This window comes from Parasteatoda tepidariorum, chromosome 7 (genome assembly GCF_982258835.1).
Source record: "Parasteatoda tepidariorum strain Cologne lab strain chromosome 7, Ptep-v5.0, whole genome shotgun sequence".
Classification (NCBI taxonomy): Eukaryota; Metazoa; Arthropoda; class Arachnida; order Araneae; family Theridiidae; genus Parasteatoda; species Parasteatoda tepidariorum.
Window position 1 is genome coordinate 47,489,765 of NC_141761.1, and position 285,855 is coordinate 47,775,619.

At 30.3% G+C, this 285,855-nt stretch overlaps 1 protein-coding gene across 8 annotated transcripts; it reads right to left on the reverse strand.

Annotated features, from left to right (window-relative positions):
- Positions 1–13,815: 13,815 nt before the first annotated feature.
- Positions 13,816–241,011, reverse strand: LOC107445918 (uncharacterized). Of its 8 annotated transcripts, XM_016060416.4 has the most exons (14): positions 240,651–240,925; positions 146,977–147,010; positions 125,988–126,036; positions 92,479–92,567; positions 90,683–90,852; positions 55,218–55,309; positions 53,143–53,232; positions 47,230–47,329; positions 46,200–46,361; positions 44,315–44,468; positions 40,487–40,593; positions 23,191–23,341; positions 19,196–20,850; positions 13,816–13,983 (listed from the first exon to the last, which is right to left on the reverse strand). In XM_016060416.4, exons 4-13 carry the CDS (start codon positions 92,550–92,552, stop codon positions 19,200–19,202), a joined length of 2,751 nt encoding a protein of 916 aa, XP_015915902.1. In that variant the 5' UTR covers positions 92,553–92,567; positions 125,988–126,036; positions 146,977–147,010; positions 240,651–240,925; the 3' UTR covers positions 13,816–13,983; positions 19,196–19,199. The 8 variants fall into 8 exon arrangements, with proteins under 8 accessions (XP_015915902.1, XP_015915901.1, XP_071039594.1 ...); XM_016060415.5 differs by lacking the exon at positions 146,977–147,010 and having other exon boundaries at positions 240,651–241,011; XM_071183493.2 differs by lacking the exon at positions 146,977–147,010 and having other exon boundaries at positions 240,873–240,982.
- Between the last annotated feature and the right edge of the window lie 44,844 nt (positions 241,012–285,855).

The window sequence follows — 285,855 nt, forward strand, 5'->3', positions numbered from 1 at the left end:
CACTGCGATAATTGAAAGCATTGCCTCCCAAAAGTTGTGAATGGACTAGTGTATTTAATTTTGAAATTTTTCTGAACGTTCCATTTTCTTTTTTCACAAAACTTTTCTTTTTTCTTCTTTTTTTTAAAAAAACAAAGAAATTTTATAACTTCGGCAACTTTTCAAAAGTTTTCGATAAAAATGAATAACATCTCCTAAGTTGCGCATTGAATGAAATATTACTTTCGACTTTTTTAACATTTTTCGGCAATATTTTTCTTTTCTACAATAGCAGTAAAATTTAAAAGTATACGAACAATAAACATAATTTCAAATATTGCTAGAATACAAAAATTTTCACATGAAAATGAACCACCTTGCATTCGAAAGTTTCCAATAACTTAATGATGCCAGATTTGGTAGGCATTTACTAGAAGAAACTACCTGGTTTGTATTCAACAAACAGGTTTATATTCAATATACCGAAATCAAAAATGTCATATTTTCCTATTCTTGGAAAATTTTATTCAATTGGGTGAAACCTAACAACTGGAAGATGTTCATTGTTGAACAAATTCTTTACTGAAGGTTCAGAAACTCGACGGACCGACCAGATGAAAATCTCAGCAAGTCACTTCCAGGAACAACATTCATATTTTCTAGCTGCTGAGTTGAAACTAGAAATATTGAAAGAGGTATTTTTACTTGAGAACCGAACACTAGTTTTTAATGCAGTTTGGTTTGATAGTTATTACCATTTCTTCTTCGTCCTCTGAAATGCTTTACTTATAAATATACTTTATTGTTAAAAATTATATTTCTTCATGAAAATATAGACATTTAGGATATAATGATGAATAAGAAACGATCATTAAGGTTAATGAGTAGAACAAGGACATGGTAAAGCCTCTTCTTACATTAATTCCAAAAAATTTAGTTTTTCACAACAAAATTTCGAACATTATAATCAAATTTTGTATACCTGAAAAAAAATAAGTAAAAAAGAAGCTTGCTAAAACACACCAATTACAGTAATTTTATTCCTCTCTGAAGGATATCTGAATTAATGGTTTTATAAATATGGATTAAAAAATTCCCAAAATACATTCCTGCTATTTATGTTTATATTTCCTGAGAGTGTTTTGATTCTGTAGTCAATAAAAACGCTAAAACTACAGCATTGAAAATACTTTATAACATAACAGTTTTACAAGACACATAAAGATAACATGTAAGTACATATATATCTATATAAACATAAATTATTTCACTGGTATTTTGATACGAAACAAAAGCAGACAATTGTAAAAATAAAGTTTTGATTCAAGTACACAGCAACAACAAACTGTTAGACAACATAAGTTTATACAACTATTTAGAAAATTGGTCAGTTTCATGAAAGTTTCTAAAATTGAAAGCACATTCCTAAATCACCAAACTAATAGATCGATTCCAGAATGATGATTTGAATGATGCAGGTCCTTCAAACATAAATTTAAATTTTAACCACTTTTCTTTCTTTTATAATTGCGATTACATTTAAAGCTAGATATTATCAAAGTATATCAACCACGATCCCTAAACCGAAGGTTAATATAAGTAAATTTAATAATTCTGCCTGCTTTTCCGTTATTGACAAAATAAATTAGGTCTTCACTTTGTTTAAATGGTTTACTATAAAGCTAACACCACCACATCAAAGAAAACAGTTATATCGAGGTGCCTAGGAAAGGATAGTTTTATGTCAAAATCAAAAGAAGATTAAGAAATGAAACAAATGGAATGTTTATAGGCTGAAACTTGATAGTTTGCAAAATAAGTTGTCAGCAGATGGCGCTGCAAGCTGTAATGGCATTACAAAGTCTCTATAAATATTGCTCCGATGATCATTGCTATCAATTTAACATGAAACATTCTAAACAGATTTCATTGTGATTTCAAGAATCCTTCCTGTATTCTTTTCAAGAAGCATTTGCATTCTCTTTAAGAACGCTGTACAGAGTAAAACGACATCTTTTGTTACTAAATTCCAAATGTATCAAATTTTTACTGCTTTTACAATTAACATACTTAGCTTTGTTTTTTTTTTCATTCTGCTATTGTCTTTTGTTTGCAAGGTTTAAATTTTGGAAATCAGATTGTAGGGCACTTTGGCACGTAATACATTCTTCTATGCATCTAGATTTAGTTGGAGTAGCAATTTTAATATCGGTTTCAAAATTTATTTTGGCTGATGGAATTTAATGCATAATGACACGAGAGCCAGATGTGACTATACCGAGTTAGACTTATTGTAGAAATCAATCGTACTCGTAGTAACGAAATTAAATTATACTTTACGCTATATAGAGGCAAAAACGAGAAAGCAAACGGAAATCAGAGAAAATTACCATGGCACTTTATCCGAAGAATCCAATAAGTGCAATTGCTGTGCAATTTAGTGTTGATGACGTAAGTCATGTGCCCATCCGAGACATTTTGCCTGAGGTTTTACCAGCGGCGAGGCCTACAACTGATTCACATGTGCAACAAACCTATCTCACGGTCAAGAAATTAATTCCCAAAGAAGTCAACATCCTCATTTAAAAGGAGAAAACGCTTTTGAAAGTTATTTAAAATCACCAAAACGTTAATTACTGCTTGGATTCATATACTTCTGGAGAGAAATTCCATGCCCACGTTACATTAATTTATATACATTATTAATGTGAAAATATGATGAAGATTTCTCTAACCATTCCAACAGTGCTCCCAAATTTGTTTTTCATTAGTAAAATACATTAAAGTAAATATGCAATTATTTTATGAAAAAAAAATGAAATGAAAAAATCAAAATCGACATCATAAATGTAATAGTTATATAAACCTATATTTTGTACTCATCTCGGAAAAAATATTTGAACATAACGTAGATTCATACACAATTGACAATTTTTAGATGACGAGGAAAAAAAAATTAAAAATACACAGGTATCACAGATTAAATTAAAATATTCATATTTTTTTATCATATTTCTAAAAAAGCAAAAAAAAGTACACACGTGATAGCTAAAATTAATTTGATATTAGAAAAAATAATAAAATATATTCAACTTAAATGTATTCAGATTTGATTACATATTTAAAGTATTGCAAAATATAAATTTTCGAAAATTCAATTTTTTAAACATATGAAATTACAACAATTAATAATTCTATTCATAATAACAGTTGTTTAATTTTAAAATCTAACAATTTGTACAACAAATTCCACATGTTTAAGATACGTTTTTCCAGAAATATATAGAATAATGCAAGAACAATTGGTGCCAAATTTTGATAATCTAAAAAAAGTTTGCAAGTTTGTATAGTATTGTAAGTTATTAAACAAACATTGTAATAGCACATGGCAAGTTTGTATTTACTATTGTACACATACATTGCAGAACATGTTGTTTGTATATATTGTAGAAGTTTTCTGTTCTCATTCTCACTTCTAGGTTTAAGCTGCGTTTGTTTACAAAATTTAAACTTATTTTTAAAATTAAAAATGTAATATTTTGCTCAACGTGAACAGTTTTTGTTATTGCATTAAGAATTGATATATTTGTGCAGAAAAACAAGTAATTCGCATATTAATGAAATTAGGGCGGAATTCCAATTAATTTGGTTAAAGAGATGAAATCTTCTATATTAAGTGAACTCTGTTGAGAAATAATCAGACATAAAAATTTTCCCTTTCTATAAAATGAACTCAATTCTGAGAATGGTGTAAATAGTTGAATATGATTTTGGTCATGATTTAATTACCACAAACAAGCTGTATTTATTCTACTGTGAAGTATCTTTAAAAACTTTATAAAACAGCAAAATATTGTTGTCCAATTAGATACAGTGGATATAGAAGGCATTATTTTAGAATTTATACGGGTTTTTTTCTAACCGGACTATATTAATACAACTCTGTAGTTAGAGTTAAGTTAGTATTTCTGAGAGAAATTAAATAGTTTCCTCAATTACTACAGTATGAAAGAAATACGACTCATTTGTTTAAAGCACGGAGAAAATGGCAACACTTTTTGTTCTAAATTAAACAGCAGCCTGTGCGATAGTAAATCTTCAAGTTGTACGACGAGTTAGTTAATCGTTTTCTTTCATTTTTTTACTTGAATTTATGTAATTGTTTGGTTATTTAATTTTAATTCCATAAAATTCTTAGTTCCTTTCGTTAAGGATACACTTCTTTTCGTGTCTTAAGTAAATTACTATTTTATTTAAATATTATGACATTAACTTTGGTTGTAGAATTTATTTGTGTATTGAATAAAATGGGTATTTATATGCTTGGAGAACACTATAATTCTTCTTAAATTAATAAAAGAATAAATACGGAGTTATTTCTTATAATTACTAGATAAATGCTTTTTGATAAATATAAATTTTCGCTCCATTTGTAACAGAATTTCTTATATAACAGAGATAAATCAATCGGAAAAAAATAATGAAAAATTTGAAATAAGACCAAGATACTAAAGTATTTACTCGTCGAATGTATAACATTCTCGAAATATATGATGATAGATATTGTAACGTGGCAACACATACGAAAAATATTTAGAAAATTTGCCGCTGTCATGCCACAGTGCATCCTATTTAGATTTATATATTTGTCCGTATTTAGACTTTTCTAAGAAAAAGATTGTTTTAGCGTAATTTTTGTTAGGAGAAATTTCAGCAGAATCCAAATCGGTTTTTATCATTTCAATCTAATAAAAGCGATGTTATTTTGCTTAAACAAAAATCTATTAATAGCTAAATAGGAAGAGTTTAATTACCTACCAAAATTTTTTATCCATGTAATTTAATTTCTTCAGTTTTTTTTTTTTTTTTTTTTTTTAAAAATAAACCAGTAAAAGTTCTAAATGTTACCAAGCACCATATCTTCGAATCCATAAAAGTGATGCCTTTATTTCCCATATATTTTTTACATTATTGTGCAATAGCCTATCATCAACAGTTTGTTAAAACATCAAAAAAATTAAATAAAAAAAATTAACACCAAGTTCGATTTGATAAAAGGAAAAAGGTATCTTCGCAAATGGAAGGGAATATACACTTTGTAATTTGTACTACACGCTGACAGACAAATGCATATTTCTCCAACAGACGAGGCAGAACTGCCCCGACAGGTATAATTGAACTCAACATTACACACACACAGATTATATACATATAGATAATTTTTAAATGAAAATGTACTAATTTTTCGATAAAAGAAGGACACTGATTTCCCTGATGGGGTTCTCCCACTGGCGCAATTCAGTATCACAGTCACTCACAGATTACTACTAACAAGACTCCATCATGTCTGGAATGAACTCATAGCCCAACCTAGTTACGTAAAATTAGACTAACAGATAGTATTTCAAACGCATAGTTCTCAAAAATAAACTTACTACCTAGCTATGCGAAATTAGATTAAAAGATAGTAGTTTGAACGCATAGTCCTCAAAAACAAACTTACTACCTAGTTATGCAAAATTAGACTCAAAAGATAGTAGTTTGAGCGTATAGTTCCAAAAAAATAAACTCACTACCTAGTTATGCAAAATTAGACTAAAAAGATAGTAGTTAGTAAAATTCAATAAATACATATTTAAAATTTAGATTTTAAAATGTTGTGGCAGATCAAAGATAATACATACGTACCATCAGTAATCAGTACAACTGCAAAAGAATAACTATTTTTAAACTCTAAAAACTCAGATACAAACGTTGTTGTTTTTTTTTTCTCAAGTGGATTTATCTGTTTAATCGTGAGTTAAAGTATTTATTTTCAAGATATTCTTTTTTTAATTAAGAACGAAAAGAAATTTTAATAAAAACACATTTTATTACGATGTAGCAGGTCAAGACAATTCATTTCTATAATCAATAAAGTTGATAGTAGGAGAAAGACAAAAAAAATAAAAATTCTTGAGCATACAAAAAAAATCAGAAATGGATGCCGTGTTTTGAAATTATATATATGCGTTCTTCTGTTTAGTCACGAGTTAAAATATTAACATTTAACAATTTTCACTTAGCAATTAAATATTAAAAGTTTTTGCTGTTAAAAGTTCAAAAAACTCACAGCTCAAGCATTAATAAGTTGAATATCTCAAGAAATTTTAGAGGTTACGTAAATGAGGGTTTCTTTATCTTGAAATAAAAAGCAGCAATACGACAAATTTTTTTATATGATATTTAATTGATAAACACTTAAATATAATACAGTAAAAAATTAAAAGCATAATTGATAGAAAATTTTCAGGTCAAAGAGGAAATTCATCCAATAATTCAAAAGATTTTTTTTGCTACTCTGATGTCCTTTTTACAATATGCTTAGTTCTTGCCACAAATTTGAGAAATATATAGAAACTAATTTAAGTTCAGGTAATCGTACAAGTAGAGAGCAGAAAAAATTTTTTTAATAAATTTTTCTCATTTAATTGCTGAATGATTTCTTTTAGTTATTAACTTATATAACAAATTTTATTAATATTTTTACTTTTTTACCTTGGGTATTTTGAATTCTTTTCTCTATTCCGGCATAATTAAATTTCGAACTAAAAACTACTACAGTAATATCATTATTCCGTTTAACAAATTCCACAATTTTTTTATTTTTAAAAAAAAATTACACATTTTTTGAAACACTTACTAAAACTGTTAACTTACATTAATTTTTTTTTTACCTATAACTGCAATACAAGTCAAATGTCTATTTCTAATTAAATTAAATTCTAATTAAATCAAATTTTTTAATTAATTTAAAACATACCGCGAACCTTTACTCGTGGAAGAAAAAATATAATTTTAAAAATTAAATATAAAAATTACTTTTAAAAACATATTTAAAAGTCTTTTTGAATCCTCAGCTCAATATAATACTAACAGTAGTATATCCATTATAAAAGTTCAAATATCGTATTTAAACTGACCTGTGCTATCGACTGATTACTGCTAATTTGATATGAGCTAGTTATGACATAGGTTATATAAATTTCCCTTTATAATTATTTTTGATCGATAAAAATAGTATACAAATATAAAGCGTCGTCTTTTAATAAAATTTTTTAATCATAATAACCTTACTCCAAAAATAATTTACATATTCAGCACCATTTTTAAATTTTTTTTTATTTCACTTAAATTTAAGTTTTACAATATTTTCATCTCTAACACTAATTTTCAGTCAAAAAAGCATCATGTGATACATCTTAAAACTCTGAAGCTCATTTATATGATATTTATAAAGTTCAGAGACAGATAATATTTTCTTCCGTTTCTGAAGTTCTTAGGTTTCGCAGATATGTAAGGGACTTCAAAAAAACCGGTAACAAATTTTAAATTCTGAAGCTCTTTGGTTTGATATTAAATATATTTCGCTAATTTCATAAATTTCAATAGAAGTTAAATTTTAAGAAATAGGTAACACTTCTTAATTTCTGAAGTCCTTCAATCTGATATTTCTAAGAGTTCAGAAACAGATATCACATTTTTCGTTTCTTAAAGCTCATTCATAACTCACATTTATCTAAGTACATAAAATATTTTATTATAATGTATCCGACAAAGCTCGTTAAAGATGCAAAATATGCTACGCATAATATATTTATACAATGTAAAATAAATTGTACATCTATATTTCAATACTATTTAAGCACCTTTTGTTTCTGAGTGTTTTTAAAACATTCCCGGAGAATGAACACTGCCAAGTGGGGTGAAAATCAATACAGGGTTATTCATAATTTCCTCCGCCTGTAAACGCCATTTTTCTTTACTACAACTAGCTTCAATGGTACATGTTACTGCCATCTACCGGCAACTGCTTAAATTAAAACTTGAATACTTTCGGAATAATTTCATATGTTCTTTTTTGCCATATTCGTCTTCGTTTTTTTTACTATAACGCTTCGAAACCCCGGTGGGAATTATGAATAACCCTGTATTTGTCTTATAAAAACCAAAGTTTACTACAATCACGACGAACATTTAGTAGTGCGAATAGTGGAGATATCTATTCGATTGTAATATGAAGTAAAATTAAGCATGTATCTATTGCACGGGAAAAAATGTGGATAAAAAAAAACACTGTTGAAGTTAGTTTATTTAAAAATATATTGCCTAATCAAAAAATTTGCGAATGAAATTTTTTTTAAATCGCTATTTCTGAAAACTACTTGCAAGCAATAAATTATTCCAACGACTACAACAGCAACCGATTTTAAATCCCGAGATTTGCATGGAAAACATAAAAATTTTTAAGTTGTTTATTTTCAAAGTTTAATGAAGCCTTTGCTTTCAAAATCAACTAGATTCATTTTCGGAAATTCGACAGGACAGCTGAGAAGATTATTCAAACATAGTTTCAACTTTCAAAAATACTTTTGACGAAATCTAAAAAGAGGTAATCAGTTTCCGTCTTAAGGTTGAAACTGCAAAAATATAACAAACATGCATAAGAAGCATTAAAATAATTCAATTTTTTTTCGAAAAAGAAAAGCTTATTAAAAATATTATTATTTAGGTGAGGAAGAAAGCAAAAATGTTATCAAAAATCAGACAAACCGTTACCGAGGAAGACGGATTAAATACCTAAAATTAAATTTGAATGCCAGAAGAAATTACTATAGATTTTTAATTATCGTTTTCATGTCTCTTTAGGTAACAAATTGGTTCATCAAAATTTCAAAATTCATAATCATTCCATCATTCATAATCTTCTAATAAAAGTTTTCGCTTGAGAAGCGAGTTTATGAAACTACTTGTTTCCAGAATTGAATTCTGATTTTAGAAAATTCCATTTAATATGGCTTTTGTAGTTTAAACTGCCTGATAGCAGAGGGTACCAAGCAATTAGAGATGAGCTTGAGCTCGATCTCGGAAGTTCGAGCCAGTCCGAGGTATTTGCATAGGATTACTTAGAGCCAGAGTCCGCCCGAACCCCAGATAAACGTTGGATATGGGCCAAATTTTGCGATCACATCATTCGGCCTTTGATGTCTAAACAAGAAAGTTAGTAAATTAAAATCTTTTCTACCAACAATCTGTGGAAGAAAACTTAAACAACTGAAACTCCAAGAGGACTAAAACAAAAATTGAAAAATAAAATTAAAATATTAAGATAAATAAACTGTCAGGCCAGGGGTCGGGCTGAGCCCGTCTCTAAAAGCAATGCGAATTCGTCGGCAGAAAGCCCAGAATAAAAAGGTGTTTTGACACCATAAAGAAACAATATACTCGAGTGCTATTTACCCGTGTATAGTACTATCACCAATGAGATTAGTTTTGAAAGCAAGCAAGTTTGTAAAATCAATTTTAAATATTTCAAGCTATTTCCAAAAAGACAATGAAAAATCAAAAAGTTTCTGGAAAGCTGAAATTTAATATCGCGGAACAACTTGTAACCTAATGAAGAATACTTTTAACTATCTATCTAGCTTGTAAATATTTTTTCAGAAATTCTAAGGATTTTAAGACTTAAGTCCACGGCAAAACGCTTTTTTTAAAAAAAATCTTTCGCGAACACCAAAGCAGATGTAAAGTTAAGCAGATATGAAGACTTAAAGTTAAGTCTTCATATGTTTTTTTTAATTTCCTGAAATACTACTTCGGCGTGCAAAATACATATTGATCTTTTAAAGGATACATAGTAGAATCTTAACCATTAAAAAAATATTCTTGGAAGTGGAATATTATTTTGTAGCCAGTTTTATAGATATTCCATCTTACAAAAAGATATATGATACTAAGTTATTGAAACCTGTGTTAAGTTTTAGTAATCAAATTTATATAATTTTCTATAATTTTTTCTAATTTTGAGAAATCTTTGTCTTCAACATTATACATATGGCATAGAATATAGTAAATATTTGCTAACTTTTCAGAATGAGGAATGTTTTTATATTTTCCGTTTGAAAAAATATTAATAACTTCTGATATTTTCCAAAATCGATTATTATCCTATAAGTTACATCCTAATTATGCTTTCTATTATAATTTACAGATAAAATTGTAAAAATAAATTTTAATAAACAAACAAATTTTACATCCTTTATCAATAATATAAACATTATATAAAAAAAACAATTGAATACTTGAATAAATTTTATAATAGGATGAATAAACATGACATACACAACAAGATTACTAACAATGCAATAACAAACTTAGTATTAGTTCTGAAATTTAAAAAAAAAAAAACGAAAATTGTTAAATGATTTAAATTGAAAGGAAACCCTAGATAAGCATTCTTCACAAAAAATTATTCTTTTGAAAAGAGTGCACACATATTAGAATAACATAAAAAGAATATAAAAAGTACTCTAAACTTTTTATTTAAAAATAAATTAAATCTACTGAAGAAATAGAATTTTAAAAACATGGCTGTTAAATGTATAATATTTGGTTGATTGGTTGGTTAAAGCCAAATAGTTATTTTTAAAAAAAACCCATCTTTTTCTAGAAAAAAATTGTTTTTTTTTTAATAATTTGATTTTCTATTATTTATGTAAATAATAGAAAAAAGTTTAAATGCAACTAAATGAAAAATTAGTAATTTTGAAAAATCTCATCAATTTTATGTTCAATAACAAATGAGAGTCTTTGTTACTTTAAATAAACATTAATATGCAGGTTTTAAAAGTTTATGCATCATTGCGTTTCTCCAAAAATATATCAATCAATTTAAAGAGAGCAAATTTAACAGATCACTACAATTTTTTTCCGATAGTTTTAAAAATTAAATAAAAAGTTTTTTCTTTTTTAAAAAAAAAATCTTCTTAATTAACGCATTATGTTTACAGGAATTAAAAACATAAAGGGGAATGAAATGGCATTCTCAATTTTAATTTCTCGCTTTATTTATAGAATTTATTTCCTTTGTGATTGTAAACAAATTTTTACACATTGTTTTTATTTAGAATTCTGATATTTGCAACATACAATGTTTACATAAAAAACAACATTCGAAAATCATTTATAATAGTATAGCTTAAAGCTTCATTGTGTTATTCCAAAAGACAAGAAAAGTAATTTATTCCTTATATATTATTAAAATATTAAAAACAAACCTTTATTTCATTATTTTTATGTACAGTGCCCACAATTTAAAAACGGACCACCCCGAATAACTTTTGATCTAATGACCGGATCTTACCCTTCTAGGATACAAACTTAATGGTTCGAAGGAGTAATCTCAAATATGCTAACTAATAAGTGTTAATAATAAAACTTTTTGCAAGGAATTATAAAATCAAAAATCAATAACCCAAAAATAATTTCACGCAAAAACTTTCAGTAAATATTTATTATCTTATTTAATAGTAGTCAAAAATATTTTGAATTGTAAGGTATACGAATTTTTACATATATTTTAAAGAATGGAATGGAATTTAAATAGCGAATCAGAAAATTTGAGCGGAATCGGCTGAATAGTTACTAAGAAATCGAATTTTAAAAATACAACCTCTTCAAAGTTTGTTTTCTCAAGAACATTTCGACCGATTTCTCTCATATTTTATATTTTGTTATTTAAAATTGCATTCTTTAAAATTAAGCAAGTATATATGAATTGCAATTCTAAATTGTTTCGACTATTATGAAATAAATTAATAAATATTTAATAAAACTTATATTTTGTAGAGATAAACGAATTATTTGGCTAAAAGAATTTTATAATTGTGTGCAATCTTTTTAAAATTCTTTCAATAGATTCTTGAGATACGGGGAAAAAACACAAGAAGTAAAATTAACAATAAGGGATCCAAGCTTTGGACCATAATGCCAAAACTGCGGCTACCCCATATAGCGCGCGACATAAATCAAAATCCGTCAAAAACACGATATGTTTATTCAGAGAAAGTGTGTTTTTGTTTCTGATTTTGTTACTTAAAATATTACTTAATTAGCATTTTCAAAGTCCCCCTTGAACTATTAGGATTGCATTAAGATAACTATTACAGATTGAGTTCTAAAACGTGAAGATCCGATCATTAGATCAAAAGTTATTCAGGATGATCCGTTTTTTTTTTTTTTAATTTTTTGCACTGTACACATATATGCCGACAATTTTATGTTTTAAATCCTTTTCATCACTCTACAACTTTTATATATTTCTTAATTGAAAATTATCTTGTGTGCCACGTTCTCCTTAAAATCTAAATTAATTCAATTTAAGGAAAATAAATGTCATATTTTTAAAGTAAATAGATACTAATGTTATATATTGCATACAGCTAAAACAATAACAGAAATAATGCTGAAGTAAGACATTTTCCTATATACTAACTTACACTTTTTCATGCATTACTAATAAAACAATTCAAATTAAATTTTGATTTGCATATTAAGTTGAGTTGTAAAGTAATACATAAGCATAATCAAAAGTTTTTCTCTTATTATTTTTTTAACAGATTAGCAAATTTTTTTAATAAAATTGATATTTTATTGTTTATTGAAATAATTAATGACTGAAAAAGTTCTCATGAAATATTTTTTATTCTTTGATTACACTAAATTTAGAACACATAATATTATGTTACGCTTTCTTTTAAATAAACAAAAAATTCGGTTTCAACCAAAAAAAAAAAAAAAAAAATGTTTCCTTGACAGAAAAAAAAACTTTTTTTCTAACCCTGTTAAAAAAGAATAGAAATACATATTATAAATTTTTAATTTGACCAAAAATTACACTTCAATTTATAGTGTTTTTTTTTTAAATTATAAAATTCCTTTGTTTCTCCAAATTTACTGAATGTGATTAAAAATCCTTTTACATTAAGTATATTAAAATATTTAAGCAAATTTTGCTTGGATAAATAAAAAAAATTTCAATTTTAGAGTCTGTTTATTTTTTACACTTATTTTTTAAGTTTTTTAATACAAAGTTTTATAAAGTTGTCAAGCAGTTATTTTTATCGAAAAGGTTGAAAAGAATGAACCTGAATAAAAAATTGGAGTTACCTGCTTTGTTGCACATGTCTTTATCTAATCAATTAACATAATTGGAACATAGCTCCTTACAAACGTTAAGATAGCTCTTGAAAGAATGAAAATAGGATAAAATCATTAAAAGTTAGTCAGGGAGATTCATATTTTATTTTGATGAGTGTGCATCGATAAAAAAATTATAACCAAACAAATGTTAAAAAGACAAAATATTTTATTTGCTTCGCAAAAACTGCAATAAATTTTGAACAAGTATTGCCAAACATATTAGTTTTAATAACAAATAAGTAATAGAAACAAGTTGGAAAGCTCAAACAATATTTACTTTTTTGTGACAATTTATTCAGAAAGAATTCCATTATTAACACAAAAATTATAAAATTGCTCGAAACTTGGATAAATAATTTCTATAAAAAAATTAATAACTTAGCTGTACAAACAAAAATAAATGGGTAACTAGTATATTTAACATAAACTAGTATATTTAACAAAAATAACTTTATTAATTATAGTACCAACAAGTTAAACAATGTCAAAATATAACAAATAAAAAATTAAAAAATATATTTCAAGTTTTATTACATATAATAAAAAAAAACTAGAGATTTGTACACGAATAAAAAAAAATTCTGTCAGATGTTTTCAACATTAAACACAATAACAATTATATATATATATATATATATATATATATATATATATATATATATATATATATATATATATATATATATATATATATATATATATATATATATATATATATATATATATATGAACACTAAACACACTTTAATTACATAAAAACACATTTGAGCGAAATGACTAAAATTCAGAGCCACAGAAATGTTTTCCATTTCTTTAAAAAAATCTACTAGTAATTCTTATAAACAGTTCCGACTTAGTCAAGTATTGCACTCACAATATTTGTATGAAGCCTTCTTGTCCATTTTCTCAGCGTTTCCAATAAAGTGAAATTTTTATTACCGTGGTTTCTTCGAGTTCATAATATCCAAGTTCATAATATCCAAGCTGAAAGTAAAAGGTTTATGATTTTAAATCAGGTATTTCATCTCCATTTTAATTTTGCATCTAATATTTTATGCTAGTTATGACAATCAGTTTTGCGCTATTCCCCCCTGTATGTCTCTTTATATTGAGGGGATTTAATTATGAGACTATGTCAACCTTCATCTATCAAAAAGTACCTCAGATTGTACATACTAGTGATACTTATATACTAGTGATTCGGTACTTTTAATATTTATAGTGGTAGTTAAGCCACATTATATCGTTGTTTCGTTATGACACTTGCATATTTTAACCAAAGTAATTGCTACAAGTTACACATTTATTGCCAAATTTTTTGGCATAGGGCGTTCAAGAACAGTATTTTCCGTTTGTAATTTATTGTCAGTCCTCCAAACCTCTGCACTTCATTGATAAGTATGAGAAATCACATGATCCAAACATTTCGGAAGTCATAAAATGATTTTAAGTGTTTCTTGAGCAATATGAAAAAATTTAATTGTATAGAAGTGTTTTCATTGTTTTGTCCACCCGATGCACGGTCCGTATACAATATAGTATGTATATAAAGTCAAGGCTAATTCGTGAGGGTTGCATATTATTTGTACTTCAGAGTGATAAGTCACTAATTTGTGAAAGTTGAAAAATATATAGCATCTATTTATTCGTGAATAATATTTATATGGGCCTTTTTCCATCATAAACGGTTATGTTCGAAAATAACATAAATTATTTTAACAGGTTGAAAGAGAGAGTAAAATTTACTTGCATTTTGTTTAAGGAAAAAAAAAGACAAAATGGTGACGCAGTTTTTTTTAAAAAATCTAGCTTTAAAATTTAAAAATGGAGGAAGTAGTAGTAAAACTAATAGAGGTATAACACATCAAACAAAAGGTCGCTCAATTCGAATACTGCTATTTCAAGACATGATCGCCAAATCTTAGTTAGTTCAGTATTTCTGACGGATGTCATTTTTATAATTAAGATAAATACCAATCAAGATGTTTAACTGTGCAGTTCCAGCAAAAAAGAGCTAGAAAAATAAACTGGTTTAAAAGTGGGAATTCAAGTAAAATATTCCATTTAGAGAATTTATCTACCCTAATATGCCACAGACAGTACTATATATTTTCTTGCATATATATTTGTACATCTGACCTACTTTGATACCATGTTTGAGGGTGAGTAATAATGGGAATAAAATCACATTTTTCAGCAAAAATATATAGGGTTTAAGGCGAGGTAGGGGACATTACAAGGATTCAGATTTGCACAGCAACCTATGATCGGAAACGACTTCGTTCGCCGCTAGATGGTGTTGCAGATTGGGCATGGTGGACCGGTTCACCAACCCCCAAGCTCACCTGATTTGAGCTGCGAGGATTTTCTTAAGGGTGAACTGAAAAGTACTGTGTACGCAAAGCCTGTGAATTCCAAAACGGATCAGGTTGCACGGATCATCTGTGATGCCGCGGATATCCAATAAAATCCAGGTGTATTTGAGCGAGTCCGCCAATCCACAGACCGTATTGTTGGCATCGTTGGCAATGGTGGAAACTTTAAAACATCTTTTGTGACATTTTAACATACCATCTACCACAGCAATCTTTGACCAATAAATATTCGGATGCATCTCAATCTTGTATCCCTTTGTTTCTTGTATATGTCATACTACTTTCCCACGTCGTTTTCGACCATGGATTGCTATGCAAGTCTGAATCCTTGTGGTGTCCCTTATCTTATCCTTAACGTTTGTCCTAATAATCCCGGGATACCTGTACCGGGACATTCCCCAATGGAAAGAAAAAAAAACTAGATGCATTAGTTATCTTTAAGCTTTGTTCGTTTTACCAATGTTTGTGTCAATGCACTTATTTTACCAAAGTACTTTGTACTAGGAATAAAACTTGGACAACCCCTTTCGTCTTCGTTTTAGCGTGGTTCCCCTTTTCTGTACGCATGCTCTTATCAGATTTAAACTAAATAAACTAATTTATTACAATAAGTAATTTTTTCTGTTTAACTAAATTAAATAATTTCTTTTAATAAACTTATTTTACAAAATTCAAACCGCTTTCCAGATAGTTACAGCTCTCAAATTTTAAGAGCTCTAAACTAGATGACTATCTCAGTTTCAATCCATCTCTGGTACCATAATTCATTGCATTTTCACAGCCAAATAGAATTAATCTTCAATTAAAATTCCGAATATTTTACGAATAACTAAAGAACTCAAATTTTAATTGGAGTTCTAGGATGAAATGCAATGCAAATTTTCAATATCTGACCGCTACAAGCACTCGCCTCGGGCGATACCGAAAACGGCACCCTTTATTCAATTTTAATTCCCCCCCCCCCTTTAAAAAAAAATTTGGCTTTGTAAATATTATTGTGCATTTACAAATTCATTCATTCATCTGATAATTCGTTAAAATACTCTTCATTGATTCATCCATAAAGAAACTCATTGCTACTTATTGCTGACTTGTATTCATTCACCTTTTTATTGATTCATTGATTGTTATCCTTTCATTTCTCATTTTTACTTTATTCACTCGCTGTATCTAAAACCTTTCATGATGACATGTTTCAAGATGAAGCGACAAGCGCACTGGTAATAAAATATGCATTAAATATACTATCTTCAAAATAACCGTTTAAAATAAATGAAAAAAGATGTCATATGAAACACATTAATGAAATAACGGACAGTCGTTATAGCTATATCAAAAGATTAAATGATTATTCCCATCAAATAACTTTTGGGAAAGATTAGATATTCTCTAATCAGACTAATATTGGTATATAAAACTATGTATAAAAATAAATAAAATCCTACTTGCAACGTAAAATACAATAGTAATAAACGTTTAGATAAATCACATGAATGAAGAAGTTATCGAGCCTGCTAATAGCAAATATTTTTAGAGAAAAAAAAGTCTTACTTTATTTTCCCAGAAAAATCTTTTATTAATCTTTTTATGTTAGTTCTTTGCTTTAAAACAACTTCTAATTAATTATTCTAAGATTTAATCTATTTTTGGCTCAAGTATGCATAATTATAAGTAAAGACATTTCCCCTTTTTCTCCTTGTGGGAATCGTACGACCTTTTTCAAGAAGCAATAGCAATTTCTAAGATTTCCCTCTTTTCCCTAAATAGAGACAATTTCGGATTTTTTGCAAGATTTTCCCTACCAGAAAGACTGATCGTCGTTAGAGTAAACACTTCAATTTTCGCTCGTCATTCATTTGAAGATGATCAAATAAATTATTGTGCTTTCATTAAAATCCTGTGTCTGTTTTCCTGCTCGGCCCGACTGCATCATTTTACATATATATATATATATGTTTCTTAAGTGGCTGGGTGGCGCAGTTGGTTTGTCGTCGGCCTTCAGAGCCCAAGTCTGCGGGTTTGATTCCCTGCCCAGACACCGGATTTTCGAGATGCAGAAAATCCTCAGCGGCCATGTCGTTAGTGCCTTATTGGCTCTTGGCATTTCCGTCAAAATTAAATTCCTAGTGCACTTTAGCATCCAAATAGAGTCTCGGTGCTGCCATCTAGTGTAGCAGAAACTAGACGTCCAAATTAACATGACCAACGGTATCGCAACCATTGTGGTGGTCCTGAAAGAGTAGATACTACCTCTGGAGAACGCACAAGGTCTGCTCATCGGCAAGACCGATTGTGCAGCTCATTGGAAATAAAAAAAAAATGTTTCTTGTTGTCAACTTAAAATTTACAAAGATCTTGGTAATTATCTTAGAAATTAACCTTGAGGTCTTGTTTCTGAAAAAACCCAATTTTTCAACAAAAAAAAACCCACCGAAATTCGGATGAAAAATTAAATTTTGAGACGAAATATAAGTTTTTTCTACATAAAATATCAAGATTTGTATCAGCAAATTCAAATTGTATTAAGAATACGTTTGACACAAGGCTCAATTGATACAAAATTTAATTCTCCAAGGTCACTCATCTCCCTGTTTTTCTATTGCATTCATCTTTTAAGAATATTGACTTGTTTGTTGGATGGTTTCTGAATCATAAATTTATACAGAAAAGATATCCTTGGAAAATACGAAACTCATTCTATTCAATGTCAAACAAATGGTTTTTCTGCACGCTACTCTTCTTTCCATATTTAGTAAAACTTTTACTTAGAGAACTTTATCCATAATAAAAAGTTAACCTAAGAATATATAATTAATAAAAGATAACAAAATAATATATTTTAAAGCAAACAATTCTTTAAAAAAGGAGGAAATAAATTTACTGAACATTAAATCTGGGTCCCGTTCGACGTCCCATTTGAGTGATGCTCCGGGCGACAGCCCGTCTTGCCCACCTCTTTCGCCGCCTACAAGTAGAATTAATTATCGCGAAAGGGAGCTCAACGGAATTTTAACAATAAAAATACAGAAAACTTTTCGACAATCTAGAATTATTAAATCTCAACTGAAGCTTTCTGTGGTTTAAAAAGGAATATAATATGCAGGAAAACTTCGACTGCCAAAAGTTTCAATCTCCTTCTGACATCTACAAGCAAAATTATTTCCCAAATAAAATTTATAGTGAATGTAAATTTCATCCACTCTTTTACGGAAAGTTTTAGCTGCAGCTTTGAGTCTGATGATAATACAATACAATTTTTAAAATGTTGTCAGCAAAAGTTCCGACGTAATTTTCCAAATAATTTCCGACGTTAACACATTTTAAAATACAAAATTAAAAAGAAGATAAAAAGTTAAATAAAAACTTTTAAAACAACGTTTTTTAAGTAAACTTAAATGGAGAAAGCAATTCTATTTTTGACACATATATAACAAAAAATGTAGAGTGGATCACTTTCATAGTAAACTTAAATCGTTAATAAAAATTCCCTTCTCCTCTTTTGAAAATGATGCAGCCAACGTTTCACGTTTTATGAGCAAAAAAAAAAAAAAAAAAATGGAATTTTCTCCTTCTAAGTCTACTTGAAGAACATATTTTATTTTTAAGTTTTTTATTATTATTTTTTCACTATCCTAATTTAACTTAACCACAATAATCAGACAATTGTATGCAGACAACTGTTTCGCCCTTCTATTAAAAAGATACTTCAACTTTTTCGAACAACTGTAGTGTTAAAAAGTAAATCAGATTTTACTGCAATTGGATAAAAATAAATTTTACGGTCATAACAGTAGCAGTGAATACAGTAAAAATAAACTTACGGTTTCACTTTATATTTTCAAACATGCTTTCCTGAAAAGTTGGACACAGAGAAGATCTTGACTGATTATCCAAATCAGCGACATATTCATTTTGTGCGTGATTCAATGTTGATTGTGAATTCATGCTGGGATGGAGATGATTCAATCCTTTTCTTGACACTTTGTAAACTCTACCATCATTACGGATAGCTACATTTGTTTGAAATTGGCTGTAAATGTGATCGTTAATCTTCTGTTTGGTGGAGGTGCTAGGGATTTTATCTTCCTTCATCTGCCAATCATGAGTTTGAAAATAGTCAGCATTAAATGTCCTCATTCCATTAGCTCCCACAGAATTATCATTATCAGATGTAAAATATGATTCACGTGAACAATTATTAAATTTCTCGGGTGAATGTGCGTTATTACTGATATGTATATCTGAGCTAGTTTGCGTGACTAACCCAAGTCCGCCAGTACAATTAGTATCATTTAAAACAATGTCACAATTCATTTCTGTACCAGAAACAGAGCTTGCAGTTTCCGTTTGAAACTGATTATTATGGTTTGCCTTCGTGAAAGGCATGGCATTTTCATAGAAATCACTCAAATCACTAAGCAGCGCCATGTTTTCAACAGTATTGTCAAGAAAACTTAAATCGATGTTTGCTTGGGAGTTATTATCAGGAATCGATTTGATGGCAGCATTTACCATTCTCATGTTCAACGCTGATTGGCTATCACCAGCAAAGGTAATTTTTGGATTGAAAGTGGAGAAGTGATTTTGACTAACGTAACTATTTACATTTCCGTGGCCGTTTTCAAAGCGTGCAAAAGTTCCATCAGGAATATTCAAAGACTCGGAGTTGATGGTCGCATAATTCTGAAGTACATCTTGGGGTATCAAAAAGTCGTCTGCAACCATTTCAATATTGTCGGACACATTGAACGAGCCAACGTTCTCCTGGAGTTGGTTCTGCGTGCAATTAACTTCGGAACTAGTACACTTTTGAGATTGGAAAAAAGGTTTTTCAGTATCATAACAAGTATAATCATCGGGAGTCAAAAGTAAGTCTGATGTAAGAAAGTTAGAATTTACAATGACAGGAAAATCATCATTCTCCTGGATTACAGGTTCAGCATAAGCATCAGTCGAGGATGACATAGATTGTACGGGACTCATGAGATCAAAGCTCGAAAGCGTGTTATTACGTTGTACATTACAGCTCAATGCTTCTGGTGACACAGCTTTATTGTAGTTCATTATTTGAAATGCCTGACTATCACAACTAAATGTATTAGCCATGAGAGAATTATCAGCAGAGCTAAGGGAGCAAATTTCAGAGCTTGAAGATAACGAGTGATTTCGTTCTTCATTGTAGTTAACTTTGCTCAAGTCTAAATAAACACTACTATTTTTTGTATTATCAGTTGTGTTTGGTTCCTCCATGTCCATAGGTACATCAGAGAAAGAACCATTGGTTACTTGGGGGCAGCTTTTTTGTTTGATGTTTTCATGCTCAACTGGAGTATTTCTGGTAGCGCCGCTGTCAACATTAGCTGTGATTATTGATTTAGTCGGTGATTTAATTTCTTGAAGTGTAATTTTTGATTCTTTGAGTTGCGGGGCATATCTATCTTGAAATTTCTTAAGTTCTCGATTACCATCTTCATCACTATAAACAGAAAAAAAAATTGTCATACGAATCAAAAGTTCAATAATAATCAAGAACTAATTACTTCACTTGAAGTCAGAAAGTTCTGTAAATACCGGACTTATACATATTTTTAGAAAATAAAAAACAAAGTTATTATAAACTAAATATACAAGCTATTATTAAACGCACTACTCGTTTAATAATAGCTGGAAAACTATTATTAAACGAGAAACGTTTTCAAAATATGATCAACTATTATCGAGGTCAATGACAGAAACAGTGAAATCAAAAATCTTTAAAAGCAATTTAACTGATAATTTGAACTTTGCCTTATGATAATCTCCATAATAATTCGTCAGATTTTGAAAAAAAAAAGATCTGACTAAAATTGTTAAATTCCAATAATTTCATAGTTAACACTGAAAATATATTATAACATAATAAAATATATCTCCCAGAATATAAAATAGTCTAACAAGTCGCATGACTTTGTGCACATCCTGAAAAGTTCTATAGTCTTAACAAGCAGTCCGAACCAGCACCAAACTTTAAGGAAAGAAACATAATACCGAAATCATGTGGGGAAAATATACATCAACTATTTGTTTTTGCAACGATTAAGTGACTTGCCCTTTAAAGTTAAGTTAAAGTAGGGTTTACAACTTGTTACGCTTCAGTGTCATGTTTCTCAACCTATGTGCCGAGAGTGAATGTGAAGACATTTTCATAAATGAGCATAGTAATGAATTTTTAAAATAAATATACAACATTTAACGATTCATCGATTGAAAAACGGTTATAATCTTAACTGAAATGCTAAAAATAATATGCCCAATCTTAAAAGAACAAAAAATAATTATTAATATCTGATTATAGTCATTATTTAATACATATTATATACAGATATAAACTCGACCCACGCCCTTCCTCTAAGGCTGAAGAGACTCTCAGGGAAAGGAGTTCGACTTTGATGTAATGAAGGTTAAGGTTCATACAATTTCGTGACCAATGTTATGGTGGTGACTATGGGGTCAACATTGCCCACTGACAGTACAGACAAGCTAGTATGAATCGATTTGAAGCAGGGTAGACTTCAAGTTTTCACCAGGACTCGAACCCCCGACGACAACTCAGTACCTTAACCACAAAGCCAGCGGTGTCATTAAATTGGTTTTCAAAATTGTAGATACGTCTAATTTCATTTTTTACATGTATTTTTCGAGTCACCACCATTTTGAATAATTTTTATTTCATTTTGTGATTACAGCGCATATACAAGACAGTATAGATAATATAGAAAATGCTATTACAGTATGTTATAAAATTATAAGACCACCCTAAATATATCACTTATTTTTATGGTACACTGCATAAAATGAATAATTTTAAAATAATTAAGCAATTGAAATCAGTTATAGTTTCTCAAATAAATCAAAAAGTGAAAAGAAAAATTTAGTTTCACACAGCAAACGAATTTTTAAAATTTCGGTGTTACATAATTATAAGACTGCTTTTTTTTTTTCAAAATCGTTTGAGTTTTCAATTTTTTTTTTTTTTTTTTTTGGAAATCCTATGTAAACTGTAACTTTTGCATCACAGAAAACGCAAACGATATTATATTATAAAGAAAAAGAGATTTTAATTCATTTGTTTTCCTAAGAAAATTCACAATGCCAAGCGGAAAAGAATTATCTGAGTTAGAAATTCGAAACATTTCGCTTTTTAAAGGTTCTGGAAAGTCGAAAAGTGAAATATATAAGTTAATAAAACGTTCTAAAACCACTGTTCAATTATGTTTATTAGGCAAAAAAGAATGTTATGAAAAAGATAAAAGATCCGGTAGGAGGCGCAAATTATCAGCTCGGGATAATAAGAAACATTTTCAAACTTTCAACGAAACTGAACATGTCTACTCGCTCGTAAAATTTCATAGTAGGAAAGTAGAACGATCTTCCATTCAGCCTAGAGCACTTTGAAATCAAATTCGAATGTTGTTCTTTGAAAATTTAAAAGAAAGCCAACACTATTAAAGCATTATAAAGAACAGAGGCTTAAATGAGCAAAGGAGGTCATGACGACCTGTGATGCTGTTTGAAAAAATATTTTTTCCGACAAAATATTTATATTTAAATGTTTATTGAAAATTAAAGCAGATATTTTGTTTTTCATTCAATTTCATTTAATTTAAATTAATTTCGGAAATTTATATCACTTTTAATACAAGTTACAAAAGCCGCAGTGGTCTTATAATTTTGCTACACAGTGTATAGATATTTGGTATTCGATTCCTTAAAAAATTTACAAATGAGCTGTTGCTTTATTGGAACATTATGAATCATAGTTACGAAAAAATATTACCTTAACAAAATGTTGCAACAGATAAATTGGCGAACTTCCTTTGTTGAGTCTTTATATCTAATCTGGCCCTTGGTTTGCAGATATATGTAACTTGAGTTACGAATCCGAAGTCTGTAAGTTATTATTCCAGTTCCATCACTGCTTGCAAACACTGCGGAATTAAATAAATTATAATAATTTTTTTTTAAATACACAAGATAAATTGAATTGTTTTGATTTTCACAGAACAATTAGTCATCAAAAATTGCATGGCTCTTTCAATTTTAAAATGGTCCATACGCTTTTTGAAGACTAATGAAAAATGGATTTGAATGGATTTTCTTGCAAAAAAGTATCTAATCAAAAATAACTAAAATAATTTTTCAAATTTTTTGAACAAAGCTACAATATGGAGGCCATTTTGAAATTTCACTTAATCTAACAAAATGACGTAACATCAAATGGTGACTCATATGTTAATATCTATACTTTTTTTTATTTCTGATCAAATTTTCTCAATTTTTGGTGTCATATTAGAAAGAAAAAAGAACTATGCAATTAAACTAATATATATATATATATATATATATATATATATATATATATATATATATATATATGAAAGGGTAGCAGTCATGGTGAGTGTTGTTAGGCCACGCAGATAGCAGTTGGAAGGCAAAAAATATTTTATTAGCTTCACATAGTGTATTCAAGACATTTTCTATCAAAGGCGGAGCTCAAATTCGCACTCCAAACTGTGTGCTTAAGTTTTTATCCCAGGGAAAGTAGCAAAAGAATTTCCTTCTATTTTGTTATATTTGAGGGGAAAAGGGAAGTCCCAAGGATTACTATTGGTTTAAGAAACAGTTCGAATGATTCTCACGAAGTTTAAAGGGAAAAATGTCTTTATTTAAATTTATGCATATTTGGGCCAAAAATATATTTAGAAAGAGGATGTAGATTTTAAAAGTGTGAGAAAGCAGTTTGATTTGAATAAATAATTAGTAATAAATTAGGAGTTGCTTTATAACGAAGAAACTAACATAAAAAGATTAAAAGAAGCTTTATATATATATATATATATATATATATATATATATATATATATATATATATATATATATATATATATATATATATATATATATATATATATATATACACATAAGAGAACATGGAAGTAACCTGAGGTGTGTAAGAAAATACAGCTGAAGCAAAAATTGAGTTTATATTTTACACCAAAAATAACCTCTTCAATAAATTTCAACCTGTTTAACGCCTCATAAAACTAACTTCATAAACAGCTGAGCAATACTAAATTGAGACAAGAACAAAACAACGTACAACGATGTAAAGATAGTCTTCAGAGACTATAACGCAAAAATTGGAAACAAAGCAATTTAAAATTATTGCTTTATGTCAAACTACCATATTTTCCCCACTACCCACACTACCATATTTTCCCTACTACCCAAACTACCATATTTTCCCTACTACCCTTTACTAAACTACCATATTTTCCTACTACAGCAACCTCTCAATCTATTTATTACACTGCATAAAATAAAAAATTTTAAAATAATGAAGCAACTGAAATCAGCTACATTTTCTCAAATTAATCAAAAAGTGAAAAGAAAAGTTTAGTTAGTTTCACACAGCAAACGAATTTAATAAAATTTAGGTGTTACATAATTATAAGACTGACTTTTTTTTTTCAAAATCGTTTGAGTTTTCAATTTTAATTTTTCTTTGGAAATCCTATGTAAACTGTAACTTTTGCATCACAGGAAATGCATTCGGTAGTATTATAAAGAAAAAAGAGATTTTAATTCATTTGTTTTCATAAGAAAATTCACAATGCCAAGAGGAAAAGAATTATCTGAGTTAGAAGTTCGAAAAATTTCGTTTTTTAAAGAATCTGGAAAGCCGAAAAGTGAAATATGTAAGTTAATAAAAAGCTCTAAAACTGCTGAGAACTGGGATTGAGAGGTTTCTGTAGTTCGAGAGGACACAATAGACTGAAACGTTTGAAGTCAGATGATTGTGCTCTCAGTCTCAATAAATGGATCCTCAGCATAGCAGAATTTGTCCCTAGGGCTGTATTTCACAAATGGGATTTCAGTGCTGAAAAGCAGCAATTTTCAAACAGAAAGTTTAAAAGTAAGGGAACATTTCACATTTTATAAATATCTGATGTTTTTCTTATTTTAATGACTTTTAAGGATATATCAATGATAATCGAACCATTGCAACTTTATTTTAAATTAAAATCAGTGAAATTTATTATAATTTTAAATTAATATTATATAGCAACTTTAGTTTAAATTAATATCTTTATTATGTTATCCAAAATGTTATTCATATTATATCCGTTAACTTGTTTTAAAATTGTTCACATTGTTCCTGAAAAGAGTTATGTGTTAAAATTTCTATCCGGTCTGGCCAGTATCTTTGGAATTGATTGAAATTTCATGCTAAATTTTAGTTCTATAGAGAACTTTGAACAGAAATTTTATATTATATATATATATACTTTCATGAATATACATACACATATATATATAACCTACTAAGTGTTGAGAGTTGACTCTGGCAGGCAATGTCTAATGTCTATCTCTAATTTTTTATTTTATTAATTCATTTTTCTTGTTCTGACATCAAGTCAAGCGTGAACTTATAAAATGCAGATTTCGTGAGAGATAAATTTTTCGTCAACAATAACAAGAAAATATTGGGAGGCACGTGCACCCCACACTACTCCTATACTAAGGTAGATTTCTATCAACCTCAAAATAACCTCATGTGTGAATAAATTTCTTTCACGCACTTTTATTTTAAACCATCATTGATTTTTTAAGGTTGTTTTTGAAGTCGACTTCAAATGAACCCGAAATCAACTTTAACACCTCAAATAAACTTCAAAAACACCTTAAAGTTTGTAAGAGATGCAAAGAAAACCAAACAGATCGCGTTTTTATCGGGGTCATGCATCGTATACACTTCAAATCACATCACGTTGAATGGAAAAATAGAATTTTAAGTGAGAAGTCGGGAGCACGAATTAAATTGGGGGAAATTTAGGAGGTAATTAGAAATACAGTAAAGAAGACAATGGATATTATAAAGAAATTTAAAAATGTAAGTCTCCATGGAAGGGTAATATTACATCAGAACTAATTAAATGTCTTTTCTACGGCAGGCACTGAACATTCGATCTTCACCTATGAAGATGCCGGGATTGTTGCTCATTTAACGTTAACCGACGGCCACCTGTGAACTTAAGTCACGGAGACGAGCAACATTACCTACGCCACACTGCCACAGATTCCCGATTATAGGGTGGGCCACATTCACACATCACACAACAGGAATCAACACACGAGATAAAAAAAATCGATGCCCTAAGCGGGATCTAATTAAATATGAAAGGGATAATATCAAGGAAGAAATCTATTTTCAGTTTAAAGAGGTTTGGAATAGCGAAGGAATGACGACGAGTTGGCAAAGTTTCAACAGCAATCGTTTGTTTAATTCACAAAGGAGACGCAGCGAAATGTAACAATGTTCTGGAATTCCTCTTCTAAATGTTGTGTACACCGTAACAAAGCAAATTCTTCTCATTTTTAATGACGAAAGAGAAAATTACTTTGAGAAAATGTAGCCTATTGCCAGTCTTCAAGTTGTATCCATCGGTATCCAGCATTTTCTGCCAACGCATCTACTGTGCAACCTCTTTGTAGTAAAACTTGAGGGTTTTGGACGCAAAGAAATCCGTGAGTGGTTGGTACAAGTCAGCTTCATTATAGGAGGATTTTTCGTGAATATGATAGTCTAGGGCAGAGGTCGCCAAAGTGGTCTATATAGACCCCAGGGGTCTATTTAACAAAAGCGGGGGTCGATCTGAGACAGGGGGCGAATGGGGGTCGAAAAAAAAACAGTTCTCAATACGCAAATCACACATACCTAATTAAGTATGTAAAATTTGTGAATTTTTTTTATAATTGACTCAATATCAGTTTCTTTATAAAACATAAATTAATAAACGTATATTTATTGGGGTGAAACAAGTATTTACGTACCACCGAGCAGTGGCACGAACTCAGCGCAGTTTATAAGTCCTATGTATATGTGCGCTTGTCCAAATGTCACGTGTGACGAGCATTGACGTTACAAATGCAAATATCACACGCAGTTTAAGTTATCTTTGCAAACTGTGTTGAATATTTGCAGTGTCATTATTAAAACTTTTATAGTTTTGGATAATTAGTTATTGTTTCGATAAAACCATTCGTTTAGTTTAGATATCAATTTTAATTATCAATGCACAAAAGAGAAGGTAAGCATTAATAATATGGATTAGTACAGCCCCGGACAAAACTATAGCACACTTTGTATTTTTTTACGAAAATTACAAAATTGACTAATTTTGACGAAAATTAAAATTGACCAATTTTGAACCCAATATAGCGAACCTTGCAAAAAACACCAGGCACACCCATCTCATTGATCAAGAAGCAGTAAATCTTTAATTACTTTACTTATTATATCTACTTATGCATAATTACTTATTATTTAATAATAAGGTATTTAAATTTCAATACTAATATATTTTTTATAAAACTATTGTTACACAATGTACTGTTACTTTATTAAATGTTTAAAATCATAAAATAAATGTACAAACACATAGAGGTTTATTTTAATTAATAGAAAATTACTTTTGTGGGGGTCGATGGAGATTTCGAAAAATTATATAGGGGTCGATGATCAAAAAAATTTGGCGACCTCTGGTCTAGGGAGAAGAAATGGTTATCTAACTGCATAAGATCAGGTTAGTAAGGAGAATGGTACAAAGTCTCTCAAGCCAGTCGCTGTATGGGATTCTTGGCCGTGCAGCAGGCTGCCGGAGGCGTCATGGCAAAAAGGGCCCATCTTTGCGACTCACCAATGTTGGCTTCATTTGGTTTCCACTCTATGTAAAACGATCATGAAGAATTATTAAGTTACACTGTCTAGGGGTTTGAGTATCGTTGTTGTCAGGCGGAGGAAGTTATTGTAGTTTAATTCTTTATAAAACACTCAAATATAATTTAGTTCTGTTTCAAAATTGCATAGTTTGTCACAAAATTTTATTTTTATCTGTTACCCCAATAAATGTATGCAGTGCACACATTTCATACAAATCTGTCCTTCGGGGGCGAACTTAACTAGTAAAATCAGTGTAAAAAAACAAAAGTTAATTTTCACAACAATCCCGATTTTCACGACAGTTCTTGTTAATATTTATGAAATTCTTAAATCTTTATGAAACTTTTATAGCTAAAAATAAAAACGAGAATTTCTTTAACACTCTAACGTTCCTTTAAATGTAAACAATCGTACTTTTTAAATATGATGACTTACTTCGGTTGCGAATTCAGAACAGACTTATCAGAGAATGTAATACGACACAACATGTTGTTCTCATAAATAATCGATAAAAAGATAAAACATTTAAATTGAATTTTTTTAAAATAGAAGTTGCTAATCGTGCCTAGATTTCCAACAACAAAATAATAAAACTGCTTTATCTTAAAAATATCTCCAGAGTACATAAAGATTCCCATTTATTTTGACACATCAATTAGTACTTTATTTATTCATCTAACGCTGTATTCAATTAGACAATTTATAAGATAAGTTAGGCAGTTGTTACGGCTCGTTACTTCAGTAGCTTTTAATCTTCATGTGCCCTACCAGGGGGACTGGTTCCATATGAAAATAGAATTTTCCATTAATGAAATAATAGTTTAACTGAAAAGAAGTTATATTTTTAAGGGTTGCATTAAATATTAATGTACGAGATAAGTAGAGAATTTTAAAAGCTTTTCTTAGGCAAAGTATGTCCTCGAAATATTGAATCATTCTCCTTTCAGGAAAGAACATAAATTGCTTTTGATCTAATGACGGGATTTTTACGAACTAAAATCCAATTATAATGATTTTAAGAGTTAATTTTAAATATGCTTGCTAATTAGTGTGGACGATTATTAGATTTTTTTTTAGATTTTTGACTCTGAAAATATAGGGGAGAAAGCAATCTGGTAAATAAGTTAAACAGCATACTTAACGTTAATTCTTGAGGCATCTTGGGTACGTAAAAATACAAATTTGTTAAAAAGTTATACTATGTTTCGTTTTTTATTTCGTGCACTGTAAAACAAAAATTATAAAACCGCATCGTGATATATACTCCTGAACTATATCGCATTTTCCGCAATTCTTATATAAATTAATTGAATCGATGAGTCCGTAAATCAGACATCTCCACATTTTTTTACAAAATTAAGATTTTTGCTTTAAGTTTGGTTGGCAAAGATCCATAAATTCATGGCCTCCTACTTGGTACAGAATGTTTTGTGGAGTAAAATCTCAATATAGTTCGAAAACATTCCATGTCCTGGAGATAGCCCGGACCTGGGGGGATATAATTGACCTGTTCTCGGAATAAACTACGAATTGACTGCTGCAGTTGCTTAAGAAATTGTACGCATAACTTAACAATTAATTATTTAGTTTAGGTTTGCTATTTTGCGAATGCTTTTTACCACCCAATGTGTGGTTTCAGAGGGCAGTTCCTTAGATTTTGTATGCAGGAGAAGAAAGATGGATCAAAGAAACTACGAGCCACATAAAACAAATATAACAGGAGTTAAGGGGCTTGTAATTCATAACAAGGAAGGGAAAAACGTAGAAGTAGAGGAGAAAACGGCAGGTAAGAATTGCATAATAGAAAGTAGAATATATATGATAGAAAATCTATTTCGAGTTTCGGGATATGCGTGTATCTCTACCATTTGATGCCCTGGTCAGTAAGAAAACAATTAATATGTGCTTTTATATTTATTAATAAACTTAACAATGAAACAAATAATAATTAGACTGAAACAAAACAAAAAATATAAGAAATAGGAGCTTTCAAGAAATGCTCCTTCAGGCATGAGTGCATCGAGAACAACTGAAATAAAATATAATTTGATTGGCGACGAATTGACGCCGCCAAAAAGAATTAATTCGTAACACACAGCCCCCCCATGAACCATGGGGGTTCATCAAAATTGTTAAAAATACAATATACCATAAAAAAAAAGAGAAGTTCGATTAAAGAATTTTCAATTACAATATTTCAAATTGCAAATATTCCAAAAGTTTTGTAACATCAACATTCAAATTTTAGAGCTAAATTCAAAAATACAACAAAACTATTATAAAAAAATTAAAAAAATTTTTTGGTAAAAATAAATTTTCATACAATAATTCTGGAGAACAATATTAAACATTCAAGATAATTAAACACTTATAAAACACTTTTTTCATATACAAATACGAGAATAAGAATATATATAAGAATAATAAAGTAACCAAAAATCTAAATTTCACTGCATATTCAGTTCAGAAATATAACCAGTAAAATTCAATGAAAGTTATCAAGAAAAATATTGTTTAACGAACAACATTTAATACAGTAAATCAAGAAATTATAAGTTAAAGCATTTGCATTAACTAAATATTATAAAATTAAAAATGCAATTCTAGATATCTATTTACATATTTTTTTTTTTTTTTATAAACATCAATAACATTATGATATGCCAATTAATTATTTCAAATAATAATATTAATAAATTTGAACTTCAGTTTACAATTTCTAAATTGTACAATAATTGTACAGGGCGTTTAAGAACTGAAGATTCAGTTTTTACCTTGCAAGCCCTCACCTTGCCATCTCTCCCAGGAAATAATTCAATTATTCTACCTAATTTCCAAAAATTTCTAGGCAAATTATCTTCTTTAATCAAAACAATATCGTTAATCTTAAATGGAGGGATATTACCCTTAACTAAATTTGAATTAATCAATCTTAAATTTAGAAGATATTCATTCTTCCAACGAGACCAAAAATTTCTCATTAATTTTTCTCTATAATTGTAAGCTCTAATTAGGTTTTTCCTAGAAGAGAGGTTTGTATCAAGGTGAAGTCTTACCGGGGGTAAAGATGTTATTCTTTTACCTAAAAGAAAGTGAGCCGGTGTTAAGGCATTTGGCTCTTCCGCATCACTTCCAACATAAGTTATTGGGCGAGAATTTATCATTGCCTCAATTTCGAAAAGAACAGTTATCAATTGTTCAATAGTTAGGGAGGATTTACCTAGGGTTTTCCGAAGAGCAACTTTTACAGATCTAACCATGCGTTCGTAAAAACCGCCCCACCAGGCAGCTCTCTCGACGATGTATTTCCAATTAATACAATTATAGGCACAAAATTCTTTAATCTTTGTATCATTCAAAATTGACCACATCAATTTTATTTCCAATTCAGCACGTTTAAAGGTACGCGCATTATCAGAAAACACTATCGATGGTAAACCACGTCGAGCAATGAAACGGCGAAAGGCTAGGAGAAAAGTATCTGTTGATAAATTTCCCACTAGCTCAAGATGAACACTTCTTGTCACCGCACATGTAATCAACAGGATGTATTGTTTACTTTCATTGTTTTTAACAAAGAGAGGACCAGCAAAGTCCACTCCAATGACGGAAAACGGAGAAGATTGCTCCACTCGTTCAGCTGGCAGCGGTGCTACAACTTGGTCTCCAGGAGAAGAATTGAATCTTCTACAAATTACACATTTCCTGAGTAGTGATTTTACTGTTTGTCTAGCTTTTAAAATCCAGTATTTTTCTCTCACTTGCACTAACGTGTGAGAGACACTAGAATGGAAGACTCTTTCATGGGAATCCCAAATTAACAGCTCTGTTAATTTGGATTTAGCTGGAAGTATCACAGGATGTTTTTCATTCATTGATAAATCAGACTTGCCTAAGCGTCCAGTGACACGTAAGACACCTTCTTGATCAAGAAATGGATTTAAGCAAAGCAGTTTTGAGTCTTTGGGAAGAGGTTTCTTTGCAATCAAGTTATTTTTCTCTTCGTGGAACGCTTCATTTTGAACATATTTTATCCAAAATAGTTCCGCTCTGTTAAGTTCATCGGAAGTAAGGGGACCCTTCGGTTGAAGTTTTGTTTTTAACAGATGGACGAAACGGAGTACCCAAGCAGTTACTCTTAATAGTTTTCTTAAACTGCTATATCTATCAGGATCTATTAACTTGGCAGAAACAATTGTTGAGGAAACCAAAACTTTCGTTCTGGATTCGGATTCCAACTCTACAATGTCAGCTTCAATTTCAGACTCTTGATTACATGACCATGTGTCTTCTGAGTTACTTAACCATGCGGGGCCATGAAACCATTTTCTTGAAGAAATCAGGTCCTTGCAAGAAATTCCCCTGGTTAAGAGATCTGCTGGGTTATCCTTGCCTGTGCAATGTCTCCAAACACTAGGATCTGTGATTGCTTGGATTTCTATGACCCTATTGGACACAAATTGCTTCCATTTGGACGCTGAGCCTTTAATCCAGTGCAGCACAATCGTCGAGTCACACCACAAAGATATTTTATCAAGATTTTTAAATAGTTCCTTGAGATGTTTCACCATTCTTGCGGCTATGATAGCTCCCATTAACTCCAATCTGGGTAGAGTTAATTTCTTAAGGGGTGCTACTCTGGACTTAGAAATTACAAAACTACTACTAAAAGTACTTCTAGATGTTTTGTACCTGAAGTATGCTACAGCTCCAAAAGACTTCAGTGAAGCATCGGAAAACACGTGCAGTTGCACGTCTTTGTCTACTAAATTTAAATCGGGAAAATAATATCGAGGAATATTCAAGTTCTGAAGTTCATTAATCTCATCGCACCATATTATCCATTTGTCCTTTAATTCACCACTAAACTCATCGTCCCAATCGATTCCAAGTTGCCATAATTCTTGTAAAATGCATTTAACACGAATCAAAATGGGGGAAATAAATCCAGATGGATCAAATATTTTGGCAGCAATATGAAGAACATTCCGTTTAGTGCATTTATTTGCATTTAAATTTGACAATAACGACCTTAAATCAAGTTCGAGAATATCACTTTCATTATTCCATTTAAGTCCTAAAACTTTTAAATGAGAATCAGGGTCTTCATTAATTCCTATTTCGGAATTAGAGTTTTTCCACAAATTTTTAAGTTCTTTCGAGTTAGTGTCAAATTTTCTCATAGTCATATTTGCATCCTTTAAAATAGAAACAGCATCTGTTGATAACTGAAAGGCTTCTTCTACAGAAGAACTTCCATAAAACAGGTCATCAACATAGAGGAAATTATTCAGCATTTCATATGCAAGAGGATGCGCATTTTTATAAGCTTTAATATGAGTTTTGATAGTTGCTGCCAAAACAAAAGGTGAACAGGTGACTCCAAAACAGTGTCTATTAAAATGAAACATTGTAGGCGGTTGAGTTTTATCGCAATTCTTATAATAGATAAAACATAAATAATTTCTATCAAATTCCGAAACTTGTATTTGTAAAAAAGCTCGAGCAATATCTCCGCAAAATCCGATTTTATGTTCCCTAAATTTTAAAATTATATCTACAAGATTAGCATATAAATTATCGCCGGATATAAGACATTCGTTAAGACTTAAATTATTTCCGCGTTTACTACTGGCATCATAAACTATTCTTGTTTTTGTACTGGAAGCATTTTCTTTAAAAACATCCCTATGCGGCATTGTATAGCCCACAAAACAATTAGATTTACAAGTTTCGATAATCCCTTCTTTTAATTTTTCTTTCATAACTTCATTATATCTTTCAAATAAAGATTCGTCAGCGTTAAATCTCCTTTCTAGTAAACAAAATCTTTTTTTCGCGATCTCAAAATTATCACATAAATTTTCACGAGCTGTCTCAGATTTCCACAGAAGCGGCGCCTCATATCTTCCATTTTCAAACCGCAACTTGTTTTCAAAATTAATTAGATGATCCGAGTTCATTTTATTTCCTAACTCTTTAGTAGTGAGAAATGATTCAATATTCCATAAACATGACAAATCAGTTGCAGTTGAATCAGCTAAAGTGCAACAAATGTTAAAACAAGAAGCCGCACCCTTAAACGGACCATCTGGCACCTGTCCTACTAAAGAATCTCCAAACAACGTCGGCTGAAGGAATAATTTATTGCCTATTTTCAATAACTCACCCTTTACAGTAGAATATAAGAAATCAGCACCTAACAATATTTGAATGGGTTTCTTATCATCCCATGAATCAGCGATTTTAAATCCTTGAGAAAGTAAAGTTTCTATTAATTGGGGATCAAATTCTGAATATAATTGAGCAGCGCATATTTCCTCGGTAATTAATGCTTCAATATTTATACTTGAGTAGGGGGGAAACCTACTGCGTAATGTGATATTAACACATTCGTATTCCTTTTCCGAAGGATTTCGATTTGAAAATGTGTAAACAAAAAGTTTTTCTTTTCTTAAACTTTTCGCGTTTAATGCTTTAGCCAAATCTTTTCGAATAAAAGATTTTTGAGAAGCAGAATCAAAAAGTATTCGAGCTATTAATTTTTTAGATCCATTTTCGACATGAACTTTAGCAGTTTGCAATAAAGTTGTATTATTTAATGATTGATTAGGTTTAAAAACAGAAGACATTACCGCTTGATTCTCTTGAATTTGAATAGTTTCGGTTTTATCTGGGGGAGAAGTTTGTAATAAATTGTTACTTTTTAACTTGGGGCAAAACAATAAATTATGTTGAAAACTTTGACATATTTCACAAGGTTTGATTTTAACTTTACACTGATTTAGCAAATGGTTTTTATAAAAACATTTGTAACAGCGTCCTTCCTTTTTTAATTTAAAACGTTTCTGCTCATCAGTAAACGTTTTGCATTTTAACCCTGTATGCGAGTATGAATTACAAAAAATGCAAGAATTATTGACAATTGTATTTAAAGCGGCTGATGTAGGAATATTTTTTTTTTTAGGATATCTAGTTTCGTTTTTTGATCTAGCTGGTTCGTGAGTTTTCATTGCATTAGCTGCTTCTCGAGATTCAATTTCAAATTTTATGAATTTCATTAATTCACTAATATCGCCCGATTTATTATGATCTCTTTTACGATGATATTCTACTATTAAGTTATGGGGCATTTGTTTTAATAAAATCGGAATTAATAAATGACCAAAATTATCTGATGCTACACCCATAGATTGTAAATTTCTTATACTGATTTCACTTTCATCATACAAATGCCTAAGTCCCTGAATATTTGAAGAAGATTTAACTGGTTCGATTTCCAAGAGTTTGTTTACAAAACAATTAATTAAATGTTCCGATTTTCCATATCTATCTTTTAGCAAGGTCAAACACGATTTATAATTTTCTTCTGTTAAAGCGAAACCTGCTACTGTTTTATAAGCATCCCCAGAAAGAAAAGATTTTAAATAAATAAATTTATTAACATTACTTAATGATTCATTAGAATCTATAGCACTACTGAAACTATTAAAAAATTCTAAAAATGTAGTTGAATCACCATTAAAAGTTGGAATGTTAAGTTTAGGCAAATTAATAGAAATCGGAATATTTTTACTATCATTAACATTCGAAACATTAACATTATTAGTGGCAACTGATTCTTTTATTTTAAACTTTGTTAACAACAGTTTAATTTTCATTTTGGAGTCACCTATGTTTTCATCATATTCCATAGAATTTTTAATTTCTGTTTCAAAAACATCATTATCCGTGATTAGTTCCTCAATTGATTCATTAAGGTTTTTTAGCTCAGTTCGTTTTTCTTCGAGATCTAGTAAATATTCTGATAATTGTTTCTGATGAATTTCATCTTCAAAATTGAGATTCTGTTCAAATGTGTCAATTTTCGTAATTAACTTAGTACAATTAGTTCTAGCAATCTTTCGTTTTGCTTTAAGTTTATCAATAGTTTCCATTTCGAGATTGTAAATAAATAAAAGTACAGTACCTGTAAGTTCAAGTTTTCTAAAATTTCAAGAAAATAATTAATCCAGAATGAAGCACAAATTAAAATCCAAAATTCCCGGGTTTCTAGGTCCAAAAAATGATAGAAAATCTATTTCGAGTTTCGGGATATGCGTGTATCTCTACCATTTGATGCCCTGGTCAGTAAGAAAACAATTAATATGTGCTTTTATATTTATTAATAAACTTAACAATGAAACAAATAATAATTAGACTGAAACAAAACAAAAAATATAAGAAATAGGAGCTTTCAAGAAATGCTCCTTCAGGCATGAGTGCATCGAGAACAACTGAAATAAAATATAATTTGATTGGCGACGAATTGACGCCGCCAAAAAGAATTAATTCGTAACAATATATAACTACACGGTAGCCGGAGCATTAAATGAAAAAAATATGTTACCAAAATTCTCCTAAAGAAAAGCAAGAAACAAGAAACAATTTCAGGGATCACAATATAGCAGTTTTACTGATTGTTTTGCTCTTCACTTTGTAAGTTGAAGTACATGTTTTCATCGGTGGTTTATGCAAATTAATATTTACTCTGTACAAAGAAAGCGCCATAAAAGTCGCCCCACTAACAGTTAAGAAAGCATATTTTGGAAAGGTTGCCATAAACCACAAGAAAATTGTTGACACCAAAAAAATTCTACAAAAGATAAATTTTTCTCTTCCTATGAAGAAATTTGCTTGTGGCCCAGAACAGATAGTCATAATCGAGAAAAAGATTTCTGAATCTACATAAATATCCATATATGGGCGATTCTCACGAAATGTGACAATTCACTGTCCCTTGCTCCAAGATCTAATACTATAACACTAAAAGAACTTTTTTTTTAAAAAAAATTAATAAATTGCACTGCTGTTAGCATTTTAAAATGACTTTGTACTAGCATTGACTGTTTTGTATAGTTAAAAAGTTTAATTGAACTTCAAAATGTCATTTTCCTGGAATGTCCAAAACAATGTTTCCAATAATAACTAGCTTCAAAACTTCCCATAAATTTTTCAATATCTAATTTTTTTTAATCTCAACCGATGTATAGAGGGTTTTAATTACAAAAACTTCGTTTAAAATAATTTTTTCTGTCAATAATTTGTTGGTCCCAAGAAAATCTGTCATTTTCCTGGCTACTTTTACAGGGTTGCCACTAAAATCTTGAAAAAAAAATTCCCTGTGTTTTCCCTGTAGATATTATACAAGGAGCCATATTAGACTAACTATATTTATTAGTTTTAATTTCTGGAAAAAAGCACGACATACATAAATAATGCTATAGCAAATGAAATAGTTTAGTATAGTTGAACTATCTTCCTTAAATATCCCATAAATTACGCTTTTGAGTGGTGCCCATTTTTTAAAAGACAAAAATACGAAACAAAATTCCCTGTATTTTCCCAGTTTGTAAAGAAAAAATCAAAATTCCCTGCATTTTCCCTGTTATTTTAGGTAATTTTTAAATTCCCTGTATTTTCCAGATTTACCCTGTTCTCCATGCGGAGTGGCAACCCTGTTTTATTTAGTGGTTTATAACCAAAATAGATAGAGCCAGCAATCAATATCTTATGTTAATAGATTGATCAGATACCCTCCTATATGTCTTGTTGCATGAATAAAGAACCAATTTTCTGGTTCAAAATCTATTTCAAAAAAGTCTTCAAGATGAGTAGGTTTTTGTGTTGTCATTTTCCTGGCTTCTTGAAATCATTAATAACAAAAACTACATAGATTTATCTGAGTTATTTTAAGAAATACTGTTGTTTTCTACAGAATGTAAACGTCTTAGGACAAAATATTAAATTAAAGTTATATGCTATAAAATGGCGAATTTGTCATTATCCTGGCTCTCATTTTCCTGACTTATGAATTCCAGGACATTGAAGTGTTACCAAAATTTTTTTTTAACTGCTAATACTGCAAGGAGGAAAAGCAAATATTTACCTAATACCAAGTTTATGTATGATTGTAATTTGGTTGGATGTAATCAAAGCTATTTATTTATTTAATGATTGATTATTATACACAATTTTATTCTGTACATATCAGCAACAAAATTGATTCTCTCTACAGTGGATAAAAAGAATTAATTTAAGCATTTTATGGTTCATCTAACATAAAGGCTTAAGTTGAGTTACTTACTATTAACTTAAAACGACTATTTTTTAAACTTGTAAGCTAATATGTCATTTTCCTGGCATTCAAGATTTGGTGGATTTCTATTTTATTTTTTTTTTCTCGAGTAAATGTCAATAAACTACACTGCTGTCTGTAACATATTAATAAATGTAACTAACGAAGTATACAAAAACAATTTTAGATTATTTTGGAGACTTTAAATTTGAAGAAGTCTTTTGGTCCGAATTGTCATGTTTAAAAAGAATCACCCATATATGTAGTCTAAGACTAAAATAAAGTCTTTATTTCATTTCTAAAATGGCGAATTATTAATATTTTCGCTTCATTGCTGTTGTAAATTTTCATTTTCTTTTATAACTGTCGTTGAATAGCCGACTAAATTTTGAATTTACGACTACCAAGAAATTGGATATGGAATTTATAAACACAGATAGTTCTTGAAGCAAAAACAACGAAACTTTCTAGAATATATTTTTGAGTCGTTTATTTTTTAATTTTTTTCCATAAACTTCGATTTGACGCATTATTTTTATAATAAATACATTTTTTTAGGATACTTGACATTTTCACGCTGAATTATTTCGAGATGAAAAAAGTTGTTTTAACTTTTTCTGAATTGTTAAAATCAAAAGTAATCTAAAAAAATACCATTTCTTTCAAGTTATCAAGCTAAACAATGCTTTAAACAAAGAGTATATTTTTTGTTAATCAATTCGATAGTTCAGTTCTTTTCAATAAAAATTATTGAGTTTTTCGTGGATTTATATTAGTTTTCAAATTTATTTTCATACTAAATATTTATGAAAAAAAAATCATGACAATAAACAGGATTCTTATCTTTTGTCCAAATTAATGGCCGTACAATTATATCTTTTTTTAAAGGAAAAACTAACAAAATCATGCTTGTAAGTAATATAAATAATACTTATTTCAACAGGTAGATCAACGTTAATAAAAAAAGCATATATGAATGATTAGGTGATTTTTAAAATAATAAAAGATTAAAGGTGAATGAGAAAGATATAAATTTGTTCAAAATAAAAGCAAATTTTAGGTACGTGGTAGTTAGATTATTGAATGGTCTTCACTTTCCTTATTTATGACCCCAAAATCTTGATAACAATATGAAAACTTAGTAGACGAACCGCCTAAGCGACACTTTAGTGAATTTGAGTAAATTGAGCGCTAATAAGTAGTAAAGCTAAAAGAACATTAAGTAACTAGTGGGCTGCGCCCCCTGCTCGCTAACGCTCGCCAACCCCCGAAAATTGCTACGCAATCTTGTATGGTTCGCTTCGCAAACCAAGCTCACTTCGCTAGCTACTAACTTAGGTACATTGCAAATGCATAAAATTCTAAGAATTTAAAACAATCATTCAAATCCATATAAAAACGTTTTTTTTAAGAAAAAATTACATCTTTTTAGTAAACACTAAGTCATTAAAATAAATTTGGATTCAATTAAATGACATGCAATTCGTTAAACCTATTAGAAATGTGCTATAGTATAATTCGTGATATAAACCAAAACTCGTCAAATAAATTCGTTATATATAAATTCGTGAAAAAAGCTCTTTCGACAAAATACTAAAATAGAGATCTATCGACAAAGACTACTCACTTCTGCCTAGCTTAATAGTATGAGATTGCCGCAGCTGATGCTCTCTGGTTATTTCAGTTTCCGTTTTTAAAAGCGCTCTATGTTAAGCCACCTCTTCTAGATTTGGCATGCGACATTTTTAGCGGCAATCATTGGTTGATTTTCTAGCGTTGCCATTCTGGGAGTTGTAATGAGGCTTTTTCTCGTCGCCGTGTAAGAGAAATAGTAACGTAAACAAAACAAAGCAAACGTTGCCACCGGTGGAAAAGAAATGCAGCCAAAATTCGGGAGCCACGTAAGAGAATTATAAATATTAGATAATAGCGGTAATATTTCATTGGTTCGAAAAAATTTAAGGAAAGAAAACAATTAAATATTTTTTTCCTGATTAATGTATTTCAGAATAATATCGGAATTGTGACGTCACTTCAGTGCAGGAAAATTATGTCAAACTTGTAGTTTTAACAAATGAAAAAGAAAATCTACATGAAATATTTATAGAAATACAGCGCGTATCCAGTGTTAGTTTAATGAAAAAAAAAAACATTTTATATCAAAACATGTTAGATCGAAGAACACATAAGAGATGCGTTGTTAATTAAAATAATTTGAAAAGTATGACTTACTAGCTTTTTGGGCAAAGAGAGCTATTGGCACATCTGAACAATGAATATACTGATAAGCTGAATTTCCCAAAACATCTCGGGGCATATAACCAGTCATGATAGATATTCTAGATAAATAAAAAAAAGACATTGATATATAATATTTTTTCAAGACTTCATATAAAAAGATCTTGAATTTAATATTAAATTTGAACATATTTTGAAACTAATTCGTTATACTGACAAGAAAGATACCCAAAGTATTTCTTCGTAAAATCCAGATTCAAGAATAAAAAATAAAAAACAGAATAAAGAATAAAGAATAAAAATTAACCTATGTCGGAATGGTTAGATTCAAAACTTATTCACAAGAAGCGAAACTAACATTTCCTGATAATTTTAAAATGAAGTTATCGACAAAATATTTTTTTAAATCAGGAAAAATCTCTAATTTATTACTATGCAATCATTTTTTCTTGCTTTTAAAATCTATCTTGATCATTGAAAATATCTTTTATGTGGAAAACTTATGGTAATTTTAAAATGAAGTTATCGACAAAATATTTTTTTAAATCAGGAAAAATCTCTAATTTATTATTATGCGATCATTTTTTCTTGCTTTTAAAATCTATCTTGATCATTGAAAATATCTTTTATGTGGAAAACTTATGGTAATTTTAAAATGAAGTTATCGACAAAATATTTTTTTAAATCAGGAAAAATCTCTAATTTATTACTATGCAATCATTTTTTCTTGCTTTTAAAATTTATCTTGATCATTGAAAATATCTTTTACGTGGAAAACTCATGTTAAATATCCAAATATTTTGAGAAATAATTAAACTTTGAAATTTATAATAAATAGAGTTATAAAGTTGTTTACGCTATTGTATGCTCTGTAAATGTTTTTGATAAAACGTTAGTTTTCTTGCCAAGTTGTTCCGACTAGAAATTTTCGCAAAGTAAAAATACAGTTACATTTCTATATTTAAAGAAGTTGATCAATAATTTGTGCAACTTTGGTTTTGTGCAGCTTTATCTGAGAGTGGGGGAGGAAGCATAGCTAAATACTGCTATCATACATAGCTATTAAGAGATTTCTTCGACAAATACTGCTAATAAAATTTTTATTGCCTATTCATTATCGTTTTTATAATTAAATACATCAAATAACAGTAAAATTAAAATAATAACAAATTTGTTAACGAAAAACTTTCAAAGCCAAAGATCGAGCGTAACGTCGCCATAACAGGTAACCGAATCCACTATAGGTTTCATGTTTCATATCTTGTTAATTGAGTTTTAATAACTTGCATTATTTTAATCTTTATTAATAAATGAAATCGACTAGTTTTTTTTTAAATCTGTGTCTGGCTTGTTCAAAAAAAAGTGTGACCAGGACTAACTGAGGCAGCTGATAAGATACATAAATCCCTCAAATTATTGTTACCATCAATTGAAAATATTGCTTTCAGTAAATGTAAATATTTTAGTTTGTTTGTCCAAAAAAGAATCTTTTACAAATATACTTCATATGCGCAATGCAATTAATTTTTTTCTTCTCATTTGTGAAAAATTGAAAATAGTTGCCAGACGATGACAAATTATTCCAAAAAAAGAATAAAGAAAAGAGGCTTAAAAAGAAGTTTTCGTATTTATAAACTTCTTATGATGGAAGGTAAACATCGCAGCAATATGAATAAACAACACTTTCATAAAACAGAAAAATCAAGCGTACAAATGAAAAATAGACAATTTTTACGAATTTTTAATGTTTGCCATTGAAAGGTCTTTGTATGGCGTTATTCGAAAGAACAAACAAGTTTATTGATTCCAATTAGATAAATTAAAGTTGTTAATTGAAAAAGGCATCGAGAAATAGCAAATTGGGAGGATCTTCTTACTTACTGCCTGGTTGGGAAGATATACTTCATCAACATGATTAACAAAGCCTCGTGCAGTCAGATTTTTAGTTACTTCAATAATTATAAATGCTTTTAGTAAAAAAAAACTAATTAAAAATTGCGTAGAAAATGTTCTCGCGAAAAAATAATAATTGAATTGGAGAAGTTTGCGTTTCAATTTTTTCACAAATAGGCACGCATTTTTCGGAAAACATATAAAAAGAACTATGAAGACGAGATCATGAACAGTTAACTGAAAAGATTTTAGTCTTTAGATCGAGATTCATATCCGCTAATTTTTTTTTATTACAGTAGTTGGAAATAAAACTGTTAAGTTTTGCAATAAAATTTGGAATACCACTGCTTTAATGGCTGCTTTAAATGCTGTGCACTGCTTATAAGTTTTCGCTTGGATTTCCGGAATTAAAACCAGCTGTGTTAGATAGCAAACAAATGTGTCATAACAAAATATATAAATACTACCATAATCCTTATTTTCAGCAAAATGTCTTCATTTAACAGATAAATTTTGCCTTTATGGTTTTCGTTTAAATTCATTGTCAGCAAGCATTAAACTTTAATCAAAGCTGCTCGAGGTTTTAATCCAGAACGAATGATCAACTTAAATACTAAGAACGACTATGTATTCAAACTTATTCAAGGTATGAAGGATTTATCCCTAAAGTACGAGTTAGCTGTATACAAAGAATCTGTAAATTAATGTTTAATTTTGATTTAATAGAATTCTAGAATTTAGAGGAAGTCTCAAAAAGATTTTCGAAACTCACTAGAAAAGGGAGGCAAGTGCTGCTTACTTCAGTAGACATTGAAAAAGCTGTGCTCTGTCACGGCCAAATTTTTACGAAACTAAGATAAACTAAGTTGACAAAGAAAACTTCTGCAATAACTTCATTTATTTTTTAATAGACTTACTGTGATTTTGAATAAACTTATTGGTGTGATGCTAATTCTGAGAACAAGGTACCAGTTAACAGCTCCGGTTTAAAAACCAAAAGTCTCAATTTATTGTTTTAAAACAAGGGCTTCCAACTTACATGAGGCCGGGGTTCACAATTAAAAACACAAATCAAATGGCGGGCCGCAACTTCATCAAAATTTTATATATGACTCTTTTATATGTTTGAAGGAACATTAAATATTACTGTCAGATTTTTACCAAGTTGTACAAAACAAAAGTATTGAATTACAAATTAAAATAAGAAGTAGATTTTTAAACATATTTAGTTGCATATTAAAAAATTCGGGCTACAATAACTTTAATGTGTACCCATGTATTACACAATTAATGTGCAACAGATATCTAATTGTTAAGATATAAAACTTTAAAATGGTTGGTATTAAAACTTACATAGTAGCTCACAAAATGTTTAATGACAAAATTGAGGTTTGTCTGCTGCAAACACCAGAGAATAGATATTCACATTTTAAATTTACAAATGTGTGTGTAAAATATTTTCGTCTAAAATGAGTGGTTTCAAAAAGTTAAATCGGAGAATTTCTTTGAGAAAATTTCTGATACACACATGCTAAATTATATTTACAAAATACAAAAAAATGAAATAAAAAAGAGCAACATACACGATTATTTTTGTATTTAAATAAATATTTTCTTGGATGCAAAACCTGACAAATAAATTTTTTGCACCGTTGGTATGATAAATTTCACAGAAAGGAAGAAATTAGGTTTTTTTTAACGAGAAAAGTATTTTAAACCCTTATAGATTTTTTACGAAAATTGTCCGCAAAAAAATAACAACTAATATATTTCAGTTCGCGGGCCACAAAAAAAGGCTTCGCGGGCCGGATGCGGCCCCCGGTCAGCCTGTTGGAAACCACTGTTTTAAAACAATTACGAAAATAAGTCTCACAGTAAAGAAAACGCATAAAGCTTTAAATAAAAATCTCATGAATGTAAAATAAATACCTGTGATCAGCAAAAATAATTTCGCCTTGAGTACCATGTATTGTGAAGTAACAGTCTCTTTGTTCTAAGTATTGCACATCAATGTCTGGCTCTAATTGCACAGGTTCAGCAAATATTAATATTATAGCACTTTCTCCAAAATCTTTGTGTCGTCCTATGAATAACAGAAGAAATGTGCTTGAATAATTCCAACAGAATTGTCATTTATTCATAACAGTTATTATTTATGCATAGATTGACAAGTGGAATTCAAAAACAATGAAAATACGTTTTCGAGCATTCAATTTGTTTCAACTTGTAAACGATGTTAGATTATTACATTCTCGTACATTAAAGGGATTAACTTAATTCAAGAATTGATACGCTTAACAATTTTTGAAATGCTCTCTAATATATTTCAAATAAAATGTAGACAAAATTAAGTTACAAAAACTGAAATAGTAAACAAGACTAAGGGAAAGTAAACTACCGAAGTGATTTTTATTGAACTGGACAAAAATTTCCAGGGTTTGGCAAGCGATAACTATATGTGATGGCTCAGGGGATAGAGCGTTCGCCTTCCAATGAGTTGAACCAGGTTCGAATCCCAGCGATGGCAGGTCGATACGAATTCCGCATCCGGCTTGCACAGACCACAGTGCTGACGTGAAATATCCTCTGCGGTAGACGGATCAGGAGTTAGAGTCCCACTGCCGCCAGGCTAACCGTGGGAGGTTCTCTTGGTCTTCCCCTCCACGTAACGCAAACGTTGGTTGGTTCCATCAAAAAGTCCACCACGAAGACAAATTTCTCCCACTACATCCAGGAATTTCCTTGTCTTCTGAATTAGGTTCAAAATTACAAGGCTATGGAGTTGAACCTAAGTAGTAAAATTACAAGGCTATGTAGTAGTGGTAAACCTAAATTTGGGTCGGCTGTTCAGTGACGGTTATAAAAAATAAAATAAAATATATGTAATATAATGAAAGCTCTATAAAACAAATAAATGCAACAAAACCTTCTTACAAAATATCTAATACTTATAATTCATCTTATATATTCATCTCATAACTCAGTGAAACAAAAACTGATACCGTAAACAATGAAGCAAAGTATAAAACAGTTTAAAAAAATAAATAGGTTTAGAGGGAAAAAATTAACCTAATTAGTTGACGCTGAGATGGAATATTTTACGCAAGAAAATGTACGCTTTTATAAACCATTATAATAAAGCAAAAAACAACAGCTTACGTATTCTCTTATTTTTCAAATTATATTAATAAATATTAGAATATAGGGGAATGCCTACACTGGTTCTCCAGTGGGTGGTAGAAGGGAAATAAAATACCTTCCGCGGACCAACAGGTAGAAGTCCAACCTTTCGAGGCTCTGGCAACCCTCTTTTTCCATGGACAGTGCAATTTTGATCTGCAAATGCAGTTGCAAAACACAGACTTCTGCCCCATTCCTTCAGGAAACACCTCATTACTGACTTTGACTGTTCCAGAATCTTAACATCAACAATTACAAGACTAAGAACATACCACTTTAAAAGGATGAAAATTCTTCCCGACAAAATAAGAACTTATATTCCCTGCAAGAACTGCACCGATATCCAACTTACACCGGATCACATTCTCGAGTGCCCAGCCCTTACCCCATATGTTTTACAACTGGGTATGGTGCCACTGACTTCAGAACTTCGTGAGATCCTCTACAGTAATGATGTATTGGAGCTTGCGGATGCAGTTACACGATGAAGGCACACGAGGCCATTTAATTGTTCATGGATACGATAAAAAAATAAATATTAGAACAATGTAATTGACAGAAGAAGGCAACAGATACTTTAATAAACATAACAATAATCTACGAAATGAAAAGAAGTAGAGGAAAAACAATTTACCGATCTTTAAGCTTTTTTTCAGTGGTGCAGAACTTTGAGGCATTTCGTCGCCAGAATGTATTGAGAGCGAGAAAGACATTTTTCTGTACCTCATCTCGTTGCTACGAGGTAATGGTCGTTGCTGCATACGTACTCTAACGACATTACGAGGATTTGAAGATCCTAAAAAGTCAAAGTAATTGGGACATTTAAATAACAAATAACAGAGCTATAATTAATACCATTTAATAATTTAGAATTTATAATGTGTTTCATTTTTTTATATATTCTTAAAAGCTTTTTCTAAAGAATGAATTAAAATAAGTCAATATTAAATCTTGATTTGTTTTTTAAAATATAGTTTTCAAAGAATGAATTACAGTGGCCTTCGAATGAAGTGGGAGGCAAAGCTGGGAACAAGGTCACCAGGCCAAAGGAGGACATCTTTATTCAACGACTACGGACATTAAATCTTTAAACTTATTACTATTATTTTTGTAATGAAATCAAAATTTGCAATATAAAAATTTTAATAATGAATTTAAGTCATTAAAATTTTAAATTATAATTATATTTATGAAAAATTATATTATGAATAAGCACATTCTGTTTATTGTACGAATAAGTACATTCTGTAGGAAATAATAAATTGTTACAATTAAATTATTTAACTTAACATTACATTAAAAACGAATTTAAAATTAGGAACTAACTTTTTTAAAATACAAATATTTCTGAATTTTTTTTACCCAGTGCGTGCACGCCACCAACGTATTAAAATCTTTTTTGAAAGATAAAATGAGATATTAAATGAAATTTTGAGCAACATTAAGTTCTCATAAGTCCATCAATCTAAAATGGGTATTAAATCTATACCAGTTTTTAGATATGCATAAATATATAGTATTACCATATATAAATATACTGAAAATTCAAAGTGAGAATTTCAAAGTGAAATTTATTCATTCTTAACAGAAATAATACAAAGTTTAAAATATCATAAAAAAATTCTATTTGACATCTATTTAATATTGGGGGAAAAAAAACTTACCATTTTTATACTTGGATATTAAATTTCTCATTTTTTTCATAAGTAGATCTTTTTCTTTTGGGAGCACGAAGTTCGAAATGTGATGACCAAGAAGATCTATCTGTAAAAAAAAAAAGAAGAAAAGAAAGAGATTATTCTCTTGATTTGTTGAGAAGAAATTGAAGAGGAAAGAGATTGATTGTTGAAGATATATGTCTCTGAAAGTTGGATCGTTTCATATAACTAATTTAAGGAGCAAATAAAGAGTTGGTATATGATTCTGATCTATTTATGTGTTTAAGGAGAAAATCAGATCTGCAAAGATCTACTAAAAATATTTTTTTCCTTTATTGATTTTTGAATGAAATTGAATTTAAAATACTTGTATTTTTCGATTTTTCCAGCAATTCCTTACCAAAAAAATGACAATGACAAGAATAACTTTTGATCTAATGATAGAATTTCTACACATGACATAATTTTTAAGGGTTATACAGAACAGAATATTCGGCCAAGTGTGTGAGAAATATTCATCGTATCAAATATCAAAAATTATTTTTAAAAGATGCATTCAATGATTTCAGAACTGGTGAGGGGCAACTTAAAATAGAAACCGTTTTTAACTGCATATTTAGGTTTTCAAGAAAAAAGCACCCTAATTTGATTACTGGTTTTTGCATTTAGGTTTAAAGATAGCACTGTAATCGAAGAACGGAAATAAAATATAAAATGTTCGGAATGGTACTGGAATAGGTCAAACATCAAAGTTAATATTAGACATGCTTGATACTTTGAAAAAGATGAAAATTTTATGTCATTACATCAAACTACAATAGATTTCCTTCTCACCTCCGGAGTAAAGTAAACATGAAAAAATGAGCTTTCCTGGATAAGATTTAAGATTTTAAAATTGATTCCTGCCCCAATTTCAGGGGGAGAGTTAGTTCCTGAGTTTGTTATTAATAAATGCACTTTTTGAAAATAATTCAGTCTGCAAAAAAGAAAGAAAAAACGGATTGCTTAGATTTGAACGGTTGGTCTGATTTTCATTTTGCAAAGTGTTGTTGTTTCTTATACGACTTGCCAATAGCAGCAAGCCTGCTATGGGAAAATGGGAAACCAAGCAAACTTAAGGCAGAGGGTTGCGTTTCTTATTTTTCAGTGGCGCCATCTATTGCCAAAAATATAGAAACACACACGTCACAGTACCTTTTTACAGGGAGGATCCTTTCATACTCCATTCATCCAGAAATCATAATTTTGATCTGAACCAGAGAAAAACCAATCTACAATTTGGTATCCTCAAAGGCATTGATTTGTTATGGGAACTGGTAAAGTGTTACGGCAATAACTCAAAAGAATTCTTAAATTATGTTTAACGATTAATTGGAACAGTGGCGGCATACTCTTAATTTAACGCAAAAACGCACTTTTTCTGGAGAAACATATTAATTTTTAATTGCATTCGACTCAACGTTCCAAAACAACCCCTGACATAGGATAACTCAATCATTCAAATAAAACAAAAATAAAAAGTAGAAAATAATTATGAAATGTTTTTTGTAAATAATTATACATAAACTAATTTTTCGAAGTAATTTTTTAACGTATTTTCACGCACAAAGCAGTAATAAAAAAATAATTTTTTAGAAATATATATATATATATATATATATATATATATATATATATATATATATATATATATATATATATATATATATATATATATATATATATATATATATATTTATATATATATATATATATTTTATCTTAATATATATATATATTAAGGTTATACACATGGTAAATTATTCTTGTAAAATATCCGTCAGTCAAAGATTCATTTATCTAAGAAAACGTCAAAGAGCTTTTATCCTTACAATATTTTTAACACTTAATGTGCCGTATCTTCTTCACGTAAACAATTTCGAGCACTTTTCCTTAAGGCGATAAGATTGTATCACGGCTAAAATGGATAGCTTAGATATTTCGAAAATAAACCACCACAACAATAAGTAAATACAAATCAGTTTAAATTTAGAAAAAATTAAAAATATTCTTGTTAACAAATATCTTTCTTTTTTTTTTAGATAAAAACAGAACAAAATTTCGTAAAAACGTAAATACATTCGAAATAAGAGAAAATCCCAGTAGAATTTCATCGCAATTCTTATAGGTTGTTTTTTAGTATTTTCCACAAAAATTTATATTTATCAATTACTAGGAAAAATTAAGTAAGTAAAAAACGCCAACGGCAACTGTTCTACATTGTTTACTTTTTGTAAATTAAGTAGACAATTCGACACGCACTTAGCACAAAATATACATTCCATTCTGTTGCGTAAAAAAATATTTATGCATATGCCATATTTCTTGAAAAAGAAACAAAAATCGGTGCAAAAACTAAAGCGTAATCGGTGTAGACAAAAACGAATTCTTGATAAGAATTAGTATCTGTAAACGCGCAAATTTACAATGCCTATTATTATTAAATACATATAACGATATGTCAAGTGACAGACTACAATTAATTTTGCACAAGCATTTTCACAAAAAAAAATTTTACGACGTGCCACCTCCTAGAAGCACTCATCAATCTGAAAATGTGGTAAATGTATGACACTTAACATTATTCGATCATTTTCTTCATATTTTCTCAGACGTTTTTGTTTACCAAACATTCATAAATTATTGATGAAAAAAAGGTCTTAAATTTGGTCCATGGATCTCTGGGACAAAGAATATGTAAGTCGAAAAAGAAGACCAGCTCCTATAAGTCTCTATCCATCTAAACCTGTTCTGAATGCAACGATCACCCCAGCGAGGTCTTATGTGTATTGCCTGGAAAACAACTTGCCTCTCACAGGTACTCCTTTCTCCTCTCAACACCCAAATACAACCCATTATCCCTTCACTCCAAAAAATACTCAATCTACATTTAAGAGACAATTGATGAAAAGTGAGTTGAGCTATTAAAACCTCGCTTGCTTTCGTAAGTTACAGAATGGTTTTGCAAAAGGTTTACTTACTATCCACGTGATAAATTTCCTTGAATCAAATTTTTTATATAATAAATTGTGATAGTTTATATTTTGACAGGCGGGAGCTATCTCAGCTCTTTTCCGATGTTTTAAAGAGGGCAAAAAAACTTGTTTACGAAGTTAAGAAAAGAGTCAATGCTACGTATACGATGTGCGCATGCGTCGGTTTAGAATCTTTCAGTGATTTCTATGTCATACAAGAGGATCTAGCTGGTCTCCGTTACGCATCAGCATCAGCTAATATCGGAATCGAAGAATGCGTCGGTTCAAAATCTTTTAGTGATTTCCTTGTCCTACAAGAGGATCTAGCTGGTCTCCGCAACGCATCAGCTAATATCGGAATCGAAGAATGCGTAGGTTCAAAATCTTTCAGTGATTTCCTTGTCCTACAAGAGGATCTAGCTGGTCTCCGCTACGCATCAGCTAATATTGGAATCGAAGAATGCGTCGGTTCAGAATCTTTCAGTGATTTTCTTGTCCTACAAGAGGATCTAGCTGGTCTCCGCAACGCATCAGCTAATATCGGAATCGAAGAATGCGTTGGTTCAGAATCTTTCAGTGATTTCCTTGTCCTACAAGAGGATCTAGCTGGTCTCCGCTACGCATCAGCTATATCGGAATCGAAGAATGCGTAGGTTCAGAATCTTTCAGTGATTTCCTTGTCCTACAAGAGGATCTAGCTGGTCTCCGCAACGCATCAGCTAATATCGGAATCGAAGAATGCGTAGGTTCAAAATCTTTCAGTGATTTCCTTGTCCTACAAGAGGATCTAGCTGGTCTCCGCAACGCATCAGCTAATATCGGAATCGAAGAATGCGTCGGTTCAGAATCTTTAAGTGATTTCCTTGTCCTACAAGAGGATCTAGCTGGTCTCCACAACGCATCAGCTAATATCGGAATCGAAGAATGCGTAGGTTCAAAATCTTTCAGTGATTTCCTTGTCCTACAAGAGGATCTAGCTGGTCTGCGCTACGCATCAGCTAATATCGGAATCCAAGAATGCGTCGGTTCAGAAATTTTCAGTGATTTCCTTGTCATACAAGAGGATCTAGCTGGTCTCCGCTACGCATCAACATCAGATAATATCGGAATCAACGAAACAATTTTATGTTAATAATAAATAAAGTACTCCGATGTTGGATTCTGTTCGACACAACATATTTATAAACACAAGTTTTTAGGTACTTTTATTTATAAAATCTAAGAAAAGGATCGTTAGAAACGAACCTCAGAAAATAACTTTCCCAGATGGAGACCAATTGCTTCCATAAAATAACTGCATCCATCTTATTATTTTGTTGTTTATAATGCCACTTGGCAAATACCAGCAGGCCTGCTTTGGGAAACCAAGCGAATTTAAGGCCTAAGGTCCGTTTCTTGTTTTTCAGTGGCGCATTCTATGGACAAGAATACTATTTTAGCCACACACACACTTAATAGCATTTTTTACAGGGCGGACTCATTCATTCATCCACAGATCAATCTTCAATACAGTACCCACAGAGGTACTCATTTGTTATGGGGACTTGAAGACTTAACATGCACCAGCCACCATTTAATACACGGGGGCAATGTTTATCTTTCTTCAGCCGGCAGGATTCGAACTTCCGTTCTTACAAACACGAGCAAGACGCCCTACCAACCAGGCTATCCCGGCTCCATCTCATTAGATAAAAACTATTTATAGAAAACATTACAGTAATTAGATCTATTTTAAAATTAAAGCTGTTTACTATTTTCTTCATTTTATGCATGTCATTCTATAAATCTTCAAGCTGTTGAGATGGGGGAGCAGAAAAAAAGGAAATTAAGTGATGATCAAGATTCAATTACCATAAAAACACCTGCATTTAGACTTTGCAATAATGCTAAAGAAATGCATCCTGGAGAGAATATATATATATATATATATATATATATATATATATATATATACGTAATACAAAAGTTATAAATACTTTTGTATTAATAAAAGCATTAAAACTTCATTCGTTTTCATATAATATCTTTGGTAAAGGACAAGGGTAGAAATTCTATTTTGGGACTTCAAGGCTAAAACCATGCCAATGAAAAATAATTAGATTTATATTTCAAAAGAGAAGTTATTTTAAGATCTTTCACTTCCATATAAGGAAAGATTAAACGATTTGCTATGAATAATAAATAATTTTGATGAGGCGTAGGAATACACAAGGAAGGCAAATGACTGGCCTCTTCACAACTTTTAATCATCTTATAAAATACAGGAGCAATGATTTTGTGTGTCTTTTTGGTGTATAATGTTTACCAACTAAACTCCGTCAGATCTGACTGAAACTCTCCCTCTCCGGCTGGAGAGGGGTGAAAATGCTATTTCACCATCGTTTATTAAAATAAAAGAATATACCGAAACTGGACTCCTTAATCATGCTGCTTTGATTTTTAATTTACTAAAAAATATCGGTGTGGATACACCGTTACTTCATATATATATATATATATTCTCCGGGATGCATTTCCTTACTATAAAGATCTAAGATAATAATCCTAAGATTAAAAATATGCTCTTATATATGCTTCAAAAAAATAATAATAATTCTGTAATTGTAAATGATTTTGAAATGAAAAAAGAAGATACAAACACGCAAATATAAAATACGAAAAAATAAATTGACTCATCTGTTAACAAAACTTGCTTAGAAGAAAAATTAATAAAGCATGTGGTACGTGCTTTCTGATAGCATTGTATAAAAAATTAATTGGTAAAAATTATAGCAATATATAATTTACTCATTTGAATGAACCACACATACATCAGGTAACAGATTTCCAGAGCACAAATTTAAATAGGAGATGAAATGTTAAGAGTTTAATTTTCAAATTGAAACTACAAATGTATAACACTTACATTTTGGTAACCAATGAATTCTTCTGAGTACCTTGAACACATTAAAACAACTCCAGTAAATGTTGTGGCAATGATAAAACCATTTATTGACTAAAAGAAAAAAATAAAACATATACATACATACATACACATATTATATATATATATATTAAAAGAAAATACAAGTAACTTCCATATACGAGGCATAAGTTGGTTTCTTTTAAGTTTTATTTAGTATCTTATGAAAAATTCTTTAAGGAAAAGGTTTCTCCAATCAGGGTCTTAGGGGTTGGATCATTCGGGCAATAGTTTTCCTAGCAGTTATATCACGAAAAACCACTCGAAATTGGTCTGTCCCTTCTCTTATTCAGGGATTTTGATGGGGATTGGGCTGCAAAAAATCTTTAACGTAATCTAACGTCATCCAAAAGGAAAAATTTAACCATCTTGATTCGTTTTAACAGATGATGGTATGCAGATTTCGAATTTTTGGGATTTCCTTAATGAGCATATTTCTGAGCATTATTACCCATTAACTTTAGGAAATAATCTTTTAATTGAGATCTTGACTTTTTAGGGCTCTTTGTGAAAGAACGGTTTCTAAGTCTTAAAATTAATAAGAGAATCAATTTCTTATCTATGAATTAATACATAAAGACTTGTCACGGTGCGCCTTAACCAAAGTTAAATAAAATGCTCTTACACCTAGAAAATTAGAAGAGATTCTGAATTTACAATGTTCCTAGATAATAAAAATCGAAAAATTAAAATAATCTGTGGATAGATTTTTAAAAAAATCCAATTTGAACATTTTTGCTCACGAAGTACGATATTTCAAAAATGTTAGCATCATTTTATACTTATAAAAAAAATAAAATATAATATATTTGTATTAAATATTCATAATAACTAGAGCCCGGATTTTGATGACCTAAAAAATCTCAACTAATGCCCTTAAAAAGTGCAAAAAATGCCCTTAAAAATGCAAAAATTGAGCAAAAAATGCCGTAAATAAAGTAAAAATATTGAATTAAAAAAATGTTTTGCTCTTTAAAATTATAATGAGTCATTTAAAAAATATAAAGCAATGCAATACTTGTTCTACGTTCATTAAAGTTTGAAAAATATGTTTTATATCCTAAAATAACAAAAAAAGGAAAATATATTGACACCAAAATATTTTTATTTTGTATAGAAACTTTAATGGATATAACAACTTTCATCTCATAATATTACTAAAAATCAGAATTACATTGGATTATTAAATGTTTTTTGATAATTTGAAATGTAAACGAGCGTCTCTTGTCTGAAAGTAAATTTTCATTCCTGCAGAAGCTTCTTTCAACGTCTACTGATGTTATAGGTGTGTACTTGAAAAAGACGGTCTCACTTACTGACAATTCTTCTTCAATTTGAAAAGAATTTGCTTCACCTGTTAATATCCTATAGATTTTCCTCATTGTTTAGAAGCCAGTGTAATAATGAAAATTGATAAAAAATTATAAAAATTGGAAAAAATTAACAGAAAACTTAAAAAAATGTATTAAAATGCAAAATACGTCCCTAAATTTAAAGAAAAATGCCCTATAAATCTAAAAAAATGCTCTAAAAGACAAAAAATGCAAAAAATGCAAAAAAATGCAAATGTCATCAAAATCCGGGCCTTAATAATAACCATTTATAATAAATTTTATAATTATTAGAAGTTTTTTAAGAAGTTCTTGTGATGGCCATATGTCGTTTCGCAACCTAATTAAATACCCGACATTGGAGGATAAGCAACAACCAGAACGCGAGTCTGGTGACAGATAAGTTCTTGTGATGGCCATATGTCGTTTCGCAACCTAAGTAAATACCCGACAGTGGAGGATAAGCAACTACCAGCACGCGAGTCTGATGATAGAGAAGTTCTTGTGATGGCCATATGTTGTTCAAAAATAACTAAACTCAGAGGATAGCATATTTTAACGACATATTTCTTAGTAATCTTTTTCGTGAAAGAAAACATATTCCCTCACATAATATGCAGAATGGATTTTAAATAAAATACTCTTACAGTGTATAGAAATAATAAAATATAAAAAAATGTTAAATACTTTTTCTAATATATCCATGTTCGTAACCAAAGAATGATGCATATCAAGGTAATTCACAACAGCAGACTTGAAACGTTTTGCATTCAAGCAACCTAAAAATACAAAGATAGCTCTTTTAACCTTTTAGTGCAAAACATTTTTGTTTCGTTTTAGCAATTAGTTTTGTGCGGTCTGAAATGGTAAAAAGTTATAAAAGAACAACATATATATGCAATGATTGATATTAGGGGGACCGGAAAGTAATGCTGTTTCGGTGCATTTGATATTTGCTATCAAGAGTTTATTTTTAATCAATAATGTATTCATCCTTGTTAGCTACAACCTTTTAATGACGGATCGAAAATGAATCGAAAAAAATGAATTAGTTTCAAAGACTTACAAATAATTAATGCATCGAAACGACATTACTTTCCGGTCCCCTTAATAGTATAACTAAGTAATATATACTTATTGTTTTACATTATTATCAAAACTTTCCTACTTTTAAAAAGAAAACATTTACGCACAAAATGTTAAACTTTAATAATATAAGAATTAAATTATTTTATACATAAAATTTAAAAACAAAACATGTAGAGTAAAAATTAAATGATGAACACTACGATGAGCTGCTCAGAAGCCAATGCAATTAAGTCCATTTTTTGATATTTTCTGATTTTTGGAAATTTTGATGAAATAAATAATAATCTCCTTAGTTATTAAAGGATTTATTCGTTGGTTACTTTTTTCTAGGTTAGACAGCCTTTCTTTAATAGCTTCTGAATATAGTGTATAATAATTTTAGAAGCCATTGTGAATAAGTCCACCTTTTATCAATATTTAAGTATATACCTCCAATATTAAGTATATTTTACCTCCTTACCTCCAATATTAAAGTATATACCTCCAATTAAACACGACTTTTACAGGACATAAAGGACAACACGTGGAGATCAAGATTTACATTTAAATAACTCGGAAGAAGATGATGTTTGTTGTGATGAATAAACATAAAACTTATGACAATAAATGTTATTTTATTATTTTTACATAAATTTCTTATCTTTTTCAGCTGCCAAAAGGTATAAGTCCTAAAATTTTTAAGATGCTGTCATTAATTCAATAAATACTTACGTTTTTATTGACACACCCAGTACATATCTCGCTTTTTTGCAGAGTTTACACCTCGAAAAAAGACTTTATACACTTTTCTAATTAAATTAATAAACCAAGAATTTTAAAAACTAATGTATAAAAAAATATTAATTTTCTCAATTTTTATGTTTTGGACTTAACCGCATTGGCTTCTGAGCGACTCATATAGGAAATAGCATTATTTAGTGTGTTTTGCTGTTATCTAATGTTATAATTTATTTAAATATATATGAATTAAATTATTTTTCTTACATATAATTTTTAGAAAAATAATTCAAGTAAAGTGAATATTGTAAGATGAACACTACGATTCACAAACAGGAAAGATTATTCTGTGCATCTAGCAGTTATTTAATAAAAATTCTCAAATTTAAAGTATCTATCTGGAAACAATTCGACGTAAAAAAAATATCACCTTCGGAAAAAAAAGGGATCTCACATTCCCTCAGGTAATTTTTAGAAACTGATATTATTTGGAGAAGTACCAACGTTTTAATGTTTATCTTAAACACTTGTCAAAGCAAATTTTACATAAAACTGAGCAGGACCATTTCTGAAAGCTTTCAAAATACCAAAATTATTCTTGCCTGTCCAAAATATTAAAATAATTTCGGTCTTTACATAAAACTTCAAAAAAATACACAAAATTTGAAACATAATATCGTAGAGATAGTCTAAAGTTTAAGGTCCAAAAAACTAAAAGAGAAAAGAAAGAGAGATAATAAAAATTAAAATAAAAATGCTGATATCACGGAATCTTATTCATAGTGAATGAATGTAAGGTCAAATTTAACGACCACGCAATAGATATAGAACCTATTAATATTCTCAACCAAGAGTACCAAGTTAATATTAAAGTCATTACAGCAGGTCAAAACTGTTTCCTTTTTATTCTGAGCGCCGCCAGCAATAAATGACTAAAATCCAATTTTTATGCTACGCAATAGAACATCTTAACTTTAAAACAGACTTTTTTGAATGGTATTATTAATATAAAATAACTGAAAAAACTAAGCAAACTTTTACTGCTTAATAAATAAAATGTTTGAATTAATCGCGTCTGTAGGCAGGGCTAAAGAGAATAGAAGGGCTGGTTCACTCCTTTGAAGTATCTCTTGCCGCGCCGATCCTCCGACGTCACTCTAGTGACGTCACTTTGGCGCAAAGCTCGCACTTTTACTTCAAGAACGGAGCGTTTGGCCTTACTAGCTCTAACTAATAGTGGATCATTTCTTTTTGCGAGATATTCTAAGACATTTGTTATTTTCTATAATGACTTTCCTCAGTTTTTGCAGTGAATTTACAAGAATTTAAAACTATTATCTAAATGCCAGTTTGCGCGATTGCAACTTGCAAAAATTCTGATATAAAAACAAAAGGAAAAAGTATAATTTTTCGCGTGTTCTCTAAAGTAAATAAACAACTATGTAAAGAATGGATTCCGAAATGACACAGTTAATATAAAACCGCAATACGTTTATTCTGTCGTAAAGAACTTTTATAAAAATTCATTATCTAAATAGAAACCGCCTCGCTACTTCATAAAGAGAGGCAGGTGAAAAGAATTAAAAAATAGATAAAGTCAAAGAAAATTAAAATGTAAGTAAAAAGTATAAATAAAATATATAGTATATAGTTGAAATTCTCCTAATTTCATAACATATTTTTTAATGTAGTTATTCTAAATATTTATGATTTTTTTAAAAAATTATATTCTCTTCAATTTAAATATCTATGTATTATATCATCGTAAATTTAAATGTCTATAAACAATTGTAAAATTTCTGATGTCATTATGAACCTAAATTATTATTTTGTTTCAGTAATTAGCGTTTAAGGTTGATGTTTCCTAATGATTAAGTATGAACAAATTGCTATTAACGACATATTTTAAAATCAGGGATTCTAAATTTAACTTAACTTATCTTTATAAAAGAATATGTAGATAAAAAAAGTGTCGATATATGCCTTCATTTTTCTTAATAGTTAAAGTTAAAACTGAACTTTTTAAAATAAAGTATTTATCGTGTCATTTTCACCAACTAGCAAAACATTTTTATAAGTTTAAAATGGTATTTTTTTAATATAATAAACAAGAAAGTTTTTTTTAACTATGTTTATGAACGGAAATAATGTGTTAATTACGTAAAGTTTGAAGGCTAATAACCAGAAAAAGTCCAACTTATTTTTACAAGAGAAAGATGCAAAGTTATCATATCTTTGCTTGCGATCTCCGAGATCTGTAGACACAGTGACGTCATGAGGAGGGAAATCGTAGCTTCAGCTCTAAGAGCGGAGTGAACTAGCCCTTGTATTCTCTTTAGCCCTGGTCTGTAGGAGTAATAGGAAACAATGTAAACTTTAACTATTACTTTTTAGCTGTTGAATCTGAGTCGAATAAAAAAATACTGTAATCCGTATTAGTGATGCAACGGATCTTAATTTGGCCGGATAACGGATACCGGATATCCGGTCAATCTTTGAGCCGGTTATCCGGTATCTGGCCGCAGTACTTTTTTTAAAATAAGTATTCATATTTAATTGGACTAGACAAAACTATCATTTTTCTTTTGCTTATATGATTATATATTTCTTTTAAATAAACTTTCAATTAAAAGTACTTAACTTTAAATTTCTGAATATCAATAAATAACTATTATGTAAATAACACTTAGTTGAAGAATGTTATCTGCACTGAGTATTGATCCTCAGATCGATTATTACTTTATTCTAATATTTGTCTTTAATATAACTGCCAACCATTCAGATCTTTTCTCAATTTTTTAAATCAAGTGAAACTAGAAATTTTTTTTTTATGAAATTAGTTATTTATTAGTTAATATTTAGGGGAGAGTCGGGTACCCCGGTCGGGATTTTAAAAATCAAAGATGTTGGCTGTTATATAATTATAATATAATAAATATGTATATCCGTAGAGTAAATATATTCTGTTGTAATTGTATACCATATTTTTATATACTACATATGTTATATTACATAACTTTCAAAGTACTAACATACTTTAAGAATATTTATATCAATGGTTAGTATAACATAGCTGTTGTAGGCGTGACCAAGATAAAAACTAAAACCTAATACATATTTTAAGTATAATTTCTTTTTTTTATAAACACTATAAGTATAAAAAAAATTATATTTGAAAAGAATATTGATTTTTCTGTTAAAATTACATTTTCTACCATCATTGTGATGAATTATATATCAATATATATTTCATTTTTACCTTTCTACTCAATATTTCGAGCCAAATGTTACTGCTGGATAATCATAATATCCGGCCATAACCGGATATCCGGCCTGCTAGCCGGATAGATACTGCCTGCCGGATATCCGTTGCATCTCTAATCCGTATTGTTGTTTTGTATAACTTTTATGAATAAAAAATATTGAATCAACATAAAACCTTGTTTAAAATTATTTTCAACGCATTGTCTAATATTCAGGGGTGATTGTGAGCCGAACTCAAAAATCCTGAAAATTTCTCCAATAAAATGATTAATTACGTAATGCAAAAAATTAACGTATTTATAAATTTAAATCATTGATATTTTCAAAACATGAAATTCTAAATAAATTATATGCAGCATAATTTATATTAATAGTTATGCATAAGTTTACTTTTATCTCTAATCACATTTATTATTCTACCAGAAAAAATATTTACAAATGAAAGAGATGCCAAGTATAAATTCGAGTTCTAGTATTTCTAAATAAAACATAAAATTTTTTTTAATACATAAATGTGATCAATAATTTCTTGAAACTTTTGGACCTCGGATTTCCGGAAACTTCCGGATCGCGTTTAACGAAATATCCGGAAATCCGGATTTTTTCCGCAGCACAATCATCTCTGAATATAAAACACCAATTGTTAAGTGGTTTCAAGCTTAAAATATCTAAAGAATCTTTTTTCAAATATACTTAAGAATACTGCAAGATTAGTGATTTTTATCTTTATATCACGTTTTGGAAAGTTTTGGAAATTTGCAGGAGTAGTTAAAAAAAATTATAAATTAACTTCCTAATATATTAACTAGTGATTTGGGTTATATAATAGAGAGAAAATATTATCTATCACCTCTTTAACTATATTAAAAATGTATTATCATTTTAATATTAAATTTTAAGTAAAACAATAATTATTTCAAAATATGGAAGAATATTGCCGAAATTTGAGACAAAAATTTTAATTCGGCAGTTATTTTCTTCACGATGAATCAAACTAATAATACAGACTGAAATAATTTTTTTTATTTTGTTCATGTGTTTATAATAAAAAAAAAATTATCAATTTTTCGGCCAAAAAGCAATGATATATTAAAATGGTGCCTGACATTAATCCTAAAAATACAGTTTCGTGTTATCTCCAAACAGTCCTTAGTTATATTGTTCCTTCATTTTTGATATGAGCCCCAAAACCCACATTTTTATATTAGAGACAAATCAGCCCCCTGATGTTGATAGTTTGTAACTTAGATTACATTAGAGACTTTCCAAGTTTTAAAAGTTCAAAATGAACCTTTTCTGAATGAAATACACGTTAACCTTTTCAGTAAATTCTGAAAATTATAAATTTAATGTAAAGTTTTAAAATTTATTAGGTATTTTTCGAAATTAAGATAAATTTGAGCTTAGGAACTACATATTTCTCATGTCATGCTAACAGCTCTACAACAAACATTAATTTTTTTCTATATCAATTAAAGTGATTATCTATATTTTGAATTAAAATCTCAAAAAGACAATGAACTAGAACTATATATTGTTTAATATCAAATTTTTATTTAGTAATAATACGTTGAAGTAACGAGGCGGTTTCAAAAAAACAAATGTCTTAGAATATGTCACAAAAAGAAATGCTCCAATATTAGTTAGAGCTAGTAAGGCCGAACGCTCTGTTCTTGAAGTGAAAGTGCGAGCTTTGCGCCAAAGTGACGTCACTAGAGAAAATCGGAGGATTGGCGCGGCGAGAGTTTCTTCAAAGGAGTGAACCAGCCCTTCTATTCTTTTTAGCCCTGAGATTAATAGCTCTGATGTTATAAGGGATTTAATAAGTATGAAGTTTCACTAAGTACATTTTTAATTATACCTTTTTGCTAACCAGAAATTCCTACGTAGACAAGTAATGTATCAGTTCCTATGGATTGTTTTACACAGAGTTTAATGAAATCAAAACTAAGTTCAAAAGTAATAAAAAAGTTTTACGTATATTAAGTACAGTTTTGTAATCATACATATCTAAATCTAGCATCGCCCGCCCCCCATCAATAATAAAAATGTTGTTAAAATTTTAACATGTTCTGTTAATTTTCTTCTTTTCTGTAGAAGAGGAGAAAGGGCACAAAAATGTTACCATTTTTTATAATTCAATTCTTATAGATGAGGTTCTTTTTGTTTCAGTTTTTCTAACATTTTCTCCTTAATTTTTTATTATGATACATTATTTTCAGAATCAGCTATTTTGCAGAAATATTTTTGCTTTTTATTATATTTTGTTCTTTCTTAGACTTCTGTTCAATTTATTTCTGTGTTTCTATTTGCATATTGCAGGCATGATTTCCCCTTACACTATCGTTTTCTTTTAAGAAATGAATATTTTAATATTAATAAAAATAACTGATTTAAATCAAATAAATAAAGTGTTTTTTAGGGGGTTTATTAAATCAACAATACTCCACTTATATAAAATTCAGTTACTTATTTTTAGTTATATTTATACTTGTTCAACATATTTTTGAATCAGATTTACATTATTCAAAAACAAATATAGTTTTTGCTTTAATTCTATTTGTCCTCATATCAATCCTTTTATTTCCCATTCCTCCTTCTTTATGTTAGAATATTTGTTGATAATGGCTGCAACTTAAATAAACAAAAATACCTTTTTTGCTAGATTGAGTATATTTATTTATGTGAAATTTGATTATTCATGTTATTATATTAAATAAAAACCTTCGAAAGGAAAAACAGTTTTTACGCGAATAAAATATTTTATTTTTAGCTTTAGTAAGCATTTTACTGGATAAACTCTCTTATATAGCTGACTAAAAAATTTTAACAAAAAGTTACCGATTTTAACTATGTGTTGTCTCATTTAATTTAAGAGAAGGATAAAAATAAGAAATAATTTTTTTTTTCAATGTTACAAATAGAATTTATCTGTGATGCCGAGCTCTGTGCTTTGTAATTTTTAGAACTAAAATGTTAATATTTTTAATCAATTAAAAATTATTATTCAAAAATTTTTGTAACTTAATTATTTTAATTTTCTTCAATTAAAAGTAATGAATTGTTAATGATTTTTCAACTTTATTCCTTTGTATTGATATATGAAATTTTTTTAACATTAAAAATTAATAAAAATTATTAGTTAAAGATAAAGTTTAGTTTCACAATTAGTTTCAACCTACACAGTAAATACACTTTTTATTTAAGAAGTATACAAATTTGTGCATAGAATCCTATTAAAGATATTCAATTTGTTCGATTATTTACTGATTCACCAATTTTTGACCACCTTGTTTCAAAAGAAATTAAAATATTCAAAGCAGAAAAAAACTTCTAAATTTTTTTTTTCCAATAAAAAATAGTATAGCTACTGCGCTAAACTGGAAATCAGAAGACTATGATGCGAGACATCACACGGTTTGACTTTGTATAAACATGGTGTTGCCTTAATCGATTCGATTAATTTTCAAGAAAACGGTCATAAAAGTGCCTGCCTATTTTTTTTTTATCCCAGAAAATTATATAAAAATATGCGAATGAACAATATATATATTCTTTTTTAATTTTTGATTTATTTGTAGCTTGAAATTTCAAAAATTTAAATTTTTAGAAAAAGCTAACATTAGACTAAATGTTGGCTTTTCACCAAGCAAGGAAAATTTAAAAAATATGTGTTTTAAACATTAAAAAAGAATTTTATTAAATTTACGTATAATACAAATAAAGATTAAAAATTTTTCTTGCGTAATAAATTTCAAAGCATGAGATACAGAGGACAACGTCACAATCTGGACAGTAGTACCGAGTTTCCTTCCTACTTCTACAATTACCTTAAAAATATGCTGGTACTGCCACCTGGTGTGTAAAATGAAAAATAAAATGTTTTCCGGGCAAAAGAAATGAGTTAGTTTTATTCTTATTGGCGCGTTGCTACTGAACACTCCAGCCCGGAAATATCACGGGAGTGAGAAATAGAGGGCGAAACCTCACCCCGACATTTTCACTGGAGCGAGAAGGAAGGGGGGTTAAAGAGCGCGTATTTTAGTTCTTTTAAAAAAGAAGTAAAAAAAGTGCGCATAAAGAATTGTAAATTAATATTTAAGTGAGGTAGACGAAATCATTTCAAAATTTGAACATCAATATAGTGGTCAGTAACAGCAAAGGAAGGATTAAAGTCTTTAAAAGACAGCTTATTTGAAACACCATCCAATGAACGTTTAAAGGAACTAACGTTTTTCTTTCTTTCTATCTTCACTAAAACATTGATTTTCAAACCCTATCGACTGATTCAGATAATGAATAGTCTTGATATCGAAAAAATTAGTCACACACAGTGGACAGTTCTTTATATAATTGTTTAAAAGAATTCAAAAATATAAATTAAAGACAGAATATGTATTAATTTAATTAAACACCACCACATTTATCACATAAAATAACTATATTTTTTGCGTTTCTTCAATTATATTTGTTCTTTTTGTTCATGTAATAACGGACAAAAAGAAAAATATTATGTCCATAATTAAAAATATATGGTTATTATAATTATGAACTAATAATTATCTATACAAAATGAGAAATCAAGGCATATAAAGTAAGGATGCATATAAAATAAGTAAAGATTATTTTTCCTCTTGATTGCAGAATTAGTGACAAACCCTTGGGATAAAACGATAATCCTCAATTTCTAAGAGATTGATAAGACCGTGTCTATAATTTAATTTTTATTGCTTTTTACCCTCGAAAATTGAAACAATGACACTTTTTTTAAGTTCTATTCATCCAATACCTAAACACCTGTACTGTTTCATAAAGATATAAACCGAAGAGCCATTACATTATGACCACCCTGCTAATAACATGTAGGACCACCTTTAGCCCTCAAAACTGCTAGCATCCGCCGTGGCATTGATTCCACAAGGTGCTGATAGGTAATCTGAGGTATCTGGTACCAAGCGTTCACCAACTGGTCCTGCAATTCCCTCACATTGCGAGGGGGTAGCGTGGCAGCACGAATTTGGTTTTCAAAGTAGGAACGCGAATGCTCTGTTGGATTAAGGTCAGGTGAATTTAAGGGCCAAAACATGACTTGAAAGTCACTGGAATGTTCCTCGAGGATTCGACCCTTATGACATGGTGCATTATCCTGTTGGTAAACACCATCCCCCGCAGAAAAAACTGTTGCCATGAATGGGTGAACCTGGTCTGCAACTATGCTCAAGTAGCTTACAGGCGTCAGGGATTATTCTATGAGGATTATGGGTCCTAATGTGCCCCGTGAAAACATTGTTCCTGGGCGAGAAACCATGAAAACCTGGGAGAGCCCATTGTTATAGATGGAGGGTGGTCATAATGTAATGGCTCTTCGGTGTATATGAGTCGAATTTAGTACTCATCTGTAATTAGTTGTGCGACGTAGACTCACGTCATTGTATTGACGTTGCTTCGTCAACACAATATGACGTTCAATTTTGGTGTTCAGATTACTTCATACGAGGGATCGTTAGTCTTTTTATAAGAGGGAGAATGATCCTTCAAAGGATACGGGGATACTAATACTAATACCTTTTAGATACTAATTTTATTTTTCGTATAGTTATGAGTCATTCAAGTATTGAATAGTTTCGGTTAATTCTTATATTTCGTAGTTTGCCGGCCGGGTGCCGAGCGCTTAGCGTGCCTGGCTGCGAAGCCACTGTCCCGCTCAGGGTATGGTTGTTTCTTTCTGTCCTTTGTTGTGTGATGAGTGAATGTGGTCCACCCTATGAACGAGTATCTGTGGCAGGGTGGTGTGGGTAGTGACTAACTAAGGGTTAAAGTCGTAAAGGGTTTAGTCGTTTCCGTGACTAAGGGTTAAAAGTGCCCACCAGGTAATGTTAAAGAGCAACTTCCGGCATCTTCCAAGGCAAAAGAACGAGTGTTCAGTGCCTACCGTTAAAATAAACACATAGTATAGTTTAGAGTAATTCTAATATTGAATAGATAAGTGTAATTCTTATATTTCTTCAATAAAAATATATATTTCTGAGATACCTTCTTTAATAAATTAAATTTAATGAATTAATACATTGCCAAAATATCTTTTTTTATCGACCACAAAACTTAATTGTATCGACTTGAGTTAAAAACAACTAGAATTAAATTAAACGGATTTTCGAAATAAGGGACACAATGGATTGAAGTATAAAAAACAGAATATTATCTAAACCCAATAATATATTTTTTTTAAAAAATCAATTAACGGTACAAAAACTCAAGGGTCTCAGTGGCAAATAGTCTTTTGTAATAAAATTTATTCACTTAATATTCCGTTGAGATCTATTTGAGGACATAAATCTTTTTTCTTAGCAATTACTTTATTAAAATAACATTTTGAATTAAATATTTATTTTCTTAAGTTTTTTTTAGTATTGCAGCCTCATTAACAATTTGCTTTTTAAATGTTTATTTACTTTTTGGCTGATATAGGCACTTGTTTAATATTTTTCGCCCAAGAGATTATTAGTAATAATGCGAAAAAGTAATTTCCTAAAAGTTTTTTACAATTTTGTATTCATTAATTTCGCATATGCTTATTCTAGGTAGTTTTATACAAAGCAAAGTATCATCATAAAAACATTGGCACGACAGCCCTTAGTGGGCCCAGGGCCTTCCTTAGAAGCTTTTCCTAATATGTTCTTCTCCCTTAAATTTATCTGCAGTTCTTTATTTTCAGTATGGCAAAGTCTTTCAATTTCTTCTTGGGTCTTCCTCTTTGTCTTTAGTCGGAGGGAGTCACATTAAAAACCTTCAATGCTGCTAGCTTTGGGCTCATTCTAATTATGTTTCCTGCTTATCTAAATCTACTTAGTTTTATAGATTTAATAATATCCGCACTTTTAAAGCACTATAAATTTAGTAATAATTTTTTTTTCTCCAGAAATTATTACTATCGAGAACAAGATCTCCTATTTTGTCAGGATCCATATCTCTGAGGTATAAGTCAAGACTGATTTTATCAATACTTTGTACAGCATACTTTATCCTTCTTTTTAGTAAATAGGTTTAAGACCACTATTGAAATCCCAAGAAGCAGCGATTGCCAGAAATAATATTTTTCCTGATTTCAGGGCTTGTGAGTCATTTTGATAGTTTATTTGTATACTAAATAAGTAACTTTTTTACAGATTTAAATTTAAAAGAATTCACTTCAAACACTCCCTTTTTACCAAAACAAATTTATTTTTTCTTCCCATGCACCCTTAAATTTATTTATTTTTTTGCTGATTTCTCCAGTGTCAAAAATGTTTCACACAATGGATCTTATGCAATATTCGATACATCGTCGGCATTTGTCAAAATGTATACTAACTGAATAAAAAAAACATAGTGCCTCCAGCATTACTTCCAGCATCTCTGATTACTATCTCCAGATTTATATTAAAACGAAGACACGTTAATGTATCTTCCTGCCTAATAAATCTCAAAAGAAGTGGATAATTTCCATCGAAACCACCATCGAAATGCTTTCAGTTTGATTAATTTTGATGGAACATAATTTTGATGGAAATCTGATCAGGTCTTCAGAAGCTCGGCTCTAATTACGCTACCATAAGCTTATTTAAAATTCACTAACAGATTGTGAATTTCTACTAAAAAAAATTCTTCGTATTTCTCGGAAGTTTGCCTCAAGGTAAAGACTTTGTCAACTGTGGGCATCTCTTTGCGAAATCCACAATGATAATCACCAATAACGCTGTCTAAAACAGGAGACACGTGATTAAATAGGATATTTGAGAAAATTTAATAAGCGATACATAAACTTACTCCTCTATAATTTACGCAATTCAGTACACCATCCTTTTTCGTATCGGGCATAAAATACTTAATTTCCACTCAGAAGGCAGGATTTCTTTATCGCAATAGACAGTTTTTCCACCATATTTAAGAAATACAGAGGGAATAGTATCTGGTTCTGCCATTTTGTTACATTTCAGTTTATTAATGGCGTAATGAACTTCTTCCAGAGTGGAAGTGTCAACTTGTACGTCTTCAGTACTTATCAACCATAAAGTCCAAGTAACTTGACGCACCAGAGGTACTTGGTTTTTATGGTTGATGCACTTGACGCACCAGAGTTAAGTAGATGGTCAAAATGTTTAAACTATTTATTCATGATATTTTTTCTCTAACAATGGTTCCTTTTTTATACCTACAGTTATCTTAGGTTTAAAGTCCTATTGGGTAGAAAGGATACCAGGCGACCCGGTACCCATGACATTCACAGGTATGCAGACAAATTTGTAACGGTATTTAAAAATTATACTTAAAAACCTCATGCTGCCTAAACTTTATATGAATAAACAACGATACTATATAAAATAGGGGAATAAATATTTATAAAGTATAAGTCTGTAGTAAACTAACAAAAAAAGGCGCCTTTTCGGTAAGCCGGGGGGGGGAATGAAAAAGTCCAATATCTTTTTTTCAATATTTTTTTACTATTTGTTTTATTTATTTTTTAAACACTGAACGCAATGGACGTTCACAAAAGATTACATAAAACAACAAAAAAAATTACAAAATTAAAATGTAAAAAAATAGTTCCTTGCACCTGGCTTACCAAAAAAAAGTTATCTTTACGTTTTGTAAGTAATCTTTTAGTTTTAGTAAAGTTATCTTTACTTTTTTCTGCAGCTCCCGCTACCGTGCTGAAGGATTTCTGCCAGAGGGAATAAAAACTCAAGGAACTAACTGGTCATTCAAGTGGAGAAACTCGACCATCCTTCTTGTTACATTTTCACTTACAGTAAATCACGAGATAAGATATCGTCTCATAGGTAATGTATGATGGTGGGATTAGATTTTTATAGTATAATTAGAAATTAAAAATTCTAAAAACTCTCAACAGAGGCTAAAACGTCCTTGGAAACATCACACGTTTTTGTCATCATCATACTTGACTTTTATTTGACAATAAAAGCAAATAATAGAGAGCTTTCGCGTTACGTTTGCATTACGTAAACGATAACCTTATTTTCTGCTTCTTTGCGATACTGCGCATGCTCAGAAATAACGTATTGCATCTCACAAATAGCTTAAATTTAACGTATGTATTTTAGAAATGGAGAAGTAAAAAACGCCTAGGTTGGGCTATAACCGACAAGTTATTTCTCCTCAGAGAAGTATTAGCTTCGGAAACTTATAAAGATCTAGAACGTTGGAAGAATATGCAGTACGCCAAACAAGAAAGAAAAAGAAGAAGAAAAAGAATCTTAGTTTAAAAAGTTACAGAATAATCTAGTGAATAAAAATACATTTTAGCAATTAATATATTTATGTTTGGCATAAATTCTATTACTATAAAACACACTACATATGACCGTACATTTCTCACATTTCATTCTAATATTATTCAAAAATTATGTAAGAAATACTAAAAATTATCAAAAGAAGAAAAAAGAACTATATTAGAAGTAAAACATTTCTTCCATATTAAATAAAATCCACCCTGGCCTATTTCGCATTGCGACTCATTTAGCATAAGTGATTTCTCTATTTACCCATATTTGATAACATCGTATATCGCCAATTACGTCAAATTATTCCTATGGGTGGATGACTGAATGTAAATAATAACAAGCTTTCTAAAACCGGAAGAAATTGAAAAAACTTCCGGTGTATCCTTCCGCTTATGTCATGCTTACGAGGCGATGTGTGAACAGGCTTAATATTCTAGGAAGTTTTATTAATGGGATTTATGTTTAAATTTGAAGTCGAATTCTTGGCCATAGATGGCGCCACTGAAAAAAAAGAAACGCACACACTGCCTTTAATTTGCTCGGTTTCACCAAGCAGGTTTGCCCGTGTGGCAAGTGGCATCAGAAACAACAACAACGTTTAAATTTAAGCGTAAATTTACCATTCATAAGAGTTTCCTGTAATTTTTAAATTCTAACTGATTGTGAGCCTAAAACAAATTTAAGAAAATTAGTAAATAACATAAATGAAGTGTTCCATGCTTTGAGTGTTATTTGTCTACAGTTGTGTAAGTATCACCCTTAGTTATTTATCGGATTGCATCTTGCAGGACATAGCATGCTTTCGGAGTTTTCTAAATTCTTATGTTATTTGTTTCACTGAAATTTAAAAAACGAGTTATATTATAAAAGCTACAAGTATAATATTTGATGGCGCCTTTTTTTCCAGCTAGGCGTAAAAATCAATCGGAAGTAGTAACCCGGAAGTCCTGCAATGAATTTTAAATCCCTAGCGCCATCTGTGCTTAGCTTTACACGAACAACCATTCATTTTAAAAAGTGTAATAAAAATAAAAAATAATTAAAATTAAGAAAATAAAGAAGAAAAAAGTTTTCGGCAACACAAAACAACTGGCACACAGCGCAATCAATTTAACATACATTAAAATGAGCGGTTTTTGAGATATAGCGTTTACGTTTAGGTTTTGCCAAACGTAATGCAAAAGCAGTATTTAAAGGAATATGCTATTTTTTTAACGTTAAGTTTCGCGCATGCGCTGTTAAACTTAATTAGTCTTTGCGTTAATGTTAACGGGAAACCGTAACGCAACGCAAAAGTTCTCTAATATCTCGGCGGAATCATTTTTTCCTGATATCCCCCTATTTAATATTTACTTCCCATAATAACATGCGATACATAACAATGAACAGATAAATTAATCATAGTAATTAAAATCAGCATATATTTTTAAAAACTTCCTCGTACATACTTCTAATAAGCGGCAGAGAAAAGCAGTGTTATTTAAAGACCACGAAACAAACGAAAAAGGATTTATAGTCAGCGCTTTAAATTTTAATGCCAATGGTTTTAGGAGACAAGATTTAAAATACTTATTCCTATAAAGAAGAGATAAGAGCCCATTCAGACTTTCTCATTTAGCCCCGAGATTAAGACCACGAGTACGTCTCGTGATATTCATGTTTGGCCCGAATTGTCGAATACGAGCAAAGACTCGTGATATTCAAGTTTGACATGAAATTTTCATCACGAGTGAAAATAGTGTAAGGAGTTAAAGAATAAATAAATTATTTCAGAGAATAAAATATGTGAACTTGAAGGCAATAAAAAAATATATATTTGACAGAAATATTATTTTTTTTTTGTTAAAAAAATAAAAGGAAAATGTAAATAGGCTCCTGTTAAAATATCTTTATCAGCATGGATGATGAAGATTTTATTTAATAAAATTAGGGGCATTTCGATATAGCTTGCTCACTTTTGAAACTGCCTTTTTTAATAGAGAGAGAGATTTCAGTCAGGCAGGGAACACTTTTGACGTTCAAGCAGGGAACACCACCAGAAAACCCTGGGCTAACATCCAAAACAGTTGAAAGAAATTGTGTCACAGTCCTCGTAAGAAGGCTGTGGCAAACTTCAGAGTCTCAACAGGCCATGACTGCTTGGCAGAGCACCTCAACAGAATAGGTATCCTTCCATCTAGTGAGTGCCAAATCTGCAATTCGGGAACCATGAACTCAGACCACTTGCTTGTATGCCCTTTACAGGACAAACAATCTCAAAAGCGGGGTAATCTCTGTAAACTTTACTGAGATACCAGAGATCACATGAACTCTCTGTAAAGACTACTCCTCATTCTTCACTGTATATATTTTTTTTCTTACTTTAATTTTATCTATGTGTTCTTTTTGTGTTAATATGCGTTTGTCATGTGTTTCTTTGTTTGTTAATATAATTCTGTTCCTTTTTACTCCTTGTTTATGTCCACTTAAAGCTGAACATTGTATATGGATTAATATTTCTAATAAACCCATATGTAACAACAACTTTTCAAGGCTCTTGTCTTCAGGCAGTGGAAATCATATCGGAATCCACCACGATCTAGAACTACTACACAAATGCATTTGAAAATCATGTATGCTTAATCAAAATACTTTAAGATTTTCTACTTTTGATTATGAGCATACAAAGAGCGCAGTTACACGAATCAGTTCACATAAGTTAAAATATTTCAAGCTTCATAATAAATGGAAGAAGCGATTTAATGAGATAATAAATACATTGCGTCTTATCCCTTTGTTTTTTTTATCATATGAAACCTTGACCTTCTTAAGCGTAAGTGTTTGTCTGGGGACAAGGTTTGGTTTCTTTAGAGCGACATAATAATTGGCAATCTTCCAAGAGTATCTTCTTAAAATAAATGAGTGACTAGATTACGAGGTAAGGCAAAGCGAATTTGGAAATAAAAAGAAAACATGTTTATTTTTCCTAATTTTTCTTTCCTATTCCGAAACAGCAGTTTAAAAGATTTTATATTTTTTATCTAAAATCCAGATTTTTAGAATTGTACCAACAGTCAAAACAGAATTTCATTCCTAAGATTTCTAGGCTTTCTCCATAATTAATTCTACTTCATTCTTTTTCTTTTTTTTTGTTGTAAAATTTTCAAACATTTGAAATAGAATTTCTAAAGGTTTCCTTACATTTAGAACAAATGTATTCAATGATTAATAAATTTATTTATTTACGGATTTTCAAAATGAAATTTGAAGCTGTTTTCATAACGTGTTTTCACAGAGAAAGTAATAATTGCATTTATTTTACAACAATATTAATTACTTGAACACTATCATAAAGCATCATATAAAGCTCTCCAGAAGACAAAGAATCCTATATAAGTTAACAATTGTCTAAAGGCGCAATTCAAATTATGTTCAAAAACAAAGAACGTCTTTAAGTTATGATGTATTTTGCCGTTCATTATGTTAATTTATAGACTTTAATTTCTAAATTTTAATTTAAATTATTAAAAAATTATTTATTAAGGAATTAATAATTGCGATATAAAGGCGAAATTTAGAAAAAGTACAAAATGATCACATTAAAATGAAATTTATCTTAATGTGCGGAACATTTCACTATGTTATAGTGATTATATTCAAAGTTTATTTAAGGGTTAATGTAAAGGGATATAAAAATATCTTATAGAAAAAAAAAATATTTATTGTAATTCATTTCCGTAGGAATGCACAACCTTTTTGGATTAAGAGCTGAGTGCCGAACTATTTAGCGTTGATTTAGCATTTAGCTACGAACTATTTAGCTACTGATGTTAACATAAAACTATTATAATTGTTGACGGCAATTATGAGAGTTTTAACGTAAACATCAGTGTTTAAGATACAATTATTTTAATCAGACAACTTAGTAATATATTTGCATAAGTAATATATTTGCATAAAATGAAATTCTTTTATTTAAATATAACTAATTAAATTAACTAAAGAATACCAAGCTGATACTTTTCAAAATAAAAGTATATATATATATATTTTTTTATTTTATCAAAAACTAGATTTATCGAAAAATATTGGTAAAAATGATAGTTTTTTCTTCATTAAAAGCGTATTTTAAAATAAATTAACTATAACGTTCTTGAATGAAAGTAAAAAAAAAAAAACGGATGAATATTTTATTGAGCATAATAAATGCAAATTAAATATTTTAATTAAACAAATTGCATGGGGTTTAAAATGATTTGAAATAAATCAGAACGCATTATAGCTCAAAATAAGATATAACATTCAGTTGCGATCGTGTGCAGTATATTTTTAACTTATGAACATTCATATTCAGTGATTTATAAGAGATTTTATGAATATTAAACCTAAAAACGGTTTTTAAGCACTTATTTAAGCTCCAAATTATTGGAAACGAAATTTAAAAAACAGTAACCTGTTTAACCCCTTAACGATCGGTTAATTTTCAAGAAAACGGTGATAAAAGTGTCTATTTTGCCAAATACACGTATTTGATTAGTGCTAGTATCTAGTTTAAAATAAACTAACTATTTACAATTACCTCAAAAGTATCCTGGTACTGCTATATGGTGTGTAAAATGAGAAATAAAATGTTTTCCGGGCAAAAGAAATGAAGTAGTTTTACTCTTATAGGCGCATTACTACTGAACACTCCAGCCCGTCAATATCACGGGAGCGAGAAATAGCGAGCGAAAACTCATCCCGTCATTTTCACAGGAGCGAGAAGGAAGGGGTTAAAAACCCGTATTCGAATTTCGCGTTTTGTAATGATATTGCATTAAAGATATCGAAATTAAAAAGGGGAAAAAAACACTTGAAATATTATTTTGATGCTAGCAACTTTCAAAAAAAAAAAAAAAAAACGATTGAAAGATTGCCGATTTCATCGCCCATCCATGCTGAAGATGAAATCATAGAAAAATAAAGCACGTAAAAACTGATTGCGTGCTTTAAATTGCTCAGTTTGAAAATTGCAAGTCGTTGTAATACCGAATTATAAATATCAGGATTTTCGATTCTGCTTGAAAAAGCAAAACAATAACTTTTGAAAGGACGATAATAAAAAAAAAAATTCTTAGATTTGTGATGAAAATGGCACAAATAAAGCGCACATTTAATTGTTGTTGACTTATTCCTCTTGGTCAGCAGCAGGCTAGACCAAGTCAATGAGCTCGAAAGTCTTCCGGAAATCAAATACAAGTAAGGGACTCTAGAGTAGAGGTCTTTCTTTTCCAGACCAAGACAGTGTAAAATGTGATCGGGAGAAGCCTGAGCAGAGTTACACCTCGTGCACGTTGTATAGGTCTTTTGCCCAAGCTCAAAAGAGAAACACCTGATGTGTCCACTTATGAACCTACTTATGGTGGACTGTATGGCTCTATCAGCCCCTATGATAAGTGCCCCACCACCAGGAGTCTGTCCATTATACCAAGAGCGGGCCGGAGGGATGTTCCATAGCTGTTGGTTAGTGGTTCTGATCTTGGAGCAAATTTCAGGGAAGATCAAAGATCGACTTGAAATTGCGCTATCAGAAGCTCCCTGCTTGGCGCACATTTAAACACACGATTAGAGGGTCAGATTAATGCATATTAAAAATATCCGGATTTTCAAGACAACGTATAGAAATGCGTAGTGCCGAAAACAACGATAGAAAGATAACTTGAATTTCCAATAAAATTGACACAAATAAAGGACGTCAAAAGTAATTGCTATTGTCGCGAGTCGTTATAATATGTATTTAAAATATCAGGTATTTTAAGAAGCACATGTGGAAATCCGACAACACGTTGCAACTTCCGAAAACACGATCGAAAAGTCATTTGGATTCATGAAATGGAAAAAGAGCTTCAAATGTGATGACTAAAATTCGAAATTATTGCATCACAATTTTGTCGTATTAAAAAATATTGAGTCTTAAAACTTTGGAAATTCGTAGCGATAACTACCGAAAAACGCGATAAAAAAAACTACATAGTAAATTTGACGCGTCAAAAACTTATATGTGCAACTCAAAAATTGTCAATCTTTCTCTCTCCCTATATATATGTATATATAGGGAGGAAAAAAAATCGAAAATTTTTATATATATATATATATATATATATATATATATATATATATATATATATATATATATATATATATATATATATATATATATATATATATATATATATATATATATAAAATCAACTTCAATAACTTATAATTTTTTTTTCTTCGTCAACATCTGTTTTTCTGAACGTTTCTTCATCTTTAGGCCAATTTTCTTCGCTTTCGACCATTTTGGTCCATTTACTTGAGAGCAAATCATTAGCACTGCATCCTATTGATATGATATCAGCTGGATTATCATTTTCCTTGATGAACTTCCAATTAGAAAGGATCTGTTAAACTTTGGATCTCAATCTGTTTGAAATAAATGTCTTCCACTAATTTGCATTTCCTCGAATCCATCTAAGTGCTATGGCTGAGTCCGAATAAAGAATATAGTTATTCATTTAAAACACTTTCCTTAAAGTTTTCAAAAATCTGGAACCTATGAGAGAGGTCATCAGTTCTAATCTTGGTAGACTCAACTTCTTCAATGGATCAACGCACACCATTGAAGTAACAAAGTTTACGTAAAAAGTTTTGATTTCTTTCATATCGAATATATGCAATCGCTTCATACGTCTTCTCACTTGAGTTACAAAATACAATTATTTTATATTTCCCTATTTCTGAACTGTTATCTTCTTTATAGAAATAATTTCTTGGCAATGAAAGTCTCTCTTTTACATTTACTTCTTTATATCATTTTTCCCATTTCAGTCTTAAAATATCTCCGAATTCCTTATCCCATTCAAAGCCTTGTTCCCATATTTCTTGAAAAAGAATTTTAATTCTAATCGTGAATGCTGTTATATATCATATTGGACCAAATAATTTCGATAATATGTGTAATCCCATTCAAAGCCTTGTTCCCATATTTCTTGAAAAAGAATTTTAATTCTAATCGTTAATGCTGTTATACAGGGTGTCTCAGTTAAGCGTTTCAGAACTTCTAAGAGGGGTAGGGGGCATCCTGACGACTCGAAATCATACAGCAATGCGGGGTCGGAAATGCTTTCCTGACGCGGTAGATGGCGTTGTTCGAAAGTTCCAACCGAGCTTTCCAGTGCGTTGGCCTCCTCAGTCACCCGACCTATCATGTCTTGATTTTTATTTCTGGGGTCATATGAAAACACTGGTTTATGACTCCCATGTTGACAATGCTGAGGAGCTGGTTGCAAGAATCTCAGTAGCTGCCGGGGAAATTCGAGATATGCCTGGAGTATTGCAGAATGTTCGGATGTCCATGCACCGGAGATGTGAGGTGTGCATTGTCGCCGGTGGCAGAAACTTCGAACACTTACTTTGACCCATGTGCCTTATGCTTTTTTCAATGTATTATTAAAACGATTTTTCACTTACGGTCTCTTTTCTTTATGGTGCTTCTGTGTACGTCACTGCTGCAGGAAAGCATTTCCGACCCCACATTGCTATATGATTTCGAGTCGTCAGGATGCCCCCTACCCCTCTTAGAAGTTCTGAAACGCTTAACTGAGACACCCTGTATATCCTATTGGACCAAATAATTTCGATGATATGCGTAATACGCTTCTTAGTATTTTTTACATTTTCCAAAGAATCAATTAACGAACTTAAATTTAAATTAAATTTATCCTTCAAAGTATTCCAAATTGATCCTAAAACTTTTTTAAAGGTTTTGTTTCTTAACTAGGATGTTTTTCAAATTTGGTGTCTTGCCACTTTTGGCATAACTCCTTATAATTACTCTTCGCTTTCTAAGGTTCATTGATGCATCCTTTAATATTAATTTAGAGTCCCGGAATGATATTAGTCCATCTTCAATCGCATTTGTACCAGTAATAAGATCGTCAACATATAAATTTTCATTTAAAACCTTAAACGCCAAAGGATGAAAATCTTTATAATTTTTGGAATGATACCTTATAGTTCTAGCCAGTAAAAATGTTGATGATTTTACTATGAAAGTTACGGTTCTATTACTTCATAAATTTTAATTTTCTTGGGAGGGAATTGCTCTGATCAAAGAAATTTAAGATTACGCGTTCATCAATTAATAATTGTAGAAAATCCTTTTCACAATCAACAATTATTCTTATCTTAAACTCGCGAAATTTTAATAGTAAAATTAAAAGATTAGAGTTTAGACTTTGGGACCGGATAATAAGTTGTCATTTAGGGAGTAGCAATTTTTTTCCTTAGCCGAAGCATTAAAAACTATCAATAACTTGGTGATTTGTTTATCATTTCTTATCTCTGGATGATGAGGTAAGTAACATACCATATTTGGAACTATCGATTTATCATTATTAGGTTCTATTATTCCTTCCGATAATTGTGCTCTTAAAACACTAGCATAATTTTCTTGCAAAGAAGCATTTTTATTAAAACGCGACGTTAAAGAAATTAGCCTTCTCTTAGATAAATTAAAATTGTCAGAAATGTTTACTTCATCTTTAAATGGTAATTTAACTACGTATCTGACATCCTGAAATTTTATATTTTGTTCAAATCGTTACAAAGTTTCTTGTTCTAAAAGTGTATTCTGAATTTTATCATTAATACCTAAGCTCTCAATATCCAAAAATTCCCATAACTGTAACTTTATATCATCATAAGAATTATTTTCAGTATTTAATTCCTCACAATAACATAAATTTTCAATGATTGAATCATTTTTGAAATTTGAATGAGATATCCCAGTTATAATGTTTTTACATAAAACAAATCTTTAGTCAATTCTTTTATGTATTTATGTATTTCGAAAGGAATTTATTCCTTTCGAAAGATATAAATCAGTAAACGCAAAATCCTCAAGAAGCAACTTTATTTCCTTATTATGCGGTGGGAAAGATGCATGTTATGATACTAGAAAACAATAATTCGAAATCTGACCTTCGGGTTGGATATTTTTTATTGCTTATACTCGCCTTTATGTTATCAAATGTTTTTTCTAGAGGTTCACGGCTTCCAAAAGTTTAAACTAATAAATTTTCTAAGTATCAGGAGATTAAGCTTTTGAGCTAATTCTCTAGAAATCAATGACCTCATCGATGCGGAATCAAATAAAATATTTATCTCCTGCGTTTTGTCTGCCGAATGCAATTCCGCAACACATGTTTGCAAAATTACTGATTGAAATTCCCCTTTCGGAGTTCCAAAACAAATTATTTCGTGATGAGATTTACTATTACATTTTTTACAAGGGCAAATTTTACTCCTACATAGCGAACTTACGTGTTCTTTACGGAAACATTTAAAGCAACGACTTTCGCTTATCAATATATCTCTTTTTTCCGAAACCGACATTTTCACAAATAAATGGAATCAAGTTCTGATTTACAAAATACACAATTAAATTTTACATTAGTAGCCAATGTTGAAGCAGTGGGAATATCCGATCTGAACTGTTTTTGAAGTGAAACTTCCAATGCGATTTCCAACAAGGTTGCGTTAAACGTTTAATGCAACGATAAACAAAACATTAATAACAAGAAAAAGTCGTTTGGTTGCCTAGCAACAAGCTAGAGTTGCAGTTATTACATCAGCAGACGATTTAAAACAATTATCCTAACTAACTGTTTATTGATGACGGAACATCTTTATTGCCACTATCCACTGCAGGTTCACAAGCTCTGGCAGACGTTACTGGTAAAGAAATTTATTATTGTGAGCGGCCTGTGATTCTTGAAGGAGATTTTAATGTGAATTTCTCGTTATCTGAATCTGAAACATTATTAACCTTCCTTAAAGACAAATTTGGAATGGAAATGATAAATGGTAGGAATGATCCAACAGGGGGAACTACCATTGAGGCAAGAAATATTGAAAAAATAGAACTCAAACATTTCGTATCTTACTTTAGTTATCAAAATCCCATTGTAAATGTTATAGATTTAGATATTTCTCCACTCGAAAATGATAATTAAAAGATGCGATCAATTGTGAATCGTAAGCAATGTTGATAAAGTTTGTCTTAAAGAAACAATATGATTTCACTAAAAATCAATTTCTACCCCTTCCTATTTTCATTTCCACATTACGAAGTTTCACTTCTTCCGCGCGGAGGGACTCCACGCACTATTTTTTCAATTAATACATCTTACATTATTAACTAAGCATTGGTGTCAATAATAATGTGATTATTTTTTTTAATTTCAATTTATTATTTTTTTGTTATTTATTACTTACCCGGATTTATAAGAATTATAGTGTTACTGTTTCTTAACGTTATCATGGAATAATGTAGATAGACGATTCTCGTACTTGAATTTCTTTCCTAATTTGAATTAATTCCGAAACTTTAAATTCAGACTTTGCTTTTCATTTGCAGTTGTATTCTAAAGTTAAATCTTCCGGTATTAGTTTTAATAATATAGGGCATAATAAGGGTTCATGCGTTAAAGAATACATTTAAGATTTTTAAAGATTTAATGTTTACTTCTGAATTATCATAAAAATTTCGTAATGCTCTAATATCAGTAGAATTTTTAACGGAATAGAGATTTAATCGACGATTCATGACTATTAATCACTAAATATTCGCGCCCAAATCTGTCTTAACCATTTCATCCCCTTGGTATAATTTTCTTTAGTCAAAACAAACCCTCTAATAGCATTTAATGCAATTTCCCGAAGTAAACTCTTTAAATAAGTAAATTTTTGTATCTCAGTTAAAATTTCGTTTTCATGAATAGCGATTTGAAATTGATTCCAAAATTCCAGCTATAATGTTGTTTCACCGTAAAATTTATTTATGCTTAGTTTTAGAAGTTTAACTGTATTACTTTCTGGAATAAGTTTCGATTTCGTTGTGCACTCATAAATGATTCTCCTCCTTCTCTACTTTCTTTTATGTTTTCTTTCAAAAATCTGGCGATTCGAGATTGCCACTTGATTATTTTTCCGAATATTCTTCGATTCCAGTAATTTCGGTTTCTATTTCCTCACTTTTATTTAATGGTTCAATTCGATTATTTAGTGCTTTTAAACTTTTGTTCTTATCAATTAATTGTTTTTTACAATTTGTTAATTCTTCGATCTCTTCTTTAATTTTAACATTATCATCATCCATTAAATTTTCAAATTTTGTTATTAATCGAGTTGTTTAAGAGCGGATTGTGATTTTTTTCTCTTTAACCCCTTCCTTCTCGCTCCCGTGAAAATGCCGGGTGAGATTTCGACCGCTATTTCTCGCTCCCGTGATATTGACGGGCTGGAGTGTTCAGAAGTAACGCGCCAATAAGAATAAAACTAATTCACTTCTTTTGCCCGGAAAGCATTTTATTTCTCATTTTACACACCAAATAGCAGTACCAGGATATTCTTTAAGGTAATTGTAGATAGTTTATTTTAAACTAGATTTCAGCACTAATCGAATACGTAATACAAATACAAAAGTCAAAAAAATAGTTACTTTTATTACCGTTTTTTCGAAAATTAACCGATCGTTAAGGGGCTAAATCATCAAATGAATCCATGATTCAAATCAGAAGCCTTTATCAATTTCTTAGTCGTAGGTTGGTGCGCCAATGTTAAATACAATGATTTCGGGGTTTTGAAGCATTAGAAAGAGCTTTATCAAGGTATTATTTAATAACAAAAAAAAAGGAATGATGTTCATGGCACGGTGCTATATAAAAAACTGAATACAATTAATCCTTTTACATAACTGAATACAATTAATCCTTTTACATTACTGAATACAATTAATCCTTTTACCCAATAGATGGCGCAGAGCGCCATTTGTTGGATTTTAAAAAAATATTATTATTAGCATTGAGAACAACTAGGACTGCTTCTTAATCGCGAAAAAGTTCGTAGTAATGAATAGTTTATAGTTAAAAATAGATTTTTTCTCTCCAGAAAACCAGTTATATGAGCAACTCACCCATATGAGCAACTCACAAAGGGGTTAAGGTATAAGGTAGGCCTTTAATACTAATTTACCAATTCAGCGAAATTCTTATACATAACAACAATATTATAGAAAATCACCGAAAATGATTTTTTTTTGTTGTTGTTGTCTCTATGGCAGTTTAGAAGAACATTTAACAACACTCGTAAAAAAATATTTGATGACACAGATGGTCAGGTTACAAAGATTTTGCTCTCTTTTATTATGCAGGATTAATAATGTTCTTTCCAGTAGATGTCGACTTTGTAATTTACATTTTTATATTCGGGGAGAAACTTAAAGAAATTTACACTCCTACTTTTCAGAACATAATTTTTGATGATTAAATCTTTCCAAGTTGTTATATTGTTGGGTGCTGGTTCATAGAGATAAAAAGAAGTTGTACGTGACTATCTGGTGGCACATTGCATTAGAGAACTTTAATATGACACAGCCTTGATTTTTTGTATTAGCGATCTCAAATCGTATTTGTTATGTTCTAAAAGGGCTGTATTCCATCATACAAATTGTGATTGGTCTAAATTGTCGATAAGAGATTCCTACCTTTAAATTTCTTTTCTCTTATCTGTAAAAGGCAAAGACTTTGCCCACTTATTCATCAATAATTCTCCCACTTTCCATAATGTTATGAAGTTGGAACACGTGTTCTTGATAAGATAAATAAAAAAAATTAAAAGTTTCATTTCAATAATTTGTAATTATCAGGGTAATTGGGAGAGATAATTATCCTAATTGATTGAAAAGCTTAATAACATGTTTACATTAAGATTAAAAATCTCAAACTTGAACCATGTGTTCTTATCAAATATGAAGAAAAACTAAGAAAAACTAAATAACAGGTTTTTAGCAAGATAGAAGGCTCAAAGTTGGACCATATATTTATAAGATAAACAGGAGAACTTAATATTAAATATATTGTAGTTAATGGTGTAATCAGGCGTAATTACCCCAATTGTAAGATATGTAAAAAAAATTTGGATCACGTGTTCCTTGCCAGATGTAAAGAAAAAACTAAAAGAATCTCATTTCGAAATTTTGTAGTTATCGGGGAAATTAGGGTGAAATTACCCCAATTGAAATTTATTCTAATTAAAAGTTTGCCACTACGATAGAAGCTTTAATTTTGACCAAGTGTTTCTTATAACGGGAGAGACACTAAAAATGTTTCATTTCCATATTTTTGTGATATTTCGTATTTATGAGTTTGTGTATTCGGACCAACCTTCCGCCAATTTACCCCTTTCCACTAAAATGCTAGGAGCAACCTTCCGCCATTTTACCCTAATCCACTACAATGCTAGGAGCAACCTTCCGCCAATTTACCCTATTCCACTAAAATGCTAGGACCAACCTTCCGCCAATTTACCCTATTCCACTAAAATGCTAACGTCGAGGAGTTGAAGCAATGCTGCCTAACACAATGTACCAATCTAGAGTCACGAAGCGTTGACTGTACAATGTAGTTGTGGAATCGCGAAGCGGTCAGTCCGTTTTGGCCATATTATATCCGGATAGTTCTATTGTAAAAAGAAACGTGGTAATCCCAACTGTTCTGGGTCCTGGTAGTACGAGACGTATAACTTAATTAGTGAAACATCTTGTCTTCATCAATTAACTTATTATTTACAGCATGAGCAAAAAGCGCTTTTATTCAAGATCTACGAAGATTTGGGAGGAATTTCGGTTTCCTCTGAATTTCGGGGATGATGCTATTGCAGTTCTGAATGCGTTTTTATTTCATTTTATTACCGGCGTTGAACAGCTGTTCCATATCGGATTTGCGGTTCCCAAGGTTTTCAGCAGCTTCGTTATTTTAAACTTAACCATTCATAAACTCCCGGATCAAACATTAGGGAAACTAAGTTCAGCTGAAGACGTTTTGATAGAATTAACACGCATTTAATCGGACGCATCAAAGCTTACGAATCGTGAGGAAGAAATTAGAGAGATGAAACAAATTTTAAATAACCTTGAACAAGAGTAGTATAAGTAACGTTAGTAAGCATGCTTGTTCGTCGCCAATGAAGACAAACATTAGCTCAAATTGGCAACCAGCTGAATCAGAGCAGGGCCGCCTCAATAGGAGTTATCAGTTATCACGGCACTTGTATCGTGACGATTCACAGTTACGCTTCTTTCACTTTCTGTTTTGATTTTAATAGTTTAAATGTTGTTCTAAAGAGATAGCTTCATTCATTAAATGTCAAGCTCTGATAGAAAAGAAATCTTCATTTCAACGAAAACATAATTGCTGAATTTCCTTAGTAATATTTTAAAAGAATATTTATTTAGTTATTTTTAAGAGAAATTCAGAAAATAACTTTTTCATCTATCGGCATATTTATATAGGAAGCGTAAGCAGAGTAAATTAAATATTATAACAATTAAATATTTCAACCATAAAAAATCAGATTTTTAAACAGAAAAAAACAGAATTTTTTTTTTAAATATAGAACATTCATTAACCTCAAAACTTGACTTGAAACGAATTATAGGTAATTTTTTAAAAACTTTTCTTTAAATTACTTGACATCAGAAGTCTTCAGCTATTTTCTAACTACAAAAAATAACAGTATACAAAATAAGAAAACTTGTAACGATCTGAACATATCAAAAGCTAACTAGTTAATTTAATAAATGCTATTTCTGTTGTGTTAAAACATTCAGATTTTTTTTTTATTTCTTTTGATTAATTAAAGATGGTAAATATTCCTTCTACAATTTACCTTTATTATACCCTTTTTTTATCTTACTTTTATAACTCCTTCTTTAGAGTCGGGCCTGATCAGAGTGCCAGTCGCAGAGCTAGTAAACAGAACGTGCAAGCAATACTCATTCTACCGTATGGAGTCATAGGGACAACTCGTTATTAACTTGCTAAACCTAACTTAATGACACTTCTTTGCACATATAATAAAAGATAGCAGAGTGTTTTACATATATATTTGATTTTACTGCTATGAATGAATGTATAAATGAAGGGTAAGTTTAAACCCTAAGTTTTAAGCACTCAAACTGTAATTTTTTATCAAACGAACTTTTTATCTTACTTTTATAACTCCTCCTTCAGAGACGGCCCTGATCAGAGCGCCAGTCGCAGAGCTAGTAAAAGATCGTGCAAGCAATACTCATTCTACTGTATGGAGTCAAAGGGCCAACTCGTTATTAACTTGCTAAACCTAACTTATGGCACTTCTTTGCATATATAATAAAAGATAGCAGGGTGTTCTACATGTATATTAGATTTTACTGCTATGAATGAATGTATAAATGAAGGGTAAGTTTAAACCCTAAGTTTTAAGCACTCAAACTGTAATTTTTTATCAAACGAACTTTTTATCTTACTTTCATAACTCCTCCTTCAGAGACGGCCCTGATCAGAGCGCCAGTCGCAGAGCTAGTAAAAGATCGTGCAAGCAATACTCATTCTACTGTATGGAGTCAAAGGGCCAACTCGTTATTAACTTGCTAAACCTAACTTATGGCACTTCTTTGCATATATAATAAAAGATAGCAGGGTGTTCTACATGTATATTAGATTTTACTGCTATGAATGAATGTATAAATGAAGGGTAAGTTTAAACCCTAAGTTTTAAGCACTCAAACTGTAATTTTTTATCAAACGAACTTTTTATCTTACTTTTATAACTCCTCCTTCAGAGACGGCCCTGATCAGAGCGCCAGTCGCAGAGCTAGTAAAAGATCGTGCAAGCAATACTCATTCTACTGTATGGAGTCAAAGGGCCAACTCGTTATTAACTTGCTAAACCTAACTTATGGCACTTCTTTGCATATATAATAAAAGATAGCAGGGTGTTCTACATGTATATTAGATTTTACTGCTATGAATGAATGTATAAATGAAGGGTAAGTTTAAACCCTAAGTTTTAAGCACTCAAACTGTAATTTTTTATCAAACGAACTTTTTATCTTACTTTTATAACTCCTCCTTCAGAGACGGCCCTGATCAGAGCGCCAGTCGCAGAGCTAGTAAAAGATCGTGCAAGCAATACTCATTCTACTGTATGGAGTCAAAGGGCCAACTCGTTATTAACTTGCTAAACCTAACTTATGGCACTTCTTTGCATATATAATAAAAGATAGCAGGGTGTTCTACATGTATATTAGATTTTACTGCTATGAATGAATGTATAAATGAAGGGTAAGTTTAAACCCTAAGTTTTAAGCACTCAAACTGTAATTTTTTATCAAACGAACTTTTTATCTTACTTTTATAACTCCTCCTTCAGAGACGGCCCTGATCAGAGCGCCAGTCGCAGAGCTAGTAAAAGATCGTGCAAGCAATACTCATTCTACTGTATGGAGTCAAAGGGCCAACTCGTTATTAACTTGCTAAACCTAACTTATGGCACTTCTTTGCATATATAATAAAAGATAGCAGGGTGTTCTACATGTATATTAGATTTTACTGCTATGAATGAATGTATAAATGAAGGGTAAGTTTAAACCCTAAGTTTTAAGCACTCAAACTGTAATTTTTTATCAAACGAACTTTTTATCTTACTTTTATAACTCCTCCTTCAGAGACGGCCCTGATCAGAGCGCCAGTCGCAGAGCTAGTAAAAGATCGTGCAAGCAATACTCATTCTACTGTATGGAGTCAAAGGGCCAACTCGTTATTAACTTGCTAAACCTAACTTATGGCACTTCTTTGCATATATAATAAAAGATAGCAGGGTGTTCTACATGTATATTAGATTTTACTGCTATGAATGAATGTATAAATGAAGGGTAAGTTTAAACCCTAAGTTTTAAGCACTCAAACTGTAATTTTTTATCAAACGAACTTTTTATCTTACTTTTATAACTCCTCCTTCAGAGACGGCCCTGATCAGAGCGCCAGTCGCAGAGCTAGTAAAAGATCGTGCAAGCAATACTCATTCTACTGTATGGAGTCAAAGGGCCAACTCGTTATTAACTTGCTAAACCTAACTTATGGCACTTCTTTGCATATATAATAAAAGATAGCAGGGTGTTCTACATGTATATTAGATTTTACTGCTATGAATGAATGTATAAATGAAGGGTAAGTTTAAACCCTAAGTTTTAAGCACTCAAACTGTAATTTTTTATCAAACGAACTTTTTATCTTACTTTTATAACTCCTCCTTCAGAGACGGCCCTGATCAGAGCGCCAGTCGCAGAGCTAGTAAAAGATCGTGCAAGCAATACTCATTCTACTGTATGGAGTCAAAGGGCCAACTCGTTATTAACTTGCTAAACCTAACTTATGGAACTTCTTTGCATATATAATAAAAGATAGCAGGGTGTTCTACATGTATATTAGATTTTACTGCTATGAATGAATGTATAAATGAAGGGTAAGTTTAAACCCTAAGTTTTAAGCACTCAAACTGTAATTTTTTATCAAACGAACTTTTTATCTTACTTTTATAACTCCTCCTTCAGAGACGGCCCTGATCAGAGCGCCAGTCGCAGAGCTAGTAAAAGATCGTGCAAGCAATACTCATTCTACTGTATGGAGTCAAAGGGCCAACTCGTTATTAACTTGCTAAACCTAACTTATGGCACTTCTTTGCATATATAATAAAAGATAGCAGGGTGTTCTACATGTATATTAGATTTTACTGCTATGAATGAATGTATAAATGAAGGGTAAGTTTAAACCCTAAGTTTTAAGCACTCAAACTGTAATTTTTTATCAAACGAACTTTTTATCTTACTTTTATAACTCCTCCTTCAGAGACGGCCCTGATCAGAGCGCCAGTCGCAGAGCTAGTAAAAGATCGTGCAAGCAATACTCATTCTACTGTATGGAGTCAAAGGGCCAACTCGTTATTAACTTGCTAAACCTAACTTATGGAACTTCTTTGCATATATAATAAAAGATAGCAGGGTGTTCTACATGTATATTAGATTTTACTGCTATGAATGAATGTATAAATGAAGGGTAAGTTTAAACCCTAAGTTTTAAGCACTCAAACTGTAATTTTTTATCAAACGAACTTTTTATCTTACTTTTATAACTCCTCCTTCAGAGACGGCCCTGATCAGAGCGCCAGTCGCAGAGCTAGTAAAAGATCGTGCAAGCAATACTCATTCTACTGTATGGAGTCAAAGGGCCAACTCGTTATTAACTTGCTAAACCTAACTTATGGCACTTCTTTGCATATATAATAAAAGATAGCAGGGTGTTCTACATGTATATTAGATTTTACTGCTATGAATGAATGTATAAATGAAGGGTAAGTTTAAACCCTAAGTTTTAAGCACTCAAACTGTAATTTTTTATCAAACGAACTTTTTATCTTACTTTTATAACTCCTCCTTCAGAGACGGCCCTGATCAGAGCGCCAGTCGCAGAGCTAGTAAAAGATCGTGCAAGCAATACTCATTCTACTGTATGGAGTCAAAGGGCCAACTCGTTATTAACTTGCTAAACCTAACTTATGGAACTTCTTTGCATATATAATAAAAGATAGCAGGGTGTTCTACATGTATATTAGATTTTACTGCTATGAATGAATGTATAAATGAAGGGTAAGTTTAAACCCTAAGTTTTAAGCACTCAAACTGTAATTTTTTATCAAACGAACTTTTTATCTTACTTTTATAACTCCTCCTTCAGAGACGGCCCTGATCAGAGCGCCAGTCGCAGAGCTAGTAAAAGATCGTGCAAGCAATACTCATTCTACTGTATGGAGTCAAAGGGCCAACTCGTTATTAACTTGCTAAACCTAACTTATGGCACTTCTTTGCATATATAATAAAAGATAGCAGGGTGTTCTACATGTATATTAGATTTTACTGCTATGAATGAATGTATAAATGAAGGGTAAGTTTAAACCCTAAGTTTTAAGCACTCAAACTGTAATTTTTTATCAAACGAACTTTTTATCTTACTTTTATAACTCCTCCTTCAGAGACGGCCCTGATCAGAGCGCCAGTCGCAGAGCTAGTAAAAGATCGTGCAAGCAATACTCATTCTACTGTATGGAGTCAAAGGGCCAACTCGTTATTAACTTGCTAAACCTAACTTATGGCACTTCTTTGCATATATAATAAAAGATAGCAGGGTGTTCTACATGTATATTAGATTTTACTGCTATGAATGAATGTATAAATGAAGGGTAAGTTTAAACCCTAAGTTTTAAGCACTCAAACTGTAATTTTTTATCAAACGAACTTTTTATCTTACTTTTATAACTCCTCCTTCAGAGACGGCCCTGATCAGAGCGCCAGTCGCAGAGCTAGTAAAAGATCGTGCAAGCAATACTCATTCTACTGTATGGAGTCAAAGGGCCAACTCGTTATTAACTTGCTAAACCTAACTTATGGCACTTCTTTGCATATATAATAAAAGATAGCAGGGTGTTCTACATGTATATTAGATTTTACTGCTATGAATGAATGTATAAATGAAGGGTAAGTTTAAACCCTAAGTTTTAAGCACTCAAACTGTAATTTTTTATCAAACGAACTTTTTATCTTACTTTTATAACTCCTCCTTCAGAGACGGCCCTGATCAGAGCGCCAGTCGCAGAGCTAGTAAAAGATCGTGCAAGCAATACTCATTCTACTGTATGGAGTCAAAGGGCCAACTCGTTATTAACTTGCTAAACCTAACTTATGGAACTTCTTTGCATATATAATAAAAGATAGCAGGGTGTTCTACATGTATATTAGATTTTACTGCTATGAATGAATGTATAAATGAAGGGTAAGTTTAAACCCTAAGTTTTAAGCACTCAAACTGTAATTTTTTATCAAACGAACTTTTTATCTTACTTTTATAACTCCTCCTTCAGAGACGGCCCTGATCAGAGCGCCAGTCGCAGAGCTAGTAAAAGATCGTGCAAGCAATACTCATTCTACTGTATGGAGTCAAAGGGCCAACTCGTTATTAACTTGCTAAACCTAACTTATGGCACTTCTTTGCATATATAATAAAAGATAGCAGGGTGTTCTACATGTATATTAGATTTTACTGCTATGAATGAATGTATAAATGAAGGGTAAGTTTAAACCCTAAGTTTTAAGCACTCAAACTGTAATTTTTTATCAAACGAACTTTTTATCTTACTTTTATAACTCCTCCTTCAGAGACGGCCCTGATCAGAGCGCCAGTCGCAGAGCTAGTAAAAGATCGTGCAAGCAATACTCATTCTACTGTATGGAGTCAAAGGGCCAACTCGTTATTAACTTGCTAAACCTAACTTATGGAACTTCTTTGCATATATAATAAAAGATAGCAGGGTGTTCTACATGTATATTAGATTTTACTGCTATGAATGAATGTATAAATGAAGGGTAAGTTTAAACCCTAAGTTTTAAGCACTCAAACTGTAATTTTTTATCAAACGAACTTTTTATCTTACTTTTATAACTCCTCCTTCAGAGACGGCCCTGATCAGAGCGCCAGTCGCAGAGCTAGTAAAAGATCGTGCAAGCAATACTCATTCTACTGTATGGAGTCAAAGGGCCAACTCGTTATTAACTTGCTAAACCTAACTTATGGCACTTCTTTGCATATATAATAAAAGATAGCAGGGTGTTCTACATGTATATTAGATTTTACTGCTATGAATGAATGTATAAATGAAGGGTAAGTTTAAACCCTAAGTTTTAAGCACTCAAACTGTAATTTTTTATCAAACGAACTTTTTATCTTACTTTTATAACTCCTCCTTCAGAGACGGCCCTGATCAGAGCGCCAGTCGCAGAGCTAGTAAAAGATCGTGCAAGCAATACTCATTCTACTGTATGGAGTCAAAGGGCCAACTCGTTATTAACTTGCTAAACCTAACTTATGGCACTTCTTTGCATATATAATAAAAGATAGCAGGGTGTTCTACATGTATATTAGATTTTACTGCTATGAATGAATGTATAAATGAAGGGTAAGTTTAAACCCTAAGTTTTAAGCACTCAAACTGTAATTTTTTATCAAACGAACTTTTTATCTTACTTTCATAACTCCTCCTTCAGAGACGGCCCTGATCAGAGCGCCAGTCGCAGAGCTAGTAAAAGATCGTGCAAGCAATACTCATTCTACTGTATGGAGTCAAAGGGCCAACTCGTTATTAACTTGCTAAACCTAACTTATGGCACTTCTTTGCATATATAATAAAAGATAGCAGGGTGTTCTACATGTATATTAGATTTTACTGCTATGAATGAATGTATAAATGAAGGGTAAGTTTAAACCCTAAGTTTTAAGCACTCAAACTGTAATTTTTTATCAAACGAACTTTTTATCTTACTTTCATAACTCCTCCTTCAGAGACGGCCCTGATCAGAGCGCCAGTCGCAGAGCTAGTAAAAGATCGTGCAAGCAATACTCATTCTACTGTATGGAGTCAAAGGGCCAACTCGTTATTAACTTGCTAAACCTAACTTATGGCACTTCTTTGCATATATAATAAAAGATAGCAGGGTGTTCTACATGTATATTAGATTTTACTGCTATGAATGAATGTATAAATGAAGGGTAAGTTTAAATCCCAAGTTTTAAGCACTAAAACTGTAATTTCTTACCAAACGAACTTCGAAGAGCCAAAATGTAGCTCGCCAAAAATGTAAACTCTTTTCATTTTTTTAATATAAAAACTATATTAAATAACATAAAAAATGAAATAAAATAAAAATATATAAATAAATAAATTTAAAAAGAAAATAGTTTTACTTCCTTGAGCCGAAATTACTGAAAATATTCCTAACACATCTCACAAATACTCATTCTAAGAGAATCGTTTCAATACAGGTAAAAGTTTCGTTATTGACTATATATGAGATATCATAATAAGACTCACTGTAATTCAGCCTCATCCATGATGCTGACAGTCTCAAGATGCTAACTTTGTCAAGAGGTTTTGAGGCATTTACAGCTGGGGGGACAAGAGTGGCCAGCTGAGCAATCTGGTCGTTGAGTCGGTCACGCCTTTGCTTCTCGGCCTGATTTCGCTGTATACGCACAGCAGCACTGAAATAAAAAAAAAAAATTCCAATTTGTACAGATTTGTAATGAATCAAAGTAATATCGAAACGAAATCTTAAATGCAAAAACAAAGAAACACCTTTGAAAAGTTGAAAGGATTTAAAATTGACAGTTTATTTCATTCTTAACTCACGTCGCAATCGTAAACCAAATCGTAAAACTAACTCTAGAGTGTAAAATTTTTTATAAGAAATATTTATGCACAGAACATATCCAAGTTTTAAGCAAAGTAAAAAAAAGTTTGAACAACTGTTACTATAAAGCATCTTTATTTAAATGTAATACAATACTAAAATTTAAAATAAAAAAGTCCAGCATTCGTTATGTATATTGGAATCCTTTTTTTCAAAAAACTATGTGCTAGGTTCTTTTCTTAAAAGAACTACTTTCTTTAAGTAAAATACTTTTTTTTTTGCTCTAGAAACTATTTCACAGCCGTAAATAGATTGCTAAAATTTCCGAAATTGGAAGCTAGTTTTAACATTCTCAGAAAATTAAACATGAAGTTTCGTACACTTTCCTTTTTTAGAGGAAAGTGTACGAAGTTTTCTTCCTAAAGTAGGATATAATTTTATTCCGAAGACATTTAACCACTTCGGGACTTAAAGTTAATCAAGCGATTCTCCCTTCCCCCTCCCTCCCTCCATATCATAGAAAAGACGATCCTTTCTGACTCCAGCGGCCCATGATCACACGGACGTAATTTCAGTTAGATATTCCCCGACATCTCGTATTAGTACATATGCTTACCTTTTAGTACGAATACGCACGGAATTTGAGAACCTGGGAAAACGTTTTTTTCTCAAGACATCTTAAGATTTATAATATGAAAAATATATATTTGATGATATGAATATATATTTAAAATATGAAAATATATATTTAAAATGAGAAAATATAAATTTGAAAATATGAAATATATATATTTGAATATTAAATATACATGAAAAATAACATTGATGTCCACGCGAGGATAAAATAAGGTTTCCGACCTAGGATAAAATAAGGTCCGGCATCTCGTAATAGTACATATGCTTACTCTTTAGTACGAATACGCACGGAATTTGAGAGCCTGGGAAAACGTTTTTTTCTCAAGGCATCTTAAGATTTATAATTTGAAAAATATATATTTGATGATATGAATATATATTTAAAATATGAAAATATATATTTAAAATTAGAAAATATAAATTTGAAAATATGAAATATATATATTTGAATATTAAATATACATGAAAAATAACATTGATGTCCACGCGAGGATAAAATAAGGTTTCCGACCTAGGATAAAATAAGGTCCGGCATCTCGTATTAGTACATATGCTTACTCTTTAGTACGAATACGCACGGAATTTGAGAACCTGGGAAAACGTTTTTTTCTCAAGGCATCTTAAGACTTATAATATGAAAAATATATATTTGATGATATGAATATATATTTAAAATATGAGAATAAATATTTAAAATGAGAAAATATAAATTTGAAAATATGAAATATATATATTTGAATATTAAATATACATGAAAAATAACATTGATGTCCACGCTAGGATAAAATAAGGTTTCGCAAACTTAAAATGAAAGTTTCATTAAAACTTGCTTTTCACTTACTTATTAGTATAATGGTTTTTGCCTGGAATTTTCTCGTCATTTTTACGCTTTTCCAAGATTTTTTTAGTTTCCATATTCTTAATGGATACCTGGAAGGAAAAAATATTTAATAAGGCGAAACAAAGAATACAGATAATAATGAGATAGAAAATTTCTTTGGATTTGATCAAATTATAATTATTAGTATAATATTCCCAGAATGAATTGAAAAAATGGCGTTGGGATACTGTATTAACTTTAATTACTTATAAAGATTGAATTTCTCTAACTTAAACACTGAAAACTTTTAAAGACTAATTTTATTTTAAAGTGATGCAGCAATGAAAATTTCAAAATCAGTAAGATACATTTTATATTTAATTTTTCTTTAGCACTTCACACTTCTCGTCAACTTGGCGATAATGTAGAAGCTACAGTATGTAAGAAATATAGTTTTGATATTTATTACAGAAATAAATTTTAGTAAAATATATACTTAATGAGCCGTTTAAATAAAAGCAAATTTTGTATGCAAACTTGCACTCACGCTTATAATTTTTTGTATCACAGTCAACTATAATATACAATTCGTATTTTTTTAAAAATATTTTAAATATAATAAAATAAGATAACGTAATATGAAAAATAGCAAAAATTTCGATTTGCTATAAAATTTATGGTAACAAAATTCATTGTGGATAATTTCGTAATTTAGTATTCACTTCAATTTTAATATGTTACGAGTACGTCAGAAAAATATCAAACAAAATTACGTATTTCTTTACTACAATTAGTCATCTTGTATGCTTGCTCTGTTAAAAACTGTTTAAAACCCAGAAAAAATTAACAACATAACCTTATTTCATATTAGATATATTTAAGTAATAATAATAGTTATATGTAGTAATAATAATAGATATACTAATAATAATAGATATACAAATAATAATAGATATACGAATAATAGATATTATATTATTATATAATGTTGTAAAATTATAAAAAAAATTTGGGAAAATAATACCCTTTTTTTGATAGAAAAAAAAATTTGTAACGTTATTATAAATAATACCTAAAAAAAACCTACGCCCCTCGGTAGCTCCCCTCCCCTTTTCTGAGGGAAATAATGGTGAAAAGAATTTAATTTCTTTTAGACCGGCAAGTAGGGCTATAGTTCCGATGCATTTTTTTGCGCTGTATTGAATGAGATCAATCCTGAGACGATCGAACTAATAGTTAAAATGTTATAAGGAATTTATGTACAAAAAGTATAAATTTGTACTTGTACCTATTCACGTATCTGATATTGCTATCTAAGCAATTAAGAAATTGTTTTATATGCAATTTTTTTTCGCTGAATCGAATGACACTATACATAAGTAAATAAAACACATAGTTTAAAAGTCGCAAGAGTTTTTATGCAAAATATCTACTTGTTTGACATTTACACACTTTACTTAACTATCTAGGGACTGCCTGAACATGTAAGGTCAAGGGCGCCGGCAGCGGGGTGCAAGGGGGTGCACTTGCACCCCCCTGGCTGTTTTTTTTAAACAATTAAAGAGATACAGAAAAATTTTGTTATAAAATTTTTTTATTAAACATATTTTTATGGAAAAACAAATAATTAAGTAATTATTGATGCATAACAATTAAAAAATTGTTTAATCAAACAAGAATTGTAATTGTTTGCTGTCCAAATCTGTTTACAACTTTTTCAATTAATTCTGAATCATCTTTGATTCTTTTCTTATGTACACTGAGCATTCACAAACTTGGCAGATATCTAAGCTATATTTTTAAATTTCGTTTAATAAAATGTAAATAATATATTTTCTATTAATTATTCAGTTTAACAAAGGTGTATAACACAAACTGACTTCTCGCAACTGTAAAACTTTATCAACACAATAAATACCTATGTTAAGCGTGCACAAACACGTTAGTATACGAAACTACTGTTTGTACTTACTTGTGTTTCAAAGTTAGTAGCTATGCCAGCGCCAGCGCGATCGCCTTTGAGCAAAATTTGCAAGTACAAGAAATTCGTACTTTTTTTTAAATATCTTGCTAACAATGAAGAAATGTATCTTGAAAAAATGGACAGATGAAAGTATATGTAATAACAAAACAAAATGTAATAGCAGAATATTTTAATTTTTTTTCGGGGGGAGGGGAGGGTAGTTTGTTAGAGGGTTGCACCCCCTTTTATATTATTCTGCCGGCGCTCTTGTGTAAGGTATATCTTTCGCTTTAATTTTTCCAGCTAAAAAGGATTTATGTGTATTAAATTTCTTTATTTATTCATTTTTGAATACTTTTTGTTTAATTTTATTATTTGAAATATGTTCTATAAAGCTATTTACCGATGCTGGTGACCAAAAATTCAACTTAAGGATAATAAATATTTTTAAAACTTAAAATATTAATTAGCTACTGTATAAATAAGAAAATTACAGGCATATAAATCCCGCCGACCCTTAATTCTTTTATTCTGGTAAATTACATGCATGTTCAAAGATCAAAATAGTATTTTTTTTTAAGTAAAGGTTTAAATTTGACTTAGTAACAGTACAATGTAAATGATGAATATTTTAACATGTATGCTATAATAGTCAAGTGAAAACTGTTACCACCGTCGTTGAACAGCCAACCCAATTTTTCGGGTTGACGACTACTAATGTTCATCTCCGTAGCCTTGTAATTTTGAACCCAATCGGGAAGACAATGGAACTCCTGGATCAAGTATTAGGAGAAATTTGCCTTTGTGGGGGACTTTTTGAAGAAACTACCCCGCATTTGCGTTAGTTGGAAGAAAAATCACGAAAACCTCCCACGGTTAGCCTGACGGTAAAGGGGACTCTAACCAATGATCAGTTTACCACTGAGGATATTTTACGTCAGCACTGTGGTCGTTGCAAGCCGGATCCGGAGTTCGTATCGACCAGCTATAGCTGGGATTCGAACAGAGTTCAGCGCATTGGTAGGCGAACGCTCAATCAACTGGTCCATCATGGCTCTAAAGTGAAAATTTGAAGAAACTACCAAGTTTCATACCACGTGATATTTGGAAGACGCTTGATGGCTGCTAGAGGACAAACCGTACTAAAGTTTTGAAAGAGATACAACCGCAATTTACCACCGACTGTACCAGTCACACTATTTTTTCTTTTAAGTTCACATTTAACAAACTATTTTTTTTTCCATACTTCCTGACAAAATATATAAAAATCACATTATACAAGCTTTATTACCATGCTAGATGAATACCCGTTCTTCGCACGGAGTAAAGAAAAAAAGAATAAATCAATACTACGAAATCATGCTCAAAACTTAAAGGGATATATTTTGAATTGAAGGGCTTAGTGAACTACAAACTGGGATTAAAGTACCAAGTAAGTGACATTTTTAGGGGAATTAATAATGTATACATCTTACATTATTAATTAATGAATCAGAGAAAATATCAGAAAGTGGTAGCATCAATATGGGCACATTTAATGTAACATAACTGGTTTTTTTTTTCTTTCACTTCAAAATAAATAATCTACAATAGCTGTAAATTTGCTTGTATGATTTTTATTTCAGAGTAGTCAATGGTAAATAAAATAAGGTAAAGAATTATTAGTCCCACCTTCTAATTAATTTATAATAAAATAGTTCGAATACTCCTTTCTCTACCCTGATTATAACCTCTCAGAAAATGTCACTTATCTGGCTTTTCCACGAAGTTTTTCATTTAATAAAGCTAAAAAACTTTCAGTTCTTTATTTATTATTATTTGTTGGCCTTTTCAATAGCTTTACGTTATTAAATTAAGCAAAACTAGTTTTTTTTGTATTCCTTCCCATCAGAATAGAGATTAATTTTGTTGACAGTAATTATAATATTGTAATAGAGAGCAGCATCACTGAGCATAATACTATTGCTCGTGGTTATCTCGTAATAGTCAAAATTTAGCACTATCAAGCAAATTTTCTCTGGTATATATAGAAAAACATTTATTTCCGCAGTATCGGTATTAAAACTGATTAGTATTGGAGTAGTTTTAATATTCACCAAATATATAAATGTAATACTTTGTACCTATATTAGTATATTTCGAAAATTTTACATAGCCCTTCAACATCTGAGCTTCGTACGAAATACATTTATCAGCGGGAGCAAGCTAAAGACGAAATTTTAAAAATAAATAGAATCCTTATAAGACCATGATAAAGGCTTTGGAGCATGATCGTTTCTCTAAACACATTGTAGAATTCTTATATCAAAACTGCACCAATTACCATAATGCCAGTTGTACATATAACCAAAATTAAACGTCGTCTGCTTATGGCGGTTTTCTACGGTTCCCCGATGCGAATTTCCCATATTTTTTTATTATTTCAATTAAAACATCTTACATTATTAATTAAGCATTGGTGTCAATAATAATATGATTATTTTCTTAATTTCAATTAATACATTAATTCCAACATTAATTTAGCATCATTGTCGTCAATAATAGTACGACGATTTTTTACGGTTTCTCTAGAGGAATTAATTCTGCTATTTTGTACATAGCTTATTTTTTTAATTTAAAATTTGAATATATTACCTAAATTAATTAACCATCATTGACGTCAGTAATAGTATGGCGATTGTTTACGTTTCTCTGAAACGAATTAGTACCACATTAATTATGCATTTGAATACATAACTTATTTTTTCCCCTTTCAATTACTGTTGATTTTAAATTATTGACTTCTATAGAAACACGTTTTAAAAGAATTTCTCGAAGCAAAATAAACACACGGTATCAGATAAGTTGAGAGATATCAATTTAGTGTCGTGCTACCACGTGGTAGTATGCGTGCTGCAACGTTAATATTGCTCATTGAATTTTTTCCGATATCTATCTATACATAATAATAAACGCGGCTGTGTGTGTCTGTTTGTCTCTAATCACAATATATCGCCCCAGAAGCCTCTCCCAGGCACGAAACTCGGCACATAATTGTGTTTTGACATAATGAAGAAGTATTTTCTTTTTCTTTTTCAAAAATTTGGATTAGTTTTTTAGTTATTAGTCATTTTCTAAGAAAATCTATGCTTTTTCGTCTTCAAAAAGCCATATTCAAAAAACTATTAAAAAATGCATATACTTTTCTCCACTCTTATAAATGTATGCTAATGTGAACCTTACAATTGAAATATTAATTTTCGACAACTTAAACCAATAATATACGAAGGAACTATTAATTTAATTGTAAGGTTCGCATTAGTTTACAATTATCAAAGTGGTGAAAAGTTTAACTTTTGTATTAAAAATGTGGCAACATATTCGATACGTAAATAGAACGCTTCGCTTTGATATATTTGTCACTGTTCATAATTGTTATAATAAGTTTTTCTTCTTCTTTCCACGCTCTATTTTTTTTTCTTAGGCGAAGACGATAACTTTTGTAGCGATATAGAAATAGAAATTGATACCATAAAAAATTATATAGAAATAGAAATTGATACCATAAAAAATTATATAGAAATAGAAATTGATACCATAAAAAATTATATTGAAATAGAAATTGATACCATAAAAAATTATATACAAATAGAAATTGATACCATAAAAAATTAATTCGTTTTCGTGTTCTTTTCATGTATTTAGCATTTTAATTTTTTTCTCTTAAGCGTTGTAGCTATATAATATATAAAAAAGGAATTCAAGACAAAATTGCAGGACAGGAACACTTTAATTGTCCACTAATCTTCAGATTTCCTGCTATGTTTTAAAAAACTTTATTTGTGAAAACCTTTAGCGTGGCGGACAGCGGGCCGCCTTAGGCGGCTAGTAGTGAATAAAAATAATTAGGTATTAAAACATGCACAATAAACTCTTTTTTTCTTAAATGAAGTATAGCTATAAGTTAATCTCTCCTCTAAGCTAAATAACTCTCCAAAATATTAATAAAATTGTATCGTTTATGGTTAACGCTTATCTAATCAAAAAATTCAATTAATTTTTTCACTCATCCCGTTTGAAAGTTTTGTCGTAGAACGTTCTAATGTCGACAGTGACCTTCCTCGTGCTGTATGCCAAATTTCATAGCTTTCGATTGGATTGTTTAGGCGTCTATAAAGGACACACAGACAGGCATTCATTTTTATATACATATAAATTATTAAACTATAAATATATTCTTAACTTTCAAAGAAGTATGATGACAGAATTGATGTCACTTATTACAGTAGCAAAACTGGTTAGCCACAGTATTAATTTTAGAGAAATTGTTAAAAAAAACTGCTAAAAAAACATATTTTTCTTTCAGTTAGACATATAATCATTGTTTGCAGCATAAATACTCAAGAAAGTACATAAAATAAAAATATAACTACAACTAAATATAAAGGATAAATATACAGGGTGCGTAGCCATTGCAAAATAATTTTCCAAGACTTTACATGATCATGATAAAATAACTAATTTCTGACAAAGAACTCTTTTCTTGATTATATTAGCAGTTATAAAATGAACGAGAGATTTTTCGGTTCGATATCAGAGGTTGGAAAATGAAATCTGAAATTGAGAATATCTTGAAAAATGCAGCAGAGTTGCACATGAGAAGGCAATTATCTCTCCGAACCCAGCTCAGTAGACGCACATACGAATAGCTTTTTCATACGATATGAACTGACGGTACGCCGAAATGATTTGTGAAAACGTTGAATAGAACAATGTGAAAAGCACGCTTTTGCATAATACGTGGCGAAAATCGACATATAAAAAATCTAATGTTTGAAAAGGGAAAATGAAGCACTTTTTAAAAACAGCACCTTTAAGTGCTTTTAAGTAACGAAAATCTAAAATAAGCACCTTTAAGCACTTTTTAAAAACGCTACGCACCGTGATATATGAGTTTAAAGCATTGTGCAAATTAGATATCTACGGATAAATTTAATGAATATCTGCATATGCCGTTATTATACGCTATAGTAAGTAATATAAATTTGCATTCACAGAATAGATAAATCGTAGAAAACTTTTCAGGAAGAACAAATATTTTTCATTATATTGATAAAGCCGACAAGAATGAGAGAAACTATGTCTGAAAATTTTAATATATTCTATTCCATACAAATGTAGAAACAGGAATATCAGTTAATAAAATATTTGCTCAACTGAGAATTTTCACAAACTGTAAAAGTACGTTATGAAATAAGAGCAAAGAGTATGAGTAGTTGTGTGTAGAGTAATGAGAATGCAGACTGCTATTTTAAGGAAACGTTTACGTATTTTTAAGGAAACGTTAACATTTGTAAGGAAATATTAAAATGTTTTCATTATTCTCGTTTAACAAACGGAAATAAGTTGCAATCGTTAATTTTTAAAGAAAAATGGAATTTTTTTTTAATTTTAAATATTTTAGATAAGGAAAATAAAGTGAGCGTTTGACATAAATTAACATTTTGTATTCATATTTTTATGCAATGATATATTTACACACATAGAACGCTTCAAATTTGATTAATCTCCTTCTTGACGAAAAAGCTAAAATTATTGGTTTATCGAAAGAAACAATATTAAAATAACATATATTTAAGAAATGTATAAAAAAAATTCCTTGTTTACAATGAAAAAAATTATGAATTCATATTTTCATCGGCATTCCCTAATTATAGTCAGACAAAAAAAAACGAGATTTTTTTTTTTTTTTTTGGTTTAAATTGGTCATAAAACTATGATAAAATAAAAGGTGCAAAATGTTCACTAATTTTAGATATGTGATGCAAGAGAGAGTCGCAATTTTCGGAAACAATGGCATGTTGCATTGTTTTTAGGAACACCTAATTTTCGTAACAGCTGTTAAACATAGGAGTCATTAAGAGCGATAATTTTAAACAACATGAAACCATGATTAGAAATTAATTATATTATAATGAAGCATAAATATACGAATATTACAAAATTAACTATAGTTATACCAATTTTACCAGTTTTTTTCCAGCAAATTATATTTCATTGGAATAGCCATACAAAATTGTTCGTTTAATCCAAATTTATTTTTTCCTACTCACCTTTCATTGTGGATAGCATTCAAATTAAGTTACTGTTTAATTTTTTAGTATCGCAAATTCTTTTTACGATAAATAGAACGGAACAGATGAGGAAAAGAATCTCTCCACTGTGGAGATTCATAAATGGTGGAGGGAGGATTCGGCTCAGTTGTAAACTTTACGTGACTTCTTCAGACCACCGATTACCAAACAATGCTAGAAACTCATTTACTACCATTTGTAGAGATGACTACTGACCGAAAATGGTTTTTTCAGCAGATATACATATGGTGGATAGATTGGCTCATGGCGTTCTACTATTTGAGACAATGGTCTCAAATATTAGTACGCCATGGACTGGCTATTAACAGATGTGGTTTATTTCAATACCTTTCACTCTCTCAGTTGTATTTTTTTTTCATATTCGAGATTTTTTTCGTGTTCAGGAAAGTGAATTAGTTACTCCTTATGAATATGTAGTTGTACACACACTTAATTAATATTAATGCTTTGTTATTTTGCGCCCATTTACTATACAAAATCAAGGCGACTTCATTTATGTAGCTGTATACAATTTAACGATTATAGATAATATTTCAAAACGAAATAACACTCAAAAACATACTTTCCAAGACCTTTAGTTGCAGTTCCAAGCGAATTATGCTTATTTATAGCAAGTCTATCCCCATCAGCAACAAAGAACACTTAATTAATATTAATGTTTTGTTCCCATTTGTTTATTTTGCGCCCATTTACTATACAAAATCAAGTTGACTTCATTTGTGTGATTGTATACAATTTAACGATAGACAATATTTCAATACGAATTTACACTCAAAAACATACCTCTCTCTTTCTAAGACCTTCAGTTGCAGTTCCAAGCGAATTATACTTATTTATAGCAAGTCTATCCCCATCAGCAACAAAAGAATTAGATTTCACAATAAGAAGCCTGGTTTCTTAACATGAGAGGATATCGAATATCCTATATTAGGCAACCTATGATATCGCATATTAGGAACTAATTACGCTGCATAAGAAATACCACTGCCAAAAGTTAAAAGTTGAATTAAAATTGGTTCAAGCTTCATTTTGATACAATTCCATGACAAAAAAGGATCTATAAAACGTAACAGAATATTCACTCGCATTTGAAATTCCACCTAAAAACTCATGACAAGAAAAAAAATTTAAAACCATCCATGATGCCACTAAACTCGATAGAAAACTTTTTCTCACTGTCGTTTTCACAGAACCTTCACATTTGTTGTTTTTAATGCAGTCAATCACCCACTTTTGCAAACATAGGAGCATCTCCTATTGGAAACGATCTCAGATTAGGCACCTTTTCTACTATAGCAATTATCGCCCAACCGTCAATCAGTAGCAGCTGGAGGGAACGCGTTAAAGCTGCTCTAGTTGGCTAAATTTATTCATTCGACTATTTAGCTGATATATCAAATGTAAGATGTTTCTAAAAATATTCGGTATAGTTCTTTTGCTTGCTATGTTACAGCAATATTAAAAAACGATATCGTAGCTCAGAAGCTTCATAAGTTTGACGACAGTATCAAACAAATGATTCAAAGATTAAAGTCAATTTGCCCATGCTCCAATTATTGTTGATAGAATATTTACATTACTAATCTCAACAAAGATTATCTCGCAGAGATCTGAAAGTCACCCAGATAAAATTCAATTAATGTCAAGTTATTTGAAAAATATTTTCTTCTCAGATTGTTAAGCAATACACATCTTAAGCATTTTATACTTATTACAAGAGTTGATATAATAATCAGGAACACAAAGAACTTTCAATTTTCGATACAATCTTCAGAATCAGTATTTAAGCCTGTCAGATAGCTTATCACTGAGATAACATAACGCCTGGCTCTATCAATACCTCTTTAATGTGCCATTTTAAAAAATAACATTCAGTGAAATAATAATCTGATAAAAAATCAATAAAGCATAACTCTTTGAATAGATAGGAATTAATCTGTATTCCATTTACAAGGGACAACTGCCCTCTGTACTCCATTTTCGCAGTTCTTTTCAAATCGTTTCACGACTTGTGTTACTGAACATACTGCAACATAGAATAGTCCATCAAACATATAAGAAAATAATAGAAGGCAAAATTACGGGACGAGTTCATTAGTTAAAATGAGGGAAACGCGTTTAAGGCGTTATTTTCAAAAATATGAAATAACGCTTTTTAGCGTACAATATGCTCTTTTATAACTATTGTAAGTTCAGCCCATTTTTAACAAACACTCTACACTTTCGATACTGATTATGCAAAATGGTATTGCGTGCCCAATTGTTTATGCTCATAAAAATTTGCGAAAATTGAGATTTATTGATCTTAATTTTTTGTCTAATTAGAAAATCTCGCCAATCTGGCGATTTTTTTAAAAAAAAAAAGTTTAGTGAATTTTAAGCATATAAGTTTAATTATCCGCGATAGCCCAGATGATCATTTACATCCAGATAGTAAATATCGTGTAAATAAAAGCTTTGCTTTGAATGTGAAGACTCTTCTACTGCGGCTTTTAATTTTACTTAGCGAAAGGGCCTCAAACACCCTGAAGCTAATTATCCCAAGGGCAATCATCTTTTTACAGTAGTTGAGCTTGGGCTACAATCTTGTATTTTTTATTTTAGCAATATGCTTATACACAAACCGAAAAATAATAACAAAAAATAAAATCGTTTCCTATTAAGCCAAGCCTACTTAAATAACGTAGTTTCAATAAATTTAAATTTGTTGTTTTTAAATGTATCTGTAAAGTTTATAAACCCGCTTTTATTTTTACCTGCGCGTTTTTGATAAATTAAGGTCAGAGCAATTTTATCTTAGATTGCTTACCAACAATAAACGTTGCAAATTTGAAACAGAAATCGATCACTAATAAAAAATTTAAATTATGATTTTGCTTGCCTCCAATTTTAATACCTTTTATTAACTGCCATGTCAAAATAGACAATTAATTAAGATCCATTCATTTTATTTACAAACAAAATATTAAAATCGTTCTTAAAACATTATAAAATTAACCATCTCGTCGTCAGCCCTATTTCGCGCTTACCATTATGAAAGCGGTTTAAATTTATTCAGCTGGCATTCTTGGCGTGACATGTCCACTGTTCGCGGAAAAGTACGGTTTGTATTAAATTAGAGCTCTCTCAATGATGTCTGATTTAGAAAGGTGCTAATCGCACTGCTAAGTTATTGAAATTGTAGATATTGAAAGATGTAAAACACACAAATGTCAACATGGGCTTATTTACCCAGTTTTAAACATCTACTCAAAATTTCATGTACTCCACAATAAATTGAAGATAAAATTAACTTTTAGACTATGGAAAACTTTACACAGTTGATTTATAGAGTTTAAATATATTTTCATAGCTTTCTTTTCCAGTAAAAATTAAAAAACCTAGCGGACAAAGCTAGCCAGACAACAGGGGAAACTGTGCCTCCTGATGATTTCGATAGAATACAGGGGTCTGTTTAGAAGAAATTTGGGTCCGTTAACAAGCCCTTCACAAAATATCTTTTCTTAAAAACGGACACTTCACAAAATAATTTATCTTTCAATCGGACCCTTCACAAATTTATTTATCTTCATTATTGTTTTGTTAATCCAATAAAAATAAACCCTTCCCAGGAAGGGGGGGGGGGAGAAAGACAAATGTAAACGAACTAAGTTTTGTTTTCGGCAGACGATTCTTCCTTTATTCGTCCGAAATTAATATTGAGTGCTGAGCAGTATAGGCTAAATACCAAATATTTGTATGTTGCATCTCTAATTTAGTAGCAGCAATTGCAGTTTAGTTTTGAAAATTTACATTTTTTTAAATTATAATTTTACAGTGTTGAGCTAAATCTTGCATGTCTTTACAATTTAAAAACTCCTTGAAAAAGCTTTTTGCAATAACAGAACCCTTTTTGTACAAATTTACAAAAGCCGGACCCTGGTTGAAAGAATGCGACTTAACGTTTATTTTATATTCACAAATTACGAGTAATTTTTGCACAATTTTACAAAAACGGAACTTTCACAAAATGTCTGGACAGACACCTGGAATATATTAAGTTTATATCACATGGTATAAACTTTATACCATGTTGCTTATAAAGTTAAATCAACTTCTGCAACATGAAACCTTTGTTGCTTTAAAATAATCAAAAATAAACTTTTATTACAATAAACCAGTTACTTTTTTTATAAATTTTATTTACACAATTATTTTGCTTGATTGTTAGAATCTCGTTAGTAATTTTTGGTAGATAATTATTAGCAAAATAATAAAAATATATATATATATATATGTAAGGTACGTAAAATAACTCTCAAAATTATCTCAATCCATACTTAAGACACACTTAAATTAACAATTTGCTCAGAAAAAAACTCATTAGAACACCTAATTAACCTAGACATTTGATAAATTATTAGTCTTTTTCCTTTAATTGTTATTTCCTTAAAAATGAAAATCTTTACATTCTTTTTAGTTTTAACCATGATCAACACATTAGCTTTTGTCATTTAAATGTTGTTGTTTTTTCAAACTTTATTATTTCTAAAATGTCAACATTTATCACATGTTAAGAAAAGGGAAAGAAAACCAAACTAATGAAAGCAATGATATTCTGGAGAGAGAAAAAATAACTAAGGAAGAAAATAATTTTTCTTCATTAGTTTCAACCATCACCACATCAAACGGTACCAAACTATTGAAAGTAATGATATTCTGGAGAGAGAAAAAATAACTAAGGAAGAAAATAATTTTTCTTCATTAGTTTCAACCATCACCACATCAAACGGTACCAAACTAATGAAAATAATGATATTCTGGAGAGAGAAAAAATAACTAAGGAAGAAAATAATTTTTCTTCATTAGTTTCAACCATCACCACATCAAACGGTACCAAACTAATGAAAATAATGATATTCTGGAGAGAGAAAAAATAACTAAGGAAGAAAATAATTTTTCTTCATTAGTTTCAACCATCACCACATCAAACGGTACCAAACTAATGAAAATAATGATATTCTGGAGAGAGAAAAAATAACTAAGGAAGAAAATAATTTTTCTTCATTAGTTTCAACCATCACCACATCAAACGGTACCAAACTAATGAAAATAATGATATTCTGGAGAGAGAAAAAATAACTAAGGAAGAAAATAATTTTTCTTCATTAGTTTCAACCATCACCACATCAAACGGTACCAAACTAATGAAAATAATGATATTCTGGAGAGAGAAAAAATAACTAAGGAAGAAAATAATTTTTCTTCATTAGTTTCAACCATCACCACATCAAACGGTACCAAACTAATGAAAATAATGATATTCTGGTGAGAGAAAAAATAACTAAGGAAGAAAATAATTTTTCTTCATTAGTTTCAACCATCACCACAGCCAAAGATACTAAACCAATGAAAATAATCGTATTCTGGAGGAAAAAAATAACAAATGTAGAAAATAATTTAAATCATAATTATTAAAACTTATGTTTAATTGCAAAACTTTTAATGATCTTTTATGAGAATAAAAGAGAGAGAGAGAGAGAGAGAGACACTTTTAATATATTTTCTATGATAGGAGGAGAAATGAATTTCAAAAGCTGTCTTTACTTTAAAATAAATAATGAATTTTTGAAAGTCAACAAATTTAACGAATGTTTGATATAAGTATGCAAAGCACAAACATAAACATAATTAAAACATAACAATAAAAAATATGAACACAATTCTTTTAACAATGATAGTAAAATTTAAAAAAAATGGAAGCAGAATCGAATTTCTAATTTTGATTGCTTCCTAACACAACTATTTTTCAGTCCGGGGAAACCAGGGACGGTTCACATAGTTTTTAATTAATATTTTTTTCTAATTTTTATCATTTTTTTGTTGTCCTAATTAATTAGCTGAGCGATAAGGTACTTGCAAACAAATGAAAACCAAACAGAAAATTTTCAAATTTAAATATATGCTGAATTTTTAAACTATATTTACATAAAAAAATTAAATAATGATGATAATTTTTTTATAGCAAATAGCTACAGTTTTGTTAAAATCACTAATACTTATTGTCTTAAATAACGAGAATTTAAGAGAAAATACCTTAAGCATTAAATGCTGTTTTCCAAAAACTTTTCACGTAATTATAAAAAATAAAAAAATAAAACACTTAAAATTTTGGCAAGAAGATTGTGAAATTTCAGAAAACTGTATACGATAAATACAAATAGATAACTATAACGAGATAACTATAAAATTGTAAGTACAATAAAAAAAAATTCTTTCAAATCGAAAATATTTCAGTTGGTGAGCTTTAATTTTTTTTTCTGATTCGCACTATTACGAAAAGTTATATCATTACATGTGTTACTGACATTAAGGTAGCCGACTGGTTTCTACAACTTTGTTATTAAATATGAATATAAAAATTTAAAAAACTAGTTTTATGTGTAAAAACAAATAAAACTAGCAAAAAAGTATTATTTTAAATGGCCATTTTCAGGCAAAAAAAAGGCATTTTTTTGCATATACACAGCCAAAAGATTTTGATCACCTAAAACCAAGCATTTCTTTTAGTTTTTTTTTAAAAGGATATCAACAATGTTTTGAATTATTATCTTAATAGCAAGTGTATATACTACAAAGCTAGGGATCAATGTTGTTAAAGAAACAAATTTTCAAAAATTTCCGTACTTGTCTTTGTGAAAAAACATGCAAAAAAATAAATTTCTACTTTTTTTTCTCTTATAGTCTGTAGTTCAAAACAGGCGTGCTATAATCATAAATAGTCATGTAAAATTGTAGACCATTATTTACAAAACAACATGATAGATCATGTTTAAGGTGGCAAAAAATGGGACAAAAAAACTTGATTTTGAGATAAACGCATAAAATTATTAGTCTATCAGCTGTAATCATCTTGCACAAAAATTGCTAAAACTTTGCAAATAATTGTAGTACAAACAAAAGTAAAGTGTTCTTAGAAAGCTAAAGAGTACAGTAGTTCTAAATTTATAATACTCTCATTTTCGAAAATTTTGCCCAAAATATGTTTTTTGCACTAGTCAGACACCTTAAAGTTTAACCGAAGACGTTATTTAAACTGTTTAAGGCTTAAAAAGATTAAATAACGTCTTCTGTTACAAACAGTCATACGTTTAACATTTAACATTGAAAGAATTCGGCAAGAAACGAACTTGACAATAAATAAATTTTAAAACAAAAACGCCGATTTGTTTTAGCTTAAGCTTTTTTTATAGTTCACTGTTAAAGAAAAATTAAAAGAAAAAAGTTAAAGAAAAATTAAAAACAAACAATCAATAAAAAACCAATCTGTAAACAAAATAAAATAATGCATTTATAAAATATCTAAATATTTTAAAAACAATGAAGTAAAAAATTTTTAAAACATCATTGAAAAAAAAAAAATTTTTAGATATAGATTCTGACAAATTAATCGTTATGTAGAATTCGATTAAAAATAAAAATTATAATATTGAAAAAAAAACATAGAAAGATCAAAATAAATAAAAAACTAAGTAAAGCGAAATTGACATATTTCAATAATCGAAAACTTGATTACTTAAATAAATCAAATTTAAGGCTGTACTCAACTCTATTATAAAAATCCTTATATAATGCGGCAAACTAAAAACGTCTAGTAAGTAAAAAGTTCGCTACACATAATAGGCATAGATTAAATAAAATTTTAATTAATGAAATTAATTATTATTTGAACTCATGTATTAAAAAAATCGATATATTGATAAAATATTCTAAAAATATCAAAATAAAAAGTTTTTCTAACTCAATTGTCGGTTTATGAAATCAAAAACTTTTTAAACGTTAAAAAATATGATTTAAACAAAATTTAACCGTCTCACCAATTTTTTTCAACAAAAAAAAATGCAAAAAATCAACATATTCTTTTATTTTATTAATAATTACAAGGAACTAAAACAAAACGTAATATACTACTTTTAGGTTGAAAATTTAATTTTTTGTTATGTTTAAGAAAACATTTAATTTACCATTAGCTAACTATCTTTGTAACTTAGAAAGTATATGCAAACTTTCTTTAGTTTTAAAATTAATTTAATTTAAAACTCTTTTTATATGCAAACAGTGAACTTCGATTTCTGGTTTTGTCAACGTTCGCTATTTCAATACAATTTTGTTACATTTTCCTGCATTTTAAAGTCTTATACATTTAAATTAAAATTAAATGCATTTTAAATAAATATTTCTTACATTTTTGAATGAAATTTACGGTTATTTTGAATATTTGATATCCTCAAAATTTACTTCAAAATCGTTACTTTTTATTTTGTACTTGTACTTTTACTTGTATTTTTTACTCGTTACTTTTAAAAATCAAATTATTTTAACTCGTTACTCTTGCTTAAACTACCTGTACTTTTACTCGTTACTTTTAAAAGTATTAAAAAAGGCTGCTTGTCGAATTATTTCAATATTCGGAACAACGTACTTATGTGAATCATTTTATTCCACTATAAAATTCGTGAAATCCAAACACCGTTCAGTATTAACTAATCAGCATCTCAAAGAATTACTGAGAAGTGCTGTCACCAATTATTCACCAAATTTTAAAGAATTATCAAGAGAAGTAAAATAAATGTGTTTTATTTTTAATATTTAAATTCAATACACATATTTTGTAATTTTATTTATATGTTTTCAATAAATATAATTTCGGTAAAAAAAAAATTTCATAATCAGGTTAACGCAATAAAAGTAAAGGTTACTCATAATTCTACAATAAATAAGAAATTCTCATGCAAAGTAAAGAATTTTTAAAACATCATAGGTCTATTTGATTAAATGAAAATTAGATGCATGATTAATTGAAGTAAACAAAAGTGTAATAATTTATGAAAGCATGCTAAGCGAAACAAAAAAGTAAAAACTTACAAACAACAAAATATCCTACAGAATCCATCGAACACGTTTTTTTTTTTTTTTTTGATTAAATAATAGCAATCTAATGTGTTCCGTATTTCCCGTTTAAAATAAACAAGTCATCGCTACTTTAAAAGAAACCGGTGGCAACTAATAGAAATCCAATGACCTTGATATCAAAGTCCCTGCGAAATAAAGCATTCAGTTCTTAAATAAAAAATACCGCGTCACAGTTAGATAACTCAAAAGAAAAATACTTGAAATTACGCTATTACGTAATTTTATGAAGATCACATGATACCGTAGTTTTTCTTCCTTCCTCAGAAGCTATTATGTTAATTCAAAGCGTCAGGCAAGAAAAAAGAAGATAAAAAAAATCGTAATTTATTTCGCAGAGAAAATATACGTGCAGAAGAAAAGTAAAACGCACATAAATGCTTTGAATATTATTTGCTATAATTCAGTGACGCTCTCGTTTAATATAAATTGAATTTTATTACGTAAAGTAACACTGGCATACTAATTCTTTGTTGCATTTATACAAATTACTTGATTTCGCCCAATTCGGATGTGGGGATTACAAATCTTAAATTAGTTTTGCTAATTCTAATTCTTTGCCATTCTTCTTTCGAAATTAGTTTTTTTAAACAACATTTTTAGTCCATGTTTGTCGTTACGTACAAGTTTAGATACGTTATATATAGCAGGGTGTCGCATAAATATTGCGACATACTTCTAGGGCAGTTAGGGCACATTATCAGAATTAAAATAGCAATAAAACCCATGCCTGGAAGAGATATTCCAAATCCAGGGGGATTTAATGACTCGCTCTACATTAAATAGTATAGCATTAATACTCTATATAGTATATCATTAATACTCTATATAGTATATCATTAATACTCTATATAGTATATCATTAATACTCTATATAGTATAGCATTAATACTCTATATAGTATAGCATTAACACTCTATATAGTATAGCATTAATACTTTATATAGTATAGCATTAATACTCTACACCAAAGAGCCATTACATTATGACCACCCTGCTAATAACATGTAGGACCACCTTTAGCCCTTAAAACTGCTAGCACCCGCCGTGGCATTGATTCCACAAGGTGCTGATAGGTAGTCTGAGGTATCTGGTACCAAGCGCTCACCAACTGGCCCTGCAATTCTATCACATTGCGAGGGGGTAGCGTGGCAGTAAGAATTTGGTTTTCCAAGTAGGACCACAAATGCTCTATTGGATGAAGGTCAGGTGAATTTGGGGACCAAGACATGACTTGAAAGTCAGTGAAATGCTCCTCGACGATTCGACCCTTATGACATGGTGCATTATCCTGTTGGTAAATACCATCCCCCGCAGGAAAAACTGTTGCCATGAATAGGTGAACCTAGTCTGCAACTATGTTCAAGTAGCTTACAGACGTCAGCGATTGTTCTATGAGGATAATGGATCCTAATGTGCCCCATGAAAACATTGTACCAGGGAGAGAAATCATGAAAACCTGGGCGAGCCCCCATTGTTATAGATGGAGGGTGGTCATAATGTAATGGCTCTTCGGTGTATATAGTATAGTATTTTCTTAAATTAAAAAAAAATGATTGACTTTTTTTTAATTCATGTAACAAATTTTGAAAGAAATATAAACTTGCCTTATAATTTGGACGAACTACAGCCGAGAGAAAAATCCTCGTCCATCCTAATAATGCCAGTTTGAGAGAGAGTCGTTACAAGCCGCTAGATTGTAAATTAGCTGCCCAAAAATGTCATATAATTCTGGTGGCGCCTCCCTATTATGAACTGTTCAAAAGCATACGAAGAAACAGTTCATAACAAGAAAGCCCCTCTAGTGGCGTATCACAACATTTATGGGCATGAGTTCTTATCCTCTTTTAATCTGGATGATTTGTCCAAAATTCTATAGAAGTTTGTCGCAACATTTAAGCGACACCTTGTTATATATAAGCATAGCTGCCAACACTTCCGGTTTCGACAGAAGATTTTATTTTCATATTTAAAGTGGTAGCAAAACTCATGTTATTACTTTAACCTTTTTGAATTATAATAGATAGTAATTATTAATGGGGTTTGACAACCACTGCATATAAATAATTACAACAAATATATAAAAGCATTATAGTCTCCAAGATAGCGAATTTGAACCTGGCAAAATATAAAGATATTTTTGAGTAAGACCGTTTTTTGGTTATTGTTTTACTACCAATTGGAAAATACATACTCGGAAATAAAGGAAATTGGCGGGTATGTATGTATAAGGCTTTCAAACTTGTATATTTCAACAAAAAATAGACTAATAATGCCAGTTTGAAAATAACTCTCTTTTTTGATTCTTAATGGGTTTGAAAATTAACAGTTTAAAAGTTTATTAGTTTTTAAATTGCTTTTGAACGCGACAATTTTACATTGTTAATATACTACATCCTGTTTAATAAAATAAAAATATGCAGTCATTATTTAAGTTTTCTCAAATGGAAGTGTTAGATCCTGAAGAATCCGAGGACCTAATTTGTGGACCTATTACAGAAAATAATGTTTTTCTTTTGGCATGTGACTTAACAGATGATGGTGAAAACTTGCAAGATTTTTCCAAAGATTAAAAAAAAAATGACGCACATCGAATTCAGTGAGAATTTTATGCTCTCTCAACATTCAAACATCTCATAATAAACAAATTCTTTTATTGTCAAATATTTTTTCTGCACTTGTGCAGCTGATTTACTCCATCTACCATCTACGAAGAAGAGAAGAACCACTCTACATCTACGTTCTACTTTCGAAAATCTCTCTATTCTTCATTTATGGGTAAAACTCTTACCTCTGTCCGATTAAAACCAATCCTGTCGACCTGACACGGCAATCACAGTTGAGCTCTTTTTGGCATACAAAAAATTAGGCACGTTGGAAAGAAGATGCTGTTTATAACAGTTTGGATATCGAGAGAGCATCAAATCGATTAAAAAATCGATCTGCTTTGATTTTTATGTCGTGAAAAGTCTTACAAATAAATAAGTTTTCCCCATAATATCTTAAGCCACATGCCAAAAGAGAAATCATTAGTAGTTGTAGTACATCCACAAACTGAATCACCGGATCTTTCAGAATCCCACGCTTCCTTAAAGGAAAACTTATAATTGTTAACGTCTGTATATTTTTATCTGTTTCTAAACAGGATGTGAATTGTTAATTACGTGAAAAATATTGTTCAGATTAATGATTTAGAAAAGGGAATTTAAACAAAGAAATAATAACAATAATATTTCTGAAGCTTTATATACAGGGTTATTCATAATTCCCTCCAGGGTTTCGAAGCGTTATAGTAAAAGAACGAAGCCGAATATGGCAAAAAAGAACATATGAAATTATTCCGAAAGTATTCAAGTTTTAATTTAAGCAGTTGCCGGTAGATGGCAGTAACATGCATCACTGAAGCCAGTTGTAGTAAAGAAAAATGGCGTTTACAGGCGGAGGGAATTATGAATAACCCTGCATTATTACGTATATAACAAAACCTGTGGAATTTCTTTTCCCATGTTGGTAACGAGGAGCTGAGTAGACAAAAGGGGGATCTTGTAATAAAAATTGATAAATAAAATGAAAGTAATCAATTAAGTGAATAAATATAATGGTTCAATTGTTATGTCAAATTTACCTAATGGAGTAACAAAAAAGTAACCATACATAATGGAATAACCATATTAAGATAAATTAGAACGATTAGCAAGAACTATTTTGTAATCAATCACAAATCCCACATATCGTTTTTAATGGCTGGCATATTAATTGTAACTTTAGAAAAATATAGTCATTAAAAAATCCAAAGAAAAATTCTTTCCAAACAAATTTCATGTATTCCGATAAATTTATTGCCAAAACTAAAAGAAAACGTAAAATTCTGATAACATAGCAAAATCTTAGAAAAAAAAATAATAATTAAATACTTCAAAAAATGTGAGATGCTGAAAAAAATATTCTAAAAAAAAACTCTAAAATATTTCAAGTTCAGGGCTTCAAACTTTTTTTTCTTTTTTCTTATCTCTATTATTATAAGTTATTCTAATAATGGAAAAACGTTAAGTAATGAAAATGTTCTAAACACCATAACAAACAATACATTTCTCAAATAAAAAGTTATACAATTTAATTTGCACAATTAATACCATGACTTTTTTTTTTCAAAACATCTTTCCTGCAATACAACTAATAAACTATAAAATTTTGGTAGTAAAAACTATATTCCTAGAGGGTATTATTATACTAATACCTAGCTATTGTACATACTTTCCGCGGGAAGAAATGACACCGCGGAATTTAAACAACTTCATCTTTCTTTAGCACGGAATTACGTTTGCAGTTATGTCAAGCGATTATGAAACCAGAGAAGTTTATAAACAACTGTAACCTTCAACAACGTTCTATCTTTTCGGAATTTCTTAGCTTGCTGTAAGTTGTACGAAAAGTTGCTTGAAACGATCTGCCACTGTTGACTGTTTCTCTCAGCTTCTAACAAAAATTAAATTTTCTTGCGTTGAATTTAGTATTCCATTGTTTATATCTTAGTTGACTCTTTTTTAATCGTAAGAATAGAATAATTTTAGGGATAGAATAATTCTAGATAATAATTCTAATTCGAAAATTTTTAGACTGTTATTAAATAAAATATTTATTAAAGTCTATATGCATTCAGACATTAAAGTCTATATATTCATAGTCTATATGCAGTTAAAAATCTATATGCATAGACTTTTCTTTGGATAGCCGATTTTTATAGCTGTGTGTAAAAAATTTTCAATTTGCTTAAGAAGTTCTAGAGAAATGAGCGAAATACGCAAAAAATAAATTTAACTTTCATATAAAAATATATTAATATAACTTTCATATAAAAATAAATTAATGTAACTTTCATACAAAAATAAATAAATTTCAAAAATAAATTAATATAAATCAAACTTTCAACCGCTCTCTTATAACTAACTATTGTGAGTTGTGACCATGTTACCCAAATTGTGGCAACCCCTATAGATATGAAATCCGAATCATTCAAGTCATATTCGTTCAAGTTTTATTAACAGATAGTTTTAATATTTTGATATCTTAATTCTAAAGCTGAGTCTCGCTTAAAATTTCTAAGCAAATAAGTTGAAATTTTCTTTGTAGTTAATTTTATTTTTTTGAACCGAAAAGTTTCTTTTTTTTTCCTTTCTTTTAATTGATCTGCAAATAAATGAAGAAGCATTAGCTATTTGATTCTCCATTGATAAATAATATCTAATAGAATTATTCTATTTCAGAAAACGATTAATAAAAAGATCAATAAAGACATAAACGATGTGATGTGTGTATTAAGTTCAATGCAAGAAAAGTTTCTAGAAGCTGAGAGAAATAGTCAAAAATGGCAAATCGTTTCAAGCAACCTATCGCACAACTAAGGGCAAACCTATAAGAAATTCTGAAACGATAGTAACCGTATTTGAAGGTTACAGTTATTTATAAGCTTCTCCGGTTTTATAATCGCTTCAGGCTGTCATATGACATAAACCAAGATAGAGTAGTCCAATGTACATAGCCTCATTTCTCCACGAGAAAAGTACAGTGCGCAAAATAAAAAACGGACCATCCTAAATAACTAATAATAACGCACTAAAATGTTGACAGAAACGTCGAACTGATGAACAAATATTTATACTGGATCAGATGGTAGAACAGCACCAGAAATGCAAAATAGATAACTACTTGAATTTGAAATTTACTTCAACTAATAATGGACGTTACTTATCTACAGTGCGGGGAAAATAACCAGACCATCCTGAATAACTTTTGATCTAATGATCGGATCTTCCCGTTCCAGGATTCAATCTTAATGGTTCGAAGGGGTAACCTCGAATATTCTATGCTAATTAATTCATGGGAACGATATTTTTAGTGACGATATCAGACATAAACCGTACTTTCTCGGTATAAATCCCTCTATTTACGCTTTTACCTTAATCTCCACTTCTGTTTTCATATTTTGTAATCTGGCAATTTTATTATGCTTTACAGTATTTGTTTTGTGTTCTGTTTTTTCTAGACTTTTTCTTTCTTTTTTTTTGCGTGATATTTATTACTTAATGTGTTCTATATTGTTTCAAACATTTTTTGTTTGAGTACTCCTCACACTATTGTTTTGACAGATTTTGTTGTTGTTGTAGTTCATTTACGTCGCACTAGAGCTGCACAATGGGCTATTGGCGACGGTCTGGGAAACATCCCTGAGGATGATCCGAAGACATGCCATCACAATTTGGATCCTCTGCAGAGGGGATGGCACCCCCGCTTCGGTAGCCCGACGATCTGCAAGCGAAGTCGAGCACTTTACGGTAGCACAGTTTAACGAGGACCCATACCGCACACCCTCGGTCCCGACGCAGACTGCTCCAAGTGGTCAACCACCCGCACACTGACCGCAGCCAGTGATGCTTGACTTCGGTGATCTCCTGGGAACCGTGTCTTAACGATCAGACCACTGCGGGACTTGACAGATTTTGATTTGGCTATATTGATACAATATTAGAATACACTTTTTTTGCTGACATAATCGTTCAATATATATTTTTTTCGAAAATTTAAAAAAAAAAATTTTTTATAATTGTTATTTTATTTTAATAATTTTATTCTTCTCTTTTAATTTTTTGTAATTTTTTCCGATGTTTTCTCTTTTTTTTTTAACTTTAGCTTATTTACTGAATATATTTTGATATTTAATGAATTATAGTTTTTTTACGAACAGACTTACACATTTTAAAACTCATTAAACATTTGTCTAAAATAAAATCGCCAATTAGATAAGATTTTTCCACTTAAGTAAAAGTTATCAAAATGTAGGAATTATTATCAATTTTTTGCAAATATTTACTTGCCCAGGCAATGAAGCATTGGTGTAAATTTCCAAAGATTGCAAAAAATAGACGAGCCCTTTTCAATTACACAAAATTGTGGTTTTTCTTCTAATAGATAATTTGTATTATTTTTGAAATTATCATAAAAGGAGATTGCTAACGACAGCAATACTGAACATAACGTTACTAAAAAAAAAGTATATAGTTCCAGTAACAAATCAATACTAGTAGGGTTTATAGTTCTACCGTCCATAGCCTATCGTTAAATATTGCTTTCAGTTATGGAATATCTGCTTCACTACTTTAATTTCCACCAGCTCTATTTTTATTCTTATCTACACACAGTATCAAAGAATCCCTGAATGTGTTCTATGAATTTACTATTATTTGATAATGGGAAACCTTTGAAAAACTGGAATAAACCTAAAAATGAATCTAAAGTAATATAGTTTACAAAAGTGTGTTTTTGCTTCAAGTTTAAAACACTTAAACTGTGACTTTTTTTTATTTATCTTGGCAAAAGAGCTTCAAAAAATTCCTTTCTACGTACTTTGCCAATTTTAAATTGGAGTGAATTTGGTAATTTTATTACTTCTTTTATTTTCAAAAGTTTTCCTTTGCAATAAAACCAGTTTTGGAGGGAAAAAATATTACAAATAAAGGTATGAATAGTATTTTTATTATTTTTCATTAAAAGTAATCTATTTACTGTAAGAGAATGTTATAAGTTTTAACTTTCATTATAAATTAAAAATTAGTAAAAAAATCTCATTGAAATAACCTTTTTAAAATATGTGTAAAATGTTAACTTTTATTAAATACTAGTTCTCAAAAAAATAATTTATGGTTATCGGAACCTATTCTGTTATACAACTATTTTTTTTTCTTGTCTCAGTTATTTACTTTAGATCTCCACTTCAAAAAAGTTATTCTTGTTTGCCAAGTGCATCTGGAACATTCGTCTCGTGCCAAAACACTCAAAAGTTTGTCACTTTGTACCTTATTTATTTGAAATTTTATGAATTAAAATATTAAGGTATCATTAAATAATACAGTCTTTTCAAAACTATCATTAAACTTGATCTCAACTGTTATTTAGTTTTTTCATTTTGTGGAATGAATCTTAAATAAATCATAAACTTATATAATGGAAAAATCATAAAAGTTAAGTAGAATATCATTAAAATTATAGAAACTAATACAATGTGGGAAAATGAAAATTATGACAACTTAGCACAACAAATAAGTTTTCAAAATCTTACCGGATATATACTTTATTTCTTTGATTGATTATCAGAGCATGATTTATAGATAACACTGAAATATTTTTCATTGAATTATAAATGAGTAATTGAAATTTCAATGGCCATATTGCCAAACATAAATATTACTCATCTACCAACATAATGAATAAATCTAAACTGAAACTAAAAAAAGGAAAGAAAATAACAAAAACAAAATATTTCTTGATTAACAGTACCACTGGCGCCATCTGTTATTGAAATTATAAAAAGAGTCAAAACATTTTGTATAAACTGTTTCTATAATTGGATCAATTTTACCTAATCTATAAAAGTGATATTAGTTTTGCACCACCTACCAATAATACAAGACGCATCTTTTCTTTACATAACTTAAGAAAACATTCAGAAACATATGTTAAGTATCTTTTAAATAATCCCAATGCATAGCAATGCAATTACCATGCAATTTCGGTATTGAACGAAACATTTCTGTTGTGTGTTAACCAAATATTTTACCTTTAATTGCACACATCGGTGTTCTTAATGCAGAAAGAAACGTGAAGAATTTTATAAGAAACGTGGGAAATGTTGAAAATGTGATAACAAAACGTACACCAATGCATTACAGCAGGGCTCGAAAAACCGCCCGTCCTCGGCGGTCAAAAATACCCCGCGGACAACAAATTTCTCGAATCCAACGTCCGCGCGGACGGCCATTTTCCCGTTAATGTTCGTGATATATTTTCAGTTTTTGTTATCTTACAAGAGTCTAGCTCCTCACTTCTAAAATGACCCTCTAATCTCGAAATACAGCAACATACTGCGTATGGTGGAATTGATGTTTTCTCTTTCTGGGAGTACTGCAGCGGTTGAAAGGGGCTTTTCAGCAATGAACATAAAAAAAACACGTTACGTACTGGTCTTAAACAACAAGCGTCAACCGCAATTATGAACATCTACCTGAATGGAAAACCTCTTTCAGATTTCTGTGCAGAAACCTCTGTAAATCATTGGCTTGATTGTGGAACTGGCAAACGTCGTATTTGATTCATTTAAAAAACGCAGTACCATCGGATAAATTGACATGATAATTGACAGATAACTTGACCTTCATTATGTAAATTATTTCATTAAAGAAATACTAGGTTTTACTATTAGTAACCTAGTATTTCTTTTATTACTGTATAATGTTATCCTAGTATTTGTAATCCTAGTAACTACTAATTCATTGTGCAATTTATATAAATGTTAGTAATAAATAAGAGAAAATTATATTTTTATTTATTAAGAAGCGACGGGTTAGTTCCAAAGGAGGACGGGTACATTGTTGGACAAGCCGTCCTCGGGGACGGGTAAGAGTTTTGAGTTTTTTCGAGCCCTGCATTACAGATTAACTTTTTCTTTTACGAAACTGAATTAATGCGCAGCAGAAAACTGATAAAAAAGGCCTTGCTTATAATTAAACTGATAAAAAATACCTAAAACATTGACGTATTTCACTGAAAATAGTGAAAGAAAGAAATGATATTATTAGTTTCGGCATCTAAATTGCTCTTTCATCTTGTCGAGATTCACTTTTTTTTTGTCAACTAAGCTATTTAATCGTTCTACAACATTGATTACCAAAACGAATAAAAATCCTCACAAAAATAGAACTTTCAAGAATTCATTTTGAGTTGCAATTTGTAGAATTACTTCAAAAACAGGAATTTGGTATCGAATATTCCTAGAGTTAAGAGAAGAAGAAAAAAGTTTCATTCTCGTGGTGAAAATAATTAAGCAGAACATAACAACATTTCGAATAAATTAATTTATACACCTATTAATGTTATTTGTTTTTAAATCAGGGTTTCGTTCTTCTTCTTTTTTTTTAGAAAGAATTTTTTAATCGACAGCGCTTTTGAAATTTATCAAACATGCAATGCTTGAAATTAAACAATATTACGGAATAATGATTGTTGTTTTTATTGTTCCGTAGTTCTGAGAAATTTATCTGTTTTACACTGCATATCTCTAGATGTTATTAAAACAATAAATGCCACCTTAATGATTTAAAGCTTTTTCATTCGAAATAAATTATCACTTGGATACCTGCAAGTGACGTAGCGTGTGTCGATCCTGATTGGCTGCTGAGACGTTGTTTTTGTTTATGTTGTTCCATTCTATTTCGTAAATCTTGTGGTCGGTAACTGAGCAGTAACATAGGTACAGCGATCTGAAGAACATTTCCTTAGACTTCAGATCTATGTGTAAACTGAGAAAGCGGCCTCACAATGTCTCTCAATATCTCACAATACCTCTGCAAAGAATCAAAATTGTGATGGTATGTCTACGGATCATCCTCAGGGGTGTTTCTCGAACTTACGCGACACCAATAACTAGTGTGCAGCTCTAGTGCGACGTAAATAAAAAGTACCTAAGTATCTCTAAGTAGCCAAACCCGTCAAGTATCAATTTTCTTAAGTGACATATTCATTCATAAATTCGCAATTTTACAAAACAAAACTTTTCAAGGTTGCAAGAAAATACATAAAAAATAATAAATCTAAGTTAAGTAAAACACATAGACAAGAAAGAATTATATTTTAACGAATTTGATGTGCGATACGGTGTTTTATTTAATTAACTTCATGTTAATTAACATTCTAACCAATGTGGAGAAACTTACCACAATTTTAACACATCTTGTTTACCTTAATATGATGGCGGCTAGGTCATAGTTCACGTGTTTGTGTATTAGTGATCATCTTCTTTTCAATTTGCAAGTACCCAACTTGATATAAATAATTAAATGAAGATCGTAATGGGCTGTCATAAGCGTAAAATTGGTACACATTTTAACGGTATTTACCAATGAATTTTTAATTTATCCCTTATTCAACCTGCATGTAACACTAAGATTTACCTTAGACGTGTTCTTAATGAAATCAGAAAAGTTTCATTTCGATCTTTTGGAATTATTGGAGAAGTTAAGAGATTATTTGTTTGATTTGGGAGAGTAATGCTAGATTTTACGAAGATAGAAGTCTCCTTTAGTAACAGCAACACAACTTTTTAAGTACCAGCCAGTAGTAACAGGTATAGTACTCCTTTAGTACCAGCAAAGTAGTAACAGGAAAAATCCTAGAATAGCCCACCCCTTGGCGACTTTTTGAAATCTCGCCAAGGATGCGATTATTACTTGGATCAACGTTGTTTTTTTTTATTATTAAATAAACAATTTAAATTATTACAAATTTATTAAAATATCTTTAAAATAATTTTTTTCAAATATTTATAATAAAATGTAATAAAAAAACCCGAAATATCTTCCGGAAACCTAGTTTGGCGAGATTTCAAAAAATAGCCAAGGGGTGGGCTATTTTAGGATCCATTCCAGGAACAAATGTGGAAAATTGTGTTAGAGAAGGTTAATAAACTCATTATCCAGCCTTTTATTTATTTATTTATTCTCCCTCTATTTTAAAAAATCGTTAAGGCCGACGAAGGGACCGCTCGTTAGGGTGTTGAACTGAATGTTTCTTTTTGTTTTGCTGCAGAAAAACTTAAGACTTAAAATTTGAAATAACTAAGGTGTGTAAAACAGTATACAGGTATCACGGTGGAATAAACAAATTTATTATTCAATAATATCTTCAAGAATTATTAACCGTTAAACTTTATGGAAAAAATACCATCGGACCGCTTCTACAGGTCTCAGAAATGAATATACAGAGTTGATGAAATTTGACATTCTAAAAGAGCCACATTTGTTAATGAACTAAATACAGCGTTTTTCTTCCCGCCAATAGCCCGACACAGCCCGATTTAGAGGGCGGACCCATTCATGCAGCCATTTATTCATCCACAGATCGTAATTTTGACCTGAACCAAAAAACGATCAATCTCCAATTCAGTATCCCAGAGGTATGATTTGTTACGGGAACATGGACTTTGTGTCCAAGCTGATTTAATGTGCACTAGTCACCATTTTCTACATGGAGAGTTTTTGGTTGGCGGGAATCGAACTCACGATCTCTTGAACATAGGCCTATTGCCCTACCAACAAGGTTATCGCGGCCGTGAGATTACTATTTGCCAGATTGAATATTAACATTCATTGTAAAATATTTTAAAATAAAATAAAAAATTTATGAATAGTATAAGTCTCTTCAATGAGTGAAACTACTTCACATTTATTTCCTTGTTTTGAGTATCCCCAATCCATATTCCTTAGGTCAACTTTTTTTTTTCAAGTACCTCTGCAGTATATGTGGGAAAAAAAAGTCAAACACGGAAACACAAAAAAATATCAAAATAAAAATATAAACAAACCAATACGTAGATTAAAATTTATTCAAAATATTTATGAGTATCTCTCATTTAAAAAGTTTTTTTTTTTTACGATTACTGAAAAGATATATTCTGAGTGTACTGAAGACAATGCTATCATTGAATTATTTTTAGAGTTGAGAGTTAAATTATGAAGAAAAAATGTTTTTTTAAAAAAAACTAAACATATCAAACAAACAAACCTTTTCACATTTTTTAAGCTAACTAATTTTTATATTATAATTAAATGCAAACTCAAACTAAAAAACATAATTGTTTATTTATTACTTAGCTAATTTTTTAAGTCAGGTCAAAAACAGTTTCTTTTCCCACAGTTACCCCGGAGTAATGTTTACAATAAAACTTAAGAAATTAAAATAAAAAAATCTGATCAGCTTACAAGTATAGGTAGTTTTGTAATAAGTAAAAAGAAATTCTAATTTTAAAATGTTTTCTAATATAGAATTAAAATTATACTCGGAAAAATAATTACGACATTGGTTTGAATTCTAAGGAGATGATGGAATTAACTTGAATAGGACTTAGATTATATACTTAACATAAATTAACTCAACTATGTTTTGAAAAGAGCTATTTTTAAAGTCGCTGCCTGTAGCATCACAATTTGGAGCCTATTCACAGTCTTGAATTTCTTATATTACTTATTCAAGATAGACTTTATTTATTTCTTGAAATAAGTGAAGGTGACCTCAGTTCACAAAATACCTAAATTTTAATTAGTGTAATGCACGTGAATATTGTTTTAAGACTTAGGGCATTTATGTGAGATTTAAGAAACACAAAGGAGAGTTACAGCAGAGAAAATTTCTTAAAATATGCCGACAGAGGATATTCCGATTCAAAAATTAAATTGCTTTCCCCCCAAAAATTTATTTATTTCTGTATGAAACATTTTAATTATACAAAAATTGTTTCCAAAAATGGTCATGATGTCACACGTGCCCTTAAAATACCCCTACAAATTCGTGAAGTATATTTCAATGATATTTTAACTTTTATTTTACTAACAGGGGGAAAATGTTGCCCTTCTTTTCTACACTATTTTGCATTAAATTTGAACATTTAAGACTGTATATGAATCGAAGAATTTTAAAAAACTCATACTTATAATTCAATCAAACAAAACTGAAAAATTTATAGTGTATTTCATTACAATGCAAAATAAAGGTGAGAAACAAAACTAGAAAAACCACCGCAGCCGAGAGGGGCAAATTTAGACTTAAGGAACATGATAGATATGTCCGTTATCAAGAATTTCCATAAATCATCAATGGCTGCACATTGTTGGAATCTTGGGCATAAATTAGTTTTCGACAATACCAAAATTTTTCCACCAGGGTCACATCTTTATGTCCTATAAGGCTGTTTTATTCATATGAATGCTAATGCCTCGCCACCTCTCCATAGCACTTACAAATGCACTAAGCCCTGATTTGCCTCTCTTGACCACTGCGGTTTTTTTGAAAATAGGAGCCTGTGTTTGAGTGCTTAAAACAGGTAAAATGTTTTATTTTTTCGTATATTTTAGAACTTGTATATTTTTGAAACAAATAAATTTTTTAACCAATTTATTCCTCATAAATAATATTTTTCCCTGCAAAAAATAATAGCGCTGTTTACAGTTATTTTTGAAGCTCTTAACGTCTAGGAAAATAAAAGATATCTCGGTTTAAATTCTTTACTCTTGAGGCAAAGCAATAATTTTACTCTATACTTACCATCTTGCGATAAAGAATGATCAGCGCTTCAGAACGGACAACACAAATATTTTAAAAGTTATTTAATAGTTTATATTACTATCAATGCGATAATTTTACGAGATTTTTCTGCTGAGTTGACAATTATCAAAATTAATTAATAATTCTCAATTTTATGAAGCTCAGAAAAGGCAGGGATGGAGTCACTTTTTAAATATTAAAAAAATAGATCACAAACGCGTTTCATTTTCATAAAAGGATGGATTTTCTTTATATTGACATTTTGAGCAATTTTCCGAAATAGCGTAGACTAGAAATATGCTTAATGTGACCTAAAAAAAATCAAAATAATATTTTTAAAAACCACGTTTTTGTAAGGGAAAATAATAATTGAAAAACAAAACTTAGAAAAACGAAAAACGTGGGGCGCATAAAATACATAACAGTAACAGTATGTGTGCTCATGAGAATATGTGTATATCTGCAATTGTATCTGAACGTGTATGTGGTTGTGCATGTGTATGAGTAAGAAAATGTGTGTATGTACTGTTATGTATTTCATGCGCCCCACGTTTTTCAAATTTTTGTCTTTTAATTATTATTCTCCACTACAAAAACGTGGTTTTTATAAATATTATTTTTATTTTGATTTCCTTTTTTTTTGTATTCACTTCTAAAATCTCAATTTTTTCACTCACTGTACACAAAACTTTTCAACTGACATGTGGCACTAATTTGAAATAATCGAATCGACAACAAAAGCCAATCGCGAAAATATTAATTTTTATTTTATTTTAATTTTATTTTACTTTCTATGTCTCTTTTCTCTTCATTTTCATGCATTGTCATCCAATTCTGAACTTTGTGCCAAATTTGAAGTATGTAGCTAGTCGGGAAGTTAGTTTAAAATCGATTACAAAATTCCATCCAAACAGACAGACACGAAGGCAAGTTGATACAAACGTGGTAATTAGAAACAATCGTTTCAAACACACAGCAGATATTAAAATAGTACATTAGTCGTAATAAAGTGTTGTTTAATAAGGCGACAGAAGATCGAAAAACATCTAAAATCAGCTTTCCTTTCCAATCACAACATTTTGAAAAAAAATTGAAAAATCATTGCTTTACTTAATTTTTTAAAATTTATTTTCAAAAAATCCATTTTAAGGGGGCCCCTAGGCCATGGCCTAGTCTGGCCAAATGGGTAATCTGGCCCTGGAGGAGAAGTTATAGAATTTCTTCTTCTCTTTTTGATTAGCCTTTTAACATAGAGATATAATTTATTCAACTTTCATTACAGTACAAAAATCGAGTTACTATTTTGTTAGCAGTACTAAACAGTACTATTTTGTTCGAATTATATAAGCACGTGAGAATGCGACAAAATGAACACTTGCTAATTATAGAAAACTAATACAAATCAATAAAAATAATTGCTAATTGTCCACGATGACAAAATATGACACATTAAATTCGAGTTTGTTTATAAGAATCTTTTCATTCAATAATTGTGATTTACAACAAGAATTTCGCCAATTAAAAAAAATCGGTTCGATTAAAATTAAGTGCTAAGAGAGAGTAAAAAATAAATAGTGTTTGTAGCTTGTGCATGTTGTCAATAACAAGAAAATCGCATATTCATTAAAAATATCGTAAAATGTAAATCTTAATGAATTCATTAGAAATTAAGGAATTCATTCATAAAATTAATGACAAAGAACCTGTTACAGATATAAATATGAAATTTCGATGAAAAGTGTTATTTCTTTACATTTTTAAATAAGACTGCCGGAAAAATATTAATTATCGAAACTTTCTTTTTAATACAGGGATATTTATTTTTTTTATAACCGTCGTTGAACAGCCGATCCAATTTTGGGCTTACGAGTACTAATGTTCAACTCCGTAGCCTTGTAGTTTTGAACCAATCCAAAAAACAAGGAAACACCTGGATCAGTACCCCCAGAGGTTCTGATTTGTTATGGGAACATGGAGGACTTTGAGACTCGACAGATTTAACGTGCAACAGTCACCATTTACTACACGGGGAGTCTTCGGTCGGCGAAAATCGAACCCACGACCTCTTGGACATGAGCCCAGTGCCCTACCAACCAGGTTATCAATATAGGGATATTAATTTTTAAAAAAAAGGAATCATAACGATCAATAAAGGAATCAATAAAAGAACATCTTTTTTATAACGGCAATCAAATAGGTCGCCAAAAAAGAAAAGTTTGGTTTTGAATAATTTTTAAAAGTTGTCCATAGTTTATGAAACGATGGAACTTTTCAGTAAAACACGCAGTATACTGTTCCCTAAAAACAAAATTAATATATACCATAAGTATTCAACTTACCTTCTATGAAGCAACCAAGTTTATAAAGCATAACATTGCAGTGAGTCGCCTGTAAATAAGAAACACTTTTCATTAAAAAAAAAAAAAAAAAAGAAAGCACTAAAAAAAAGAACATGTATGAATCACTTATTCAACATTTTTATTGATAACAATCAAAAATTAGTTTATTGCGAATATCTTATATGGGTAATATTTCGCATATTCAAGAGGGGTAAAACCTGATTTATGCTATATTTTTTCTTAAATATTAATAAAATTAATATGCACTCGCTTTACTGTCATCAATTATATTTCGGGATGCACTTTGCATAAATTTAAAGAATCGTTCGAATAAATTAGTATCGTGTTCATTCCTTATAACAAAAAAAAATTTTTTTTTTTAAATTTAATAAGGCTAAAAATTTTGTATTGCAAGGTAAACAAATTTCTATACCATTTTAAATTATGTAATTTTCAATGACAAAATACAGATTATGAACGAAATCTGTTTAAAATTTCAGAAAAGCAACATGTTTAAAATTCTATCTCTCAAAAACTATTTCGCTCAATTTTTTTTTTTACTTTGTTATTAAAAATTACTTAGTTTAAAATTATGGAATCACTTTTATACCATACAATTCAAATGTTTTCGACACTTGATAAATAAACTCATAAAAAATAGTAATAAACTATTAAAAAATAAATTTTCACACGGGATTTTATCTTTGGATAAACTAAATTTATAATTTTGTGAAAATGTTTTTTAATTAGCTTCAAAAAATATATATAAATATGGAAAAATATATAAAACGGGAAATTAACATTAATGAAACCAAACCGCTACCATTCTCATATTTTGATAACTGAAAATTAAAGCCTGTTGGGAGAAGAAAAAAAAGAGAAACTTAGAAAAATTTATTCATAAAAAGTGCGTTTTTGTGACTGATTCTAAAATTAAATTATAGTTAGCACTCATTAGTTAGCATTTTCGAAGTTGCTTGAAAATCCTATCAGGATAAAAAAAAAATTATCCAATGTGAAAAATTGTCGCATAACCCTTCCAACTGTCGTAGCTCAAAAATTATAACATAAAACAATATGAAAATTTGCATATTTCTGAAGAAATGCATGAAGAGCATTTTGATTTCAAAATGTTATAGATGTGGTGATTAGTTCATGAGTTACTTTATGCCAAAGTTAAAGCTTTTTTTTTTCGCTTCGTAATTATGCTGGGCGAAAACTATAAATAGGAAAATTGTATTTTTTACTTTTTTAAGCCATGTACACTCACGTTTAAAAATAAGTAAGACGTCTAATTTTTTAAAATTAGTTTTAATTTTTAATTATTTTAAAGTAATTAAATAAATTATATTGACAGTTTTTCAGCGTAATATACCACATTATGTGACTGAAATCTTAAATAGGAATGTGATTTAAACAAATTAAAAATTTAATTTTTGAAGCCACTTGAAAAATATTAACAATTATTATGAAATGAACCAATTAAAATTAGTTTCAGAAAACAGTAAAAAATGAACTTTCGAATTTCAATTTAAAACCTGCCATATATTTGAAACACTATGAACTTGAAAAAAAATCTAATTGTTGCAAAAACAATTATTCACCTGGTGCAATTTATACAAAATTTGAAAATTAGAATTAGATCTTGCTTGGCAATTGAGTTCGGAACAAAAGTTAGTATTTGGTGAATTTAATAACGCAATGATCTTAGGTCAAGATTATCGGATGGCCGGACATTAACCTCTTAACGATCGGTTAATTTTCAAGAAAACGGTCATATAAGCACCTATTTTTTTGGCTTTTATATTTGTATTACGTATTTGATTAGTGCTGACATCTAGTTTAAAATAAACTAACTATTTACAATTACATTAAAAATATCCTGGTACTGCCATCTGGTGTGTAAAATGAGAAATAAAATGTTTTCCAGGCAAAAGAAATGAAATAGTTTTATTCTTATCGGCGCGTTACTACTGAACACTCCAGCCCGTCAATATTACGGGAGTGAGAAATAGAAGGCGAAACCTCGTCATTTTCATTTAAGCCTTTTCGGGAAGATTATAATTCCTCAGACCATCCCATCAAAATAATAATAAGTTTAAATATATATTTGATATTGAGATTATATCCTGAAGAAAAACAATTAAACATCCCTCCGAACTAAGAATTTTTATAGTTTTATCTTCAAAATCACCGTAGACTTTTAATAGCTTCACCAGTTTAACAGCACCAACAGTTATATGATCACTCTAGGTTAAAGGAGAGGTCGGCATAAAATTATGTTTTTTAAAAGGCTTTTTTTTATAATAAAATAAAGTATTTAAAGAAAAGAAGAAAAAGATAAATTCACAATGCCCTTTCTACTGTGCGATTTCCTTTTAATTAATGGACTAGTTACTTCATACATAAAGATTTGCTAACCTAATATAAGTCAACACACTTGATTTCGTCATTTCAAAAATATTATAAAGAAAAAAACAATCAGTGGAATTTGTGATTTGTTTGTTTTCGCTTGTTTTTCGGTAGGTTAATGATGATATAATTCTATTCCCTTTCAGGTAAATTTAAAGCACACATTTCAGGAATTATAAATTATATAAAACAACTTTTAACGAAATTATACAGCTTAAAAAAGATTATACCAATCCTTTTTATTTACTTTTTAATAATATTTCAATTGTAATTACATTCGTAAACAGCCGGAATCCTGCACTTTAATTCATATGTATATGAGTATAATGCAATTTGTTGCATATGTTTAGAATTATTTGAGAAAAATATAAATAAAATATGTAATGTATGTATGTCCTTGCACAATCAGGGGTCTGTTTATAAGAAATTTGGGTCCGTTAACGGAACCTTCACAAAATATCTTTTCATAAAAAGGACCCTTCACAAAATATTTTAACTTAAAAACGGACCCTTCACAAAATGATTTTTCTTTGAATCGGACCCTTCACAAATTTGTTTATCTTCATTATTGTTTTGTCAACTGAATAAATCCTTCGAAGGGCAGGAAACAAGAAAGATGGATGTAAACGAATTAAGTTTTGTCTTCGGCAGACGATTCTTCCATTATTCGTCCGAAATGAATATTCTGCGTTCAGAAGTACAGGTTAAATACCAAATATTTGTATGTTGCATCTCTAATTTAGAAGCAGAAATCGCTGTTTAATTTTGAAAATATAATTTTTTTATTATAATTTTACAGTGTTGAGCATAATCTTGTATCTATTTACAATTTCAAAACTCCTTGAAAAAGTTTTTTGCAATAACCGGACCCTATTTGCACAAATTCATAAAAGCAGGACATTGGTTGAAAGAATGTGAGTAATTTTTTCACAATTTCACAAAAACCGAACCTTTCACAAAATGTCTGGACAGACCCCTGACAATGTATTATAAAATAGTATTTTTAAACAAAAACTTATTCATCGAATTATAGCTATTTTCCTCTAACTGCCGATAAGTTTTTTCTTAAAATTATCAGCGTTTAAAAATTATTTTAATGAGGCGAACAACAATTAAACATAATGCATACAATTTTATCATAAATTTAAATAAAAAAATAATAATTTATAAGATTAAAAAAATTAATCAGTCGCAAAGCATTCATCTAATATTTTTTTACAATAATTGAAAAAATATACAAGCTTTGAATTTTTAAGAATATCTAAAAAATACAATAACAAATCAAGTTTTTCAAAAGAAAAATCTTTTTTTTTTTAGAAACTAATAAAGATGATAGATTAAAAATATGTTTCATGAAAATAAAGGTTAAAAATATTTTCCTACGTCAACAGAAAAAAACTTTTCGTTTCTAAAAGAGAATAAAAATGCAGATCGCTTTCATGTTTACTGAAGTATATTAGAAATAAAATTGGTTTTCCCAGAATTTTAATAAAAGCAAAAATTCTAAGAAGATAATATAATATAAGTCGAATAACCTATGACGATGTATAAAATAATATATATGTAACAAACAATATATATATATATATATATATATATATATATATATACATGCTAGCTAACTTTTCAGGCTTCTCCGAAAAATTTCATTTTTACGTTCAATGTGGCGGCAAAATTTATGATTATATTTTATTCTTCTTAAAATAAATGGGGTTTAAAATGATTTTGATATATATATATATATATAGTTTTTTTTACCGGGGGTGGACAAAATAATGGAAATACTTCTATATTAACACATTTTTTTATCTTTCTCAAAAAATACTAAGAAAATTATTTTATAAATTTAGAAATAATTAGGTTATGCGATTTGTCATATATATCAATGGTGTTTAAAAGGTTTGAGGGACCGACAATAAATTACAAACGGAAAAAAAGTGTTTTTGAACATCCAGTGACAAAAAATTTGGCAATAAATTTGCAACTTGTCACAGTTATTTTGGTTGTTATATGCAATAACTGCACAAAATTTCGTCAACATAGCTTAAATATCTATGGAGATATGAGCCTTTTTATAAAAAAGTAATATTTTGTCTTGCGTTTTTTTTCTTCTTTTTTTTGTTATATAACTTTAAAACTATCCAATAAAGCAAATAAAACTTCTGGGGCAATTAAAAATTAAATAATTGCAAAGTTACTCTTTTAAAATTTGAGAAAAATTCGTTTAAAATTGCGCAAGATATGAGCAATTAAAGTAGTTCTTTTATACTACGCATGAGTGAGAAAAAATTTTACAAAAATATTAATTTGTTGAAAAATTTATTTGGCAACCAATGAAAAAAGTCTGATATCTTAAAAATTTAAGAAGTTTCAAGTAACTTTCTAAGTAGTTTTCGTACTTTTTAAAGCTCAAAATAAGGGGATTGTCTCAGGATACAAAATAATATTTATAAAAATACCCTTATCATTTTAAGCTTTCTTTTAACTAGTACAAAAACTACTTAGAAAATTGCTTGAAACTTAGCAAATTTTTAAGATATTCAAATCAGACTTTTTTTCATTCGGTGCCAAACTCTATTCACTAGAAAAGAATTAATTCAATTACTTATATGTTGCACAGCTTTTAATACTTTTTTTTTCAAATTTGAAAGAAAAATATTTGTAATTAATTTTAAAATGCTCTAAAACAAATTTTTAATTTTATTGATTATTTTTAAAGTTATAGCAAAAAAAAAAAAAAAACGTAAGACAGAAAAATCAGTTTTTCATAAAAATATCCCTATCCCCATAAATATTAAAACTAGGATTAGGAAATGCTATGCAATGATGGCATATAATAACCAAAATAACTGTCCCAAGTTACAAATCTATTGCTACATTTCTTATTTTTTGGCATAGGGTGTTTAATAACATTTTCAGTTTGTAATTTATTGTTGGTCCCTCAAACCTTTAAACTTCATTGATATGTATGAGAAACCACATGATCCAAACATATATGAAGTTTTTTAGTATTTCTTGAGAGTGATGAAAAAAATGTATTAATATAGAAATGTTTCCACTATTTTTTCCATCCATATATATCAAAGATTTGGAGGAACTATTGAAAACAGAAATATATAATATAAATATTTCATTCTTCACATTTTTCAATAATTCATATATATATATATACAGACCTGGAAATACATTTTAAGACGCATGTAAGTTTTCGTATTAAACACGGAATTTTTTTTTATTTTTTATATTTACTTAACTTAAATCACATCTCTGGTATCCATTTATTTAAGAAAAAAATTAACAGAAGAATCAAAAAATTCATTTTTCATGAGTATTTATATCAGTATTCTTAAAAAAGCAATTTATAAGCGGCAGCGAAATTAGAAACCCCTCTTGATGAATAAACACGTTTAATAAGTAATATTAAATTTGCTTTATAATATTTGTAATTTATTTATAATGCGTTTTTGATCAATGTAGAGTCAAAAATTTTTACGATGCGTATAGCGAAAAAAAAAACGCAATTTCAAACGAAAGAATGAAAGTTGAAGTAAATACAAACTTTGAGTTCATAAATAATAAAGTAATTTTAAAATGCAGATTACGAGCTTGACGTCACGTCGCTTCAGATTTCGCTAACTTACTTACTTTTTTTTTCAACCAAAGTATACATAAGGGATTGCTTGTTGGCTTCTAAAGAGTGTGACATTAGTAATTAAAGCAATTTTGTATCGATTGTATCGTTATTTATGTGACAATTCAGTCAAGGAAAGTAAAATTAATATTCTAAACAAAAAACAAATTTTAAACAATTTTGTCAAGGGATGTAAAATTAATATTTTAAAAGAGAAACATATTTTAAAGGAAGATTTTAACACTAAGCAAAGAATATTGCCCGCTATACTGTCGTTCTCATTAAAATGTTGAAAACATTTGCATCTTAAAACTGGGATGAATGTATGAAATTAAGAGTTGTCAATAAATTGAGTCTACAGCAAGAACGTCAGATAATGCGAGAGGCATGTACGAGTTCAACTAAAATACAGAAAAATCTAGATTTACCTTTCTCATAAAATTAGACAAATACTTAACCAATTTATTACTTAACAAGAATCTTGGGCATAAATTCAATTTCGACAGTTTCAAAATTATTTCCATCCCAGTCGCATCAACTCATCTTAATGACCTGCAATGTTGTTTTATTCAAATGAATGCTGATTTCCTTGTTAACAACATTAGTTCCTCACCACATCTACATTGTGCGTGGAAATACATCTTACCACGATTTGCCCCTTTCGGACATTCTGATTTTTTTCGCTCTGTTTTTGATCTTTTCTTTTTTCTCTTTCAGTAATGTTTACGCTAGGGTTACGAAATTTTATGCAGTTACTAAAAATAACTTAAGTAATCTAAATAAGTTACACGTTTATTGCTTGATTCCCTGGTATAGGGTGTTCAAAAATATTTGTTTCCTTTCGTAATTTATTATAGCGAAAATCTGAAAGCTTGTTATCTTTTTGCTAAGTATGAAAAATAGCATGAACTCCTCTAACACCTCGAAAGTTACAAAATAATTCTTTAAGTATCTCTCGAGAAATTTTTAAAAAATGTCAAAAGGGGCCGTTCAAAAAGTACGTACATCCCGAAGGGGGGGGGGGGATTTGCTCTTATGTACGGTTTTGTACGATGGGGAGGGGGGGAGGTATTATACAAAGTACGTACTTTATAAACATACACCAAATTTAAATTTGACTTTATCCTACACACTCCTTAAGTAAATATTTAATTTTATTTAAAACATAATTATTTTAATTTTTATGAAAAAGGGGGGTAGACTAATAAAATGTACGTACTCTAAGGGGGGGGGGAGTAAGACCTTATGTACGGTAATGTACGAAGGGGGGGAGGGGTTTGAAATTTCTCCATTTTTGTGTACGTACTTTTTGAACTGCCCAAAACTGAAAAGTATCTCTTCCATTATTATAGAGTAGTATAGAGTAATTAATTATTTTTTTGAATAAGAATTTAAGATAGATTAATTAAGCATTTTTTCCGTTATGTCCGAATTCTTTACTTATTTTAAAGATCCTCAGATAAAATCCCGCATTTACCAAACATTTGTGATGGATGAAATAACAACGAACGGCTTAAAGAATATTTATTACTTACAAAAATCCATCATGTTCTGTCTTACTTCCCGTTAGTCTTAGAATAGAATTTTACCTTTATAATGGATTTATAAAGACATACCTACTTGGAATCTAATTAAATACTAAGTTTTCAATAATATTTGCTTACAATATAGAGAGTAGAGACGTTTATAGAAAGCATCTAATTACTGAGCAGTTGGAACTGAAATTAAGTAATTAGTGGGTAGCGTAAGAGTAAAAAGTATTTTTCCTACTCTATTTACAAGACGACGTTACTATCCATTTGTTTCGATAATAGAAGGAGCTAGATGGCGTGATATTTCTCTTGATACGCCTTGTCAATTACTGTCATTAGATAAGCTCAGAATAGTTCAGTGAAGAAAGGTGCATTTAATAAAAAGGTCACAATCAAATTCAATAACTATAAACAATAAAAACAAACAATACGATAGTGTGATATTTGTTTGGCTTCCCAATAAGCCTTCCATTTCAATCCGTTTCCTGCCACACAAGTGATATAGATTCATAATTACTATATCTAACTACAGCGCCCTCTGTTGATCAGGTTGAAATTTATAACATTAGAAAATATCCATTTTATTCTTTTTCTTTCTCAAACAATCTGTTCCAATTGTTCCAAACGAACGCATAAGAGAAAATATCTCCTCTGTGTTGGTCTCTCTTCCTGTCCCCACGCTTACCTTTTCTCTTACCAACAAGCACATGAACAAAACCCTTTAGGTTATTAGCAAGTGACCGTACAATTAACGATAATTATTATGTCTAACTACAGCGCCCTCTGTTGAAATTTATAACATTAGAAAATATCCATTTTATTTTTTTTCTTTCTCAAACAATCTGTTCCAATTGTTCCAAACGAACGCATAAGAGAAAATATCTCCTCGGTGTTGGTCTCTCTTCCTGTCCCCACGCTTACCTTTTCTCTTTCCAACAAGCACATGAACAAAACCCTTTAGGTTATTAGCCAGTGACCGTACAATTAACGATAATTATTATGTCTAACTACAGCGCCCTCTGTTGAAATTTATAACATTAGAAAATATCCATTTTATTTTTTTTTTCTTTCTCAAACAATCTGTTCCAATTGTTCCAAACGAACGCATAAGAGAAAATATCTCCTCGGTGTTGGTCTCTCTTCCTGTCCCCACGCTTACCTTTTCTCTTTCCAACAAGCACATGAACAAAACCCTTTAGGTTATTAGCAAGTGACCGTACAATTAACGATAATTATTATGTCTAACTACAGCGTCCTCTGTTGATCAGGTTGAAATTTATAACATTAGAAAATATCCATTTTATTTTTTTTTCTTTCTCAAACAATCTGTTCCAATTGTTCCAAACGAACGCATAAGAGAAAATATCTCCTCGGTGTTGGTCTCTCTTCCTGTCCCCACGCTTACCTTTTCTCTTTCCAACAAGCACATGAACAAAACCCTTTAGGTTATTAGCAAGTGACCGTACAATTAACGATAATTATTATGTCTAACTACAGCGTCCTCTGTTGATCAGGTTGAAATTTATAACATTAGAAAATATCCATTTTATTTTTTTTTCTTTCTCAAACAATCTGTTCCAATTGTTCCAAACGAACGCATAAGAGAAAATATCTCCTCGGTGTTGGTCTCTCTTCCTGTCCCCACGCTTACCTTTTCTCTTTCCAACAAGCACATGAACAAAACCCTTTAGGTTATTAGCAAGTGACCGTACAATTAACGATAATTATTATGTCTAACTACAGCGCCCTCTGTTGATCAGGTTGAAATTTATAACATTAGAAAATATCCATTTTATTTTTTTTTCTTTCTCAAACAATCTGTTCCAATTGTTCCAAACGAACGCATAAGAGAAAATATCTCCTCGGTGTTGGTCTCTCTTCCTGTCCCCACGCTTACCTTTTCTCTTTCCAACAAGCACATGAACAAAACCCTTTAGGTTATTAGCAAGTGACCGTACAATTAACGATAATTATTATGTCTAACTACAGCGCCCTCTGTTGATCAGGTTGAAATTTATAACATTAGAAAATATCCATTTTATTTTTTTTTCTTTCTCAAACAATCTGTTCCAATTGTTCCAAACGAACGCATAAGAGAAAATATCTCCTCGGTGTTGGTCTCTCTTCCTGTCCCCACGCTTACCTTTTCTCTTTCCAACAAGCACATGAACAAAACCCTTTAGGTTATTAGCAAGTGACCGTACAATTAACGATAATTATTATGTCTAACTACAGCGCCCTCTGTTGATCAGGTTGAAATTTATAACATTAGAAAATATCCATTTTATTTTTTTTTCTTTCTCAAACAATCTGTTCCAATTGTTCCAAACGAACGCATAAGAGAAAATATCTCCTCGGTGTTGGTCTCTCTTCCTGTCCCCACGCTTACCTTTTCTCTTTCCAACAAGCACATGAACAAAACCCTTTAAGTTATTAGCAAATGACCGTACAATTAACGATAATTATTATGTCTAACTACAGCGTCCTCTGTTGATCAGGTTGAAATTTATAACATTAGAAAATATCCATTTTATTTCATTTTTTCTTTCTCAAACAATCTGTTCCAATTGTTCCAAACGAAAGCATAAGAGAAAATAACGAATCAGTGTTATATAATTCGTTATTATAAAGCAATACTATAACGCTACCTCACGCAATATTTTATGATAAGCATATTTAAATCGAGAAGCCGATAATTTAAATTATTAGCCGTAGTAAAAGTATAAAACAGTAGATCAGTTATATTTACTTTTATTATAAGCTTTATGTTAAACTGTGCCAAGTCAATATATGCAGTTAAAATCATAATTATAAAATAGTAAAACGTCACTAGGAATTAACTTTTCGCACTATTATTAAATAATATTTAGGATGAAAAAGCAACCAAAAATTAAATATCTCTCTATTCTAAAAAAAAGTTTTTGCAGTTAATTTTGTCCCCTGAAAAACTTTTTAACTACGTGATGAAAATCTAAGATTAAGGAATCAATTAATTCAGAATCTTTCAGGGAAGACATTTAGGGCATTCAAATCTTTTACATAATTTTAAATTTTTATTTATTTTAGTTTTAAAGCACGATTTTGCAGTTAATAATGAAGAATAACCGCCGTTCACAACAGCCAATCACATGTCTGAAAACGGCAAGCTTAAAAAAGCGATTTACAAGTCTGAATTTTCTTTTTCAGAGATGCAACCAATCACAAAATAGTTAGAATTACATTCTTCAGTTTTACAACATCTCAACTTATTTCGTATTGATATATTGATTAATCTGATTATTTGTTTTCTAAAACGTTAATTCGTAAGTTTAATCTGGTTCCGGCATATAAGATAAAGTTGAATGACAAGGAATTTAATTAATATGCAATTCGCGATCGCAACGAACTATAGGGGGCGTTGTTGTATGAGACGCATACCTGCGATTTCTATATGAACCTTCATTCAGTTACTCTGGAGACGTCGTTAATGTAGCGTGTAGCATTGCAACGTTCCTTCTTTAATGTGGCTTATTAAATTTAAAAAAGAAAAATGCTTGATCTTCCTTCTTGTACAACCGAAAACAAAATGGTATCTCTTTTTATTAGAGAAGGAACATCCAAAACACATCGGAAAAATATTTGTACATTAACAGAAAAAAATATGTATATTCTTATAAGAGTTAAAACCTAATGCCCGAGAAATAGTATTACAAAATTTAATGATATAACATGAAAGGCCTATTTAAACTTTACATTCCATAGTTTTAAGAATCATATTACTTCAAAAATTAAAATGAACAAAAAGTATACATAAGCCTCATAATTTTATGAAATTTAATTTTGTAAACAAAGTTTTTTGACAACAATTTTTATCAAAAAATTTCAAGTTTTAATAAAAATCATTATTTAGAAACTAAGAAACGTATAATAAAGAATGTTGACGAAACAAAAACAAAAAAACAATTCTTTATTGTCGCCATTTTTAGTGCTACGAATATTCGTCTTTGGGATTTGTTAAAAACAAAACAAGATGCAATTTTATTTTTTCAGGAGGGAAATATTTTACCGAAAAAACGAAAATGTACCAATTCCCACAACATAAAACTTTATCTTGGTAAACGTACGGTTTGGAAATGTTATTTCATTTGGAATCTTATTCATCAGAGTTCATATGGCGATATGATTGTTTTGAATCTATGCTAAACTCTATATCGGCTCATTTTTCACCGAAATCCGATTAACTATTTTGATTTTAAATAAAGTGTTTTATTTTATGAATTGTCGCAAAAATTTTAAGTGTAGATTGGCGGCACTTAAAAACCGCCAAATCTGTAGCGGCGGTGGCGTTAATACGTAAGTACCGCATTTTTATTCAATACTTTTCTGAATCATATTATTTCAAACATTGGAATATACAAGAAGTATACATAAACACATAATGTTATACCATTTAATTTTTCAAAAGTATTTTGAGAACAATTTTTATCAAAAAATTATAAACTAAAAAACGGAAAATAAAGAATTCTTAGGATAAAAAAAACGATTTTAAGAATTCTTAACATTGAAATAAAAACTTTCATATTGTTTCTTTTTTTATTATTCTTATAGTTCTTAATCAGACGTAAAAAACCATTCTGTAGAGAACCATCATCAAATGAAAAAAAAATATTTACAAGCAAATTTTTTATTGTAAAAATCATTGCACTTACCTGATTTATGATTCCCGGAGAATTCCAAAATGATAAGTTCCTTGTTTGAAAACTTTATTCTCAAATAATAGATACATAGTTTATACCTTCATTACTTTTAGATAACATACTACACAGCAAAATTTTATAATTGATATGAATTTGAATATGTAGCTAAAAACAGAATAGCTAAATTCTAGTTGAACTTATTCTTTCAAAATTAAAAAAAACTTACCAAGAAAACGATTTAAATTAATTAAGAATCAGCACAAATGGCACTATTTCAAGTAACTTGGATAATTTTTTATTGTTGTTTTCCGAATTATATGGATACAGAAATATATACTATTCTATAACGAAGAAGAATATGCTATAACTACTATTACAATTCTGTATGTTCTGAATTCATATTTATTCACTGGAATGACGAAAGCAATGTTGACTTCACTTTAATTCGTAATGAATTGAAGACAGAAGAAATGCATTTTACCTTAATACACACATCTGTAACAGTATCCGAAATCGGAAGTCATCAGTTGCAAGTTTGTTGATAATAGAAATAAAAAATTATTGAGGAATTTTTCTTCAAATGTTTGGCGTGTTCTGTTCCTGAAAGATTTACTAATATTCTGGAGATTTTTTTCAAGTTCTTCGGCCTTTTCCTTAAGGAAATTTTGTTTCTTATTTGCTGCTAAAAAATGGCGTCTGATTCAGTCAATGACTTTGATGGAACTAAATGAAAACGTGATAAATTAATGTCCGATATTTACAGGCTCCCGCTAGACGGCGTACTCGAGCGTTGCGATCGCGAATACAGTAAATAAGCGAAGAGATATTTAATAATAAGAGGTTATAAGTTATAGTATTGATAAGGCCACACTATATGGAGTAGATAAATCAGACGGGAGAGAAGAAGAAGCTACTTTAAGGTATTCTATTGAATATTTAAACTCCATAAATCTCCCGGGACTGCCACCTCATCAGCTCAAATTAAAAGTTGGATGCATTGTAATGCTGATCAGGAACATATCTATTCTTGATGGCCTTTGCAATGGAACTCGATTGACTGTTCTTAAAATAGGGAAAAGAGTATTGACTTGCCAAATTGCTACTGGTAATAAAAATGGTAGTATTGTCAATCTTCCAAGAATAGAATTAAATACATTATCAAGTAATTCTTCCTTACCATTTGTGCTTTATCGACGACAATTTCCTGTTAGATTAGCTTATGCCTTAACAATTAATAAGGCCTAGGGCCAAACCTTCGATAAAGTTGGGCTATATATTGAACGGCCTATTTTTTCTCATGGTCAATTATATGTGGCATTGTCAAGATGCACAACGAAGGAGAACATTAAAATATTTATTAAAGATGATCCTGTCATTAACAATATTGTATATAGAGAAATATTATAACATATATATATAATGTCAAATTTATAAATGTATTTAGCGTAAAGAAAATGCTATTGGTGCATTGTTTATTTTAATTCCGCAAAATTAATGTTTTCATTTATAGTTATTTTGCTGAATATTATTAAAATATTTTTTTAAAAATTACCCTGTTCTTAACAATATTGCTTATTGAAAAATATTATAGTGTTTGCATATATATATATATATATATATATATATATATATATATATATATATATATATATATATATATATATATATATATATATATATATATATATATATATATATATTGAATTAAATGTGTTAAAAATATATTCATTTCTTTGGGACAAAGTCTGTATTATTGTGATTATCATTTTTTTAAACAAGTTTCATATTAAGATTATATCTGCACATTGATGTTAATTTCTGACAATTTTGGCTCATTTAAAGAACAAATAGGACATAGAAGGAACTGTAGTCAACGAAAAAAAGTGACATTGATATTGACACACTGCTTATTCTGCATTTAAGAAAATTAATTCTTTTCGATGATAACAGTTAATATTCAGTTTAATATTGAAATATATGAAATCAAAGCATTCTTGGTTTTGCGAAGCAAACCAAGCAAGAATTGCGAAGCAATTCTCCGGGGGTTGGCGAGCGTCAGCGAGCAGGGGGCGGAGCCCTCTAGTGGTTTAAAAAAACAAAAATGCACATGAAGTTTTAATGGTGACCGAGCGGAATTACTAGATTTAAATTTTAACCCAAGAGAATCGGAATTATATCGCAAAACCAAATCTCAAATCTATGTTAATTACAAATGAAACATTTTGAAATCGTTCAAATAAATGCTTTTTTAATTTAGATGTAACACTATTTATAGTCATAAACATAGCTAAAAATGGCTGTAGAAAACGTGGGTGTAAATATTTTAGATAAATCCTTCCATTTAATCACCTTAACAAAACTAATTATATTTAACAAAAAATATATTACATAAAAATTAAATTAAATTTCATAAATAAAAAACTTTCCTAATAAAACTAATTATTAATGAATAAAGCTATTAATTAATATTGAAAAAAAAGACTAATGAGTGGCTAAATAAATTTAAAAAACAATTTTCAAAGGAGATTTTATGAGACAAAAGTATTCTATTATTTTCTACTGTGAATGTAGAAGATTCATTTAATCCTCTGACGCAGATAAGACACCGATGTTCCTTTTATCTACTTTTTTCTGACGCTCTAATTACAAGAAAAAATATATTTGGTATTTTTTAAAAACAGTCTAATAGTTACTAAAAGGAATCTGTTAGATTATCGGAATTATATTAAAGTATGTTAGATGTTAAAGTATTATTTATATTAAAGTATGAAACAAAATAAATGTAGTTCGAAATTTGTTTTTCATTCCTATTTAAAAATTTATCTCAACAATTTATTTTATGCATCAAAAAAAATTTCACTGATGAATAACCGCTGATTTTAACTAAATAACTGCAAATAAGTGCAAAATTAATGTTTGGAAGTGAGCCGTGTTTAGAAGTTTAATTCAGAAAAAGACACCGATGTTTCATGCTATATTTCATAAACATAAATTACTATAAAGCTTAATCAGGGGTCTGTCCAGACATTTTGTGAAAGGTCCATTTTTTGTAAAATTGTGAAAAAATTACTCATAATTCGTGAATATAAAATAAACCTTAAGTCACATTCTTTCAACCAGGATCCTGCTTTTATGAATTTGTGCAAATAGGGTCCGGTTATTACAAAAAAAATTTCAAGCAGTTTTTAAATTGTAAAGAGATACGAAATTATGCTCAGCACTGTAAAATTATAATGAGAAAAAATTAAATTTTCAAAAATAAACAGCAATTGCTGCTTCTAAATTAGAGATGCAACATACAAATATTTGGTATTTAGTCTATACTGCTGAACTCAGATTATTCATTTCTGACGAATAATGGAAGAAGCGTTTGCTGAAGACAAAACTTAATTCGTTTACATCCATCTTTCTTGTTTTTTCCCTGGGAAGGGTTTATTCGATAAACAAAACAATAATGAAGATAAACAAATTCGTGAAGGGTCCGATTAAAAGAAAAATCACTTTGTGAAGGGTCCGTTTTATAGTTATAATATTTTGTGAAGGGTCCGTTTTTATGAAGATATTTTGTGAAGGTCCGTTAATTTCTTCTAAACAGACCCCTGGCTTAATATAATAGTTTTTTTACTTATTTTGAACTGAACTGATATAAAATAATGAAAAAAAAGCATGAAAAATATGTTTAATAATAATTCTGCTTCAAAGGTTTATATAATCATATTCTAAAGCAACGATCACCAAACGATCTGCGTAAAAATTTTTAATAAACAAGTTATTTGTGTGACAAATTTGGTTTGTCAGCCAAATTTCCCGCCTTCTTACAGACGTGAAATCAAGCGTTGATTGAATATCATTACTTTTATTATAATTATTAAGTGAACTTAGATAATCATTATCATCATTTGATCTTGCTTTCTCATCCTTTGTCAGCTTTTTGAAACGAAAATTTCAATGAAAATATATAGTGTGTGTTAATTTAAAAACGTGTCACGTAGAATAATTTTCCAATTGGAATAGTTTTTAAAGAACACTAAAACACATCAATTTGTTTTGGAAGGAGACATTTAAAAACCCTCTCTGTAATCAGTCATGAAACTTTCTCCCTTCGTTAAGAAAAAGGAGGCGGTGGTTTGTGAGGATCACAAAATTGTGTTGTTGTTGTTTCTAATGCTACTTGCCACACGGGCAAGCCTGCTTGGCGAAACCGAGCAAATTTAAGGCAGTCTGTGCGTTTCTTGTTTTTCAGTGACGCCATCTATGGCCAAGAATTCGACTTCTGCCACACGCACCTGTTTATAGGGCGGACCCATTCATACATCCATTCATTCATCCACAGATCGTAATTTTGACCTGAATCAGAGAACGATCGATCTCCAATCCAGTACTCCCAGAGGTATTGATTTGTTATGGGAACATGGAGGACTTTTGCGGCTCGACAGATTTACTACTTCGGCCGGCGGGGTTCAAGCCCACGAACTCTCGGACATGGGCCCAGCGCCCTTACAAAATTGTTCAAAGAAGAAGAGGTAGAGCCGTCTGGCACTTGGCAGGAATTTTGATGGCACTTGGAAAGCACATAAATTAGCAACAAAAAAAAAATTAGATGCTTAACAATTAGATATTTACTTTAAAAATTTTTTAAAGAAATTCATCTCCAATGCCACCATGGCGGATGCATGTCACAATCGTGATTTTAGGTGTTATTACGACATTTTCTAAGACATAAGGGTTACTAATGAAAGTCAAGGTTGTAAGGGCGATTGAATTTTTCTTTATACGTGAGCGCAATGAGATGTAAAAAGATAATCCAAACTAAATTTTAAATTAAAGAAAGAAAAAAATTACGATTGTATGTAAAATTTGTTCATTGTCAAAACAATTAGCTCAATTGTTCAAATTGATGAATTATGTATAACGGCTGTAAAAATCCCCTTGTTTCTGATTTAAGTATTTCTGTTATTAAAGATAACAAGTTAATATAAATGAAATGGCTGATAATGTTCAGCAAGATGCTGCCAGACATAAATCTTAACATCAATATCAAAATTTTTAAAAATATAAAAAAATCAAGAGATAAAAACAGTTTCCAATTTGAACTCTTATATGGTATAAGGTTACGTTATATATAGTTAATAAATAAAATTAACTCTTATTTACAAGTATTAAATAAAATTAACTCTTAACACTTATTAAATCTTTTTCTAGTTCAGCTCATTAATTTTTTTTAAATCTAGTTAATTGTTCATTTAGATGCGGTAAACATATTAAACAAAACCGTGTAAAAGTAATTAAACGTTTAATAAAAATGTATTGTTTTTTTTTTTTTTTTAAATTTTCTTTTTGAAGAAAAAAAGATGAATGAGAAACAACCACGAGGGTTGGCAAGCGGAGCGTGCAGGGGCAGGGCCTAATAGTTAGACAAGATATACAAATAATTTTTGTGGTATAATTTATGACAAAAAAACTATGGAATCGTGGAGATTCTCGTGGTCTTCCTCTCCATGTAACTCAAAATGCGGGTAAGCTCCATCAAAAAGTCCTCCACGAAGGCAAATTTTTCCCAATTCCAGGAGTTCCCTTGTCTTCTGGATTGGGTTCACAATTACAAGGCTACGGAGTTGAACATTAGTAGTCATAAACCCAAAAATTGGGTCAGCTGTTCAACGATGGTTATAAAATATATCATGATTAAGTGAAAAACAAAAGTTTTAAACTTCAAACCAGAAAACATTTCCCAAAAGGCGGTAAATTGTTTTCTCAATTTTTACTGTTTTCCTCCTTAATATATATTTTTAATTAAATTTAATTTTAAAAGAATTTATAAACTATTTAAATAAAATTAATTATCACGTAAAAATGTCCTGATTTTTATTTATAAGTATTTCAAAGTCATAAAATAATAATATATGTACAGGGTTTAAGAAATACGCAATTCATTGAAAAAAAATCGATTAACTTCGTGAAGTCGAAAATGCTATGAAATAATGCACAGTACTTTTTAAAAATTCAATTTATAATTAATTTTTAATGAAAAATTTTATTGTTTAGAGGTTTTAATTTTCATTATCTTTAAAATTCATTTTAAATCTAAAAAGCTATGGCTGAACCAAGTGCTAAGACACTTCAATTTTTTCAAAAAATTAAGCTAATAGATTTGTACAAACTTCAGTTTTCGAAACTGCGATTTTACGCATATATATGCTTTAAATACATAATTTGTAACTCATATTTATATAAGGAGTGTAAATCTTCAAGGGCATTAAACTTTCCCTTCCTCTATCGTAGAGTTAGTCTTTTATAAGACATAAGAAATAAAAAGAAGACGGTTAAATTGGAAACGTTCCATTGTGTATAATAGAATAAAGACTAAAACTTAGCTAACTGAAAGTTATTAGGTATTTCTAGTGCGTCTGCCAAGTAGTCTACTAAAATGTATACAATTATCAGGGGTGATTGTGGGCTCAAATAAAAAGTCCTGAAAATTTCTTGAGTAAAATCATTCAAAAAATTTATATCTTCATAAATTTAAATCATTGAAATTTTCAAATCATGATATTCTAAATGAATTATATGCAGCATAATTTAAATGAATAATTATGTGTAAGTTTACTTTTATCTCTAATCACATTTATTATTCTAACAGAAAAAATATTTACAAATGAAAGAGATGCCTAGTATAAATTCTCGTTCTAATATCTTTAAATAAAATATACAAGAATTTTTATACATAAATGCGATCGGTGATTTCTTGAAACTTCTGGACTTCGGATTTCCGGAAACTTTCGGATCGCAATTAGCGAAAAATCCGGGAATCCGGATTTTTTCCGGAGCACAATCACCCCTGATTTAATTATATATATTTATAGCTAGTTTTTTTTTAGAAAAAAACTTGTTTCATTGCAAACATTACGACTAATATGTAAATATATTAATTCTATAATTCGATAATTAAATTTCAGCCCTTGTTTATAGTTTAGTTAGTATTTTTAGTTACTTTGTTTATAGTTCAGTTAGTTTTTGTTAGTATTTTTAGTCTGTATATATGGTTACATATTATATTAGTTTAGATATTTATACTAGTTTTATAAGTCACCAAATAAAATTCTGTCTCTGACGACTGTTTGTTATGGATGGAGCATAATATTTTCCGCTTCATAGATGTAAGGAAAACTTAAGAATAAAAAACTATTCAGTTCTTAATATTTTTATCTCTGGTAAACTTAAAATTCTAAATCATGCACATTTCGTACAATATTTTGCAATAATCAAAAATTTAAAACAAAAATGCTGAAAAAATTTTAACATTTTTTTAGCGACCCAATATTTGATACAGAAGTTAATGAGAACAGTTTTACAAAGAAACAACTACATGAACATAGCATTAAAGTACGATTTATTAATTTTTAAAAAAAGATAAAAAAATTCATTGTATCGATAAGGAACAAAATTGCATCAATAAGAAATAAAAGGATGCTTCATTTAAAAAAGTTCCTTTAGAAAGGCAGCGTCCCACTGATGTCTAGTTTCTATAAGAAAAATAAAATTAAAAAAAATTTCTAAAAGAGATACAATAAACATACGATTCTAAATATCATTTGCTTCAGTTGAATTGAAAAACTTCTAAGTTTCCATTTACTCCTCATTTCACACAGCTTTTATACCTAACTGGAGAAGAATTACCCAATCATTGATGAAATCAGGGTGCTTGAGTCACTGAAGTTTAGGAGTTCGTCACGCTAAAGTCTCTTAGACTTAAGGTAAAGAGAATCTAATTTAGGTTTTCTTGTTTGTTTTACGCACAATCGTTCGTTAATAAGTATTTCATAACTTAGTAAGAAGGAGTTTAATTTTCCGGAAAAGAATTGGCAAAGAGAGTTTAATTTTCATGTAAATTTTTCAAAAATAATGATAATAACAGCCTATATTTTCTCCTTTAAGTTCGAGAGAAATATAAGAAAATAATCAAAAACAACTTCACAAATGAGAAGAAATAAAAAGGCAAATGTATATACATTTTTAAACTATAATTTTGGTCTGTTAAAAAGAAGGAAAAAAATATTTTTAGAATTTGGTGTTCTATTTTAGCAAAATATAAAAATCTCCTGAGATTATTTAAAACTTTATATTTAATGGAATTCTATGTTGATAGCGAGTTTTTGAATCTATGTTAAGAAGGTAAAATTTTGATTAAATGTTTTTCTACAACTACCGAGAAATAAATAAGAACAGACTGGATTTTTGTAATTAATAAATATTCTTCACAATGATGCTTACGGTTTACCTCATCACAAATAAAGGCAGAGTTTCATTTCGGGATTTACAAAATACGCCCGGCATAACACAAAAAAATGCTTAATAATCAATCTAGATACAAGTTTGTTTGTTTTTTTTTTAAATTGCATACAATGTTTACATATTAGTTATGTACAATATTTTTAAAAAATTTATAAATACACAATTTAATACAAAATATTAAGTATCTAATCTAACAACTAAACAAATATTTCAGTACTTTCCATCCTGTATCAATTGACTAGCACTTTTAATTATTTTAAACAATTTTAGACACAACGATAATGAGTTTTCAGTTCTAATATTCTATTAATTAAACGTTTGAAGTTATTTTGATAACAAAGCTTAAATTATAATAAAAGTTCTTTTTAACATTCGTCTTAGATAACAATTTGTAATTTCTAATATCTTTACAATTTTAAAACACTTATGCATCAAAAAACACTTACATCTAACCAGATTCTAAAACGTCCGCATCAAGAACTGTAATGAGAATATATAATTGCAATTAGCTAGTAGAAAATGATAATTATGAAATAAACGAAATATTGGCAATTTTTTTTTCAGTAATTAATTACAAACAACAGACATGAATTAAAAGCGACTACTGATGCAGATCGAATCATAGTTTCGAATTTCAATCCGGAGATTACTTTATAAATGCCATTAAGCAATTCGAAATCTTTTCCTCTCTTAGTCAAAAACTAGTATACCATTGTTCAATTCAGCGATTTATTTACATAATATATGACACAAAGTGTTTGTTAACATATAACCAAGTTTTTATCTTTCTATCCTATTGATTCACTCAACAACCGCCATTTAACAGTGAATATCTGCTTCATAATTGGTCAGAAATAATTCTATCGCACTTATCCTTGGAATTCTAACTATCGTGCTAGTCACGTGACAAGATACGTTTGTAACGTTGCAGTTGAATCGGGGAACGGACATTTTTGGTATAAATTGTGCGATAACTAGTAGTTCGATCGAATTTGTTTCAGTTGCATAAGGGTCTATTAGTGTATCCTCACGATTCTATTATTCTCAAGCGCTTCTGGAGTCATGTCAATTAGATGTCCGTCTTAAGTAACTTGAAACCTCTACCTTGAGAGCTTTAACATGTTCGGCTATTTTTTAATCCATTTTTGTTTATCAATTTGCGTCATACTTTATTGCAAATTAGTGTTTTATAATTTCGGATGATGCATCAATTATTACAAACAAAACGTTTTTTATCACCTATATTTATTTTATATCTTTTAAAGAAACAATATTTTTTAATTGAATGAATTCTGATTCCTTTGAACTGCGGTATCATTAGCAAGTTTTGTCTGATGTACGATTACGTTAAAAATCGTCTGCTTTAATAATATTTTTTCCGTTTGGTAAAAAAAATAAAAGCAAATGATTCCTACGCATAGGATTATTTATTGTTAAAAACAGACGATATTTTATGCTGTTTTTACGTTTTGTAATCATTAATTTTCTTTTACGTTAGTAATTTGGTGATTTTAATAAATCTTTAGTTTATTATATAATTTGGCTTAACTTCAATAATTTTTTCAACATTTTTTTCCATTAATTTCGCGTTTTACAATCGTATTATTAATTTTTCTATCTATTTATCCATCGTATTTATGATTCATTTTTTTAAATAAAAGATCTTAACATATTGCACTTTAGTTTGTTTTTTAAACGTTCCTCAGTTAATTTAAAAGATGATTTAATTTCAATGCGATACAGATTATTTGTATAATATTTTCATTATTTTTAATTTTTTAGGGCAATTTAGTTAGTGAAAAATCGTTCTTTTATTTTATTAAATAAGTTCTCCCTTTATTTTTTGTTACCTGGCAGCTTTGTTTCATATTTTAGGATAATTCATTTATCTTATAGCTAAGGATTAAAAATATAACGTTTTTATCCTTTATTTATTTTTGCTTGTCTGTTGATAAAAAGAATTATTTTTTTAGTTATTCTATTTTATTTAATTTAATAATTATGGATGTAAAGATGTTGTGCATAGGGGAGAATAAAAGGTATTGGTGGCATATATTATTTTATTTCTAAACAACATGATTATATATGCACATAACAAATTCACAGACACAACATAAACAAAACTAAATAAGAAGAATTAACTAAGGGGAGCACTGCAGGGCAAGCTTTTTAATCGTTCGTTTACTACCACACTCTCTCACTGTCTCTGACTTTCTTTTCTAGTTTCTCGCTAGGTGGCGTTGCTAGTTCGCTTCTCCATATGGATTAATTTTAAATAAATATGGATTGTTCAGATATTTGTTAGTTTTTTATCATATGTAATAATATGTTTTTATAAAATACATTTTAAGTTAAAATTGTGTTGTTGTTTTTTTTTAATAATTTTCTTCTTAAACTAGTATCTTTCCATCAAGTTCTGCAATCGTTCTGTTGCTTATCTTTTCCATAATGAATTTTTTTTATCCATGCTAATATGTTGGGTTTTAATTGTTTATTACGTTTTCATTTTTAAAAATGTTCTTATGTTGATTAAATGCAATTTACTTCATCTATACACAGATTCTTTATATATATTTTTTAGAACTTATCAAGAATTTTATTTTTATTTATTTTTTTTTTAAATACAGCCTAGTAAATTCCCTTTCATTTATTATCCCTTTAAGACACGTTTACAGTTCTGACAATCTGTTTTAATCAGAGTAAGTACAGTTAAAATCATTTGATTTTTTTTAAATAAAAATAATTTATTTATGCTTTCTAAGAGATGCAGTTTTATTTATGATTCTAATTTTCATTCTAATTAAATATAAATTCTATGATTTTTTTTTAAATCCTGGAATTTTAAACAAATCTACCTAGAAAAGACAGGGAAAAAATTTCTTCGTTTCAAGAATGAACTCTGTGAACGTCATTATTTTACGGTTACTTGTTTTTTTTCAAAAGATAAGGCAAGATGAAAAAGTTTAATTGAGATTTTTAATGTTTAAATTTTTTTTTGTTGTTTAAAAATTAAGAACAATATTTGGTTTGGTTTCAATCTAGCTTTTTCTTTTTTAAAAACATTTGTTTTTATAAACGGTTTTATGACGACACGCAATTAAGAGGGTTTCTATTAGACTTCATTTTTCACTTATTTTTTAAAGTACGGTAATTGGAAAACTGAGACATCTTTTTTTCAAAAATTAAGATCGATTTTAATTTTTTCTGTTTAGATTTTGTATATATTTTTTATAAGCGTTTTAATGATAGCACTGTATTTTTAGATTATATATCTCTTAACGTTTTATGGATAATTTTTAATCGGAAAATATTATTTGTAGCATTGAAAATTTGTTTTAAGAATTAAGAGGATGTTTTTTATTTCCCTTTTTCTTATTTTCAACTTTACCACTTTGTTATTTTTTTATTATTATTACTCAGCTTTTTATTTATCTTAAATATTTATAATAATCTTAATATCTAACTATCTTTTTATCTTAAATCTTCATTAAAATTTTATTTCTCAGATTTTGCATTCAAGAAAATATTTATTCAAATAAAAAAATAATTGTGTATGTTGCTCTTTTTTTATTTCGTTTTTTTTTTTTTTTTTTTTTTTGTATTTTGTGAATATAATTTAGCATGTGCGTATCAGAAATTTTCTCGAAGAAATTCTCCGGTTTAATTTTTTGAAACCACTCATTTTGGACGAAATTATTTACATTTTTAAATTTAGTGGCCAGAATTTTTTAGTATGTAATAAAATATTTTTAAAAATCTACTTTTTATTTTAATTTGTAATTTAATACTTTAGTTTTGTACAATTTGATAAAAAATCTGACAGAAATATTGTTCCTACAAACATAAAAGACTCCTATATAAAATTTTTATAAAGTTGCGGCCCGCCATTTGACTGGTGTTTTTAATTGCGGCCCCCGGCCTCATGTGGGTTGGAAACCCCTATAGAAACTATAAGATCTTTCACCGTGAAGTTTCATTTATTTCAAAAATATCAAATAGAACCTTCATCCTCTAAGTTTTTCAACTATTTATGCGTGTTTTTATTTAGTTTTTTAAAAATTGCATCTTAATGCATGTCATTGTATAGCCACTGAGAGTCAAGGCTTCTCAGTAACTTTGTGACGTCATCCTTGGAAGTGCAGATTTGTATGAAGAGAAAACTGGAATAAGTTAGTTCATATTTTTTATGAGCGAAGTAAAATATTTTTGCTTTAGCTAAGTAACTGGAACTTAAATACTTTAAAGTGGCGGATTTTCAGTTTTTTTATTAGAATACAATATCATATATTTTGTTATAATTCAAAAGAATAAAAGGACTATTTCAAGGTTAGACACATAAGGTTGTGCGATTTCGGAGGAAATTTATCCCATCAGTTCTTCACCACGTTTTATGACGTCACCTACTCATAGATCTTCGCCGTATTTTTAATTCGCTGTAACTCCTTGAATGCTGTTGTAAATTATTTAAATATAATCTCAGATTAAGGTTCTTGTTAATGTTACTTTATTATGAAAAATATAAATAATAAATGGGTAGAATATTTAGTTACAAAAACTATCGATACAATTTAAATATTATTAAAAATAAGTTCAATTTTATTTGAATTCGCATTCATGAAAATTCAGTTCATTGAAAAAAGTTTTGCAATAAAATAAGTTTTAAACATTAATAAATTTTATCAGAAAAAAATATTGTAAGATGAATTAAATTCAAAAAAGTAATGAATTTAACTATATTATATAAAGCACCAACCAGCTATAAAATTTAATAGATATTATTTTTATTAATATTGGTAATTTTATTTTTCCACTTTTTCTTTTTCTCCAAGATTTTCAGTTTCTTCCAATATCCTAATAAATTATAAATTTTTCACCAGATGGAACCCAACCTCACGTGCAATGTTTTGAGTTAAGTTGTGTATAAGTACAGATCTAATTTTTACATTGAAAATATAAAGGTAAACTTTACATTTATCTTTAACATAAAGAGCTTTTTCTTTAACATCAATCAGATTCTATTAATTCCAAAATTTCTATTACATAAGAAAATAACTACTAGTGAAATTGCATTTGAATTATCTATTTATGTTTAGAACAAATTGAAAGATAAAACAAAATCTGATACTTGAAATAGTAGCTAGCATTACAAATAAGCATCTAATGAGGTCATGACGTCATAATTTCGCGTTCTCTGACGAAAGAGAAAAAAAACCTTGGTAAAAAGCAAACCTTACTGTTTTGTAACTTAGGTTCTATTTGATGTTGTTATTAACAATATTATTTGCATTTCAAAATAGAAAAGGATTTTATACAAAAAAAATTCTTGTAAATAAAATTCCAGAACTCATCCAAATTTGAAAAATTGCAAATTTAATTTTAACTGCTCAATGATTAAGGGGTATTCTACGAACAATTATTTTTTTTTTTATATAAAATTAAAATAAGCATCTTTTTAATTGCATGACACGCACACTTTAATGAAAATCAATTAATCATCAAAAAATAACAATTAATCTTTAAAAATATATAAACATTTTTAAGTCCTTAAAGCTGTAAGTTTCTACAATATATTTCGCGAAAAAATTAATAAATAAAAGATTTTTCTTTAACATTATGGTTCCTGCAGTAAATCTGCGCATTCATTTGCTTATATATCAATTTTAATAATTCCCATGGCTTTAATATCAATTATAACAATTTTTCCATAATTTCCATTCCTTTATGTAAAATTAATTAGAAAAAAAATTCAAAAAAATATTGATATTATGTAATATATAATATAAATATCGAAATAATGCAGTAAATCTGCTCATTCATTTGCTTATATATCAATTTTAATAATTCCCATGGCTTTAATATCAATTATAACAATTTTCCATAATTTCCATTCCTTTATGTAAAATTGATAAGAAAAAAAATTCAAAAAAATAATGATATTATGAAATATATAATAAAAATATTGAAATAATGCAATAAATCTACGCATTCATTTGCTTATATATCAATTTTAATAATTCCCATGGCTTTGATATTAATTATAACAATCTTCCATAATTTCCATTCCTTTATGTAAAATTGATAAGAAAAAAAAAATTCAAAAAAATAATGATATTATGAAATATATAATAAAAATATCGAAATAATGCAATAAATCTGCGCATTCATTTGCTTATATATCAATTTTAATAATTCCCATGGCTTTAATATCAATTATAACAATTTTCCATAATTTCCATTCCTTTATGTAAAATTAATAAGAAAAAAAATTCCAAAAAATATTGATATTATGTAATATATAATATAAATATCGAAATAATGCAGTAAATCTGTGCTTTCATTTGCTTATGTATCAATTATAATAATTCCCTTAGTTTTTTAATATCAATTACAACAATTTTTTATAATTTCCATTCCTTTATGCAAAATTGATAAGAAAAAAAAATTAAAAAAATATCGATATAACGTATTATATAATATAAGTATCGAAATAATGCATAGATATGTTATACCATGCTTTAAAAATTTTAATAATTTTCAAAACGCTTATTTAATGAGCATTTTTATTTTTGGTTGATAGTGGAAATAATGTTCCTACTTCAACAGAAAAAAAATCCCTAGGGATTCAGATAACATGTAAACATCAAAAAAGCATGCACGTGAAAAACTTTTGTTTTTGTGTTTGAAAAACCACTGCCTTTTTTTCCAAAAAACGCTCAAAACTTTATAAATTTATGAGAAATTAATTTTTTTCAGTGTGTTTGGAATTATTTGAAAATTTAAAGTAAGCAATAAATTATTTTTTAATACTTTTACCTATATTTGGTTAATGTGACGCCTTAAAATTAAATTATGATATCTAATAATTAATTTTAATGTCGTCGACTCCATCACAAGATATACCAAAGCAATTTATCTGTTAGAAAGGAATTATGCTATATGAAGCATGAACAACAGTTTCATTAAAAAATAATTTAAAATTATAAACCAAAACAATGTAAATAACGAACAAGAACTTTAATTCATTCCTATTGGGAATTTTTCTGAATTCAAGTAAAATATGTATTTATGAAATTTAAATTCGACAAATAGTATACTATAATCAAGAATAAATAAGCTTTAAGTGACAATCAACATTCTTGAAAAAAATTTCTTTCTTTTAGAAATAAAACTGAACTGTTTATTTCACTGGCTTTTTTTAATATATAACAAAAAGGTTCAGCTATAATGACATAAGAAATTTATTTTCGAGGATAGTTTTATATTTTGTCCGAATTCATGAATATTTACACAAAAAAAAAATGATATTGAAATTTGTTTTATTTTACGACCAAAAGTTTTACAGAAGTATGAATATTTTGCTAATTTTATATTATAATATCCGCTAAAAAACAATACAGAGTATTCGGAACATTGCAAACTTTAAAATGCGACTTCCTTTATTATGTAATTAAGAAACCTATTATAAAGTTTGAAAAAACGAATATTAAAAAACAAAAGATAAATAACACTTACTCGGCTATTCACTGCTACTTGGTAAACGTCACGTAATCCATTTTCGTTAAAATCAGATGTATCGTATCATGCAAAGATCGCATCATGAGAAATTCGCAAACTTTTTTTTACATATCCATTAATATAATAATAGATATATAGAATAGTACAACCAACGGACAACCGAAATTTTTAATTGTTCCATGACAAATTTTTAAAATTGGCGACTACACAGTTGAAAACTACTGTTTGTGACGTCACTGAAAGACCTTGGTGATCTCAAAGGCCTTATTTCTCGGTAGTTGTCGCCAAGGGACTTTATGCCAACTGACGAACGATTAAAATAACCTTCACCCAAAAGATATCGCTTTTGTTCGACATAATTTTTGTGCTATTTTTAAAACATAACAGAAGATACAAAAATAAACTGCAAAATGAGATAAGAAGGAGAAAAAAACAACAATTAAGTGTTACAACTTGTAAGCAACGAGTTTCATAATGATGCGATCGTAAGGTATTAAGTTTTAAAGAAATCAATGCTTAGAAAACATATATTTACTTGTTGAGATGTTGCAGTTTCATTGTTGTTTATTGCAAGTAGATTATTTATTTCGCCGAAAGGTAAAATTAAAATCTAGAAGTATAAAATTTAGAATTCTTTTAAAATAAAGATGGAAAATTTTGTTATATTTTTTAAAAAAAAGATATATTGAAATTCATTAATCAATAAAATTTTCAACAATGAGTTACAAAAAGGTATCGAGAATTGCAAACAAAAACAAGCTGAAATATTTATGATCTATTTTGCAATAGTTGAAAGTTCCTGTTTCATTCTCAGAATCTCATTAACTACGAAAAATCATGCAAGCAAACAGTAGAGATTTTGATGAAAGCAACACAAAAGAATGCATGCATAAAATATGCGCATATTTTATTTTAAAAATAAATAGAGAATCTCTCTCTATCTCTTTTTGTAACATCGGACTGTAGAAAACCAAAGCTTTTTAAAGCTTTGAATTGAAATTCATTTTTTAATCAAAAAAATTTATAAGGAAAAATAAACAACTCCTCACCTGACAAATTTTAATGGGATTTTATTTATTGATTTACACAAGTCAAAACAGAAAAAAAGTTAGAGCGCTACAGCTGTCAGTAAATAACAGATTTTGGAAGAATACTACTACACTAATATCACACATTTAAAATTAGAATATAATGGTATATTAAAATAGAATATATAAATTTAAAATAATCCATATCGTATAGGTTGCAGACGATACACTACTCAGAAAGAAAAAACATTTTTTAAAAAACACGTGACTAATGAATCACGTTAATACAAAATAAGACTATCTCTCCTCGGAGTTGTCATGGATGATAAGAAGCTTATTATTTATGATTATTGAATGAGCTATGCAATAACAGTAAATAACTTTCATCGTTAAACATAGATCTTTGCTTTACATTTCTTCAAAATATTTTTTATTGCAAAGGAAGGTTTTTTTCCAAAAACGTACCCCAAGCAATGGTATTAGGAATAAAACATGTTAATTATAATCTTAAAATTTGTTTTATTTTACCTTACTTTATGACCGGCATTGAACAGCCACTCAATTACGAGTTTACGACTATCAATGTACAATTGCGTAGCCTTGTAATTTTGAACCCAATCCAGAAGACAAGGGAGCTCCTGGATCAAGTATTGGGAGAAATTTGCCTTTGTGGAGGACTTTTTGGTGGAACTAACCCGCATTTACGTTACATGGAAAGAAAAACCACGAAAATCTCCCACGTTTAGCCTGACGGCAAAGGGACTCTAACTCATGATCCGTCTACCACTGAGGATATTTTACGTCCGCACTGTGAGCCCGATGCGGAATTCAAATCGACGTTGCCGTCACTGGGATTCGAACCAGATTCACTTTATTGGAAGGCGAACGCTCTATCCCCTGAAAATTGTTTTAAGTGCCACAGTTTCGTACATACAAAAATTACTGGTAGGCCAATTCGCCAAATAACTAATTATTCGAAAATAATTATCCGCTGTCTGGAGCAAGTTGGCATCTCTGCTGTCGTGGTGTGAACGAAGTAATAAAATAGCATTGTAAGGTTTGCAAATAAATATTAACCTCGTTTTTCAGAATTCATTGATGAAAATAGATTTTTTCAAAAATAATTATAAAATAAAAAAATAAACAAAACGACGTGTTTCAAGCTGTAAATTTAGAACTGTAAATAAATTAAATTTCTAAAATAATCCGTGATGTTTTATTTCAAAACATATGGCTATGTAGCATTTGTAAATCAAAAAAACACGTAAATTACAAATCGCGATTAAAATTTCTAAAATGCGATTGAGATGATAATTTCGGAAATTACCATTCGAGATGTGCGATTTGAAAATCACGTTAATTATGAATAGTTACGTGTAATGTAAAGATATGATTCATGATTTCTTGAAAATATCAATAAATTAATGAGTATGATGTATTTTATTCCAAGAATTATATTCGAACGATTCGATTTTTTCGAACGCAGCAGTACAACTGCAACAAGTACGATGATACTGTTAAATTAAATATAATGCCTGTACATAAAAAAAAACTACGATAGTACTGTAATATTAAAAATTAGTTTCAGTATTATGACAAAAAAAGAAAAAAAATACCTTCTTTAAATCAGACAATTCCATTTCATTAAAAATGCGCAATCAGGGCATGTAATATCAATTCATTGCGATCGTACCTAATTAAAAAGCAAATTTGAATATTTTGAAACCAATTTTAAATACTGAATACAGTAGGGGCGCACAACCTATGTCCTGCGGGCCACATGCGGCCGGTCGACAGTTGATGCGCAGCCCCCGGGACCTTCTGAACACAGTAAAAATTTCTTTTAATTTCGTTTTTGTTTAAACATTATAAATTTTCTTTCATTAAAATATTAAATTCAAATTTATATTACTCTATAAAATACGTATTTTTTTTTTTTTTTTTTTTTTTTTTTTTTTGCATTTTCATTCTGTAAGCTTTTTTTTGGTTAGAATTTATATCACCCCTCCCAATATATATATATATATATATATATATATATATATATATATATATATATATATATATAATACAAGAATTAAACACTTTTGTATTAATAAAAGAACTAAAACTCTTTCGTTTTCATAAAATGTCTTTGTTAAAGAATAAGCGTAGAGAGATTCTATTTTGGGAATTCAAGGCTGAAAACATACCATTGAAATATAAATAGATTTATATTTCAAAGGAAGAGTTATTTATAGAATCGTGCCCTTTTTCAATTCCATATAAGGAAGCAGAAATGATTTTCCTTAATGCGTAAGGATACAAGGAATGTACGAATGTGCCTTTTTACATCAAATCTATGTTGGTATAAAACGTAAGAGCGCATAGTTTTGCGTGTCCTTTTCATCATAATGTGATCCTGATAAGCTGTGCCGGAATTGTCCGGAGTCTTGTCCAGTCCCCTCCCGTAGGGAGCTTGGACGTCAACTGTAGCAATACCAGTCTACATTTAATAAACCTGTTTAGAACGTCTGATGGCTTATGACTGCAATTATTTCAAGCTAAATACAACACTAATAACAGGGTTGGAGCCCTGATATTACAAGTCGGCAGCATAGTTGCTTGCTGAGGAAATCTTTGACCGGCTGTGACTGCTACGTTGAAATTTTCCATCAACCCCGGAGGAGAAAAAAATCGGCAGTGAAAAAAATGTTGAAGGAAGGAAGGATGGCGATTTTCCACCCGTACTACTGATACCTCGTCGCGCCTGAAATGCTGTCCCCTGAAACCAGAGAAAGTATCCCATCCGATGACCCTACAGTGTCCCATCCATCGAGTTCTGATGTTCATTAGTGCTCAAAAAGAAATTTCACTTTGGTTCAAAAATGAATTAGTCTCTTACAAGAATTGTTTTCTAAAAAAGGGAAAACAAAAGAGAATGTGCACGAATTTTAATCATGAATATTCATGAATTGCTACGATTTAAGTGCGCGAAAGAAAAAAAAAAAAAAAGTGTGAATGGAAAGGATTTACTGTAGATATATTTTTTTTTCTCTCATTTTTTTATCTGTCTCAATGTTATGCTTAAATATTTTAGTAATACTGGATATGAGTAGTAATCTAAATATTTTATTTTGAATAATGGAATAGAGTTAGATTGTATTTCTTGTGTTTATATATTTTTTTTATATATAATATTATGATATAGTATTGTATTTATCGTGCATCTAAAATGTTTTTAAAGGAAATAAATGTGATTCAAACGTCAATTAAATTAGTGACGGCAAACAAAATTAAGTTATTATTTAAACTTTTGTTTCCAAATGATTTTTCTAGATTAAACCGTAACAAAATTTTAAATTTTTCTGAATTTTCTTTTGAACCTAACGATGAAGAATTTTCAAACAAACTACAAGAAATTTGTAATACTTTCAATTTTTCGGACTTAGTCAAAATTTCAGACATTTTAAATATTTCCAGTGAAGGAAATAAAGATGAAATTGCCAAACACATCTTAACTTGTTTATGCGATTTCAACTTTTTAAAAAATTCTTTAGTAATTGAAAATCCCTCTGAAGATGAGGAGGAAACTAAACAATTTCAATGTAAACAAACTCAAACGGATTTTGAATCACATTTACCAATTAAAAATTGTGTAAGTCAATTTACACAAGCTAGTTTAAATACTAAAATGTATGTTGATAAAGAAATACAAACTCATGTTTATACTGATAAAGATATGGCATCCTATAGTCAAAATTCTAGTAATGATTTAAATAATAGAGAACCTGAAACTAAATTACTTCTGAACACAGTAAAAATTTCTTTTAATTTGGTTTTTGTTTAAACATTATAAATTTTCTTTCATTAAAATATTAAATTCAAATTTATATTACTCTATAAAATACGTATTTTTTTTTTTTTTTTTTTTTTTTTTTTTGCATTTTCATTCTGTAAGCTTTTTTTTGGTTAGAATTTATATCACCCCTCCCAATATATATATATATATATATATATATATATATATATATATAATACAAGAATTAAACACTTTTGTATTAATAAAAGAACTAAAACTCTTTCGTTTTCATAAAATGTCTTTGTTAAAGAATAAGCGTAGAGAGATTCTATTTTGGGAATTCAAGGCTGAAAACATACCATTGAAATATAAATAGATTTATATTTCAAAGGAAGAGTTATTTATAGAATCGTGCCCTTTTTCAATTCCATATAAGGAAGCAGAAATGATTTTCCTTAATGCGTAAGGATACAAGGAATGTACGAATGTGCCTTTTTACATCAAATCTATGTTGGTATAAAACGTAAGAGCGCATAGTTTTGCGTGTCCTTTTCATCATAATGTGATCCTGATAAGCTGTGCCGGAATTGTCCGGAGTCTTGTCCAGTCCCCTCCCGTAGGGAGCTTGGACGTCAACTGTAGCAATACCAGTCTACATTTAATAAACCTGTTTAGAACGTCTGATGGCTTATGACTGCAATTATTTCAAGCTAAATACAACACTAATAACAGGGTTGGAGCCCTGATATTACAAGTCGGCAGCATAGTTGCTTGCTGAGGAAATCTTTGACCGGCTGTGACTGCTACGTTGAAATTTTCCATCAACCCCGGAGGAGAAAAAAATCGGCAGTGAAAAAAATGTTGAAGGAAGGAAGGATGGCGATTTTCCACCCGTACTACTGATACCTCGTCGCGCCTGAAATGCTGTCCCCTGAAACCAGAGAAAGTATCCCATCCGATGACCCTACAGTGTCCCATCCATCGAGTTCTGATGTTCATTAGTGCTCAAAAAGAAATTTCACTTTGGTTCAAAAATGAATTAGTCTCTTACAAGAATTGTTTTCTAAAAAAGGGAAAACAAAAGAGAATGTGCACGAATTTTAATCATGAATATTCATGAATTGCTACGATTTAAGTGCGCGAAAGAAAAAAAAAAAAAAAGTGTGAATGGAAAGGATTTACTGTAGATATATTTTTTTTTCTCTCATTTTTTTATCTGTCTCAATGTTATGCTTAAATATTTTAGTAATACTGGATATGAGTAGTAATCTAAATATTTTATTTTGAATAATGGAATAGAGTTAGATTGTATTTCTTGTGTTTATATATTTTTTTTATATATAATATTATGATATAGTATTGTATTTATCGTGCATCTAAAATGTTTTTAAAGGAAATAAATGTGATTCAAACGTCAATTAAATTAGTGACGGCAAACAAAATTAAGTTATTATTTAAACTTTTGTTTCCAAATGATTTTTCTAGATTAAACCGTAACAAAATTTTAAATTTTTCTGAATTTTCTTTTGAACCTAACGATGAAGAATTTTCAAACAAACTACAAGAAATTTGTAATACTTTCAATTTTTCGGACTTAGTCAAAATTTCAGACATTTTAAATATTTCCAGTGAAGGAAATAAAGATGAAATTGCCAAACACATCTTAACTTGTTTATGCGATTTCAACTTTTTAAAAAATTCTTTAGTAATTGAAAATCCCTCTGAAGATGAGGAGGAAACTAAACAATTTCAATGTAAACAAACTCAAACGGATTTTGAATCACATTTACCAATTAAAAATTGTGTAAGTCAATTTACACAAGCTAGTTTAAATACTAAAATGTATGTTGATAAAGAAATACAAACTCATGTTTATACTGATAAAGATATGGCATCCTATAGTCAAAATTCTAGTAATGATTTAAATAATAGAGAACCTGAAACTAAATTACTTCTGAACACAGTAAAAATTTCTTTTAATTTGGTTTTTGTTTAAACATTATAAATTTTCTTTCATTAAAATATTAAATTCAAATTTATATTACTCTATAAAATACGTATTTTTTTTTTTTTTTTTTTTTTTTTTTGCATTTTCATTCTGTAAGCTTTTTTTTGGTTAGAATTTATATCACCCCTCCCAATATATATATATATATATATATTAGTAAATTAATTATTGTGAAAAGTGAAAAAAGTTTTTTTTAAAAATTTATCAGTTTTTTTAGTTTTAAATAAATTCAAATAATTAAAAGTATTTAATTTTCTGCAAATATGTTATTAAGTTTACAGATAATATCTGGTGCTTAGAACACTATGCGTGCGGCCCTTCGTTAATCTACGTGCCGTGCAAATGGCCCTTCAATCAAAAAAGTTGTGCACCCCTAGAATACAGATTTCTGAAGAATCAGTTTTTACAGGTAGGGCAAATATCGTAACGGTTCATATTTTAATATAAAAAATATTATAAATAGTCCGTTTCTAATGTAACATCTTTTAATGAAGATTCTTTTTTTACAATAAGACAATATTTTGTGAAGAATTAATTTTTTTAACTAACTAACGTGTGAAGAATATGATAACAATCCTAACTTTCTCCTATACAGACACTTCAAATATTTTAGTCTAATTATAAAATGTTATTTAAGTATACCAGTTGGTGAATACAATCTGAATCGCTTCTATAAGAAAATTAGAAAAATTAAATAAATTAATAAGAATTTGTTCATTAGTTACCGATAACAATATTATCAAGTGCTATTAATTCAGTGAAAGGCATCGTTCAAAAGTTCAAAACTGCCAAAAAAAGGGTTCAAAATGGTTCAAAACTACAAAGTCAGGGAATTATGGGTTACGTGAACAAACGAAATTAAATTAGTCAACAAAATTAACGATAAGTTCAAAACGCCGGTCAAAAAATGAAATTGGATTGTTATAAACAAAAACAATTTTAATGCCTTAATTTAATTATTTCAAAATTTATCTGTATCTATTTAATTCAAAAAAAGAAGTGAAAAAACTGATATTTCGATAAAATATAATTGTAACCTGTTTATTTAAATCTGGCTTTGGGTCAGGTCGCTTAGATAAGAAAAGAAAACTTGTTAACCTTGCCCTAACAAAAAAAAATGACAAAAAAAATGACTTCAATTAGTTGAATCATTAATAAAATGCAACAGTAAACTTTTAACAAATTAAAAGCATTTAAGGAATTTCGAAACTAAAAGGTCGTTTTGTTTCGTTATATTCAAGAATAACTTGTTGGTGTCTAAAAGAAATAAGGACCAATATTTATTTCTATTAAACACATACATACATGATAAAAATCTTAAACATTGTTAGAAGTATCTCATTGTTTCACAACCAATTTACTCACTCCATATGCGATAATAAATGCTGTTGATTGTTTATTTATTTACCACCTTGCAAGTTTTAAATAGCATGAAGAAAATATTAATCGCTATTTAAAGTCTTGATAGAAATAGAATGCTAAAATGTAAAGAAAAAAGTGAGGTAATTCTTAAACTTGGACTGAATATCGACATTGTTAGAAGATCTCATTGTTTCACAACCAATTTATTCACTCCATATGCGATAATAAATGCTGTTGATTGTTTATTTATTTACCACCTTGCAAGTTTTAAATAGCATGAAGAAAATATTAATCGCTATTTAAAGTCTTGATAGAAATAGAATACTAAAATGTAAAGATAAAAGTGAGGTAACTCTTAAACTTGGACTGAATATCGACTTTGAGGGCCCAAGAGTTCAAAAAAGCTGCATTGCGAAAATCTTAAACAGCAATGCGTATTCAAGATTTTCATTTCAGATTAAAGAAATCAAACTGTGTCAAACCAAATTCGAAATCAACAATCTGATTGCAAAATGGCAAATCTAAAATGACGAAAAAATAAGCGCAAAAATTAAATTTGAAATAACAGTCAAAACTTCTTGAAAATATAAATACTTATACGAATTCTTATAGATCACTTATCATTAATTTTAATTTGAATAATAAAAACCAAAACGGTGCGAAAAATTACAAAATATAACTGATAAAATATCAATGATGAATCCGATATTATGCAGTGAGAGGTCACACGTGAAACTATCCCACTCATGTGTCCCTTTTTAGGTTGTAAAAAATGTATCATTAACTCACAGGTATTTTTCGGTATAAAATTGACACGGTACATTATTTTTACTAACGAGATTTTTCTAGATATAGATTTCGAGCTCTTAAAGAGAGTGGAAAAAGTATTTTTAAACCTATACTAGAGATTCGTGCCTAAGGCAATTTTTTTTTTTCAGGACAAGCAGAATTTATAATGGTAAATATGGTGGTAGATCTCGCGAAAACCAATAGTATGCGCTCTAGAATAACTAAGTATTTGTACATAGAGTTTTCTATTTTATTGTAGTTTAAGAATAGTTGTAGTATATTTTATTGTAGTTAAAAAAAAAAAAGCTCACAATTCGTAGCAGTAATTTAAAACTGATGAAAATTAGTTTGTTTTTTTAATTGCTTGAATAGAGAAAAATTTTGATCAAGTCATCAAGCTTTTAGAAAAAAATTTCAACAACAATATTAAGCCTATTTTTTAACCAAAAACCTCTTAGTGTTTCATCGACGCAGATCCTTAAGATTTTTTGTAGTACATTTTTTAGAAAAATAAATAGCAGTAAAAAACAATATAAAAAAAGACTATTGCATACGCTATTTCTAAATTTAAATTCAGAATTCTCATTTATGCTTTTTTTCTTCCAAACTTAAATAATGATAAAGAAATGAGTCCTTGTCATTATTCAACCTTTCTTCTTTGCAGATTTTCTAAATTAAATCTCGGTTGAGCTGGGACTCAAAAAGAATCTATTGAATGCGAACTTAAACCGCTAAAAGTGAGTGAGACTAATAGACTGCGTGTACTTAACAGGAAATGAAAAGACTAAGAACCTCCAACAGTAAGTCCAGCGCAAAAATCCATGTTCTGTCAACTACAGTAAGTTCTGAGATTAACTCAGTGCATGATTAGGTAAAATGTGAATGCAACTGCCATAACCAGAATAGATGGTTTGGGCCGTCAATTTCTGATCGTCAATTAAGTCATTCCAAAGTTGTTCTGTAAAGCAGCTGTTCCCAAAAGGTGCTCCGCGGAACCTTAGGGGATACTTGGAATAGTTGAAGGGGTTCAGCGAGTTAGTTCTTTTTATAACCAGTGATGAGTTTTTAAACCTTGGATTGTATTTAGATCCAACCGATAATTCATAATTTATTTAATCTTCAGGGGTCTGTTTAGAAGAAACTTGGGTCCGTTTACAAAATATCTTTTCATAAAAACGGACCCTTCACAAAATAGTTTATCTTTTAATCGGACCCTTCACAAATTTTTTTATCTTCATTATTGTTTTGTTAATCAAATAACCCTTCCCAGGGGGAAGACAGGTGTAAACAAATTAAGTTTTGTCTTCGGCAGACGCTTCTTCCTTTATTCGTCCGAAATGAATATTCTGCGTTCAGCAGTATAGGCTAAATACCAAATATTTGTATGTTGCATCTCTAATTTAGTAGCAGCAATTGCAGTTTATTTTTGAAAATTTACATTTTTTTTAAATTATAATTTTGCAGTGTTGAGCTAAATCTTGTATGCCTTTACAATTTAAAAACTCCTTGAAAAAGTTTTTTGCAATAACAGAACCCTATTTGCACAAATTTACAAAAGCAGGACCCTGGATGAAAGAATGTGACTTAACGTTTATTTTATACTCACAAATTACGAGTAATTTTTTCACAATTTTACAAAAACGGACCTTTCACAAAATGTCTGGACAGACCCCTGATCTTACGGTTACCTTTATAAAATTATTTTAAATAAAAAGCCAATGAAATAGAAATGATATTTTTAAAAGAAAAATATAATGTTTGTGAGAGAAAATATATTGGACAAATTATAAAAAAATAAGCATTATTTTTTACAATTCGAGAGTGACTTGTATTTTTAAGCCAGAGCGATTTGAAGGAACAATTTGCCGACCACTCAAACTGAATAATTCGGCTCTTCGCAAACAGGCCATGGGTCTAGCACCTGCTGATTGAAATAGTCTACAGTATTTTCTAATCAATCAATCTGACACTTTTTAAACTTATTGCAATGAAGCCACATATCTGTAGGTCAATTAGAAAATGTACCATTGAATTATTATAGTTAAAAAGAAGCATATTAATTGTTCAATTGGCCTGATTTCTTTAAAGCAGATAGCAATGTGCTGCTCAAAATAGTGAAGGCTTATTTCAAATAGTGTAATTAAATGTAGATTGGAATTTCAGTTTGAGTAATTCTTCGAATAGATTCTAATTGGCCAATTTATGTATAGGCCGATTGTAACAAGCTAAAAAAAATATCAGATGTGAAAATACTGAAAACCTTTCTAATTAGCCCAGCACATTGCAAATTGCTTCGGACATTGGCAAAGAGCCTAATTAGCCATAAACACCTACATCAACCAAAAATAAGAGCCCGAATTAAAGACCCGTATTGAACTGTCATTTACCTTTATTCTCTAACATTTATCCTTCGTTTATATCGTTATTCATATAGTTTTTAAATGACATTAAAATTTAATTTACGTCAAAAGAGACAATTGTCCTAAATGGTTTGAGAGTTATCAAATTTAATTGGTTTATGGAATAAAATGTTTGTGTTGCCATTATTAAATTTCATTGATAGAAAAAAATTTAAAATAAACATTTTAAAATTGCTAAAAATAATTTTATTACTAGACCATCGAGATAGGTTAAAGTCTTAAAAAGCACATTTAAACGTCCGTTGACAGAACGTGCATACTTTCTGCTCTGAACTTAAAACTTAACTAAAAACGGACTTAAAACTTAACTGTATCATTGCCACTATAACTGTACCATTGCGTTAATTCAATCCAATTTACATTTTTTTTAATATTTTTTAGAAAATAATACAGTTTTTGCTCTTAAAAGCAAATAAAATATTTTCATTCGAAGTTTAAGAAAAAATAATGAAATTTTATTTAATGTTAGAATGTTATGTACCACTTCCTTAATATGTGTTTACAAAGAGACAAGAATAAAATTAAATCAAGATAGATCAACTAAAACAATATCGTACTCAAAAGTGTCGATAAAATCTAATAACTTAGAGAGTTTCCTAAATGAATAGAATAAAATTTTTAATATTTTCCTTTCATAGACAATTTTATTTTCGGGAGGTAATAATTACACACAAAATAAAACTAGTGATATTGAAAATATTATGTTTTAGTTCGATGCATTATTTGTTTTATAAAAGTAATGAAACTAACCGTTAAGATTTAAAAGCTTTCCGAGAACTTCAATATTAAAATCAATATTTATCTAAGTAGTGAATAATCTTAGTATAATATTGAGCTTGTTCAATTTATTCTGAAAACTTTATCTTAAAATTATAAAACAATAAATATTATAATAAAAAATAAGTGAATATTTAATATACGTTTGAAATTTTAATATACGTTGAATATTTAATATACGTTTGAAATTTTAATATGCGTTGAATATTTAATATACGTTTGATAAGCACACCGGACAAAAAATTTGTCACCCTTGGAGAAATCATAAAAAACATCATTTAATAGCATGTAACACCGTCTTTGGATTCGATAACAGCCTTGAATCGGTTAGGAAGCGAGTCCACAAGGTTTTTGAGGTACGTCAAATCCAGTTTAAGCTACTCGCTGAGGATTTGATCGCGCAAATTCACCAAATTGCGAGGATGCTGATTTCGGCATTTTACCCGTTGTTCCAACATGTCCCACAAATTTTCAATGGGGTTGAAGTCAGGTGATTTTGCAGGCCAGTCGAGAAGTAATTGAGTGTCTGAGTGTTCATAAAACCAGTCATATATTCTTCCAGTCCGATGAACTTCGCTGTTGTCATCTTGAAAAATAGGGATATCGACAGCACACTCTTCATGAAGATGTTGACTGAAAGGCAACATCTAATCATCCAGAATGTTCAAATAAACATGTTGGTTCATTTTTGTGAACATCTCAGTGAAGGGGCCCAATCCATAATAAGAAAAACACCCCCAAAACTTGACAGATCCATCTTCGGGTTGAACCTGAACTAACACACAGTTGGGATGAAATGCTTCATCTGGTCTTTCTTTTGGAACTCGACGACGTGCTTCTTTTGGAAAGAGGCAAAAACGTGATTCGTCAGACCGTAGAAGAACGTCAGAAAGTGATTCGTAGAGGAAATAAATTTTTCCTAAATGTAGTTGTAAGTTAAACGTACAAAAGCTAATCAAAATGTAATAGAAAGGTTGCATTTTCCTTAAATGTAAGTGTAAGTTTAATATACTAAACCCTATCAGAAAAAGTAACAGAAAGGTAAAAAATTATAAGTTGAACATATAACACATGATCAGAAAATGATTAAAAAAAAGGTCACATTTTCCTTAAACTTAAGTGCAAGTTAAACATACACCCCGTGGCAGAATCGCGGTGACACGGCGACATTGTCGCAAAACCAAATCTCGAAACAAAACACACATTTGAATAACCCCTTATTAAAGAGTCCGATTCGTGTGATTTGGTCGTAGATTTTTTTTTTTGGTTAGTTACTGCAACAGATTTCTCGATTTTAAATTAGTTTCTTTCTTTTTTCTTTTTTTTTATGTGAGATGATCGTTTGCAAAATGTGAAAAGGGAAATAATTTGAGCGTTTTCCTCCTACATAGAATATCGTCTTCAAATAAAACAGTATTAGTATAGAATATACACAGTATAGAATATAGATAGTATTAGAATAAAACAAATATTGCATATTCTATTAAAAGAATTTAAGTGCAATTTATTTTATCAAAATCGAGTTTTTTTTTTTGTAAACAACGCTTTTGTCACTTTAAATTAGAAACATATGCAGGGTTATTCATAATTCCTCCGCCTGTGAACGCCATTTTTCTTTACTACAACTGGCTTCAGTGGTACATGTTACTGCCATCTACCGGCAACTGCTAAAAGTAAAACTTGAATACTTTCGGAATAATTTTATATGTTCTTTTTTGCCATATTTGTCTCCGTTTCTTTACTATAACGTTTCAAAACCCCGGAAGGAATTATGAATAACCCTGTATATTTGTTATTATTGAAAGTATCTTGCAGAAAGATATTAGGGCTAGAGAGGTTTGTCGCAGAAAGTCCGAAAAAATTCTACCACAGAGAACATAAACCTTATTAAAAAAAAGATAGCTGAAAGGTAAAAAGCTATTACAAATAGTTTGTATGCGAGTGCAATTAAATAAGTCGTAAGATTTCATCTACAAAATACAAATGAGCATATTAGAAAAGTGAATCATATTTTTGTTCCCGTTGTTAAAATAACATTCTGAAATTATATGCGTTTCAATTAATTATTATTCTAATTGTAATTAAGTAAAAAAATTTAAGAGCGGTATTATTTTGAATCTCTTCATCCCTATTTATGTTAATCTCTGTTTCTTTCACTACAGCAAGTACTCAAACATTTAACTTAAGGCAATATCGGTAATTGTCTCCCAGTGACACACATTATTTCACCTCATTCATTTCTTGTGCAAGATTTTTTTTTTAATTTTGCTTAGAATAATAGCGAAGTAGTAGCGTAAATTTACAGGGGCTACATAATAAAAATGAAATAGGTAAGACAATGTAGAATAGGAACTGTTCTTTATTTAAAATACCCCTTTACTTTTCATACAATAAAAACAGATTTCTTTCATAATTTGAAAAGAATACAGAGCGGAACACAAGCAGAAAAAAAAACGGAATTTAAATTATTACTTCATGCACTAGAAAGGTTACTTCGTTTTATATTACCCCAACAATTTTCTTCGTCAATAGAAGAAATCAGATTACTTAAAACGTTTAATGTGAATTCTGGAGAAGGGCCGTAATAGTAAAAATTGTGCTTTAAATACAGTTTTTGAAAACGCTCTATACAATATATGCGACGTTTGTTTGTATATATACTTATAATTAAACTGAATGTAGAATTAATGACACGAGGCCGTAACCACAACATTACGCACTAAAATAACTATAAAACCGTGTGTTGCTACTTCATTTTACATTACCCCAACAATTTTCTTCGCCAATAGAAGAAATCAGATTACTTAAAATGTTTAATGTGAATTCTGGAGAAGGGCCGTGATAGTAAAAATTGTGCTTTAAACACAGTTTTTGTAAACGCTCTATACAATATATGCTATGTTTGTTTGCATATATACTTATAATTAAACTGAATGTAGAATTAATGACGCACGAGGCCGTAGGCACAACATTACGCACTAAAATAACTATAAAACCATATGTTGCATAAAATCAAACACAAAGTAAAAAAGAAAAGGAAAAAATATACAAAGATCACAAAAGAGGGTCAGGCTTGTGGAAACCATGATTTACCTGAAAGAGGTAAAAATACTTCTATTGTTTCTTGTTGAAAACTTTTAAAATAAAAATAAATTGTGCAATAAAATGAATTTAACTTAAAATTGATACACTACTGAAATTGTGAACAATTATGAGTATAGTGAGAAGGAGTTTTCTATCTAAAATTAATACACCTCAGAAGTTATAGGAAGCAAGAACACGATATTATGGCTTAAGGCCAAACTTATATCACCCATTCCATAGTGAGATACACGTTAATTATTAATATCGATGAGGAGAAGAAGAACATGGAAAATTGTTCGAGAATATAATTTTTACTTTTTGGTTGCCGTTAGCCCACCTAGTATGGTGCCCCTGAAAGAGTGGCCAACAAATCTGCCCTAATACACCTGAATTTTATTTTATTTCATAACCATTGTTGAACAGTCGACCCAATTTTAGATTTACAACTACTAATTTTCAACTCCGTCGCTTTGTAATTTAGAACAAAATCCAAAAGGTAAAGGAACTCCTGGAGAAGTAATGGGAGAACTCCTGGATCGAATATTGCCTTCGTGGAGGACTTTTTGAGGGAACATAACCCGCATTTGAGTCAGAGAGGAAAAACTTCCAAGGTTAGTCTGATGGCAACGGGACTGTAACCCATGATCCGTCTACCACTGAGGATATTTCATGTCAAGTACTGTGGTCGGTGCAAGCCGGATGCAGAATTTATAACAACCAGCCATTGTTGGGATTCGAACCCGGGTCACTCATTGGAAGGCGAAAGCTCTATCCCCTGAGCCATATTGACGAATGTCAGCCCAGGTGGGCATCGGAAAAAAACTCTTTGGTTGTAATTGATTCTCATAATTTTAACAGATAAATGACGCTAATCATTCATGCTTCTTGTAACTTCATTGGTTGGAGATCAATCCGTGTTAAAAAAAACTCCGTCATAATTGTTGAATAATTATTGTTCACTACAATTGTAAAGGTGTATCAATTTGAGATAGAAGTCTCTACATCGAAGGACAAAATCAATATTTTTATCGTTTTTTCATGTCAGAATATATTTTTTTTTGTTAACGAAATTTTGAATAGGTCCTAAGCATTTTATCTGTCATAATACCACCCTTGCAGAGTATTGATTGATTATCCATTTGTCTTTTATCAAAACGCAGCCGCGGTGGAGTATTTGCTTCCCATGTGGTGACCCAGGTTCGAATCCCAACGGTAGCTTGTGGATAGGAATTTTGCTCCCGATTCGCACCCACCACAGAGCTGACGCAAATTATCCTTAGTGGTAGATGGATCATGGGTCAGAGTGCTTTTACTGTCGGGCTCACCATGTGAGGTTTTCGTTGTTTTCTCATCAATGTATCGCTAATGCTGGTTATTTCCATCAAAAAGTCCTCCAAGACCGCAAATTTCTCTCAATATTTGATCCACGCATTCCATTGTCATTTGGATTGTGTTCAAAATCACAAGGCTACGCAGTTGAACTAAAAGATAGTCGTAAACTCAAAATTGGGTCAGCTGTTCAACGACGGTTATGAAACAGACAAAAAAAAGCTAGTGGTTTACAGGTAAGGGGTAAAAGCTAAATTAAAAAAAAATAATCAAGTAACTAAAAATTTGAAAAAGTTTTAGTAAAATAGCAACGAAAATTCATTTCTTAATTATTTTCAATTTTACCTTTTTCTTCCACTGTAAAACTTAATAAAAGTTAGAAAGCATTGAATAACAATAAACCAACATAAAATAAACAAAAATTTTTTTAAAAAAAAAACGAACGGACTCGTTTGGAACTCAATTATGGATGGTTGACTGAATGTAAACAACAAGTTTCTAAAACCGGAAGAAATTCAAAAAACTTCCGGTGTATCCATCCGCTTATGCCATGCTTACAAGGCGATGTGTGAACAGGCTTAATATTCTAGGAAGTTTTTTTAATGTGATTTATGTTTAAATTTACTCATAAGAATTTTCAGTAATTTATTAATTCTAACTCTTTGTGAGCCTAAAACAAATTTAAGAAAATTAATATCACCACATAATTGAAGTGTGCCATGCTTTGGGTGTTTGGCTACATTTGCGTAAAATACCACAGTTAGTTATTTGAGTTGCATCTTGCAGGGCTTCTTTCTTATGTTGTTTCGTTGAAATTTAAATTTAAAAAACGCGTTATATTGTAAACACTACAAATATAATAATATTTGATGGCGCCATTTTTCAAGCTTAGGCGTAAAATTCAATGCGAAGTAGCTTGGCATACAAGATGGCATACCCCATTAATTGATAGCCAAGGGAAGTGGTAACCTGGAAGTCTTACGACGAATTTTAACCCCTAGCGCCATCTGTGCTTAGCTTTGCACGGTCAACCATCCATAGATGACTACAAATTGAATGAGAAACTCGTCGAAAGCTACAAGCTAAGCTTCCTCAATCGTAATTTCTCATAGACTTTAGAAACGAGATGTGAATGAAGAACGATCTTGGCAAGCAAAATCACCCAACCTTGTTCATTCAACTGCTGGCAATATCACGTGATAGGTTTGTAACTAAAATTTAGCACGTGACCTTCACCCATCTCTACAACGTGATTACGATTGGTTTACGGAGAGAGTTCTTTAGTACCAAGATCTGCAGTGAAGCGTTATATTGGGAAGAAATGAATAACTTAATATTCTATAATTACAACTTCTTTTTCTTCTTGTCTGCAAGCTGTTGTTCTGGTTTCTTTTTCAAAATAAAAAGTTTTATAAAATCTCAAATTTAAATTACAAAAAAAAAATAGAAGGAAAAAAAGAATTTAAGGCAACTTTAATAGATAATAACTTATCAATCTATCGTCAAAGATATTAATGGATAAAAGAAGATGTTAATGGATAGTGAATTAAACATTGGTAATAAATGATTTTTAAGTTTGTTTTTTTATTATTATATTTACTTTTAAAAAAAGAAGTCTCAGAAATATGTTCCCAATTAGCTAACTGAGAATTACCTTGAGAAAAAAGGAAAATTTTACAGACATTCGTGTTTTAATAGAGTAAAATTTATTTTCTTTTTTAACATTCTGAAATTTCAAGAGTATACTTATTTTGGTAATTTCGATAGCCGATAGTTGAATTCGGATCAGTATTTGGGGGCGGATTTTTTTTTTGCTAATATTTTTTTGACTTGTTCAATGTTTTTTTTTTCTCCAGCAGATTCGCCAAAGCACTATTTTTTTCAGAAGCCAGTGAGAATACTGTATACATGTATAGTTTAAATTTAAAAAAAAAAACTTTTGAATTATTAAGAAACTAAAAACTTTCACCAGCTGGGATAAAACTCGGCGCCATCTCAAGCATGAGTGGGATATCTTAGCAATTCTGCCACTAATGCATATATTTCAAACTTTTTTTCAATATTAAATAAACTAAGACTTTGAAGGGTCTTCACAGAGCAATTTAAACTTAGAAAAGTAATAAAAAACAAATAGTAAAACGTAGATAATTAAAAACCAATAGTAAAAGGTAATTGTAAATTTAAATTTCGTATTGAAGGTCTTGTTTCAATAAGAATCATATAGATGTTTACTTTCCTAGGTAGAAAATAAAGTTTGCATTACCGTTAACATAAGACAAACGCAATTGAAAGTCCTATCCATTAACGTAGTTCTGTGGACACAGAGCAATTTAAACTTAGAAAAATAATAAAGAACAAATAGTAAAACATTGATAGTTAAAAGCAAATAGTAAAAGGTAATTGTAAATTTAAACTTCGTATTGAAGGTCTTGTTTCAATAAGATTTATATACATGTTTACTTTCCTAGGTAGAAAATAAGGTTTGCATTACGGTCAACATAAGACAAACACAATTGAAAGTCCTATCTATTAACGTAGTTCTGTGGACACAGAGCAATTTAAACTTAGAAAAATAATAAAGAACAAATAGTAAAACATAGATAGTTAAAAGCAAATAGTAAAAGGTAATTGTAAATTTAAACTTCGTATTGAAGGTCTTGTTTCAATAAGAATCATATACATGTTTACTTTCCTAGGTAGAAAATAAGGTTTGCATTACCGTTAACATAAGATAAACTTTACATAAAGTCCAATCAACACTGTTAGAAATTTCTCTACAAAATGGTTAAATAACAATTTATTTAATTGTTATTTTCCTATATTCAAACAAAAGAGTCAATAGCCATAAATAAGATGGTATTCAACCTGTGAGAAAAACCATTTGCTTTCACCTATTACGGTTAAACAACCAGAATTTTATCGCACCAACTAAGCCCACCAAATAAAACCACTTAGTTCCTTGCAACTGCGAACGTAATACAGCAGAGAGGGATAATCTGTCAGTAGATCAGCAAAACTAAGATTAGAGCCCCAGAGTTGACAGCACAATATTCCCTTCAACATATGAAGAGCTCCTAGTGTCCTGCACTCTCCTATGCCCTAACGAAAAGCTTATGTCCAGTTAAATTTCTTTTTTGCAGTTTTGAAACCATGCTAGTTGCAAATGGTTAAAAAAACATAGTTTTGTATTCATGGTTTAATAACCATACTAGTTGTAAATTTTTTCAAAACACTAAAGGTAAAAAATGTTCTTTACCATAAATTTTACGGTTAATCGGATGGACGGACTGCTGTCGGTCATTTTACCATAATTTTAGAATTAAAATTCTAACAATATATTAACGTAGTTCTGAGGACACAGAACAATTTAACTTAGTAAAATGTTTTTTTTTAAGGAAATAATTTAGAAAACTGTTGTATAAAGTTAAAAAAAAATTAAACAAATAACAAGTTTAAATAAATATTTTCACTTCTCCTCATTAACTCTTTTTTTTATTAATTTATTTTTTTGGAAAAGCAGCATTTACTTTCAGTTTACTCTCAAATTAAATGCAAATATTCACTATTCTTTGTACGCATACATGTATATTTTACAAATACATGTATATTTCATGCAATGCTTTACATTATTTTTGTTTGAAAACTTATTAAGTCTCATTCGTTAATGAGTTTGTGAAAATTGTTTTTCAAATTTTTCTCTCTTCTTTAAGACTCTTTTAAACATTCTTTTTATTTTTTTCACAAGTTAGTGAACTTCATTTTAATTATAAAACAAGCAAGATAAATAGATTTTTTTCATGAAAAAAATTTATCTTGCGTGTTTTATATATAATAGATTTTTTCCAGCAGACTATATGCTTCTTGGAAAACACTGTTATGTAATAGAAAAATATTCGTAAACATTTTCTTATTTCGAAAGAATTTTTTTCACGCCTTTTGAAAATATTATTAAATATTTCAAATTTGCAATTTGTTTAGTCATTACGATACGTATTTTATTTTCCATCAAATTAATTTTCCCCGAGTCGAACAATTTCAACAACTTCATTGCATTGAAGAAAGAAAAACATTTTCATCTCTTGTTTATTATTTTATTGAAAAAAATAATAATTGATTACGAAATATTTGCTGTTTCAAATGGCAAAAAAAAAATTTGGAAATTATTCATAGGACTATAAGCAAATAAATTATCCTGATCCAATAAGCAAATAGATTATCCTGAAATGGCACCATAATTTATTTCATAACTTTTAACCAGCTGGCGTAAAAAAAAGCAGATATCTTTTCACTTAATTAGATTGTAATTACTAAAACCTGAGTTAATAAAAAAATTGTGACGTAATATTTAATCATCTAAGAACATACACTACTTTTTAAGAAAAAGTTTTTATTATTTAGTTGAGCCGCGATTTTACTAGCATTAAAAGGCTCAGTGGTTCGAAGCGCTCGATTTAAGGAACTGGTGTTCGATATCACAACTACGAAATTGGTAAAAAATTGTGGAGCCCTAATAACCATGATTCTAAGTGAAATAAAAGAAAATTATTCTATACTTGTCACAACTAAAACATGGAAATGAAGTGAGAAAAGCTTCTTGCAAAAACAATTGGCCCACATTTTTCTTGTTTTTTATAAGGCAAAAACAGAATTTTATAGAAAATTCGTACTTGATTATTTTTTTCATATGCAGTTTAAACTTTTTTTTCTGTTTTTTCTTACACAGTTTTTTTTTCCCTCAACATTACGGTATTTTTTTTATAACCGTTATTGAACAGAAGACCCAATTTTGGGTTTACTAATACTAATGTTCAACTTCGTAGCCTCGTACTTTAGAACCCAATCCAGAAGACAAGGGAACTCCTGGATCAAGTATTGGAAGAAATTTGTCTTCGTGGAGTTTTTTTTTTTTTTTTTTTTTGATGGAACTAACCTGCATTTGCATTACATGGACGGGAAAACCACGAAAGCCACCCACGGTTAGCCTAACGGCAAAGGGACTCTAACCCATAATCCATTAACCACTGAGGATATTTTACGTCAGCATTGCGTTCGGTCCAAGTCGAGGGTGGATTTCTTATCGACCAACCATCGCTGCGATTCGAACCCGGTTCATCTCATTGCAGGGGTGATTGCGAGCCCAACTCAAAATTCCTGAAAATGTCTTGAGTAAAATCATTAATGTCCCATTTCAAAAATTAATGTGCTTATAAATTTAAATCATTGATATTTTCAAAACATGAATTCTAAATAAATTATATGCAGCATAATTTAAAGGAATAATTATGTATAAGTATACTTTTATCTCTGATCACATTTTATTCTACCAGAAGAAAAAAATATTTCCAAATAAAAGAGATGCCAAGTATAAATTCTAATTCTAATATTTTTAAATAAAATATTCAAAGAATTTTAATACATAAATGTATGTGATCGATGATTTCTTGAAACTTCTGAACCTTGTATTTCCAGATCGCGGTTAGCAAAAAATCCGGAAAACCGGATTTTTTCTGGAGCACAATCATCTCTGCCTCATTGGAAGGCAAACGCTCTATTCCCTGAGCCACCACGACTCACCATTATGGTATGGAAATGTTTTTACATTGCACTTTGATACTTAATCATGTCCATATACAAAACGGGGAAAAGAAGAAAAAAAACGTTCGTAAAGACATACTTTTCTTATTGCTACTTTTCTCCTACGAAGCCTATGGACGTCTACTCTTCTTATTAAGAAAACGTATGATTAAACTTATTTCCCATCGGATATATGTCTGAAGAGTTAACAGTTGAATAAACTCTACTCAAACCATATCAGCATAAGAAGACGATTAATATTCAGAGAATAGTTCACTACTGAGAGAAGTTGTCATTATATAGAAGAATCTTCATTGGCGAGTAGCTTTTTCACTATCCACAACATACTTCCTTAACTTTTTATAAAGCCGTGTTAAGTATACCTAACCACCAACTTCATTGATTTTCATACGTCGATGGGAAGCTCTTTTCCCACCTAGGGTTTATGCCGCCATCAGGGGTCTGTTTAGAAGAAATTTGGGTCCGTTAACGGACCTTTCACAAAATATTTTAACTTAAAAACGGTCCCTTCACAAAATAATTTATCTTTTAATCGGACCCTTCACAAATTTGTTTATCTTCATTATTGTTTTGTTAATCGAATAAATCCTTCCCTGGAAAGGGGGGGAAGAAAGACAGATGTAAACGAACTAAATTTTGTCTTCGGCAGACGCTTCTTCCTTTATTCGTCCGAAATGAATATTCTGCGTTCAGCAGTATAGGCTAAATACCAAATATTTATACGTTGCATAGCTAATTTAGTAGCTGCAATTGTTGTTTATTTTTTAAAATGTAATTTTTTTAGTTATAATTTTACAGTGTTGAGCATAATCTTGTATGTCTTTACAATTTAAAAACTCATTGAAAAAGTTTTATTTGCAATAACGGACCCTATTTGCACAAATTCACAAAAGCGGACCCTGGTTGAAAGAATGTGACTTAACGTTTATTTTATATTTGCAAATTACGAGTAATTTTTTCACAATTTTACTAAAACGGACCTTTCACAAAATGCCTGGACAGACCCCTGGCCATTTTCTAATAACTTCAAAAATTACCAAAAAAAAAAGTCAATGAAGTGCTTTGTTAATATAATTGTTTGGAAGAGTAAGAGTTGGCGAGGCATCAAGAAGAGAGGCCAATACTGGGGTGTTATTTTCTTTTGTGTATTATGCGTTCATTCAATTGATCATTTCTCATCAAGTTTATTCTTGGTTACAGACACGGAATATAAAAACTCGCTGACGTTCAAGTTTATTTATAATCATTCACAGTAGGTAAAATTTTGAATATCCCACCCGAATTCCCACCAAAAAAATTGTCTGAAAAATCTAATCAATTTTAATTAATAGCAGGGTTTGTTGATTTAAATCAGCTTGATTTTAATCACGATTTAAATCATGATTTAAATCAAATTATTTTTTCTTAAAAATCATTGATTTAAATCAACTAATTTTTTCTTAAAAATCATTGATTTAAATCAACTAATTTTTTTTTATGTATACATTGATTTAATAAGTTTGAAAACAGTGTTTTAAATTATTGATACTTTTATTATTTCTTTTCTTAGTTTTAAAATTTATTTTAAATAAATTGCTGCATTAATTAATTTTAGCTAACAAAATTACTTTTTTGGTATGTGTTAAATTCCAACACATTTGAAATATCATTTTTAAAAATCTTGACTCGTGAGATTGAAAGCACAGATTAAAGTAAACATTTAAATATTTTTTTCTCATATGTTTACAGTATCTTTGATATCATCAGATTTTCTATAAAGAACTTTTGTGGGGGAAAAAATTTTAATGAGTAAGTAGATTTTTTTACAATTTTTTTTAAGCTTATCTATTTTGATATAGGATTAAAAACGAATATTTTAATAAAAAAATATATAGATTAAATATTTATTTATTTTTTGAGGAATTTAATTTATTATTAAGTCATTTTATTTATTAAGTCATTTTAAAAATCAAGAGAGAGAAAAAAGAAATCACAATTTTAAATTAAAATTATGATTTGGTAATTGAAACTTTGTTTTAATAGTTAAAGTATTCCTTAAATTCTCTATTTCATCTAGTCTTTACATTTCAATCATGTATTTGTTTCAAAATAGTTGCTATGCATTCAAAGCTATGTACTATAATGAAAAATTGTTCTAGGTCAGGGGTGGCGAACCTTTTTACACCAACGTGCCATTTTCTCTAAAAAATTGCTTAATGAGGTCATAGACGTGCCGTCAAATAATTTGACTTCGTGATTATTGGGAAAATAATAATACTAAATACTATCAACTCAAAACTCTTTATTTGCATTGAAAAAAAATACATTTTGCAATATCTCAGTTATACGCGTAATTCAACTTTCAAGTAACATCAGTGTGACTTCAGTTGTTGCAGATTAGATGACAAATAACTTATATTAGGTTGTAAGAAGTTAGTTTAAGCAGGACTGTTATTTTTTTTTGCTAGTTATTTATTGTTAGCTTGTTTTTTATGGTTATTAATTGGTTTTTTTTTATCATTTATTTTTAATTTTTTTATTAATAATTGTTTATTATTTTGTTTATTTTTTATGAATTTTAATTTAATTGTTACACATGCTTCATAGTGTAACAACAATTGTGATCGGTGGAATGCCCAAAAAATCTGATTTAAATCAAAAAATCCGATTTAAATCAAAACAATCTGACTTTTTTGATTTTTTTTAAAAAAATCAAAAAAATCACGAACCCTGATTAATAGGCTAAATGAATTTATTTTTTAAAAATTCATTAAAGTTTTACAAAAGTTACCCAAATACAATTTAAGCAGTACCAATTAACAATACGTCTAAAATATGACTCATTAATAAACCCAAAAGAGCAACGAAAAATATCAAACATCTGCTTGATAAAGATAATTTAAATATAAACGAAAATCTTCATGCAATTTTTATTGTGAAATCGAACATAAAATATTTATCTTATATAATTGTAAGACTTTAAACTTTTTTGTTTAAGAAATTCTTATCCGACTTTCAGCAAAGATAAAATGTCATCTTGTTTAACAACAACGGATTACATTTTATCATGAATGGATCATTAGATAAACAAATGTTGTGTACATTTTCAAATTTTTTTAATAGTAAATTAAATGATACATCTATAATATGACTCAATAATAAATTCCTTTTAAAAAGCAACGAAAACTATGAAACATCAACTCAATAAAGATAATTCAAACATGAACAAAAAATTTTATGCAATATGTATTGCCAAAGCGCACATCAAATATTTATCTTACATAATCATAAGATATTAAACTTTTTATCGAAATTATGATCCAAATTTTAAAAAGTATAAAATGTAATCTTGTTTATGAACAACGAATTACATTTTATCATTAGATTATATGAATTCACATTTACATTGAATATTACATTTTAGACATTTTAGAATATTTGAAAAAAAAATTGTGTGCCATACCTGTAAAAGATGAGCATAATCTCAATAAATAAAAATTTATATAAAACTGTCAGCTTGGATTTTACAGTTTCCAATACATATGGATGAACTTAATTGAAAAAATATAGTACAATTTAAATAACTATACCCAATTCATACTATATATTGACTGAAAGAACATGAGAATAGAGTCAGGTTACTTAATTTAAATTTTAAAAAAATATTTTAACTATCTACAAATTTTAAAAGTTATGTATATCAAGTGAAAAAAAATTGAAAAAATAATTTAAATTTTGTCACACTTAGAACGAGAGACCCGGATTCATTATTTTCGAAAGCTGCGGCGAGGGTATTTTTGGTGATAATAGAAATAACGAACTTAAGTAAGTACGAACGTAACAAGCATTATGTTTTCTGTTTTATGTGCAACAAAAATAAAATTTATCTTATTATTTTCAGTCTACTTAAATTATTTGATTTCTAAAAATTGTATGTTTCATATTTACTTTTTTAGTTTGATGTTTTAATTTGTTCGTGTCGGAAGGTAATTTCGATTAGTGATAAAATGGAGATAAATTTGACTTGCAACATTTAGAAAACAAGTATAACATGTATTAACATCGAGCGAATCTGAGCGCATTAGCTAAAATTTCGTTTGAAGATAAACTTAGCTTGTAGCGGTAAGAAAACGATTGAAACAGTTTTTTTTTTTCTATTTCTAGAAGTTTGATTTTTGATTTTAACAAACATTCATTGGCTAGTGCAGCGGTAACCAATATTTTTCGGTCACGGAACCCTAAATATTCGTGCCCCGTCGTTATAAAATAAGTTTATAAGCAACTGCAAATATTCTAATAAAAAAAAGAAAGTATGAAATCTTGGTGTTGTGTTGCTGAAAATGAATTTCAAAAAGAAAAAATAAACTAATAAGCATTATGAATAGTAGTCGGAGAAACATAAGTTTTTTTTTAATTAGTTCTTATACTTTGAATTCAAAAGCTCTATGAGAATAACTTAGTAATTTTTCTTTTAATTCATATTTTTTTCATAACTAATTCAACAAATTGTTATTAAAAAAATATTTTTGCTAAATTTTTCTATTTTTTTTCATTGGTTTTTTAAATAAATAAGTTCAGATAAAGAAACGAAATTAAATAAATTATGGATTGATGATTTAATAAAATCATTATTGGTTAGAAAAAAAAATCTAAAGCTCGAAGTCTCTGTAATCCTTCCACGGAACTCAAGGGTTCCGCGAAAGACCTTTAAGGAACCAACCGCTAGGCTAGTGTGAGACAACTATACACCATAAAAGTGTACAATAGCGAGTACACAACACAAAATGCACGAAGTGAAACAATTGAAACTTGAATTGCCAACAAGGAACAGAGCTACAATTAAGATTTGCTCATTCCAGCTAATTTAATCTAGAACGGATTCGAGATTTTGAGAGACAATAAAATGACGCAAAACTTAGGTAGTAACAGACAGAGAAAGATAGAAACTTACATTGTCATCCGACACAGAGCACCAGAGAGGATTTGTGAGTTCTATCTAGTCTAAAAATGATTGATATTTTAATTACATGGCAAGATTCCAACCTCTCACATGCAAAAGCTAGTCTTAAAAACGTAGCTAAAGTGCAACATATTTAGAGCTCTCGAAAACGAAGAGACATTGCGGAAACTATCGCTAAGAAATAAACAAAAGCGCACGCATGGCCCACAGATTTGTCACTTAAAATATTCACTTATTTTACCATTTTAGTGAATTAAAAAAATCGTGATTTTAAAAATCATGTAAAAAAATCCTACACCTATGTCGCGAAAAAGACCAAAATACTAGATCAGATGCATTTATAATGATATCATCCTGAACCAAATGCGTCAAAATAATTTCATTATAGACACAGTTAAAATAGAATATACACAAATCTCAATCAAACGTTATTTTTGTAATAAAAACGCATTTCAACATACGTTAACGGTAAAAAAAGAAGTTAGTAATTACAAGAAGTTACCTAATTTCTTTGCTACTTTGTAATGGCTTTATAATTTTTTATATTTTTTTAAAGTGTTTTACCCATAATTATTTAAGATTATACCGTTTTAAATAGCGTATTACAGCAAATATTGTCTATCTCAATGAACAAGCTCATAATAACAAGCAAGCGGAACTAATTGTATCAACAGTAGAAAAACTCAGAGTTCTGATTCTCATCCGTCTTTGATATACGATGTTTCTGTAAATCTCTAACTTTTTTTAAAATATTATTTTGCTTTACATTCTGTAATCATTTAACTTTCCTCTAGCCCTAAGAAAATTAACTATCATAAAGTGCGGAGTAAGATTTTTTAGCTAACACTAAAATCCAACTGTACATTTTTTCAAGGAATTTTAAAAATATCCGTATAATACCAGGGGTCTGTTTAGAAGAAATTTGGGTCCGTTAACGGACCCTTCACAAAATATCTTTTCATAAAAACGGACCCTTCACAAAATAATTTATCTCTTAATCGGACCCTTCACAAATTTTTTAACTTCATTATTGTTTTGTTAATCGAATAAACCCTTCCCAGGAAGGGGGGTAGGGAAAGAAAGACAGATGTAAACGAACTAAATTTTGTCTTCGGCAGACGCTTCTTCCTTTATCCGTCCGAAATTAATATTCTGCGTTCAGCAGTTAAGGCTAAATACCAAATATTTATACGTTGCATCTCTAATTTAGAAGCAGCAATTGTTGTTTATTTTTTAAAATGTAATTTTTTTTAATTATAATTTTACAGTGTTGAGCATAATCTTGTATGTCTTTACAATTTAAAAACTCATTGAAAAAGTTTTTTTGCAATAACGGACCCTATTTGCACAAATTCACAAAAGCGGACCCTGGTTGAAAGAATGTGACTTAACGTTTATTTTATATTCACAAATTACGAGTAATTTTTTCACAATTTTACAAAAACGGACATTTCACAAAATGTCTGGACAGACCCCTGAATACTATATCTAGATAAACGTATAATACTATATCCATATAATACTATATCCGCATGTATAAATTAATGTTTATGATCTTCTTACCAAATTTCTCGAAGAACATCATAAAAATTCTAAATTGCTTCGAATCTGCCTTCGACATCAAATTAACCATCTATGTAGATAAGGAGGAGTTGTAATGTTACGACTGTGATGACTTAGTCAAATAAGGATTGTGCATCGTTCCCAGAGAAAATGAGTTTCCTTGAAAACACGAAGTAGAGCATAAAATAATCTAGTTTCTTTAAGCCTATATTGCACTCTCTTCGGTAGGTAATTGATTTTAAGAATAGAATCAGTTACAGAAAAGGATTTTTCCAATGAATACTAAGCTCTTAGCTTAACGAAAATCCAAACATAGGTTTTTATCATTTAACACAGTATGATTTCATAGGAGTTATTAACGGTTCATTTACATTTACCTAAACAGACGATTGGCAATGGTATGAGAATCCTCCTCGGTGTCTCATAAACAAGTGTCGCGATAATTCGTCTCACACAATTCGTCGTGCGACAATTTGCCGCTAGCACAATTCATCGTGGGCATAATTCGTTGCAGCGAGATCAACCAATCGCGAGTGCAATTGGTTGTGGGCACATAGGCAATGACAATCAAGGGAGTGCACATTTCAGAGCGATGACAATTTAGGGAGGGCACATTTCGTCGCAACGATAATTCATCGCAGGTACAGTCATCGCGTGGTCTACTTGTCATGCAATAAAAATATTATATTTTTAAAAAATAATTTTAATGTTCATCATTGCTAGTTTTTAAATGTTTTTGTTTAAACACCAATCATTATAATTGGAAAATATTACTTTCATGATTATTTTCAGTGACAAATCTTTTAATTTGTGTATGAAAAGTATTAAAATTTAAAATCGAGTTCGATCTACTTTTTCGAACAATTTTAAACTGTCAACAATTTATTGCTCACTACAATCAGGGATTGAAATTAACGGTTATCCGTGGGTCCTAGGCCATTAAAATTAGACTCGGATCACCATGAAATAAATTATCAATGGCCCCCCAAACCAAGTTGGCTGCTTTCTTGTTATTTCATTTTATGTTTTTCATTATAATTGTGAACATTTCATATTTTTTGCACAGTAATTTTTCATTTAAATTCAATTTATTTTTTTTTTAAAAGGTCTAATAGATGCATGTAATCAGACCAGTAATGTTTACACAGACTAGTCTTAGCTTAAGTTAATAGTCCTGTGAATCTGTGACTAACTTTTATAAATTTCTTGCCCTTACAGTTTAAATGGGAGGGCAGAGGGTGTTATTTATCAACTCGTTCTCCGCATAATGCTCGCCAATTGCAAAGCCGCGTGTGAACTATTCCACCCCTGATACCGGATACCTCAAATTTGAGATTTCAAACCACTAAGATACGATCAGAGAAAATGGAAGCGGAGGAAACTTCCAGCAATAAATAGCTCATGGAATCGAACCCAGGCCCGAGCCGTAGTAGGCGAAGACGCAACCCACTACACCAAATAGGAGGAAGTAGATAAGAAAATATTGGTTGCAAATAATTCTATGTAAACAACGACTTATAACATAATTCAACGTTGGACTATTCTTCTTAAACATAGATGGTTTATTTTCTCAATGTGCGAAAATTCCCTATTTCACAAAATTATGATTAGAATTTTCACTTTTATAACACAATATTTTACAAAATAAAAATTTGGAAAGATTACACTTTCGAAACAAATATTACACTTTCGAAAAGTTTTGATCTGAAAGCTTTATAATTTTATAATCAACATTTACAAATGTCATTTTATTTTATATTTTGTCGTTGAACAGCCGACCCAATTTTATGGGTTTGCAAATACTAATGTTCACCTCCGTAGACTTGCAATTTTTGAACCCAATCCAGAAGACAAGGGAACTCCTGGATCAAGTATTGGGAGAAATTTGCCTTCGTTGAGGACTTTTTGATGGACCTAACTCGCATTTGCGTTACATGGAGAGGAAGACCACGAGAACCTCCTCCGGTTAGCCTGACGGCAAGGGGACTCTAACCCACGATCCGTCTACCACTGAGGATATTTCACGTCAGCACTGTGGTCGGTGCAAGCCGCATGCGGAATTCGTATCAACTGGGATTCGAACCCGGTTCTCCGCATTGGAAGGCGAACGCTCTATCACCCGAGCCATCGTGGCTTTACAAGTGTTATTTAAAAAAATTATTACTATTGGAATATTTATGAAATCTTTCCCTAAAAGAAACAGTGTTTGTGTTGTATTATTGTGCCCCTCGCACTTCAAAGACGATGACTAAAGAACCAAGTCTCAATACATTTAAACAAAAGAAAATAAATGTGCAATTAGAAATCTGAGAAATACACATTAGGAGAAAATTCATTTCTCTCTTCTTAACTGTTATTTTTCTTTCTTTAGTTAATTTTTTTTCCTTCTTTCTTTCGTTTACTTTTTACAAACTTATTTTTTGAAATAAAAACAAATACATAAAAACTGCTAGCAATATATATTTATTTTCAAAGAAATTAAAACAATCTAGGGAAGGTTGCTGGTTTAAAGTAAATGTCTTTTTTACTTTTTTGAAGAAAAAAAACAGAGCTTGATTTTTTAATAGATAATACTTTTAAACTTTAATTTTTTATTATTTATTTAAATAGAACCAAGCGAAAAAATATTAAATTTTCTCACAAAAATTTTTAACTTGTATTTCTTTAAATAGTTACAAATATATAATTTTTAAATGTTTAGATATAACAACTTTCTTGAAAAAATATCTAAAAAAATTAATTGATGTGAGAAAAATGTTCTAAAAATTCCTAATATATAATAAAGCATCATAATATACTAATACAAATAATGTATTATTGAACAAATTAAAATAAAAAGTTAAAGAAACTTTTTTTAACTTTATAAAGACAAAATATGCTTGTCACAATCAAAGGCATAAATCGAAATGAAGTGTTTGTCTGAGTTTAACATTTTACTTTTTGGTGTATGTTCAAATATTGTTTTTTATCAATATAAAACTTTTTTTATCGTATATGTTATTTTCTTCATTATTAAAATATTTTCAAAATGCATTTTTTGTATTAAATAAACATTTCTAACGATAACAAAAAACATTTCGAATTCGTTTACAATATTTTCATTGTATTTAATGCTGCATTATGTCAATAAGCAAATTATAGACCTCGTAGTGGAATAAAGAAAAAAACAGTACTCGTGTACAAAACTACTTTAAAAAAGGGCAAATAAGTAAAAAAAAAAGTATAATTTGCTCTACTTAAGTATAATAAAGGCAGATTTCATCGCAAAAAAATAATAAAATATACTATTTTTAATATTTGAGAGTTACTTTATTCTAAAAAAAGAAGTTTTAACAATTTCCCAGTAGAATTTTATTAATGAAGCACTGAGCAACTCATAACCACTTGAGATCAATATTTAGGAAACTTTAATGGTGCTGCTGCATAAAATAAATAATTTGTATCAATTAGTTAATGTTGCTTCATGGCAATATTTATTTAAAATACCATTTCAATAGAGTGCATAGCTTCTTTAATCAAAGCTTAGCATTAGTCTTAGCAAAGCTTAGTCTTAGCATTTGTATTCTTTTTTTTTTTTTTTTTCAAACGACTTAAAACTCCTCATGCACCACAAAGTATAGCATGAGGCTTGCAGTTGTAAGTAGAAAACAAAAGGAGAAAAATTTACAAATTTACATTAAAAACAAAATTCCGCAAGGCCGCAAGACTTTCAATACTTTTGACCAGTTCTGATAAGACAGGTGGCCAACAAATAGAAAGACGTCTCAAATCAGTCTTTAAATTCATTCGGGCACTCGCATACAGACTACAATGAAGAAGAATATGTTCAGCATCTTCATCAGCATCACCGCAAGCACAAACATTTGTATTCAGAAGTAATTTTCTGGGTGAATTATTAATTAAAATAAAAGGTTATAAGATTGAAATCCCAAATCTTTTGATTGTTCAAACCGATTGTTTTAAGAATTGCATTAGTATTCAAAAAAAATAATGAGATGTTCTGAACACACACTAATCAGAAGAATCAAGACAAAAAGGTAGTTTTTTATCAGAAGAATCAAGACAAAAGGTAGTTTTTTATCAGAAGAATCAAGACAAAAGCGTAGTTTTTTATCTGAAGAATCAAGACAAAAAGGTAGTTTTTATTAGAAGAATCAAGACAAAAAGGTAGTTTTTTTATCAGAAGAATCAAGACAAAAAGGTAGTTTTTTATCAGAAGAATCAAGACAAAAAGGTAGTTTTTTATTAGAAGAATCAAGATAAAAAACTAATGAGGACAAGATATTTTTTAACGAGAAAATCAGAAATTTCAGGACAACTACAAACTCTGATATTATTAAACTTAAAGCTCTATTATGTTAATTTATTTTATAACCGTCGTTCAACAGCCAACCCAATTTTTTGGATTTGCGACTACTAATGTTCAACTCCGTAGCCTTGTAATTTTGAACCCAATCCAGAAGACAAGGAAGCTCCTGGATTAAATATTGGCAGACATTTGCCTTCGTGGAGGACCTTTCGATCGAACTAACCCGCATTTGTGTTACATGGTGAGGAAAACCACGGAAACCTCCCACAGTTAGGCTGACGGCAAGGAGACTCTAACTCATGATCCGTCTACCACTGAGAATATTTTTCGTCCGTACTGTAGTCGGGGCTAGCCGGATGCGAAATTCGTATCGACCAGCCATGTCTGGGATTTGAACCCGGTTCACCTCATTGGAATGCGAACGCTTTATCCCCTGAATCATCAAGACTCGCTCTATTATGTTTTTTATTTTATTTTATTTAATAACCGTCGTTGAACAGCCGACCCAATTTATGGTTTACGACTACTAATGTTCAACTCCGTAGCTTTGCAGTTTTGAATCCAGAAGACAAAACAATTCCTGGATCAGTACCCCCAGAGGTATGATTTGTTATGGGAACTAGGACTTTGTGACTCGCCATATTTAATGTGCATCAGTCACCATTTACTAGGCAGGGAACCTTCGGCCGGAGGGGATCGAAACCACGACCTCTTGGACATGGGTCCAGTCCTAAAATTTGTACTAATTCAAATTTTAATATATTTAAGGGATTAAAGAAAAACCAAAAATCAATGGGTGAAAAAGACAAATGTATATTTCATAAAATTTAATTAATACTAATATTATAAATTGTATACAGATAATAATGGTATTAATTGAATAATACTGAAGTTCAGCATTTTTATATTATAGACAAGCAAGGGGGGATCACTATTAAACAAATAAAAATAAATCTTAAATATTGAGTGTTTACTTTGTATGTTAAGTGAAATTGTAAAGTAATCTGAAAGCATATTTAAACTATTCAGTTCTTTTTTTATTTTTTTTTTTTCGTTATTACGTAAGCATATTTAAGGAACAAAAGTGGATATATTTGAATTGTTTATTGAAAATATTAATTCCTAGCTAAATGAAATAGTTAAATATTGTGATATGCTATGGAATGGTTTTGGTTCATATCGTCTAAGGGCCGAAAATATTATTCGACGTATAGTTTTAAAAATAAACCTGTGGTTAAAACAAAAAAAAAAAAATTTTTTTTAAAAACACGTTTTTTTCAACCCTGAATCTAGGTGATACATAATGATATAGAAAGCTTTTGTTAAATTTTAACGGACACCAAATGAAATAAAATTTTAAATTCAAATTTGCTTGCTTTCATTTAGTCATAAAAGAAGTAGGAATTGCAACAAAAAATTTTCCTTCAACGTTGAAGTTTCTTTAGTAGTTGTGAATAATATTCCTCATAGATGGCACTCAGAGCAGTGTTGATCACGTGATCAGATTTGATTCAGCCACTGTAAAGTAAACATTTTTTGTTATAGAATATATTTTATGTCATATGTTTGTAAGATCTTATGTAACTGACTCAAACGATGATTCACTCACTAATATGGATTAAAGGAATATGAATTCAATAAAAAAACGAATGTTAATTCCCGGAAATTATCGTAATTCACAATAATACAAAAATGTCAGTAATACATTTCGAAGTAAATATTAAATGTAAATACGTATTTATTACCCAGTTTACTTGGCATAAAATAGGGATGCTCTGATTTTTATTAAAATGCCGACAAAACAAAATCGTAACTTCAGATAACACCATGCGAAAGAAAATCTATTTCCTTGGCTAAACTGAATGACAATGCATATGGGGCAATCCATACAAAATTTACACCCATGATACAAAAAAGATATAATTTTTTTATTTATTGTTCTTTATTGAAAATAAATCGATACGTATTTTTGCGTTTTTTTTTTTTTAATTACATATTTTTGACTATACAAATTTTTGAAAATTATTTCGAAGAGAGATGAAATGTGATTAAGAATAATTTGATAAATACCGAAAACCTAAAGTTAGTTAATTTGAAAAAAGGGAAACGTTCTTCATCGTCGGACGTGAGAATAAGTGCCCCAAAAAGTTTTGATTCTAACAAAGTTATCGTTAAATTGAAATTCAAAAATTAATGTTCTTATCAATAACATTTTCATATCAAAGTGTTCCTTAAGCATTTCTCAAATAATAAACAGCACTTCATATTTATTCATCCGATAAGTTTTGCGTTGTACACGCAGTGGAAATTAAATTTTCTAAGACAGCAGAGGCGATTACTTTTTTTAAATAAAAATAAGAAATATTCGCTTAAAATAACTATAGGCAAAGGCGCCGCCAGAATAATATAAAAGGGGGTGCAACCCTCCAACAAACAACCCCACCCCAAAAAAATTAAAAATACTCTGTTATTACATTTTGTTATTCCATATACTTTCCTCTGTTAATTTTTTCAAGATACATTTCTTCATTGTTAACAAGATATTAAAAAAAAAAGAACGAATTTCTTGAACTTGCAAGTTTTGCCACGACTGTATTGATGGCGCTGGCATTGCTACTGACTTTGAAACACAAATAACTACAAACAGTAGTTTCGTATACTAACGTGTTTGTGCACGCTTAACATTGGTATTTATTGTGTTGATGAAGTCTAACCGTTGTGAGAAGACAGTTTGTGATATAAACCTTTGTTAAACTAAATAACTAATAGAAAATATAATATTACTTATATTTTACTAAATTAAATTTAAAAATATAGCTTAGGTATCTGCCAAGTTTGTGCATGCTCAGTGTGCATAAGAAAAGAATCAAAGATGACTCAGAATTCATTGAAAAAGTTATAAACAGATTTGGACAGCAAACAAGACGATTACAGCTCTTGTTTGATTAAACAATTTTTTAATTGTTATGTATCAATAATTACTTAATTATTTGTTTTTCAATAAAAATATGCTTAATAAAAAATTATAACAAAATTGTTTTTCTGTACCTCTTTCAATGTTTAAAAAAAAGCCAAGGGGGTGCAAGTGCACCCCTTTGCACCCCGCTACCGGCGCCCTTAACTATAAGAACCCTTAAACAGTGTCGTCCATTATATATTACATTAGTGAAAAAGCTTTTTTCTGGATTGAATATATACTAAAATAAACGCACCAGTAACTTGATTAAAACCTTAATTTAATTGTAAAACTTACGGGATTAGGATAACGGTTCACTATCAATAAAATAAACACTGCTGAACAGTTGTGCTAAAGAAGGACCACAAATGGCTGCATAGCGCATAAAAATTTAAGCGCAGTTAAATGCCAAGTGAAATATAAGAATGCCAGAATGTTAGGACATTTAAAAAAGATACTTTATCTTGCTCTGAATCCCAGAAGGTTTAAATTTGTGTTCAAGGAACTAAATAGTCAGCTTGTGCTGAAAACATGAAAATGAAAAATAATGCAAAAAATATTTGTAAGCATTCTATAGTAAAATGTCGATAGGGGTTATGACCACAATGGAGGGCGATGCAAGTTTCCAGACGTCGTTGCATACTTCGCACAACAGTATTCAGCAGCTGTTGGGGCAATCAGCATGGATGAGGGCGTCCTTGTTTATTGCATGGCATTCTCCACCAGCAACACTTCTCCCCCAAAGCATCCAACACATACAGAATTCAGATCTGGAGAAAGCGCTGGCGTGGAATACACTCGACACCGACTGTTCGATAACATATTACGTTATCGACCATAAAAACAAATTTTTTTACCGGCAGCACCACGGAACAAGATAACGTGAAGCAGCAGAATATCATTAATGTAGCGTTTGGCCAGTCATAGTTCCAGTTGGAAGCATTTAAAGGGGTGTACGGCCATTAATCATAATGCCAGTCCATACTATGATTACTACATGTAGGATATGAGTCTCTTTCCTGTATGTTTGCTCGACTGTATGGAGTACGTATCTCACGCCAGATCATTTGACGTCAACAATCAGACGAGAAACTGAATCCACTCCCATTTCAGAATAGTAAGTAAGCCCAGTCTTCTTTGCTCAAACTACGATGCTGAAAACATTTTTACAAACGAGCACTAAGGTATGGACAATGGCCTGCACACAACAGGTCGGCGGGTACTAGCAACACCTCCTAAAAGAAGGAAGGACTCAGTACGGATCAATTTAGTAGTCCGATGTGACGAAGTTAACTGCGCAGTTGATAAAAAATAAGAAAGATGTCATTACGTTCGGGGTACTAAGCTGCGCAGTGGTTGAAAATACGAAATATGTCATTACGTTTGGACTACTAAAGGATATTTATGGTAACCCGTGCTAAGGCCTGCTCTTATCTAGGAGGTGTTGGTACTAGTCCTCTTGCCTGCAAGCGTATGGCTATAGTTTTTCAAGAGATTCGCTTTCCAGTAGCAGCATGAAACTGATTTTCTACCAGCCTGACTGTACCGTGCCGATTCCTTTTTGTCAGTAGCACTATGCAACTGTCTTCTGCAGGTGTTTATACAATAACGCGTTTTTAATGCATTATAACGCATAAAAAAATATTTTAACTACAATTTAATTAAGATATTTTACACTACGCAGAGATGTTATAATGTACTAAAATAGAAATTTAAGTCGTCCCTATTCGGCATTAAAATTAAAAATAACTTCTTGTTTGAGATAATCTTAGGAGTAGGTGTGAGGTATCTTCAACAGCAGATTCACAGCGGTTATCTTTCTTTGTTTTTTTTTAATCTCTACTGATGGGATTAAAAAGATAAGTACCTTACGAACTCACCAGCTGTCGATGGACAATATAAAGACAGCATTGTATTGACAGCATGTATTTAGCTAAAATGTGTCAAGTGTCTAATGTGCAATCAAACTCTTTAATTCAAAAATTAATTCCTTTGAAGAATTAGGAAACAATTAAGGAGAGTTCGATGCTTGTTTGTTTGTTTTTTTTTTAATTTTAAAATAAACTCTTTCTCAAAAAATTCTGAATCTACTTAAAAAATAAAACTATTTCTTACATTTTAAAACTTTATTCTTGTCTTTATTTGAAATTCAAAAATTCGGTTTCTATATACTAGTTCCCAGGCTATTTGAAATTTTAAAAAAAATGTATTTGTCCAAAAATTGGTTTTAAAAAAATCAACGACAGAAATTAACAATTTCTGTGTTACAATGTGTATATAGGAAATAGAATAAAAACTATTTAAAAATAGACTCAGTGCTTTCTGAGAAAATGTACATTAAAATTATTCATTTTGACATGAGCTATTGTCGACCAAAGAAATTTCAAGAAATGTGTGTTTTTATATTTTTAATTTCTCAAGGACTTTTTAAGCATTAGATTTTATCATGTAAAATTGCAGATTATAAAAGTAAAAAAAACTTTGAACTACGTCTTACTTGGCCTGTGCCTTACTAAAACTTTGTATTTCTGTCAATTCCATAAATTTTTCGACTATTTCTATTTAAAAAAATAGCTATAAAAATATATATATAATGCACGAAGTTGCCTTCGAACAAAATTATTTTGATATACTTGAATAGTTAAAAATTTCTATGAAGACATACGAAAGAGAGAAAAAAGTTAAATTTACAAAGAGGCCTTATCTTTCGACCGCTCTCGTGACGAAATTACTGGGACCCTATTTTCCAGATAACCCCCTATAACTCAAGGGGGTCATGAATCTAATTCCGTCGAGGAAAAAATGAATGTTTATTTATAGAAAGCATATTATTATATCTAACTGGCATCGCCCTCAGAAATGAACTAGCAATAGAAGGTTAGGATTCTCGAATCATGAATATTATATCTTTGAACGTGAAATTCCGACCAAATATGTTATGGTTGCCTATTAGAACGGAGCTTCACTTGAAAAATTTTGGGGGGAGAGCGATGATTTAAAAACAATTTCTAGCTCTTTCTAAATGTCCTGAAGCCTTTTTATCAAAATCAAATGTTTTTTTCCCCTCTATTCTCTTTTATACAATGAAAACTTTCTTTTTTAATTAATAGCTCGGTTAAGATTTTCTTGGCAGGAGACCAAGACGAAAAGGAAAAAGATTATCTACATAATTAAAACAGAGATACCGTAAACCGGGGCGAGTCTACCCATTTTTTCAGTTTGTCAACTTTCAAGTGGTCAAACTTTTGTAAATATTAAAGAAAAAAGACTTTTAATAGGTGTTTCGAAATCGCTATTTATCCCTCTTTAAAGCTGTGAAATTGATTTTAGAAAATATTAACAGTTACGCTGTTACTGTATATTTTTATAGAACTGCTGACAAATCTCTCGTATGGGGCGAGTCTACCCATTCTACTAAAAGGAATGTTAACATTGTAAATAATCAAATTTTACTATTAAATTGTTATTTTAGTTACTATATAGGATATTTATGAAGTAAAATTCATAACTTTATTATATATTCCATTTTTTTATTCATAAAATAACACAAATTGAGTATTTGATCGATTATCACATTTTGATCACAGTTTTGTTTTTAAAATCATTAACATTATAAAATAACATTTTTTTCTGATTATTGTTGATAAAAATAAAATAAAATTAATATAAATTTACAATTAAATAATTAATGAATAATAATAATTAAAGATTATTAACAAAATCGAAATTCAAACATTGGGAATCATGAAAAATCTTTTTCCCATTCTTTGGAAGGTAATAATAATTTATAAATAATAATTTATTTAACTTGCATTAAATAAAAAAAGTTAATTTTGTAATATAAAAATTGAAAAAATAGGTAAAATAAACATATTTTATATTTACATTTATATTTAACCTATAAATTTTCTTATTAATGATAAATTTATCAATGCAGAATTAAAATAATATACTCAAATTCATTTAAAACGACTTAATTTGATTATAAACAAAGTTCTAAATTATATTATTATGCTTTATTAAAACTAAATACGAATGGGTAGACTCGCCCCGCGAATTCTGGCTTTTTGTTTACAACAGCAAAACTTACATTCTTTTTGTTTTTTTTCATATAAAATTAATGTAATCTTAGTCTTAGATAAGTTTATCACTTAACCAAAGTAAAAATAGTAATAATAATAATATACTTACGGAGCACCAACTAAAAGTTTGCTGATTTTCAATACAAATCTCTCAAAAGACGTTTGAACAGGTCGATTAAAAAGACACCAAATAAATAAAAACGGATCAAACTACTACAGCGCCATCTTCCTTAGAGTCTGAACTAAGTCCTCCGTCGGTAAAAAATTTTTTATTTGCAATTTAAAATAGTGAAAATTAAATAAAACTAAAATGGGTAGACTCGCCCCTGGATGTGTAGATTCGCCCCGGTTTACGGTAACTTTTTTTCCATGAGTTACTTTATTGTCATTTAATGTATGGCAAGGACGAACTGTCGAAATAATTATTCCAATAGATAAACTAGCTTTTACATATGATACATAAAATAAATGTGAAGAAAAAAAATTTTGAATAACAATTTATAAAAACAGCAATTCATTAATTTATTCTTCGCAATTTCTATTTACTTTTTTTTCCTCAGCTAATACATTTTAAAATTAAAATAAATATATATACATTAATTAAGATGAAAGAGGAATAGATACTTAAAATATTCAATTTCGGAATTCAGGTTGAAGAAAATGAAAAAAATAATCGCAATTCCAATTTTATTTGAAAATTTATGAGCAAATCAATTTTTTCCAGTTTCTTTAATATTAAAAAAAAAGAACAAAGGACAAATATTGGCTTTTTTCCAATGCCAGATTAAAGAGGAAGAAGCAATTTTCCAGTCCCGCAAACTCCAAGAGTAAACGTACTTCAGAGTACGCATACCTACTAATAAAGGTCTGGTTTCTTAGGACAAGCGCCTTATCTGGGCGTCAGCGAAAAGTTGGCGTAGAGCCAACGCAGACATTATCTCTAATTGCGCATGCGTTAACAACGTAAACAAATATTTATTTTGAATTTGTATTGATTTTGTTTTTGTCGACCAGTGTTTTAGAGAACAAATAATGACTTTGTCTAAGAAAAAACACAATATAGCTGAGCTAAATGAAGAGTGCTATGTTTAATGAAGAAGCTATGTTTAATGTCAAAATCAAAATCTTGGCTGATTTCAATGTGCTGTTGGATGTGTGCCGCCATTGCTTCTGCCGCATTGCAATGTGCTGTCCGCCATTGCTTCTGTGGTTAACGTCACGTTGTAATCCGACTGCAGTTGAGTTGGACGGCAATTGAAGTTCAAGATGAGCGTTCGATGACGTATACTATCAAACTCACAAATGGGCCAATCAGAGGTTAGCGCTGATTTCCAGTTGACGGCGTCCTGTCCTAAGAAACCAGGCCTTAAGAGATGATATACAAGAGTATCGAATCGAGATCACGTCGTCCAATCTCGGGCCGTTAACCCTTTGACGCAGAATTTTTATTGAAAATTTTTTCATACTTCAATTAATTTCGGTCAAAATAAATTAAAAATATTACAGTTAGCATTTTAATAATTTATGGTTATGAAATACCGGTCTTTTTCTGCGTTAATGGTAAAATCTACATATTTTTACAAATTTGCACTTATTCGGACCTAACGGATCACCTTAGTTAATCTGCAGATCAGTTTGGTAATGTGCTAATTAAGGCATTCGAGCAATAACGCGCAACATATTATATCGAGCACAGGGGTTCGTTTCGACTGGAGATTAATAAAACAGTCCCTTAAGATTCCAAAAATTTATAAGCAGAATCTTTCAGAAAACACAGCTATTTCTAGCACTCAATTACACCTCATATAGCAGTCTAGAACACAACAAAACACAGGCTTTGAAACCTTAGCCTTAGACGTTTCAATAAAGTACTAGTCTCGCAAATCAGAACATTTTTGCATTCACAAGTAGACTTATAATCTCGGGACTTACCAACTTTGATCGAAAAATGTCCGTGAAACAAGTATGTATGTTGATTTTCTTTTTCTTTAACATTGCGATGATGTTCTACAAATTTCCTACTTTACACTATTATTCGTGTAGAAATTGAGAAAACGCCTGTCTAAATTTTTCTCGAATGATTGATAAAAATAGCTAAATTTAGATAAAATTAAATCGAACTATGAAAATTTATAATTGACGAATACCATCGTTTAATCCATCAAAGTAATCATTTTCAGCACAAAGAAGTTTATTTTTTATAACCGTCGTTGAACAGTCGACCCAATTTTATGGGTTTTTCGACTACTAATGTTCAACTCTGTAGCCTTGTAATTTTGAACCCAATCCAGAAGACAAGGGAACTCATGGATCGAGTATTAGGAGAAATTTGCCTTCGCGGAGGACTTTTTGATGGAGCAAACCCGCATTTGCGTTACATGGAGAGGAAGACCACGAGAACCTCCCACGGTTAGCCTGGCGGCAAGGGGACTCTAATCCATGATCCGTCTACCACTGAGGATATTTCACGTCAGCATTGCGGTCGGTGTAAGCCGGATGCGGAATTCTTATCGACTGGGATTCGAACCCGGTCCGCCTCATTGGAAGGCGAACACTGTCCCCTGAGCCATCGCGGCTCTACTAAGAAGCTTTAAAATAAATTTGGGGAGGAATCAATAGATGCATGCACTTTTATTTAATGAATTATTGCTAGAACAAAATGTAAGATTTGAAATTCGCAACCACATCAAATTGTTAGAAATTGCGTTTAAGAAGTTTAACATTCGTGTCGTCGTAGCTAAGCTAACACGTCAACTGCGGAGTTAAGATTTACGAGATGTAAGCTATGACAAGCCGTGTCAGAAAATGTTAAGGAATATAAATCTACTTTAAATTTATTAAATTGAATGTAGAATCAGATATACTGCCTTGACAAATTAAAAGGCCTTGACTCCGGCTTTATTCTAAAGACTTTTTTGTGGCATTTTTGATTCGAACTAAAAAAATGTGAGAACTTTTTCAATTTTGAGAAATGTTTTTTGTGAAATTGAGTAAAATCTAGTCCTGATTTTGAGAATTTTCCTGTTTTTGTGTAAAATAAGTTGGTCTGTGCAATCTTTTGCGAACGATCCTGTTTTTGTGAATTTGTAAGAAACCCACTCGGAACCTAAAATCAGCATAGAATCGGGTTCTTCCTACCAGAATCTTGAACATTTTTGAAGTTGCTCAGATTGGTGATTTTATAATTATTAAGTTGCGAGAACATGTATGACCAAACAAAATAATCAAGCGGGTTCAGATCTGGGGAGTTGAAAGGCCATCCATTCTTCGACAAAAAATCAGCTAATTGTTTGCTGCACCACACTTGAACAACACGTGCGGTGTAGAAAGGAGCGCCAATATTTTTGAAGGCAGAAATATTCCACCCATACATACTTTGGACACTTTGAAGTAAAACTTTTTCTAAATCCTCAGTTTGATAATATTTTAAGTATTGATTTTTACTCCCTTTTCAATGAAACCTAACGGGAATTCGCATTTCTTTTAAATATCCCCCAAACCATCATAGACGAAGTATTTTGATAGCGCGGAACGTAATGTTAGTCCTCAAGGATGTTATCAATAAAAATTGACCATGTTCTATCATTTTGGGGGTTGAGACTTTGCTCTAAAACAAATAGTTTCTCGCTTAAAAAGGCAAACTCATCATCAGCGAACCATGCAAGAAAATCTTTCACCCTCTACCTCCTTTTCATCTTAGAAGACTCAGAAAGTTCGTGAATTTTTGCTCTTTCTATAAGTCTTACATTCAAGGTTCTTTCTCAAAATGTTTAACATTGATCCCCTTGATATTTAGAGCTCTAGGGGCTTTCTTTCTAGCAGATCTTCCTTCATTTTGTAGCGTCCTTTCTTTTACAGTCTCTTTTGTCGAAGAAATCACAGTCTGCCAGATCTTCCGAGAACAACTCAATATACCCTCTGATAGTTCTGGAAATGAAATATCTCTTCACCCCCATGACTAAGTCTGAAAATTTGCCCAGCTGCTCACATTTGATAAATTTATATATCACAATTTCTTTTAAATTTCTTAATTCTACCTATAGGTAAAAAAAATTATAAGTATATTGCAACATCTAAACTAACAAGAGCTTATATGGGTGATTCTCACGAAATATGATAATTCACTGTCCCTTGCTCCAAGATCTAATACTATAATACTAAAATAACTTTTTAAAAAAAATAAATAATAAATAGCATTGCTGTTAGCATTTTAAAATGACTTTGTACTAGCATTGACTGTTTTGTATAATTAAAAGATTTAATTGAATATCAAAATGTCACTTTCCTGGCATGTCCCAAAGAATGTTTCCAAAAATAACTAGCTTCAAAACTTGCCATACATTTTTCAATATCTAATTTTTTTTATCTCAACCGGTGTAAGCATTTCTAGAATATACGCAGAGGGAATTATTTACAAAAACTTCGTTTAAATTAATTTTTTCTGTCAATAATTTGTTTGTGCCAAGAAAATCTGTCATTTTCCTGGCTACTTTTATTTAGTGGTTGATAACCAAAATAGATAGAGCCAGCAATCAATATCTTATGTTAATAGATTAATTAGATACTCTCCTATGCGAACATGTCTTGCTGCATGAATAAAGAACCAATTTTCTGGTTCAAAATCTATTTCAAAAAATTTTTCAAGGTGAGTAGGTTTTTGTGTTGTCATTTTCCTGGCTTCTTGAAATCATTAATAACATAAACTACATAGATTTATCTGAGTTATGTATTTTTAGAAATCTTGCTGTTTTCTGTAGAATATAAACGCCTTAGGCCAAAATATTAAATTAAAGTAAAGTTATATGCCATAAAATGGCGAGTTTGTCATTATCCTGGCGTTAAAAGAAATTTTTTTAAATTGCTAACAATGTAAGGAGGGAAAGCAAATATTAACCTAATACCAAGTTTATGTATGATTGCAATATGCTTGGATGTAATCAAAGTTATTTATTTATTTAATGATTGATTATTATACAAAATTTTATTCCGTACATATCAGCAACGAAAAACATTTTGATTATTTCTACAGTGGATAAAAAGAATTAATTTAAGCAATTTATGGTCCATCTAACATAAAGGATTTAAGTTAAGTTACTCACTATTAACTTAAAATGACTGTTTCTTAAACTTCTAAGCTAATATGTCATTTTCCTGGCATTCAAGATTTGGTGAATTTCTATTTTTTTTTCTCGAACAAATGTCAATAAACTACACTGCTGTCGGTAAAATATTAAGTGTAACTAAAGAAGTATACAAAAAAAATTTTAGAATATTTTGAAGACTTTAGATTACTTTGAAGAAATTCTTTGATCCAAATTGTCATGTTTAAAAAGAATCACCCATATACACCTTATACTAAATTGTCTGAAACGAATTAGGACTTAAGTAACATTTCATTCAGTAACATATCAGTAACATTTATCTAATCTTCTACCGTGTTTACAAAAGTTGTACGAGAACTTTTTGGCCATGGTGTAATTTAATGACAGCATCAACTCCGCTTATCAAAAAAATAATTTTGTGATAAATATGGATTATTACAATTTAGATAAATGTGGATAACAGTAAAGGTATTTTCTCTTGAAGTTATGAGCACGTCCATTTTATCATTTCTCATAAAGTTTATTTGCAGTTATTAAAAACAGAATTTATAAATTCGGTTATTATTTATAAGCATCGAATTCCAAGTTAACAGCCAATTCTTTACAAAAAGTAAAATTATGAAAACGTCACCTAACTTTCCACGAAAGAAAATCGTCTTAAAAATCAAATTAATTTGAGAAAATAAGGTAAGGGAATTTCTTTTTATCAACCAATCAGACCCCAAAATATGCTTTAACTTAACATTACAAGAAAGAAAATGACTCTATAATGAGTTACGGTAAAAAAAAATAAAGAATCCCCATTAATGGTAAAATAATTTGTAAATGAGTTCAAATTCCTCCAGCAATGATCCCTGAAAGCACCTTTTTTAGGCATTAAGAAGCTCTAAATTCAACACATTTGGAATTTAAAAAAAATTTATTACATCGAACGCTACAGATGAAGAAATTTGGGTTCGTCTTTTACACAAAACTTTTATCTTGAACCAGAGACAGCATATATAGTGCCATATTAAAAACAAAATAAGAAAGTTTATAATTGTTTTTAATGAAAAATAACAAAAAATCATAAGAAATGTACTACAAAAATGTTTAATATTAAGTATTTATATTGTAAACGAATCTTATTTCATATAAGCATGTTGTATCTTTATCATTTTTATAAGTTTTTAATTTATATACTTGCATGAAAATGCTCTAATGCATACTGTAAAATTATTTTAAGTAATTTTGAAATATTCAGAATCATTCTTTCAAGTACCCGTGGAATTCACCCTGTGGAATAAATTTTTTGTTACATCTATACAAATACTTGAACTACCCTAGAAGTTTTCCGCAACATTATGCGAACCCCTGTTAAATATAACGTTCTTAAACTTCTACATTTCGACAAAAAATAGACTAAAACTATTATTTAAAAAAACTGTAGCTAGAAGAGAAGAACCAATTGTATATTAGAAACTAACGATAGGAAACTAAGCATTTGGTATAAAACGGAAGATAAAATAAACTGATCTAGTAATTCAATTAACTATTCAAAGTTGTGGGATAAGATAAATCAAGATGATTAGGAAAAATTATTCTTTTATCAAGAATGGTAAAATATTCATGCACAAAATGCATAATATTCCTATACCTTTTATCAAATACCATAATCTCTCTTTTAATTTATTTCTTCTCAGAAAGGAAAAAGATAATTATTTTATGGTACCAGAAAACATCAAAGAACGAATCTTTTTCATGCTTCAAAAAAAAAATTTTTTAAATATTCTCTGTTTACTTTCGTTAATGTATTCCGGGAATTTTCCAGGCTCATTTCTAGGAAGTTCAGGCTCTTTTTCTTTTTATTGAAATGACTAAAAAATAGCTAGAAAGTAAAATTTTAATATGTTTCGAAATTATGCTTTATGACATCCAAGTACGTTAAAAACTATGAACTAATAAAAATGTTATTTTACAAGAATTTATTAATGAAGTATAGTTTTTTAAAGAACTTTGTCTTAAACAAAAATTATGCAGTGAACAGTTCTCAAAAGAAAAAAAAAACGGACCACCCTGAATAATTTTTGATTTAATGATTGGATCTTCACATTCAATGACTCAATCTTAATGATTCGAAAGGGTGACTGTAAATATGTTACTTCATTAGTGCAGACGATATTTTAAGAAAAAAATTTTCAAGCAAAATCAAGCAAAAAAATTTTCTTTCTCTGAATAAAATACCTTTTTTCGACGGATTCGGAAAGAAGTCGTATTTTTAAAAATCGATTTCTCAGGAACTATTCGACCGATTTCGCTCAAATTTTCTATTTTGGCCTTCCGGCTGCCCCCTATATTTTTAAGGTTAGAAATCCGGATTCGTTAAAAAAGAGGGAGGTATGTTTAATCAGAGAAAGTGCATTTTTGTGTCTGATTTCGTAACTTAATATATCGTCCGCAGTTTTTAATTAGTACACTTGAGGTCCCCCTAAAACCAATAAAAATAAGTCACAGAACATGAAGACCCGATCATTAGATCAAAAAAATATTAAGGGTGGTCCGTTTTTTTTGGCACACTGTACATTGTAAACACACGCATGTAAGCATGTACATAAATTGCGTGAGCGTGCTTACATACATGCAATGATAGATTGTCTGAGCGTACGTACATGGGTTGAATGTACATATGTACATAGCATGTGCAAACATACATGTACGTTGTATGTACGCATCTACGTGCATTGCACCTACATGCGTTCATAAATACATTGTCATCACATAGAATATACATGCATACAGGTACATACATGTGTGTACATCATGTGCATCGTACATAGACATGCAGGCACATTGGTAGTTAGTTATTGCATTGTTAGACTGTTATTGCATTGTCAGACTGCGCATTGTAAGTAAGTTATTCAAAATAATTCTTTTCTTTTTTAAGCTTTTTTTCTTCTTTTTTTTCAGGGGGGGAGGGGCACTGTATAAATCGATTAACTCGATTTTTTAATTTCTTAAATTTAAGTATCAAAGCACTTGGTTTAATCGTATTTTTTTATGTTTAGAATAAATTACCGAATAAAATCATATTTCTACCTCTAAAAGAAAAAAAATTGTTATAAATTTGTGTTATAAGAAGAATTTTAAAAATATTTAATCACATAATCCCTTGTTTTATGAAGTTAAATCATTTTGTGAACTCAACGGTTAAGATAGAAACTTCTAAAAAATCATGATTATCATTTTTACCGAATCAGGCATGCTAACCTCCATTAACTTCGAGAGCCAAATTAAGTACGGTCGATATAAGCTTACAGCAACAACAAAAAAAGAAACGGCAAGAACAGATTGTAATACAGACCTGACAAAAATTGTCAAATTAGAAATAACAGTCTATATATTTCCACCACTCAAAAACAGGCCCCCATTTTCAAGACTTGTCAGGCGTGAATTAAAATAAACAAGGGTGATTAGAAATATAAAACGTGAAGTTTCCAGTGAAAAATAGAAAATAAAGGAGAGAAACAATACTAGAAAAACCTTAGGAGCCGAAAGAGAATGATAATAAACTTTAAAAAACAGAACAAGAAAAACCTCTGAGACTAAAAGGTAACTAGAATGTAAAGTAGCAATGACAAAGAGGAAGAAAAAGGTGTGAAATAAAACTATAAAAACCACAATAGCCGAGAAGGAAAAAGTAACAAAAATAGAACAAGAAAAACCACAGAGGCCGAGAGGTACTAATCAGGGTAAACTGCATTTCCAAGCGCCATTGAGAAGTGGTGAGGTCCAATTTATGGGTGACCAATTTATTAAAACTTTAGAAAAAAGTGGAGCAGTTAGCATCCCTGTTATACGCCGTCTAATAAAAATCTTTAGTCGAAAGTCAGAGGTCGCAATACTTTTTGGACTGTGTGATTAGGCTTAGAGAAATAATCTATTGAACCCCTTCCTTCTCGCTCCCGTCAAAATGACGGGGTGAGGTTTCACCCTCTATTTCTCGCTCCCGTGATATTGACGGGCTGGAGTATTCAGTAGTAACGCGCCAATAAGAATAAAACTAAATCATTTCTTTTGCCCGGAAAAAAGTTTATTTCTCATTTTGCACACCAGATGGCAGTAGCAGGATATTTTTAAGGCAAATGTAGATAGTTTATTTTAATCCAGATATCAGCACTAATCAAATGCGTAATACAAATACAAAAGCCAAAAACATAGGAGCTATTATGACCGTTTTCTTGAAAATTAACCGATCGTTTAGGGGTTAAAAGAAAAATTAGGATATTTTTTTTTCTCTTTCTTTCTGTTATAACGTCTTATGATGAATCATACGTCTTACTTGATTTAAACCTCCAAATCATTTAGAGTAATTAGATTATGAAGAGGAGCATTCTGAAAAACGAAAGTCAAACCACTCCACTATTTTGAAGAGTTTGTCGCCGCTCGATCAGTATTGCTTTTGCCATAGCAGGCTAGACAGGTAACGAGAGCAGGCGAAACGATCTGAAAAAAACCGAACAAGCAATTTGGATGATCACTGAGCGATAAAAAGTAGAGAGCGGAACATTCAGTATAATTCAAATAAACTATAAAATTATTGAAGCACAAAAACTGGGGTATGAAAAAGACTAAGAAAAGAGTGGGGGAATTGATTTAAAAGGAACTGCATCAGCAGAATTGAGATCAGCAAGTGATGGCGATTTTTTAAACGATTTTGAAATAAATAAATTTTTGTCGCCGCTACATGGAAAAATGCAGAATAACGAATTAAATTAACATCCCATGCTTAGTTAGAGAATAAACTAATTTAACTAATATATGCTTGGTTGACCATATGAAGATTGGCAAGGGTGGCTTTATGGGGAAAAATACAAGGAGGTTGAGTTACTATATCTGCTTTATTTTCACGCCATAACCTCAAGTGTACGCCATCGTTCAAATTTTCTAGAGTTGCATTTATTTTTTGCGGCTTATTCCTTTAGCGAATACGGTTTTCAATAATTAAAACGGCAGCGAGCAATAAAATAGCATTTAAATATTCTTGAACTGTTATTGCAAATTCATTAAATTTATAAATTCAACCGTTTCACTACGTAAAATAACTTGATGGATTCTTTCCAAGTTTCCCTTTTTATTAGGGTGTCCTACATTTATCAATAAATTATTATACATAAAAAAGCATAACAACTTTGCACTTGTGTTATGCGTATTATTTGCATTTGACGCTTTGTGCTCAGTTTCGAAAAAAACATTTTTTTCTTTCCTTTTTTTAAAAAATTGTCGTTTAAAGTTTGTTTAATGAGATAAGAACACTTTTTTTCCCCTTAACTCATGCTAATTTATAAAAGTTCTTGAAAATTACTTTCAACTGAAAATGGATTTTATTCATTTAAAAAATATATAATTAGGAATAAAGAAGAAACTAAATTGGAATAAAAAATTCCGAAATTCATGTTGTTTTTGACCAAATGAAATGTTTAATTGGGTTTTTTTTTTACTCATCTCAAAGAGTGAATGGCTTAACAACTGAAATAACATTTTTATAAATGGCAAATACAAAAAAAAAATTGAATTTTCATTAATATCAACACTAAATTTCTCTCCATCGATGTCCAACGATATTAAGTTTCAGCAAAACTATGCGAAAGACAGGTGTGTTATTTTTCTAAGGAAGCAGACTGTATTTTAAAACTTAATAAAAAATCTTTATTTTTTTAACTAAGTGACATGGGAATATATCCAGAAGATCTGCGCTAGATCATAACAAAAATTTAAGTGAAACTTTTTAGTTGGCATGCGACAGAAGCGCGCCAAGAAGTTGATGCTAATAAAGTGAAAATGACAAAAATGGGATAAAACTAACATAATAAAATTTATTTTTTGATATAGCAAGTGCTTTATAAAATGGAGTTACCTAAATCTTTATAAAATTTGCAAACGTTGCATTTTAAAACATAATCTACCTTTTAATAAAACTTTTAACAATATTTTCCGATAAACTGCACTAATTTGAATAATGTAAAAGAAAAAAAAAGCTGGTTTTTAATTCATAGTTCATGGAGTGAAATGATTAGTAAGGGAATATCATATTAAAGTTTATTTAACTAGAATTAAACACACAACTTGACAGTAAACAGCTTCAAGAAAAAGGTGACTTCATTCTGCATCAGATATTATGAACCAACACTGTCATGTCACGAATGATTAAGAACTTGAGAAGCATTAAAAAGAACACGCCATACAATGTTCATCAGCTGTTTAGAAGGTCACGGTCAACTACCCGGAAGAAATTCCCCAGTGAATGAGCGGCATTAGAGCTCGCTACGATTATGATCGAACACAAAACGATATTTCAAGTCCTGTTTCAAAAAATAGATGTCAAAACTTAAATAATTTATACTAACACAGCTTTTTTCGGGGACCCATTATCCTAGTAGAAATACTGAAAATTAAAATAAAATATTGGTTTCGTAAGTGACTTAACGAACCAATATTTTATTGAGCGTGCAAAATATGGACCGGGTTTTATGAAATCTTCGTACTCATACTTCTAATAGCATAAACATGGATGAATTTATCTTAATATTTAGATATTATAAGGTAGTTGTAAAACACATTAAACACATATTATCTCATTACAGTGCTTGATACAAACTTACGTTTTCTGATAGAGGTATGTGTGTTTTTTTATGTATAAGTATTTTGAAGTTGCAAAAAGATTGGAAATTACATGGACGAATGTTATAAGTACTTTTATCAGATTTAAAAATTTTTAAATATATATTGATAAGAACTTAAAACATTTCATAAAGGAAATCTTAAAAATAAAAGCTCTTTATTTAGAAATCGTTCAAAATAAAATAAATTTTCTAAATTAAACTAACTATTTAGTTCTATTTCAGAAAACATATTTATAAAAATGTTGTTAATACTTCGAAATATTTAAAGAGTTCAAGTAATATTTCAGATGATTACAGACACAAATATCTATTATAAGAACAAAACTTTTCGAGCAGACGCTAATTCAAAAGGACAGACACAAATATCTATTATAAGAACAAAAATTTTCGAGCAGGAGGCTAATTCAAAAGGACAGGCACAAATATCTATTATAAGAACAAAACTTTTCGAGCAGACGCTAATTCAAAAGGACAGACACAAATATCTATTATAAGAACAAAACTTTTCGAGCAGACGCTAATTCAAAAGGACAGACACAAATATCTATTATAAGAACAAAACTTTTCGAGCAGACGCTAATTCAAAAGGACAGACACAAATATCTATTATAAGAACAAAAATTTTCGAGCAGGAGGCTAATTCAAAAGGACAGGCACAAATATCTATTATAAGAACAAAACTTTTCGAGCAGACGCTAATTCAAAAGGACAGACACAAATATCTATTATAAGAACAAAACTTTTCGAGCAGACGCTAATTCAAAAGGACAGACACAAATATCTATTATAAGAACAAAACTTTTCGAGCAGGAGGCTAATTCAAAAGGAGAGGCACAAATATCTATTATAAGAACAAAACTTTTCGAGCAGACGCTAATTCAAAAGGACAGACACAAATATCTATTATAAGAACAAAACTTTTCGAGCAGGAGGCTAATTCAAAAGGACAGGCACAAATATCTATTATAAGAACAAAACTTTTCGAGCAGACGCTAATTCAAAAGGACAGACACAAATATCTATTATAAGAACAAAAATTTTCGAGCAGGAGGCTAATTCAAAAGGACAGGCACAAATATCTATTATAAGAACAAAACTTTTCGAGCAGACGCTAATTCAAAAGGACAGACACAAATATCTATTATAAGAACAAAACCTTTCGAGCAGACGATAATTCAAAAGGACAGACACAAATATCTATTATAAGAACAAAACTTTTCGAGCAGGAGGCTAATTCAAAAGGACAGGCACAAATATCTATTATAAGAACAAAACTTTTCGAGCAGACGCTAATTCAAAAGGACAGACACAAATATCTATTATAAGAACAAAACTTTTCGAGCAGACGCTAATTCAAAAGGACAGACACAAATATCTATTATAAGAACAAAACTTTTCGAGCAGACGCTAATTCAAAAGGACAGACACAAATCTATTTATAAGAACAAAACTTTGCGAGCAGACGTTAATTCAAAAGTCACAGTTAAAAATTCTTCCCCAACCCATAGTTCAGAAAACGCATGATTTTTCTTTATTGGCGGAAGAAGAAAATAGTACAGGTGACCTGCAGAAAAAGGTAAGTTTCTTCGACGGGTAACCCTTTTACTTTGATAGTGATCAATAGAATTGAGATCAATAGAATTGGGAAACCAGTCACAATCGAATAGCGATCGAACTGGTTCGAATAAAAAAAAAACTCGCGTCATTTGCATAAGGGTGCAAAAAGTTTGCCTTTTCGACTATTAAAAGTAAAGATCACTCTTACAGTCACTTTTTGAACATAAATGTCTGAAAATTTGAACTTAGAAGATTCGTTTTCAACTTTTTTCGATGAAATTTATTATTGTAATTCCTTAACCCTTTTGAGGCTACTATTTTCATTATTTTGTATTAATTTAGGTCAGAGTAAGTGAAAAATATAATATTTAGAATTTTAATAGTTTATGGCATTGAAATAGGGATAGCTGGCGCAAATAAGGACACATGTGTCCCTTGGCAAGTATGGACTAGCAGTGTTTCCCAAAGTGTGGTACGCGTATCCCCAGGGGTAGGGGAACAGTTTAGCGGAGGTACGCGTTCTTATGCAAAATATCTTAACACAAACAAAAATTTCAAAACATTTTATTTAGAAACAAAGCTAGTCATAGAAATTTACGACTACGTATTTTTCTATTGGCTATTTTTTGCAGAGTTAACAGTTAATAATTAGCGGTGTCAACAGTCAGTTGTGATTTTAAACTTTTGTGCAATTTTTTTATAGTAAAAAAAACATTCATTTTTTTTTATTAGTGGTACACAGCGTTACGAAAAATTTAGAAAGGGTACACGAAAGTCATAAGTTTGGGAAACACTGGACTATGGGTTTAACTTCCAAACAATAATTTTTCATATTTACAGTTATTTATATCTAAGAGAAACCGGAATTCCTCAATGAAACGTCTTTAATTTAGAAAGTCAATTACTGATACGTTTTTGAATAAGAATGGAGAAAAAAAGAATTCGAACTACTTTTTTTGGCTTCTACAAATATAAATCCGATAATCCAAAAGATTTTTTAGTAACTATTAGATTAAATTAAATAATTAAAAAAGACAAAATATATTAATAATTAAAAAATTAATACTAAGTTAATAATTGCAATAGAGTTCATAAATATGTAGGACCGATATTGGCTAAAAAAAGGGCAATAAAATATCGAGTGAATTGGACAATTTTACATAGGGTAAACATTGGCTGAATAGTGGCTGTAAAATATCGGGGGAATCAAACAATTCGATATCGGTTCAATATTGGAAAAATAATGGCCCTTTTAAAACCCTTCTTGAGTCAAGATTGGTGATTATTGGCCCAATGAGTTCCCCAGTTATTTTACTTTTAGGGTTAAAAGAAGTTTTCTTAATTATCGTAAGAGAATCCCCAATACCTCCTAGAACACTCTCTAGGAGGTGTTTGCATCCCCCCCCGTCAAAGCTTTTTTAAAAAAGAGGGGGCTACAACTTGGAAGAAGTACGATTAGTATGACTTACATAAATTAGTATAGTGACTTCTGAAATCTACCGTTTACGCGAATTTCTTTCTTTGACAAAATGCTCACATCTTTGCTATTGTCCTACGAAGGTATGTTTCAGTAAATATGTTAATGAATACGCAGCGGGAATAACAATTACAGTGAGACCTCCAAAAACGACCACCTCTATCAGCGTGCGTAGCCCAATGATTCAACAAAAAATAAGCACCTTTTAAGCACTCAAATAATATTTTTAAGCACTTTAAAAAAATATCATAATTAGGCAGGTTGGAAAGTTTTTGACAATTGACGGTTTTATTTGCTTTTAACAGTCATAAATACACAAATGGGTGACCTTTGTGCTAAAATACAAACTAAGGCAAAACAACGTTAAAGAGCACAAAAATATTTATAAAATACAGACAGATGCTCAAAGGGCAACCTTCATCAGTGCAACAGGATGAAGTTGCACTGATGAAGGTTGCCCTTTGAGCATCCGAAACAGCTGTCTGTATGTTATAAATATTTTTGTGCTCTTTAACGTTGTTTTGCCTTAGTTTGTATTTTTAACAGTCATGTCAACAAAAAAATTGGAATTGTGTTTGACAATTGTCAAAATTTTTGAATCATGTAAATCGAATGGCGTTTTCATACGTTACGGACTGACGATGCCTCGAAATAGATTGGGGTTGAATTAAGTGTGAAAACGTTGAATAGAACAATGTGAAAGTGTTCTGCATAATTCGTAGCGAAAATCAACATGGTAAAGAAAAAATCCCAATTTGAAAAAGGGAAAATTAAGCACTCTTTAAAAACACACAATGAAAAAAGCACCTTTAAGGGCTTTTAAAAAACGAAAATCGAAAATAAGCACCTTTTAAAAATGCTACGCACCCTGTCTATTAACGAACACGTTAGGGAGGCACAGAATTTTTTCAATCGAGTTGTTGTTGAAGAAAATCTTTACGAGAGGAAATCGAAACTTTTCCCAGTGGTCGGGCAAACCTCGGAGCCAAATACGAAAAAGGTCAAATAAGGAAACACGAAAAAATATTAAAACAAAAAATATGTTAACAAAACAAAAAGTAGATTCAAATGTATACAAAATATTAGCGTGAGGCTTTTATTTTGAGAGCTTTTTTTGACTATCTCTGAAATAGATCTACAATTTCATGCTGTAGTCAGAGGGCACTAAATACGACGCTATCAATGATTTATTTTTAGAGTTGAAAGTTAAATTAGAAAAAACTAAGCATCTCAAACAAACAAACCTCTTTTCATTTCTTAAGGCTAACTGAATTCCGTAATATACAATTAGACAGATTAGAAGTTTCACGGTCAGAAGAAATTTGGGTCCGTTAACGGACTCTTCACAAAATATCTTTTCATAAAAACGGACCCTTCACAAAATATTTTAACTTAAAAACGGACCCTTCACAAAATGATTTTTCTTTTAATCGGACCCTTCACAAATTTGTTTATCTTCATTATTATTTTGTTAATCTAATAAACCCTTTCCAGGGCAGAAAACAAGAAGGATGGATGTAAACGAATAAGTTTTGTCTTCGGCAAACGATTCTTCCATTATTCGTCCGAAATTAATATTCTGCGTTCAGCAGTATAGGCTAAATACCAAATATGTGTATGTTGCATCTCTAATTTAGAAGCAGCAATTGCTGTTTATTTTTGAAAGTTAAATACTTTTTTATTATAATTTTACAGTGCTGAGCATAATCTTGTATCTATTTACAATTTAAAAACTCCTTGAAAAAGTTCTTTGCAATAACGGGACCCTATTCAGGGGTGTGTTTAAAAGAAATTTGGGTCCGTTAACTGACCCTTCACAAAATATCTTTTCATAAAAACGGACCCTTCACAAAATATTTTAACTTAAAAACGGACCCTTCACAAAATGATTTTTCTTTTAATCGGACCCTTCACAAATTTTTTTATCTTCATTATTATTTTGTTAATCTAATAAACCCTTCCCAGGGCAGAAAACAAGAAGGATGGATGTAAACGAATTAGTTTTGTCTTCGGCAGACGATTCTTCCATTATTCTTCCGAAATGAATATTCTGCGTTCAGCAGTATAGAATACCAAATATTTGTATGTTGCATCTCTAATTTAGAAGCAGCAATTGCTGTTTATTTTTGAAAATTTAATTTTCTTTATTATAATTTTTCAGTGCCGAGCATAATCTTGTATCTATTTACAATTTAAAAACTCCTTGAAAAAGGTTCTTGCAATAACCGGACCCTATTTGCACAAATTCATAAAAGCGGACCCTGGTTGAAAGAATGTGAGTAATTTTTTCACAATTTCACGAAAACCGGACCCTTCACAAAATGTCTGGACAGACCCCTGACGGTACACGTTAAAAAATATAATTTAACCCTTTATAAGACGGAGGAGGGTTGTATACTTCCCACCAATTTCTTAATTTTTAAAACGTCGTGGGGAAGATATTTTCCCACTTATGATCAGTGCGGCCATCTGCTGATAGGTTCAGAAAATACACACAAAAATACCAATGTAGGAGTCTGTTTACATACATTTGGGTAACAGTAAAGGTTTGCGTGGGGTCAAGAAGACAGGCCAACACTGGGAAGCTAGTTTCTATAGTGCATTATGTGCATTCGTTTATCTGATGATATCTTACTTAGTTTATTTGTAGTCATAAATACAGAATTTATAAATCCGCTTATTTATATACACAGAAATTCAAGTTTATGGCCAATTCTTTATATAGTAAGTAAAACTTTGAAAATACTACAAAAATAATGGTTTTTAAAATCAAATTAATTTTTGGGTAATAAGGTAAATGATATTTTTTTTTAATAAAATCAATCTCAAAAAAATATTTTAAGAAAACAAACTAGAAAATAAATAGTCCTAGAAAGGGTTAAAAGAGAAATTTTAATAGTTAGTTTCATATCCAAAATCAAAGCTGAAGGAAGCATTTTATAAGCCATCGTGTAATAAAATCCGTTGTTAGCTCAGGTGCATAATCGTTACAACAGTACGGAAAGACAAATAAAAGATTGCAATGTAAATTATTTGGATTTAATACAAAAGTATTTTCGACTACTTCTGTTTCATCAGCTGTGAATCAATCACATAGGCACAAAATTTTAGACTGAGGCGGAGATGAGTTTTTAAATCTAGACATCACTCAAAATGCGTTTTTTTTTTAATGGACACAATTCGAAATGTGTGCTTACGAAAATGGACGAGCCTCAAAATGCGTGTTTTTCGAAAATGGACGTATCTCAAAATGCATGTTTTCGAAAATTAACACTCCTTATCAAAACATGATTTCCTCACTCCTATAAAAACATTTTGTGAATCAAACAAATAGGCGCAAAATTTTAGACTGAGACGGTGAGTTTTTAAATCTAGACATCACTCAAAATGAGTTTTTTTTAATGGACACAATTCGAAATGTGTGCTTACGGAAATGGACGAGCCTCAAAATGCGTGTTTTTCGAAAATGGACGTATCTCAAAATGCATGTTTTCGAAAATGGACACTCCTTATCAAAACATGATTTCCTCACTCCTATAAAAACATTTTGTGAATCAAACAAATAGGCGCAAAATTTTAGACTGAGGCGGTGAGTTTTCAAATCTAGACACAACTCAAAATGCGTTTTTTTAATGGACACAACTCGAAATGTGTGCTTACGAAAATGGATACGACTCAAAATGGGTGTTTTTCGAAAATGGACACTCCTTATCAAAACATGAATTTCCTCACTCTTATCAAAACATTTTAGTAAAATACTATAATTTAAACTACTTCATTGAAAAAATTTGTTTAAATTATGTAAAAAAAAAAAAGAATTAATGGTACTTTTAATATAAATTGCTAAAATTGCAACTTATTTAGCTGTATTGATTTTTAATATAAATTGCATAAGGATTATTGGCAGTTTTGGAACAATTATAAATAAATGTACGCCCAGCAGCCAAAGAATATGCTTTAAATGAAGATGATCGCACAATTTTAGTTTCTTCTACTCTAAAAACATATCAGGTGTCACATCAGGGTAGATAAACAAGATAAAAGGCCGCACTTGAGACAGCTGAAAATGATGAAGTATCTTATGAACCTGATATTGATAGTTGGATGCGAAATTTTATATATTTATGCGGATTATTGATCATAAAACGCTATTTACTCTATAATATGTTTTTCTTACTTGCTCGTACAATCTTCAGCAGGTTTACTTCAAATTTTGACACAATGTTCTCAATAAATATAGATTTCGTTGAATGTAGGGATTTTTAAATTGGATTGACAGGTTTTGAGTAATCAACGAAAGATTTTTAAATTGGATTTACTGGTTTGAGTAATCGACATGTAACTTGTTTTATTTCATTTTTTAATTTTTTTCAAAACTATTTTTTTTTGCGAAAAAAAAATTTTTTTTTTAAATTCTACCGGTAACATGTACCGGTATGCATATAATTTTAAGAAATGAAATCAAATTTGGATGATTTTTTTTTCAACTGATGGGTAAAAAATAATTATAAGCATTGTATTACATAGCGCTAATTTTTTTTAATTTTTTGTATTTGTAACATGATAAAACGAACATTAAAATACGTACAATAAGATTTCAAAAAATGTATTAAGTTTATCACAATCGTTGGTTACTATGGTTTAGTATAAGAAACCAATCCTGTCTAATGGATCAACTAACAGTTGAAAAAGGAAAATTTTTTTGAAGTTTTGTTTCATTCAACTTGTTTCTATCAATTATCTTCATCTTTAAAGGAGAAACAAAATAGTTTCAACGATCAACAGAAATTTTATTTTGGGTTTAAATTTGAGCATTTCTTTTTTATTGGAAACATACCTTTTGTAAACGATATCCTATAATTATTTCATCTCATATAACAAAACAATTAAATAATAGCTATCAGAATATTATAAGTATTTAAAACAACACTGTTTGAAACTATCTTATTACTTCAAAATTTTAAATTAAACAAATTTTTATTTTACTTTGTATTTTATTAATTTAATTTTTTTCGTTAATATTAAATGAATTTGAGATGTAAAGCTGAAAATAATTTTTATGAAAAAATGTATTACCAGAAAAAAATTCAAAACTTAAACACTACGTAATAGTGTACGCAACACGTAGTACTACGTAATAATCAATCAAAAATGATCTCATACTTAACAGAAAAAAAATTTCTAGTCACATTAAAAAATTTTCCTCGAAATATTTTAAGCGATTTGGAAAAACAAATCGTTAATGTTAACCGATACCATTAATTTTTGTTTAACACCTCGATCCACATTTAAAAAAACTAATAATATAAGCAAATTAATGTGGCGGAGTTAATATGGCAAAATAATTTAGAAATAAAGCAAATTAAAAATGAAATAAAATTAAATGATATTAGGGGTTAGTATGCGACTCGAATGCATCTTCTCACCCCTCGCTTTTCTTTTTTACATTGAAATAAAATTGTCAGCAAATTTAAAAAGTAGCATATCTGAAAGAAGACCAAACGAAATTTATGAAATACGAAATTTATGTATGTATCCAAATATGAATAATACATTTGTGAACGATTGTACGTACATTGGGAGTACTTATATTTTATATATACACATACGCACATTCGACATGCATATATTGCTCAGATCTACATACATACATACGACACGCATAGCATATGTACATACATACATTTGACATCATATATTGTACACATGTGCATACATAGATTGGAAATAAATCTTTCTTACAAATTTTACGAGTGTGCATACATGTTATCCCAATGTATGCAATACATACAATGTATTTATGTCCAATGAATATATCCACACACGTACAACACACGTATGTCCCATATATTATGTAACAATTACAAGTAATTGATTACTGTAATCGACTATTGCAATCCCGATGACAGTTGTAATCAAAGTTGTAATCACCATTACAAGTAATTGTTTACCATAATTGATTGTTGTAATTACGATTACAGCTGTAATCAAAATTATGTTATCTTGTAATCATTATTACAAGTAATTGATTACTATAATCGAAAAATGTAATCGATTACATTTTTGCCAGACTCTGATTGTATATACTTTATTATATTGCATGTCCTATCGTACTAGAATTGGTTTTAGAATCACATATTATATTATTTGTAATTCTTCGTTTATAACAGCTAATCATAATTATTTGTTACCGTATATTTTGATAGCTAGCAATTTTTCTCTTTTTTTTATTTCTAATGGCAAAAGAAAATGACAAACTCTTACAAAAACAGTGAACAAAAAGGTGAACAATAAGTAAGAGAAAAAAGTCACTATCTCATTAACAGATGTCGGGCACTCCAGTAGCGCCTCACCTCAGAGTCCCCACGCAGAGCCGAGCATCTCAATAGATGGTTCCTGTCCATAAGTTCATTATTCGAGCATAAAGGGAAATTTGGGTCAGTGAAAATGCCGATGCGGCAGAGGTTGTTCGCCAGGCAATCATGGGCCACTGCAAGTCTGAATTCTGCAACAGCTTTATTGCGGGGCTTATCGGCAATACCCTGTTCTAAGCTGTTCCTCCAACTTCTTGAAGAAATACGAGTTCCAGTTTTGTCTCATAAAATGTTTGATATAGAGTTTTGCCGAATGAAAGGATTTAAGAGTGCTTGGCTGTTGAATTATTTGAGTGCGTTTCTTAGCCAGCATATCGGCCTGTTCATTGCCGTAGATATCGCAATGTCCTGGTATGCATTGCCTGGGATCACGATTACTTGTTACCCTATTTTTTGATTAATTGTAATCATAATAACATGAAACCTTATATTTCGATGAAATATAATCATGAATACCAGCAATCGTTTCTTGTTCTGACATTTAATCATCCCTACAGGGAGTAAAATATCAGTGTTACATGAAATTACTTGTAACTGTAATTATAAGTAATTGATTACATAGTAGTAATTATATGTAAACAATTAGCAGATGTTATCGATTGCTGTAATCGACTGTCGCAATTAGTGCCACTCGAGGAATCGAATCAAGTCTCTGAATGAGACAGATACAAATGATCTTTTCCCGTTTTTTCTTATGGTAGATTGCTCGAAGCACTGCTGTGGACGAGGTCGTATCATCTGTGACCTATCTATTCGGGGATAGTGACCTCCACTTCGGGGGAAATTTAAATTTAGAACATGTTAGGAGAACATGAAAATTAGTGATTAAATTGCAACGAGAAATTGGTCGCTAAAAAAGGTTTAAAATGTGTGGAAATGAATTGGAATTATGCTCCAGAGATACGAAATTTTAATTTTATCACATTTACGGATGACTCATGAATTAGGATTTAAAGTAACTGAACATTGTTGCATTTAGGCACACTGTCCTTACATTTGTAGCGCAAATAAGACTAGTCTACATTAAAAACATAACTTTTAAATGATTGATTTGAATTTACAATAAGAATCGACGATAAGATTTTTTTTCCTCATAAAGAAGCAACGCAATAACTATGTCCAGCTTTCTGCCAAATAAAACGCTTGTAATAAAATTTCTATTTTTATTTTATTTTTTATACTCTTCACTGAAAATATAATCATGAAGTATTAATTTTATCCCTCTTTATTTCACTTCTAACGCTAATGTACTTCATGTATAGTTATTTATTTTCTAAATTTCATATTAATTGTTAACTACAGTCAAACCCCGCTATAGTGAACACGGTTTATAGTGAACTCCCGGATATAGTGAACGAAATGTTCGGTCCCGTGCCTTGCTATACACGCATAATGTTATTTTTTGTGGATATAGTGAACCAAAAAAGTGAGGATGTTGGATATAATGAACTTTTTTCTGTCTTCGACTGATTTTTTTTTTTTATTTTTTTTTTTTTGCAACAATTTTGAAATTTCTACTTCAAAATAAATACATATACCTATTTTGAAAACCATCTATAAAGGGGAATGTAGTGATAAGCATTTTTTCTTGTTTACTTCTTTTATCTCACTTTCCCATCCTCAAACAAACCAAGCAGATGTTTCCAACTCAGGCAGACAATGCATCTGTAAGGTGTCAGTGGGATCAATATGCATTTTCTGTCAGATGGAATGAGTAATTATTCATTATTGGTTAAAGGGTTGGACACTAATATGTGTTAAGGCCCTCAGTTCAACTCCTTTTTGCTCTCAGTTTAGTTGAAAAAAAGCCTGCAAACAAGTGTCTCATTTAACTATAGCGAGCAGTAAACGTCCTCATTTGATGATAAAATGGGCATAATCAGAAAAATTGAAAATGGATGCGATCAAGCTGATATTTTCAGGGAATGTAAACTATCCAAATCTGCAGTTTGTAACATATGGAAAAATAGGCAATTAATAATTTCTGCTCATGAAAAAAATAGATGGCAGGAAAAATTTGAGAAAAGCAGATCACCAGGGTGTTGAAGAAGCATTACTGACCATTCGAAGAAGCCGCAATCTTCCAGTATCTGGACAAATGTCGATGAATTTGCTAAGTGATTTTATGAGACTACTTGTATGTGCTCGAATGGCAGGTTACTAAAAACTAGACAGGTTTGAAAAACGGAATAACTGAAATTCAGGAAAAATTAGCTGAGAGTCTGGAAGGGTTTCCATATGTGATGTTGAGGATTGCTCATCAGCTAAAGATTACTAATTTTTTTCGTACGCAAGACGAAGACTGATGAAAAATAACACATTTTTTGCTACTACATAATATTTTTCAGTCGTTTATTTGAATAATGTGTAATAAAAGGGAGGAGTTTGAGAACCATTAGCTAAATTGCCTTCGTAACGGATATAGTGAACACCCGGTTATAGTGAACCAAAATTTCGGTCCCTTGAAGGTTCACTATAGCGGGGGTTTGACTGTATTTTTTTCTCCATTTTTTGCTGTTTATTTGATTAAACATTTTTGTATATAATTTCCCTATAAGCTGGACAGAATCCTCCTCTCAGTGATAAATGTTAATCATGTTTTCTTTTTAATGTTTATTCATTAAAAAGATGCTGTTGCAAAATAATGTTTATGGTATAATATTCTGGCGTAAGCAAGATAATCTATTATCTCAAAACTTGAAGAAATGTAGTTTTAATGATCATGATTTTTATCAGGTGCCGATTTACTAGTGGTTCTGAATACAAAGCACTTCGACATCTATAATTAACATAATATTCATATAATTAACGTATTAAAAATGTTATACATTATAAAATAATATTATGATATATTTGTTAAGAAAATAGTGTTGTGAAACGTAAATAAAGTTATTCCATGAACTCCAGAAGTAGAATTCGTAACTTTATAAATAAGATACATTTTAATTAGGGAATTGTTTTAAGATTTATTTGATGTTACATTTTTAAGAAGCATAATTACAGAAATTCTACCTTTCAAAATAATGTTTTGAGATAAATAAATAAAAAATAAAGCAGAACAGATTTAGAAACAGATTTATTTTTGAAAAAATTATTAAGATTAAATTTGCAGAAAGATAAAAAAATATAAAAAACGATAACATTAGAAATTTCTTAGTTAACCAAATCACATCTCTTTCTTGAAATTATTAATTTAAGTTTCTTTGAAAGAACAAAGGGATGTATATCCCTATTAGAGCAAATAGCACAAAAAAATCTGAGTAAACACTAGCGCTTAATACTTACACGAGCTCTGATTACTTAACTGTAATCATCTCTCAGCGGATGGTTTTTAAACAAAACTCTCGAATTGATCAGATAAAAATAAGCTAGCTGGTAAAAGCTACTACTTATACGCTGTTCGTAAAAGCATAGAGATAACTAATTCTATATAAACGTTACTACTCTCTTAAACTAGAAATCAAGCAAATATTTATTACATGTGAGCTGAAAGTTGTCACTTCAACGCAGATGTCAGGATATCGGGTTTAAAAAATTTAGTAATTTAGATATTAAGAAAAAAAAGATAGTACAAATATGCTTTCTTTTGCAAAAGAAACAAACAATAAATTTGAATTAAAATGGTGTATTTCTTATGCTTCGTCACGAAATCAAATGAAAAAATAAATAAAAGTCTATGCGAACAAATCCATTTACCCCAAAATTGCGTTGTATATAAATAAAGTCCCATTTTTTTCTAGTTTTTCTGTCTCACCCTCTTCATCAAAAAGTTTAACAATTCAACCCCCCTTCTCTAATCATATATCACGCTATTTTACATTAATTACATAGAAATATAAATAAAGAAATAATATAAAATAGTTCCAACTCATTAGTCTCTGGCCTAATAATTAGGCTTATCTTATAGTGCGTGTAATAATTATTATTACACGCACTATAAGATTGTTTTTATGTAAAATCTCAATTATCAGGTAATACTATACAGCTTTATTGTTTTAACGGGGCTGAAACTGCTTTGCGTTTGTTTACGTTCGTATAGCAACTGGTTAACATTGTAATGCTATACGTTAAAAATAAATACAAATAGGAAGTATGTAAAAAATCTCCTGAATAAAAACCCTTTACATGTATTTTTAAATAAAAAAAAGTATTGCATATGAACTCGTGCAAAACCTGTAATTATTAAAAAACTAAAGTGCGTCGAATAATTTGGTCTAGTTATTATAATATAATAATATAATACCCGATGTAATACATATTCTATATTTATATAATATACCGTCTAATTTATCCTACCGTCGAATTTATATTATATACACCGAAGAGCCATTACATTATGACCACCCTCCATCTATAACAATGGGGGCTCGCCCATGTTTTCATGGTTTCTCGCCCAGGAACTATGTTTTCATGGGGCACATTAGGACCCATAATCCTCGTAGAACAATCCCTGACGTCTGTAAGCTACTTGAACATAGTTGCAGACCAGGTTTTCCCATTCATGGCAACAGTTTTTCCTGCGGGGGATGGTGTTTACCAACAGGATAATGCACCATGTCATAAGGGTCGAATCGTCGAGGAACATTCCAGTGACTTTCAAGTCATGTCTTGGCCCCCAAATTCACCTGACCTTAATCCAATAGAGCATTTGTGGTCCTACTTGGAAAACCAAACCACGCTACCCCCTCGCAATGTGAGGGAATTGCAGGACCAGTTGGTGAGCGCTTGGTACCAGATACCTCTGACTATCTATCAGCACCTTGTGGAATCAATGCCACGGCGGGTGCTAGCAGTTTTGAGGGCTAAAGGTGGACATAAAGTAATGGCTCTTCGGTGTATAGTCTTATTTAACGAATTGATACACGAACGTTACCAAATGCAAACCGGTTTCAGTCGCGTAAAAAACAATAAAGTATAGCATCACCTGATAATTAAGATTTTAAATAGAATCTTATAGTGCGTTTAATAATTTGTACAGTAAAAACTCAATGTAACGGCATACTACGATAAATCCGCTATTACGATAAATTTCAAGTTACCGTCAAAATCCTGACATTAAAGATATATTGTACATTTATAACGAGTTAAAATTACTAGTCTTCCGATATTATTATAGAACTGTTATCAAGAAAATACATCTTCCTGCTGTTTAAGTCAGCAATATTATACTGTTTAAATGGAAGACATTTTTATTCATTTCTGATATCAATACAGAAGGAAGAAAAACGAACATAGTTTCCTTCTTCCAATTTTAACCCATTATTTTATTTAAGTAGGACTGCAGAGTAAGTTACCTTCTTCCCAACGAATGAAAAATTCTACTGTCATGTTTAAAATTCCTGCCATGTACTTCAAAACAATGCAACTTTAGTTCACCACATATCTATCATGCCTCCTTATTTTTCTTCTTGGCAACTTACCATTAAAATTAACATTCACTGTTATCAATGAGGACAAAAGGTATTTTTATTTTATTCTTACAAAAATCTTGTAACGATTTGGAAACTTGCTGTTCAAATATTTCTGTTCTATAAATGTCTCTTTTATAAAGTACAAAGCTATTGAATTCCGTCAACAATCTGTAAACAAAACACTCAACAAAAACACTCTACTCTAGGTATTTTAAATCAAAATAGCTGTCCATAATAGAAGAAAATGATGTTCGCTATAACAAATTTTTACGGTACTTTTTCCAGGGAAAAACATCTAATTTTTTAGACGGACTCATTTTTGACTCCAATTATAAAAAGTAACCACAAAGCTCTGGTCTAAACATTTTAATTAAAAAAAACAATCGAGTCTTAGTGTTAATTATTTTTTTTGCTGATCTTTAGAGCTATTTTAACAAATCAAAAATTATTAGAAAAGTAATTTGTTTAAAAGTGAAAATCATATGCTCAAAAGTAATTTTTGACTTTTAAAGAAAACAAATTTTAACATTGTAAAATGATTCTTTCCTTATCAAAATCCTTTTGTAAAAAAAAAATCCAGAAAAACATTTTACTTATTGCCAATTAAGTTTGAAATTTTTACGCATTTAAATTTAACTGTTTCATAATTTGTGGGGAAAATGTTATCATTTTCCCAGCTTGCTTTTGTTTAAAATTATTATTACAAATGTGAAAAACTGGTTTTTGACATGACAAGTCAAAAACATGACAAAAAGTATCGAAATCTGAAAAAAAAATGTCAAAAATCTGGGGCAAGCTTCTTTTTTGTCATTGGGGACACTTAATAAGACATTAAATCATGCAGAATACTTGCATTACATTAATTACGATTTATATTAATATAAAAAATGTATCCAAAATTATTGAAACTATTAATTTTTCTAAAAATATGGTACTCATAATACCTTAATACAGTGTTTCCCAAACTTATGACTTTCGTGTACCCTTTCTAAATTTTTCGCAACGCTGCATACAACTAATAAAAAATGAATGTATTTTTTACTATAAAAAATTGCGCAAAAGTTAAAAATCATAACTGGCTGTTGACACCACTAATAATTAACTGTTAACTCTGCGAAAAATAGCTAATAGAAAAATACGTAAACGAAAATTTTCATCGCTAGCTTTGTTTTTAAATAAAATTTCCTGAAATTTTTGTTTGTTGCAAGTTATTTCGTATAAGAACGCGTACCCCCTCTAAACTGTCCCTGTACCCCTGGGGTACGCGTACCACACTTTGGGAAACACTGCCTTAATAGATCAGTATTATTTGCTTAAGATTGATAATAATTAAGAATTAATAGCTGTCTGTAATATAACTATAAAGTTTGTATTACAGATAACTATGAGTTGTTAATTATTATCAATCTTAAATATTGATTTTAATTCTTTCATGGCTCAATTTAGGCAGATTTTTGCCAATCTCATTTTTCTAATTCCCAATATTTGTTATTATTACTTATATGCAAGGGAGCAGAATATGTCCCATAGTGCGAACGATTTTTTGATTGAAATTCGGGAAACCGTAGGAAAATGTTTGGTACAGAAAAATTCCTACAAAATCTTTCATTGTTAAAAATGTGCCATTTATGTAAAAAAAATAAACAAAAATCTTTATCCTTGCATTTATTTTCTAAGCCAGAAGATTGACTTTAATAGCCAGCAACGTTGAAGTGCGTTTCCATTTGTAAAGTGCCTTATAAAGAGTAAGCCTGAATTTTTTTCAGATTTTTTGGTTTTTGAAGTACTTTTAGTTTTCAAGAATTTCTGACTTGAAAATGTCGAGTTTTTGGAGAATAATCCCATCCATGTTTTTCGATACAAGATAAAAGTATAAGAAAACATTTTTACGTTTTTAAAATAGACGTAATGCATAACCAGGGATTTGTTTAGAAGAAATTTTAGTCCATTAACGGACCCTTCACAAAATAACTTTTCATAAAAACGGACCCTTCACAAAATATTTTAACTTAAAAACGGACCCTTCACAAAATGATTTGTCTTTTAATCGGACCCTTCATAAATCTGTTTATCTTCATTATTGTTTTGTTAATCGAATAAACCCTTCCCATGAAGGGGGGGGAAGGAGAAAGACAAATGTAAATGAACTAAGTTATGTCTTCGGCAGTCGCTTCTTCCTTTATTCGTACGAAATTAATATTCTGCGTTCAGCAGTACAGGCTAAATACCAAATATTTGTATGCTGCATCTCTAATTTAGTAGCACCAATTACTGTTTATTTTTTAAAATGTAACTTTTTTTAATTATCATTTTACAATGTTGAGCATAATCTTGTATCGCCTTACAATTTAAAAACTCCTTGAAAAAGTTTTTCTTTTTTTGCAATAACGGACCCTATTTGCACAAATTCACAAAAGCAGGACCCTGGTTGAAAGAATGTGACTTAACATTTATTTTATATTCGCAAATTACGAGTAATTTTTTCACAATTTTACCAAAACGGACCTTTCACAAAATGTCTGGACAGACCCCTGATAACCGAGCATAACCAAAACGAATCATGTCACACTTCTTGTTTGTTACTCCCCCCTTCCTTGCCACAAACTGTCACAATTTTCACCCCCTCTCTGTCACCAAGCGTAACATCATTTGTAGACGGCCCCGAAATATAATACACCAGAAACTAAATAATCAAGAGTGTCTATAATTCAAGGAAAACTTATATTTTTCACTCTGTTAAGAAGCCTTAAACTTGCTCTTCGAAACGCGACTTTTCCTGTCGTTTTAATATTCAATGTCACGCACACATGAAAGGGAAAGAAAAAATCACAATAATGGCGAGAGGAGACTAAGAGTTATTGGCAATAACAACGCATAATATAATTGAATAAGTTGATTACGAGCTCGGATTAAACGAGGTCGTTTTTATTAAATGATTGGTTTAATGTTAAAAAGCTCAATGCAGTAGGGCTAAATTGATAGTCGTCTAAGCACGATAGAATGAAAAAAAAAGTTGTCTGCTCACCCGATCGCCTCTCCCTTTTTTTGCCGAAAATGCACCACATATGCCTTTTAATATTTTCTTTTCTTACTTTTTTTGTCCGGAATTATTATTAATATTCTGAAAATTACTTTATTTCACTCTAGTTTCTTAAAACGTTTCTTAATTTTAGAAATAAATCGCTATTTTGCTCAATATTTTTTTTTTAATTCCAATGAGCTGCACAATCGGTCTTGCCGATGAGCAGACCTAGTGCGTTCTCCAGAGGTGGTATCCACTCTTTCAGGACCACCACAATGGGTGAGATACCGTTGGTCATGTTAAGTTGGACGTCTAGTTTCTGCCACACTAGATGGCAGCACCGAGATTTTATTTGGATGCTAAAGTGCACTAGGAATTTTAATTTTGCCGGAAATGCCAAGAGCCAATAAGGCACTCCAGGGATCTTTTACATGCCGCATAATCATACGACATGGTCGCTGAGGATTTTCTGCATATTTTGCTCAATATTAAAAATCCTAAAATTCGATAACCCGAGCATAACTTGGATTCAAAGATCCTTTTTTTTTTATTTGCTTAAAATGCAATGCTAACTATTTTATAATAGTATAACCGCCGTTGAAAAACCAACCCAATTTTTGAGTTTACGACTACTAATGTTCAACTAAGTAGCCTTGTAATTTCGAACCCAATCCAGAAGATAAGGGAACTCATGGATCAAGTAGTAGGAGAAATTTGCCTTCGTGGTGGCAACTAACATGCATTTGCTTTACATGGAGAAGAAAGCCTCCCACGGTTAGCCTGACAATAAGGGGACTCTAACCCACAATCCGTCTACCAGATCAGTTTACGTCAGTACTGTGGTCGGTTTGCAAAACGCAGAATCTGACTAAAATGAGTCGGAAAAGGGAGTTCGCAGGCACGAAGTAGACCTAGATACTACAAACTATTCTGGAATCAATGTTATAGGGCTCCCATCACGAGTTGCCGTGGGCAAAGTGAGAGTAAAGTCCGGAAAGCCTCACACTATTGAAGAACTTATTTTACTAGCTGTAAGTGAGATAATACTCACCAGGTTGCACAAATCAGCTTTTAACATTATTAGAAGAATTCCACGGAGTAATAATAATGTACAAAGAAGGCTTGACAAAATATCTCAGCGCGTAGAAAATTCTCTATGTGAGTACTTAAAAATATCTGAATTTTTTATCCAGTTTGACGAGTCCACTTATCCAGGAAACAAAGCTTTTACTTTTAACTTGCTTAAGATTTGCAAAAGAATAAAAATTTTACCAAGAATTGTTATTTGCTAAATGTTTGGAAAGTGATACAAAAGGTGAAACGCTATTGTCTGAATTAAAAGTTATACCCTTGACTAATACGAGTATCATTTCTGTAACTACTGACGGTGCTCCGGCAATGGCAGGAAGATACCGAGGTTTTCTGGCTAATTTAAAACAAGTTGCAGTTAATGTATTTTCAGTACATTTGCCAAACTTAACGAAACTAATTTGAAACTACAAGATGAACAATTAAATTGAATCAAAACTAAAAACGTAAAACTGCGTTTGTTGCAAAACTTTTTCTGTCTAAACAAAACTTGGGAAGAGGATATTGTTCTCTCAGTTTCAGTGACGTTATGAACGTCATAGCAAAAATAAATAAATAAATAAATGAATAGAAATTAGCGCTCACAAAGTTCTTCAACAAAATGTTATTTTTTTTAATTTATAATTTTTATACCGTACATATATGCAGTTTTTCACTAAGGGGTCCGTGGGCAAGTTTTGATTATAAAAAGGCAGGGCTCTGTCCAGACATTTTGTGAAAGGTCTGGTTTTCGTGAAATTGTGAAAAAATTACTCGCATTCCTTTCAACCAGGGTCCGTTTTTATGAATTTGTGCAAATAGGGTCCGGTTATTGCAAAAAACTTTTTCAATGAGTTTTTAAATTGTATATAGATACAAGATTATACTCGGCACTGTAAAATTATAATTTTAAAAAAATTTAATTTTCAAAAATAGACAGCAATTGCTGCTTCTAAATTAGAGATGCAACATACAAATATTTGGTATTTAGCCTTTACTGCTGAACGCAGATTATTCATTTCGGACGAATAAAGGAAGAAGCGTCTGCCGAAGACTAAACTTAGTTACGTTTACATCTGTCTTTCTGTCCCCCCACCCCTTGGAAAGGGTTTATTCGATTAATAAAACAATAATGAAGATAAACAAATTTGTGAAGGGTCCGATTAAAAGATAAATTTTGTGAAGGGTCCGTTTTTATGAAAAGATATTTTGTGAAGATATTTTGCGAAGAAAAGATATTTTGCGAGAAGTCCGTTAACGGACCCAAATTTAAATTTATTCTAAACACACCCCTGAAAGGGGTCCATGGGCCAAAAAAGTTTGGGAACCACTGTTGTAGAGCTAGGAGATGAATATAAAATCTAATTTATTTAAACTTTAATTAACTTATTTATTTTATTATTTAACTACCATAGAGCGCCAAATAATCGGAATAGTATGCAACTTTGGAATTCTCGCAACAACAAAAAAATTAAAAAAAAAAAAAATCCACGCATATTTCGCATGCTTTTACTTTCCCCAACCTATGAAAAAATAAACTCTTCCGCTAAGCTTTCGCTCCACGAGCTAACTTAGTTGAATAATTATTTCGGGGAAGACATGTTGTGCATGAGAAAAAGCCAAACGAGCACAAAAAAAAAAAAAAAAATTAAATGTTATTTAAGTAGAGAGTTTTTTTTTTTTTTTTTTTTTTTAATAACTATAACAAATAGACCATTGATTTTGTAGTTAATTTTTGTCATTATAGTTTTCATTTTTGATAATTTTGTATCACTCAGAATTAAGAAACATCCAGATTTAAAAAAATGAGTTGTCTCAGTCACAATCACAAAACTATCGTTTCAAACGAGTTCGACTGTACTAAGGAGAAAAAAAATAACATAAAATGTTTCCTAACATTTTTATCTCCAGTCGAAATTATACTGTAGAGCTGGTGACTCTTTTTTAATTAAAAAGGAAATAAAAATATAAAAAATACCGATGATTATAAAAACCAATAATTAGTGATGATTTTAAAAATGAATATTGAGAAAAAAACGCATCGGGATAGAAATGTACGGTTTGGAGACATAAAAAGTTTTTGGCAATAACTTTCAAAATTCTTAACTAAATTCTTCGATGACGTTAAATTCAAAACAACGTTTTCGAAATAGCACTATTTGTAGCAAAGACGTAATATTATCGAAAGAAACAATAAATTTTCCCGCAACTATTTCAATTAGAATGGTTTGACACGCAGTATAAACATTGTCCAACTGTTTTTTTTTTTATTTTACTGTTTTTATGTATTTTACGATTTACGGTTTTTATTTTAATTTCAGTTTACAACGTCATCTGTTGTTGTTTACGTATGCCTGTTTAGGCAGCGGGGGATCGATTGTTCTTGTTTTCCAGTGGCGCCATCTATGGCCAAGAATTCGACTTCTGCCACACCATTCGTCACACCCGTTTATTGGGCGGACCCATTCATACATCCATTCATTCATCCACAGATCGTAATTTTGATCTGAATCCGAGAACGATCGATCTCCAATCCAGTACCCCCAGAGGGTTTGATTTGTTATGGGAACATGGAGGACTTTTGCGACTCCACAGATTTAACGTGCATTAGTCACTTTACGACACGGGGAGTCTTCGACAGGCGGGATTCGAACCCACGAACTCTGGGACATGGGCCCAGCGCCCTGCCGAAAAGGCTATCCCAGCCCACAACGTCATCTATACATAACTTTGTAACAATTTTGAAGTTAAGTGGAAAAAAAATTCTCGGGCTTTTTAAATATCAAACCCTAGATTTCTATCGTATTCAGTTGCATATTTTTTGCACTTATTTTTCAAATCGTCAATAATTTTTGGAACAAAAAAAACAGATAAACTAAATAAGAACAGGATTTAAAAGCTAAGTAATAATAGAATTGATAAGTTGAATAATAACAGAATTTATACACTAAATTATAATACGACTGATAAACTAATTAGTAATAAGACAGATAAATCAAACAATGATAGGAATGATAAACTAAATAACAGGATCGATAAACTAAACACTTACAAAAAAAAATCAAAACGAAATAATATTAAATAGAAAAAAGCAACAAAAATTTTGGTTTTCGAGTTGAAATAAACTAGTTGATAAGATAGTAGTAGTATTTTATTTACATCACACTAGAGCTGCACAATGGGCTATTTGCGAAAGCCTGAGAAACATTCCTGAGGACAATCCGGAGTCGAGCACTTTACGGTAGAACAGTTTAACGAAAACCGATACCGCACACTCTCGGAACCTCTCAGAATGATTAAAGTGGTCACACACTCGCTCACTGATTGCAATCAAAGATGCTTGATCAGTGACGCATGGACTGCAATCAGTGATGAGTTATCTGCTGGGAAAAGCGTCTTAACGAAGTTGATAAGATAGAACACGTAAATAATCAAATGTGTCATATATAATGAGATTGATAAGCTAAATAATAATAATAGCCATATCTTCATTTTCGAACTACAATATGTGTTGAACATTAAAAAAAAGCAGGTTAGAACAAAAAGATTTTTTTCCTGAGAATTATAATAATAATATTAAATATTATACATATTATTAATAATAAATAATAATATAATTATAATATAGAATTGATAAGCTGTATCTTCTTTTTGTTACTATATTGTGTGTTGAAAACAAAAAAAAAGTACAGGTTAGAACGTAATGATTTTTTTTCCCTAAGAAACCACGCTCAGAAAACCCGCAATCGCATTTTGAGTCAGTTCACATGAGTAATATCTAATTTAATAATAATTTAGAGATTTTAAAATAACTTGGAGTCTATCAATTGCTAACTCCGGGAAGCTAATTTACAATCTAGCGGCCTTTAACAACTATCGCCTCCGATCGCAGCTTCCACTGTTCCCCTCATATGGCTTAACTTGCTCTCCATTGACTCAAAACGTAGCTATCCAGTATAAAACCCTGGATACATAATATAGGTACTAGTTAATCTAGGGCTTTAATCCAATATTCTTGTGTAGGCTATATGCTAGTACATTGATCGAACATCACTGGCAATTTGACAATACAGTGAAACCTGCCAAGTTGACCACCCTTCTAAGTTGACCACCTGCATAAGTTGACCTCAATTATCAAGAACGGAATTTTGCCTATATAATATAAAGAAGCAAAACCTTTGTAACTTGACCACCTGTCTATCTTGTATGTTGACCACTGAAATAAGTCAATTTTGTCTAGGAGTATTATGAAATTCTATTCTAAAACCCTCATAAGTTGACCAGAAAAAAAAAATTCAGAAAATTTTCTGTCATTTTGCAATGTATGTTAAAATTCCACTTGTTTGGTGAAATAGTGTAAAAAGCTAATCTAAACCCTTTTGAGAGTTGACCATCTGGGGAAACTGTAGTGTCAGCTTTTGACCATTTCTTTCATTCAAAACATTGGGCTGATGTACTGTTTGTCTACGATAGGTACTCTGTCCGCCATTCGTCTGGAGGGGTGGCGGGGACTATGGTAACGAGGTATGATTATTTCAAGTAGGGGTGCGGGGACGCTCTTTAAGACTGGTTTCGGTGGGAGAAAAGAAGACTTCTTTCTTCGATTTATTGTATCAGCCCTAGAGTTAAGAGAAATGAGCATTCGCGCCTGAAACATCGTTTAGAGCGTGTGATTCCTTTTTTTTTAATCTTTTCTCTTTTTCAAAAGCTTCTGTTTTAGAAAAAAAATTTATATGTATGTATGGAATATGTATGGAAATTGTATAAAATTGTTTAAAGCAGCTCAATGTTTTATTAATAAATAACTCATCTATAAATCTATCATACATAGTAAATTGGTTATTAAGAAAAAAAATAAATTTGCTAATAAAAACTGTTTTTAATAAATAGTGAAAAAAAACTGTACAGGTTACAATAAAATATGAATAAGAAAACGTAATTTAAGCAAAAAAAACTCAATTAATAATTTCAGATGGTTTGATGGGTGCTGATAAAAATCATCGTTGATAGTTTTAGATTTCATCCTAGTTGCGGTGTGCGGTCACTTGCTTTCAGTTTCAAAAAAAAAAAAAAAAATAAATAAATAAAATATTTAAAAATTAATAATCAAAACAAAGATATTTAATATTTCTCCGGCACAGATAACGTGAACTATTTTTATTTTCAGCAAAAGTTTTATCTCCTTTTAAAATCAGAGTTATTAAGTTTAAGCTCTTCACTTTTTCCAGAAAATTCAAGTAATAAAAGAAATTAACTGCTTTAAAAAATGTGCAAGTTTAGAAATTAAACCATCTAACAATCAATGAACATTCATAATAAATATCCTAAAATTAAAAAGTAATATTAAAAAAACCTGTACTACCCTTAATGTCAGAATTTGTTCACTTTTTTCCCTTTGTATTTAAAAAATAACAACTGATTGAATCGAGAGAATTATTTTAAGTAAGAAAGAAATATTCATGCGAATCTTAAAAAAGTTCTTGAATCAGATTAAATAAGTCTCCTACTGGTGGCTGAGTCAGCCAATCTGGTATACTCCCCATACAAGCTATCATCGAAGGCGAAAGAAAAGGAGACCACTTCATCGAAGCCACCCTCCCTAAAATGCTCTCTTCTTGTTTCCATAGCACCAGACTGCCGCAGACTTTGTGGCGGACAGAGTACCTATCGTAGACAAACAGTAAAGTCTAAATAACAGCGAAAAACAACAATAAGGGAATATTTTTGCAACAAATAGGTTTGTAAGTGTGGTAATAACAGTTCAAATAATTTTGTTTTGTTAAAGTTTTCTAATTACATGTTTTCGTGTTCTGATATTTTAAGAAATTATTTTTATTAAACACTTCACATGCATAACTAACGAAATAATTTTTTTAAAAAAGTTAGTTAAATATTAGAATTATCTGTAACAAAAAAAAGGGATAGATGTGGTCGTCATAGCAGTGAAATGGCTCTAAACATAATAGCTTATTTTAATTTTTCTGAAAAATTGAATCACTCTAATATCGATGAAAGGTCCAGATGGATATGTTATTTAAAAACATGCTCACATAATTCAAATTCATTGAACATAAATTACAACAGTAAAGATAAATTATTGAGATTTACAATATATACGCATACATTGAGCGATTCAACTGAAGAACGACAATAAGAAATAATAATTTTATAAATATCTGTTTTAATAATAGGGCTAAAATTATTTTTCGATTCCCATTTAGCACTCAACAATTTCAGACATATATGTATGTTTATAAAATATTTGTTCTCAAATAGTAGATATACAAACGCGGGGGACAAAACTGATAAATCGGCCAATCAAATATTTTAGATTTTATTTAGGTTAAAAACCTCATAGATATGACAATAAAAACTTTAATATTTTTACGTTTTAAATAACAAATGCAGTACAAGAATTTTTTTTTATCTTTGGTGCATTAAAAGTCCAAATAAACATTTTAATGAGACTATTAAAGACAATTTCACTACCCCATTAATTCTATAATTTTCTTTCTTACATAGAGGTCGAAAGGTCGTGTTGGAAGCTAATAAACAAAACGAAAACGTTAATTACTTAAACGTTAATTACATACTTAACAAAAAATAGACAAAATATAAGATAGTTTTTTCCGTTTAAATTATACATGATTATCTAATAAGCCTGTTTCCGCTTCATTAAAGAAAAAACCTTTATGCGGAAATGATTTAAGACATAGCTAGAAACTTAGATAGCGTTTAAAATTTAGACTTAGATAGCGTCCCGTTCTATAATGAGTATCTGAAGTTAGCCCTTCCCCTTCGGTTGTGATTTTTAGCAGCCGGCAAGAATTTGCTGAGGGGTAAGGGCAGGGGTCTTTTTAGAAGAAATTTGGGTCCGTTAACTGACCCTTCACAAAATATCTTTTCATAAAAACGGACCCTTCACAAAATATTTTAACTTAAAAACGGACCCTTCACAGATTTGTTTATCTTCATTATTGTTTTGTTAATCGAATAAACCCATTACAAGAAGGGCGGAGGGGGAGAAAGATAAATGCAAACGAACTAAGTTTTGTCTTCGGCAGACGATTCTTCCTTTAATCGTCCGAAATTAATATTCTGCGTTCAGCAGTATAGGCTAAATACCAAATATTTGTATGTTGCATCTCTAATTTAGTAGCAGCAATTGCTGTTTATTTTTCAAATTTTTTTTTTTTTTTTTATTATAATTTTACAGTGTTGAGCATAATCTTGTATCGATTTACAATTTAAAAACTCCTTGAAAAAGTTTTTTGCAATAACAGGATCCTATTTGCACAAATTCACAAAAGCAGGACCCTGGTTGAAAGAATGTGACTTAACGTTTATTTTATATTCACAAATTACGAGTAATTTTTTCACAATTTTACAAAAACGGACCTTTTACAAAATGTCTGAACAGAGGATCAACACTGGGAGAAATTTAAGTACAGTAGAACCCCGATTGTCTAACGCTCGATTATACGGCACTTCGGTTATCCGACAGACGTTACGTTCCGACGCATTTTTTTTTTTTTTTTTTTAATCTTTATTACAGGTAATATTGTTGTGTACTCCATTACCTTTCTTGTAAGGAGTTATAAACTCTGGTTGCAGGAAAACGGAAATTGAACAGAAAACAAATATGTAGCGAGGATTTTTTTTCCCGTTGTATTGTATCGTTCTTCATAACAGAATAATAAAACAAAAGAAAAAACCTTCAAACGGAAATGATTTAGGAGAAAGCTGGAAACCGTTTGAAAATTTAGACTTAGATAGCTTGAGGTTCTATGAGGTTCTTAACCTAAATATAATCTAAAATATAGACGGATAGATTTTCTTTATGGTTTGATTGCTATAAACTTAATCAACTTGAAAAAGTCATTGAATATCCTATAATTTCTGAATTAAATCTGCTGAAGGTATCAGATAATCGGGGTTCTACTGTATTGCTATCTAGACCAGTGAGGTATTGTTTTCAAGGTATTTTACTGCGCTGAATTCAAATTTAAATTGAAAGGGTTGTATGAAAGGGTATTAGACTTGTATGTAAAAAGAATATATATATTATTTTATACCTATTTACAGGTTTAACAATGATGTCTAGATCAATAAGGCACTGTTTGCTGTGAATTTTTATACTGAATCGATTGAAATAAAATACAATTCCATAAGGGTTTGTTTGCTTGTTTTTTAATTACAAAGGTTTTCACGTTTTTAATTATAAAGACTACTGTTTTGACATATATTTATTTATCTGATATTGTTATGCAGACAAATAATTTATTGCACGAATTTCGGCTTATGCCTATTTACACTTATAACAATGATAGATACAGAAATTAGGTATTTTTCTTCAGTTTTTTTCTTCTTATTGACCGAATCTATATTTAAAATAAAATATAAGTCGAAAAAAAATTTATATTTAAGAAAGTTGGAAATGTTTTTATGCATAAAAATTGCTATTTTTGTCTTATTTATATCTACTTACTTATCTAACATTGCTATCCAGCCAAGTAATGCACTGTTTCCTTCTTATTTATTTATGCTGAATTATATGAGATTTAACTCAAATCGAAGAAACAAACAATTTAGAAACTAAAAGCTTTGACTTTATGCATAGATCTTTTTACGCACAAAACCCTTAAAACGTCGAATAGTACTATCAATTTAATTTTGGATTTCATTACATTTAGCATAAAAAATTTATAGAAAGTAAACTCGCATTTATTCTAGATAGAAATATCAGACAAGTAGATTGAGATAAGCAAAAAAATTCTCCATGGTTATACAGCAAACAATATAACAATTATCTGATAGCTACGCTACGTCAAACAAGTAAATGGGTTCAAAATATTAAGAAACGTTCTTTTTCCAGGAAACATAAAGTAACTTCTAAACTAATAATCTTATAAACTTGGATTTGGTTCCATTCGATTCAGAATTGGTTTAAGAAAAGCTTTATTTGTAAGAAATATTTATGTTTAAGTGCTCAGTATATATGTTTCCGCCCCCCGCCCCTAGTGAATTTCGAATGAGGACAAACGCTCTTCTCAAGAGATAAGTACAAACTTCATAGATCCACAATGGGTTATAATAAAGGCTTTTAAAATTATTTGGCCTTGCAAACAAAAGATAGAAATTTACAGATAAAATGATGTTTAGTCAAAAAAAGAACGACCACTTCTTAAAAAACTCCTGTTTTTTTCATTTTGCAGAATTAGCTTCAACGAACAATAGCATTTTTATTTGAAAAAGGGTGACTAAACTGTGGCAAAATTACCAATTCCACGGTATCCAAAAAAAATCTTGCAGACTTTACCAGACTTCCTTTTTGAATATTTGAAATATTATTTTATTTGAGGTAGAACTTTTAATTTATTAAGTCTTAGAAAGTTTTAAATTTATTTTACTTACACACTTTATTTAGTTTAAACGGTCAGTCCATTTTTTTTTTTTTTAGATTTGTTCTATTTTAATAAGCGGGAAAAAAATTAATCAGGATTTTTTTTTTAATATTTTAATTTTAATATAATGGAATTTTTCTTTTTTTCAATTAACAAATTTCAAACTAATAACGTTTTAATTAATTCACAACATTCTCTTTGAATAATGCAGGTATTTCATCACGTATTTTGGCATTACATTCTCATTTTTTTAAACTTACTTAGTGCAACATTTGAATGGTGCTCACGTTCTGAAGTTAAATTTTTAAAACTTATTCCGCGTTGTTACATAACAATACAAAGGTTTTTTCAACTGGGCATCGGAACTGACGGAAACTATTTTTCTTGAAAAGCTTAAAAATGTGTTTATTTTTCAATAGTTTATTTTTAATATTAGCGGTTGACAAGCTACGTTTTTTGAGACACGATAAAAAAGATATGTTGGAACACGTGATAAAGCAGCTGTAAATGCAAAGGATTAACTAGTTTGTTAAAAAAGAATGGATTGCATGAAGTCAAAATACTTAACTGAATAAAATGGAGACTGACGTATACCAAGGGATTATGTTCATGTCGTATGTTAAACAAATACAGTCACATTACCGTAAGTAGGACGAAAAATCTACGTTTTATTGATCAGAGGCATTGACGACCCAAACCTATTTTGTAACAACATGATCACAACTGAAAATAGCTCAGAATTACAGAATTCAGAAAAAACAAAACGATACGTAATTTCTACTCCACAAATTATTCAACATACAACATTTAAAATGAAATATTTAGAAAAGATACGACTGTATGGTGTTAATAATATTTCTCAATGTTAATAATAATTGTTTCTAAAATATAACAGGTGGCGCTCTGCGCAGTAATGTAAAAGGATTAATTGTATTCAGTTTTTCTCTATGGCACTGTGCCATGAACATTATTCCTTGTTTTTGTTATTAATCGAGTTGCTAAAGAGAGTTTTGTTTTTTGTTGTTGTTCTTTAAATCATCAAATGAATCGATTATTCAAACCAAATGGCACTCACTTTTATCAATTTCTCAGTCTCAGGTTGGTGCGCTAATGTTAAATACGATGATCTCGGGGTTTTTGAGTATTACAAACGCCTTTAACATAATATATTTATAACAACAAAAACAAGGCACGATGTTTATGGTACAGTGCCATAGAGGAAAACTGCATACAATTAATCCTTTTACATTACTGTGCAGAGCGCCACCTGTTATATTTTAGAAACAATTATTATTAACATTAGAAATTATTATTATTATTAAAAAATATTTTTAACACATGGTACGAAGAAGAAATGATCCCCTTCTCCCTTCAAAAACACCCCTTCATAGTTTAAATAAACAGGTTTTCTACATCATTAGCATCTATGTCATTATATAAATCATTAACATTTGTGTTCTTTAAATAAAACTCATACTAAGTTCGACGAAATTTTTGAACATCCTTTTTCTACATAATAATCACAACAAAATCTCAGAAAGAATCATCTCAGAAAGATACAATTTCTAAATTCGTCAATCAAGAATCTTAAAAGTTTACAATAAATCAATAATAACTTTAAAATTACATTTTCTTAAGCAAGACACTATAAGATCGAATTTGCTAAAGTTTCCAAAGTTAACATTCATTTTCTTTTTTTGAAAAAAGCATTAAAAATAGTTTTAAAATTTGATACAACTTTTCTAACATTTTTTAAGATATTTTCAAGTCCGTTCAGAATTACTGACTTCATGAAGCTTAACCTCCTTTTACGAATTTTCAATTGTTGGAACACAGAGCTCTCTGTACTATTCCAAACCCATTTCCCTTTACTCCCCAAAAAAGCCGGTACAGATATGAAGGTGGGTCGAACCCCGGGGAAATCTGGGGATCAAACCGCGGTTCTTCACAATTAAAGTTCGGCGCCTTAACCACAGGGCCATCGCGACTAAAAATTAATCAGTATTATGTTTTATTTTACGCTACTGCTCCGATACAGGAAATTTATTAGGTGAAATTTTTTATCTGGTTCCTTTATTTAGAGCATCAGTATAGCAGACAGGACCGACAATTGAACAGCCGACCCAATTTTTGATGATCAACTACGTAGCCTCGAAATTTTGAACCCAATCCAAAAGACAGGGGAACTCCTGGATCAAGTAGAGGGGGAAATTTTCCTTCGTGGAAGAATTTTTGATGGAACTAACCCGCATTTGCGTTATATGGTGAGGAAAACCACGAAAATATCCCACATCCCACGATTAGCCTCACGGGAATGTGACTCTTATCCAGGATCTGTCTTCCATTAAGGATATTTCACGTCAGCACTGTGGTCGGTGCAAGCCGGATGCGGAAATCATATCGACCAACCACCGGTAGGATTCGAACCCGGTTCACCTCATTGGTAGGCGAACGCTCTATCTCCTGTATCGCCGCTGCTGATCATATCATTTAGAGTTTTTCAGAAATTATTTTCCGCGCTTTTCAATTTGTAAAATCGCAAAAAAAAATATTTTTTTGAAAGAAACAAGCAGCACAACTAAATACAAAGCTAAAAATATGATAAGAAAATTACTGACTTTCTCAAGAAACAAAGGTACTTATCCCCTTAAGGCTGATAAGTTTATATCCTCTGAAAAAATTTCAATAAATCCCACTGATTTTCAGAAAACGAAAATACATTTAACTTTTTCAATTAAAATTACAAAAGGAAATCACAAATACACTCCCTTACGGCAGTATTTAGTAAAATATTGAAAAGATAAAACTAATACGTTTAAGGAAAAACAACCGTGCGTTGTAGCAAATGCGGTGTTAAAGGATTGGTAAGTGGGAGTACTAAAGTCGTAAAGTAATCATAGCATAAATTGTTATATAAATGAAACAATTATTTAACCAAGCTCACAGTAATATTTTAGCAGCCTCTTAAAGAACTGAAGTATTATATTTAAAACAATCGGTGTTACTATGCACTCCCATCTGATTTAAGTCCTGATTATAAAAGTAAAAATCGTCCATTTTTCTTTCCTTTTTTTTTTTTTTTTTGAGATTATGAAGTTTCAGACATTGATCATGAAACAAAACGACAAATAAAAATATATATCTCAAAAAATATTACCCTTCTTCAAAGAAAAACTTAAAAAATCCAGATTTTGCAAAACTAATTTATAAAAGTGCTTTTTTTACTTGAAATTTTGTGCTTTCGGGTTGTAAAATTAAGATATTTGGTTTTAAAATATACCCCACAAAAAATTTTAAAAATATTCACTCTATATATGAATATCACCTAAAACTATTTTCCAGTTTTAAAAATAGTATTTAAAATATTTTAATAAAAGTCAAATTGGGATCCCCTACAGGGATTAGTGCGATATCCAGAAAACAGCAATATTAGTAAACTTTTTTAGTACTATTGTATAACTTACAAACTATTACAATGCAACACTTTGATGTGTCTCGATGTTGCATTTTATTAAAGAAGAAAGGTTTTGCTTATGAAATTGAAAATTAATTCCTAAAAGTTGGAATTTATTGTTGTTTTCTCTGAAGATTGTGTTTCATGATTATAAAAGTTGGAATTTATTGTTGTTTTCCCTGAAGATTGTGTTTCATGATTATAAAAGGGAACAAAAATTATAAAATGTAATTATTTTGGTTGTGCATTTTATTACATTAGGAAACAAATATATTTTTCTAAAATAGTTCTATTTTATTAAGAGAAATGCATAATAGATAATATCTATAAGAGAAAATAACAATTCAAAGTGTTCGAAATTAGTTTCTTTTTCAGAAGTAACACCAAGTTTAGTCTTAATCGTAATAATTAAGGCCCAGATTTTGATGACATTTGCATTTTTTCTACTATAGAGCCTTTTTTTAGATTTATAAGGCATTTTTTTTTTTTTTAATTTTGGGGTGTATTTTGCATTTTAAAGCATTTAAGTTTTTTGTTCATTTTTTCCGATTTTTGGGGCATTTTTATTACATGAAAGGCAAGATTTGTCTTGATTCAGAAGATGCTGCGTCAATTAAGATAGCGTGTTGGCCTCTGATAAAATCGAAGGAAACTTAGCATTTATCAAGTCTAACTTTGCTATTGTGTCCTCGACAATTACAAGCTTGGAGAAACAAGAATTGGAACTTTGCGATGCAGTAAATTATATTGACGTAGTGAGTCAAGTGTTGCTAAAAGCAAGGGGAAAGTGTAACAGCTAAATTGAACAAACTTTTGGAGAAGAACACTGGCTTCCAAACAATGAAGAAAATCTCGAGGATATTAACAGGTGAAGCAACATATTTTCAAATTGAAGAAGAATTGTCAGTAAGTGAGACCGTCTTTTTCAAGTACGCACCAATAACATCAGTAGACGTTGAAAGAAGCTTCTCCAGGTATAAAAATTTACTTTCAGACAAGAGATGCTCGTTTACGTTACAAAATATCAAAAAACATTTAATAATCCAATGTAATTCTGACATTTAGTAATATTATGAGATCGAAGTTGTTATATTCATTATAGTTTCTATACAAAATGAAAATTTTCCTTTTTTTTTGTTATTTTAGGATATAAAACATATTTTTCAAACTTTAATGAACGTAGAACAAGTATTGCATTGCTTCATATTTTTTGAAATGACTCGTGATAATTTTAAGGAGCAAAACATTGCTTTAGTTCAATATTTTTACGTTATTTAAGTCATGTCATAAGGCACTTTTAACGCAATTTTCGCATTTTTAGAGCATTTTTTGCACTTTTTAAGGGCATTTTTTGCACCTTTTAAGGGCATTAGTTGAGATTTTTTAGGTCATCAAAATCCGGGCTCTGGTAATAATTAATATTTCCACGTAAACATCTTTTACTGTGAAGTTATGGGAAAACTCGACAGACACATCTTCTATCAATAAAAGAAAAAAAAAGGAAAGGCAAAATACTAAATTTAAAAAACAAGAAATTACTACTACTGTACAATTATTTATAACCCTTGAAATGCTGCAATTTATTCAAAAATACCAATACAATGTAGTTCAAAAAAAAATTATAAACAATTAAAGAAAACGATCATAAAAAATAAGAATTGGCAAAAGTTTTTTTTTTCTGATTTTAAACCTTCCTTTGCTATTAAATGCGTCAATGTGCAATGTTATTCATAATTTCTAAAATTTTCTTAAATTTAAGAACTAAAAGTTTGTTTTCTTACTAAAAAAGTATTTGCTGAGATTATATTGTACTTTTAGATGTATTTCCAATATAATCTTGCAAAGATGTTGCCGATTGTAATAATTTAATCGATCGATTTTAAAATTTGAAAGTAAACAAATAAATGAATTTATCAAGCATAAAATATTCGTCACATAATAATTATGCAAATAGTAAGACAAATTAAAAGTATGACTTATTCTTTTATAATTCTTTTTAAACTTAAACATTGGGTAATCAAACTTAGAGTTTATTACTAGCAACACAACTTCGTTTATTATTTGAAGGCAAGACTGAATGAAGCAAGAGTTATATCATTTATGCCATTCCAACTAAAACTTAAATAAAAAACTAAGACAATTCTAGCCCTGTTTTAAAAATACTTATATCTTTACAATAAAATTGCCTTTAAAAAAAACTGTCAACTTTCTTTTGTTGTAAAAAGTTCTGCGCACTGCTACGTCTAACCCACACAGCTGTAACAAGATAGAAACGTTCCAAGTAAGCAGAGAAATTTCGGTACCTAATTTTCCAACACTCTTCATAGAATATATGTTTTTTTTTATAGAATGTAGAATTACAATGTATAGAATGGAAACTTAATAAATCGAAATAATAAAGAAAACAATCTCAAAAACATAGGACAAAGTTACAACTTCCATTTGCTATACGCATTGCGAAATAAAATAAAACGTAAAAGTTAAATTTATGAGCGAACACTATCTTAGTACTCAATAAAATTTATGATAAAGATCGAGAAATTTCAATGAAACAACAAATGCAGAATATTAAACAAAAAGTACATTTTTTAAAATCTTAAACTGCTTTTACTTAAGACAAAAATCAAAATTTGTGACGTTACCCTAATTATTTTACATGCAAGAAATATAATCTCAATCCATAAAAACATCTGCTTCCAAAGTAAGGTAAAAAAAAATAATAAACAAAAACTAAATAAAATATATTATTTTTACTGTAAACTTTTTAAATAAAGCAGTATAGTTTATTATAACTTTACAGTTACATAAAAAAAAATCTCACAAACCGAAAAACATTTGATCAAAATGTTTAATAAGTATTATGCACAATTTAACTAATATCATGTATTAAAAACATTTGATTCCTAAAAACATAATTAATACACTTCTATATCTAAAGTACGGAAAATTTTGTACTTTATTTACTCAATATAAAAGCATGATATAAATAAAAGAGAAAAAGTCTACATATGTAAAAAAAAAAAAGGGGGGGGGGAAGAGAAACACGTGTACTCACGATAACTATTTACTGAGGATTTTTCTCATCATTAAATCGAATTCATCAGATTCTGATAATTTGGACTTGTATGTAAATAGAGGAGATAATTTCTCAGATTTTTAAGGAATCCAACACACTAGTCTACACAATAAACATTTACATTGAACTCAAACGTCACACATATTTGTATTCCTTTGAACTCAGATCGGTAACATACAATTTCCAAACAAATCAAATTACTTTAAAATCGGAACACATCACATCCCGCTCCGAGCATAGCTGGAAACAACTATGAGATTTGCGTAACTGCAGAAGATCGTTTCCCTTTTGGCGCGGTGGCCATGGCAACCACTCTGAGGCGAAGAGAACAAGGTTGCTTGGCGTCTTTTGGCGAGTAATTCTCAAACTCGTTATGTAATCATCATCTACCTCTGACGCAATACCAGTCCCAAAATAAGCTTATTTAGTGCGCATTAAATTTCCCGGGTTTATGCATTATCTCAATTGTTACCGCGGATTTCTAATGGATAAAATATTATTGTTAAATACTATTAAGAGGAGGCTATAAGGCGGGAGATATATTTCATGGCAAATTTTGTTTATCTCCGTAGGTATTTCAAAGTTCAAAGAAAATTGAGTTCATATGGATCTAAATTAAAGTTTCGAAGTTTCAAATATTATTTTTTTTTTCCAATGCCCACCTGTGTTAACATCCGTCAATTCAGGATTATGCAGGGCGATTTTGTTGACCTCTCTTACAGGGGCACCATATTAGGTGGGCCAAAGTCGCTCCCATCCCCGGGATTCGAACCCAGAACCTTCTGATGCAAGGACATTTCCCTGCACCCTAACAGGCCGATCGTCGAGTTTCAAATATGAATAATGAAATTCTAAATCTGCTTTATTATTATTATTATTTCTAATTTTCACTTATAAACTGGTGGTCGATATTTTCTCTACTTGGCATATAATATTAAAAAAAAAACGTCTAATTATTAAAAAAAATGCAAGACCTCCATCCAATTAGAACTTGAAAAAAATTTTTAAATTTTTCTATTGATTTTTGTGGACGAAATTATATCAATATGAAAACATTTTATAAACGCAGTCTTGGTGGCTCAGAGGATAAAGCGCTTGCCTCCCAATGACGTGACCCTGGATCGAATCCCAGCGATGATACGATTTCTGCTCTGGACTCGCACCAACCACAATCCTGATGTAAAATAGCCTCAGTGATAGACGGATCACGAGTTAGAATCGCCTTACCATCGGGCTAACCGAGGGAGTTTTTCGTGGTTTTCCTTTCCATGCTAGGTAAATGCGGGTTAGTTCAATCAAAAGTCCTCCTAGTTTGTCCCAATGCTTGATCCAGAAGTATTCTTTTTTCTGGGTTGGGATCAAAAATACAAGGCCACGTTCTTGAATGTTGATTGTCGTAAACTCAGAATTGTTTCGGTTGTTCAACGTCGATTATAAAATAAAATATAAACAACGCCGCTAACAACGTTTTTTTTGAAAGTTACTTTATATTCGTAAGTTTCATTTGTGTGTTTTTAGATTTTTAAGAAATATCTTTAGTTTTGTGTTATTATCGCAAAGGCCGAGTTTTTCAGTCTAATATAAATCGACTGTCATAAACGAAAATAAAAGTAAATTTTAGAAACTCCAGAAACAGACAAATATACAGCAATCAACCAAATTTATCAAAGTGCATAGCTTTATTTGATTTTTTTTCTGGAGAATTCAGGACCTATGCTGATCTGCCCTGATTCTTTCTCTAAAGGAAATACATGGGTTGGACAAGCATATGGAAAAACTTCTATACTAACTCTAAGTAAACAATTTTTCTTTAAGTATCAAGTGTGTTAGAAGACTTTACATGGCAAAAACTGTTGGAACAATTTGAAAGATCATGCTTGAAGCTTTTAGAAATGGTGTCCTTTTTTACCCATGTAAATTTCGGATCAACCAAAATGAATAGATGAGGTGGATAAACTTATTTCTAACATTAATACCTGCAATTTTGAAATCATGATACAGTATAGCTATAATTACATAAAAATAATTTTAAAAGTATAATGATTTTAAAGAAAAGAAAAAAGCCTTTTACGTGCTTATTTTGCTCGATGGAAATTTTGTAAGGGTAAAAAGTACACCATTTCTGAAAGCTTCAAGTATGATCTTTCAAAATGTGCTTCTAAACGAAAAATCGTTTACATAGAGTTAGTATAGAAGTGTTTAAATATTTTTTCCAACCTCTATAATATGCTCGTGATTTAACATCTTACGAGTACATACTTTCTCAAACTTATTAATTGAAATCTGTCACCTTTAGCTGTTGGCCGGGAGAGCCTGGTTGGTAGGGCGCAGGACTCACGATCGTGAGAACGGCAGTTCGAATCCAGCCTGCGGAGGACTCCCCGTTTAGTAAATGGTGCACGTTAAATCTCTTAGGTCACAAATTCCTCCTTGTTCCCATAACAAATTATACCTCTGGGGTACTGGATTGGAGATGGATCGTTATCTGGTTCAAGTCAATGGTTGAATAAATGGGTCCTCTCTATAAACCGTGTGTAAAAATAGAGTGTTCGTAAAAATGGAGAACAGAAATGTTTTTCTAAACAACAAAACGCTTTATCAATTATTCCTTAGGCGCGAGGAATCATTCATGCAATTATGCAACATCAATGTGAAATATTTATTTCCGTATCTTTAATGATCTATAGTGTGATAGCGCCTCAATATCAGATACATAAAGGAACAAAAATATTTAGAAAATTAAAAGAAATACTAATAGTAGGGGAGAGTGGGGTCAATTGTAACATTTTTTACTTAACTATTTTTAACTAACAAAAAATCCAATATATTATTAGTATTAATTGACAGACGAGTAAAGTAGACTATCCTCTACTAGAAAAAAAAATACCTTATTTTAAATGTTATTATATTAGTTATTAACAATTTTTGACAGTCGTGCACTTGTTACAATTGTAACAGTTCATAAATTCAACTAAAACATAGTTAATTATACATATTATCATAGTTGTGATATATTTTTTTTTGTTGATCAAAATAGTAGTGATATTTTAGGAGAAAAATAATAATGAGCAGAGACCGGTTAAACTTTTAACTTTAAGGGATTAAGAAATTTAATTTATGCTGTGAAAGGTGACAAATAAAATAATGCACATGCAACATAATATAAATGATATAGGAAACTATTAGTCGTTCTTAAAGAGTTAAGTAATGGTTTGTAAACATAAGATTATTTATTTTCAGCTGTTACAATCGTCCCTTTATTTATTGTTACAATCGTCCCCAAGACGCCATTTCAGCTTCATTTTTTAAAAACAATGCTAGTTAATTAACAAAACTACTTTTTTTAATTGAAATGTTAATTAAGGTGTCCACTTACATATTCGGTTAATAATTTTTATTTGTTTAAACAAAATTACTTTGTTACAATATAATATTCTAATATCAAAAAAAGTACTTACGCAGCGTGAAAATACCTTTTGTGATGTAACTCTTTCAAAAGTACATAGAAGTGGTTGCCAGCAGGGGTGTACATGTAGATTTATTAAATACACCTTGTGCGCCACCTAGGAACCAAATCTAGAACCCGACACTCGAAATTTTTGCTCTGTTACAATCGTACCCTGTTACAATTGACCCCACTCTCCCCTATAGAAAGAAAAACTTGATCCTGGTATTAAATATATATTTAAAAGAACTAACGTTTATAGATCGCAATATTCGAAAATCGTACTTCCTTTAAAATCCAGCTGCAATCAACACATAAATTGTTAATAGATTCGACGTGGGGCAGCTTAGCAAAAACTTTAGCCCTTTGTGAGAAATGCATAACATTTTTATCATTGTTAGTACATAAACAATAATAATAAAATGAAGAGTTTGTGTGATTGTCTGTGTGTCTCTCTTATAACTCCAGAACCGTTTTTCTTGAAATTTGGACAGTGCGTTAAAGAGACAATTTTAGCCTTTGACCCTAAAACTCGTTCAGAAATTTTAATTAGATCGTTCAAGAGAAATGTTTAAAAAAAAGAATTTTTTCGTTGGCTCAGAACTCGCCAATGATAAAAATGAGACTGCAGCCAATTTTCCTTCCTTCAAATGTTTCCAAGATTACATCAATGGTATTTGCTATCTTATAGCTCTCATTAAAAAAAGAAGGTTTTCTTGCACGTTTTTCAGTACTTAATTATTTTTATTCGTTACGTCAGATAAGTTCAATGATCAGCAAGAACATGATGGCATCAGCGGCCAGCAAAATGGCATTTTAAAGTGTTTTGAAACCATGTGTTTATTTTATTTTAAAATTAGAACGAAAATTAATGGTTAAACGAAAATTAATGGTAAAATAGTACTAATTAGTATAAGAGATACGTAAAAAAGTGCCATACTCTTAATGACGTCAATGATGTTTGATGAAATAGGCAATATTTTAGTTTAAAAAAATCGCTATGTTCCAGAAAGCAAAATTAAGGAGAGAAAAGTACTTATTCTTTTAGGGGAATTGTGAAAAATCACCAAATTATTCTTGAATCCAATAAGGCTTAACTAATTGTAGGAATACGTAAAAATTAAAATAAAGAATAAGATATTTGCTAAAAAAATTAAAACAAAAATGGTACTAATTCGTTTAAGAGAAACGTAAAAAAATCGAACTACAATAATTGTCTATGATGCTTAAGTAGTTTTGGAAAATAAGTACTAATTGAAATAAAATAAAAAATTGCTATATGTGCTAAAAAGCAAAATTTATAGAGAAATTGTACTAAATCTCTCTAAAACGCCAAAAAATTGCTATAATTTTATTGACTCTCTTAATACTTAATTAATTTTGCTAATTATTAGTAATTGAAAATGAAAAAACTCATGCTATGTTAAAAGCAATATTAATGGAAAAATGATACAAGTTCGTTCAAAAGAAGCATAAAAAATCGCCTAACTATTATTGACGCCAACGATGCTTAGTTAATTTTGGTAATAAATACTGAAAAAAAAGCTATATACGCTAAGTATTATAAAGCAAAACTAATAGAAAAGGCAATAATTCGTTTAGAAGAAATGTAAAAAATTGCCATAATATTATTGATGTCAATGATGCTTAATTAATTTTGGTAATAAATACTAACTGAAAAAAAGCTATATACGCTAAGTATTATAAAGCAAAATTAATAGAAAGGGCAATAATTCGTTTAGAAGAAATGTAAAAAATTGCCATAATATTATTGATGTCAATGATGCTTAATTAATTTTGGTAATAAATACTAACTGAAAAAAAGCTATATACACTAAGTATTGTAAAGCAAAATTAATAGAGAGGGCAATAATTCGTTTAGAAGAAATGTAAAAAATTGCCATAATATTATTGATGTCAATGATGCTTAATTAATTTTGGTAATAAATACTAACTGAAAAAAAACTATATACGCTAAGTATTATAAAGCAAAATTAATAGAGAGGGCACTAATTCGTTTTGAAGAAATGTAAAAAATTGCCACAATATTACTGACGCCAACGATGCTTAATTAATTTTGGTAATAAATACTAACTGAAAAAAAAACTATATACGCTAAGTATTATAAAGCAAAATTAATAGAGAGGGCACTAATTCGTTTAGAAGAAATGTAAAAAATTGCCATAATATTATTGATGTCAATGATGCTTAATTAATTTTGGTAATAAATACTAACTGAAAAAAGCTATATACGCTTAGTATTATAAAGCAAAATTAATAGAGAGGGCACTAATTCGTTTAGAAGAAATGTAAAAAATCGCCACAATATTATTGACGCCAACGATGCTTAATTAATTTTGGTATTAAATACTAACTGAAAAAAACGCTATATACATTAAGTATTATAAAGCAAAATTAATAGAGAGGGCACTAATTCGTTTAGAAGAAATGTAAAAGATTGCCACAATATTACTGACGCCAACGATGCTTAATTAATTTTGGTAATAAATACTAACTGAAAAAAAACTATATACGCTAAGTATTATAAAGCAAAATTAATAGAGAAGGCACTAATTCGTTTAGAAGAAATGTAAAAAATTGCCATAATATTATTGACGCCAACGGTGCTTAATTAATTTTGGAAATAAATACTAACTGAAAAAAGAAGCTATATACACTAAGTATTATAAAGCAAAATTAATAGAGAGGGCACTAATTCGTTTAGAATAAATGTAAAAAATCTCCTCAATATTATTGATGTCAATGATGCTTAGTTAAATTTCGAAAGGGCATTCCTGGTATTATAGTAAATTTTGTAGTTTTAATAGGTGCTAAATGTACATATATAGGTACATTAGGATATTTGATACTTATTAAAAGTGCATCAATACTGAAGAGTTTTAATATAACTACTACGAAAAGAGACTTTTTACGATCCCTCTAAAGCAGTGTTCCTTAACCTTTTTGATATAATGGACCCCTTTTAAAAATTTTTAAGAAGTCACGGACCACCCCCTGTGAAAAAAATTATTGCAAAAAACATCAATTATTAGAAAACATTTAATTTTATTATTTTAATAGTATATAAAATTTTTAAAATTAAAATTTTTAATGTGAAGGTTGCTGCTGCTTTTCCTTAATTAATAAATTGCATTGGGGGATGGTTTTCGACAAAGCAACGTGCATATCATGTTCTACATTTAATCGATTTCGATGTTATGTTTTTATTGTCACAATTGTGGAAAATCCCGCTTCGCAAAGATACACTGTAGCAAACGGAATAATAGCTGACAAAACTCGCTTTACAAGCAATGGGTAGGCTTTCAAACGTTTTAAAAATTAGTAGTCAGTGGACCCCCAAATTATAACTCATGGACCCCTTAGGGGTTCATGAACCACAGGTTAAGAAACCCTGCTCTAAAGTAAAAGAATAGGTACTTCCCAAAATCGTTTGATTGTGGAAAATTTTGTTTATCGTGAGTTGGTCTCGAGGAACAGCATCATGTCAAAAATGATTCTGAATTTTGATAGGATGGACAACTGAAAACGTGATTTGCTTAATCTAATAACGTAAAGCCACTGTGAAATAACAAAATATAATAGTAAATTAAAGATATAGAATTATTTTAACTTTATTAATTGCGTTGGTATATGTCATTCAGCTGTGCGCAGGATTCCGTAGTGTTGTTCCTTGTTAAACAAAGAGCTAGTACTAGAAAGAGTACTGATGCATTAAATGCTTACTTTTTTATCACACATTAAGAAAAATGGGTATTCAGCTAGTCTGCATTAATAAGACGAACAGTTTGTGTATCTCTTTTATAACTCTAGAACAGTTTGTGTATCTCTTTTATAACTCTAGAACAGTTTGTGTATCTCTTTTATAACTCTAGAACAGTTTGTGTATCTCTTTTATAACTCTAGAACAGTTTGTGTATCTCTTTTATAACTCTACAACAGTTTGTGTATCTCTTTTATAACTCTAGAATAGTTTGTGCCATTATTCTGAAATTTGGACAGTGGATTGAATACTGAAATGATCCAGTTTCAGTAATCATTAATATCCGATTCAATATTTCTCTGATTCAATAATGCAATGCCTTTTTTTTCTTAGCTCTTTTCTCCCTTTGTTTGTTATATCAAGAATAATTCATAGTAGTTATTGAAATTGCCTACTCGATGCTAATCTATAATGATATGCATCGAAAATTGAACTTAATCAAACATTTTTAGAAATAAATAGTTATAAAATATCACTGGTACACCAAATATTCAAATGTTTGGTTTTTGCAACGTGATGTGCAGCAAAAGGAGAAGGCAAAAACAAAATTATGCTTTCTCTCTGACGTTTACAAAATACCAATACTCAATAAAATACACATGGAGTGCATTTTTGACGGAAAGAAATGGCAATCGGGTGGCGATTGGCTGACAATTTTTTAATCACCATTTGTAGTTTTTAATCACCATTTGTTTGCGAGATGAAGTGAAAGCAGAATAAGTTGATTGTAATTTTATAACAGTAAAAGAGACTTAATGTTGTTTATTTGAGGGAGTATTTTTAAAAAAAAAAGAAAAAAAAAGCATTTTTTTTGTGAGACATTTTCCATACAAATTTATTATATCTTCACAGGAAATCTTTGTAATCACAGAAAACAACAAATAAGAAGTACTCTTGTTAAAATTCATTAAGAAGATTTAGTTAAACGGAAATGGGAAATTATTTGGGTGGTGGGCTATTTTTAAAAGTCCTTTTTGGTGGGAAATATTTCTTGGAAAAGGTTGTTTGGCAGAGTATTTTGCAGCCAAATTTATTTTTTTCAATTCACAATCACATAAAGTAACAAATGATCTATTTTGCAAAATAATAAATGAAATTTGTGATGGATGGGAGAGATGGTAGGGGTGGGTGATAATTTTTAGGAGAGAGCTAATTTTTTTTTATCAATTAAATTCAACTTCCTCCTCATCTCATGTTAATTTTTATTATCACGTGGTTATTTTTTTATTTTTTATTTTATAACCGTCGTTGAACAGCCGACCCAATTTCATGGGTTTACAACTACTTACGTTCAACTCCGTAGCCTTGTAATTTTGAACCAATCCAGAAGACAAGGAAACTCCTGGATCAGTACCCCCAGAGGTATTGATTTGTTGTGGGAACATGGAGGACTTTGAGACTCGACAGATTTAACGTGCATCAGTCACCATTTACTACACGGGGAGTCTTCGGCCGGCGAGGATCGAACCCACGACCTCTTGGATATGGCCCCCTGCTTGCTGGCGCTCGCCAACCCCCGGAACTGCTTTCGCAGTTCATTTCGGATTGTTTCACAATCCGATGCTCGCTTTGCTCTGTCATTGGATACGTTCTTAACGTCTAGTTTTTGTATACTTTTTTGAATACTGAAGTTCCGAAAACTTTTCACTGTAGAAAATTCTAAACCTGTACATTTCAATATTAATTTGAAATTGCAAACAGTTCACATATTTTGCATAATCACACTATTCTAAATTTCAGTTGTTGAGAAAAGTAACTGTTGTAAGTTTTGTTTTAAAGTCTTTCCCACCAGAGGGCTAAAGCCATGTGTTGTAAAACAATATGGAATAGTAGTCTGCCACTGAACGCCGGATGTAAAGCATCGGCTTTGATGAAGATAATTTTGTATTTTTAATTCTCTGACCCTAATAATATGGAATTTGTAAAATAAATGTATATATTTTTGATAGTTGATGAAGCCCATAATTTTGTGTTTTCATCCGTGTTCAGAAGCAGAACAACTATAAGTTTTTTATTTTATCACAAAAATATAAAATGTATAAAAAACAAAGAAAATGAGTATAGTCATTGAAAAAGTTTCAATTATAATATAGTATTTATCAGTTAAAATAAAACTTTTTGTTCCAGTCATTGCTAACAATTTAAATTTCTCCGAGGCAATTCTAAAGTATAAATTAAGGTAATATTGTTAAGTTGAAACACAATAATTTTAGTTTTGATGTCAACAATACAATTCAATTTTTCACAAAAATTATTGTTTCCATTGTTAAATTCAATGTCAACAATTCAAATTTTTCTAAGGCAACTCTTAACCTCTAAATATTATTTTTTTTGTACACATTTCTAAATGTCAGTATTCAACCACAAAACAACTTAGTCCTCAAATTTAGCATGAAGTTGTAAAATGTAATGAAAGAGGGTCATAGCAATAATGAAAGTAGAAGTAAAGTTAGTACTGTAAAATTGAAACAATATTTTTAATCAATGAGCCAAGTTCTTCAAGAAGCAGTTGTAGAAGTAGGTTGTTTATTTAAAACTTTTTATAGAATTTCTTTAAAAACACAATTGTTAATTTGGGCATTTGGCGATACAACACTTATAGAATTGAAGGATTTGTTACGTCAAGCGCTCAGGTATCATAATTTTGATCTAGTTGCGCTTCTATGTCATTTTGATTTATGTTGCTAAGTTAACTTTCAAAAAATTCTACGGCTGGCAACAGCATTTTTATTTTTTAAGTTGTTTATTTTAGAATTCGTTATTTTTTTTAGAGAAATGTTTTTTAACCTAACAGAACTCTTTGCCGACTGTTTTCTCTATAAAGAAAATGAAGTAAATATTTAAGTGATGTGAAAAGAATCTTATTTAGTTGTACAAAGTACTTCAGCCAAAATTTGGGAGCGACGTAAGAGAATTATATATATTAGATCAGAAACACATCATTAAAAGGCAGAATACTTTGGTGTTTTCAAAACGTAAGCAAAACAAAGCAAACGTTGCCACCGGCGGAAAAGAAATACAGCCGAAATTTGGGAGCCACGTAAGAGAATTATATATATTAGATTTATGAAATGCTTGTAATTTTACTTTATAACCTACATTGAGCATCCAACCCAACTCTGAGTATACGATATTGATGTTCAACTTCGTAATTTGAATACAACCCAGAAAACAAGCGAACTCCTGGATCAAGCATTGGAACAAACTAGCGTTTATGGAGGACATTTTGAGGGAACTAACCTGCATTTGAGTTACATGATTTATCATTTAATCATCAAAAAGCCACTCAGACATCCTTGCCACTAGAACGTCCTTGCATAAATCATCATTTTCCTTGAATATTTTATAAAAGATATAACTATGCAAGTTTTTATACATTGCATCTAAAAATGAAATTCATTTTCGACTTGATCATCTTATTTAAATCACAATTTTTCTTCTTCTAAAGAGTGATCCACCCTTCGCATTTTAATGTATATATTAGGTTTTTAATTCAACGTTATTTGCATCCATCGCGTATATGGAAGGTTAATTGGATTTACTTATTTCATAAGAATACTTTATTTAATTTTCAAATCTCGTAGTCATTTTATTCTCGCCCTTTTTTACATAAAACTTTATAAACCTTAGGCGAAATCTCGTGATACAGTAGAGAAACGATCGGACTTATAAAGCTAATATGCTTCATCTTATTGACATTCACATCTTGTCCTGACCTTAATTATCTTGCACCACTATTTAAGCATCCTTGGGGAAAGAAATGTCTTCATTTCTTATTCTTAAAAACTCTCCTAATTTTGACACTTCTCATTTTATATTGCATTTGACTTTGTAAATTGCATTTGAATATTACTTATTGAGCATATTATACATCTTCCATTTTAGGCTTTCATTAACACTAGATTGCCTAAGGAAGTCATTTTGATTGCTTTTTAATTTCAATTAGAAAAAAAATGATGACAGAATTTCGTAGAATTTTGTGATTTTTTGCACAATATATAATTTTTTTATTGTTGATATTTACTAATAGCTTGCTATATGACTGTAAATGATATATAAATTATTAAAAATTAATTTTAAACAAATTTCTTTACACATTAGTTATACCTTCACAATCCAGTAATTTTGACTGCTTTTGGGCAATATAGGTATTTCAGTCTTTAGTGTTAAGCTTAAAATCTCCATAGAAGAGAGTTGACTAACAACTTTTCAAATCAGCATTTTTATCCGCTTCAGATCATTTCTAATTATATTTGAAATTTTTTTAATGATGAAATACAGTTTTTCAGCTAGTTAAATGAATATCATAACATTTCTAAAGGAAGTACCAATAATCGTTTTCGCCAATTCTGCAAATAGTACTATTTGCGAAACTAGTTACTGAATTCGTACCTCCTGCTTTCTAAATCATACCAGCCTAAAAATATTGAATATTTGCGATTAAGTAAATAAGTAGACCACGAATCACCAAAATCAAAAGTTTAAAAGTATAGTAAGAAATATAATATTATGATTTTGCTTTTTACAATAACATTATTAAAAAGATATAAAAAAAATCAATTAAGACGACGATAGGTGATATGAAGTACAAGTCAGACTGCTACGAAGGCAACATTTTATTTGGGATCTTAATCCCTTCCTTCTCGCTCCCGTGAAAATGACGGGGTGAGGTTTCGCCCTCTATTTCTCGCTCCCGTCATATTTCCGGGCTGGAGTGTTCAGTCGTAACGTGCCAATAAGAATAAAACTAACTCTTTTTTTTTTGTTGCCCGGAAAGCATTTTATGTCTCATTTTACACACCAGATGACAGCACCAGGATATTTTTAAAGTAATTGCAGATAGTTAGTTTATTTTAAACTAGATGTCAGCACAAAATGTTTGGATGTCAGAAAAAAAATAGGCACTTTTATGACCGTTTTCTTGAAAATTAACCGATCGTTAAGGGGTTAAACAACTTTCTTCTTAAGGTTTTGAAATTTTGGAAATAACACCCTGGAAGTCAATGTAGAAGGCACCTGGAACAGACCGGTCTGTCAAATCAATCTCAATGATCAATGTCGATGGCATGTGAAGGCTTCTCCAAACTAGTATTTCTTAAGTTATTTGAAACTGCATTCTTATTTTGTTTATAGTTACGCTTTTAGTACACGTTTCTATAAAATTAAATAATTTCAAAACAACGGAAATTGAAAAAAAATGATATTTAGAAACTAAAAAAGGCTAATTAAGTAGGAAAAAAAACTTGCTCATTTAAGAAAACCGTAAAAATCAGCCATGCTGTTATTGAAACCAATGGTGTTTAATTAATTTCGGAAAAGGTATAACTAGTAGTATGGTATTTAGTGCCGTTTTAGTAAGTACCGAAGAAATTAATTCAGGTACAGCTAATTTATGCATTGAAATCAAAATTAGTGAAGAAAAGGTAATTATTCATTAAGGAGGACCCCCCCCCGACGAAATGTTTTTAATAGGTGAAAAGATACTATAATATAGGTACCAGGGTCCAATAGGTATTGTAGTAATGGTTTTTTTTGTACGGTCCCTCAGAAATGATAGTTAAGGATATTAAAATTGCTTAATTGTGGTAAATTTTAACTATCACGAGTTAGCCTCGAGCAGCAGCATTATGTGAAATGATAGAGTCAATCTTTAATTTGATGTGATATTTTGTTTGAAGGAATAAATGTTTTACCATAGAATTATTTTCATATACATTTAAGTAAAAATTAATTTAAAACGTGTGTCTATGTTTTATAAATACGTATATTTCCATTGAAATTATTTTGAATTTTTTAAATTAAATTGTTTTTTTTTTTCCTTCTTTTGAATACAAATTCCTCTTTTTATAAGCATGTAATTAAGTAAGGAATCAAAACACCTCTGCACGCTAATTTTTCTACATCATTTTTTTCCTCACAAGTGATATGTTAACGTAGCGTTATGAAAACAAGCAAAGAAGAGTTGACAGTGATCATATACATTTATTACATTCCCAAATCTATTCAACTCGAACCAATCCATTGTTTCACATAAGTCATAATTCATTGCTCGAAAATAGTATTCAGGACATGACTTTCTAATAAATATTCTTTCCGTACAATAAAATGTTTGAAAAATATTTTCTATTGAAAAAAAAAGAAGGAAAGAAGAAAAAAAGTTTTTCTGATTTACGAGCTTTGATAAAGTTATATAATTCAATACTATGAACCACTGTGATTTTTGAACGACATAATTATTACTGGTGGCAATATTGTGAATTTTTGTCAAGTTTAATTAGTTTCTCTTAGAAGAGTCGAACTTCGTAAATTGCATTGCAAGTTATTTGAAAGTATATTAAAACACGTAAGTTCATCCGTTGTAATGTTGTAAGAGTTATGGCATTACTTAATAAAGTCTTTAAAAAATAAGATCTCATTGATTGATCCGACAAGGTAGGTGAAACGGTTCCGGATCACAAATATGTGTGTGAAACTAAGAAAAAAGTAATTCAATGTAGTAAAAATTATGAGATAGAAAAAATATCATTGACTAGAATTATAGAGTAGACAGTTTGGTAAGACCTTCAGCCCCGAGAACAGTGAGGAAAGAAAATTAACGGTTAGAAAGCGATTGTAAGAATTGCGAAAGATCGAATTAGAAATGCAAATTCATCAAGTAATCATAGAGGAGAAAGTTAGGTAAGAGCTTCAGCTCCAAGAATGGCAGAGGCTTGAGCGACAAAAACAGTAAGGAAAAATAATGAACGGTTGGAAAACGAGCGCAATTGCGAAAGCTCGAATTAGAAATGAATAGGAATACGCAAATTCATCAGGTAATCATAGAAGAGAGAGCTAAGTAAGAGCTTCAGCTCCAAGAATGGCAGAGGCTTGAGCGGCAAAAACAGTAAGGAAAAATAATGAACGGTTGGAAAACGAGCGCAATTGCGAAAGCTCGAATTAGAAATGAATAGGAATACGCAAATTCATCGGGTAATCATAGAAGAGAGAGCTAAGTAAGAGCTTCGGCTCCAAGAATGGCAGAGGCTTGAGCGGCAAAAACAGTAAGCAAAAATAATGAACGGTTGGAAAACGAGCGTAAGAATTGCGAAAGCTCGAATTAGAAATGAATAGGAATACGCAAATTCATCAGGTAATCATAGAAGAGAGAGTTAGGTAAGAGCTTCAGTTCCAAGAATGGCAACGGCTTGAGCGACAAGAACAGACTCAATTGTATTTAAATGAAGAGAATAAATTAAACTATTCGAAAATGACTGTCAGATTTTAAAAAAATATATGGTTGGAGCTTGTTTTGACTTGTTACTACACACAAAATAAATTTTTGACCATGTCTAAACTAAAAAAGGAAAATACAATAACATTGAGCCACAAACCCGTTCTCTTATTGTTTTTATGTAGTAGATTTTATCTTCAGAAAAATAAAGGGAAAATACACAACCTGGAACTCAGTTAGGAGTCTGGAAATTTACTGGAGAATACATGTCTTTATTGAATCATAGTGATAATTCAATAGCAATCAATCCTTTTTCAAAGACAGGAGCTGCTAGCTGGAGCATCAAAAAGACAAGTTCTCATCAAAGACGACATCATTCACATCCCTGGACTGGAGCGCCCGGAGGTAAAGAAACGGGGGGGGGTATTCAAATGCTGGTTTAAAACATATTCTTCTTGGTCAATACGTAAGTAAAGATGCGCTTGACTTGACATAAAATGATATGAAGTACCTTCCTGCGGCAGCGGGCTTCTCTCTTCTTCATCGGATAAATTTTACCCTTGGGCAACTGTGACTCATTGGCTTTAAAAGTAGAAAGTGTTTCCACAGGAGGGCTGTGGACGGCTTGATGGTAGAGGCTTGGAGGATGATCTCTGCGTTTATGGCTTTCCGGCGAGTAGGGATCGAAGCAAGGTGGCAATAGTTCTTGATCTTTCAGTAACTGATGCATCTCCTTGAAGATCAACAGGAATCTAGTAGCTGCATCAGAAGTTTTCTTTGGCAGGGCTGAATTTCCTCTCGGTTTTCTTTTGGGATTTGCACTGCAGCCTGAAAAACAGACTGGGTGCTCACCATGACAATTGATGCATTTAGCCGGCTCGCATATCGGTTTCGTACATAAGTAAGTAAAATGTGCGTCTCCACATTTCATGCAAGCTGCCTCGGCTTTGCAGGACTTTTGCGTAGGACCAAACTTCTGACATGTGTAGCATTGACTCTCGTGGCGGCCGCCACTAAATCTTTTCATCCGAACTGGTGTAGTCAGGAGCTATTCAATATTGAAGATCTCACGATGTTTGGTGTCTGTGAGAATGACTAGGAAGAGGAGGAGGAGATTGTACTCTTGGCCACGCCTCGTTCTCATCTGCTCGATTTTGATTGGCCCAAAGTCTAGTAGTTCTTTTTCGATATCTGGAATCTCAACGTCGGTTTCAAGTCCTATCATAAGAATTTTGAGTTTTCTGCTGGGCAGTAGATTTTCTTTCTGTTCCGTGATTGTAACTGGAGTCTTGACTGTTGCCGGGGCTACAGAAGTGGCTCCTTGCTCCATGGGTTCTGGGATAGTTGTTTCCGTCGAAGGTGATGGAATTATCTTCTTGTGTGGGCGATGGGTCTCACTTTCTGGCTCGGATTCAGAATCGTTTTGTGTCCCCAGGTTGACACGATTCTTTTTCTGTTTCTTCATTTTCTGACTTGGCGTATCATGTTGTGTAGCTGTCTCGGAGATGAGATTGAGCTTATCAATGGAAATTGTTGGTTTAACCGGTGTTGTGGTCGTTTCCTGCATAACTTCAGTAAGTGTCTGTTGTTCTTTACTAGAAGATATTCTAAATTTAAAAGTGCCGAAGGAGAAACGTGTAACAACTGATCCCTAAATCTCTCGACTTCCCACTTGCCGATCAAAGAGGCCGACAAACTGAATACCGGAAATTTCAATAAGGTGCACATTACAGAAGAGGGAGCGTTTACAAATTGATTATTTTTTTCTAAAAATTGGCAACCCGATGTCCCAATAAACTAGACTTATAGAAAAATATGCTGAGAGCGATACTTCAAAGCGAGGCGATACTTCTAAATTACAATGCGATAGAGCGGTTCTTCTAAATTAAGTACATTATTAATATGTGCTTATGTTGAAGGTGGTGACCATCGTCCATCTTTACTGTTGTAACGAATGCCAAAAAGCATTTCAGCGATTGTTTGCTAAAACCACTGTGGTTGGATAGACTGACTGCTAATGTAAATCTAGAGTTAGTTGTTTCTAGCGAGTATTTAAGTAGCTTGCCAGCTATAGCTGACTGAATTCTATAATTTGCACCTTAAATTTCAGTCAGTTCGACTACCGTGCATGACTCTGCATCGAGACATTCAAGTTTAAAAGACAGAGTTTCAAAAATGACTTAAATTGCTAATTTGAAGAAAATTGCTCTAAATAGTTAAAGTTTTCGGAGGTCTAGAAGTAAATTTTTGGTGGTTTAATTTGCACGAATGAACGCCCTCTTTTCAGACGTCGTAATTTGCACCACGCCAACGAGTTTTGCTTTTGCCATAATAATTTCTTACCTCAGCGAGAAAGTACGGAAGTCCATGCGAATTTTGACCTAAAACCACAGATTCTAATGAAAATTCGAAAAATAAGCAAGGTAGTTGCCTAATGACCGAACCAATCGCCAGATTGGTAAAATACTAGAGTCCGACCACAAGACAAATGTAAAATTTTTAGTTGATACTGGTGCTAACGTTAGTGTTATTCCAAGAACTAAGTTGTGTGATGAGGCTGACGCCATACTAAACTCGTTTGCTGCAAATGGTACAGAAACCCATACAAAAGGAATAAGGAAAACAAAGTTACTAAATTTGCATTTAAACTTGCGACATCATTTTCAGTGGAAAAATAGTGTATCCGTTAAACAACCTATAATTTCTATCTGTTTTCTAACAATTTTAAAACAACAATTAAATGCAAATACGAAACATCCGTCTTCTGGATTTTACATTTAACTTTAAACTTAATCCTTTGCTTACGGTGTACCATGTTGTGACATCACATGTGGTCCATATGTTATACGAGTCGTAAACAAAAGGCTAACGGTCCAGTCTAAACCTTTGACAGAATATAAGAAAATTGTTTGTTCACATGCCAATAAATTCAAACGCTGGCAAATTCTTGCTGTTAAGGCAAACATGCTTGAAATGTTCTGAATTCGCACTTTATTGAAACTACAAGCTCTCCTGTGTTTGTAAAAACCTAGAAGGTTATGACCTGGTAGCAACGAAAAAGGAATTTCCATACCTGCTGTCACTGAAAATTATATACCCATCTAAGATTTCTTGAACAAGTCCTTTACAAATGGTCAGTAAAGCAAATGGTGATTGGCAACCATGTGGTGACTACCACCGTTTGAATGCAGCTGCTTTTCCGGACAGATATTCCATGCCAAATATTTAGGATTACCTTGAAAGTAAGAAGATGTTTATTACTTTAGATTTGTTTAAAGCAAACCACCAAATTTTAGTTGTTGCCATGTTTTATATTTAGTCGGTGGATACTGTTAATCCAGCTCTATACAGAACTTTTTTGTACTTAAATTACAAAATCAGACACAAACCCTTACTTTCTCTGAATAAACAAACTTCTCTTTGACTGAAAAAGTATTAGAGGTAGCCTCTATCTTGAAATTATGACCACAATAGCTTGATAAGAAAAGAGGTCTAAAATTTGGTAAAGTTAATTTCATTTTTTGAGAATTTTGCCATATCTCGAAAACGTTTTAAGCAAATCGAGAACTTTTTGCACACATTTGTCGAAATTAAAAACTAAACCGATGCAAACATTAATTTTTAATATTTATAAAATGTTATTTTATTCAATACTAATCGAAAAAACTCTGAATTGTAAGCTTTACAAATTTCTACATAATTTTAAACTACGTATATCAAAGTGACAAAATCAAAAATTTCAATGAATTTAAACAGATTGGATTTTTCGAAAATTTTGCTCGAATTTTGTATTTTGTCATTTAAAATTAAATAGCTTAAATAAAATTTATAAATATGTAAACTTTATACTTCATAATTTTTTGGCTACAAAACAATAAAAAAAAATTCTGAAAACAAAAGTACAACGTCTTTTGAAATTTTGTCTTATTCGTGTGTCATACGCCGTCTTTTTAAGTTCCTTCTATTAGTTCACACTCTTCCTACATATAATCATACACCAAAGAGCCATTACATTAGGACCACCCTGTTAATAACACGTAGGACCACCTTTAGCCCTCAAAACTGCTAGCACCCGCCGTGGCATTAACTCCACAAGGAGCTAATAGGTAGTCTGAGGTATCTGGTACCACATGCTCACCAACTAGTCCTGAAATTCCCTCCATTGCGAGGGGGTAGCGTGGCAGTACGAATTTGGTTTTCCAAGTAGGACCACAAATGCTCTATTGGATTAAGGTCAGGTGAGTTTGGGGGCCAAGACATGACTTGAAAGTCACTGGAATGTTCCTCGACGGTTCGACCCTTATGAGATGGTGCATTATCCTGTTGGTAAACACCATCCCCCGCAGGAAAAACTGTTTCCATGAATGGGTGAACCTGGTCTGCAACTATGTTCAAGTAGCTTACAGAAGTCAGGGATTGTTCTATGAGGATTATGGGTTCTAATGTGCCCCATGAAAACATTGTTCTTGGGCGAGAAACCATGAAAACCTGGGCTAGCCCATTGTTATAGATGGAGGGTGGTCATAATGTAATGGCTCTTCGGTGTATATCTCGTTCAAATTTTCAATCGTTAATAGAATACTTTTTATTCTTCCACTCAAGCTGGTATACATTTTTTTAAACTTGTAGTGTATGACACTTGATGTTAATATAGTTTTTTCAAATATAAATTCATTAATTATTTCTTTTCTTTGTTGTCCTAAGGAGGAATTGACTTTTAAAAAAATTTATAATACTTGTTTAATTAAATTAGAAACTACCCGACTGATATCTTTTAAAATATTGCATTCAGTCATTTAAAATTAGGTTCAGCAGAAATAAGGAAAAAAAATTTAATACATATAGATCATTTTTTTGTAATAAAATATTTTCACACGTCAGAAATTTTTCTTAGAAAATTAAGAGATCTTACAATACAAAAAACTTTATCCATATAAAAAGACGTTTTTTTTTTTTTTTTTCAAAGATTGAATTTGGAAAAATAGAATTAAGAAGATCTGATGTTACATCGATTTTAGGCAAAGGAAATATTCTCTTTTACCTTTTATTTTCCTAGAAGTGATATTTCAACATTGTTTCCATGTTAAAACATTAAATAAGCAATGACAGCACTACAGTAAAAATATTTGTTTGTCTTTCAAAAGCTATGCCATGAAATAAATATAAAGATATGGTTATAAGTTTAAACTTTAAATTACAATATAAAAGGATTTCCTTAGAGAAAATGTTTTCAACCTTTTGAAGCACAAGTCATGTTCGCTACGACATTAGATTTTTGCGTTTCGCCCCGTTATTTATGAAATATAGCATAAATAAGGTGAATTGCGTTCACCTTATTTATGTTATATTATATTATTCTAATATGTTATATTATTCTAATATGTTATATCATTCTAATATGTTATATTCTAATATGTTATATTATTCTAATATGTTATATTATTCCAGCTAGAATATAATATCGATAGAAAATAGCATTACTATGTTAAAACGATAAGAAGAAAGATAATTAAATTAACTAAAAAAATTATCCCGTTAAATAAAGGAAATCCAAGCATGGTATGTGACCTTAGAAGCCATAATTAAAATTAATTCGTCATGGTAAAGAAGGTTTAGTGTACGTTATCCCCAAAAATAGTGGCAATTGCTAAGTACCAAAGTGGTGTTGTGAAACACCACAGATAACTTTTGGTCCTCGGTGTTTCAATACTCTAAAAACCATTGATAGTACTTGGTGATAGTTGGTGCAGTACCTGGTGTTGTTCCTTCACAATACTTGGTGTAGAGTAGTTGCCACCATTTTGAATGTTCAATAACAATAAACTTTATGATAACAACTAGATCGCCAGTAAAGATAATTTTGCGACACAGTCTAAGATAAGAACAGTTAGTTTAGAATATGTAGGTTGGTTCTAATGCCACTTGCCACACGGGCAAGCCTGCTAGGTGAAAACCGAGCTAATTTAAGGCAGAGTGTGCGTTTCTTGTTTCTCAGTGGGGCCATCTATGGCCAAGAATTCGACTTCTGCCACACCACACGTCGCACCCGTTTATACGACTGACCCATTCATACATCCATTCATTCATCCACAGTCACCGAAGTCAAGCATCACTGGCTGCGGTCAGTGTGTGGGTGGGTGACCACTTGTATCAGTCCACGTAGGGACCGAGGGTGTGCGGTATTTGGTCCTCGTTAAACTGTTCTACCGTAAAGTGCTCGACTTCGCGTGCAGGTCGTCGGGCTACCGAAACGGGGGTGCCGTACCCTCTGCAGAGGATCAAAACTGTGATGGCATGTCATCGGATCATCTTCAGGTATGTTTCCCAGACCATCGCCAATAGCCCATTGTGCAGCTCTTGTGCGACGTAAATGAACTTCAACTACAACAACTGTTTGTAATATATTTGTTTTTTACATTGTGTCCAAAATACTGCTGGCGTGGGTAGAAATAATTGCTATAACAACAGTATAAACATTGCTTACTGTTTTTTTTTTTATTTTACGGTTTACGGTTTTTATTTATTTTACGATTTACGGTTTTTATTTTAATTTCAGTTTACAACGTCATCTGTTGTTGTTGACGTATGCCTGTTTAGGCAGTGGGGGCGCGATTGTTCTTGTTTTCCAGTGGCGCCATCTATGGCCAAGAATTCGATTTCTGCCACACCATTCGTCACACCCGTTTATTGGGCAGACCCATTCATACATCCATTCATTCATCCACAGATCGTAATTTTGATCTGAATCAGAGAACGATCGATCTCCAATCCAGTACCCCCAGGGGGTTTGATTTGTTATGGGAACATGGAGGACTTTTGCGACAAGACCGATTTAACGTGCATCAGTCACTTTACTACACAGGGAGTCTTCGGCCGGCGGAGTTCGAACCCACGAGCTCTCGGACATGGGTCCAGTGCCCTACCGACCAGGCTATCCCGGCCTTAGTTTAGAATATATTACACACTAGTTCTTTCAGGAGAAGTAGTTAGTAAATGAAGCACAAGCGTATCACAGAATGTTAAGACGTTTTTGAATTAGATTTAAACAAAAGCGGATAGAAACTACATATAATGTAACTATTTCTTTCAATTGGCAGATATTTAAAAAATTCAAACATAATTATTCTTATTACATAACTGAATGTGTTCATACATTTTTGGACGACAAACTTTTATTCTGTAAATGTATAGCAGTAAGCAAACACGACAACAAACTCACGCTATTTCGTATACGATTATAAGCAATCTACAGACGATATCCAAAGTACCTCAAGATTAGCGTTTTCGGAAGTGAAAATAATTCGTAAATGGAGTAAAGGCGCATGAATTTGGTGCAAGCATTTACAATTATTAGTGCATCAGTTTAACTACGCCCTTAAAAATGTGCGTGAACACTCGATTTGATGTTTACTTGAAATTACGTGTTTATTCACCCAATTTTTCCGGTTTGTTTAATATCAAATTTGTAGAGCTATTGCACCACAGTTATTACAGTGTTTAAACTAGAGAAAAAAGAAAGAGAATGAAAGAAATTCTTTAAAGTAGACGGATTTGCTCTCTGCTGCTCGCAATATCCCTAAGTAGTATTGCTCACCCATTAATTGGATTCCTGCAAGTGACGTCATCGTAAGTAAAGTGGGTACTTGCACTTCAAGAAAATCACCGATACCCACATACGTGACCTATGACGTCAGCTGATTGTTTATCAACAAAATGGCGTGTTAAAGTTGAGTTAAGTTTCTCCTCATAAGTTAGAATGTTAATTAACGTGACGTTAATTAAATGCAACGCCGTATCGCACATCAAATTTGTTGGAATATAATTTTCTCTCATCCACTTCTTTTAACTTATATTTATTATATGTTTATTTACTTCATTGTAGCTTTTTTGTGCTGTGTACCTGACAACTTCGATGCATAATTAGTTTGTTTATGTTCTATACGGCTTCGTGCCTGTCTTTGTGTTAAGTCCTTGTGTAAATATACAGTGAAAGAATTGAAATCTTAGTGAAAGAATCTTTGTGGAAGAATAAAGAATGCGCCACTTAAGAGAATTGATGCTTGATGGGCTTGGCTAACTAGAAATAGAATGGAAAGGACAGTTGCTAACGTAAGCAAATGCCACGTTTTAACAACCAATCAGGATCGAGATACCACACTACGTCAGTTGAGGAAGTTGTCAGGTACACAAAACATAAATATATCAAGTTTACAATAAAATACATAAATGAATAATATATCTAAGTTAAGTAAAAGATATAGACGAGAAAGAATTCTATTTCAACAAATTTGATGTGTGATACAGCGTTATATTTAATTAACTACACGTCAATTAACATTCCAACTTAAGTGGAGAAACTTAGCTCAACTTTAACACATCATTTTGCTTATAAACTATCAGATAACGTGGACTTCATAGGTCACATGTGTGGGGTATTCCGGATATACTTCTTCTTCAAATGCAAGTACCCAATTGTTATTTTAAAAACTGAGTTTTGTTCTACTATCGCTGAACAGAGTTAGAAAAAAAAGTTATTAAGTTGAAGCCGCCACAGAACAAATCTAGTAATATTTTAGGTATAATAAACTCACGTTTGTGAAAATTGCAACACCACGAAGGACAAACGCGAGTGAGCTGAAATTTTCAGGAAATGCAAAATAGAGCATGATATGCAAATGATTAGAATTTCAGACCGGTAGCGCATGCGTATGCTGAGCAGCGCCCTCTGAACGGCGGATGGATCCGAATAAATAGACGGCTGTAGCCAAGCGAGTATGGTTATCGGTGGTTATCTGCTAGTGGTAAATGTTAGCTTAGTCATTACTTATGCCTATTCGACGAAAGAGAGCGAGATTTCAACAACTTACAGAGTTTAAACGGGGGAGAATCATCGGCCTTCGTGAAGCTGGATTATCTTATCGTGCAGTAGCCGCTCGTGTGCAGCATAACAGCAGCACAGTGATGCGTGTTTGAAAGCAGTGGATGGACGAGTGTCGGACAACTCGGAAATTCGGGAGTGGACTCCGAAATGTTACGTCAGCTCGCGATGATAGACACCTGTTCGGCGTTGCCCTAACAGAAAGTACGGCTCCCTCTAAACAACTGGCAACACGGTGGTCAATAGCTACAGGTGTTTCATTGCGTGCTTTATCAATTCGTAGACGTCTGCTGCAGCGTGGACTGAGCGCAAGGACTCCTTTATACAGGATCCCCCTCACGCTAAATCTTCGCCTCCTGCGGCTGCAATGGGCCAAACAGCATAGGGACTGGCGTGCTGATTGGCAGCGTGTCGTGTTTTCTGACGAATCTCGCTTCAATTTGTGGTACCATGATGGCCGCATTCGTGTCAGACGCTATGCCGGTGAACGCCATCTTCCGGAGTGCGTTATCGAACGCCACAGTGGACGAACACCCTGAGTTATGGTCTGGGGTGCCATAGCATATCATGGACGATCTCAATTGCTACGAATTGTGTGTAATCTGAACAGCAACCGGTACATCAGTGAAGTTCTACAGCCCCAAGCTGTTCCCTTCCTTCAAGTCTTGCCAGGTGCTGTATTTCAACGGGACAATGCCCGCCCTCATATTTCTAGGACTGTTAAATCCTTCCTTGCATCGCGACAGGTACAACTTCTTCCTTGGCCGGCGTATTCCCCAGATATGTCGCCGATTGAACATTTGTGGGATTTTGTTGGTCGGCGTCTCGCTCGTAATCCTCGTCCTGTTGCTTCTACAGACGAACTTTGGGTACGCATACAAACAGTATGGAATTGTCTTCCTCAGACAGACATTCAAAGTTTGCTTGACTCCATGCCACGTCATGTAGCAGCACTTATTGCAGAGCGTGGAAGCTACACAAAATACTGATTTCGATCTCTTGTTATTGTTTGTTTGCTTTGAAAGTTTAATCATTTATTTGTACCACTACCACTCAACTGTGTATTAAATTTCATTCAATTATGACGATTCCTTCATGGTGTTGCAATTTTCACAAACAGGAGTTTAAAAATAATATTATATTCTCTTTTTTAGTTCACTTGAAAAACGTGATTTTCAAAAACTTTTCTGACCTGAAACTTGATTTTTAAAAACTTCTTTTCCTTTTTAGACTCATTCAAAACTAAATTATCTCATAAATTAACCAGATTAACCATTAAACTCAGTCGTTACCAAATTAACGCAAAAAAAATCTTTTTTTTTTTCCTGCTTATTCCAATTGCAGATTATTGAAAGAACATGAGAAGTCCTACCTAAACTTGCTAGCATCAGGGCCTGATTATAGCCTAGGCCCAGTAGGCATGGGCCTAGGGGCCCACAATTTCTGAGGGGCCTCAAAAATTAGTAAAAAGTCTAATGAAAGTTGGGCTAGCTATGTGTTGGTTAAAGTACTAAATAAAAAATAATTCCAGCTTACAATAAAAAATAATTCAGCTAATCAGTGACTTTTAGCAAAAATCACTGATTCCAATTTTTTGTCATCACCAAACTATTTTTATTTTGACACAACTTTTTTATTATTAGGACTACTCTTCCGTAATTTAATTTCAAAATATTTTGTAAGGGGCCCAGAAAATTTGGTGGGCCTTGGGCCTGAATTTGACTAGATCGGTCCATCGCTATTTTTAAATGAAAAAAATTGTATAATGATGTGGGCCAACTTTGGGTGGCTGAAACCACAGGTTAATTTTGATCAAATTCATCACGATATTTAGTTCATTATTATTTTGCACTAGTTATTTACTTTAAATAGCGACTTAAGTTCTAACTAGACACCGTGACGTTTTACATTGGTAAAATACTTGTACCTACAAGAAAATAAATCGTCAACTCAAAAAGCACTTACCATTTCAAATTGAATGCAAAATTTATGCCTTTTCTAAAAAGATAATTTCGGAATCCATTTTTCAACGAATCTTAGGGAAAAGCTGCGGAAAAAAAACTTTCAACATAAAAAGTGTCATCTTTTAATAAGATGTCTATTTCAGGAACCAAATGATTTTAAATCTTAAGTGAAGAGTTACAGTCATATCTCCACGGGAACAATAAATCCTTAAGCATTGCAACTTTAGTCACAGGTTTACTATCATAAATATAAGATTTCGTGATTAATCATCATTTACATCAGTGCTTCCCAAACATATGACTTTTTTGTGTACCCTTTCCAAATTTTTCGTAACGCTGTTTGCCACTAATAAAAAATGAATGCATTTTTTACTATTAAAAATTGCACAAAAGTTAAAAATCACAACTGGCTGTTGACACCACTAATTATTAACTGTTAACTCTGCAAAAAAATAGCCAATAGAAAAATACGTAATCGTAACATTTCATGGCTAGCTTTGTTTTTACATAAAATTTTTTGAAATTTTCGTTTGTTGCAAGATATTTCGCATAAGAACGCGTACCCCCGCTAAACTGCTCCCGTACCCTTGGGGGTACGCGTACCACACTTTGGGAAACACTGATTTACATCATATTACTGATTACTTAAGTTTCTTTTCAAAGCCGTATTCTATTTTTAAGTTACAGAAATTTAGAGAAAATGTTTTAGGGTTGTCTTGTATACCTGCTCAGCTGACGAAAGAACTGATGCAGAATTCAATAAAAAAAACTAAATAAAAATAATTCATTACTAGAATGCCAAATTCGAAACAATAAGGAAATTAAAATAAAACATAGGTTTGAAGTTTTTTTTTTGTTGCTTTTTTTTCATTTATGCTCCAGTTATTTGAAAAATATTTAAAATATACATTAATACGTAGTTCCGATAATTATGTTTTACGGCAGTCATAAATTTAAGTTTATTTGTTTTCGAAAACGAAACTTGTATTTTTACTGTATGAAAAAGCTGATGCAAAAAATAAATAAAATAAGTACTGAGTTAAATAGTTCGGGTGAGACAATTGACTTGTATAGTAAATTATCAATTGATGTGTTTAAAAAGTTTACAAAATCTTAATTCGTTATTTTTATTAAACTCGAAATGAAAAGTATGCATTTTTAACTTTAAAACTAATAAAAATCAGCCTAGAAAAGATTGCAATTTATTCAAATAATAACAAAAATGTTAACTAGACAAACAAGGCTCGAACACTTATTCTTCTTGGCTCCTAAGTTTCCAAAAGTAATTTTAATTCATTCCTTAGTTAAAAAAACTCGTTCAGTTAAATAAACTTTTGAAAGCCTCATTAGTGTGAAAAGACAGCAAATGATGAAATACTTCCAAATCAATTCATATTTACTTAAAAAGCCGTGTATTCAGACCTTTGACATTGGTAACTTGAGTAATTAGTTCCGAAACTAGAGGAAAAGGTGTAAATATGGGCACCCTCTTTTGTTTTTTGGATAAAGTTACTTTCAATTTGAAAATTTCTAGATTTTTATCTTTCATTAACAACTATAACAAGTTTCCTAAATGCTAGAAGGCAAAACAATGATTAACATCAATTATTTCATTTCAAAAACGACGATTTTCAAAAATCGTTTAAAAAAGCACCAGAAAAAATGGGGTGTAAATATGGGCCCTCTTCAAAAAAGCCACCAAAAATAGTTTAAAAACAGGATAAAACAATACAAAATGGTAGAGAATTTATTTATTACAGGAAAAAAAATTATTTACAGAAATCGCAAACATAACTGGCTCTTTCACCCCCGGCACAGTGCCCACATTTGGCACATAACGCATCTTACCCACACCTCTCCTCGAGTGTCTTCAGAGAACTTTCCATCACAAAAGCTGCAAGTTGCATCGCTTGAGTCTGGTTTATCCCCACCGTTGACATTTGTTAGATTCGTATCATCATCGTTTTAGATAAGAGGAGGGTCATCGAGTCTGATGAGTCCGATGATGAATCGTATCGTTGCGTGGGCCGAATTTTCTGTTTTTGAAGGCCTTTCGTCTTCCTACCCTGCCCTCTGGCCGGTCTCTTACCCCGGGAAAACTCAAGGACGTCTTCTTGAGAGCACTTGTCAAGCGTCTTGGTCAACTGATCCTTGTATGGTAATCCGGTGATGAGGCTGGACTTTGCTGCTTTGCGTCCACGAGTAGTGATTATCTTCTTAATGTTGGGAACAGGAGATATGTCGAACGGAGAAATTGCACTTGAAGTTCCCGGGGAACATTGAGGTATTTCAGCTGCCTTATCAATTGGCATAACTAGAGCCTGATGTGCTAAACTCTACTAAAAAAAGTTGGTGTAATTATGGGCACCCTTTAAATGGGGGCCCATATTTACACCAACCCCACATAAGAAGGATGGCCACTATCACAAGTAACCTAAAAGCGTGCGTGACTAAAGGTGTGCTTCAAAAAATAGCTTAAGATCTCCGCTTTCCGGATATCACTGTTAAATTATTTTTAACTGAACATAAGTACATGAAAAGAAAACGATTTCACATACCTCTCAAAAGTTTGCAGTCCAGAATAAACACCAATTTGCACAATAACTCACGCTGCATCCACACTACTTGAAAAAATGGTTTCAACTGCTCTGTACAATCTTATATTAGCAACTGGCGCCATATACAGTCCTTGCCGCCAGTCTTCAGTACCTCCCATAGCTACTAGGGCGGGGTGCCCATATTTACACCTGTGCCCATTTTTACACCTTCTCCTCTACTTATTGAAACTAGTGTTTTTGACGCAGATTGTAGGTCATTTGTGATTTATACGAGTTTAAATGTGAAAACCCTTACGGAAAAATTGAGGTAGTTTTGAGACATAAATGAAGTGTTTTGCAAAGGTAAGATTGGGAAAAGCCCAAGTATTGGGAGAAATTTGCCTTCGTGGAGAACTTTTTGATGGAACTATCCAGCATTTGCGCTACTTGGAGGGGAAAACCCTAAAAACCTCCCACGGTGAGCCTGACGGCAAAATGAATCTAACCCATGATCGATTAAAACTGATGATATTTTGCGTCAGCACTGCGGTCGGTGCAAGCAGGGGGCTAAATTCCTATCGATCAGCCATCGCTTTGATTCGAACCCGGTTTACCTCGTTGGAAGGCGAACGCTCTATACCCTGAGCTATCACGGCTTCCCCAGAGTTATTGATTTGTTACGGGAATAAGGCCTGGTTTCTTAGGACAAGCGCCTTATCTGGGCGTCAGCGCTAAGTTGACGTTACCCTGACGCCAACAAAATACTGGTTTGTTAGCTCGAGGCTTAGTTTCTTAGGAGAAGCGTCTTAACTGAGCGTCAGCGTTAAGTTGATATAATTTTGACGCCCTAAAAATACCGTTTTGTTAGCTCAGCGTGAGCAGTCGGTCCAACACAGACATTATGTCACATTGCGCATGCGTTAATAACGTAAACAAATATTTATTTTGAATTTGTATTGATTTTGTGACTGTCGACCAGTGCTTTAAAGAAAAAATAATGATTTTGTCCAAGAAAAAACACATCTTTGCTAAATGAAGAAGAAGAGGAAAAAGAAGCTATGTTTAATGTTAAAATTAAAATCTTGGCTGATTTCAATGCTCTGTTGTTGTCTGTTGTCCGCCATTGCTTCTGTTGTTAACGAACTGCAGTTGATGTGGACGGCAGTTGTCATTCAAGTTGAGCGTTCGATGACGTATGCTGTCAAACTCATAAATTGACCAATCAGAGGTAAACGTTCGTTTCAAGCTGACGCCGATGTTTCCTAAGAAACCAGGCCTTAAGAGGACTTTGTGACCCCGACAGATTTAACGTGCACCAGTCACCATTTAATACATGGGGATTCTTCAACCGGCAGGATTCGAACTCCAGTTCTCATAATCACGTGTCCAACGCCCTACCAACCAGGCTATCTCGGCTCCTATTTCGTTATTAAAAAAACACTTTCTAACGAATAATATGGTATTTTTTTTAACCGTTGTGAGATTCTAACAGTTATTCTTCACTGTTTTATTGAGTCACGCTATGTTTTGAACAGCGCCCTCTATGCTAGTTACGAAAAGGGCTGGAAATGTCATTTTGAAGAAAAGCCTCAATATTGTTAAAAAAATGGGTTTGTGAAATAATTTTTTAATATTTGAAAGAAAAGTTACCCAACGCTGCATTATCTGGGTTCATAATAATTTTCAAAAAATCATAATTGGTTTTAATAATTTTACTAACATAAGGATTAACGAGGTTTAAGAGGTTTTTAATAATAATTTTTAAAATATCTATACTATTCAGTGGCGTGCCAGCCGGGGGGGCAGAGGGGGCGGTCGCCCCCTCTGAAATTTTAGTGAGGGGGCAAACAATATATTTCGCCTCTCCTGAAATTTAAACATTCGAGAAAATAAAATCAAGTAAAATTCCGAGTAAAAAATAGACAAAAAGTAAAATTTTAGAAAAAAGTAACTTTTTAGTTGAACTTTGTAGCTATTTTTCAAGTAAAAAACCTAATTTTCCTCTGAAATTAAAGTAAGAGGTTATAATAAATATGAAGTCAAGAAATAAATTTAGGTAAAATTGGTAATTTTAGGAAAAAACAATTTTTTTTTTCAATTTTGAAGCTATTTTTCAAAAAGAACACCTTATTGTCTTCTGAAATTTAATAAAAGGGCCTATATTGCGTTTCGCCCCTTCTGAAATTCAGACATTCACAAAAATAAAGTCAATTTAAATTAGTAAACTTAAAGGAAGAAAAAAACATTTTTCAACTTTGAAGCGATTTTCTAAGAAAAAAACTTTATTTAATTCTGAAATTTAAATGAAGGGTGAGTAATGTACTTCGCCCCTCTTGAAATTTTGCCATTCTTGATAATAATGTCAAGTTAAATTGATAACTTTAGAAAAAAATAACCATTTCTTTTTCAACTTTAAGGTTATTTTCGAAATCAAAAATTACTTATTTTACTGTGAATTTAAATTGAGGGGGCGAATAACGTGCTTCGCCCCTTCTGAAATTTAGCCATTCTTGAAAACATAGTTAAGTTCAATTGGTAATTTCAGAAGACGAAAAAGAACTTTTTCTCAACTTTGAAGTTTTTATAAAAAAATGTAAGAAAAAAAACACTATTTTCTTTTGAAATTCAATTGAGGGGGCGAATAGTGTGCTTCGCCCCTTCTAAAATTAAGCCATTCGTGAAAATAAAATTAAGTTGGTAATTTGGAAGAAAAAAAAAGAACTTTTTAAAAAAAAAAAAAAAAAAAAAAATTTGTCTTTAATTGAAGAGGCGAATAGTGTACGTAGCCCTTTATAAAATTTAGATATTCGTGAGAATGAAGTCAAGTTCAATTGGTAACAATCAATTGGTAGAAAAAAAGATCCATTTCTTTTTCTACTTTAAAGCTATTTTCGAAATTAAAAACTTTATTTTACTGTGAATTGAAATTGAGGGGGCGAACAATGTGCTTCACCCCTTCTGAAATTTTGCCATTCGTGAAAATAAAGTTAAGTTAAATTGGCAATTTTAGAAAGAAAAAAACGAACCCTTTTTTAACTTTAGTTGTTTTTTTTTTTTTTTTTCAAAGCACTATTTTCTTCTGAAGTTTAATTGAGTGATATTTAGACATTAGACCCCTTTTGATATTTAGACATTCATGAGAATGAAGTCAAGTTAAATTGATAACTTTAGAAAAAAAGCACTATTTTTTCCCCTTTAAAGCTATTTTCTAAGTAAAAAACTTTATTTACCTCTGAAATTTAATTGAAGGGTGAAAAATGTGCTTCGCCCCTTCTGAAATTTAGCCATTCGTGAAAATAATGTCAAGTTAAATTGATAACTTTAGAAAAAAAGCCCTATTTTTTTTTTCTACTTTAAAGTTATTTTCGAAATCAAAAACTTTATTTTACTGGGAATTTAAATTAAGGGAGCGAAAAATGTGCTTCGCCCCTTCTGAAATTTAGCCTTTCGTGAAAATAAAGTTAAATTGGTAATTTTAGAAGAAAAAAAATTTCAACTTAGTTTTTTTTTAAACAACAGTTTTTTTTTTAACAACAACAGTTTTTTTTTAAACATTTTTTTCCTCTGAAATTTAATTGAGGGGGCGAATAGCCACTTCTGAAATTCGGAAATTCGTGAGAATGAAATCAAGTTAAATTGGTAACTTTTGAAAAAAAGTACTGTTTTTTTTCTACTTTAAAGCTATTTTTGAAATTAAAACTTTTATTTTCCTCTGAAATTTAATTGAAAGGCGAATAATTTGCTTTGCCCTTATTGAAATTTAAACATTCGTGAAAATAAAATTAAGTTAAATTGGTAATTTCAGAAAAAAAAACTGTCTAAAAAACTTTCTTAAGACAAAGACTTTTTTTTTCACGTATAACTTTCTATATAATTAAAAGAAAATCTCATCCCAACTTTATCTCTTTTGCCTTTCCCTGGCGAAAAGAGTAATAAAATGCAACCTTCACTGATAAAAATTGGTTTCAAAGCCACCCCTGACTTTCAACAATTTCCTTTCCACCCACTTTGGCATATAATTCTGGTGGCCAAACCCCCCACAAAGACAGTTATTTGACTCCTCAAAAACAGCCACCTCATGTTACACACTGTGGGTAAAAGTACTTTGCTTCTTAAATTTTCATTTTTATGACCTTTTGCTCCTTTGTCCTCTTTTTAAAATGTCAGATATCCACAGAAACATATCTTATTTGGATATCTCTTCGTAAATCGTCTCAAACAAGCAATTATCTAGATTTTCTGAGAAAACAGATGTTTTAAGCTTTTAAGGGATCTAAACTGGGGAGGACTTGTTGACATTTTCTCTGGTCTGGTCTTTTTGTGATGAGACATTTCTTAGACTAACGTAAAAAAACGCTCTCTGTTAAATTTTTTTTTTAGCTCTTTTAATTACATAATTTAAGTTAACAATTTCAAAAGAAAGCATATTTTTTTTATTTTGTTTAATTGTTTTAAATTATTTGGTTGTTTCTTTTTGTTGTTGTCGTTATTTTTTTACATCAGTTTGATAAATTAAGTAGCAAGGAAACGTAAAATAGATATCGAAGGAGGTAAGCAAATGTTTTCATTTCATTAAATTATTTAATGCTTTAATAATTTTGCATTTATGTACTGTTTGAATTGTTTCAGATAGTTGTTCGTATATCAAATACATTTAAATAGTACATTAGTTCATGATTTTACCGTTTGTTGTTGGTGTATGGATTAGTTTATGTTACGAATTTAATTTTTTTTAATTGTTAAATAATATTTTGAATTCTTTTACTTTTAAAAACTTTGTTTTTATTCGAAAATGAAATTCAACCTTTAATTTTTTAAGAAAATCCTAGTCAATAAAAAAATAATAAATAAAGTACCTTGAAATAAAAAATTTGTTTTCGTATTTTCGATTATTCTTTAAACTTTTAGGAGGAACATTTTAATATCGGTTCCTTAAGATCATCAATGCCTTTATTTTATAGAAATTAATTTTCTTCTGCTCTTTTGGCACAAAAGTGATATTCATTGCAGATTAATATACTAAAAATAAATAAATAAAAATGACCGAAAAACTATTGATTCTAAAAACAGGAAAATAACACCATTGAGAATGCATCATATCAGCTCTAAAAGGTGTTTTCCTTTTTCTAATTTTTTAAATTTACTATTTTATTTTCATCTTATATGATAACTATTATTATATTATGTATATCATATGATTACGTAGAGCAGAACTCTAACACCAAATCTGTTATACATTTACTCTCTCTCTCATGTGAAATAAACCAATTTTAAAAAAAAACATTATACACCAACAATAATTTGTATAAATAAGGATAATTCGTTTAAATAATGATAATTTTTATTTTAATACAAACAAAAAAAAGGTTCATTAAAAATTCTTTCTTTCTTTAAAAAAGGTTCATTAAAAATTTTCATAATATTTTATTATTCTCAGTAATAAAAACTTTAATTAAACAAAAAACTTATTTTTAAGAATGGGGCAATATTGGAGGGTAAAACACATTCCGTAACATTGGAGGGGAAAAAATTATCCGCGTAATTTTTGTAGTCTTTTTTTTTTTAATCATAATTTCATAGGATGCTAAAATTGTGTTAATTAACTTTGTGAAAGCTTTTTTCATGAATATTTCTTCTGAATTTAAAGTATTAATTTTCAAAAATTTTAATGCTGAAATTATAAATGCTGTTGATGGAGATTAAAAAATTAATGCGATCAATACTATTGTAATTCATCATTTCTTAAAAATGTGAATATTTCTCTTTATCAATTGAATATTTTTATTTTCCGTTTTAAACATGACAATTACGACTTAAATCTAGATAAATTAAACTGGAACAATATGAGAAAAATACTACACATAAAACTACTTAAATTTCATTTATTTTTCCGCATTTTGTGTATATTATATGTGTATATAATATATATTGTTATATTATATTGTGTATATTATATGTTATGTATGTATGTATTATGTGTTATATATGTTATATATATGTTATTGTGTTATATTTTTGTTTATTTTATTTTTCTCTTTAAAAATCCGAAGCAAATAAAATTCATTGTCAAGGCAAGCCATTAAAAAGAATTTTTTATTTAGGAAAAAAGCTGTATAACCTTTTTCTTTGGTATTATATTTGCTTTGGAATTTCAAATAAATAAATAGTTCCCTGTCATGACTGTTTACTCCTTTACTCAATATGACGTCGCGAATATATATATTTACATGCTTTTCTGATCAGAAGTTTCAATAGGCAAATTATTCAAAAAAGAATCTTCTATAAAATATAGCCATATTTTTAGATCCCTGTACACACTGGAGTAACTGGACTTTATTTTTAGTGGAGTGGACTTTATTTTTGGCTCGATGTTAATTATATAACTGCTGAATATTTTTTTTATAGTGGCTTTTTAAAAGGAGATAAAGGACATAAAGCCGTAAAATTCCATCCAATTTCTATAAAACGTGTTGAAAATTTTTAATTTGAAATCAATAAGTAATTTCATTTTTTATAACTATATATTAAACAGATTCAAGAAGTTTTATGAAATTGACACTTCATGACTTGCATTATAATTAGCTTGTTGACTAGGGATACTTTATTTAAGACTTTTTATGATTACTTTATTTATTTAATTTTAAGTTATGAACTTCCATTGCCCATAAGTGATATATGCGCCAGTTTTATAAACTTAATTTATACAACAATACAGATATTTACTAAAATTGTCTGAAAAATTAAGTTTAAAAATAATAATAAAGTAATAACTTAGTTAATTAAATTAGCTCCAACTGTTATTATTCTCTTTTTAATTTTACAATATCATTTAATCTAATACGTCATATGGTAACCATATTATATAAAGACAGAGCTATACTTTCTTCAAAGTTTACATTTTATATTAAATCCATTTTTTGATTTTATAAAACCTTCGAAATACAATTTTCAGTGTCTGACCTGTTAATTCCACCATACCTGTCTTTCTGTGTATACCGGATAATAATAATAATCTGAATCAAAATATTTTGGTTTTATTTGATGGCCTGCAGCCTTAATAGCTTTGTTTAAAAAAATTTTCTTTGATAGACAATATCAATGAAACTTTGGCGTTAAGATTGTTGTTGTTATAAGATTGTTGTTTCATCAATTAACATAAATAACGCACGTCGCATGTCGTTTTTATCATCAGTTCTCAAATTCATTTTATCCAATTTTAAAAGTTCTATAACTAATTTGTTTTTCGTTTAGTTTGCGTAACATAATAAAACTATAACCTATAGTTCAATTAAAAATTAACTTCAGAAATTTTTTTAGAATTTTGAAATTTATGTGCAAAAAAAAAGTTATTTCTTATAAAATAATTTCAGAAAGCTAAAAATATGCAAAAATGAATATAGAAGTATGCACCAAAGAAAAAAATGGGATAATTTATTTTAAGATTTCGTCTGAAAGAGAAAAAAGAAGTCCCTGGGCAAAGTAGAAATCGGGAGCCATCACCGATTTTATAGTTAATACATTCAATGTCAATTTCTCTTCTACTAATCAATTTTCAGGATCTCTTAAAACGAAAATCTTCGCTTAAGTTCCAATTGTTCTTGCGATTTCCTGACAATTTTGAGGAATCTCAACTAATAATTACTCAACTAATAACTTAATTGTAGCATTTAGAAGAAGCAAACACATATTCATCGTCGACATTGACATCCAAATCTTAAAAAAAAGTTTAAAACATTGCTCAATTTTATAAAGAATTATTAAAATAATTGAATATCCATTTAGTAGTAAATTATATTTAGTTTCTTTTTGCATCACATTATTTTTACTAGAAAAGCGATAAAAACAAAGATAAAAGAAAGCTATTGTCTTTTCATATTCTAATTGGTCAGTTAAATGTGAAAATTTACGGAACATGTACAGAAACGGCTAAACCGTGCAAACACAAATTATTATTTTGTTCAAATTTAAAAGTTATTTCGTTACTTGAGTGGTGAGGTTTAGCACTTTCTTGTAATATCTTGCACGCTCACGCACTCTTAATTTTTGATTCTGTGCAGTGCAGGTAATAATTATTTATGTACGTGAACTAGCGAGAGGCTAAAGTTTTCTATTTTGTAGCAAAATCAAACAATGTATTGAGCGTAAATAAATAAATAAACAAAGCGAGCACTCTTAGATCAAACAATCGCATTTTCATAGGACTCAATTCGGATAGTTCGGGAACCTGACTTTAAATATGCGAAATAATTAGTGTAAGGGTAGACGATTTTAAGAGTCAAGAAATTTCCCCCACGAAAACGTACTTGCTTTGAATAAACTTTTTCAATCAACGTATGCAGATTCTTGACCCTTAAAATAATGGGATAGCTGTAATCTGGAAGGAATAAAAAAAAGTTCGACAATTTAGTCAGCGCAGTTAGAGCCTTCTTATGTTTGCGAATTGAATATTTTTGTTATACGCAGGGCTGACGATTCTAAGGTTGTTCAGTGATGATCAGTAATCTTTAAATTTATGAATTTTTTTTGTGCGTCAGACATAGTTTAATGCATTTTTTGCAGGTATACCTGGCTCAGTAATTACGATTTTTGTCTGACATTATTTACTTTCTATATTTAGTCATGTATTATTGAAATGCTTTTTCCGAACATTTTAATTTTCAAACTTCGTAGTTTACTTTGATTATTTGTCAGTTATTTTTAAAAATAATTTTTTTTCGGATTTTTATTTTCTCCATAATAATTTCTATTCCTCTGTCCTTGTTATTTTTCAAACATTTTTAAGCTAAATGGGAATTTTTGTGATTAATTTTGTGACCAGTAACTCTTTATTCTTATTAATAAAATAATAAGTCTTAATAAAAACTATGTTATAATACAACAAATTTTTAATAAGTAGGGGAGAGTGGGGTCAATTGTAACTATTTTTAGTTAACTATTTTTAACTAACAAAAAATACAATATATTATTAGTATTAATTGACAGACGAGTAAAGTAGACTGTCCTCTACTAGAAAAAAAAATAAATACCTAATTTTAAATGCTATTATATTAGTTATTAACAATTTTTGACAGTCGAGCACTTGTTACAATTGTCCCCACTTACGGGGTCAATTGTAACAGTTCATAAATTCAACTAAAACATAGTTAATTATACATAGTATCATAGTTGTGATATATTTCTTTATTGATCAAAATAGTAGTGATATTTTAGGAGTAAAAATAATAATGAGCAGAGACCTAAAGGGTTAAGCTTTTAACTTTAAGGGGTTAAAAATTTTAATTTATGCTGTGAAAGGTGACAAATAAAATAATGCACATGCAACATAATATAAATGATATAGGAAACTATTGGTGGTTCTTAAAGACTTAAGTAATGGTTTGTAAACATAAGATTATTTATTTTCAGCTGTTACAATCGTCCCTTTACTTATTGTTACAATTGTCCCCAAGACGCCACTTCAGCTTCATTTGTTAAAAACAATGCTAGTTAATTAGCAAAACTAATCTTTTTTTTATTGAAATGTTAATTAAGGTGTCCACTTACATATTCGGTTACTAATTTTTATTTGTTTAAACAAAATTACTTTGTTACAATATAATATTCTAATATCAAAAAAAGTACTTGCGTGGCGTGAAAATATCTTTTGTGATCTAACTCTTTCAAAAGTACATAAAAATGATTGCCATCAGGGGTGTACATGTAGATTTATTAAATATACCTTGTGCGCCACCTAGGAACCAAATCTAGAACCCGACACTCGAAATTTTTGCTCTGTTACAATCGTACCCTGTTACAATTGACCCCACTCTCCCCTACAGCAAATTTTTCAGATTTAGTCTTTGTTTAGTTGTAATAATTTTTTTAGATTTCATTTTTATCGGATTTTTGCTTTTACGCTTATGTTAATGATATTTTTGTTAATTGTTTTCTCTATATTTTGTTAGAACATTTTAAATTCTTTAAATATATTTCATTCAATTTATACTTGAAAATTTTTAAATATTTTAAAAGTATATAACATAATTTCCCAATATCATTTGGTTTTTCAAAAGATTCTTTTAAATTTCCATTAGTCTTTTTCGCTCTACAATTTTGTTTCGAATAGCTATAATTCAAAAATTAATATTGCATTGTTAAGTTAAAAAAGCACGTAGCCTCTAATATACAATAAAATTTTTGGTTATAATTTTATAATGTGTTTAGATTATACTTTTGTAAATAAGAAACATATTTAAATATGGCGAGCTGGAAATTAATTCCTTCATTTGTTTTAATTTTTTCATCCCTAGTCCTTTATCATGAAAACTTAATATGATAAAGTTAATTCTACTTCATTAAATTACTGCATATTTATATGTTTAAAATTGTATTTTTTTTTCTTTGTATACATTTTAAGCTTTACCTTGGAATTAACCAGAAAAATCAGAAGACTTGTTAAAATTCAAAGTCATTTTAAAATAAGATTTAATTTTAGAAATCAATCTCTTTTACTCCTTCATTTATTTTAATGTTTTTATACCTTGTGCTTATCATTAAAATTATGATAAAGTTAATTTTCCATTTTTTTGTAAACTGAAAATTTATATTCATGATTAAATTCAAATCTATGCTAGAATCAAAATTTAAATAACAAGTTATTTTTAATTCAATATGTTTTTGAGGAGCGAAAAACCATTCTATGTCATTATGATTAAAATGTATCGACAAAATGTATTGCTCAGCATTAACAAGTTAAAATTAGTAAAATTACAAAATTCATTAATTAAATTTTTTACATTTTAATACACTTTTTTTCTTTTTAATTAGTTTCGGATTGATAAATCATTTTTTGTTAACTAAATTGGTGTGGATGTAATAGTTAAATCATCGTCGACATAAACAACGGAAATAGTTTAGATAATTACAATTAGACAAATTACAATATTAAAATAATACAACTAACTTTAAAATATTAAATCAAGCAAAGCTTATGACTTTGCATTGGCTCGCCCCCCCAGTCAAAAAAAAGTTGGCACGCCACTGATACTATTTATCAGCCCAGATAATTCCTTACAGCAACATGAAATGCAATATAATTTAAAATTATTGCTTTACCTCCAAAGAAAGGCACTTACTTTTTTTATTTTCCTTGGCCAAAAAGCTACCAAATACACCCTAAAAGCAAAATTTATAACACATTAGTGTTCAAACAAAATGGATATTCCTTTATGTTAGCTACCAATTAGGTAAAAAATCAAATCTTGATTATCTTCATATTATTAATATAATTTATTGTTTGATACAAATCTCTGGCATCCCCTTAATAAATGCTACGATTTGTAGAAACGCCTCAATTTATCTACCAATGTTATCTACTTTTGTTTAATATTTGAAAAGTTTCTCCATCGCTGCGTTGTCTGTGTTTATAAAATTTGACAAAAATTGAGAATTGCTTATTTATTTTTAAGATTTTCATTTAGGTGGAAAAATCTTGCCCAATTGCTGAATTTTCTTATGAGTTTAATAATTTTTTAAAATTATTAACTTTTTTAATATTTTTTTTAAACATAAAATTTAACTTTCGAAAATTCAAATAATTCTTTACGGCGAGTTAGTTTTGTTCACATAGTTTAAACTTGTACCTTTGCTTATTACTTTTAAAGGATTAAAATTTTTCAGTATAAATTGTTATCCATAATAAAGTAAAAATAAATAAACTTATAGCGCTTTTAATTTTGCTTGTACATAATAAATAAAATGCGTGGCAAAATTAGATTGAAACTCAAATTCGTACATCTCATTAGAAGAATACATGAAGTAGCCTAATTGCATCAAATATATCCCAGAAAGGTTTTAAACAAATTTACGTATAACGTTAACATCTATACGCAATTAATAATACGCCGTTTCGTAAACTAATTAAAGATATAATACGATTGTTTTTCGAAGTCTAGATGCGGTATTAATTTTCAAAAGAGTTCCGTCTTAGAAACCATCTACTTTTACCAAAGCAGCTAAAAGCAATTATCTATTGTCCATCCATTCGCTGACGTAATGACAAAGAAATGAAACTAAAACATAGACCGACATAACATCTATATTATAGCTCTTTGATCTCAAACTATCAAATAGAATTAAATGGAATATTGAATTTCTTTCAGATATCGAACTATTTTCCTAAGGGTGTGTAAGACGATAGGCTTTTCTTGAATAAATAAGGTTACATTATCTTTTCAGTAAGCTCATATAACGTTATTTATTCATGAAAAATCTATAAATTAAAACTAAAATATTAATGTGGTTTTTTGGGAATGATAAAGGGTTGCTTCCAGCTAGACTTCCTGTATCTAAGGTAATTGGAGAGTTTACGGTTAACAATCTGCAATTGGCTCTGACTCAAAATTCACCAAAAAATTGCTAGCACCGTGAGTGCCATCAGGTGCTTTAAAATTTACAACAAAGTTGCTGTTTTGAATATTACAGAAGACTGGTGATAAATTTACTGCAAAATTGCTGCTTTAAATATTACAGAAGATTGGTGTAAAAAATTTATTTCAAAGTTGTGTTTCTGAACATTACAGCTAACTGATGCAAATTTCCCAAAGGTCTGTGACTATTTCAGAAATCTGTAATTGATTTTCCATTATGCTGTTTCTGCCATTGCTGTGAATATAACAGCACATTGCTGTTTGAGCTCTCTTTTCCGTAAGAATAGTAGCACAGATTACCGATAAATCAGGAAAAGATTGAGATATTGGAGTAGATTGACATTATTTTCTGTGCGTGCAAATTAAAAGCTTGTAATTTGGAAATTCTTAAAAATTTATCAAGAAGGGAAATAAAAAACCGTGAAGAGCTTCATTTTCTCTCAAATAAAAAAGTGAAACAACTCGAGAGTGAAACAAGGACAAATAGATGGCAAATTCCAAAATGAAGAACAACTACTAAAAAAATCTCCCGATATTTTAATCGACATGAATATTAATAGCGAATCCTCTATTTAAAATTGCTAAAAATAAAAAAAAAATAAAAAAAATTATGAAAACAGGTTTTAAGACCATGATATCTTTAAAAAAATACTTATTTATGGAAATCTTTTGGCATTTTAAGAAAGAGTTTCGTCTAAGAAAAAAAAAACAACCTGAAAATGAATCAAAAACTTCAAAATTAATATTGGAGAGATTTAAAGAATAATTATCAATCTTATCTTCTTCAAAGTATTATAAATCTAGTGCATGTACATTTTCTTGCATCAAAAAACTATAAGTAAGCTATAATGCAAAAATGAAAACCTAACAAATTTAATTTTTTAAAAGAAAGAGATGTGTTGCTAATCTTCATGAAAAACACATGGCTGCGAAAATTTTTAACTAATTAAAAATTCTTCTTCTGACTGCTTATAATCTAAATTGAGCACGGCTCAAATGCGTATATATATATATATATATATACACTGCTGGACAATTGCTAAGGACGGATCACAAATTGCAATGTAGCATAACATTAGGCGAGACATGAGACCTAGTAGGATAAATTATAGTTGCCACACTGTTCAGACATTAGAATAAAGAACATTCATTGTTCTGGAAAGTACAAAAGCTATGAAACATCTGAAAGAAAAAAAAATGTTCATTTGATGCTGCGTACGGAATAATGGAACAATGCATTTAAATGTAAGCAGGCAACTTGAAGAAAGGTGTCAGTACGGGATATGTCCACCGTGGAGTGTGATGCAACATTCTACAGGTCGTATCATACTTCGCACAACATTATCCAGCAGCTGTTGAGGCAATTTATCCCATTCCTCTGTCAGTGCACGAATGAGGGTGTTCTTGTTTGTCGGAGGATAGTTTCAACCAGCAAATTGCCTCCCCAAAGCATCTCAAACATTTGCAATGTGGTTTAGATCTAGAGAACGTGATGGCCATATGAGGCGTTGAATACCCTCACTGTCTAAACAATTCTGAACAGCGAGTGTTCGATGACATGTTGCGTTGTGGCCCATAAAAACAAATTTATCACCGACAGCACCACGGAAAAGACGAACATGAGGAAGTAGAACTTCATCAAAGTATCGTTGGCCCGTCATAGTCCCATTCGCAACCACATGTAGGCGCGTGCGGCCATTGATCATGATGCTGGCCCACACCATGACACTGCATGTCGGATATCGGTCCTTTTCCTGAATATTATCTGGACGATAACCAGTACCACTCTCGCGCCAGATCAGTTGGCGTCTACAATCCGATGACAGACTGAACCTACTCTCATCTGAGAAGAGTACGCATGCCCAGTCCTGTTCAGTCCAATTGTGATGCTCACGACACCATTGCAAACGTGCAGTACGGTGCTGTCTGGTCAATGGGACGCACACAACAGGTCTGCGGGTGTATAGTCCTCCTCCCCTCCAACGTCTGGCAACAGTTTTTCGGGAGATCTGCTTTCCTGTGGTAGCAAGAAACTGATTTGCCACCTGCTGAGCTGTGGTGCGCCTGTTCCTTTTTACTGATAGGACGATGTATCTGTCTTCAGCAGGCGTCTTACGTCTAACACGACCTCCCCCTTGCCGCTTACTATACATTCCAGTAGTTTTAAAAGATTTCCACAGCCGTTAAACAACGCCGTCAGCGATGTCGAACTCCCTGGCAAAGTCTCTTATTTTTCGCCCTTCTTCGATCTTTCCAATAATTCGGCCACGCTTAAAATCATCTAAGTAATATCGGGAAGACATGCCGAAAATTTCAAGTTCGTCAACTAAATCTTTCCTGTAAAAATTTGACTTGAAACAACAACTCTCCACAACGCGTCAAAACCTTTAAAGCTCTTATCAGCGCTATCACGTGATGAACAAACGTGGACAAAAAAATTTACATACGCATACCCCTTCTTACTATATCCCGCACTTATTCTAATTTTCCACATTTTGCTTCCCTTCATTTTGTGGTTGCTATGGATGATAGTGTTATCCGTCCTTAGCAATTGTCCAGCAGTGTATATATATATATATATTCAAGTTTTTTAAAGCTTTTATTGAAATTAATAATCTCAAGTTAGGAAAATATAGCATCAATTTTAATCTTCGTTATATATCATTTAACAGACGCCCAAATAACAGGGGGGGGGAGGTTTTGGCCATACATCTTTTGATTATAAACGAAGCCGAGAAAAAAGTGTCTTATTCTGTTATCACCACTAAGTTCGGAATTCCAAAATCAACATCACATAATTAAAAAGTGGAAGTGGATCAGGAGTCCCAAGAACAACGATTCATCATCAAGACTCGTTAATCCAGGGAAAGCTGGCTGCTGGCTGACTCAACAAGAGCGTTAATCAAATATTAAAGGAGATGGCCAACGAATATGGACTCACAGTGAGTAAACACACTGTAACATCTTGGACAGCTGACCCCCGAGTACATTCCCCTCTGGCATCCGGTGTCTCCCACGAAATTCTAAGAACTCGATGCACCTGCAAAAAAGAGGAGAAAGACTGGACTCTGTAACACAGGCGACAGGCAGTCTGGTGAGACGAAGCATCATGAGCGGACCTTGGGCCGTCTCGATTTGAGAACTTTTTATTACATAATTTTGTGTTCGGTAGAAGTGATGATAATTGTAAATAATGGTGTATATAATTGTAATACAACCTTGTACATATAAAATTTACCCAGAAAACTTTATCAAAAGTTTTGTTTGTTTTTATAAGAGTTTTAGTTCAACCTGAACAAGTAACGAAATCGTTACAACACCATAAGATGTCATCTGCATGCAGCTGCATTGGATTGTGTTTCTGTAGAACAGTGTTTCCCAAACTTATGACTTGTGTGCACCCTTTCTAAATTTTTCGTAACGCTATGTACCACTAATAAAAAAATGAATGAATTTTTTTAAAAATATGTTTATTTTTACTATAAAAAAATTGCGCAAAAGTTAAAAATCACAACTGGTTGTTGACACCACTAATTAATAACTGTTTGTTCTGGAAAAAATAGCCAATAGAGAAAAATACGTAATCGTAAATTTTCATAGCTGGCTTTGTTTTAAAAAATAAAAATTTGAAATTTTCGTTGTTGTAAGATGTTTTGCATAAGAACGCGTACCCCCGCTAAACTGTTCCCGTACCCCTGGGGGTACGCGTACCACACTTTGGGAACACTGCTGTAGAAAAACCTCTCATCCGGAGAAGAAATATGATGATCTGGTATGTTGCAGTAGCTTTACCTGCCTTTCCTAGCACAGCGTTTCACAATCTTATGATATACTCAGCATTTCTTTTGATATTCATTTTGTAATTACTCTGATTTTCAGTTATTTATCTTTCCCTTCAGTTTTTTTCTTTCTTATATTTGTCTTAAAGTGTCTCTGCTTATCCATTTCGCGTTAATTTTCTTGCTCATTTTCCCCAGTGTATTTTTAGTAGTTCAATTATATTCTTCCACTATAGGATATCAATATTATCGTCCATTTCTTCTTGCTGCTCAGTTTTGCTTATAGCTTCAAAAGCAGCCAATCTAATCTTCAATTCCATGTTAAAAAGGCATTACACAAACATTTTCTTCAAAATACTTATTTCTACATTTCTGAAACATAATTTAATCTGAATAATTAAAAATGTTATTTTAATTTTATTTCAGTAAATAAACTTCTTTAACTCTAACATTAAATAACTCAAAACCTTACATCCACACTATGTAATCTTCATAACATATCGAAATGACTACTTCTCTAAAAATGTGCAAAATTACTTTTTTTTTTCATTCAACAGTTTTTTTGTTGTTGTTTTGTTAAAATAATAATGAGAAACGTGTGCGTCAGTAAATATTTTCTGAAACATCGACGACGATGGTTATACCTTGCTATCAACATAGAAAGTTAAAATGTTATTTTCCAATTCAATAATAATAGATATAAAATTCAAAAGAATAGCCAATAAAATAAAGAAAAAAGGTATAAAAAATTATCCTCCAATGGCATTGCAGATATTTTGTTTCAATTGACTACTTTTTTATTATTTTATTAATATGACTTACCTTTCGGAGATATTTGCGCATTGGATGTTTAAAAGCTTTTGAGGATATTGCATTTTGGTTAAAATATTTCCGAAATAGAAAGATAATTTTTGAGTCCCGAAATGAAATTTTATAGAAATCAAATTAGTTTTCTAATACACTATATTTATTTTCTTCAATCAGGAAAAATGTTTCTTTTTTTAGCTACACAATATAGTTTCTTTTTCTCGTTGAAAAAAAGTAAATTGAACGATGTTTCAAAGTTATCATTTAAATTCCTTAACAAAAGATGAATTTTAGCCGGCATCTTGATTTTACTGTAGAGGGAGAAACAAATGTTGTAGGGCTGTTTCTAACCAGGAAAAGCAAATGAAATGACAGT

Excerpts from the sequence above, each read along its gene's own strand:
- LOC107445918 (XM_016060415.5), bottom strand. The coding sequence starts at position 92,552 with ATGGAAACTAAAAAAATCTTGGAAAAGCGTAAAAATGACGAGAAAATT. Across the intron at positions 55,310-90,682 it reads ATGGATGAGGCTGAATTACA|GTTGCTTGAATGCAAAACGT; the intron begins GTGAGTCTTATT and ends TTGTATTTTTAG. Across the intron at positions 46,362-47,229 it reads AATATCCAAGTATAAAAATG|GATCTTCAAATCCTCGTAAT; the intron begins GTAAGTTTTTTT and ends TTGACTTTTTAG.